The sequence below is a fragment of the Lygodium microphyllum genome, chromosome 28 (genome assembly GCF_053477565.2).
Source record: "Lygodium microphyllum isolate KBCC chromosome 28, Lygodium_microphyllum_v1.1.10, whole genome shotgun sequence".
Classification (NCBI taxonomy): domain Eukaryota; kingdom Viridiplantae; phylum Streptophyta; class Polypodiopsida; order Schizaeales; family Lygodiaceae; genus Lygodium; species Lygodium microphyllum.
Genome location: NC_141162.1, coordinates 41881227 through 42133191, shown reverse-complemented (window position 1 = coordinate 42133191; position 251965 = coordinate 41881227). Strand labels below are relative to the sequence as shown.

The 251965-nt window shown below is 43.7% G+C and overlaps 1 protein-coding gene across 3 annotated transcripts; it reads right to left on the bottom strand.

The window, feature by feature from the left end:
- Nucleotides 1-106580: 106580 nt before the first annotated feature.
- LOC148011397 (uncharacterized) lies at nt 106581-245527 on the bottom strand. 3 transcript variants are annotated; one of them, XM_087670527.1, is made up of 14 exons: nt 245163-245527; nt 245015-245054; nt 244845-244908; nt 244138-244268; nt 213110-213147; nt 212918-213006; nt 173747-173814; nt 164076-164388; nt 163499-163641; nt 146691-146756; nt 118590-118680; nt 107441-107502; nt 107227-107264; nt 106581-107144 (listed from the first exon to the last, which is right to left on the bottom strand). In XM_087670527.1, exons 1-14 carry the CDS (start codon nt 245198-245200, stop codon nt 106967-106969), a joined length of 1359 nt encoding a protein of 452 aa, XP_087526653.1. In that variant the 5' UTR covers nt 245201-245527; the 3' UTR covers nt 106581-106966. The 3 variants fall into 3 exon arrangements, with proteins under 3 accessions (XP_087526653.1, XP_087526654.1, XP_087526655.1); XM_087670528.1 differs by having other exon boundaries at nt 163499-163611; XM_087670529.1 differs by lacking the exons at nt 107441-107502; nt 118590-118680.
- Nucleotides 245528-251965: the final 6438 nt, after the last annotated feature.

The following is a 251965-nucleotide window of genomic DNA, read 5'->3' as shown; positions in this document are numbered from 1 at the left end:
CTACATCCAAGTGAGGTTTTCTAGGATTCTACATGAACTGACTAATAAGTCCAAATTGAGTAACTAAGATCACTTTTCTTAGTAATGGTAAGGTAGACGAGACTTCCTACCATTTTCCTTTTCATTATAATATCATACCATATTTCTTTAGCATCTCAAGTGGGTACTATCTTTGTGTTGACCAAAGTCCACAAGCTAAGTTCACAACCTCAATGCCTAAAAAGAACTTCAATTCTCCTAGATCCTTCATATCAAATTCTTGCCACACACAAAACAGGCTAGCTAATTACCCAACAAAGAATAGGTGGAGTGCCCCCATAAACTAGGTTGTGGGCACTGGTGAACCTACAATAATACGACCACTTTTAACACCCTCTCGCAAAGCACATGTGAATAAGCAATGAACAAAAATACCCAAGATGCACCATGTATGCTCCAATAGAGTGCACTCCGTTGGATGTGCCTTAGTAAGAAATCGCCTTGAAGAAGAAGTCAAATGCTATAATCCATCTCTGAAAGCAAGGTAGTCAAGCTAGCCACCTTGCATATCTTGTAGCTGCACAAGCTCCATGGATAGCTCATTGTCACATCAAGATTCCTCCATTAGATCATATGCATGCCCTTCGAGTCCCCTCATGCGAGACCACACAAGCACATCATGTCACTCGTCCCAACATGAACTTGGCATTGGACATACCAGTCCAAGGTTTGGATTGCCAGAAGATTTGATCTTGATGACACACATCAAATCCACCAATAGCAAAAGAGCATTAACATGCCCTCTCTCCACCCTCTCCCTTCTAGCTAAGAGCATATGAGGGCATGCACCATCACTAGAGCCAAGAGGAACCATCCGCTCGAGCCATCAAGAGGCCTTGAGTGAACCAAAATGATGTAGACATATACATGATCTTGTGCTCTACTAAGCACAACCATGATATCCACCGAACAAAGCATCAACATGTCTTTTGTATCTTGATGCTCTTCAAAGGTAACACTACATCTCACCATTCCATCTCTTCACCTTCATGTGCATAACCACCATGCGGTCAGATTGTGATGGAAGTAGAGACTCCTCCTCAAGTTGGAGCAATCCAACATGCTCTCTATAAAGCACAAGTGAGCGCCATAGCACTCAACCAAAGCCTTGTGAAATATGTTAGAATCAAATATCGTGATCAGAAGGGAATCAATATAATCATTAGAGTAAAAAAGTAAGTGTGATTAGCCTATACTATGAACTTAAGCTTGAACAAGTGATCAAAAGAAAACACAAAAGTTATCAACACATATGAAAACCCACAACAAGATATTTATCACCTAAATAGCATAAGAACAACCATAGAAAACCTTTCTAAAGTACATACTTAATAGAAGTAAAATGTGCTCATAACACCAAATGCCATGTTAAGCTAGAAGTCAATGCTAAAAATCAACGATGACATGCAAGTAGTTAGTAGGTCAAAGGAGAATGGAGACGGTTGATGATGATATGCAGGCCAATGACCACATTAGCACAAGTTAAATCAAGCAGCATGTCATAGTGACATGCCAGGTCACATGTAGGATGACACACTAGGTCAAACACATGAAACTGATTGAAGTTGCATTGAAAGGTCAACATCCATACCAACATCAAATATGCCGAGGTTAATTTCCAAGTGTTAGCACATTAGTTCCCAATGAGTAAAAGGAATCAACCACAAAAACATGTAGATAGGTCAACACAAGCACAGTATATCACCATAGCCAATGTCAAAAAACAAAGACACAGTGCTATGATCCTAGCCAATCAATAACAAAAATTATAAGGAGATCTCATGCAAAAATCTTGATCAAGAAACCTTAAACATTTGATACCATTTTAGAATAGCAAAACACGTAGTGGAATAATGAAAGAACATAAGATCAATGAATGAGACAATGTGAAGATGTAACAGGGAGGAATAGGAATTCACTATGACAAGAGTAGGATAGTTGAGCGCCAACTCACACACTCCACAAGCTCCCTCTCTCCACACCAAGAATTTGCAAATAGCTAAATGGATCATGAACTATGGCGACACTCCCTCCTTTTATAGATAAACATGAAGGAGTTATACTACCATAAAATAGTGTGGCCATTTACCAAATAAAAAATAATGAGAGTGTCCATAAATTAGGCCATGGTGCATGTGAACTTTTGATATGAACACTTCTAACATATACTCAAAAATTTGTTCTATTTTAGTAGTAAATTAGTACCCTCAAGATATATTTTTGATATTGTTTGGTGCCTTTTTTTAATCTCAAGCACTCTTAAAACCCTTTGGTATTTTTCTTATACTTGGTTGGATTGTATGTTTATCAAGTTTGAAATTTGGTGCTTGAAAATTTGCATTGTTATGGTTTGATATGTATCTAATAAGCTTAATATGCGTTAATAGTACTTTTTAGTAGTTTTTAGAATGACTACAATACTTTTTAAACCCATTTGGTACTTTTTAGTAGGATCATCATATATATTGAGTATTGTTATTTGAGTATTGAATTTGAAATTTGGTACTTTCTTTGTTGACACTCGTTAGGGAATTAATATCCTTAAGATATATAATTTGGTGCTTTTATTTTATTTTAGATAACTGTCATAACCTTTCAAATGGAACTCTTTGTTACTAGGTTGGGTTCTTTGCATACCAAGTTTTGAAATTTGGTGCTTCAAAATTTGGAGCGTTGTATTTTGGTATTAGTATGAATCCGATAAACTTAATATGTGTTTACAATACTTTTTTGTAGTTTTATTACAACTAAAATACTTCATCTAACCTCTTGATACTTTTTGGTAGGATCATCACATGCATATATCTTGAGTACCAAGTTTGGGTTCTTTGAGTGCCAATTTGAAACTTTTGTACTTTTTTAATGATACTCCTTGACTCCTCCTTGATTACTTGAATGTCAGCTACTATTGTTTATTGTGTATTGCTATTTGCATTTATGAATACCATTACCTTAGTACCGTTTCTTAACATGACAATTTCATACTTTTCATGTAGATGGAATGCGATTTGCATGAGGCCGAGTATCCAGAGACTCAAGTCCAGAGCGACTTCATTAAAATGTTGATTACAAGACTAAAAAGAGAGAGAAGATTCACTTTATTTTCTAAACCCCACATCATGGATGAATATAATACAATCCATGTTTTGGAATATTGTACTGCTTGTGGGAGTGCTTAGACTTCGTCTATGTGGTCGATTCTTTCATGCTAGCTTGTAGGCACCAATACTACCCCTTGTTTTTCACTGCCACTCTAAGGGACATCTTTAAAAGAATAAGTAACTATCTGCTTCTTTTTCTACTAACTTCCTTATTCCTATTTTAATAGGTTATCTTGTTGAACTTTGTAGATTATGAGGCAAACATAGAGTATGTAAACAACTATAATGCAAAGAGAATTTTTTTTTGGTGAGCTTCTTTAGGCGAGCTCTTTTTGTATATCTCTATTATAGGTGAGCTTTGATCCATAATTTAGATCAATGAGATCATGGTTTATCATTAACACTAGTCTTGTAGCAAAAAAGTCACTTTTGTGGCAATTTGGACCCTCTAAAAAAAAATCCCTTCCTCATCAATGGGAAAGATGTAGAAGAAACCATCTTAGGAAAATATGACCAACACGAGATAGTAGTAGAAAAAAAATAGAAAGGGTCAAAACAAGCTAGAAATTGTATATTTTTATGTTCATCTTAAAGACCACTTTCACAAAAGATTGAAAAATTTTAGTGTTTTTAACCAAAACCATCTAAAAAGAGTTTTTATTAGGCTAAAACTTTCACGAAAAATACTTTGATATGTGTAGCATATATTTGGATTAAGAGATTTGGATTTAGATAAAAAGTGTCAAAATTTTTAAGAGCTCCAAATAGCATTGGTGACTTCTATTTTGACCAATTTTCATGCACTTTTGAGAATATTAAAAAAAAAAATGAAATTGCACTTGAAACTTGTTCCAAATCTTTTACTCTACTATTTTGTAATGTTGGAAAAGTGCAATCCAATTTTGGTATCATATGCACATGTTACTTCAAATATAGTGAAATAGGGCTTGAACCACTAAAGTGACTTACAACCACTTTTTGTAGCAAATTACAAGACTAGTGTTAGCCATCATTACATGATTCATTGAGTAAGTGTCCCAACAAATATCGCACACAAATGAGTGGGTCTCATCTCCATTTATTCCATATACTTCACTTTACACTAAAGCGAAGTCTTGTATACTCTCCATAATGCTCAATTGATGCTATGCTCCACCATGTTACATTGCTCTATCAATGGTATTGGCACACCCTATTCCTGTATTGATATCTGCTCTGTAGAATTCCTCCATCATTACTTCTTTGCTACAAGTAATTGGAAACTTGCTTCATGATTGGGTAGCCAATACTAAGATATGTGCCAATAATAAATGCATCCCGAGAATATATGCATGCTCTCTTGCCCTTTTTCTCTCCCTCCTACTCTCTTGTATGTCTCTCTATCGAATGAAAACTCAAAATAGAGCAATTCTAGAGTTAAGTGGGATGAGCTCGTATGGATGGTGCCCTTTAACTCATAAGAAAACTCCTTTAAAAAAATACAAAACCAAAAACTAAAATATTTGAAACAAGATAGCACTTAGGAAATCATATCTAGGTGGTCTTTGTAGATCAAGAGCTTGGGTCACATGCGAAAGTATTATGGAAAAGCGTGTCAAGTTTCCCTATCCTTAAGAACAAGGTTCACTAGATGCATCACAATGTGGTGTTGGTAAAAGCTTGATGATAGCCTTTATATCAAGGAGCTCCTTGTCATTTTTGTCCACACTCTTATACTTTTTGAGTCCATCTAAACTTTGCATTTACACTAGGTTGCAAGCACGGATCATGTATGCGAATATTGTGAAAAATTGCCTCAATGTCTCCCTATCCATGACATCAAGCTCCATTTGATACATCAAAAGCTAGAACTTTTTAAAGCTTGACAGAAGTTGCAATCAAGAAGGCACAAGAAACCTCCTTGCTACATGTAGGAAAAGAGTTCAAAAATGACATAGAGCTACTCTCTTGATTGCATCACAAAAATATTTGAGTCTAGTAGGATTTTGCTTCGAGGAGCAAATGGTTGTATGTGAATTTCTACCAAATGGCATGTTGATTGAGGTTGCATAACTCTCTTTATATATCAAGAAATTGACCAAACATTGATGTAATGCAAACTTTTAAGTGACAAAAAGTTGTGTTCCTTGGGGAATCATTCAAATGTTCGATTGAATTGGCGTCAAAGACTTGCTCTTGTTGTGTCTTTTGGTTCTATAAGGAGACTTGCATACTATGATGAAGCTAACCCACCTATCATACATAGATATGTTAAGTTTGGAAACATCCTTTTGGATGAAAAGCTCAATGGCAAAGTGGCACGTTATGGATTGAATGGTTTGTCGCTGTCCTAGATGGATGTAATAGGCAAACTGCCACCTTTTACCTACCCACCTGTAATGGCTTTATAGCTATAACATGGCATTGCTACCAGAAACATCTATCTAGGGAGTAGTAGTGACTCTGAGCCTTGCTTGGTTTCCACTCTATGTGTCATTCTCTATACGTAGTGGTGAACCCTCTTATGTGCGGCATCACGATGATGTAGTCCTAGGATGTGCCTATGTTGTACCATTTCTTTGATTGAATAATACAAGAGTATACCTTGCTCTCACATATCGTGTCATCTTTCTATGCATGTTGAGTGAGTGAACAAGTGCAGGTGCATCACACTTGGTATTAGAGCAACTCTTTCTCAGAGTGAAGCTCACTGAAGCAGGAGAAGAGATCCATTGTCCCAAAGATTTTTGCAATATGCCTGTTTTTCCTGTCTGCAATCGCATTTTGCTGTGGGGTCCTACATGTGAACTGTCTCTTTATCCCATGAGACCTCAGAAAATCACTGAACTCATTCGAGAGGTACTCTCCCCCTCTATCTGACCTCAAGCACTTTACTTTCAAGCATGTTTCTCTTTCAACTGCAGCCTTGAAAGTTCTAAAGTGCTCAAACGCTTTACTCTTTTCCTTCATAAAATATACCCACAACTTTCTAGAACAATCATCAATGAATGTGACAAAGTATGAAGTGCCTCCAAGAGATACATTTTGTGAAGGCCCCCAAATGTCTGTATGCACAACATCAAGGATATTTCTGCTTACATCTCTGTCATGTGAAATTCTGCAACTCTAAATGTAGGCATACCTTATGAAATTCTGCAACTCTAAATGTAGGCAAACCTGTAACCAACCCTTTGGACTGCATTAATTTCAGCCTTTGTACATTTGCACGTCCAATGCGTTTGTGCCAAATTTCAATATCTACAACAACACCTTTTCCTTTAGCATACATAGCCTACATTCATAGTAGGAATTCCAGCATCTAGAGTAAACATACGTCCAACTCTACTTCCCTTTGCAACTAACCTGCACTTGTCATTAAAGTCTTCTACAAAGCAACCCTTTGCATTGAATCTAACTTGCAGCCCTTGCTCTACCATTTGACCGATTGACACCAAGTCCTTTGTAATAGATGGCACATGTAATACATCTGAAAGACTCTTTGTCTTACCATCATGCAAGGACAAGGGACCTTTTCCAATGTGTGAAATTGGGTGGCATGAATCATCACCCATCTACACATAACCTGCATTTTGCAAATCTTGCATCTCTCCAAACCATTCTACATGGCTGGTCATATGATTGGATGCACCTGAATCAACATACCAAACATCATCATGTGTTCCCTTTCTTGTAACAACATTCAGCATATGCTGCATAACAAACATACGTTCATTTTTATCTTCATTCTGTTGTGAAGACGATGCATAGTTTCCTTGCTACAACTTACCACTGTGAATATCATCTTTCTTAGCATAACATTGGGCTGCAATATGACCTGTTTTGCCACAGTAGTGACACACAATACTAGAGTTGTTAGAATCTCTATTCTGCCATCCACCTCTTCCTCTAAAGCTCCCCCTCCCTTTCAAGTTATAATGACCTCCTGAAACTTGGATATCACCAAATTGCTAATTCAATCTGTTTTGCTGGTTGTCACTACCATGTCCTGTACCATGGCCTCTTGAAGAGAACCTGCCACGTCCCCTTCCTGAAGTGGAGTAGAAATCTTGGACATGTTCACCACTTCTTTCAAATGTCTCACTCTGGATGTTGATCTCTTCAGTGATCATAAGGGAGACCAACTCATCGAAACCTGGAAATGGCTTTCTGACATATACGGAAGTTACAAAAGACTTCCAAGCCTTTTCATTGTTAAGTCCACCCAAGGTAGACGACACCAAATCATCATCATCGGGCATTGCATCAATCGCTGCCAAGGCATCTGCAATGCTCCTTACCTTCAGTGCATACTCATTGATAGACATCTTCCCTTTCTTCAATTTATTCAACTCTTGCTTCAGTTGAATCTTTCGTGCCTTTGTATTTACGAAAAATATACTTTCAAGTATGGTCCAAGATGCATATGAATTCTCTACATTTTTTATATGTCCCAGCATATTATTGTCAATTACTACAGACATCCAATACATGACCTTTTTGTCTTTTGCATTCCATTCCTTCCGTGCCTTTGTCTCTTCTGCAGTTGGAGGATCACTCACCTCCGCCTCCTTTTCTTCACCTGACACAAACTTGTAGAAGCCTTTTCCAATAAGGAACTTTGTGACACGGAACTTCCTTGAAGGGTAGTTGTTCTTGTCGAGCTTCTCAATGATGGGGTTTCCACTGTTCTTTGCCATTATCACAAAACTAATACCAAACAGCAAGCGGATCTTCTGCAACCCTCGACCTATAGTGCACAACAATACACCAGATAGTCTTTTTCACTGTCTGCTCAACAATACATGCAATTTGCAACCAGTTTGCAGATAAACCTTGTGTTTATTTACCGGTAAACACCTTTGAACTTACAGATCTGAAATTTGTAACCTGTGCACCTGTATACGACAGGCACTGCTGAAATTGCAGGATACCTCAAACTGCTGTCTGCAACCTTGCGAGTCTAAAACGGGGCCTGAAATGACCTCGGATGGCCAAAATAGCAGCGGTAAAAGCCCTAAAGGGCGTATCTACATAATACACAACACTCTTCGTGCACACCAAATCTCACTGCAATTTGAGATTTTTGCTTTGCCCTGCTTCCGGTGCCTCCACAGGCACTGTCCAAGAGAAGAAGTAGAGAATGGAAGAGCTTCTTAACCGTTGCTTGCTTGCTCGAATCCTTGGCTCCTCTTCTTCGCTTTAGCCTTCAAAAACATTCTCAATCAATGGTACAGCTCTGATACCATATCAAGAATCGCGTGGTGGGGGGATTTGCTCAAGATGTTGCACCGAATACACACAGAATGCACAAGAAGAAGCTCACTCAAGAGACAAGAAGAGAGATGGAGGCCAAAAATTTTTCTTACTGGTTTCTTATTCTTCTTCCACACACTTTACAATGTACACAAAGTATAGATAAGATACAACATAAAGGAAAGTGGCCTACTAAGTCAAACAATGCATAACCAACTACACTAGTCAACTAGCACTATAACTATGCCAGCTGTAAATAGGTGTACCAACCTAAATATAATAAGTAATGAGTCAGTGGCCATGTGAGAGTCATAATGACCACCAACATGCTAAGTGCAGACGTGTGGACCCATCTAACAAGGCGGTCCATCATTAATGTCCACATGTGTTTGGCTTGTCATCTCAACACTTGCTTTAGCAGTACTCTAAGGAGTCTAAGATAATTACAAGTAGTGAGGAGCATAAGGTTTGGGCAACAGGAAAACTTGCTCAAGAAATGGTCAATAGAAGCATATAAGTCATTCTCGTTGAAGGTCAGGGTGCCCTCCGGCTTGCTAGCATTCATCTTGTATATTTTTGGGAAATCATATCTATCGTGGATGTCTGAATTGTAGTCCACCCTGACCCTTCTAGGATATGCCATGTAGGTAGGGTTATTTCTCTGAAGGGTTGGGTATTGCAAAAAAAACATCTAGGAATCCATGTTACCATCCCAAATTCTCCTCCTCCATCTTGGTTGGCACTCATAGCCTTTTATTGTTTTAGGCACTTCCATGACCTTGTTCTCCTAGTAGTTGGGAGCCTTTGTTCCCCATAGGGTAGGATTCTTTCCTCTTTCAAAGGTCCATCTATCTCCCAACCTCCTTCTGACATTAATCACCTCTTTCACCACCTTGATCGATAACACTCTACTCAATGTGGAGGGGAATCAAAAAATAAAGTCAAATGGTTCACGGCCATACTCCTGCTTCCAGACTATGAGTTCTGCATTCCAATTTGTTGGGAAAGAAGTCTTCTCTTGGCGGGATTGGCGCTACTAGAACCATTGCTGGTTGAGTTTGCATCCTTTTTTGTGCCTATTCTAGCATTCTCATTCTCTTCTTTTTGAGCTCCGCTTTTCTCTTAGCAGAGGTGCCCACCTCTTGCTATACTTCAAATTGTGGAGAGGGAGGCGGTGGGACTAGCTTATCATCTTGTTGTCCCATCTCATTGCTTGGTCCTCCTCCTTCCTCTTCTCTGTGTTCCTGTGGTGCTTCTTTGGTGAGTCCCAGGGCATTCATTTCTTGTACAGTCAAGCCTTCCCTTAGCAAATAGCTCCTCTGATCCTATAGGCTTAGGCTGACACATGTTGCTTGTGGTGGCATATGCAGCCTCTATCTCAGAGCCCTATGAGTGACTCCCATCTTTCTTTTTAGTGACTCAATGACCTCCTCCTCCTCTGGTTGGGTGACATCCATGATAGTGTTGAGAAAGGTGCATTGTTGGGCTTCTAAGTTATTTGTGCGGCCTCTATTGCCTTGCTCTCTGCTATCACCTTGTCACCTCTGCATGAGCTATATGGCGCGCTAGGTCTTTGATTCTTCTTTCACTTTTGTCGACCCATTCATCTACTCTCTTTTTTATCTCTTCTAAGATTTCACCATGCCTTTGAGCTAGGATCATTTGTCTCTGCTCTTGTTCCTCAATTATCTTTCTAATCTTTTCCACTCTTTTAGCTCTAAGGCTATCCTCTTCTCCTAATTTTCTATGTACTCTTGATATCTTTTGTCCCTCCCTTCTTCTGTTGCTTCTAACTCCTCTACGGCATCCTAGACTTTTTCCATCTCCCCTTGCATGTCTTTATGTAGCACTACTAGATTGTCATAATGTCATTGTAGGCTCATGAGGTTCTATGTCTCTTCATGGCAAGTCTTGATTGCCACCTGTCTTCTTCTCCTTCCTTGGCCTTGAGCTTGATTTTTAGCTCACTTATCTCTTTTTGACACAAGGCCACTTGGCCGGTTTTCTCGAGCTGGAAGGCCGCTAATGTATCCTTTTCAACGTCTAGCTCAACACAACAACCACCTTCTTTTTCTCCTTTGCTCTTTCCAGCTATGAAATGAGCTCTTTGGCGTAATCATCATAGTTAATGGATGATGGCAGTGCTATAGGAGTAGTTGTTGTGGATGCTTCTATCTTTTGTCTCTTGGGGATCTTGTCTAGACTCCGCATCTGTAGCTGCCCGTCTTTTTGCTCCAGTCACACTGGGGTTCCTCCACTTGCATCCTGTGCCATCTCTTTATTATTTGACGAGGAATTGCACCCATGCCATGATATTGCTAGCATCCACTTTTGGTGTAGAGCCTTAGATGGTTGTAGTAAATGGGGCGGTAGGCACTAGGGCAGGTGGAATAGGATCAAGCAGGCCCTTGCCCTTTCTTCCTTTTTATCAAGGGTGGTGTGATTTTTGGCACTTGGGCACTTGAGCCTGGGCCTTCCTCTTTGTGTGGGCTCATGGCAGTTAGCTTATCCTACTTGGACTGTTGCTCTATTGACATACATGTTGCTAGAGCTATGTCCTCTTCTTTTTTCCTCCTAAGCTATTTGGCGTCTTCATTTGCTTTTCTCTTTCCCTCCTCCTTAGCCCTCTTGGATTCCTCTTTTATCCTCTCTATTTCCTCCTTTTCTTTTTTCTTTCTTTTTTCTTCAGCTTTTTTGGACTCTCTTTGGGCTCTTTGTAGGTCTGCTTCCTCTTTCTTCCTGCTCTCTTCTGTGGCCTTCTCCTATGGAGTCTTTTTCTTTGACTTCTTGGCCCCTCCACAGCTAGATTGTGCTTCCTATTCTTCTTCTTTGTCACTCATTGTTCTCTCACTAGACTAATCTTGCTCACAATAAGGTGGTGACCTGTTTTGTATTTCATCGCCACCTTGCACTTCCCCCAAGGCCTCTTTGATGACGGCCATCAAGACCCCTCCAAATCCTATGGTCGAGGCCTTGGAGGATGACGTCTTTCTTACCTTAGAGACCGATGACTCTCCACCTGCGGGTCTTCCTCCTATGGCCAATTCCTTTGCTGAAGTCTCAATGGTCTTCTACACGAAGCTGTTCAAGTTTACTTCATCTAGAGATTTAGCCACAATGCTTTCCAGCATCGGCACATTGATCCTGCTCATCAATGCATTGTACCTTTGGCTGAAAATAGAGCATGCCCAAAAAAGAAAATTCAAAAATATGGAATAATACAAAAAAAGGTAGCTAAGCAAAGGAATGAAAGAGGAAATGCCAAAAGTTCAAGGGTGACGGCAAAGGTCCAAATCAAAGGCAAAGGCGCATTTTATAATGCAAAGTCACCACTAAAATTTTGTGAAAGAGCGCTAGGCTCCCTCCTGTGCGAATCGTAAAACATAGACAGGCATATGTGAAAGGATAAGGTAATTAGAAGGGAATAGGCAAAGAGTACTTTGGCAAGATGCCCAATCATGTAAAAAGGGGATGGGCGCCCAAGGGATTTAGGGCTTGTATATAAACTCAAAAAGTGAATGAGAAACTCATTCTATGGTGCGTGCCTAAAGTGGTCTTTTCTTCTTCTCTTCTTCTCTCCTTCTTGCTTGCTTGTGTGTGCTTGAGAGAGGGAGTGTGAGGGACCGTGGTGGAGAAGCTCTCCATCATCTCCTCTCTTCCTCTTCCTCTTCTCTTCTCTTCTCTTCTCTTGTCTCATGCACAGCTACGGAGTATGGAGCTCAAAGGAGGAGGCTTGAGGTTGCTTGAGCTTGCATCTAGAATTGTGGAGCTATCAGCTTGCTTGAGGAAGGAGGCTACTCATTTGGACATCAAGGTAAGCTCACTACACCCCCATAGGATCGAAGGTGCATTGGCTAGGTGAGAGATAGCCATTTGTGCTCACTTGAAACACTTAAAGCAATAAGCGGTCCATGGGTCTTGGTGGTTGAGCGTGAGCTTCCACTTCATTTTGGTTCTATTTGCCAAGACTTGAATTGATTGAAGGCCCTCATCTCAAATGAGAGGTTATACTTTGCATGCTCTCTCTGAGAATGGCAACTTGCTGGGTTTTTCTTATCCTGCCATTGTAGGTACCTGTCATGAAGCCACAACTCACCATTAGTGTTTTTAAAAATAATTTCTTATGGAAAGACATGTAGAAAATGGTTGTGTGCTTATGGAAATTGAAATGATTAAGTACAAACAGAGACTTTTCCTTCAGGTAGTCCATGCATTCTAAAAAAAAAAGACAGTTTTCCTTAGTCCCAAGTTGTTTTTTATCCATTCTTTTCTGCTAGTCTATTTTATGTTCCACACCTTACCCCCTCCCCCGTGGGAGATGATAACAATCCTTCCAAGGATTTGAAGGGTTAAGGGCATTCAATGCATACTCATGGTGCTTCGATTTCACATGAGCCAAGCTTAGAAGTTTGGGTTATACTCCATATTAGCATAGTGGTCCATGTCGAAAGCTCAGAGGCCTACATGATGATGTAGGTGAGGACATCCATTAGAAAATCACTAGAGTCTAGTCCATTGTTGGCAATGTGTAACTCCTCCTTTGTCAAAATGCAATCTAAGTAGTGATGAGTCATGATGTACTCTTCTAGGCCAATTGCGAATGGTGGTCTCAATATCATGTAGGAGGTTGGAGCTATGTAAGTTGGGTCATATTCTGAGGTCTTGAGTGTGTGTCTTTGCTCCGCATTGGTCATGATTTGGTTGCCCTCTTCCTCCCATTGAAGTCAGAGAGCATATCATTTTCACAAGAAAGAGGAATCATTGTCAGTAAGCTATTTCAAGTCCTCAATTTCCTTGTTGGTGGCAAGGACCATGCCCTTGTTGTAAAATGTAAAGAGACATTGCTTGCTTGTTGGCGAGAAATCTCAGTGGCAATTAGTTCCTTAGCTGCATAGGGAGCCTTAATGAATACAAATTATGATTCTTCCTATGAGCAAGGTAGTGTGCTTACCTTCGTTGCTAAAGGCTCATCTAAAAGACCTAGGTCTAATCGGTCATAGCTTTTAGCAAATGTGGCATCCAAGCACTGAAGGCAAACAAACAAGTCATCCCCCGTATTTTAAGCTAAGTTTGAGGCCAAGGTGAGAATTGATGCCTAGGGTTTGACAAAACAGGCATATTGCTAAGTTTGAGGCTAGGGTTTACTCAATAACTTAGCAGCTGATGCTTGCGGTTGTAGCTGCTCCTGAGTATGCAGTTTAGTCTCTTGTGTGCTAAGCATGGTTTCTGATTCTGACGTTGTGCTGCCAAATTTTTGTGAGGCTTTAGGGGCACTAGCAGTGCTAGGTTGAGTCGGTGTTAACCCCAAGTCAAGATGGCGAAAGATGGAGAAAAAGCAAAGGAAGATGAAAAAAGAGCGAAGACACGCAAGCGGCCCCTAAAGATGGACCGGGGCAAAAAGTGCAACCTTAAAAGAAAAGGCGCCTCAAAAAACTCGAAAAATCCTTGTAAAAGAGCGCCAGGCTCCCTCCTGTGCCCATTGTAAAATATTAGATAGTGGGTATAGGCTAGAGACACGGGGCTAAAAGAGGAAAAGGGAAAAAGGACCTTGCCACAATGGCCGGTCATGTAAACAAGGGATGGGTGCCCATTGGATTTTAGGGTTTGTATATATAAAGTTCAAAAAGTGAATAAGAGATCATTCTTTGGTGTGTGGCAAAAGGAGTCTTCTTCTTCTTCTCTCCTTCTCACCTTCTTGCTTGTGTGTGCTCTTGAGAGAGGGAGTGTGAGAGTGTGAGGGAGTGAGTGTGTGTGAGAGTGAGGGATCAAGAGGGTGAAGCTCTTCACCATCTCCTCTTCTTCTTCTTCTTCTCTTCCCTTCTCTTGCGTGTGCGGCTATGGAGGATGGAGCTTGGAGGTAGAAGAGGCTTGAGGATGCTTGAGCTAGCATCTAGGATCGTGGAGCTATTGGTGTGTGGAAGAGAGGAGGGAACTCATATCGGCATACTAAGGTAAGCTCACTGCACCCGTAGGATTGACGGTGGATCGGCTAGGTGGGAGATAGCCATTAGAGCTCGCTTGGAATGTTTGAAACAATAAGCGGTCCGTGGGTCTTGGTAGTTGAGTGAAGGCTCCCACATTTTGGTTCTGTTGTGATGGGACCAACGGATTGAAGCTTGAGCACTTGCGCGCCTCATATCGAGCATCGAAGTAAGGGATTCATCCCCGAATCAGAGCTTGAGATAGGTAGGAAGTTGGGTGTTTTTGATCTTCAAAACAAGTAAGTACTTTGGGTTATTTGGTTTGGTTAATGATTAGGAAACATGGAGAAATCAGTTCAGTATTTTGCTCTCGATTCGTGTTGCATTTAGAGTAGGATAGGATTAGGAAATCGCACCGGAGAAGGGTAGGGTTTACTGTTGCAAAACAGGGCAAACAAGGCAAAAAATTGTGCAAAAATGGCAAAAAGCTCGCTTGCGATGCTTAGGAGTGGTAAGTGAGTGATTGGGGGCGTCAACACCATACCCGGGAAGGGGTATAAGAGCCAAAAGGCCAAGGAAACACTCATTTGCAACAGTTCAGTGACACAGAGAGAGAGAGAGAGAGAGAGAGAGAGAGAGAGAGAGAGAGAGAGAGAGAGAGAGAGAGAGAGAGAGAGAGAGAGAGAGCTACCAGCTGATTTGATTGAATCGCACCAACGACGAGCCCGTCACTCCATTTAGGTATATGAATCCCTTCTCTTACTCCCTTAGGTAAGATCTAGAAGGTTATGCCTGGTATGATTGAGTGAAGCACAATAAACGATCAAAATCGAGTTTGCACTGTTTACGTGCGCCGCGCTTGGCCCGTCGGAGTGGCGACTCCTGGGCCGAGTCCTAGAATTGGCCCTCGGCCACGTATCGAATTCGGTCCATCCGACCAAAACCCTAATTGGCCCATCCGAGTCTATAATTAGGACCTGGACAAACTCGGCCCTCGACCACGTATCAAACTCGGCCCTCGGCCCACTTGCCTCGGCCCGTCCGAACAACCTTGTCCGAGTTAACCACTCGGCCCGTCCAAGTGACACTGTCTGAGTGACCCCGTCTGAGTCCACCCTGTCCAAATCCCGGATTCGGCCCTCAGCCCATGCGCCTCGGCTCGTCCGAGTAACCCACTTGGACCCTGCAATTCGGACCAGTTGGGCCGAGTGTAGATTTTTACCGGACTTTCAGAAAATTGACCTGACCTGGCTAGGACTCAACAATTGGAGGGGAGCTTCAAGCTCTACCCCGAGACCTACGAACCACTTATTGCTCAAGTATTTCGAACCGAGCGGCCATGGCTACCTCTCACATAGCCGACGCGCAATGCCTACCTTACAAGTGTAGTGAGCTTACCTTGATGCTCGATTGAGTACCCTCCTCTTTCTAGCACACCGGTAGCTCCATGATCCTTGAGGCAAGCTCAAGCAACCTCAATCCCTCTCCCATGAGCTTCATCCTCCATAGCCACACGCGAGACAAGAGAAGAGAGGAGAGGAGGAGAAGATGAAGAGAGACGATGGAGAGCTTCTTCTCCAAGATCCCTCACTCTCACACAATCACTCCCTCACTCCCTCACACTCTCTCAATCCCTCTCTCAAGCACAAGCAAGAAGGCAAGAAACAAGAGAAGAAGAAGAAGAAGCTTTGGCCACACACAAGAATGAGCTTCCCATTCACTTTTCAACTTTATATACATGCCCTATTCTTCATGGGCGGTCATCCCCTTTTTTTACATGGTCGGCCATTAGCCTGGCCATTAGCCTAGGCCCATTTTCTCATTTCCCACCGTTCTAGTCTATCCTATCCCCAACTAATGCATACAATTTGCACAGGAGTGAGCCTGGCGCTCTCTTACAAGGTTTTGGAAGTGTTTTCGCACTTAATGGTGCGCTTTTTATTCTTTTACTCTCCTTGGGCGACTCTAAGACTTCTTGGGGATCGTGTCCGTGCATTTAATTTTTTCCAGGGTCTAGTTGCCAGTGAAGGCGCCTTTTCCTTCTTTTCCCTTTTTTCCATTTCCCGCTCCTCTGTGCTGCGGTAAACATTACCCCCCTCCTAGCCAAGTGCCAGTCCCGTGTCACTGTGGTGGGAAGTAGTGGGATAGATGATGCTATTGCTAGGTGGAATTGGTGGATAGATGACATTGATGCTTGTGAATGAGAGGTGATGGAGTTTGTTGACAATGACCAGGAGAGATTCCGGCGTGCTTTAGGCTCCATGAAGATACTCGGCATCTTTCACATTGTTATGGCGCCCCTTCTGTAGCCGGTCGTCTTTGAGTATCTGAAACGCTTGAAGCAATAAGCAATCCCTTAGGACGATGGTATTGGAGGGATTTATTCTGGAAAAACCCCCCGAACCCTGTTTGCCTTGAAAAGCCGTGGCCTTGGTTGAAAATCCTTGTCTTTGAGTAGAGGGTCTTCAGTTTTGAGTTGAAGGTCTTCAGGCTTGTGGAATTAATAATAAGCGATCCGTAGATCTTGAGGCGTTGGGCATGGATCATTGGATGATGAGGTTTCAAGATCTATGCCAATGGCAGATCCATCACTGTGTTTTCCTTTTGCTTGATTTGGTTCAGTCATGGCAGCCATCAGTAGGCGGATGATTGGCAGCATGAAATCTGTTGAGCCATTTAAACCTTCGCAGCGAAGCTCCTGAAGTTGCAGTAATGGAGTCATGTCTGACTCATGGAAAAATTCCTTGTCATTGGAGGATGTAGTAGATGATCTTCTTCAGCCAAGTAGCCAGTTCTTGAAACACGAACATAACCTGTAAGAAAAGTTGTGCACTTCTTAGGGGGTGTGTCTGTCTCACTGTGTAGTGTATGGTGCCCGTGCCAGTGGAACTGGGAGATGGGTCTAACCTTGGGCAAGCCCTTGGTAATGTCCCACACTTGAGGACCCAGTTCGTGCGGCATTGGAGGTGCGGTGCAAAACTTAGGGTGACAGGTCTGAAAGTCCTGCCCTTGATGTGCCCTAAGTGTGAAGTGGGGGAGGGGCTAGAGAGGACTCTAGATGCAGTGAGTGTGGTGCACAATAATAGTGAAGAAAGACCGCAAGCATATGTGAAGTGGCCTCCCTGTCAACCTGTTTAGTAGTGACTTCGTCTTTCGGCTTTTTTTTTTTTGAGAACGGGAGAGAGTACATTTGGCAAGTATGTGGCACCTCTTTAGTCATGGGGTGGTCGCATGCATTGTGATAAAAATGCGCGACTTTGTAGGTATTCTTTAATATCGACTTTAGCTCTTAGAGGAGTGGTGGTCAAGAAGGGGTGGTTACATCTTACAAAGCGGGTGTCACTCATATTTTCTAAGAGCTCTAGGCAGAAGGCAGGGAGGAGAGTAGCCCGCATCATCAACCTAATCATGGCTCTACTATCTATTCCTAAGTTAATATCAAAAAAGAGTGGGGGGAGATGGGCTTCCTCTGCTGCAGGTTTCTGGAGTAGCAGGAATTTGATAAGTCAGAGGTAATTACAAGTGGTCAAAAATGCTGGATCAGGGCAGGAAGAAAAGTCTACAAGAAAACGATTTATGGAGGGAAGTATGTCTTCTACTCTAAACACTAAGCACTCCTCAGGGCTCCTAGCATTTACATTATATATTTTCGGGAAGTCAAAATCCCCATGTAAATCTCTATCATAGTCCACTCCATGCCTACGGGGGTAGGGCATGTATATGGGATCGTTACGCTCTTCGCGGAGTGAACTACAAAATGCGGTCCATGAATCAAAATTGGTGTCCCAAATCCTCCTTCACCATTTTGGCTGTGCCTCATAGCCTTGGATGGTTTTAGGAACCAGATTGACCTTGTCTTCCCAGTACTCTTGTGGCTCTTGTCTCCACCTAGTCATTATCATGCTTCTTTCTTCCATCCATCTGTTTGCAAGTTCGTTAGCCAGATCTTTGATTTTGGCTACGACTCCTAGAGGCAAGGCCTGGTCCAGAGAGTGTGGGAAAGCAAATGAAAGCTCAAACGGCCTCTTATGTAGCTCTCGCTGACGCCAGATGACCAACTCCTGGGGCCAGTCTACAGGATGTGTATCATTCCTCAGTGGCATGGGCTCCTCAGGGAGTTGTCGTGGAAGTGTGCGTGCTCGGCATTGGGCCTCCTCAGCTAACTCTTGTCTCCTTCTCCTTGCTACAACTATGTGTTCAGGTAGATTGGCATCTGCAGGTTCCTCCTGTGGGATCTCGGGTTGAGGCGGACTCGGCATCCTTTGCGGCTCTTCTCATAATCTTGCTCGAAATCCGGACCCTCTTCGACATTTCGCTCAACCACAGGGGGAATGACTAGTGGTGGTGGTAGTGGCTGCTCCTGCTCCTGAAAACCTAACTCCTTGAGCTCAGCAGTGGAAAGGCCTGTATAGCGTAGGTAGTAGAATTGTTGCTCTTTGGTGATTCCTGTACTTGTTGGAAGCTCCCGCTCTTGAAGACCGTATCTTAGAGCTCGGGTGGTTAGCTCCAACTTTCTTTTTACCTTTTCCATTGGATCATCGCCCTCAGCTTGCGTCACGTGGAGCACCGTGTTGAGGAAGGCCTGCCGCTGGGTCTTAGTGGTTATTTCTGCAGCCTCAACCCTAGCTTCGGCAAGCATTCTTTCTCATTCTGCCACCGCCAGGCGTTTGGTTAAGTCCCTTACCCTGTCAAAGTTTTTCCTTTCCCACTCCATGGCTCTCTCCTCCATCCTTTTCCTTTGTTCCTCCAGTTGGCTTGCTAGGGTGATTACTACCTGTTGCTGCTCATTTGATAAAAACCATAATTGGTTTCTTTCTCTTAATTTTTGAGCTAGCTGTTCTTCAGCAATCCCTCTTGCTTGATCGACAATGCTGAGCCTGTGGTGTATCTCGGCCAGGATTTCTGATTTTTCCTGCACCAGCTACTCTTGGCTTTGGATTTCAGCAAGGAATAGCCTTTTTTGATTGAAGGCCATGGCCATGAGGGCTTCTATGTCTTCCTAGGAGGTCTCCAGCTCATCTTGCAATCTTTGCACTTCATCTTGTAGCTGTTTTGCTTCAACTGTTGAGACTCCTGGCTCTTCACTCTTTAGGAATTCGATTTCGCTTATTAACCTGTTCTGTTCTTCTAGCTCCCGCCACGACTGAGGCTCCGTGGCATGTTCTTGTGGAACAGCGGCTTCGCCTTCCTGAACCCCTTGGTAGAGCATTTCCACTTGGGCGACCCTTTGCTGTAGATCACTGTATTGCTGCATCAGTAGCTTTAGGTCCCTTTGTTTCGCCACCAGGCTCTGCTCCTCATCCTCCAGCCTTTGTCTAAGGCGGCTTTCATTGTTTTGAGCTTCCTTCGTTTTTTCTACTAGCTGGTTCTGCAGGGCCTTTAGTTCTCTCTGTCTGTCGACTTCCTGCCTTGAGACTTCTAGCCTGAGGGCTACTGATGTCTCCTTTTCTTTCTCTAGCTTCAGCAAGGCCACCTTCTTCTCTTCTTTTGCCTTTTCCAATTGTGTCAGCAACTCGGCCACATATGCGTCATAGTCAGTGTCGGCAGGCATGGGAGTATGGGGCGTGGTGGTCGATGCCTCCAGCCTTTGCCGTTTAGGGTCTTGCCGTGACTCTGCATCTGCGGCGATGGGCCTTTTCAATCTAGTTTCAGGCATGATTTCAGCCACCTTGCTCACTAGCATCTGCACCATGGTCATGAGTGGTGCCGTGTCGAGGGGAGGTGTGGGTTGTGCGGTGGTTGCAGTCGTAGTTTCAGCCGCGTTGTCGGCACAAAGGAGGAAGAAAGTGGATGTAGGAGGGACTTGCCCTTGCCTACGACCATTGGAGCTGCTTCCACACTTGCACTGGCTTCGGCTTTATGGCGGGGGATTACGGGTTTGAGTTCTCCGCCCCCATGGGTCTCTTCCACAAATCTTCGTGTAGCTTCTGCCAATTCGGCCAGTTCCTTGAGTCGCTGCTCTTCGGCTTCTTCTCCCTCCCTTCTTTTCCTGTCCTCTTCTGCCTTCTTCGACTCCTGTCTTATCCTTGCAAGCTCCTCCTCCTCTTTCCTCCTCCTTTCTTCCTCAGCTCTTCGAGACTCTCTTTGAGCCCTTTTGATGTCAGCCCATTCTTCCTTGCTTAATTTCTCTTTCTTCTCCTTATGTCTCTTGTCACTCTTGTTTTGTTCTTCGGGTTTGCTCGCTCGTGTAGGCGGCACCTTCTGCTCTCCCTTGTCACTTATTGTTCTTTCGCTTGATTCTGTGAAAGATGCGGGATCTAGGACATGGCAGTGAGTTATGGTGGATGGAAGGAGAAGTGTGGACTCATGATGGAGAAGACAAAGACACTGTTTGTTACACAAGTGAATTAGGTTCCAAGATTGAGACTTGGACTCATAAACACAATCTTGTGTATGTGGACAATGACACTGACACTTCATTGAAAAGAAAAGAGTACTATCATTGCATTAAAAAAAGGAAGCAAGTACAATGCTTTATAGGAAAGTAGGAAACTGCAGTAGGCACCACTGTGCATATGGGATAGGTTAGCCTGCATGTCCTTGGCCCTGAAGCTCCATACAAAGAGGCTGTCAATGAGTGTGATTGCTGAATCTCAACACTCCTCCTCAATCACAACTAGAAATGCACAAAGTGTGTAGAGGCTGTAATGAGAACCACATGCAAAGTGTGGGCACACCACAAACATGGTAGACACCAGAGGCTGTAGCAGAAAAGGCTAAGTGTGGGCACCAAAACATGATGGACATCTAGAGGCTGTAACAGGGGCCTCACAAAGTGTACAGGGACTGTAATGCCAAGTTACATGAGGAGTTTACAAAGCTTATGGCAAGAAGCATTAGGGCAAGGAAATACAAGGCTTTTAAAATAGTCTATCAGAGTAATGAGAGTAGAAGGACTTATGAGTCTTGTCCTTCCAATCCTGGTAGTCTTCATCTTCATCTTCATCTTCATCTTTTGGTCCATGGTCTTCTTCTTCTTTCACAGCTGCAAGGTAGGCCTTTTGGGACCTTTTTCTAGCATGACAGAACTTCTCAGTGTGTCCGGTCCTTTTGCAGAAGTCACAGAAGAGCGGTTCCTTTTTACCTTTGTATCTGTTGTTTACATATAACATTTGTTCATCCTTTGAAGTGCTAGGCTCTTCTTTTCTTTTAAGTTTCTTTTCTTCCTCTAGCAGAGAGGCTTTAATGTCAACAAGTTGAGGATCAGGCATATTGGTTAGAGTGGTTGATACATTATCATAAGCAAGAGGCAAACTTTTTAACAAGACACCAATGCAAACATCTTCATCCATTTTTATCTTTATCCTTGCAAGTTGAGTAAGCAGGCTTTCCATGTAGTTCAGATGGGATGCCAGGGATGTATGAGGCTTCATATCAAGTCGAAAAAATTCAATTAATAGACCATACTTAGACAACTTTGACTGTGCACCAAATAAGGTATCCAATTTGTCCCAAGTGTCATGGGACGTGTCACAGGCATCCACATGATGGATGTAGCTGTCGTCCAATTCCAGTTTAATGATGGCTTGTGCCTTGTCATCATTCTTCTGCCAAGTAACTGCAAGGTCTGCATCTCGAGGTTTCTTCTCTTTGCCATTTGTGATGGCCCAAAGACCCTTCTTCATCAGGATGAGCTTGATGCGGGTTTGCCAGGTGTGAAACCCCACTCCTTTGAATCGAGCATTTGGAGAGTATTTTCCCATGTTGAGGTTGCAAGATCAGCATCAAATCAACTCTAGAATTCTGAGATTTTATCAGTGGACGAGCAGATTACAATGTGTCAAGAGACACAGGTAATGACAGTGTGAAAACACACTATGTCTGTGCTGATGTTGAGTTTGAATCTTCTTGTTCGGGGTCGTTTAGTCGTTCTTCAATCTTCTTAGGTCCTTCCTCTCCTTGATTTGGTGCTGGGACAGTGGGTTAGAGTGGGATTTAGCTTGGTTTAGTGGCAGGAGTGAGAAAATGAGAGAAAAAATGAGCTTGGAAGATTTTGGCTATGGTGGAATTAGGGTTTCTGAGACAGGGGCCTGGTTTTTCAGCTGCTGTGACCTCAATACTTAATCATTTTCAAAAAATTTTACATGTCTAGGAAGCTTATGTCAAGGGCTATCAAAGCCCCATGGAGATCGTCCATATCGCGGGCAGTACGGCGCACGCAGAGCACTCGATTAGAATCGGCGTAGTTTAGGATAGGCGCAATCGATTTTTGTAATGCCGGGGCCAGAGAGCAACAATGTCATCAGTTATTATGATAGGGAGTTGCGCCTAGTGTTGACAAACATCTTCCAAGAAGAGGTCATAGGCTGATTTGACCTATAGAGGGAGATCTCAACCCCTCTATCAGAGGTATGTCCAGGTTGGCTATGGTGGCCACAGGACAGAAACACAGAAGAATGTCAATGTTGGAGCTATAGGAATGTTGGATTGTTATGCAACAGAGGGAAGCTCAGGGAGTTTAGGAACAATCCTCCAGAAGAGAGCTTGGGGAGATATTGCCTGGTTCAAGAGATCTAAGAGCTCAAAGGCAGGTAGGTGCAGGTTTGGCTATGGTTGCCAAACATGGCAGTGAGAAAAAAGAGTAGAAGATGAAGTCTTGAGCTGGACTGAGCTCAAGCTGAGCTAGATGAAAGTGAAATGGAGCTCAAGGAGTAGTGCCATGCCCGTCTATGCTCTGATACCATGTGAAAGATGCGGGATCTAGGACATGGCAGTGAGTTATGGTGGATGGAAGGAGAAGTGTGGACTCATGATGGAGAAGACAAAGACATTGTTTGTTACACAAGTGAATTAGGTTCCAAGATTGAGACTTGGACTCATAAACACAATCTTGTGTATGTGGACAATGACACTAACACTTCACTGAAAAGAAAAGAGTACTATCATTGCATTAAGAAAAGGAAGCAAGTACAATGCTTTATAGGAAAGTAGGAAACTGCAGTAGGCACCACTGTGCATATGGGATAGGTTAGCCTGCATGTCCTTGGCCCTGAAGCTCCATACAAAGAGGCTGTCAATGAGTGTGATTGCTGAATCTCAACAGATTCCCCTCCTTCGTGGTGAGGTGGGCTTTGATGCGCAGCTTCCTTATCCATGACGCCCTCATCCTTTATTGCTTCGTCTATGATGGCTGTCAGGATACCCCCGTATCTAATTGTAGCTGCCTTTGACACAGGTTTCTTCCTTGCGGAGTGCACGATTGAGGCAGGGGATTCTCCTCCTGCTGGGGCTTCCGCTGGGGTGAGGAGGGTAGCTGAACTTTGAATGGTTTTTTGTACAAACCCATTCCAGTCTATCTCTTCAGGGACTCCTGCTGCTATGCTTTCCAACAGCGGGACCCCGATCCTGTTCATCAATGCATTGTACCGTTGGCTCGAGAAGAGGGTATGGATCATCTTTGCTTGTAATTTCACTGCTGGGTCTGAGATGTCAACCAAGTTGATTCCATCCATGGTGTGCACCGCTTCTTTCTTTACCCCCAGCATGGCATAAACATCTTGTCTCGACCGTCTCTCTTTCTTGGGCACGAGCCCCAGGGCATTTTCTATGATTGTTGCATTGAGGGGCATTTCTATTCTTCTTTCCTGCTCCCCTATCCTTACTGTGACAGTGTCACAATTCCTGCTCTTGTCGAAGTTTCTCAGGAAATCCGCACACATGCTGTAATCCACGGCCTGCCCCACCTTTTCCACATACTTGTGGAGGTGGCATCTATCCACCAAGTCTTTGATCGCAGGTTCCTCCAGGATGGCCTCGTCCAGATTCAATGTGTGCTTGAAAGTGAACTAACTGAATCCTCGCGTCTCTATGCTGATGCCGAATTCGGTCATCTCTTCTTCAGAGAATGGGAGTTAATGTCTAACAATCGGCTTATTTCTAATCAAAACTCAGTTTGAGAGAAAAATGTATGTGCCCAAAATGGGTATACTTGCTTAGAGGCTTGACCATTGCTATTGTTTTCCTTTGCAGTATTCTTCCATAGAAACATACTTCATTATAACAATCTGCTAGCTAGATAGAATAACTTTCATTTTTGCTCTGCTCTTGCTCACATTGCTCCCCCTTCCGTCGGGGATCTTTCAAGGAATCCTTCCTAGGATTAGCACAGGAAGGACGAGGTAAGCACTGTTTCATGTGGATTGACTTACCTGGCCAATAACCAATCATAGAAGCTTGGATTGTATTCGAGTTGGGCATGACAATGAAGAGTAGATGGTTGGATGGAGACTTGGGAAATGTAGGTCAAAACATTGTGTAAGAGATCTCCAGTATTGAGGCGACTGGCAACATGTAATTCCTCTGCGGTGAGGAATTAGTCAATGTAGGGGTGGGCGAGCACATGGTCGTCCAAATGCTGATTACGGGTGATGGCCAAGACCCGAAACGAGATAGGTGCCACATAAGTGGGGCCATATTCAATGGTTTTAACAGCCCTGCGTTGCTCAGCATTGGTCATTATCCGACAACCTTTTTTTTCCCATTGGATCCTTAGCGTAAACCACTACTGCAAGAACATGGAAGGCGAGCTTGCCATCTGCGTGAGCTCTTGCAACTCCTGTTCAGGAGCAGAACCAGGAGGCTTACAATACGAAGTGATAAGTCTTCTGAGGGTAGCTTGATCCTTTGAGATTTCGTCGTTTGCTATCAGTTCGGCAGCAATTTTGGAGAATTTAGTGGTCATAAGTTTGTATTCCTCCCAAGTGCATGGTAATGCACGAACATCCGAAGCAAGCGTTTTGTCAAGAAGACCTAGGTCTAGCCTCTCATAACTTCTAGCAAATGTAGTGAAAGTCTCGTCCAACATTTTAATGCAGGTTATTAAGTCATCCCCAGAAGTTGCGGCAAGGTCCTTAGCCAAGGAGAGGAAAGGTCGTATCGCGTATGAAGGTTTAAGACCCGCTGGTGGGGGTGGTGCAATTGGACTGGATAGTGGTGACTCCCTCATCGATGTCACGGGTCGAGCCTTGCACTCTGAAGCACTTTGAGGTGCTGCAGGAAGCTCCGGAGGCATGGGGGTTGTGCTAGGTTCTGAGTGGGCAGTCATAGTGGTTTTTAAGTTCTCTGGATTAGGTAGGTTTAAGGCTTGTGGCATTTTCTTTGGTCGATAGATGAGCTGAGACTTGCTAGCCACAGCTGGCCATGGCCTGCTGACTATGTTCTGGGTGCCACTTGTGCAAGCCTCTCTCATTAGGGTGAGATTGCTTGTAGATGAGCTTCTTAGCTAGCCATTTTTAGGCACCCAAATCCAGGGATTGCCCTCATTGTATCCTTGTGCCCGCAAGAGATCTTTGGGAATCCAGCGCGGTGTGGTTGTGTGTCTACAGCGATAGCGCCTAGACTGCCTCTTAGGTCGGGACGGTTGATAATTTTGACGTTTAGGATCATACTTGTGTGGTCTACCCGGATGTGGTTTTTGCCGTTTTGGCACCCATAGAAACTTGGACTCTTTGGCCTTGTGAGCGCTCTTGGTGGGTTTGGGCCTGGGGTGGAGAGCTCGGCTTGAGGCCGTGGTTTCCTTCTGTTCAGATTCGGGCTGAAGTGTGGTCATAGGGGTTTCTACCGGTGGATTCGTAAAGGTGGGGGAATGAAGACAGCCCTTGCTGAAGGTCATCACGATATGCACATTGCCGATAGCAAGATGTATGCGGTTTAGGTTGTAATCCACATTACAATTTGTTTGCTTCTTGAAAGTGCGACCCAATAGTGACACATTACCGGCTCCTTTAGTGTCAGGTAACACATGGAAGAAGGCTGGTAAAATTTTAGACTCGATGGAAACGACCACCTTGCACTTCCCTAGGAGTGAATAAGCGGTACCCCCAAATGGGGTGAGTTTAGCATTAGTGGGCTGTAGTTTCGGTTGACTAATGCGTGTCCAATGGTCATGCGTCAAGATATTGTAGTCAGCACCTTCATCAATCAAGGCTTCGAAAGAATACACTGCTCCTGCTACAACTGTGATTCGTAGATATGCCGGTGCCACTGCTTCTTCGTCCTGATCTGTAAGGTCAGTTACAGTAGCCATGCGGACGTTCAATGGGGGTTCTAGCATGGGTGGCTCATGTAATGGATGTGAAGGAGGATAGTACTTCTTAATGCCGCTGCCGTTAAAAAAGCCTATTCCTTCACCGTCAAGTGTCTCCAACTCGACATTCTCGATCCTACCGATCATGCGTACTCTGAAAGGCACTAGCCCCCGAAACTTCATCTTCTGTTTATGTCCTTTTACCGAGTATAGTAGAACAAGGTCCCCTTGTTCGAAGTCTCGCTGCTTGACATGCTTGTCAAACCACATCCTTCGTCGAGCCTTTTCACAAATCAGAGAGTGAGTGGCGAGGAGTCGGGTCTCCATTAAGCGCTCTAGTTCCACCAAGCGGTTGGTCCAAGCCTCTCTTCCCTCCCAACGCTCCTGGAATGCTAGCCTCAAGCTAGGGATGAAGAATTCTAAGGTCAAAATGGCTTCAATTCTGTACGTCAGCCTAAAGGGCGTCTGTCCTATAGCCATTTTATAAGCTGTGCGATAGGCCCACAAGGTTGCCATTAGCTTGTTGTCCCAGTCACTTCTTGAAGTAGACACGACTTTTGTAAGCACGTTGATTAGGATTTTATTTGTGGATTCGGCTTGGCCATTAGCCTGAGGGTAATAGGGAGAGGACTTCCGATGAATTATTAGGAAAGTAGAGAGCAAGTGGGCAATCACTTCATTAATGAAGTGTGTGCCTTGGTCGCTTACAAGTTTGATTGGACAGCCAAACCGTGAAATGACCTGCTCCCACAAGAACTTTGCGGTGGTCCTAGCATCATTCTTCCTCGTGGCTCATGCCTCTGCCCATTTTGTTAGATAGTCGGTCGCCACTATGATGTATCGAGCTTGGGAATATTGTGCTGCAGGACTGATAGGTCCAATAAAATCGATGCCCCATTTTTCAAAGGGTTGTCGAGCTATGACAGGGGTCAACTCCATCTTGTCCTTTCGCACATGCACTTTGGTCCTTTGGCACTCATCACACTGCTTTACAAATTTAGCTGCATCACGGAAGAGGGTGGGCCACCATAGCTGGGATTGTAGCACCTTTCGGGCTGTTGTGTCCCCGCTAAAGTGTCCTCCAGCAATTCCGCCATGTGCTTCGTTCAATGTATCGTGCATCTCATGCTCACATATGCATTTGTGCAATAAACCGTCTTGTACCAACCTGTAGAGTTGGCCAGCTATCAGTTGGTATGACTGAATTTTCAAGATAAGTCTTTTCAGCCTTGGCTTCTCAATGGGTCGCTCTGGTAGTCCATTTTCTAGCACTTGCACTATGTCATAGGCCCAATACGGCATCAGATCAGCTTTAAATAATTCTCTTCACTAGACAGGTTAAAGAGATGGGCATCCGGCAAATCGTTAGGCACACCTTGCCCAACGGCTTCTCCTGTGGGTATGCGGGACATGTGGTCAGCCATGTAGTGCTGCTTTCCTTTGTGTACAACCACAGAGAAGTCAAACTCCAGTAAGAGGAATAACCATCTAGCTATGCGTCCCGTAGCGCAAGGCTCGTTCACAAGATACAGCAAGGCTTGATGGTCAACAAAGAAGACAAAGGGAGTGGCCAACAGGTAATGCCTAAATTTCTTTACCACAAATACCATGGCCAACCCCTCCCTTTCTGTCATGGAATAGTTCATCTCGGTCTCTGTGAGCTGCCTGTTGGCAAAACTCGCGGGGTAATCCAAGTTATGTTCACCAGGCTGGCATAGCACGGCTCCAATAGTGAACTTAGAGGTGTCTATGTGTACATGAAACGTTACGTTCCAGTCTGGGGCTCGCAAGATTGGTGCAGTCATAAGAGCCTTTTTCAACTCCTCATACGCGCGCTGGCATTCCTCCGTCCACTCAAAAACTATTAATAGCTTGTACAATGGTCTAGCTATTAGTGCGTAATTTAGCACAAATCGTCGATAATATCCAGTGTGTCCCAAGAAGCACTGAACTCCCTTGTAGTTATCGGGTGACGGTAGGTCAACAATGACTCTGACTTTGGAAAAGTCAGTAGCAATGCCGTTCCTTGACACTACGTGCCCTAAGATGCATCCGTGTTTTACCCAGAACTGGCACTTCAAGGGGTTCAACGAGAGGTGGTACAGCCTACGCCTTTCAAAGACAGCTCTCAATTTCTCCAAGTGTTTGACCCAACTAGAGTGTAAACACAGGTCATCTACGAATACTTCCAGTTCACGCCTAAGCATGTCCTTAAAGATAGTGCACATTAGGTGTTGGAAAGTTGCAGGTGCATTCATTAGCCCAAAAGGCATGACAATGTAGGCGAACACGCCCCATTCCGTGGCAAAGGCAGTCTTGTGCCTGTCGTCAGGGTGCACTTGCACTTGATTGTAGCCCGAGAAACCACCCAGAAAACTGTAGGCTTCCTTTCCTGCTACCCTCTCAAGCATGTGCTCAGTGTAAGGTAAAGGATAGTTATCCCTTTTCGTAGCGACATTCACTTTTTTGTAGTTCGCGCACACTCGGATTTTTCCTTTTTTTTTCATGACAATCACGATAGGTGATACCCAGTCCGTGTGCTCGATCTCATATATGAAACCTGCCCTCATGAGTTTATCAATCTCCTCTTTCACTGCATGGGTGTGCTTGGGATTCATGGGGTAAGGTCGTTGTTTCGTTGGCACTGCATCTAGGACCATTGGGATGTTATGAGTCATGACCCTAGGGTCGACTCCCTTAAGTTAGGCAAATATGTCAATGTACTCTTGCAGGAGCGCAAGGAGTTTGGTCTCTTCGTCCTCCACCAAGTCATCTACAACGAACACCGGTCTTGGTTTTTCACCTTTCCCAGCTAAGTTAACCTCTTTGACTTTGGCAGGTCCCTCGATCGGTTCACTAGTCTATCCTTGTCTTTTTGCACCTAACAGAATCACCACTTTGTCACCCTTTTTAAATTTTGTAAACCATTTGGGCAGATCCTGTGGTTTCCTCTTCCTTTCCGCTTCTGAGTCCCTTGCTTGCTTCCTGGCCTCCTCTTTTAGCCTCCTGTGCCTCAGGTGGACTGGCAAGTCTCCCTTGGTGCATTTGACCTTAGAGGGTTGCGGTATCTCGGGGTCACTTTTAGTGCTAACTTCTGACTCTAAGTTAAACTCGCATTCCTCACTTGAGGAAGGTGTTTCCCCAGGGGGTCGTAGTTTCGTAGTTGCATCTGTCTTGAGCACTGGGATTACCCATGGTTGTACTACTCCGGCTTACTCGTAATCTACGGCTCCTATGCATTCTAGCCAGGATCTGTCACACTCCATTAGCATGACTCCTTTTTCGTTCCGACTGATCCCTTCTTTCCTAGGCCTCAAGTTTACCCTGATTTGTTCTATCGCTTTTCCCTCCGTGTCGTACTCTATTGTGTCTATCTCTTCTTCACTCTCTTCTCCCATAGAGTGATAGTCCTCATACTCCTCATCATCGGGTCCTGTCCTTCTGACTGCTCGTCATCCCTTAAGCTTCCCTCTTCAATTTCCTTGTCGTCAGTAACTAAAGCCTAGTTATATAGCAACTTCAGGTCGTGGACCTTGGTCCATTTCCATTCTGGTTTAGCTAAAAGGTCACGTAGAGGTTTTAAGTTAGCAGCCAAATTGCCGTCCAATTTATCGGTCAGATACTCTACAATTTCTTGAAGCTCTAATTTGTTGTTGGGGATGCGGGACGAGGCTGGTTTGCCTGGGTTGAGTGAGCTTCCTGCCATCATGCAAAGCGGCACAATTGGCTCCTCAGTTGGCATGGTTGCGGCTTTAGCAGCCTGCTGATGTGGTCCTTCCTCATCTGAGAATGGTAGGTCAATGGTTGCCAAAACGTGCATCCAATCCCTCTCATCCTCAGGGCAAGGAATATATCTAGCGAGCGATCCATAGGGCTTGGTCGTTTGAGTATCGTCTTTTAGCATAGCTGAGATGGCAGCTAGGTCAACAGGTGTCGTCGTCCAAGTGTCCATCTCTACCCTCACTGCACTAGTTCTGTTCCCTAGGAAAATCAATCCATTGCCCCAGTCCTCTATGACTCGTGCATTCCTCATCCAAGGTTGGCCTAATAGTATGTCGTAATCCACTCCCTTTATGACAATGAAGTTTACCAAAAATTACACACAGGCAATCTTTACCGGCCAGTTCTTTAAGACCCCAAATGGTCTTACCCTCATTCCGTTTGCTAAAATGACATTGAATCTAGCAATCTCTAGAGGAGGGTTTCCCCATGCCTCTAGGACTGCATGGTTTAGCACACTGACACTGGTGCCTATGTCTACAATTCCTTTTCGAGTCATGTCTCCTAAGGCTAGGATGGGCAAAACTGCATGCATTTCAGTGCCTTCCCAAAAAGCATTGATGTGCAAAGACTTAGGATTTGAGTGTAGAGTTAGACTTGAGATCTGTGTAACTGCATCATGATCTTGCGGATCAGCACTTGCAAGTCCTGCGTGTCCCTCGATCAAGTCTTTTAACTCCTGCCACAAGGAGTGATTTTGCCTAAGCAGATCCTCCAAGCTTAGAGTTACTGGAGTGGACAGCAAGGTTGTGAGGAGGCTACTGGATCCTTGTCTTCCTCTGAGGCTAGCAGTTCTAGGCCATGCATTCTATCTGCCCTGGTAAGTTTCCCCCCGTCCTTGCTACTGAGTTTCTCCTAGTGGTGCAAGTATGCTCCTAGCCTGTGTTTTGAGGGTGAGGCTGGTGTGCTAACATTGGAGAAGTCGTCCATAGGGTCTTTCAATATGGGTTCAGCATCCTCGAGGTGCTTTTGGGCGTCCTTGACCCACTCGTTGACCTTGGCTATAGCCTCGAGTTGCCGTTTGGGGTGGGGGTATTCCCCTACCTTGATACTCCCTAGCTCTGTTGTCTTAGGAGCCGAGGTCTCTGCCTCTGTGTCTGTGACCTTCTTTCCCGTTACTAGAGTAGTTGTTTCCTCGGTTTTAAGGGTTATCTTTGCATCGGTTTTCTTTTTCCGTCTCCTCCTGCTTTTCTTCCCCATTGAGGTTGCATCAAGGTTACTTGGCCCTGGCAAGGAGATGCCTGCTTGTTTTGTTTGAGCTCGCGTCATAGCATGTAGTGGGATGGGTGTATCCTCACTACCAAAAGTTTCCACTCCAAAGAGCCCCAAAGGCACCGATGGCATGTTGGCAGAGCTGGTTGATGGCTTCCACCTAGGACAGTCAGGAAACAGATGTGTGATTACACACTCTGCGCATCGGAGATCAGCTTTGTCTTTGTTAGCTTATTCTTGCTCTGGCAGCGTGATGAGATGTGGCCTGGGTGGCCGCAAGTCCAGCATGTGACTGGATCCTGGCTGTGGGGCCCTCCAAAGCCTCTACCTCGTCCTCTTCCTAAAGCTATCATCGGCATTGGCCGTTAGTCCATCAGGACTGGGTTGCCCTCCTCATCGTAGGATATGTATGGATTGACATATGTCTCTTCCTCATTAGGCTCCTCCACAAAGTGAACAGGAGCATCGCTAGATGGGTGAGTCACAAAAGGCCCTGGTGCCTGGGTATACCAGTTGGGTTCATCTCCAGCCTAGGCACGGTAGGTCTTGAGTCAGTTGGTGCTGGAAGAGCTAACTGGGCTCCCCTGCCAAAGAAATTAGGTCGCCTATTACCTAAGTATGGAGGGTTGTACTGCTGCGTGTATGGGAATCTCCTTGGCATTCTGCAATGCGCTGCATCATGCCCAAATCTAGTGCAATTTGAGCACAGCCGAGATCTAGGATCTTGGCACTCAACTGTGAGGTGATTGCCGCCGTAGTACACACATTGTACATGCGATCTCACATGCTTTCTAACAAGCTCTTGCAACCGTGCAATCTCCATTCTCATCTCTGCCATCCCTTGGTCGTGGTCTACACTCTTTCCCTTATCCTGCACGCTAGCAATTGCTTTTTACCCCAAGGTGGTTGATCTCTCAGGGTCCCTCTGGCTTGCACTATCTCGGTTGGTAGTCCTCATGCTACGTTCCCTGAGTTGATCATCTACGTGTATTGCCTCCTCGAAGACTCGAGCTAGTACGTCTCGTTGTAAGGTGGAGTTACTGGCCAAAGCCTTGTAGAGCTCCTCACTCCGAATCCCGTTCATGAACACTGTAGACACTGCCCTCTCGGTAGGTCGCTCATTGGCAAGGATTCTCTTGTAGAGGCTGCGCACATGAGTGACGTAATCCCTAACGTCCTCCTTCTCCCTTTGACTGATATTCATCAACCTAACAATGAGGTTATCCGAATACCTCGCCTTTGAAAACCTCTTGATGAAGAGGCCCTTGAGGCGAGCGAAGTTTGTACGTTCTGCGTCATCCAGACTAGAGTACCAGGTCCTCCCCTTGTCGCCTAAGCACAGGCCGAAGGCTTGAGATCGCTGTGCAGGGTCAGTGAGACCGTTCGCCTCACATACTTGCTCGAATTGCTCCATGAAGCTATACAGGTCACTGCTAGGTTTGTATCGAGCTAGTTGTTTTGCTACTATGGGGATTCTAGCCTGCCCTTTAGCCCCTTGTGTGACTCCCAATCCTGATAATAGTGCGGGGGCTAGGGCAGTAGCACTCTGTTCTACGGATGTATTGTCCATGAGTCGCTTTGCCATTAGTTCACTCAACATCATGCCAGCCTCTGCTGCTCGTTCCCTCTCTACGTTCGGTCCGGACTTGGTTGCCCCGGCTAGGTCTAGTACTCATCTAGCCTCATACATATCCACATCTTGCTGCAGCCTTCTAGCCCTTTGCTCATGGTTGTAGGCAATTATGCCTTCCAGTGCTCTCTTGATAGCTCTTCTCTCTTCTTCCAGGTTAGCTACCACTTCCTCTACAGATCTACCTTGGATCAGGGTCCTGGTAAGCAGATCGTAGTCGTGGACCAGCTCCTGGACCGAGGTTGGAAATTCTCCTAACTCTAATTGGTCTTCCCCTTGTTCGCCTCTTGATCCTGACATTGTTTCTGCTTCCAGCTCCACAAGGTTCTCAATGAATCCAATCAGCTCTGGCAGCTTCCACTCCTCTATCTTGTTGCTTCCCGTGTCTTCGTGTTTTCTCCAAGTACTACTAGTAGGGCGCTCAGGCACTTGTCTAAGTCTTGGGGTCTTCTCGTACTAGTGGGTTCCTTAATGTTATTAGATATCCAGATGTGTTACTTGTTATTCGAAAGCAGCTGCGATCCTTATTCACACGTTGTGCTTAGTGCTTTCGTGGTGCTTCGTGCGAAAACATGCTTTTCTCTTTTCTTGCTATGCAGATTTAGTGGAGCACAAGAGTGAAGTGCCGATGCAGAAAGCGTTTAATGCAAACTCCACCTTATTTCTACCCACGTTCCCAGCCTAATTTGAGTTCTCAACTCGGTTCCCGGCTATTCTACGGTTTTTCCACACCCTAAGTTCGATTAGTCTCTGAGGTTCTAATGGTCAAACTGGGTCTTGGAGGTGTTAGGGTTACGTCCTGGGGTCAGATCCGTGGCAAGGCCAACAAAAGATCCTTATCTTTTTCTTCTGGCAGGATGGTCCGATTCTGGGAATCGGACAGAGCTGGTCCGACTCTGGGAGTCGGACGGTCCGATTCTTGCAATCGGACGGTCTAGTCCGACTCTAACAGTCGGACGGGGTTGGTCTGATTCTGGGACTCGTCCGACCCTGGTGGTCCAATTCTGGGAATCGGACCAGGAGAGTGGTCCTACTTTCAAAGTGGTCCGACTATGGACTGGTCTGAGTCCGGCTCCAATGGTCCGACTACGATTGTCCGATTCTAATGGGCAGTCCGATTGCCACGTGGTACATCCAATCGGGTTGGTCCAATTCTAGAAATCGGACAGGTCTGGTTTGACTCTCTCAGTCGGATGGTCCGATTCTGGGAATCAGACGGTCTGACTCCGGGACTCGGGTGGTCAGATTCTGGGAATCGGACCACTGCGAGTTGGTCCGACTGCATCGGCAGCGGGCGCGATTCCAGCGCATTTGAATCCTTCTTAATGTCTGCTGCACTCAATCACCAGAGACTTCCCATATCTGATTAGATCACTATTGGAAAACACCAGACTCACCTGGAGCAACACGAATTGATGCGCCTGGAATCGGGGTAGCGTTTCCTCGTCCTATGAACCAGAAGCTCTCTCTCTCTCTCTCTCAGCTTACTAAAGAAATGAGGTTTGTCATGGCCTCCCAAGCCTCTTAAGGTCCTTTCCCAGCACTGCAAAACCTTACAGCTAGTTCCCTGTCCCTATTTCACCCAAAAACTTGAATTTGGTCCCCTGTTTTCCTGTTTCCAGCAATAGCCAGAACTTCTGTTTTCTCTTTTCTTACCCTAATCTAACCTTAATCTAGTGCAGCCAATATGCAAAACAGAAATGCAGAATAGTAGTCCTAATCTAATGCTTCCAACAAACCCAAATACTTACTTGTTTCACGGATTAAACCCTCCTAAATATCCTAGTTATCTCGAGCACCAGTTCAGGCTGCAAACCCTACTTCCATGTTCGATCTGATGCGCGCGGCGCTCAAGGCTCGATTCCGTCTGTCCCGGCAACGGAACCAAAATGGAGGGGAGCTTCAAGCTCTACCCCGAGACCTACGGACTACTTATTGCTCGAGTGTTTCGAACTGAGCGGCCATGGCTACCTCTCACATAGCCGACGCGCAATGCCTACCTTACAGGTGTAGTGAGCTTACCTTGATGCTCAATTGAGTACCCTCCTCTTTCTTGCACACCGGTAGCTCCATGATCCTTGAGGTAAGCTCAAGCAACCTCAATCCCTCTCCCATGAGCTTCATCCTCCATAGCCATGCGCGAGATAAGAGAAGAGAGGAGAGGAGGAGAAGATGAAGAGAGAAGATGGAGAGCTTCTTCTCCAAGATCCCTCACTCTCACACAATCATTCCCTCACTCCCTCACACTCTCTCAATCCCTCTCTCAAGCACAAGCAAGAAGGCAAGAAACAAGAGAAGAAGAAGAAGAAGCTTTGGCCACACACAAGAATGAGCTTCCCATTTCAACTTTATATACATGCCCTATTCTTCATGGGCGGTCATCCCCTTTTTTTACGTGGCCGGCCATTAGCCAAGGCCCATTTTCTCATTTCCCACCGTTCTAGTCTATCCTATCCCCAACTAATGCATACAATTTGCACAGGAGTGAGCCTAGCGCTCTCTTATAAGGTTTTGGAAGTGTTTTCGCACTTAATGGTGCGCTTTTTATTCTTTTACTCTCCTTGGGCGACTCTAAGACTTCTTGAGGATCGTGCCCATGCATTTAATTTTTTCCAGGGTCTAGTTGCCAGTGAAGGCGCCTTTTCCTTCTTTTCTCTTTTTTCCATTTCCCACTCCTCTATGCTGCGATAAACAGCAGCTCAAACTGTCGAAAGCCCCTAGGGCGCTTGGAACTTGATTCTGGCACGCGTAATAGGCAAAATCATAGGGCGCCGTTGCTTAGCAGCTAGAAGTGGGCAGTTGCGAGACCTAGAGGCTTAGATGCAGCCCGTTGAGTTGTAAGGCCTGATCGGACCAAAAACGAATGGGGAAATATCTTAGGGAAACCCTAAACCCTGACAAGATTGCTAGGAAGTTGACCAACAAGCCTATTTGGACCAAAACAATGTGAGAGTGTGTAAGACGACTATTGCACTCACCCTGAATTTTCGCACTTGAAGTGCACATAAGGAAACTGAAAGCCTGATTGAGCATGAGTGCACGAGGAGAGACACATTGAGTGGCCATAAACTGAGGATTGTATTAAAAAATTGAAGGAACTCACCCAGATAAACCACTCAAGGAACCCACCAATAGGAGAGAACCCAATACATAGACAAACCGTCAACACGCAGAGGTAGGACCAAGCAAGGGACGCCGACGAAGTGGATCTGACGAGCCTACTGAACTTGATCGATAGCTTGGTGGAGCACGACAACTCGACAATGGCAGAAGAAATTCCAGACCGTAGATGTAGCGAGGAATTCGACTTAGGAGCCTTTCCAGATTCAGTTCAGTAGCAGCTGGTCAGTAGTTACGACACTCATGCTCGGTACAAGCACTGTGGTAGGACGGCGGACGCTATCATTGCAGATCTAGAGGAGGAGAGAAAGTTGGCCCGCAAGGCATTGCAAAGCATGGCTAAGTACAATAGGGATCAGCAGTGCAAGGAACCAAAGGCAAGGCATGGAGTTGCGAGAGGTGCAACAGGTACTGAACTTGGCTGACAAGAATCGAACGAACCATGAGAGGGCACTAGAAGGAGACTTAATGCTGAGTGAGCTTCTGATGAAGCGACTGCTTGATAACACAGCTACAGAGCAAAGTGCCATAGCTCTAGCGACATCGCTGCTCGCAGGATTAGGAGCAAACTAGGGCTCAAAGAGCCAGGCTAAAATCCCTATTGTTGCCAAGCAACTTGATAAGTATCAGCCCCATGATGATCCCTACAGCTTTGTCGAGCAGTTCGAATAGGTGTGCGAAGCCAACGGCCTCAACGATCTAACTCAACACTCTCAAGCGTTCGGGCTTTGCTTGGGCGACAAAGGTAGGACGTGGTATACGAGCTTAGATAACGTAGAGCGAGCCAACTTCGATGGCCTTAAGGATCTCTTCATTAAGAGATTTGCCGAGCCCGGATACTCTGATAACCTACTAGTACGCTTGATGAACATCAAGCAGAAAGAGAAGGAGGACATTTGCGATTATGTGACCCATGTGCAGAGTCTCTTCAAGAGAATCCCTACTGGAGAGCGACCAACTGAAAGAGTATTGTCAACTGTATTCATCAGCGGAATTCAGAACGAGGAACTATACAAGGCTTTGGTAGGCAACTCGAGCTTGCAACGGGATGCGCTAGCCAGGGTCTTTGAGGAGGCCATCCGAGTTGACGACCAGCTAAAGGAGCGAAGCTCCAGAAGCATGAACCTAGAGGAGACCAATTCACAAAGCTTAGAAAGAGCGTCAGCCTCGAGTGAGCAATCAGCACCATCAGCCCAAGATAAGGGGAAAACCACCGAAACGAATCAAGACTTGGTTGACGTTAGAATGGAACTAGCCAAGTTGCAAGATATGTTGAGACGACCAACGCACCCACACATCCAATGTGTGTACTGTTGCAAAAACCACTTGCCAGTCGAGTGTCAAGACCCTAGGTCACGACCTTGCGCTAACTGCGGTAGGTTCGGTCATGACGTCATGCATTGTAGACTGCCAAGGAGACTTTCATACTCACAACCATACGGCCAGCCTTACCTAGTGAACAGGCCACATCCATTTTTCGGAAGGGGAGCCCCATTGGCCCTCCCTATGCCCAACAACATTAAACCGGCCTTTCTTAGGATGGAAATAAATCCTACAGGCATTCCTAGGCCGCTTGGTCCTTATGTAACCCACCCACCGAGTGACGCTCCTATCCACTATGTGGAAGAACCAAAGGAGGAGGAAGCTTACATATGCCCTTACGTTTCGCATGACGACAAGGGCAACGCTCTCCTCATGGACTATCACCCAGTCCTGGTGATGGCGTTAAGAAGAGGACGAGCGAAGGGCCTAGGAGGGCAGGCATAGGACCTAATCACCTGTTGGACCTGTGGCCACCCAGGTCATGTCTCATTGCACTGCCATGAGAGGGAGCAACAAACAGAGATAAGGCTGACCAAAGGTGCGCTAAGTGCGGAATCACCCATCTTTTTGTCAACTGCCCAAGATGAAAACCATCATCTAGCTCAGCCAACGTACCATCGGTCCCATTGGGGCTATTCGGTGTCGAGAATCACAACGGGGAGGCCATGCCTATCCCCTTGTGGGTCATGACCCGTGCCCAAATGAAGCAGGCTGGTATCTCTCTACAAGGACCTAGCAATCTGGATGCAGCCTCGATGGGGAAGAAGAGCCGTAGACGACAGAAGAGGAAGTCGGAAGCTAAAATCGCACTAAAGACGGAGAGTGTTACAACTCTGCCCACTGGAAAGAAGGTCTCCGACACAGAAGCAGAGACATCAGCCCCTAAGATGGCCAAAAAGGGAAGCGCTAAGGTAGGGGAATACCCACAACTGAAGCGACAATTAGAGGCCATAGAGAAGGTGAGAGAATGAGTGAAGGAAGCCCAAGAACAGCTAAAGGACACTGAGCCCATCATAGAGGATGGGATCGATGACCTCTCTAGTATAAGTACGCCGACCTCACTCCCACAACCAAAGTCAAGAGAAGCAACTGCACCACAAGCGATACCGCTAAGGCCAAGCCTCGACGCTACTACATGGCCGCGGTTCAATCACAGCCACTGGCCAGGACAATCCAGGTTAGGAGAGAGACAAACACCCAATGATCTCCTAACCACACTAGTGACTACCCCTATAACACTCAGCTTGGGAGATCTGCTTAGGCAACACCCCACCCTATGGCAGGATCTTAAGCAGTGGGTTGAAGGGTCACAAGAGCAGGTCATGACAGACCCTCATGACCATGAGGCAGAAACGCAAATACCGAGTTTGATGCTGCACTCTATGCCTAAGTCATTGCATGTCAATGCCTTTTGGGAAGGCTCCAAGATGCATGCAGTCTTACCGGTCTTAGCCCTAGGTGATACAATGAGAAAGGGAATCGTAGACACAGGGGCTGGGGTTAGTGTGCTTAGCCACACAGTGCTTTAGACTTGGGGAAACCCACCTATTGAGACTGCTAGGTTTAATGTCACACTAGCAAACGGTATGAGAGTTAAGCCATTCGAGGTGCTTAAGAATTGGCCAGTGAAGATCACAGGTTGCTAGTTCTCCGTTGACTTTATAGTCATGAAGGGAGTGAACTACGACATCCTATTAGGCTGCCCCTGGATGCACAATGCTAGGGTCATCGAAGATTGGGGTAACGGCTTAATCTTTCTTGGCAATAGGACAGACGCTGTGAGAGTAGAGATGGACACCTGGAAGACCTCATTCGTCAACTTAGATGCCATCTCTGCTATGCTCAAAGGTAATGCTCAGGCCAAGAAGTCTATGGGCCCTTGACCAGGTATATCCCATGCCCAGAGGACGAGCGGGATTGGATGCATGTCCTTGCTACAATCGACCTGTCGTTCTCTGATCACGAAGTATATGAGCAAGCCATCAAAACAATCGGCAAGGCTAATGACACACCCTCCATGACAGTTTGCATGATGGTAGGAAGCCTTCAAGGGAAGTCAAACCCCGTCAACTCCCACGTCCCAACCAACAAAAGGGAACTCTAGGAGATATTGGAATATCTATCGGACAAGCTAACTGGCAATCCAGCTGCAAATCTCAAACCACTCCAGGATCTCTTAGATGAATCCAAGTGGCAATGGACCAGAGTGCATGACTTAAACCTCATGTATAACTGGGCCGTGGTGCCCGACCAACGACCAAGGATAGACCGAGTCCTAGGAGATGACGAGCAGTCTGATGAAGAACATTCAAATGATGAATACAAAGACTGCCAGTCCTTCAGTGATGGAAGTGAGGGTGAGGTGGATACAGTGGAATACGGCACTGAAGGACAAGAAATAGAGCAAATACAAGCAGACTCCAAGCCGCAAAGAAAGAGTATCTTCCGGAGGGAGCGAGGAGTCATGAGCATGGAATGTGACCGTGCCTGGTTGGAACACGTAGGAGCCATAGACCTCAAGCAAGCGGGACTAGCCCAGCCAGGAATGATGTCGGTGTTTAGAACTGAATCACCATCTGAACTACACCCACCAGGAGAGACCACCTCTTCTAGCGAAGGAGGGGGATTTGACTCTGAATTAGAGATTAGATCGGATAGTGATCCAGAGACCCCTAGGCCGCCCACAACCAGATGCACCAAGGGGGACCTACCGGTCCACCTGAGGCGCAGGCGATTGAGAGAGGAAAAGGCAAAATAACCCAGGGATGCTCGCACAGAAGAATAGCGAAAACCGCAAGACCTCCCTAAACGATTCACGAAATTCAAAAAGGGGGATAGGGTGGTAGTGCTGTTAGGTGCCAAACGTCAAGCACAGACAAGCAAACCAATCAAGGGACCAGCCAGGGTCAAGGAGCTGGACCTAGCCCAAGAAGGGGAACCACCCCGACCTGTCTTCATTGCTGATGACTTGACTAATGAAGAAGAAACGAGTCTTGTAGCTCTCTTGCAAGAGTACATAGACGTGTTCACCTGGTCCTTAAGAGAGCTTAAGGGGGTAGACCCGAGTGTCGTGACCCACAACATACCCATGACGCCAGATGCAATACCGGTTAAGTAGCGACCGTACCCTATGAATCCAAAACATTCTCATGTTGTCAAGGAGGAGATTGATAAGTTTATGAGAGCAGGATTCATTTATGAAATTGAGCACACAGACTGGGTATCGCCCATAGTCATTGTGATGAAGAAGAATGGAACAATCCGAGTGTGCGTCAATTACAAGAAGGTAAATGCTGCCACCAAGAGGGATAACTATATGTTGCCATACACCGAGCACATGCTTGAGAGAGTGGTAGGCAAGGAAGCCTACATTTTCCTGGACGGCTTCTCAGGGTACAACCAGGTGCAAGTGCATCCTGTGGACAGGCATAAGATTGCCTTCGCCACTGAGTGGGGTGTCTTTGCTTACATAGTCATGCCCTTCGGGTTGACTAATGCCCTTGCCACTTTCCAATGCCTCATGTGCACCGTCTTTAAGGACATGCTTTGCAAGGAGTTAGAAGTCTTTGTCGACGACCTCTGTGTCCACTCGACGTGGGTCGAACACTTAGACAGACTCCGAGTAGTCTTTAAGCGGTGTCGTTTATACCGCCTCTCCTTGAACCCCTTAAAGTGCCAATTCTGGGTGAAGCATGGATGCATTCTAGGGCACGGGGTGTCAAAGAATGGCATTGCCACTGACTTCTCGAAGGTCAGGGTCATTGTTGACCTTCCACCCCCAAGCAACTACAAAGGAGTTCAATGCTTCCTAGGCCATACCGGGTACTATTGGCGGTTTGTACTCAATTATGCGTTGATCGCCAGACATTGTACAAGCTGCTTATAGTCTTCGAATGGACTGAAGCATGCCAAAGGGCATACGAAGAGTTGAAGAAGGCTTTAACCACATCACCAATCCTACGAGCCCCAGATTGGACCATCACCTTCCATGTGCATATCGACGCTTCTAAGTTTTCCGTGAGGGCAGTGTTGTGCCAGCCTAGCAAACACAATTTAGACTATCTAGTGAGCTTTGCTAGCAGGCAACTCACTGACACGAAAATGAAATACTCGACGACGGAAAGAGAGGGACTAGCCATGGTATTCGCAATAAAGAAATTCCGGCATTACCTCTTGGCGACGCCCTTCACCTTCTTTGTGGACCATCAAGCCTTGCTATATCTAGTAAACAAACCTTGTGCTACAGGACACATAGCTCGATGGCTCCTTCTGCTTTTAGAGTTTGACTTCTCCGTAGTGGTATGGAAGGGAAAACAACATTACATGGCTGATCACATGTCACGCATTCCCACCATAGAAGCCACTGGAAGAGGTGTTATTGATGAACTACCCGACGCCCATCTATTTTACCGCTGTAGCGAGAGAGACCTATTTAAGGCTGACCTAACACTGTATTGGGAAGATAATATAGTTCAAGTGCTTGAGCATGGACTGTCTGACCGACCAATAGAAAAAGCCCGGCTTAGGTGATTAATCCTTAAGATCTAGCCCTATTAGCTGATTGCAGGCCAACTCTATAGATTGGGGCAAGACGGATTGTTGCGTAGATGCGTGTGCGAATATGAGGTGCACGATGTGCTCTCAGAAGCGCACGATGTCATTGTCAGAGGGCACTTTAGCGGAGACACGACAGTAAGAGAAGTGTTGTAGTCTCAACTGTGGTGACCCATGCTTTTCCGTGACGCAGCACGATTTGTCAATCACTGTGACGAGTGCCAGCGGACGAAGGTCCCAATTTGCAAAGATCGAATGGAATTAACCACGGTTATTGCTCGACAATCCTTCGAAAAATGGGCCATTGATTTCATTGGGCCCATTAGTCCTGCGGCACAGTATCCGCAAGCTAAGTACATCATTGTGGCCACGGATTACCTCACTAAGTGGGCAAAAGCGCGAGCCACACAAAAAAATGATGCTAGAACAATGGCTAAGTTCTTATGGGAGCAAGTAATCTCACAATTCAATTGCCCCATCGAACTGGTCAATGACCAAGGCACACACTTCATCAATGAAGTGATGGTGCATCTCCTGTCCACCTTCCTCATCATCCATCGCAAATCCTCGCCATACTACCCTCAGGAAAACGGCCAGGCTGAATCAACAAATAAGATTCTTGTTAATGTCTTAACCAAGGTCGCCTCTGCTTCCCGCAGCAACTGGGACAACAAGTTGATGGTAGCTCTGTGGGCTTACCGAATCCCTTATAAAACGGCTGTCGGTCAAACCCCCTTTAGGTTGACGTATGGAACAAAAGTGATTCTACCGTTAGAGTTCTTCGTTCCTAGCCTGAGAATCGCTCTTCAAGAGCGATGGGAAGGGAAGGAGGCATGGACACAACAACTGGTTGAGCTCGAACGTCTCTCAGAGACTCGTCTTCTTGCCACCCATGCACTGATCTATGAGAAAGCCCGATGCAAGAGTTGGTTTGACAAGCACGTCAAGCAGCGCAAGTTCGAACAGGGTGACTTAGTGCTCCTCTACTCAATTAAAGGGCATAAGCAAAAGATGAAATTTAGAGGTCTTGGACCATTCAAGGTTCATGCAATCAGCCGAATAGGCAACGTCGAACTCGAGACCCTAAATGGTGAAGGAATAGGCTTCTTCAATGACAGCCGTGTCAAGAAGTACTACCCTCCTACGCATCCTTTGCATGAACCACCGATGTTAGAACCACCTATCAAGGTCCAAGTAGCCACAATCACTGAAATCGATGATGAGGAGGAGAAAGCCATGGAACCCGCATACCTTCGTATCATGGTCACGGCCAAACAAACATGTGCTTTCACCGCCTTGATTGACGAGGGAGCATACTTCAATGTCTTGACCTACGATCATTGGACTCAACTTGGCCCGCCGCAACTTCAACCCACCACTGCAAAATTAAGCCCATACGGGGCACATTCCTATGCACTACTCGGCAAGTGCAAGGCAGCCGTTTCTATCGAGTTTGAGACTGTTCCAATGCTTTTCTGCGTGCTACCCAATGCTAAAAACACAGGCACAGAGTCACTATTGGGGCGCACCTTCAAAAAGCAGACCCATTGCAATGTCGACTATGCATCGCAGCGCATCCACCTAGCAATAGGCAACGTTCGCATTGATACAGCTTTCAGCCAAGGGCTGCACAACCTCATCCTGGGCCACCCAGCCACCGATAGAAACACCTGTAGGTAATTCTAAGGAGGGGGGTAGTGTGTGGCCGCCACTCCCCGAGACTCATCGCCCGCAACCCATACCAACCAAAGCTAAGGCCCCACAACCTCACCTCCAATGGGTGCCTAAACAACCGCAACAGCCACCTAGGAGTCGACGCTCCTACCCTCATAAGGCTAGAAACTCTAAACCTAGGAGGCCCAAATGCAGTCACAAGAATAGACATGTACTTAGTCAAAGATGGGTCCCCAAGGGTCTCTTGCACGCACAAGGCTACTATGAGGGCAATGCTTGGCTATGGATACCTAAGGCCCACACGGCTAGAGGCACCACTCATACGCCAACCTCAAGCTCGATCATCCCCAAAACCGTGGGACCTCAAAACCACAAGCCACAGAGCTCCCCCGACCCGCAACCATCGAGTCCATCCACGTGTGAACCTATGCGAATAGCCCAAGTGTGTCGAACCAATCAACAACCGCCAGCTCAAACATCATCACAAGCAGGAAATGATCCGGCTTTCCAAATCCATCTTGAAAGCAATAGGCCATCACTTGAGGCCGTTGCTAACCTAGCCTCCATCCTAGTGACCCAATCGCAAGCTCCTGAAATCCTACCATAGCAACTCTTTGTTGTCAAAGGCTCAAGTCCTACCAAACCCCAACCACCCGCAAGCCTTAGGCCCTTTTACGAGAGGAAATCCTTTCTCTCACTAGCAACTGATTTAGCTGAGGAAATAGGGGATGACGTGGTGGATTGCATTAAGCAACTGGATGCTACTTTTGTGTCACTAGCTCTAAGCTACGATTGCCTCGACTTAGGTCTATTGGATGAATCCTTCGCACCCGAAGTTCAAACGATGCCTTGTTCTTGGGAAGCATTTGAATTTGCATTTGCAAAAGCCCCTACCTCTGCTACTAAGTTGCTCAGTGGTGAGATCTCAAAAGACAAGCAATCAAACAATGCCTCATCACGTCATATAATTAGCGAACTACCTCTGCCATCACTGACTAAGAAGTGGCAGAGTTGTCAAAACTTGCTGAGACGAACTCCCAGTTCTTAAGGCATTGGTATGATCTTAGATTGCAATGGGAAGTTGAAGGATGCCGAGTAATAACCAATGTCAAGCAGCGACGGGGTATCAAAACGGTAGAGTACGATCCCACATACGTCACACCGACATCATATCGAGTGTTAACCACGCTGCGGGGCCGTCCCATAGAAGACCACATCAAGGGACACCCCTACCTCGACCGCCTGTTGACCGAAGAAGAGTTACACATTGCTAGCCAAGTCAACTTGGGTGACTTCCTGACTGACGTTCTCACATACATCACCCAAGTGGGGATTAAACCCTCCAACCTGGACCGCGAAGCCCAGTTGGAATAAACCCCAATTTCTATACTTGACTCCTTCACAAGTAACCCCTACACCTCCATGCCGAAATCCCTACACCTTCTAACCCTCATCCTAGGAAGGATTCTTCTCAAACTGCAAGGGGAGGGGGTAAGGTGAATCAGATCAGAAGCAATAAAGCAAATCAAAGTTAGTGAAGTACGTAGACATACATTGTAAAAAATGGATGGGGTAGAAAAAAGGGCACAAAAACTTTGAATTAAAAGGCAAAAAGTCAAAGTCTGAAAAGGGAATCTGCACTAGATTTTAATGAATTCATTCAAAAGCATAGAGTTTTTTCTGTTTCAGTGATTACTATGTCGTAAGCACTAATGAAAATTACGGTTATGACAAGAACAAAAAATGTCACAACAAGACCGAGCCCACCAACACCCCTTCACGGAGGAAGAGAGAATGCGGTACAGCATCAACCTGGAGAGCCGCACCTATAATCAGTTGAAATTTTGAACTATCCACAATTTGGAAGAATTAGTGGCCAAGGAAGAGGCGGCCAGGAGCATCGTGGAAAGCTGCAACCTCAAAAAGTACCTGGAAAGTTTCGCACGAGAGCCTGAGCACACAAGCTGTGTGGAATTTCTTAGGTCCTACAATCCCGACATCGAATATGGCACTGTCACAGTGGGAAGAGGACAAAATGCTAAGCAAGTACTGGTCTTGGTGGAGAAGGCACTGGGGCTGGAATCGAAGGTGGAAAAGAAGCAAAAGAGGGACGTGTATGCCATGCAGGGGACGAGAAAGGAGAATGTGCGGACAAACGATGGCATCAGTATCCAGGACATCCCCAATGCAGAGACCAGGCCACAAGTGAAGATCATACATGCACTCTTCTCCAACCAGTGCTATAACGCGTTGATGCACTGGATCAGCGTACCAATCCTGGAAAATGTAGCGGCCCAGACCCTGCACGAAGTCGACTGGAATGGCTACATGCGCAAGACTATCGACCAGGTAGCTCGAGCACTAACCTTAGGAAGCCTGCGAGTAGGAGGAGAATCACCGATGTCGAAGGCCGTAGAAAGAAAAAGGGCTTCCTCCAAAGCCTCGTTCATCGCATATGGGGGCATTTTAACGGCGCTTATCCAGGAGGTCGTGAAGGAAGCAGAAGAGGGAGAGGGAGAAACACCCGATCGAACACCTCCCCATCAACAGCAGGACAGCTCTAGCGATAGGACGAAGATAGAGGAAGAAGGGGAAGAGCAGAAGAGCAAAAAGTAGGTTAAGGAGACTAAGAAAAAAGCAGCGCAGAAGAAGAAGAAACAGGATGAAGGCCGTAGAAAGGAGAGGGAGGATTTGGAGAAAGCGAAATGACAATTCCTCAGGGAGGCAGAGGAGAGAGAAAGGAAGAGGAAGCAGGAAGAAGAAGAGACAATGGAACAAGTCAGGCAGGCTAAAAAGGCATCCAAGCAAGAGGCTGAAAGGAGAAGAAAAGAAGAGCAGGAGGAAAAAGAAAAACTAGAGGAAGTACGCAAAAAGGCCGAGGAGAAAAGGAAAAGAAGAGTCGCACAGGAGGACGAGGAGTTAAGAAGAAAAGAGGAGGAGGACCTGGCCGAAGCTACACGCCGGTCCATCGAGCAACAGTGTAGGGAAGATGACATTGAAGCCTAGAAGTAGCCCATGGAAGAGAGGCCTAGCTCCAGCATGCAGGCCCCAGAACCTACGCCCCCCCGCAGTTCCAGAAGGAAAAGGCAAAGCACCCTTGCATCCCATCCCCACCCTCATGGCACCCCCTGCTGAACCCACTACGCCCACCCCTAGCATCCCCACCAACTTGGAAGTGTCCAACCTGGTGGCCTCGATGAAATACTTCATCAGCAAGGAAATGGCCCAAGGAGAAAGCACGGAAACTATGACCACGGGACCAAAAAGGCCAGCTGCAGATGCTGAATCAAGGCAGGATCAAAAGCGCTCGCGCATGGAGGCCTCAACCACCCCCACCCACACAACAATGATGCCACCAGCTGGTTACAACGAATACGTCGCTGAGTTGCTCTCCCAACTAGAGAGAGTGAAGGAGGAGAAAAGGATGGCTGTGGCTGAGTTGATGATAGAAAAAGAGTCAGTGGCGGCTTTCCAATTGGAAAAAACCCGCATCATCGCCATGCAGCAACGCCAAATATTCAAACTCAAGCAAGAGTCGAAAGCCAAAGAGGATAATGAAGAAAGTTACAAGCAATGGCTGGAGGACGAGAATCAGGAACTCGTGTAGATGCATCGGGAGTACAAGCTCCTATTGATGCAATATAAGGAACTGAAGTCAAAGCATAAGGAACTGGAGTCAAAGACTGCCACCATTGAGTAGATGATGGAGGAGTTGAACGCCAAGGAAGAGGAGAGGAGCCAAGAGAGGGAGCAACAACGAAAGAAGATCGAGTCTATGACCGATCAGCTACATCTCGAGAAGAAAGAACAAGACAACATGAGCAAAGAGCTCAGGGCCCAGGAGTAGAAGCTCGTAACCCTAGCTCAAAAGCAGGGGGAGAGCATGGAATGAATGAGCAAAGGGGCCGAGGAATGGGCTACGCAGAATGAGGCACGGGTGAAGGCTCTGGCGTGGTGCCTCACCTTGGTGGAGAAGGAAAAAATCTTGGCAGAAAGCAAAGTGGATTCCATCCAGACAGCCTTCACTGTCCAACAACAAGCCTTCCTCAATACGCTGTTGGATACAACTCAACCAGAGGGAACGGAGTCATTGGAGGTGGTAAAGAAGAAATTAAGCATCGCACGTAGAGCTCTGCACGCGGGGTTGTAGATGCCACCCCAACCTGCAGAGGTAAGGCTGGGCCTAGAGGAGCAGCGAAAGTATCTACTACTGGCTGGCCTAACCTCCCAGGAGGCAGATACCCTCGGCTTTGAAGAAAGAGCATTACAAGAAAACCGGCAGGGGGAGGAAGTCGAATTCGAAATTGACATGAACAGATTCAAAGAAGATGTAATCCCACAGCCCCCCTCGCCGCACGAACAAGGTCAGAAAAAACCCGACCCGCCCCTGGACAGACAGGCCATCCTTAAAGAGCGACGGAAAAAGTTGGTGGAAGAGGCCAGAAAATGGCTGTAGGCCAAGCTAGTCGTGCAGCCATCCGCTCCCCTCCCACCATGCCTCGAAGACCTACCAATGCAATTCCACGTAGAACTAGTGGTCTGGGAATGGCAAGAACTGGAAAAGGACCCTTTCTCCTTCAGTTTCCTTATACCTGATAGCCTGAGAAGGGTCCTGCCGATCAAGGCGATGGAGGAGGTGATCGCAGCTGGCAGCCGACTAGGCCAAAGATGGCTGGAGGACAGGGCAAGGACCCCCACCTTGTGGGGCATGGAAGAGGCCGAATTCTGGCAAGACAAAATATACGAGGTGCCACACACGGTAAGGGGCTATGACTGCCAACCCCTCTGGAGGAGGCGAATATGTAATACCAACATGCTCGCCTGGATGGCTTTTTGTAACACCCTACCCTATGAGCGGAACGACCCCACGTTTATGGCACATCCCCGTAGAGTAGGCGTGGATTTTGTCGCCACCCTCCATGGGAGGCACGACTTCCCCATCATCTACAATGCCAATGCCACTTCCTTTGAGAATGCTCTACTTTTTTATCTAGGAAGCCTGCCCGCCTCCATGATGCATTTCCTTGCTGAGTTCTCCTCTTGCCCAGATCCTGCATTCATAACCACCTGTAATTACCTTAGGCTCCTTAAACTCCTACTTAAGAAAGATCCAGCACCGCAAGAAAGCGGCTTGCCTCCACTCTTTTTTGATCCTAACACTATCGATAGTTGCGCTATGACCCGCTTAATGATGCAGGCTAGCCTACTACCTTCATTTTTCCTAGCGCTCCTAGAGGATATGAGCGATAGCCAATTCACTAGGTGCAATCACCCCTTCCTATCCACCACCTCTCTCCATGTCCGCATGAACCTGAAAGGGTACATGCAGAGCCATCAATTTTAACTCAAATCCATATGCTCGCCCTCCCCCCCTCATTCCGATGACGAGAACTAAACTTGGCTGTCCTGCTCCTCATGTAATACTATCTTAAAATGTTATTTAAAAAAACGCACGATCACTGCACCTAGGGGTCCTTAAGTTAGGCGCGTCCAGTGACCTTGGTTGGCTGGCTCCACTCCTAACCCCCTAGCCCTTTTTAATCCCCCACGTCACGCTTAGAGCACATCAACGGCAGGACATACCTAGGGAGGTAACACTCACCTATGGGTCAACCTGTCACCCTAAGCCACTGGCACCACCCCCCCTAGACCCACTTTCCCATTTCATTAGCACGAGCACATTGCACTAACACGCTGAGGACAACACCCCCTAGATAGTGCACCACACCTTCTTCTTCAGGTACACCACAAATGCCCAACCACCAACTTCAGAGGCCCTCGTCCACCCATGCAATCCACTGAGTTGCTCCGATGACCATCATTCTTGAGCTTCCACAAACACCTGAGTCTACATGTGGCCCTTACCCTTACACCCACGCCAAAAGTGCCATGGGACTGGCACCTGTCTAGGAGGGGGTAATGTTAACCCCAAGTCAAGATGGCGAAAGATGAAGAAAAAACAAAGGAAGATGAAAAAAGAGCGAAGACACGCAAGCGGCCCCTAAAGATGGACCGGGGCAAAAAGCGCAACCTTAAAAGAAAAGACGCCTCAAAAAACTCAAAAAATCCTTGTAAAAGAGCGCCAGGCTCTCTCCTGTGCCCATTGTAAAATATTAGACGGGTATAGGCTAGAGGCACGAGGCTAAAAGAGGAAAAGGGAAAAAGGACCTTGCCACAATGGCCGGTCATGTAAAAAAGGGATGGGTGCCCACGGGATTTTAGGGTTTGTATATATAAAGTTCAAAAAGTGAATAAGAGATCATTCTTTGGTGTGTGGCAAAAGGAGTCTTCTTCTTCTTCTCTCCTTCTCACCTTCTTGCTTGTGTGTGCTCTTAAGAGAGGGAGTGTGAGAGTGTGAGGGACTGAGTGTGTGTGAGAGTGAGGGATCAAGAGGGTGAACCTCTTCACCATCTCCTCTTCTTCTTCTTATCTTCCCTTCTCTTGCGCGCACGGCTATGGAGGATGGAGCTTGGAGGTGGAGGAGGCTTGAGGATTCTTGAGCTAGCATCTAGGATCGTGGAGCTACTGGTGTGTGGAAGGGAGGAGGCAACTCATATCGGCACTAAGGTAAGCTCACTACACCCGTAGGATCGACGGTGCGTCGGCTACGTGAGAGATAGCCATTAGAGCTCGCTTGGAATGCTTAAAACAATAAGCCATCCGTGGGTCTTGGCGATTGAGCGAAGGCTCCCACAGTCGGTTTGGAGAGTCAACAAGCTATAGTTTCAGTCAATAGACTTGTTGAGGCTTTGCAAGCTTAACGGTGTTAGGCTCTATGGACTTCGCAACTTGAGTCTTTTGTGGCTTTAGTGCCTGATATGTTATGGTGGGGCTTTGTGTGGTGAAGTTTGAGGGTGGCGTTTGAATAGTGTCACTGGCTATCTTGGCTTTAGGCACCCATATCTAGGCATTGCCCTCGTAATAGCCTTGCGCTTGCAATAAGGTCTTGGGGGCCCATCGCAGCTTGATTGTTTGTCATCAGTGCCTATAGTTTCTTCTTTGCCTCTTAGGTTTCAAATATGAGTTCTTAGGCTTGCGAGGTCATGTTTGTATGCTCCTAGAGGTAGCAATCCTTGATGTTTAGGCACCCAATTGAATTGTGGTTCAAGGGTCTTAGCTTTGATCTCAGTAGTTTGCTGGCAGTGTGGCTTGGTGGGTTGTGACAAGTCACGAACCCCCTCCTTAGGCTTGGTGGTGGGTTTCTCACTAATGGCCTTGTGGGCTTTGATGGAGTCACGCTATCCTTGCTAAAAGCCGTGACTATTCATACATTGCTGATAGCAAGGTGAATACGTTGAGACTCATAGTCAACATTACAATAAAATTGCTTCTAAAATGAGCGTCTTAACAACGATTCCTTACTAGCATCTTTTGTATTCAGAAACACATAAAAAATTACGAGTATACTTTTAGACTCAATAGAGACTGCAACTTTGCAGTTTCCTGAAAGTGCATACGATTAGCTCCCAAATGGGCTAAGTTTGGTGTTTTGGTAGGTTGTAGTTGTGGTCGGCTAATTTGAGTCCAATGATTGTGAGTTAAGATACTAAAATCGGCTCCCTCATTGATCAATGCATTGAAGGCATGTCTTAAGATATTAAAATCATCTCCCTCATCGATCAATGCATTGAAGGCATGGGTTGTAGTTGTGGTCGGCTAATTTGAGTCCAATGATCATGAGTTAAGATATTAAAATGAGCTCTCTCATCAATCAATGCATTGAAGGCATGTGTTTGTTGGGCAGTGACTGTTATGCGTAGGTAAGAAAGTGCTACTGCCTCTTCATCCTCCTCATCAATTTCCATTATTGTGGCAACTCGGACCTTCACAAGGGACTCTAGCATGGGAGGCTCGTGTAACGGATGTGTGGGACGGTAGTACTTCTTTATGTGGCTACCATTGAAGAAGCCTATGCCCTCTCCATCCAAGGTCTCAAGCTCTACATTGCTAGTTTGACTAATAGTGCAGATTTGGAAAGACCCTAATCCCCTAAACTTCATCTTTTGTTTATGGAATTTTACTAAGTATAACAACACTAAGTCATCCTGCTCAAATTCTCGTTGCTTGATGTGCTTGTCAAACCAGCTCTTCTGTCATGCCTTTTTGCAAATTAGCACATGGGTGGCTAGAAGTTGAGTCTCTGATAAGCGTTCTAACTTGATTAGGCACTCCATCCATGCCTCCTTTCCACCCCATGAAGGGAGCTACAAGCTCAACCCCTGAGACCTACGGACCGCTTATTGGTCAAGCGTTTCAAGCCGATTGGCCATGGCTACCTCTCACATAGCCTACGTGCGCTCCCTGCCTATGGGGTATAGTGAGATTACCTTGATGCTCAATCGAGTACCCTCCTCTCCCGTGCACGCCGGTAGCTCCATGATCCTTGAGGCAAGCTCAAGCAACCTCAATCCCTCTCCAACAAGCTTCATCCTCGATAGTTGTGTGAGACAAGAGAAGAGTAGAGAAGAGAAGAAGATAAAGAGAGGAGATGGGGAGCTTCTTCTCCTCGATCCCTCACTCTCACGCACTCACTCCCTCACACTCACTCACTCCCTCTCTCAAGCACAAGCAAGAAGGCAAGAAGAAGAGAAGAAGAAGAAGAAGCTTTTTGCCACACACAAGAATGAGATTCTCATTCACTTTTCAACTTTATATACATACCCTACTTCCCACAGGTGGTCATCCTCAATTTTTACATGGCCTAAGCCCTTTTTCTCCATTCTTTCACTTCCTAGCTAGTCCTACCACTCATCTACCTTTAAAATTTGCACATGAGGGATCCTGGTGCTCTTTTACAAGGATTTGAGAGTGCCTTTGCATTTAAAGGTGCACTTTCTTGCTTTTAACTCCTCTAAACTTCGACGGCTGCGCCTTGGACTTTTGGCAGTTGTTTCCATGCTTTTGGATTTTTTTAAGACTTATTATTCTTCTGGGCGCCTTCTCCATGCCTAACCCACTCCTTTTCCTGCTTCTTAGATTTTTCTATTTTCCCACTTCTTCCTGTTGCTGGTGTTGCAGTAAACACATTACCCCCTCCTAGTCGAGTACCAGTCCCATGGCACTGTCGTAGGTAGTAGGCCTTGGCATGCACCGAAGATGTAGGTGGAAGGGCTGCAATGGCGGGCATTGGAGAAGTTTTAGTGGTGGTGTGGATGAAGGTGGTTGGTGGCACTTTGTTGGTCTGCTTGGTTGGTGATAGGGGTGTTGAAGTTGGGGATAGGACCGATGGCTGGCACATATATTGGTTTTTGGGGATTCTACACATGATGATTATTGGTGGGCTTGCCAAGGCAAGACAGAATTATTCGCATAACAGGGATTAAACAGTGGATTATCAAGCGTATATGACAAGGGATCTGGTGGGGCATGCAGTGTTTGTTGTAAAGGGACGACCCCTGTGATGATGTTCATTCTGCCTGGACTGCAGGGCGTATTCCAACCAGCATCTTTGCTCTTAAGTGCACTTTACTCTTAAGTTTTTATGCGTAGTTCAACTCTTCATTATGTTTTTCCTGATCACGTTACCCCCTTCCCCTCGTGGAAAGATGAAAATCCTTCCTAGGATTGAATAGGACGAGGCAAGGGCGTTAAAGCACAGCATGGTGTGTTTAATTTGACAACATCCACTAGTAAAAATTTGGGTTATATTCCAATTGGGCATGACAGTCAAGTTCATGTGGTCTAATGGATGCTTGTGTGATATATGTTAGGACATCGTATAGCACATCGCCAGATTTGAGGCGGCTAGCAACGTGTAGCTCTTCTTCTGTAAGGACTTGGTCGATGTAAGGATGGGCCAATAAATGGTCGTCAAGCAGTTTGTTACGCAGGATAGCCATAACCCTAAAAGAAGTAGGAGCTACATACGTGGGGTCATATTCCGCAGCCTTGATTTCCCGTCTCTGCTCGGCATTTGTCATAATTTGGCAACCTTTTCACTCCTATTAAAGGCGTAAGGCATACCATTGTTTTAAGAATGAAGAGATAGATTTTGCAAGACTCGCAAGGTCTTCAAGCTCTCGGACTGGTGCAAATCCATCAGGCTTTCGGTATGAGGTTAGCATCCTGCCGACGATTGCTTGCTCCTTTGAGACTTTACCGCTAGCGATAAGCTTAGCTGCAACTTGGGGAATTTGATGGTCACGAGCTTGTACTCTTCCTAGGTTGGTAAAGTATGGACTTTAGAAGAGAGTGGCCCATCAAGAACGCCAAGGTCTAGTCACTCATAAATTTGGGCGAAGGTCGTGAATGTGTTGTCCAACATTTTAATGCAAGTAACCAAGTCATCACCTAAATTGGCAGCAAGGTCCTTGGCCATAGCAAGAAATGAGTGTCACTCATATGAAGGCCTAAGACTTGCTAGTGGCTGCAGTGGAATAGAACTAGATGGATGCATTAGTGATGACGCTCCGCTAGATTGCTCCTTGGGATGAGCATCTGCTTGGAAGGTTAGTTGTGTGTTCTGCGGCTTGGAAGACGTGCAACCTTCATCGTGAGCTTCTTTGAGCATGCAAGAGTTGATCACAGTAGATGATTGTGGGACATCTAGCTACTGTGTAAGTTGATGGGTTTGTGAGAGCTCGAGAGACATAGTGGGTTCAAGCTGCACGGGACTGATTGGTCGAGTCTCTAGAGACTTTGCTTTGGCATCAGTAGTGGCTGGTTTAGAGCCAGTGGGTTGTGGCTTTGGTCGCGGGTTATGGGGACCCATCGCGGCTTAAGCGTGCGTTTATGGCTTTGGCATCTAGGCTGATTTCTAGGCTTTGCATGAGAGTTCCTAGGTTTGCGAGGTCGCATTTGCTTATTGTGGGAAGGCTTGCCTTGATGCTTAGGTATCCATTGAAATGTAGGTTGCTTAACCTTAGGAGTGGATTTGGTGGGGTGGTGTTTTGTGGGATGAGTGGGGTGTGACACCACGACCCCCCTCCTTAGCCTTAGGCATGGTCTTCTCTATTGGTGAATTGGCGGTCTTGGAGGGACCTACCCTTTGCTGAAGGTTGTCACGATGCGCAAATTTCCTATGGTGAGGTGGATACATTGCAGGTCATAATCGATGTAAAAATGGGTTTGTTTTTTGAAAGTGCACCCTAGTAGTGATGCCTTGCTTGCCTCCTTCATGTTGGGCAACACATAGAAGATGATTGGAAAACTTTCAAACTCAATAGAGACAACGACTTTGCACTTTCCAAGGAGTTCATAGGATTCACCCCCAAATGGGCTAAGTTTAGCGTTAATTGGCTGCAATTGGGGTTGCAATGAGGGTCCAATGAGCATGGGTTAGGATATTGATGTCAGCTCCCTCATCGATCAAAGCATCAAAAGAATGTGTCTTTTGGGCTATGGCCGTGATTCCTAAATAAGCTGGAACAACAGCTACCTCATCATCCTCTATCTCCGTGATGGTTGCAACGTAGACATTGACAGGGGCCTTTATCATAGGGGGCTCATGTAAAGGATGTGTGGGAGGGTAGTACTTCTTCATGCAACTACCATTGAAAAAACCTATGCCCTCACCTTCTAGTATTTCAAGTTTGACATTGCCCGTCCTACTGATGGCATACACTCTAAAAGGTCCTAACCCTCGAAACTTCATTTTTTGCTTATGGCCCTTCACAAAGTACAACAACACAAGGTCTCCCTGGTCAAAATCACGTTGTTTGACATGCTTGTCAAACCACATCTTTCTTTGCACCTTTTCGCAAATTAGAGCATGGGTGGCGATGAGTCTAGTTTCAGTGAGGTGTTCCAACTCGATAAGATGGTTAGTCCAAGCCTCTTTCCCTTCCCAATGTTCCTGCATCTCTATCCTCAAGCTAGGGATAAAAAATTCTAAAGGCACGATAGCCTCAGTTCCGTATGTTAGCCTGAAGGGCGTTTTTCCCAGAGCCATTTTATAGGCTGTTTGATAGGCCCATAAAACTGCCATGAGCTTATTATCCCAGTTGCTCCGAGAAATGGAAACCACCTTTGTGAGCACATTGACTAGGATCTTATTCATTGATTCTGCTTGGACATTGGCTTGGGGATAGTACGGTGAAGACTTTGTATGGATGATCCAGAAGGTTGAGAGCAAGTGGGCAATCACCTCATTGATGAAGTGGGTGCCCTGGTCGCTCACTATCTCAATAGGGCAACCAAATCTCAAGATGACTTGCTCCCATAAGAACTTCACTTTAGTCCTTGCATTGATCTTCCTAGTGGCTCTTGCTTTAGCCCATTTTGTCAAATAGTCAGTTTTGCTACGATGATATATCGAGCTTGTGAATACTAGGCCACAGGTTTAATGGGTTTGATGAAGTAAATGCCCCATTTCTTGAAAGGTTGTCATGCTATTACATGGGTCAATTCCATTTTTTCCTTCCACGTGGGGACCTTGGTCCTTTAGCACTCATCACAGTGATTGACAAATCTAGCTGTGTCACGGAATAGTGTGGGCCACTACAGTTGATACTGCAGTACCTTGCGAGCTATCATGTCTCCACTGAAATGCCCCCAGCGATTCCAGCATGTGCTTCTCTCAACGTGTCGTGCATCTCATGTTTGCACACACACCTGCGTAGCGACCCATCTTGCCCTAACCTATAGAGTTGGCCGGAAATCAGCTAATAGGGTTGGATCTTCACAATAAGCCTCCTAAGCTTGGCCTTCTTGATAGCTCTCTCGGGTAGATCGTGTTTGAGCATGTGGATGACATTGTTAGCCCAGTATGGCGTTAAATCAGCCACTAGACAAGCCAAATAGATGCGCATCTAGAAGGTCGTCTGTTATGCCTTGTCCAATGGCTTCACATGTGGGTATGCAGGACATGTGATCTGCCATGTAATGTCATTTCCCTTCACGTACAACCACAGAGAAGTCAAACTTGAGAAGAAGCAATAACCATTGTGCAATGCGTCCTGTAGCGCAAGGCTTGTTCACTAGATAGAGCAATGCTTGATGGTCAACAAGAAAGGTGAAGGGTGTGGCCAAAAGATAATGTCTAAATTTCTTAATGGCAAATACCATGGCCAGCCCCTCCCTTTTCATAGTGGAATAGTTAATCTCCATGTCAGTGAGCTGCCTACTAGCAAAGCTCACTGGGTAATCAAGGTTGTGTTCTCCATGTTGGCATAGAACAGTTCCAATGGCAAACTCAGATGCATCTATATGCACATGGAACGTTCTGGCCCAATCTGGGGCTCATAAGATGGGTGCGGTGGTAAGAGCCTTCTTCAATTCTTCATAAGCACGTTGGCATTCTTCGATCCACTCGAATACAATTAGCAGCTTGTACAATGGTCTTGCGATTAGTGCATAATTCAGTACAAAGCGCCGATAGTATCCTGTGTGACCTAAGAAGCACTGAACACCCTTATAATTGTTGGGTGGTGGCAAGTTGACAATAACCGTGATCTTCGAGAAATTAGTGGTGATGCCATTCTTGGACACCATGTGCCCTAGGATGCATCCGTGTTTCACCCAGAATTGGCACTTCAGGGGGTTTAATGAGAGGTTATAAAGTCGACACCACCCAAAGACTGCCCGTAGTTTCTCTAAGTGTTCCGCCTAGCTAGAGTATACGCATAGATCGTCCACAAACACCTCTAACTCTTTTCTAAGCATGTCTTTGAAGATCGTGCACATCAGGCGTTGAAAGGTTGTGGGCGCGTCCATTAGCCCAAAGGGCATAAAGATGTAGACGAATACCCCCACTCTGTAGCGAAGGAAGTCTTGTGCATGTTGTCGGGGTGTACTTTCACTTGATTGTAGCCCGAGAAGCCGTCCAGGAAACTATAGGCTTCTTTACCTGCCACCCTCTCAAGCATGTGCTCGGTGTATGGCAATGGGTATTTATCTCTCTTCGTAGCGGCATTGACTTTATTGTCGTTGATGCACACTCGGATCTTTCTGTTTTTCTTCATAATGATCACTATTAGTGATACCCATTATGTGTGCTCTATTTCGTAGATGAATAGGGATGTTGTGGGTCACAACCCTGGGGTCGATTCCCTTAAGTTCATCTAGAGACAAGGCAAACACGTCCACGTACTCTCATAGGCGAGCAACAAGGTTACCCTCCTTATCCTTTGTCAGGTTTTCTGCTATGAATATAGGTCGAGGCTTCTCATCTTCCCTTGCTAGGTTGACTTCCTTGACCTTGGTGGGTCCTGCGGTTTCTTCTATTGTTCTGCATCTGACTCTTTTGTTCATTTCTTTCTTTCCTCCTTTAGCCGATTGCGCCTTAGGTGGACCGGCAAGTCCCCCTTGGTGCGTTTGGTTTTGGATGGCATGGGTATTTCAGGGTTGCTCTCCGTACTCACTTCAGACTCTGAGTTGAACTCACAGCCCTCACTAGAGGAAGGAGTCTCCTCGGGTGGTCGTAGTTCAGTAGGTGCGTCTATCCTAAACATAGGTACCACTGGTCGTTGGGAAATTCTAGCCTGCTCATAATCCAGTGCCCCTATACATTCCAACCAAGAGCGATCGCAATCCAATCTCATCACTCCTCTCTTGATCTCATATGCATTCCTTTCTTGGGGCCTGGAGTCTACTCTTATCTGCTCTATCACCCTTCCATCAGTATCGTACTCCACAGTATCCATTTCCTCCTTGCTCTCCTCATTGATGGAGGAACAATCCTCATATTCATTGTCAGAACCATCACTCCCTGACTGCTTGTCATCTCACGGGTCCTCCTTGCTAGCCTCTTTCTCGTCGGTGACTAGAGCCCAATTGTATAGCAAGTTCAAGTCGTGAGCTTTGGTCTACTTCCACTTGTGCTCACCCAGGAGGTCCCTGAGGGGCAAGAGATTAGCGGAAGGATTGCCTTCCAATCTACCTGTCAAATACTCTAGGGTCTCCTAGAGTTCTAGCTTATTGTTTGGGACATGGAAAGTGACAGGTTTGGGCCGACCACATGCACTCCTTGCCATCATGTAGACTGGTACTGAGTGTTCCTCATCTGGCATGCACATGGCTTGTGCAGCTTTCTTATACTCCTCCTCATCATCTGAGAATGGGAGATCGATGGTTGGAAGGACATGCATCCAATCTCGCTCATCCTCAAGGCACGGTATATACTTGGTCAGCGGCCCATACGATGTGGTTGGTTGCATGTTACCCCTCAATGTGGCTAAGATGGCATTTAGATCAATAGGTGTTGTCTTCCACGTATCCATATCCACCCTTCCTACTTCCTTCCAATTCCTTAAGAAGATTATACCGTTGCCTCATTCCTCGATGACTCATGCATTCCTCATCCAGGGTCATCCTAGCAGGATGTCATAGTCCACTCCCTTCATAACAATGAAGTGTATAGAGAACTAGACACCTGCAATCTTCACTGGGCAATTTTTTAAAACTCCGAAGGGCCTTACCTTCATTCCATTTGCTAGTGTGACATTGAACCTAGTAGCCTCGACGAGAGGGTTTCCCCAAGCCTGCAAGACTGTGTGGCTCAAGACACTAACCTCTACGCCCATGTCTACGATTCCTTTCCATGTCATGTCTCCTAGGGCTGGATAGGTAGCAGATCGTGCATCTCGGTGCCCTCCCAAAAAGCATTTACATGTAGATATTTAGGCACTAAGTGCAGCGTCAAGCTCAGCATCTATATGACTGCATCATGCTCATGCAGGTCAGTAGCAATCTGCTCAGCTGGTTCCTCCACCTAGTGCTTCAGTTCCAACCAAAGTGTTGGATGCTGCCTAAGCAAGTCTCCTAGGCTCAGGGTTACTGGGGTGGTTACTAATGTCGTGAGGAGGTTACTCATCATTTGTCTCTCCTCCATTCTTGCACCTCTAGGCCATTGGCCTTGGGTGTTTTGCTGGCCCATGGCTCCTAAGCTTCTCCTAGGTGGTGCTACCCATGGCATAGGCGCATCTCTTGACCTTGGTCGAGAGGGTGAGACTGGGGTGCTCACACTAGAGAAGTCCTCAGTTCCGTTGTTACCGTGTTTCCCGCAGCACAGAGGAGCGGAAAATGGAGAAAAGGAAATAGCAAAAAAGGTGCAGGATAAAAGCAAAAAAAGGCTCCTTGACTGGTAACCAGACCCTGAAAAATTTAAATGTTTGGGTACGACCCTCAGAAAGTTTCAGTGTCACTGCGAGACAACAAAAGAGCAAAAGGCGCACCATTAAATATGGAAGCGCTCTCGAATCCTTGTAAAAGAGTGCTAGGCTCGCTCCTGTGAAAATTCTATGCATTAGTTGGGAATAGGATAAAATTAGAGTGGTGGAAAATAGTAAATTTTGTATATAAAGTTGAAAAGTGAATGAGAAGCTCATTCTTTTGGTGTGTGGCAAAAAAAGTCTTCTTTTTCCTCTCTTCTTCTCTCCTTCTTGCTTGTGTGTGCTCTTGAGAGAGGGAGTGTGAGAGTGTGAGGGAGTGAGTGTGTGGGAGTGAGGGATCAAGAGGGTGAAGCTCTTCACCATCTCCACTTCTCTTCTTCCCTCTTCTCTTGCATGCATGGCTATGGAGGATGGAGCTTGGAGATGGAGGAGGATTGAGGATGCTTGAGCTAGCATCAAGAATCATGGAGCTACCGGAGTGCAAGAGAGAGGAGGGTACTCGATCAAGCATCAAGGTAAGCTCACTATACTCGTAGGATCGGCGGCACATCGACTAGGTGAGAGATAACCATTAGTGCTCGCTTGAAACGCTTGAAACAATAAGCGGTCCGTGGGTCTTGGCGGTTGAGCGAAAGCTCCCACATTTTGGTTTCGTTGCCGGGACCAACGGATTCAAGCTTGAGCACTTGTGCACCTCATATCGAGCATCGAAGTAGGGGATTCATCCCCAAAATGGAGCTTGAGATAGGTAGAAAGTTTGGGTGTTTTTTATCTTCAAAACAAGTAAGTATTTTGGGATATTTTGGTTGTTTGATGATTGGAAAGCATGAAAAATCTATTTCAGTTTTTTACCTTTGATTTTTGTTGCATTTAGCGTAGGTTATAGTTAGGAAATCGAACCAGAGAAGGGTAGGGTTTACTGTTTCAAAACAGGGCAAAAATCGTGCAAAAAGGGTAAAATGCTCGCTAGTGATGCCTAAGATTGGCAAGTGAGTGATTGGGGGCATCAACGCCACACTTGGGAAGGGATATAAGAGCCAAGAGGCCAGGGGAGAGCTCATTTGTGCCATTTCAGTGTGAGAGAGAGGGAGAGAGAGAGATAGAGAGCTCCAGCCCGTATCGATTCGATCGCATCACCGACGCACTTACCGGCCCGTTTAGGCATACGAATCTCTCCCTCTACTTCCCTAGATAGGATCTGGAAGTGCATGGCCATGGTGCCGGTCTACATTTGGTGAATCAATCAAAATTGTGTTCGCGCAGGTTACGCGTGCCGCATTCGGCCCGTCCGAGTGGCCTTTCCTGGGCCGAGTCCCAGAATCGGCCCTCGGCCATTGTCACTTGGCCCACTCGGCGAGTTGGCCCTCAGACCCGTCCGAGGCAAACGGTCCGAATCAACCCATTCGGCGGTCCGAGTCAAAACTTTTTGTCACGTGGCACATCCGTCCTCCGAGTGACCCGTCCGAGTCTCAAATTCGGCCCTTAGCCACGTCCCAAATTCGGTCCTCGGCCCAAGTGCCATTCGGCCCGTCCGAATCACCTTGTCCGAATTTGCCATTCGGCCCATCGGAATCAAAACTATCCAAGTCTATCCTTGAAATCTGGCCCTCTGCCCTGTGCCATTCGGCCGTCTGAGTGACTTACTCGGACCCTACAATTCAGACCAGTTGGTTCGAGTGCAACTTTTTATCAAAATTTTCATAAATTTGACCTGACCCGAAAAATACGCAGCAGCGCAAATTGTCGAAACCCTTTGGGCGCTCAGAAATTGATTTTGGCACACGTAATAAGAGAAATTGTAGTGCACAGCCGCTTGGCAGCTAGAAGTGGATAGTTGCGAGACCCAAGGACTTAGACGCAAACCGCTGAGCTGTAAAACCTGATTGACCGAAAATGAACAAGGCTACATACAAGGAAACCCTAAACCCTAACAAAACGGCTAGAAAATGGATCTACAAGCCTATCATGCCCGAAACAAGCGAGAGTGTGTAAGATGCTGAGGAATTGCTTGCTGCACTCACATTGAATCTCCGCACTTGAAGTACACTTAAGAAAGCTGAAAGCCTGATTGGGCACAAGTGCACGAGAAATGACACATGCACTGAGTGACCATAAATTGAGGTTTGTATTCAATAACCAAAGGAACTCACTCAGATAAACCACTCAAGGAACCCACCAATAGGAGAGGACCCAAGACATAAACAAACCATCAAAGGACAAAGTAGGACCAAGCAAGGAGCGCCAACGACGAGGATCTGTCAGAGGATCTGTCAAGTCTATTCAACCTGACCGCCGACAGCATAGTGGAGCGTGAGAACTCGACCATGATGGAAGAGAGCTCAGACCATCAGTCTAATGAGAAGCTCGATTTGAACGTGTTCCCAGATGCTATTCAGCAGTTGGTGAGCAGTTACAACATGCACGCCCGGTACGAGCACCGCGGCAGGACAGCAGATGCAATCATTGCAGATCTAGAAGAGGAGAGAAGGCTAGCCCGCAAGGCATTGCAGGGCATAGCCGAGTACAATAGGGATCAGCAGGCTAGGAGCCAAAGGCAAAGCATGGAGCTGCATGAGGTGCAGCGAGTGTTGAACTTGGCTGGCCGAAATCGAACAGACCATGAGAGAGCACTAGAGGGACACTTGACGTTGAGTGAGCTTCTCATGAAATGGCTGCTCGATAATACAGCAGTAGAGCAGAGTGCCACCGCACTAGCGACGTCACTGCTCACAGGATTAGGGGCGAACAAAGGCTCAAAAAGCCAAGCTAAAATACTGATTGTTGCCAAGCAACTCGAAAAGTACCAACCTCATGACGACCCATACAGCTTTGTTGAGCAGTTTGAGCAAGTCTGCGAAGCCAATGGCCTCAACGACCAAACTCAACGCTCGCAAGCATTCGGGCTTTGCCTAAGCAACAAGGGTAGGATGTGGTATATGAGCCTAGATGCTGCAGAGCAAGCCAACTTCAATGACCTCAAGGATCTCTTCGTCAAGAGATTTACCAAGCTCAGATACTCCGATAATCTGCTAGTACGCTTGATGAACATCAAGCAGAAAGAGAAGGAGGACATCCGCGACTACGTGACCCATGTGAGGAGTCTCTTTAAGAGAATCGCTCTGGGTGAGCGACCGACTGACAAAGCAGTTTCGACTATATTCATTAGCGGAATTTGAGACGAGGAGCTATATAAGGCTTTGGCAAGCAATTCAAGCTTGCAGCGGGACGCAGTGGCTAGAGTGTTTGAGAAATCCATCAGAGTCGATGATCAGTTGAAAGAGCGAAGCTCCAGAAGCTCAAATTTAGAGGAGACCAACTCGCGAATCTCAGAGAGAATGTTAGCCTCTAGTGAGCGGTCAATCCCATCATCCCAAGATAAGGGGAAGGCCACCAAGACAGACCAAGGCTTGGCTGAGATCAAGATGGAATTAGCCAAGTTGCAAGACATGTTGAGACGACCAACGCACCCGCACGTCCAATGGGTGTACTATGGCGGAAACCACTTGCCGGCCGAGTGTCAAGACCCTAAGTCAAGACCTTGTGCTAGCTGTGGTAGGTTCGGTCATAATGTCGCGCATTGTAGATTACCAAGAAGACTTCCATACTCGCAACCCTACGGCCAGCCTTATCTAGCGAATAGGCCGCAGCCATTCTTTGGAAGGGGAGCCCCATTGGCTCTTTCCGCACCTAACAATATGAAACCAGCCATCCCTTGAATGGACATCAATCCTACCGGCATTCCTAGACCACCTGGTCCTTATGTGACCCACCCACCGAGCGACGCTCCAGTACACTACGTGGAGGAGCCGAATGATGAAGAGACCTACATATACCCTTACGTCTTGCATGATGACAAGGGCAACGCGGTCCTCATGGATTATCGACCCGTACCGGTGATGGCGTTAGGACGGGGACAAGGTAGAGGCCTAGGAGGGCAGCTGCAGGATCCAGTCACTTGTTGGACTTGTGATCACCCCGGTCATGTCTCATCATGCTGCCCTGAAAGAGAGCAGCAAAACAGAGAAAAGACTGACCAAAGGTGCACAGAGTGTGAAATCACCCATCTTTTCATAGATTTTCCAAAGCGAAAGCCATCCTCTAGCTCAGCCAACTTGCCATCTGTCCCATTGGGGCTGTTTGGTGTCGAAAACCTCAATGGGGAGGCCACACCTATTCCATCGCGGGTCATGACCCGAGCCCAAACGAAGCAGGCCGGCATCTCTCTGCCAGGACCTAGCAATCTTGATGCAACCTTGATAGCGAAGAAAAGCTGCTGGCGGAAAAAGAAGAGATCGGAAGCTAAGGTCACACTAAAGACCGAGAGTGCTACGACTTTGCCTGCTGGAAAGAAGGTTTCAGACATAGAGGCAAAGACTTCAACCCCTAAGACGGTTGAAAAGGGAAGCACTAAGGTAGGGGAATACCCGCATCCAAAGTGACTATTAGAGGCCATAGAAAAGGTGAAGGAATGGGTGAAGGAGGCTCAAGAGCACCTCAAAGACGCTGAGCCTATTGTAGAGGACGAGATCGATGACCTCTCTAGGGTAAGCACGCCGATGTCACCGCCTCAACCTAAGTCGGCAGAAGCAACAGCGCCACAAGCAGTGCCGCTAAGACCTAGCCTTGACGCGACAGAGCTGCAGATCAGTCGCGGCCATTGGCCTGGACAATCTAGGTTAAGGGAAGGACGAATATCCAATGATATCCTGACCACGCTAGTGACCACCCCTGTAACACTTAGCCTGGGAGATCTGCTTAAGCAGCATCCTACCCTATGGAAAGATCTTAAGCAGTGGGTCGAAGGATTACAAGAGTAGGCCACGGCAGACCCTCAAGACCATGATGCAAAAACGCAATTACCAAGTTTGACACTGCACTCTATGCCTAAATCCTTGCATGTCAATGCCTTTTGGGAAGGCTCTGAGATGCACGCGGTCTTACTGGTCCTAGCCCTAGGTGACACAACAAGAAAGGGAATCGTATATACGGGAGCTGGGGTTAGTGTGCTTAGCCACGCAGTGCTCTAGACTTGGGGAAACCCACCTGTCGAAATTACTAGGTTTAGTGTCACGTTAGAAAATGGTATGAGGGTGAAGCCATTCGGGGTGCTTAAGAATTGGCCAGTGAAGATCGCAGGTGTCCAGTTCTTTGTTGACTTTATAGTCATGAAGGGAGTGGACTACGATATCCTATTAGGCCGACCTTGGATGTGCAATGCTAGAGTCATCGAAGATTGGGGTAACGACTTGATCTTCCTTGGCAATAGAACATATGTCGTAAGAGTAGAGATGGACACTTGGAAGACCTCACCAGTCGACCTAGACGCCATCTCTACTATGCTCAAGGGGAACACTCAGGTCAAGAAGCCCTATGGGCCCTTGACCAAGTATATTCCATGCCCAGAGGATGAGCGGGATTGGATGCACGTTCTCGCTACAATCGACCTGCCATTCTTAGATCATGAGGTGTATGAGCAAGCCATCAAAACAATTGGCAAGTCTAATGAAGCACTCTCTACACCAGTCTGCATGATGGCAGGAAGCCTCCATGGAAAGCCTAAGCCTATCACCTTCTACGTACCATCCAAAAAAAGGGAACTCTAGAAGATGCTGGAGTATCTAACGAACCAGTTAGCTGGTAATCCAGCTGCAAATTTCAAACCACTCCAGGATCTCTTAGAGGAATCCAAGTGGCAATGGACCAGGGTGCATGATTTAAACCTCATGTATAACTAGGCCCTAGTTCCTGACAAATGACATGAGGCATACCAAGCCCTAGGAGACGATGAGCTATCGGATGACAATGATTCTAGCGATGAATATGAAGACTGCCAATCCTTCAGTGATGGGAGCGAGGGTAAAGTAGATACCATAGAATACGACACTGAAGGACGAGAAATTGAGCAGATACGAGCAGACGCCAAGCCGCAGGAAAGGCAGACCCTTAGAGTAGAGCGAGGAGTCATGCACATGGAATGTGATCGTGCTTGGTTGGAACGCATAGGAGCCATAGACCATGAGCAAGCAGGCCTAGCCTAGCCAAGAACGACATCAATACTTAGGACCGAATCACCATCTGAACTGTGGCCACCAGGGAAGACCACCTCTTCTAGCGAAGATCAAGGGTTTCCCTCTAAATCAGAAGTTAGTTCGGATAGTGATCCACAGATCCCTAGGCCGCCATGACCAAACGTACCAAGAGGGACCTACCCATCCACCTGAGGCGCAGACGGTTAAGGTAGGAAAAGGCAAAGCAACCCAAGGATACACGAATAGAAGAATAGTGAAAGCCGCAGGACCTCCCTAAACGCTTCATGAAATTCAAAAAAGGGGATAGGGTAGTAGTTCTGTTAGGTGCCAAACGTCAAGGGCAGACGAGCAAACCAATCGAGGGACCAGCCAAAGTCAAGGAGGTAGACTTAGCCCAGGAAGGGGAAACACCCCGACCAGTGTTCATTGCCGATGACCTGACTGGTGAAGAAGAAACGAGTCTTGTCGCTCTCTTGCGAGAGTATATAGACGTGTTTGCTTGGTCCTTAGAGGAGCTAGAGGGGGTAGATCTGAGTGTTGTGACTCACAACATACCCATGACGTTGGACGCAACGCCGATCAAGTAGCGACCATACCCTATGAATCCAAAACACGCTCATGCTGTCAAAGAGGAAATTGACAAGCTGATGAGAGCTGGATTCATTTACAAAATTGAGCACACAGACTGGGTATCACCCATAGTCATTGTGATGAAGAAGAATGGAAAAATATGAGTGTGTGTCAATTACAAGAAGGTGAATGCTGCTACGAAGAGAGACAACTATCCATTGCTGTACACCGAGCACACGCTTGAGAGGGTGGTAGGCAAGGAAGCCTACAGTTTTCTGGACAGCTTCTCAGGGTACAACTAGGTGCAAGTGCATCCGGCGGACAGGCACAAGACTGCCTTTGCCACTGAGTGGGGCGTCTTTGCATACATAGTCATGCTCTTCGGGTTGACCAATGCCCCTGCCACTTTCCAATGTCTCATGTGCACCATCTTTAAGGACATGCTCCGCAAGGAGTTAGAGGTTTTTGTCGAAGACCTGTGTGTCCATTCGACCTGGATTGAATACTTAGACAAACTCCATGCAGTCTTTGAACGGTGTCGCTTATATCGCCTCTCCTTGAACCCCTTGAAGTGCCAATTTTGGATAAAGCACGGATGCATCTTAGGACATGTGGTGTCGAAGAATGGCATTGCCACTGACTTCTCGAAGGTCAGGGTTATTGTTGACCTTCGATCCCCAATTAATTACAAGGGAGTTCAATGCTTCTTAGGCCATACAGGATACTATCGGCGGTTTGTACTGAACTACGCGCTGATCGCCAGACCATTGTACAAGCTGCTGATTGTCTTTGAGTGGACCGAGGCATGCCAATGAGCATACGAAGAATTGAAAAAAGCTCTAACAATAGCACCAATTCTATGAGCCCCAGATTGGACAATTACCTTCCACATGCACATCGATGCTTCTAAGTTTGCCATGGGGGCAGTGTTGTGCCAACCTAGTGAGCACAACTTGGATTATCCAGTGAGCTTTGCTAGCAGACAACTCACTGAGATGGAGATGAACTACTCGACAACAGAAAGGGAGGGATTAGCCATGGTGTTCGCTGTGAAGAAATTCCAGCATTATCTATTGGCCACACCCTTCATCTTTTTCGTGGACCATCAAGCCCTGCTCTATTTAGTAAACAAACCCTGTGCTATAGGGCGCATAGCTCAATGGCTCCTCCTGCTTCTAGAGTTCGACTTCTCCGTGGTAGTACAGAAGGGAAAGCAGCATTACATGGCTGATCACATGTCACGCATCCCCACGAGAGAAGCCGCTGGACAGGGCATCATTGACAAGTTACCCGACGCCCACCTATTCCACCTATACAGCGAGAGAGATTTATTTAAGGCTGATCTAACGCCATATTGGGCGGACGACATAGTCCAAGTGCTCGAGCACGGACTACCTGAGCGACCAATAGAAAAAGCCCGACTTAGGTGCTTGATCCTGAAAATCCAGCCCTACCAGCTGATTGCGGGCCAACTCTATAGGCTGGGGCAAGACGGATTGCTGGGTAGATGCATGTGTGAGCATGAGATGTACGATGTGCTCTCGGAGGCGCACAGCGGCATTGCGGGAGGACACTTTAGTGGAGACACGACAGCACGGAAGGTGCTGCAATCTCAACTATGGTGGCCCATACTTTTCCGCGATGCTAAGCGATTCGTCAAGCATTGTGACGAGTGCCAATGGAAAAAAGTACCGATTCATAAGGATCAAATGGAGTTGACCCCAATTATTGCTCACCAACCCTTCGAAAAATGGGGAATCGACTTCATAGGGCCCATCAGTCCTGTAGCCCAGTACTCACAAGCCAAGTACATCGTTGTGGCCACAGATTACCTCACAAAATGGGTAGAGGCAAGAGCCACATGAAGAAATGACGCAAGGACGACTGCCAAGTTCTTATGGGAGCAAGTGATCTCGCGCTTCGGCTGCCCCATTGAACTGGTTAGTGACCAAGGCATGCACTTCATCAATGAAGTGATAGCACACCTCCTGTCCACCTTTCTCATTATCCATCGCAAATCCTCACCATACTACCCTCAGGCGAATGGCCAGCCAGAATCAACTAATAAGATTTTTATCAATGTCCTGACTAAAGTAGTCTCAGCCTCACGCAGCGACTGGGACAACAAGCTGATGGCAGCCTTGTGGGCCTACCGCACAGCTTATAAAACGGCTGTCGACCAAACCCCCTTTAGGCTGACCTATGGAACTGAGGCAATTCTACCATTAGAATTCCTCATTCCTAGCTTGAGAATAGCACTTCAAGAATGATGGGAAGGGAAGGAGGCATGGACGCAACACCTGGTCGAGCTTGAACGCCTATCAGAAACTCGTCTTCTAGCCACCCACGCGCTTATCTGTGAGAAAGCCCGACGCAAAAGCTCGTTAGATAAGCATGTCAAGCAGCACAAATTCGAATAGGGTGACTTAGTCATTTACTCAATTAAGGGGCATAATCAAAAAATGAAATTCAGAGGTCTCAGACCCTTCAAGGTTCGTGCAATCAGCCGAACCGGCAATGTCGAGCTTGAGACACTAGACGGTGAGGGAGTAGGCTTCTTCAATGGTAGTCGTGTCAAGAAGTACTACCCTCCCACACATCCTCTGCATGAGCCACCATTGTTAGAACTACGAGTCAAAGTACATCAAAGTACGAGTAGCTACAATCACCGATATCAACAAAGAGGATGAGGAAGCCGTAGAGCGTGCTTACCTCCGTATCATGATCACTGCCAAGCAAACATGTGCTTTCAATGCCTTGATCGATGAGGGAGCAGACTTCAATGTCTTAACCCACAGTCATTGGATCCAACTTGGCAAACCACTACTTCAACCCACAATTACCAAATTAAACCCATATGGGGCCCACTCATATGCACTTCTCGGCAAGTTCAGGGTCGCCATTTCCATCGAGTCTGAGACTGTTTCAATGCTTTTTTACATATTTCCAAGTGCTACAGGCACACGCACTGAGTCACTGCTAGGGCAAACCTTCAAAAAGCAGACTCACCGTAATATTGATTATGAGTTGCAGTGCATCCACCCAGCAATAGGCAACGTGCGCATTGTCACAACTTTCAGCAAGGGCTACATGACACCATCATCGTTTGCAAAGCCACCGGTAGAAACATCCATAGGCAAGGCTAAGGAGGGGGTAGTGCGCGGCCGCCACTCCCCGACTTCCACAAATCGCAACCCACAGCAGCCAAAGCTAAGGCCCAACAGCCTCGCCTCCAATGGGTGCCTAAACAGCCGCAACCACCGCCTAGGAGTCGACGTTCCTATTCTCATAAGACCCACAACTCTAATCCTAGGAGGCCAAGACGCAATCATAGGAAGCGCCACGTGATCAAGCAAAGATGGGTCCCTAAATCCCTCTTACATGCGCAAGGCTACTACGAGGGAAATACCTCGCTATGGATCCCTAAGGCTCCCAAGGCTAGAAGCAACACTCATACACCACCCTCAAGCTTGATCAAACCACGTTCCATCAACCCTCGAAACCGTGGGCCGGAGTGCTCTCCTGAACCTCAACCATCCGCCTCATCCACATCTAGACCCAAGAGAGTCCCACAAGCCTACCAACTCGAACCGCAGGTTCCGTCACAAGAGTCACCACCTGCTGAAGCCAATCTGCCTCCCCAACTCCAACATGAATGTAGCAAACCGTCCATCATGGCTGCTCCCAATCAACTCAACATCCAAACAGCCCAACCACAAACTCACGAACCCCCCCACCACCCATCTTCGTGATCAAAAGCTCTTGCTCTGCCAAACCTCGACCACCTGCCGGCCTTACACCCTCCTATGAACAAAAATCCTTCCTAGAGCTGGCCGTTGACCTCACTGAGGACACCGGGGATGACGTGGTGGGTTGTATTAAACGACTAGATGACACTTTTGTGTCACTCACGCTAAGCTACGACCGCTTGGACCTCGGTCTTGTTGGGGGTAAAGGCGCCTCCGCCGTGCCGCCCTGTGTATTACTACACTGATAGTACCCGCCACTGCACATTGCAGGTGGCGGGCGCCCGTCACGTCACTTTATTCTTTATTCTTTTAGTGACAGTTTGAATAAAGGAAGGCCCGGTCACACATTGTGACTGTTGGAGTTCCCATTTCTTGTCTCTCTCTTTCTTGCTCTTGCTCTCCCGCTATAGCTCGCGTGCAAGCTTTGATCCTTCTCACCTTTCAAATGGTATCAGAGATTGGCATTCTCTTGCTCGAGCTCGACTCGGTGCTTCTCGACCTTCGCGTCGACTCGCTTCACGCATTGGGTCTCCATCCCGGCAGCCATAGCCAACCTCTTGAGCTCCCGACTCTCCCCGGCTTCCCGAGCTCCATCCCGGACTTCTTGAGCTTCATCAGGGCCTTGCCCTTGAGGTATTGCTTCAGCATTTGCAGGCATTTGAGTGTATTCTCAGTTTGAAACAGGGCAGGAACAAAGGGCAGCCACTCTTCTTGAGCTCCATAGCTCATATCTTCCCTCCCCTTTGCATTGGGCCTTCATGGCTTGGTATGTGCCTACCTTGGGCCATCATTGAGCCCCCCCACACTCAACATTCAGCCACGTGATTAAAGCAGCACTCCAGGCCTCAACACGCTGAATATGGCACCCATTTTCAGACTTTGACCTCCACGTTTTACAGCTGAATGATTTGTTGCTCATGGAGCACTCATCATTGGCCTATTTGGAGGGCATTTGAGCCATTTTTGGATGTCATTTTGATGCTTTGGCTTGAAAATTGAGGTTGGGAGCTGATCGTTCTCAGTTTTGAAACTGTCATTCACTGCATAACAGTGCTGGAAATAGGGCAGCACCCCTGACACTGACATTTGTTGCTTATGCCTCATTCCATTGGAGCTATTTGATGCCCGTATGCGGTCTACTTCCTACCTGGATGTATTGGGGATGTATGCATTTGGTTTGACCATGATTTTGGCTTGAATTTGGGGCTGAAATCTACTGTTTAGAACAGTAAATACATGCTGGAATAACAGTGGGCTGAAGGTACTTTACATGCTTTGGCACTTACCTACCGATACCGGATGTATGCTTTGAGCTTTGGCATGATGTCTCTGACATTTGGGGACGACTTGGAGCATATGTATGAGATTATGGGATGCTTTTGAGCTTCGCATTAGCTCTGTCTTCACTGGCATTTGGACCGACTTGGCATGCTCGTGGACCGCCTATGCCTCATGTCTCTGCTTGATAGTTAGGCTTTTGCATTACATGCTTTGGTTCGTGACATATGCTATTTGGTTCGTGTATGCCATACCGACATTTGGAGCTTGGATTTGGATGTATTTGAGCATTCCCGGCTTACTTGATCACTGATCTTGGTTGCTATTTGGATGTCATTGAGTTGACCGAGAGCTTATTTGGGCTTATGTATTGCTTCATGGTTAATACGACCGGTGCTTCATGTATGTCATGCTCTCTTGGATGCGCTTGATGCAGGCACCTAGGGAATGGTATCATAAGTTTGATGCCTTTATGTAGTCACAGGGCTACAGCAGGAGTGCTATGGATCCGTGTCTTTACACGAAGAAAGCCCGTGATGGCAGTTTGCTTATCTTGGTACTCTATGTTGATGATATGCTGATAGCAGGGAAAGCTCATGATGAGCTAGATGCTCTTAAATCTCAGTTGAAGAAGAGCTTTGAGATGAAGGATTTGGGACAGGCCTCACATATACTTAGGATGCGCATTAAGTGTGATAGGCATCAGGGGCTTTTGTATCTCTCACAGCGGGAGTACATTCATAATGTCCTTGAGCGCTTCCGCATGCAGGACATAAAGCCTATTGGCTGTCCATTACCTTCTTATGTGAAGGTATCACAGGCTGATTGTCCGCAGACAAATGAGCAGAGGGCCGAGATGGCCAAGATCCCTTATGCTTCAGCCGTGGGCAGTTTGATGTATGCCATGATAGCCACTCGTCCAAATATTGCGCATGCAGTTGGTGTTGTGGCACGCTATATGGCTACACCTGGCAGCAGACATTGGGATGCCGTGAAGGGTATCATGAGGTACCTGAAGGGCACAGCAGATATGTGTATTTGCTATGGCAGCCAGGATATAGGGGTCGTGGGGTACACTGACTCCGATTATGCAGGACATGCAAATAGTAGGAAGTCCACTTCTGGCTATGTATTCACCTATGCTGGAGGGGCTGTCTCTTGGATGTCCAGGTTCAGAAGTGTACGGCTTTGTCTACCACTGAGGTGGAGTATGTTGCAGCCCCACTGAGGCTTGCAAGGAGGCCATATGGTTAGGCCGTCTAGTTGCTGACCTTCGGATTGATGCTACACCTACACTGCATTCGGATTCTATGAGTGCCATTCAGTTGGCTAAGAATTCGGTCTTCCATACGAAGACGAAACACATTGAGGTGAGGTATCACTTCATACGTGCTGTCATGGAGGACAGGTCTGTTGACCTTGTCAAGATCTCCACTAACGAGAATCCTGCAGATCTGCTCATGAAGAGCCTCACTACTGAGCGCTTTGTCTTCCTCAGGAGGTTGATGGGCGTTGGATGAGATGTCACCTTTCCTCATCCCTTGTACCTATGTACATTTGTATTGTCTTTTCTTTTTCTTTTCTCTCTCACTAGGGCAGATTCGCCTTTAAATGGGAGGTTGTTGGGGGTAAAGGCGCCTCCGCCGTGCCGCCCTGTGTATTACTACACTGACAGTACCCGCCACTGCACACTGCAGGTGGCGGACGCCCGTCACGTCACTTTATTCTTTATTCTTTTAGTGACAATTTGAATAAAGGAAGGCCCGGTCACACATTGTGACTGTTGGAGTTCCCATTTCTTGTCTCTCTCTTTCTTGCTCTTGCTCTCCCGCTATAGCTCGCGTGCAAGCTTCGATCCTTCTCACCTTTCAGGTCTATTAGAAGAACCCTTTGCAACAAAAGTACAAAATATGTCTTGCTCTTGGGAAACCTCTGAATTCGCGTTCACAAAAGCTTCTCGCTCCGCTGCTGCTGAGTTGAATAGCGAAATCTCCAAGGAGCAAGCCATCAAACAACGCCTTATCACATCATACAATCCACAAACCACTTCTGATATCACTGACCAAGAAATCGCGGAGTTATCACAGCTCACTGATATTGGATCACCTTTCTTGAGGCAGTGGTACGCTCTTAGGTTGCAATGGGAAGTTGAAGGATGTTGCATAATGACCAACGCCAAGCAACGCCGCGCCGTCAACACAGAAGAGTATGATCCCACTTACATTGCACCCACCTCGTATAGAGTGTTAACCACTCTTTGGGGCCGACCCATGGAAGAGCACATCAAGGGGCATCCCTACCTTGACCGCCTCTTAACAGAGGAAGAACTCTACATTGCGAGTTGGGTCGACTCTGGTGACTTCCTCACACAAATGTTCTACATCACGCACGTGGAAATTCGACTCTTCGATTTGGACCACGCAGCTCAACTCGAATACAATCCAAATTTCTATACTTAGCTCCTTCACAAGTAACTCCTACCCCAACATGCCAAAAGCCCTTAACCTTTTGACCCTCAATCCTAGGAAGGATTCTTTTCAAGGTGCAAGGGGATGGGGTAAGGTAAAAGGAATCAAAAGAGAAATGAATCAAAGGGGATAAATCAAAGTAAAATTAGGGAAAAGCATAAACATGTAGCATGAAAAAACGGACAGGGTAGGAAAATGGGCAGGAAAACTTTGAAGTAAAGGGCAAAAAGTCCAAGTCTAAAAAGAAAAATCTATAGGGCTTCCTAATGAATTCATTCAAAAAGCATAGAGTTTTTCTTTTCCAGCAATCAGCGAATTGATATGTGAAAAATACTAATGAAAGTTACGATTTATGGTAGGAGCATAAAATGTCACAGCAAGACCACGCCCATCGACTCTCGTTCACAGACGAGGAAATGGAGCAATACCGCATCCATCTAGAGAATTGCGCCTTCAGCCAGCACAAATTCCGAACCATCCACAACATAGAAGTCATGGTGGCCAAGGAGGAAGCAGCCAGGAGGGTGGTTGAACAATGCAACCTCACGAAGTATCTTGAAAAGTTCTCATAGGAGCCGAACAACCTAAGTGCATGGAGTTCCTCAGAACATACAACCCAGATCAAGAATGTGGCATTGTAACAATGGGCAGAGGAGAAGATGCAAAGCAGGTACACGTCCAGTTAGATCCAGCCTTGGTGGAGAAGTCTTTGGGATTGGTACCAAAGACGGAGAGGAAACAAAAAAGGGATGTTTATGCCATGCTTAAAATGAAGAAGGAAGATGTGCTCACAAATGGCGGCATAAGCATCCAGGATATCCCCGACGCAGAAGCCAGGATGCAGGCCAAGCTGATACATGTGCTCTTCTCTAGCCAGCGTTACAATTCCTTGATGTATCGAATTAGTGTACTAGTGCTGGAGAATGTAGCAGCCCATACCCTAGATGAAGTAGATTGGAATGGGTACCTACGAAAAACGATCGATCAGGCAGCCAAAGCGTTGGTCCTAGGAAGTGTACCAGCAGGAGGAGAATCTCCGGCCTCTAAAGATACAGAAAGAAAGAAAGCCTCCTCCAAAGCCTCTTTCATTGGGTATGGAGGTGTCTTGACTACACTCATCTAGGAGGTGGAAGAAGGAGAAGGAGAAACGCCAGAGAGGTCGCCTCCTCACCAGGACAAGGATAGGTCCACCGATAGAACTAAGACAGAAGAAGAAGGGGAGGGACAGACAAGCAAAAAGGCAACCAGGAAACCCAAGAAGAAGACAATGCAGAGAAAGAAGAAGGATGACGAAGGCAGAAAGAAGGAGAGAGAAGACTTGGAAAGGGCAAAGAAAGAGTCCCTAAAAGAGGCCAAGGAGAGAGAGAGGACGAAGAGACAGGAGGAGGAGAAGGAAAAAGAAGAGTTACAGAAAGCAAAGAAGGCATCGAAACAAGAAGCATAGGAGAAGAAAAGAAAGGAAAAAGAAGGAAAAGGGAAAAGGAAGGAAGAGCAGAGAAAAGTGGAGGAGGAGTTCCGCTCTAACCCCCTAGCCCTTTTTGCTCCCCCACTTCACACTTAGGGCACATCAAGGGTAGGACTTTTAGACCTGTCACCCTAAGACTTGCACCGCACCTCCAATGATACACGAACTGGGTCCTCAAGTGTGGACATTACCAAGGGCTTGCCCAAGGTTAGGTTCGACCCATCTTCTAGTTCCACTGCCACGGGCACCATGCACTACACGGAGAGGCAGACACACCCCTTAGGGAGTGCACAACTTTCCTTGCAAGTTATATTTGAGTTTGAAGAACTGGCTACTCAGCTGAAGAAGATCACCCACGGCGTCCTTGAATGACCAAAATTTGTTCCATATGCCAGACATGATACCATTGCTGCTGTTTCAGGAGCTTTTCTGCATTGGAGTGGACGGACCAATGTGCTTCATGCCGCCAACCATCTGCCTACTGATGGCTACCATGATTGAACCAAATCAAGCAAAAGGAGAACTCAGTAATAGATCTTCCATTGGCATAGATCTTGGAACCTCATCTTCCAAAGATGCATGCCCAACGCCTCAAGATCTACGGATCGCTTATTGATTCCACAAGCCTGAAGAATTTCAATGCAAGGTTGAAGATCTTCAACGCAGCACTGAAGACCTTCAACTCAAAGACAAAGATCTTCAAATCAAAGACACAGATTTTCAATGCGATGACATACCATATCATTGTCAAGGCAGAGTTCAGGGGGGGCTTCTCCAGGATAAATCCCTCCAATACCATCCTCCTAAGGGATTGCTTATTGCTTCAAGCGTTTCTGATGCTCAAGGGATGACCGGCTACATAATGGACGCCACAACTGTGTGAAAGATGCCGAGCATCTTCATGAAGCCTAAAGCACGCCAGAATCTCTCCTGGTCATTGTCATTAAACTCCATCATTTCTCATTCACACAATCACCTTGGAAGCAATGTCATCCACCTACCAGTTCTGCCTAGCAGCAGACCTCACGAGCCACTACTTCCCACCGCAGTGCCATGGGACTGGCACTTGGCTAGGAGGGGGGTAATGTTACCATGTTTCCCGCAGCACAGAGGAGGGGATAATGGGAAAAAGGAAATAGCAAAAAAGGCGTAGGATAAAAGCAGAAAAAGGTGCATTGACCGGTACCAGACCCTAAAAATTTTAAATGTTCGAGCACGACCCTCAGAAAGTCTCATTGTCGCCCCGAGACAACAAAAGAGTAAAAGGTGCACCATTAAATATGGAAGCGCTCTTGAATCCTTGTAAAAGAGCGCCAAGCTCACTCCTATGCAAATTGTATGCATTAGTTGGGAATACAATAAAATTAGAGTGGTGGGAAATGGGAAAAAGGGCTAGGCTACGGCCGGCCATGTAAAAAAGGAAAAAAGGGAATGACCACCCAAAAGGGATTTAGGGTTTTGTATATAAATTTGAAAAGTGAATGAGAAGCTCATTCTTTTGGTGTGTGGCAAAAAGAGTCTTCTTTTTCCTCTCTTCTTCTCTCCTTCTTGCTTGTGTGTGCTCTTGAGAGAGGGAGTGTGAGAGTGTGAGGGAGTGAGTGTGTGGGAGTGAGGGATCAAGAGGGTGAAGCTCTTCACCATCTCCACTTCTCTTCTTCCCTTCTCTTCTTTTCTCCTCTTGCACGCACGGTTATGGAGGATGGAGCTTGGAGATGGAGGAGGATTGAGGATGCTTGAGCTAGCATCATGAATCGTGGATCTACCGGAGTGCAAGAGAGAGGAGGGTACTCGATCAAGCATCAAGGTAAGCTCACTACACTCGTAGGATCGACAGCGAGTCGGCTAGGTGAGAGATAGCCATTAGTGCTCACTTGAAATGCTTAAAACAATAAGTGGTCCGTGGGTCTTGGCGGTTGAGCGAAAGCTCCCACATCCGTCTTCTGTGCTAGTTGGTGCTTCGGGTGGGGGTACTCCCCTACCTTAGCACTCCCCTTCTCTGCTATTTTCGGAGCAGTGGTTTCAGTCTCAGCATCAATTACCTTCATGCCACTCACTAGCGTCATCTCTCCGTCAATTTTGACGTCTCTCCATCAATTTTGAGAGTGATCTTAGCACCGGTTTTCTTCTTTCTCCACCTACAACTCTTCTTTCCTATTGAGGCAGTGTCTAGGTTGCTAGGCCCAAGCAGTGATATGTCAGCCTGTCACATTTGTGCATGTGTCATGACAGCTGAGCTCGAGGATGGCTTTTGTCTCGGGTATTCCCTAAAGAGATGGGCGATGCCACACTTAGCACACCTGAGATCAAGTATCTCCCTATTAGCCTACTCTTTTTCTGGGCATCGTGTCGATATGTGACTAGGATGACCACAAATCCAGCACGTGACTAGGTCTTGGGTTGGCCCTGAAAAACCTCTACCTCTTCCCTTTCCTAATGCCATCATCGACATTGATCAATAGTCCATGAGGACCAGATTACCCTCTTCATCATATGAGATGTAAGGGTTCTCATATGACTCCTCGTCATTGGGCTCTTCCATGTAGTGGATGGGAGCGTACTCGATGGATGTGTCACGAAGGGTCCAAGCGGTCTGGGTATGATTGATCTCTAATCTAGGAACAGCTGGTTTTGCATCATTAGGTGCTAGAAGGGCCAATGGGGCTCTTCTTTTGAAGAAGTTAGGCGGCCTATTCCCGTAGTATGGTGAATTGTATTGTTGTGCATAAGGAAACCTTCTTGGCAATCCACAAAGCATTGTGTCGTGGCCAAACCTTCCACAATTTGCACAAGGCTTGGATCTTGGATCCTGACACTCAGCAGGGATGTGATTGCCTCCACAGTGCACACACTGGACATGCGGTCTAGTGGGTCTATTCTCCATTCTGCAATCGTGCTAGCTCCATTCTGACTTCGGCTAGCTCTTGGTCTTGTGCTGTGCTCTTGCCCTTATCCTAGATGTTAGGGATTGATCTCTTGCTATAGGTTGTGGCTTTCTTTGTGGTTCTTTGGCTAGAGCCATCTCGATTTGAGCTTCTAGCGCTTCTCTCCCTAAGCCGGTCATCTATCCTTATTCCCTCATCGAAAACCCTAGCGAGCACATCTCTCTGCAAGCTTGAGTTGCTTGCCAGTGCCTTGTAAAGTTCCTCGCTACGGATTCTGTTTTAAAAAATGATAGAGACTGCTCTCTCGTTTGGTTGTTCGTTGGTAGGGATTCTCTTAAATAGGCTATGTACATGAGTGATGTAGTCTCTAATGTCCTCTTTGTCCTTCTAACTGACATTCATCAATCGGACTATGAGGCTGTCAGAATACCATGTCTTTGAAAATCTCTTGATGAAGAGATCCTTCAGGTGATTGAAGTTTTTTCGTTCTGCTATGTCTAGGCTGGTGTACCACGTCCTTCCCTTATCACCCAAGCAAAGCCCAAAAGCCTGCGAGCATTGGGTGAGGTCCATGGGACTGTTGGCTTTCCAAACCTACTCGAACTGCTCCACGAAGCTATAGGGGTCATTACTGGGCTAGTACTTGTCCAGCTACTTGGCCACTGCAGGGATCTTGTTGTGGCTCCTCACCCCCTGCATGACTCCTAAGCCTGTGAGCAAAGAGGTGGCTAGTGCAGTTGCACTCTGTTCTATAGCTGTGTTATCTATGAGCTGCTTGGTGACAAGCTCGCTCAGTGTCAGGACTACCTCTAGCTCCCTCTCCCCCTTTGCATTTGGCCCTGTTGTGGCCTTACCAGCTAAGGCTAAAATGCATCGTGTCTCATGCATCTCTAAGTCTTACCGCAATTTCCTCGTCCTTTCTCGCCATTATATGCTATGATGCTCTGCAGTGCTTTCCTAGCTGCCTTCCTCTCTTCCTCAAGGCTCGTAACTACTTCCTCGATCGGTCTGTCGTGGATCATGGTCCTTGTTAGCCAGTCGTATTGGTCGACCATATGCTGCAATTCGATTGGGAACTCGCCCAAGTCCAGTTGGTCATCCTCTCGGTTCGCGTCTGCTCCTGACATTTTTGCAACCTCTCACTCCACTAGGTTGTTGATCAGTCCAATCAACTCAAGTAGTGACTTGCTCTCAATCATGTCGTCTTTGAACTCTTTGAGGTCTTCAGGGTCCTATTAATGGGGCTCTATGGCACCTAGCTATGTCTCAGGGTCTGCTCCTACTGGTGGATTTTTTAAATTTTTATGATTCTATGTGAGTTCCTTGTTATTGAAAGCATCTGTCAATTTTATTCGTCCTTGTGCTTAGTGGTTTCCAAATCACAATGCCAAATCAGGCTTTCTCCCTTTCAGTGCACCTTAAATGATGAAATCAACGTGGGGTGCAAATGCAACCTTTGTTCGTAGCCTAATATGGCTCTAAGCGCATTTCATGGATGTCCTCTTGGATTGTCTAGGGTCTATGCTGCACACTCTACAGTCCATCAAGGCCGGATTGGAATCTGAGGGTCAGTTTCAGCTCTAAGTCTTGCATGTTCTATGGCCTGCTACTAAAGATTGACTCTAGGCTGCCCAGGTGTGGCTTCTCCTTTCTAGCTTCTAAGAGCCATGTCAGGTACTCAGGGGTGTTTGGGGATGTGTTTGGAGTGGCCTTGGCCTAAGGAGGTGGCTCACTTACCAGTTCAAAATGTTCTGCCCTGGTGGTCTAATTCCCAGAATTGGACCTTCCAATTCTGGGTGGTCCGACTATCTAAGTCAGACTGTCCGATCGAGCCGGGTGGTCCAAGTCTTAAAATGGATCCTACTGCCACGTGCCAGGGTCAAACTGGCAGAGTCGGACGGTTCGATCGTGTAGTTGGTCTCATTGGACCAGGTGGTTTGACTCTAAGGTGGTGCATTCGAGTCGGACAATCCGACTGGTAGAGTGGTCTGATTGGTCAAGTCGGACGGTCCAAGTGTCTGATTCTGGGACTCGGACACCTGCAGCCTGGTTCGACTGTGTTTGTCCCGGTGCAGTTGTGAGGCTGCAAAGTGACAAATGCTATGCATGGGGGTCCTGGCACAAGCTCCAACTTTCCAGATCAACCAACCACAACTCAGAGAAGGTCAAGCGATAGCAAAATGATCGGATCGAACCCTTCTGTACCTGCACTCACACACTTTCTCTCAAGGTCTCTCTACCTCCCTTGACCTTTTGAGCCTCTTATTTCCCTTCTCAAGTCTCCTTCAACCTTATGGTTGCCCCTCTTTCACCCGTTTACTCGAGATTTAGATTTTCTGCCCCTTTCTCCTAGTTTTTAGCCTATTTTCAACAATAGAAACCCCTTCTATTTTCCCTATTTTCTTAGTCCTAACCCTATCTAAACGCAACAAAAATAAAAAATAGTGACTAAGGTCGATTTACCTACTTGCCTATTCAACAATAAACCAAAATACTTACTTGTTGTGAAGATCAAACCACCTAAATCTCCTATCTATCTCAAGCATCAGTTTGGGCTGAAAACAATACCTCTATGCTCGATTTGAAGCGCGCGACGCTCAAGGCTCGATTCCATCGGTCTCGGCAATGGAACCAAAATGAAGGGAGCTACAAGCTCAACCCCCGAGACCTATGGACCGCTTATTGGTCAAGCATTTCAAGCCGACCGGTCATGGCTACCTCTCACATAGCCGACGTTCCCTCCCTACCTATGGGATATAATGAGCTTACCTTGATGCCCGATCGAGTACCCTCCTCTCCCGTACACGCTGGTAGCTCCACGATCCTTGAGGCAAGCTCAAGAAACCTCAATCCCTCTCCAACAAGCTCCATCCTCCATAGCTGCGTGAGACAAGAGAAGAGTAGAGAAGAGAAGAAGATAAAGAGAGAAGATGAGGAGTTTCTTCTCCTTGATCCCTCACTCTCACACACTCACTCACTCCTTCTCTCAAGCACAATTAAGAAGGCAAGAAGAAGAGAAGAAGAAGAAGAAGCTTTGTGCTACACACAAGAATGAGCTTCTCATTCACTTTTCAACTTTATATACATGCCTAGGCCATGGCCGGCCATGGCCTAGGCCCTTTTTCTCCATTCTTTAACTTCCTGGCTAGTCCTACCACTGATCTTCCTTTATAATTTACATAAGAGGGAGCTTGGCACTCTTTTATAAGGATTTGAGAGCGCCTTTGCATTTAAAGGTGCGCTTTCTTCCTTTTAACTCCCCCAGACTTTGGCAGCTGTGCCTTGGACTTTTTACAGTTGTTTCCATACTTTTGGATTTTTTTTGGACTTATTATTCTTATGGGCACCTTCTCCACGCCTGCCTTACACCATTTCCTGCTTCTCAGATTTTTCTATTTTCCCACTTCTTCCTGTTGGTGTTGCTGGTGTTGCAGTAAACACCCCATCTCTCTTGGATGGCTACTCTCAAGCTTGGGACAAAGAACTCTACAAGTAGAATAGCTTTAGTTGCGTAAGTCAACTTGAAGGCCCATAAGACTGCCATCAATTTGTTGTCACAGTTGATGTGCGAGGCAATGACTACTTTGTTCAGGGCGTTCACTAAGATCTTATCAGTAAACTCAGCCTAGCCATTTTCTTGAGGTTAGTAGGGTGAGGATTTTCGATGGATGATCAGAAAGGTTGATAGAAGGTGAGCAATCACTTCATTAATGAAGTGTGTGCCTTGATCAGTAACTAGTTCAATGGGGTAGCCGAGAATCGTGAGATCACCTGCTCCCAAAGGAACTAGGCAATGGTTCTAGCATCGTTTTTTCTAGTGGTGCTTCTGCCCACCTCATGAGATAATCCATGGAAACTATAATGTACTTAGCTTGTGAGTATTGTGGTACATGATTGATCGGCCCAACGAAGTTAATTCCCCATTTTTTGAAAGGTTGTCTTACAATGATTTTGGTTAGCTCCATTTGGTCTTTGTGGACAAGTACCTTAGTTTGTTGTTGGCACTCATCACAGTGCTTTACAAATCGTGCAGCATCTCGAAAAAGAGTAGGCCACCATAGTTGAGACTGCAACGCCTTTGCGGGCTGTTGTGCCTCCACTAAAGTGTCCTCTAGCAATTCTGCCATGTGTTTCTACAAGTAGGCCATGCATCTCATGTTTGCACATGCATTTATGCAGCAATATGTCTTGCCCTAGCCTATAGAGCTGGCTTACTATCAACTGATAGGGTTGTATCTTAAGGATGAGTCACCTAAGTTGGGCCTTCTCGATAGGTCATTTAGATAGTCTGTATTCTAACACTTGGACTATGTTATCTACCTAGTATGGTGTCAAATTGGCTCTAAACAAATCCCTCTTGCTAAATAGGTTACAAACAAATGTGTGTCTGGAAAATCGTACGTGATGCCCTGTCTAGTGGCTTCTCCTATGGGTATGCGAGACATATGATTAGCCATGTAGTGCTACTTCCCTTTGTGTACAACCATAGAGAAGTCGAATTCTAATAGCACAAGTAACCATCAACCAATGTGTCCGGTAGCACAGGGTTTGTTAACAAGAAAAAGCAAGGCTTGATGGTCAACAAAAAAGCTAAAAGGCATAGCCAAAAGATAGTGCCAAATTTTATTACGGAAAACACCATGGCTAAACCCTCTCTCTTCGTCATGGAGTAGTTCATCTCTGTATCGGTGCATTGTCTACTAGCAAATCTCACTGGATATTCTAGGTTGTGTTTACAAGGCTGGCACAACACAGCTATCACAGACAAACTTTGAGGCATCAATGTGAACGTGGAAGGTTATGGTCAAGTCTAGGGCTCTTAGGATTGGTGCGATGGTTAGAGCCTTCTTCAATTATTCATATACGTGTTGGCATTTCTCAATCCATTTTTGAATATTATCAATAGTTTGTATAGAGCTCTAACAATTAATGCATAGTTCAACACAAATCACCATAGTATCTCGTATAGCCTAGGAAGCACTGAACTCCCTTGTAATCAGTTGGTGGTGCAAGTTGACAATAACCCTAACTTTTGAGAAGTCGGTGGCAATGCCATTCAGGATACATCCATGCTTCACCCAGAATTGACACTTAAAGGGGTTCAATGAGAGACGATATAATCTGCATTGTTCAAAGACTGCTTGGAGTCTATCTAGGTGTTCCTTCCAACTAGAGTGAACACACAGGTCGTCAACAAACAGTTCTAACTTTCACCTAAGCATGTCCTATAGGACACATGAGCTGTTGAAACATGGATGGTGCATTTGTTAGCCCAAAGGGCATGACTGTGTAGGTGAAGACACTCCACTCAGTAGCGAATGCGGTCTTATTCTTATCATCAAATGTACTTACACCTAATTCTACCTTGAGAAGCCATCCAAAAAACTATAGGCCTCTTTACTAGCTCCTCTCTTGAGTATATGCTCAGTAGTAGCGTTGACTTTTGGAGGGGAGCTACATAGCTCTACCTTGAGACCTACGGACCGCTTATTGATCAAGCGTTTCGAGCCGAGCGGCCATGGCTACCTCTCACATAGCCGACGCGCGATGCCTACCTTACGGGTGTAGTGAGCTTACCTTGATGCTCGATCGAGTTCCCTCCTCTCTCTTGCACTCTGGTAGCTCCTTGATCCTTGTGGCAAGCTCAAGCCCACTCCGTCAAGCTCCATCCTCCATAGCTGCGCAAGAGAAGAGAGGAGAAGAGAAGATGAAGAGAGAAGATGGAGAGCTTCTTCTCCACAATCCCTCACTCTCACACACTCACTCCCTCACTCAAGCACAAGCAAGAAGGCAAGAAACAAGAGAGGAAGAAGAAGAAGCTTTGGCCACACACAAGAATGAGCTTCTCATTCACTTTTGAACTTTATATACATGCCCTAATTTTTGGGCGGTCATCCCCACTTTTTACATGGCCGGCCATTAGCCTAGGCCCTCTTTTCCTATTTCCCACTATTCTACTTATCCCATTCTCACTAATGCATACAATTTGCATAGGAGTGAGCCCGGCGCTCTTTTTACAAGGGTTTGGGAGTGCCTTCATATTTAATGGTGCACTTTTACTCTTTTCTTTTCTCGAGGCTACACTGAAACCTTCTGGAGAGGTCACCATTCCAATTTTCAGGGTCTGACTTCCATCTGGGGCACCTTTTCCTTCCTTTTTCCTATTCCTTTTTGGTTATCTCCTTCTTCCATTTTTCTTGCACTTCTGCTCCATTTTCCGATCCTCTGTGTTGTGGTAATCTTCTGTGCTGCGGTAAACAACTTTCTTATGATTGTCTCTCTTTGTAGTAGCATTGACTTTCTTATCATTGACACACACTCTGATCTTTCCATTCTTCTTTAGTACAATCACAATGGGTGAAACCCAGTCCGTGTGCTCAATTCATAAATGAATCCTACTCTCAACAACTTATCAATTTCCTCTTTGACAGTGTGAGCATGTTTGGGATTCATAGAATACAGTTGTTGCTTGATCGGCATTGTATCAGGTGTCATGGGGATGTTATGAGTCACCACACTTGGATCTACCCCTTTTAGCTCATCGAGGGACCAAGCGAATATGTCTATATACTCTCGTAAGAGAGCAATGAGACTCGCTTCTTCTTGCTCGCTCAAGTCATCCACTATGAACACATGTCGAGGCATTCCCCCTTCGTTAGCCAAATTGACCTCCTTCACTTTAGCAGGTCCTTCTATCAACTCACTTACTTGCCCTTGTCATTTGGGTGAGTTTCTTGTATCATTTGGATAACCACGATTGTATGTGTGATGGGATTCTTGAGAATAGAGATGCTTTGAAAATTCTAGCCACCATCATTATGCTATGTATTTTTGCCATATTTTAGTCATGTTCTCTTCTCTTTGTCTTTATTATGCTATCATAATTGATCTATGATGTGTTCTCATAGTTTTGTAGCATTACCTTTGAGTTATATGCTTATTTTCTAATATGGTATGGCTCTTTTGGGCAACGCTTGCAGCAATATCTTGTGTTCCCATATATAACAATGCACCCCTATTATGTGGTCTACATAGATTAGGAGCTATAACAATCACAAAATTTAGCCAAGTCATAGGATTCTTGATATATGCCATAGAACTTTGATCACACCAAAAGTATTATTGGGCACATTCATGGCAGTATAGAAAGAGCTTCCAAGCCTAGTGCTACACAGATTAGCTACAACCTCTTTGCATCTTACCATACTCTCATCTCTAACATCATCCTACCTTCAATCATCATCCCCTTCAATAAGATCTAAGTATCTTGTCATGGCTAATTGTTATTCAATTTAATGATTTTATCTCTAATAAATTAAGCATAGTCATGATTCACTATATTTGAATCCTCAAAAACTCAATAAAGTCCTTGGTTTCTTGGAGAAAGAGATTGCTAAAACCTATACTTCTTGTGGATTCTCTTGCATTCCATTGTTCGAAATACTCATGAATATTGCATATGATGTTGGAGTACTCATGCTAAGCTATTAATAACTTTGCCACATATCTTTACTGTGAGATGAAAATGTCAATGGGCATCTAAAACGCCTTTAGCTCACAAAAAATTGAAGAAATCAAATATTTATCATCACAATTTTAGTGTTCACCATCTCTCTAATGTGTGTATTGTGCTTACAATGACTTTTAGTAATGATAAAATCATCAACATACACAAAATGACATATTTCACCAACCCATCAATCAATCTAAAATAGGAGTTGGTATCATAATTAGATTTCCAAAATCCATGTCCAAGAAAGAAGTATTCTATTTGCTAATACTAAGCTCCATGTACTTGTTTCAAGCCATAGACAATCTTCTATAAACTATAAACTTGATCCTCTAATACTTGGACATGGAAATTAGGAGGTTTCTTGACATTAATCTCATGCTAAAGATCACCATTCAAGAAGGAAAAATCAACATCCATTTGATAATCATGCCATCTATGATAAGCTTTCAATAGTAAGATCAACCTAATGGTGGTCAACATGCGGGTTGTTGAGGTAATGGTCTCTACATAGTCCAAGCCAAGATTCCGAGAAAAAGTCTTGGAACAAGCTTGGATTTGTGTTTGTCCAAGGTGCCATTGGCCTAGTACTTGGTGTTATATACCCACCTCACCTAATCACTTGCTTATGAAGATCATGTGGAGAAAAGTACTATTGAGGTGAAGGCCAATGGCCTATAGCCATGTGGGCACCCCTTGTATATGTATACATTGTGTAATTATATATAGGTGAAGATGACAAAAATAAGGGTACCATTTTTTTTGTACCCACATAACTCTCTCTCTCTCTCTCTCTCTCTCTCTCTCTCTCTCTCTCTCTCTCTCTCTCTCTCTCTCTCTCTCTCTCTCTCTCTCTCTCTCTCCCCATAGATTCTAGCTCACATACCACCGCTGCTTCTCTCTCAAGTTGGTATCAGAGTGATGTTCACTGTTTGAGGGAGCCTGTGCTTGGAGCGAGTGTGAGAAGTAAAGATTTATCACAAAGGTTGAGGATTCAAGCTTCTTCTTTGACATTGGTGCTCACGGTCTACATCTCAATAGAGGTACTATTCTCATCATCGAACTCTATATTAGTTCAAGTAAATGCTTGAGCCATTGAGGCTCAATTTGGAGAGGCAATAGCCCATTTTGACTTTGATTTGGGCAGCCATAGTGGCTAAGATTGAAGCAAAATGGCTTGATTTTGGATGCTTGGAAAGAGGTTTTGGTACATGGCTAGCTAAGCAAGGGGGTAACTTGCCACTTGGAAGGAGAGGACCTACTTGTTGCAAGCAAGAGGGCCAAGATAGGGCCTTAAGCATAGGGTTTATTTATTTGTGTTAGAAACAAAGAAGAGAATGATTTAATTTTTTTGAGATTTGTGGCTTGATCTGAAGCCTTTGGGCTCAAAAGTGCAATCACCTATTGTTCGGTGGAGATCTATACCAAAATGACTCCATTTTGAGCAAAAACAACTCATATATGAAAAAACGGTGCCCTATGGGTTGCGAGAAGGTTCAAAAGCAATCCCCTTACCTATTTAAACTTTCTATAAGGTTTCAATATTAGCTAAGTATAACTCCATAGTTGGGATTACTCCAAACTTTAGATTACACACAAAATTCAATGCATTTGTTACCTTGAAGGATTTTCTATGTTGGTTTTTGCTTATTTTACAAAGGTTATGTGGGCTAAAATTGATTTGTAAGGACAATTTGTATGTACTTGACATCCAACAGCTATTTTTTAAAAGATAGCTGAAATACTTGAGAAAATTTACAAAAAAATTATATGCCTTTGGGAGTCTTGAAACATCATTTTTGCATCAGTTTTATGCTAGTTTGATATTTAAATAGACGTTGCTTAGCTCTATGGGGTACTATGTTTGCAATCCATTGGTCTATTTTCTCTTATAGCTAGATAAATATTTTTTTTAAATGTAAAAAAGTGCTTCCGTCATTATGGCTTTTTCATCAAGTTTAGAGAATGCATTGTTCAGTATTTAAAATTTTGATGGAAAACAATTTGCTCATTCAAAAAAGAAAATATACAATGTATTGGTCCAAAAGGACAAGTGAAGCCGATTAAATGTAGTGGGATTACACTTGATGACATAGATCCAAATGTATGACAGGAATTGGATGAGCTAGCGCACTCCATTATTATGCTAAAACTCTCAAAGTCTATGTATTTTTATGTGAAAAACATAAAAGATGCATATGGTGTATATAAAAATCTTAGTCACTTGTATAAAAACAAAAGTGTAGCCTTACATGTTTATTGGCTTTAAAAGCTCATTGATATTCACATGGAGGAGGGGGGTTTTGATGTCTAATCACCTTATGAGTTCAAGACTATTTTCAGCCAACTAACCTATCAGAAGATTGTCTTTCAAGATTGAGAGAAGAAAAGTTCAAGTAAACTAGGGTGATAGGTCTAACCAGGCTCCCTAGGTGTATCCTTCCTTTATGTGCCTTGAAGAAGTGTGGGGAAATTGAAGAAAGAGCTAGACATTTAGAGATGAATGTAGCCGACCAAAGTCACCCAACTTCAAGAGAATTGAAATTTTAAAATTTTGACTTTAACTTGCACTACTTATAGTTTTACCTTGTTAGTGGCTCACTTATTAGTTGCTCCCTTTTTACACAAAAATGTTGCAATGCTTTTGAGGTTGTAGGGGATGTGCATGGTTTTTTAAAGAAGTAAATTTGACATGATTACTTCTATTATGTATAACAACTGTAATGAATTAACTATTATGTACAAGTCAATGAGATATGGTGCAATGTTACTCTATCGTGGAGTGATCCAATCATAGAAATCGAGATTATATTCAAGTGTAGTATAGGTGTCAAGAAATTGTGATACCTTAGCTAGTAGGGTAAAATATCTTGCAATATTGAGTACCACATTTCCTTCATTTAGCCTACTCTTGATATGAAGCTCTTTTTTAATGAGGTTTTTATCAAGTAATAGGAGGTGTAAGAATATTCCAACTAGCTTCACACCTTGAACAATGGCAAATACTCAGAGGGATCGAGCAACATATGTTGAGAAGAAATTCACGATATAGAATGACCTTAGAAATATAGAGTGGATTACCTATTAGAAGTAGATGGTAATTCCTCCTAGACAAATGCAAATATTAGAGACTACACGCAAGTGATATATTATCTCGAACTTTAGTAACAAATTTAGTTGTTGGAATCATTGACCAAAGGAATGGTTAGAAACATTGAAAGTATTGGGAGGTCATGTGGAAAGCAAGTAGACACATGTTCCTAGCTTAAAGATAAAGATAGCTTGTTTTGCCTTGTTTTTGTTTGAACCTTAAAAATCCTTGAAAGGGAAGAGTTTAGTCATTTTGAGGATTTGATGCATGGGTGAATTATCTCTATAATCCTATTGAAATATGCCTCACTAATAGGCTCATGTGAATCCTCCTCTACTTGGTGGAAAAAGGGGGAGATGTACTTATACTTTTTTAAGAGAAGTAGTTGGACCCATGTGATCTTGACATTACTGATGATGTAAGTAAGCCACTTGTATTAGCCTATATAAGAGGCTTCTTCTCTTTGTATCTTGAAACTCTATGAATCTAATGAAGATTATTCTCTTTTGCATCTAGCTTGTGTCCATCTCTCTCTCTCTCTCTCTCTCTCTCTCTCTCTATATATATATATATATATATATACACACACACACACACACACACACACTCTCTCTCTCTCTCTCTCTCTCTCTCTCTCTCTCTCTCTCTCTCTCTCTCTCTCTCTCTCTCTCTCTCTCTCTCTTATTTTCTCTATGATCCACACATCATGAGCACCTTGACATATCATCCTCCATAGCTAGAATTTGAGCTCATGAGTAGTGGATACCATATTTTCTAACATGGTATCAGAGCAAGTCCAATCCATTAGGAAACTCTTCTAATTGAGTGTCACTGCATCTAGTCAAGCCCACAATAAGAGAGAAAATCTAGCACAAGTTGGCAAGCATCTTTCTCCTTCAATCACACCCAAGAATATAGATAGCAGCTACCTACCCAACTTGGAGGACTCATAACTCAAGATAGAGAGAAAAATTTTATCATGGTTTGAGCTAAGAAAAATTTTCCCCAACTCAGGGTGCTCTTCCCTTTTACTAAAATCCCCAAGATTGGGCCCTATGTAGCTCGCCATTATCGAAATCCCCAAATCTCATGAAAATTTCTCCTAGCTACAAATTACCTAATCTCTCTCTCCATAGATGGTATTATTCCTAGGGCTATCATAGGGCATTTAAAGGCCATATAGAGGTCTAACTTTATCTCAAAGGGCTCAAAGAAATTCTACTCCAGTAGAGAGCTATAAACAAATTACTTGGAGTACCCCTTGTAGATAGTCATAGCCAAAAACACAAAGAGCTCGCTTTCTCTTATGTTTCTCATTTGTTGAGCCCATCCGGTGAGTTAGGGCTTCTCTAAAAGCATTTCCCAACTATTTTCCACTCCATTTTCTTTTACTCAAGCCTCACCATGGATTCAAAGGCAATCAAGTTCTTCCGGACTTACCACAAGATCTATAACTCAAACAACTCAACAGACTCTTGAGCAAAAGGAGAAAGACAAACAAGTGCTGGGAATCATTGTGACCAGTCTTATAGACGAGCTTGTTCATCATGTAGATTGGAGCAAAGAATAGCATAAGAAGCTTGGCATACACTAGAGACTACATTTGGAACCAAAGATAAACCTTCCATCACTAGTCTTAAGATTGATCTTTATGGTTTAAAAATGGAAGATGGAGAAACAGTTGCCTCTGTAGTCAACAAATGAAAATATTGAAGACCCAACCTTCCAATATTAGAGAACTAGTCAAAGACACTATTTTTGTAGCACTATTGATGCCAGGAGGCATATTCCACGGTGGATTCCGTGAGGTTTTACGGTGGATTCCGTAAACTTAGATGACTGGGGCTCATACACAAAGAGGATTCTTTGTGCGAGAAGTTGATGGGGACGCCTATCCTTTTCGGGCGTTTCATTAATTTAGTGTGTACATGGGTGATTCCATAGCAGGTGATTCCACAAAATGCATATTAAATTAATAAACGTTTATGAGTTTAGAGTGCGCACTCGTAATAAATTAAGGTTAGGATTTATTTCTAACCAGTTGATTTATTTATGTAACTGAAGACTGCTAGGTATTCACTTTTGTCGGTTTAATTGTGTTATTTTACTAACGATTGTGAATGCTTCAGTTGATGTGTAGAGATAGCAGCAGTGGCGGAGGAAAGCATTGGAGTCTAGCGGGTTTTCGACTCTTGGACTAGATTTTGATAGGCGCCACGCCTATATTTTGTTATGTCTATTGAGACATCGATTATTTATTATTATTTTGTATGCGCTTATGCGCCTGGATATGTTATTTCTATTTGGACATTGAGATTGGGCGTGCCAGACACTATGGGCACCGTCCATTAGCTTTATTTTCCTATTTTTGGCAGAAAGCAAACTCAAAAGCTAAAAGCTTGTCATATTTTTGTAATTGGGCTATCATTGAGCATGAAGATTGGAAATATACATAAAATACATGCTTTGTGAAGCGCTCACACAAGGAATGGGGGAGATTGAACCCAATTTGTCTCTTGCCTCTTGTCGTGCTTGCTTTTACATGGGTTTTGGTGCTAAAAAGTAGAGTACTTTGTTCTTGGGGACCTTCCGGGATTCACCCCGTGAGCTATCTGCGTCCGATCTGCGCATCAGTGGTATCAAAGCAGAGCAGAGATCAAGAGCTTCCAATCGCTACCAATCTCAGGCGAAGGCGGAGCTCCAGGAACAAACGGCCTCTACAGTCAATGTCGTCGCGAACCGTCGATACAGGCAGACTTCTGGCGATCAAGAACCCCTATTTCCACTGTCAGATCGCGAAGGACTAGGCTCTGCAGGCGGAGGACCACGCAATCATCTCCTTCATCAAGTCGTGAAGAAACAGTGAGGAAATTTATAAATTTATCTTTTTCAAAGCTTAATTACTAAGCTTATAAGCTTAACAAGAAGCTTAATAGCTTCACGACTATTCGACGTAGTCTCTGAGGCTGTCCGAAATTCGCGTGACGTCATCAAACACATCCTCTTGACCTCCACGATCTGCGCCGAATACTGACGATTTTTCCCCCTTAATAAGCTTTAGTCATTAAGCTTATTAAGCTTAAGCTTAATTCCTTAAGCTAAGTCACACAATCCTTTGCAAGTCACACTGAGCAAATAAGTTCAGTAACTCCAGGTCTCGCACTCCTGAAGTCAAGTTCTGTAAGTCGACAGAAATCAAGTTCTGCAAGTTCTGCAAGTCGGCCTAAGTCCAGCAAGTCAACAACTCTACAAGTCTGTTAAGTCTGCAACTCTGCAAGTCAGACTAAATCAGAACTGACTAGTGCTTAAAACTCATAGAAGACTTGTTCGTATGCAAAAACTCTGAATTGGAAAGTTGTGCGCAGCAAGCTGTTCTACCTATCTACAAGTTCGTTGAAGTACTTTCAGCAAACGGAGACAGAAATATTGCAGAATTTCTGAAAATTGAAGAAGAAATACCCAAGAATACATAGCCTTGTAACCCCAAATTTGAGCTACGCTCATCCCGCTAACTGATTTTGAGTGAGAAAGGTTTGTTGAGTTTTACAGGATGACTACCCCACATATGGATGATCCTATGGCCGAAGACGATCTACCCGAGCCTACCATGGAACAAAAGCTGGATCTTATCATGTTGCAATTGGAAGAAGAGCGAAGAGCTAGGCAAGCCTTGCAAGCGCAATTGACAAAGCTACAAGGAGCGTCAACTGATAAAGAAGAACCGCAAGCTGAAGATTTGATTCGCCGTACCATCGACGCCACTCTTGAAGCACAAACCATTCGCAAGGAATCCAAGATAAGTAAACGAAGTTTCAAGTTCCGCACTTTCAATGGCATAAGAGAAGGAAAGACTGTTTTATCATTTATTAGCCAGTTTGATGACTATTTCCATGAGGAAACTTATCCCGAGAAAGATAAAATCAAGTGTGTTACTAATCATCTGATAGACAGAGCATCACTTTGGTGGACTGTAGTCCGCAAGAGCATAGAATGTCCTGCTACATGGGAAGATTTCAAGAAGAAGTTCATGCAAAATTTCCTTCCACCGCAATTTCATGAGAAGTCTATCAAGCAATGGGATTTACTTCAACAGCGCGATCGTGAGCCTATTCCACAGTATACAGAGTGTTTTTGGAATGCACTCCTACAGTTACGTATGCTTGAAGACGTACCAGAGACGACACATAAGCGGAAGTATATGTCTGGACTTTTTGGACATTACTACGCTGAAGTGAACATGTTCAAGCCTGCTACCCTTGAAGACGCCATCTCCTTAGCCCACGACACTGAAGATAAGTTACGCGGAAGAGATCGACGACCACAGCCATTCCAAGCAAACGGTAATTATGGATCTAAACAATTCAATTCCAATTTCAGAAGGTTTAATCCAGGTCGTTTCTCATCACCATCTTTCCGCAAGAATTGGCCTAAACCACCTGCATTACCATCCACTGTCAATCCAAATCCTAAGCCTATTCCACAAGCAAATCCAAATATACCCAGACTCCCAGCCATTGCAAATAATGTGACCAAAGCCAAGCCCATCGTATGCTACAAGTGTCACCAGCCAGGGCATCTCGCAGCAAATTGTCATTCAAAGAAGCCATCAGCACATATCAACTACCTTGGAGCCATGGACGAAGAAGAGCATGAGGATATGCCAGATTTCCCTGAAGAAGAGGATGATATTACTACTACTTCTGACACTTTACCAGGTATGCCTACTTCACATTCATTGTTGACTATGAAATGTATGGTGCATGGAAAAGAAAGAACTATATTGCATGATGACGGTAGTACCCATGACTTTATTTCAGCAAAATTGGTAAAGGAATTGAAACTGCATACTGTACCTACGCACTATCGCATAAAAGCTGCATTTTTAGGCACTAGGTACAATGGCACACAAGAAGTTCAAGATTTAGAAATTCAAATTGGTCCATATATTGAAAGAAGAAATTTCTTAGTTGTCCCATTACAGTCTAGCGACATTATCCTAGGAATGCCATGGAGACACCAACATAATCCCAATATAGATTATTCCACACACACAATGAATATAAATTTTCAAGGAAAATCTATTACATTATTTGGTATGCATGCATCTCATATGTTTCCACTGCTTTCACATACTCAAGCAAAACGTGCACTACGCAAGAATACTAAATCATATCTCATTTGGGTAAATGAATTGCACGCAAAGGAAAATCATATGCACCCTAGGCATAAGGAATTTCTCGCATATTTTAAGGACTGTTTTGCAGAAGACCTACCACCAGGTTTACCTCCATCACGTCTAGAAGACCATAAGATTGACCTAATACCTGGCACACAACCACCTTGCAAAGCCCCATATAGGCACAATCAAATAGAGCAAAAAGAAATCCAGAGTCAAGTTGAAGAATTACTAAATAGAGGCTTAATTCGACCTAGCAGCTCTCCATTCGGTGCACCTGTGCTCTTAGTCAAGAAAAAGAATAATACTTATCGGATGTGTATTGACTACCGAGCATTAAACAAGATCACTGTAAAGAATAGGTATCCTATACCTAGAGTTGATGACCTTATGGACAAACTGCAAGGATCCTCTATATTTAGTAAAATTGACCTTAAGTCTGGATATCATCAGGTGAGGTTAGATAGATCCGACATATTTAAGACTGCATTCAGGACACAGTTTGGCCATTACGAATTCTTAGTCATGCCATTCGGATTAACTAATGCACCTGCCACTTTTAGTAGAATGATGAACCGTATTTTTCTAAAATATCAATATTGTGTGATTGTTTTCTTTGATGATATTTTAGTATTCAGTCAAAGTGAAAATGAGCATTATGAGCATTTGTCATTAGTTTTTCAATTACTCAAAGAAAATCAATTGTTTGCAAATCCTGATAAGAGTGAATTCTTTAAGACAGAAATAGAATATCTAGGTCATATTGTATCAAAAGAAGGAATAAAAGTTGATCCTAAGAAAATTGATGCAATATTGCATTGGCCTGTTCCTAAAAATGTACATGAATTACGCTCATTCCTTGGTCTTGCTAGTTTCTATAGGAAGTTTGTACGTAACTTCTCATTACTTGCTTTACCATTGACCAAACTTCTTAAGAAAGGCATTGTTTATCAATGGACTGAAAACCAACAGAAATCCTTTGACTTACTCAAACGTGCATTAACCAATGCCCCTGTTCTACAATTGCCTGACTTTAACAGACCATTCTTTTTAGTTGTGACCGATGCTAGCGGATCAGGAATAGGAGCCATGCTAATGCAAGACAACCATCCAATAGCATATTCTAGTTCTAAGCTGAAATCCTCTGAGCTTAAATATTCCACTTATGACAAGGAACTCTTAGCAGTTGTCCAAGCATTAAAACAATGGAAGCATTATTTAATGGGTTCAGAATTCATGATAAAGACCGACCAGCAAAGCATTAGACATCTACCCGGGGGTATGATGCCATGAGGCATATTCCACGGTGGATTCCGTGAGGTTTTACGGTGGATTCCGTAAACTTAGATGACCGGGGCTCATACACAAAGAGGATTCTTTGTGCGAGAAGTTGATGGGGACGCCTATCCTTTTCGGGCGTTTCATTAATTTAGTGTGTACATGGGTGATTCCATAGCGGGTGATTCCGCAAAATGCATATTAAATTAATAAACGTTTATGAGTTTAGAGTGCGCACTTGTAATAAATTAAGGTTAGGATTTATTTCTAACCAGTTGATTTATTTATGTAGATGAAGACTGCTAGGTATTCACTTTTGTCGGTTTAATTGTGTTATTTTACTAACGATTGTGAATGCTTCAGTTGATGTGTAGAGATAGCAGCAGTGGCGGAGGAAAGCATTGGAGTCTAGCGGGTTTTCGACTCTTGGACTAGATTTTGATAGGCGCCACGCCTATATTTTGTTATGTCTATTGAGACATCGATTATTTATTATTATTTTGTATGCGCTTATGCGCCTGGATATGTTATTTCTATTTGGACATTGAGATTGGGCGTGCCAGACACTATGGGCACCGTCCATTAGCTTTATTTTCCTATTTTTGGTAGAAAGCAAACTCAAAAGCTAAAAGCTTGTCATATTTTTGTAATTGGGCTATTATTGAGCATGAAGATTGGAAATATACATAAAATACATGCTTTGTGAAGCGCTCACACAAGGCATGGGGGAGATTGAACCCAATTTGTCTCTTGCCTCTTGTCGTGCTTGCTTTTACATGGGTTTTGGTGCTAAAAAGTAGAGTACTTTGTTCTTGGGGACCTTCCGGGATTCACCACGTGAGCTATCTGCATCCGATCTGCGCACCAACTATTATTGAAGAGTGTGCCATCCCAACAATTGATCTTTATCTAGGGAGTGAGTACCACCTAGCCCATCTTTTGTATCTTTTCTATCCATTATCTTTTGTGAACCTAGTTTCAAGCCAAGGAGGGTGTTGGAAATAGGCTCCTCCACTAGGCTAATAGGAATGCTCCCTTATTTGGTATAAAAGGGAGATATATTAGACTCATTTACACCTATGAGAGAATTTTAGGTGAACCTACTTTAAGGTCATCAATTAGGTCAACAAAGCAACTTGTATCAGCCTATATAAGAGGCCTATTCTCTTTATATCTTAAAACTCTATGAATCTAATGAAGATCATTCTCTTTTGCATCTATCATGTGTCCATCTATCTCTTTCTTTTGTCTCTACACACTTATTTTCTCTCTATGCCACACATCATGAGAACCTTGAGGTATCATCCTCCATAGCTAGGTTCCAAGGTCATGAGTAGTGGACAATGTGTTTTCTAAGAGATCACATTTTGGAAATAGATGCTAGTAAATGCAAGGAGCCTAGAAGGGAACCACTCGATACACTAGTTAAAGGGTCAAGTGGTGTGGGAGCCACCATGGAATGTTGGTTTGTGCCTATGGCAACCTACGGGTCAAGGAGGCTCTGATGGAAACCCTGTGTTGGGCCTAGGATTGGAGATGGAAAAAACCTTCATCGCCTAACATCTACAGACGTTGGAAGACCCTATTCTTAATAAAGGGTGGATTATTATTTGTGTCGATGAGATTATCCGAGATACTTGGATATAGGTCTTGCAGTAAGGGATGGAATGTTGGGTTAGCATTGCACCTTGGAGAAGGTGTAGGTGAATACATTATTACCACTATTTTCTAAAGAATATTTGATCTTGTCTTTGTATTTGTGCATAAATTATGTGAAAAAATCTCATGCTAATGGGTGACTAATGGGTTTAATTAAGAACCTATTTTTGTATGTTACATTAACCATGCTAGGTAATTAGTTAATTAAATTACACCATCAAGGGAAGTGGGAGGGTGGATCCCTGATAGATCCATCCTATGGTTGGGTGGTCTCGATGAATAGAGAGTTTTCTTTAAAAATGCTAGACTCAAGATGTTCTAGAAAAGAGCTAGAAGATGATTGTCATAAGAAATAATATAGATCCCGACCTTGTGTCACTTTAGGAAATTGGAGTGAGACTTATGAACGCATAACAAAAAAGTGACATATGTTCAAGCCTAAAGCTGAAAACAAGGAAGCAACAAGTCAACAACTTCTAAACAGCATAGAAACATAATAAGGGCATGCATGATCTTTAATGACCTTGAAGGGTACATGAGAAGAAATCCAACACTGAGAAGAAATCTTTGTCAAGAAAAATCCACTTTGGCCACCACCTCAAGTCATTTATCCTAATAGAAAGTACAATGGTCTCTTATGAAACTTTAATAATCATCAATGCAAAAACCAAATCTCCATCACGATCATCCTTCCTAACCCTAAAATTTTATAGTTTCTTTTGTAAGGCTAAAAGCATAGTTGTATGTCACTTGTATATTTGTTAAAAATATAAGACAAAAAAAAAAGAAAAAGACATTAAAAAGAATTTTTGAACCAAGTGTGACATAAGTTTGCTTTGGTTTGAGCTGACTTGCACAAGCAGCTACTCAACGATCATCGGTAGATAAATTGTTAGGTGACCATAATCCTATCTAGGAGGCTAAAATTCAAGTCGATTCTTATGGGTATGACATGGAGCTTCCCCTATGATGTATAATCAAGTGAGCTTAGGCAACAATCTCTGTGATATTCCAAGGGATTTCTAGATGGTATCACTTAGGACTATCTCTTAATGGGCTACCTAAATCGTGCCATCAAGGGTTCATTTGATAAGCATGTTACAACTTTATTTCTTGAACAATATTTGTAAATTAAACATCCATACACTTTTGGATGTTTGAATGATATCTTTTGTTGCTTGAGCACTTTTAGAAGTCAAGATGTCTCCAAATATCTATTTATAAAAATATAACTCGGGGCATGCTGGCCACATTTATCATGACCTCATGCAAATCTCTCTAGTGCTTCCACACCATGTTTACTTATTTTATTTCATGATTTCCTAGAAAATGTTTGGCTTTTTGCACCTTCCATATAGACATCTACTAAGAAATCTCTTATTTCCTTTGAAACTATTAGATCTTTTATCAAGTGAACTTGACCCCCATGAAAATCCATTCTTAAGAGTAATGCATGATATTTATTAAGACACTCATCTAATAAGGATATTGGCTTGATTGAATATACACAGTTAAGATACAACATAATAAGCTTTCCAATTATTCTAATCTATGCATGCAAGGCACAAATATAGACATTCATAAGAGAGATTGAAATAATAGGATCCTTATGTCTTCTTTATTTTTAAAATTGATCAAACCTATAGATTCTCTAGATGGGACTCTTCTTGTCATTAGTCACAAATTACCCCAATCTTTTGACCCTATATATTGTATATAGTAAATATGAGGGTATTTTGCATTGGCCATATTGCATATTCCAAACATACATTTGCTAGTCTTTAAGTCAACACTTATATGCCATTCTACATTGAAATTACCACCCCATTCACTACTAATATTTCTCCATCACTTTAAGACTTATTAATATCAAGAATACATATATGAGAGGAAAAGCATTTCAAGGTTTGATGACTTTCACATGGTACTTGAGATGCATCAATCCACTAAACATCTATCTTAGAGTGAATCTTAGGATATTGTTCTTGTTTCCTACTATCTCTATATTCCACTGTATTGCTTAGGATACACATCCTAACTCTTTCTATCTTTTGTCATTTTTGAACATCTGCTTTATCTAACTTTAGCATAAATTTTAAAATTTCACCACATTCTTATATAATAAATTTATATGCATAGACCATTGTAATTTTTACTCTTTTAAGATCAATCCAATATTGTTAAATGTGTTGTTTTCAAAGACAACTATTATTTTTTACTTTTCATAGGGCATAGACCCTTCAATATGAATATGCTTTTCAAAAATATGTGAAATCCTATGATTCAAGGTAAACCAAATGCACTTAACCTATGATATCTAAGGTTTTTGAACCACAATTTAGAGAGAGCATGATAACCTTTATAGATGATAACAACAATGTCATATGTCTCTACTACTTTGTTTGGTTTTATAGTCCCTTTTAAGTCTTTCGCTAACTCTTTGAAAGTTCAACCTCTCAAATCTACATTTCCTGGTGATTGAAGAATCCTCAAAATGCCATTTTTATTCATGGTTTCTTTTAAAAGCTTCATTCTCTCCTCATTCGATTGGATATAGTGCTTGATATGCTAGAGCCATATCTCTTTGCAAGATTTAGTCTCCTTTTTTTGACCCATTTACACAAGTTGGTTGTATTTTTTGTGTTCTTTTTCTCTCTAAATTTTATTGGATTTTAAGTGTATTATTTTTTCTTGCATGGACTTATTAGTATTTTGTAGAATATCAAGCTTGTTTATCAACTTAGAAATTGCTTTTTGTGCAGTTGTTGATACTTTTGTCATTTTATACATTTGACATGTGTATATAAATATGCATAACATAATCTCATATAGTAGATGAGCATTCCATCACAACCATCTCCAACATATCTTATGAAGTTGTGAATATTGAAAGGAGGAGGCTTACATGTAGAAGGGTCTTTTGGATAAAAATTTGCTTATTTCCTTATAATCATAACTTATTAGCCTTGTCCTTATCCAACAAGGGTGTGTCTAGCATGTGATGATATGTACCTAGGATGGGCCTTGGTACACTAGGTTTAGTATGATAGTGGGTGCACAATGCATGTGTGCGAGGTGCTAGTGCACTAACGGTTGTGTGCACTAGTGTGTGCACCAAGAGACCACGGTTCGTGTGCTAAGATGTAAGGGTGAACAATGCTCAATGCACTAAGACTAATGTATAGTGCTTAGTGCACTAGTTTGTGTACATGTGCTCTTAACAAGAGTCAATGGGCACAAAAAAGAGGTGCATTCAATGATAAAAATTTCCAAGAAATAATTATAATGTCAGGATATTATGAAAGGAATCAAATATGAGAGATTGAAGCCACCTCCAACAATTGGCTAATAGTTATAGTGAAGGTGCCACTTTCCTCTCTTTTACTTCCCTTTAACCCTCCCTTGCAAACAAGGTGGGTGTGAGGAGTAAGAGAGAGAACAGAAACCACCATCACCAACACAATGCAAGTTGTCCCACTTCTCCCCTTCAATTATCACAAAGTGGATAATAGATGATAGAGGCTGGTGTTGGTATGATCTTCTGTAACTTTGTCCTTTCTTTCTTGTCGTTGTCTGATTGGTGAGGTGGTGGTTGTAGCAATTTCCTCTCCTTGTGGAAGCAACTAGAGGGTGATTATGATGGATGGAGAGAGATGGGAGAAAGGGTAGAAATGATGAAAGAAGAAAAGGGTAGTGGTGGAAGGAGAGGTAGTGGTAGGATACAGCGATGAGATGGGAGCAGAAAAAGGGTTTGGTGTGGGCAAGGATGCAGGAATGAGAGGGTGTGTGAGGAGGCTCAAAAGGGCTTGCTTCCTTCTCATTCCTTAACTTCACCACCCTTCTTTATCATATACTTTTTTCCCTTTCCCATAGTGCCTCCTCAGACGGACCCACCTCTATGTATACAAGTATTGTAGTAGCCAACAACACCAACTTCTCTACAACTAGATGGTGGCCACATAGACGTTCTTGTCCTTCATGAACAATAAGGTGGAAGTTTACTACAGTTACATGCCTTCAATGGCACTCTACTTCCTTCACAATACACTCCATAATCAAGGTAGCATTCTGGATTTTTACACTATTGCAGCTCCCCATCATCTCGTATTAATCTTAGGGTTTTTAATCTATTGTAGATCCCCACCATCTACTATTCATATGTGAGTAGGCAATATGTATTGTCTACATGAAATGCTTGATTGGGGTAAAATGCAGTGGTAGTGAATTGTCCTAAGGTAGATTAATGAGAGGAGCTATCAAGAGCAGGGATATGCAACAACAATGTGAAACAATATCACCAACTATGAGCATGTGAAGGAGAAAGTGGCATTATTTTTTAGCCATGTTTTAGAAGAGCAATTAACAATTATATCATTTGTGATCCATGGAAGTATGTATAGAAATATAAGAAAATGAGAGAGGAGCTTAATGCAGTGTATTAATTTTCACTTGTGCATTATTTATCATCCTAAATTTTCCTCCCAGGAATGATTGAAATCTAGAATGCAAATCCTAAAGCCAGTTAGCCAAGCTTTTGCGCAAGAAGAATCCACACAAGTAGTGATTATCTAAGGAATGGGTACTCCGTTTCAATGGGCATGTAAATACTAGAATGGAGTATAGAGTGAACTACATGATTAAGTATATTAGTATATTAGTAAATGTAGTCCTATCTATTTATGAGACAAAAATTACATTGATCAAGTATATTAGTAAATGTAGTCCTATCTATTTATGAGACAAAAATACTAAAAGCATGGGGATCAAGCAATACAAAGTAGTTACCTTATCAAGGTGCAAAGGAAACAACTATACCTTGTATACATTAGTTCCGAAGGTTGCATCCATTTCTAAGATGTTATTGTTTCCATACTTGTTAAGAATTTGTAATTGCCACTCCATTTGGATGCCCAAAATGAAGGGTTGAGATGAAGATTCTAAAAGTTTGATCTCCATTTTCCAAAACCTAATTATGGATACTAGTAGTGTCATTCTTGTCAATTTGATATGTGATGAAATCCAACTTGGAAGCTATATTAAGTATAACCCTCATGGTCATAAAAGCATTCCTCCCAAGATTTTGCACAGGGTTTGATATTACCCAACTCTCCATAGATGATATGCACTTATCAAACACTTGTTGAGGTGTGAACCCTTTATGGAGAACTTTGGCTACCCATGTCCTTAAATCATTTGACAACCAAGGTGCGATGGTCAACCTTGAATCCAATAGCCCCTCACCATGATAAATATGCCCATCCAAGTCTATGTGTTTATGCTCAATGTAGTTGATGCATGCAATTGTGGGCTATAAATATAGCCTATAAATGTAGAAATAACATCTACAACACACAAAGTGCTTGCCACTTCTTACATTGGAACATTTAGGATGAAGGGGTTATCGAGATACTACGGACTTGTCGCTCATGTCTTTGGGACCATAGGTCTACCAATAACTAAAAGGTAAAAATATGAAATTAGTTTACTTAATGACTAACATATATCGATGAAAATAAATTTAAAACACATTAATTAAAAAAATTAAATTGCTAAATTGACTCTTGAAATTCGTAAGGGTAGTTGAGATCTTTCTCTCACCAGTGATGGAGTCAAACATGTTCCCATGGTATGTATGCATACGTAAGAGTGGTGGCTAGGATCAACCTTTATGGTCCATATCAAAGGTGAAGCATCAAATGGACATGCAATTAGGCATTGTACTTGGAAGTTTGGACCCATATGAAAATAATTTATATTCACAAAACAAAATTAAAACATTGATATAGCAAGCATAACATATGATCCAATCACTTTGTACATTTTTCGTCAAAGTCATACAAAGAACATTATATTCTATCCATCATAGGTTGAAGCTAAATACTAATTCATATTTGAAATAGAGGAACATTTTTACGTTAAAGCCATACAAAGTTACAATATTCTATTCTATCCATCATAGGTTGATGCTAAAATCCATTTCACATTTGAAATAGAGGTAGCTCCAAGTTCACACGACTTAAGCCATGGATAATAAGTAACCATATTAAATCATATCTAGAGTGGAACCATACCAATAGCAACATGAAGAGTCTCTCAATCTCTTCCCTTCTCTATTTTATCAAAAAGCATAATTCTTTGGAACATATGTTATTTATATGATTTTACAAATTTTATAATACAATATTTTTCATGTATTCTATTTCTATAAGATTTTAAACCTTAGTGGATGTACATTATGATACTCTCAACCTTTTGCAAGAAGTTACCCATTTTTATTGTCTACATATGCTTAACACCTAGCATGTTGTTGTACTCTCTATGACATTGTTCAATCTTTTCCTCAAGTAGGATAGGTTCTTTCTCTTTCACTTACTCTAAATACATTTTTACTACAGTTATTTTGTTTAATTTTTTCTATACAAATCATAGATTAGTGTGCTTCCCTTTTCTATATATTTTTTTGTTTGAACAACCTTTAAAAGTTTTACTTTCCTATCAAAATTTTTACACATTGGTAGGTACAATTTTATATTCTAAACTCACCTCACCAACTTAAAAAGTAGCCCAATGAAAAACACGCATGCATACATGCACGCATGCTCTAGGAAAATCTTTGGTCTCCCAATATATTTGTGCATATGGTATGTAAGAAGATGTTGATAAAAGCATTTGATAAAGAAAGTTTCAAATCTAAATAAGAGTTGATATGCTCAAGGAGTTGGGACATATCATGAACATACATTGTTGAGGCTTATCCACTGAGGTAAGAAGGATGGAGGAGGTATCCAAGCTAGAGTAAAATTTCTTAATAAATTATGAGGCTCAAGAAACCTCCATGTCATACTTCAAAGATAATTGGCTTCCCAAGCTAGGTCTTTTGACATTCTACTTTGTAACTCCTTTACAATTCAATAAGATAAAATGCAACGTCTATTTAATAGAATAACACATCATTCTTGTTTTCAAGAAATTATGGTTATACTTCCACCTTCATCCCTCACTTACATGTAGTATCTATGGAGGATGATACTGATGGGTCCTTCGGTCAACATGGAAAGGCTAAATAAGGCATCCATATGTGAATCTATCCCGAGCCACATGGTTGATGGCGATCAATAGTGCACCTATTATTGTATTGGAAAACTAATCAAGAGCTAGGCAATGCAATGGCATTGATAAGGAGGTGAACATGAGCTAAACATTACAGTTTCCCCTCCATCCACATCTTTTTTTTTTTAAATATCTGACCTCAAGCACTTTACTTTCAAGCCTGTTTCTCTTTCAATTGTAGCCTTGAAAGTTCTAAAGTGCTCAAACACTTTACTCTTTTCCTTCATAAAATATACCCATCGCTTTCTAGAACAATCATCAATGAATGTGACAAACTATGAACTGCCTCCAAGAGATACATTTTGTGTAGGTCCCCAAATATCTGTATGCACAACATCAAGGATATTTCTGCTTACATCTCTGCCATGTGAAAAGGGTTGTCTTGTAAAGAGAAAGAAATAAGGAAATCCAAAAAAAAAAAAAAAAACTCATTGTTTTCATAGGATATATCCCTCTATCTTCTAGTCTCTCTCCCACGTAGGTTTTCCTCTTTTACCTTCCTAGTGATTTTTCTTTCTCCTTGCTACCTAAGGGTGGATCTTTCCAAAATGTAAAGGAGCTCAAAATTTTTAATGTATCCTAAGATATTTAATATATTCTCTCGTCTTCCATTTGCATTGAAATGTCTATGTATTCCACATTTACTCTAATGTTCATTGCAAAGTGATTAATCATATTATCTATATTTTCACCCTTTCTTATGTGGATACAACCAATAAGATTATTAAGTATAAAGCCAAGAAAACAATTTTTGGAGTCCATAAGATAATCAAAATAAAGACCTCCATGCACATTTTAGTAGCTAATGAAGCTCTAATAATTAAAGATTGAATCCTATGCATATAGAATGCCTCCTTGAGGGGTGGGATGCAAAATAACATAGAGGAACTAGTTGAGAAAGAGAGCCAAGGATGTTCAAAGACATGAGCTAGAGACCAAACTAAGGCTAATATTAGAATAATAAGATTTCAAATAATTGCTACCATGGAAACTTATTAATCTAGGAAAGGATCAAACAATTTTGAAATTTGAAAACATAGAAAATAAAGGTAAAGTACTAAAGGAAACCAAAATATGAATCATAGTTAAATTTACACCAACACAACTCTAAGCACAACAAGGTGCAAATGTCAAGATGAAGGCAACTAGAAAGTAGGGCAAATAGGTAGTTTATCAAGGTGGCAAAGTCATCATAGAGTACAAAAAGCCTAAGTATTAAGCAATGATGACATCATGGTTAGACCAATACACAATCATACATGTCATTTAACATATAGTGTGCCTTTGGTAAAATGTAAATAGCTTCAAGGAAGTAAAGAGGCACAAAGATAGAACATGTTAGAAATGTTAGATAAGAGGTGAAGAGAAGGAAGCAATAGAAGCATGCCTTGCTTATTATGAGATTGGACAATGCTACCATTGCTTTCTCTACAAGACATTTTATCCCATTCAACATATTACACCCTTCCCTCACCAAAGGTGCATGGGTCTCTAGCTTAACTATGCAAACGTTGGCATCATGTTGGGCAATAATACTGGGTGCCACAAAGTTGTGTAGAGCTAGGTAGCTTAACCCTCTAGATGCTAGGGATCACGTATATTATTTTGAAAGAGCTTCACTTCCAAGGATGCGAAATGTGCTAAGATGCTTCCATAGTAACCCTATGTTAGATCTTTTCAATGGTTTGCACATACATATGACTACTTTCTTGCTTATTTTTTTTCCCACGATGAGACATACCATCTTCTCCACCTCCTCCAACTTCTTATGCTTCTTTATGTTTTCCTTCTATTTCTCCCTCTTGCTTTTGGTACTCATTTTACTCCTCTATTAGCTTCTCCTTCTTGTAATCCTCCTCTATCTTCTCCTCCTCTTGCTACTTTTGTTCTTGCTCATGCACCTTCTCCTCTTCCTCTTCCTCTTCCTCTTCCTCTTCCTCTTGCTCTTGCTCTTGCTACTCTCCCAATGGTCCTTGGCTCCTCCCCTTGCTTCTCCTTGTGATGCTTCTACTTCCACTTCTCCTCCTGCTTCTTTTGTTTCTCTTGCTCCTGAAGTCACACCTACTATCTTGCTAAAATTTCAAGCAACAATGCATAGCAAAGATTCAACTATCCCAAGTGCAAAGCATTGCAAATCAAAATGAGCCAACACATTGAAGAAAATAATTCAAGGAAATCAAATGATCCAAGGGTAGTTCCTTATTGGAGGTATCTTTTGAGGGCTTGTACTCGCCAGTGTAAGGTGACCCAATCACAATGCAAATAGCCAATCCATACAACCACCCATTATTGGCTACATTTCTCATAATTTTCTACCTTAACCAGTGGATCCACAATGAAAAAGAAAAGAGGTGTTACTCCTTGTCTACACTTTCATTTGTGAACTAAAAGGTGGCCCTTTCCCAACCCCTCATGACATCTATCAGCCTCATAATGCTGAGAAAAAGATGCCTAAGATTAAAAATTGAATAACCTCGCATATGTGAAACTTTAGTCTGATGAGAGAATGCACCCTTTTTTTCTCATTGGATGCTTTCAGAGATTTCTACACTTGCACCACTAGTGCGAACAGATTGGTAGATATTGTGCACAAGGGCAAAATTTTTATATAAGAGGCTAGTTTTTCAAGTGATACTCTCCATTTGAAGAATAAGATGAACAAGAAATTCCTTTCCAACTGATTGTAACAGTGACCATAGGCTGCACGTGTAAGCATCATGGCTAAAGCAAAGCCATATCAGTCTTTAACTAACACACCACCCCCACCCCCAAAAAAAAGGGTCTAAGTCTCATTATTCGTATGAGAACCACCAGTGCTGATTACCTCAGAAGTACCAACTTTCAAGTATCTAAGGATTGAAAGCCTCTTTAACAAATGATGCCAGGGCATTTGGTGTTTGACTTCTGTAGGCACAAATCAGTGTCATTGAAGACCCCAGAAATCACAACTCTTCTGCCCTGCATTCTACACTTACATACTTTGCAAACCTGTGAATCTTTCAAACAGTCCTTTCTAAAGACCTGTGTGGACTTGCAGCACTTCAGTGTGTGTCTAGAGAAACACCAGAAGGGACAGGTATGGAAGCACAACAGTGATAATAGCGATTTTCATCATATAAGAATCGCTGTGATAATTGGATTTCCTTGACTTCATGCTCCCCCCAATCATCAAGTCTATGCTTCAACAAAATGTTTCTTGCATCGAAAGTCAGATCTTTCCTGCATGACAAAAACATGGTTAAACAAGCTACCAGTTCCTCATAACCTGAAACAGCAGACATTTTTTCTTGAGATAGCTTACCTCCTTGCATGAGCAGCATTCATCAGCGTCGCATGCAACTACACATAACACAGAAATCAAGTCAAAGAGGATAGCAGGTTAATATTGCCCAAACCACCTCTTTGATTGTTGCAAACTTGCCATGATTGATTAATCTTTTGTACTTTGAAACAAGGGATTCCAAACGAAGTCCTATGTCAGCCACAACAAACCATTTCAGATAATGAAATTGTACCTTCAAAGCCCTGTCCGGGTCTGGCACAAGACCTGCCTCAGTGTATGCATCAAGTATAGCATCTATGCATGTCAAGGCAAAGTGTGTACAGAATGCAAGGCTTCAGCATCATCTCAAAGCAAACATTTCAGAAGCAATCTGTTCCAGGTATTTGTCAAAAAACGTAGTCAAAAAACGGAGTAGGGAATAGTACCCTTTATACTGCTAAATCATGGAGGAGCAGCAGATTCCCTTTATATGTTCCAGCAGATTCCTTTTTTAGTGCCAATTTATAAGTACTATTCCCTTACCTATAAATTAGTACCCTTTATATGTTCCAGGTATGTCTGACAAAGACTCTGCTAGTATCCTTTATAGAACTAAATCGTGGAGAGTCTGAAACCAGATCTGGATTTTGCAATCTGGACCTGGAACTTAAGAGGAGCCCAGAAGAGGAAAGTTCCCATGCCCTTCAGCAGAGGATTCCTCTGCAAGGAACTGCAATGTTTGTGAACCATTCAATCAGAAATGTTTTACCACCCACGATTTGAAGCACCTAAAGTGTAATGCAGTGTAAGGTGTGCTGATCTAGACAGAAAAAATTTGCATAATGAAGTTGGCATGCATTCAAGTGGAAGGTGCAATGCCAAGGATCAACTTCAAGAATGATTTGAGACATATAGGGCACGAAAGCATAAGTATTGTGTGACGGCCACAGAGAAGATGGAGGTAAGAGTGGCCCATTTACTCTGTCCATACCTGTTAAAAATCAGAACTACTCCAGCCAGTCTTCAACCGTTCTCAAACTTCCTCTTTTAGCTTATTCCTTAGAATTTCCCATATGACTTCATTCAACCCTCCATACTATGAATCCCGGATGTTGCTCTTGTACCCAGCCTTTTTCTTTAGCTAGGCCTTTCTCTACCTCGTACTCATTGGTGTTGTGTGACTGAGTGGTGTTCCTTGTCTTCAGCGTAGGAAGCGCACAACACTGGCCACTTCTCTACTATTTGAGCATTGTCATCATTTTCCTACCCGGAAGTCATAACTGAAGAAGGATTATGGTCATTAGTTACTAGGATACTGTAATTGCAATAATGGGGTGGAAATTCACCTGCAAAACAGATGGATGAAACTAGCTATAATCCTTTCCTTACTCCTCAGAAAGGATGGGAAACTCACCTGCCAATAGCTGTAATCCTTTCCTTACTCCTCACGAAGAGGAGACCATGTTGAGCTAACACAAGCATTACAAGTTGAATTAGCCACTTAAACAGCCCAAAAAATGCTTAATTAATGAAAACCCTAAAATGGCACACGGTTTGAGAGAGAGTTTTATAACATTGCACACTACAAGGTCCCAAAACTTTCTATAAATAAGTATGCTTCCCTCCATTCAGCCCGATCTCGTTTTTACAGGTTTCAAGTCCTCTAGCTTCACTGCCCACACCCCATTCTCGGAGGACATCTCAGCTGAAGTTGCCAGTTGCTGTCTACATCCATTAGGCACCGGTTTCCAGCCTCCATCACATAGTCTACATCGATTTCTGCTGTGTTTGCTGATCAGCTACATTGTCTACAACTGGTGACCTGCTGAATTGCAGTTTTCTCTCTCCTCTGCCTGTCCAACACTGATCCGCAGCACCACACTACTGCTTTTGCTGCTGTCTGGCATCTAGAGACTGCCATTGTTGCGTTTTAGGATCTACCAGGAGTACGACACTCTCTCCCGCTTAGCATCTTCACCACATCATCATGATGCTCCTGAGCCTAGCACATTGAGATACGCAATAGAGTGGGCTTCACATCTTGGCAATTTGATGGTTCTATTGCTAGGACATCACCAACTTTCTTAAGGGGTGAGCATGTAGTTGACTTGAGGGCAAGAACGAGTTGTTGTAATTTGGTTTCAGTGAGATTTTGGGATATCCCCATCTTTCTTAAGTAGGCGAGCTTGTAGTTGTCTCAAAGAGCAAAGATATGCTTTTGGGGCTTCTGCAATTTGATTGTAGCAAGGCTTTTGTGCACTCAAAGCAATGTACAACTATTACACTTATCGTGTTCCTCCTAAGTTTTGGTGTGATCCGTGTGAACGCTTGTCAGTGGTAGGTGTCGTACTTAGTACCTTAGGGATTGTAGTTTTACATCATTCTCACATAGTGGATGTGACATTCTAGCACTCCTCTCTTGCTGTTCACTTGTTCACTCTGTGCAGGTGTGTGTGCGCGTCTTTTTGAACCCTAAAGTAATAGTGGTATTAGAGCATACCTCTTCTCAACCGTTGCCGCCCATTGTTGCCATTGAGCCTCATGCTCGGCTTCTATACTGATTGCTGTTCCAGCCACCCGTCTCCTAAACCTACATTAACTCGAACAATCCGCCCTCCCTTGTCCCGATAGTTCCTGTACTCTCAGCCTGCATGTTGACAGCTCACATCTCAAAGCAGTCAGGTCCTTGCCCTATCACACTGCCCAATAGTCCCATCAGACAAGAAGCATGCAAGTTTCAAGACATCTGTCTGTGTCGACCACAGACACTACACCTGATGCTACGCACACCTCATTCACCTGCCCCTAAGAGTGATTCCCACTACCCCCAGCAGGCCTGACAGCTTTACACTGATGTGGCAGCTCCATTCAACACAAATAGGCACATTTTTTGTCACGCTGCGCAGCTGCCCCCGCAATGTGCCGATTAAATTTTTACGTGCTGATTCTCCATCCATGAGATTTCCCGACATATTTTTTAATCAATTTAACATCTTAATCATCATTTACTTCCTCTCCACTGACCTGTTCGAACACGACCCCCATCCAAGCACAAAATTTTAGGGATTTTGCAACAGCCATCAATTTCCCCCCAAAAATTTTCAAAATTTTTGGGGCTTCTGACCAAAAATCCCTGGTCCCACCATATTTTTGGGAATGTTCCATTTGGTGCTCAAAAATTGCCCCATTACATGCCAAAAATTTGGGGCTTTTAACATTCAAGCTCAAATTTCACAAGATTTCAACAACTCAATTTGGGGCTTTTTATGAAATTTCCCCAAATTCATCGACACTGAGGATAATTACACTTTGTACATCAACATTCGCACACGTCGAAGCCGTTTCAATTGCAAATTCTTCATTGCCATCATCATTTTTGTGAAAATTTGTAAGTTTTTGGCCTTTTTTTTGCTTTATTTTTATGCTGCCCCTGCATTTGCACTTTGGATAGCAACTAGTCACAAAAAACAAAAATTTGGAGCAAGCAATGGCAGGGCAAAATGATTTGCTCAATATGTTTGGGGACTCTAACAAATTGAATGCTACTAATTATCCCACGTGAGCATACATGATGAAGCATGTTCTTGTTGCCAAGTAGCTTTGGGGTTCGTATAATCCTTGTTCACATGAATATGGTGTTTGAGTAGTTGAAAATTGCAGCACACGGTGTCCTGCCAGAAAAGGCTCTAAGCACAAAACGTCCTTTTGCAGCTTGTTTGTATCATATGCAAATGTACACAAGGGGGAATCCATTGTATGTGCAAACAATGCTTTGTATGCAATCCAAGGCATTGGTCAAATTGCCATTATTACAATGGAAGGAAAAACTATCATATGCTTGAAAATGTCTTGTATGTACGAGGCATAACGAAAAATTTGCTTCCAATTTCATCCATTGCGTGTGCCAGTTTTGTGGTTATATTCCACATGGATCGATGCAGTGTCTATGACTATAGTGATCAAGATGCCCTCATTGTCATTGATGCATTGTACAATGGACTCTATCAACTTGATTTATATGAGAGGAGATTATTAAAGGATACATTACACGTTGATGGCGTGGATTACACTAAGTTATGGCATGCTTAGTTTGGTCATCTTAATTATGGTAGTTTGCCTCACCTAAAAAGTAAAAATACGGTGCTTGATCTCCCTCTGTTAAAAGCATCTACTTAAAATGTATATGAAAGTTGCGTACTTGGCAAAATGCATCATGCTTTGTTTTCCAAAGGTGGATCTATGCATGTTGATAAAAAATTACAGCTTGTGCATAGTGATGTTTGTGGATCCATGTGTGTCAAATCCATCGAAGGATACTGGTACTTTGTTACCTTCATCGATGACATGACTCATCTTTGTTGGGCATATGCTTTGAGGCACAAATCAAAAGTGTATGCATGCTTTAGAACCTTCTTGGCCTTGGTTGAAAATGGTAGTGGATGCAAATTGATTACCCTACATACTGACCCCAAGGGAGAATACATGTAACAGGAGTTCAACTCCTTTTTGGATGAAAGGGGCATTATACATTAGTGCACTATGCCTTACACACATCAACAAAATGAGGTGGCTGGAATAAAAAATCGCACTTTGATGGAAATGGCATGTTGTATGTTGTCACACAATAAGCTGCCCCCAAAGTTTTGGCTTGATGCTATTATGTGTGTAGTGTATGTGTCAAATCACAGCCTCATTAAAGCATTGGCTGCATGGATGCCTTACGACACTTGGAACGGCTAGAAACCACTATCTTTGGTTGTTTGGCATATGCTTTGGTGTCACAACCATGAAGATATAAACTACAAGACAAGGCTATCAGATGTATTTTTATTGGTTACAGTGCAAAAAGTAAAGGGTACTACTTGTACCAACCCTCCATCAACAAGATATTTGTTAGTAGAGATGTGGTATTCACTGAACATGTTAGTCACTACCCAACCCTTCATGGACTGCAAAAAATCAGCCCAATGTGGGGCTTATGGACATGTTTGATAGTTTATTGCCATTATTTCAGCAAAGTGCACCTAATTTAGGTCAATTTCAGCAACCTATGGAGAGTTTACAGTGACAAAATCAGCAACAAACGCATGCTGAACAGGCAGTATTGATCAAGGTATTGCTGATTATGAAGTCTCTAGATGTCTGTTGGATACATTGCTAGACAACAAATCGTCCGTTCCACTTCCTGATAGAATTAGAGCAACCACTCACCATGCACAAGGTAACTCGGTTGCATAGGCACTCATGCTATTGCATGCAATGACGAAGATGTCTCTTTACATGATGTTTTGCGGAATGAACGTTGGATAGCAACTATGCAATCAAAACTGGACTCTCATAAAAATGACACATGGGAGCTCTCTGACTTGCTCTTCTGAGCGACTTTGAGTAGGCTGTACAGCCCCATTACTACACCTACTAGGCCCAATAGGCTCATTGTGCCCTTGTTCATGTATTTTCTGCTCATCCTCTCCTACAAACTCCTCTCCTTCAGCTTCCAGCTCGTCTTTTGATCCAATGTCATAGTCTGATTCTTCTTGACAAATAGCACTGAGTCACCAAATGGAGACTTGCCTAGCCGGATAAATCCTTGCTCTTCCAATTCATGCAATTGTTTCTTCAACACAATCAGTTCAATGTGGTTCATTCTGTATAGGGCCCTAGCGCATGAGATTGCCCCTAGGACTAACTCCATCTTGTTGTCTACATCTCTTTTGGGGAGGTAAGCCTTTGGGTAGTTCTATGGGCATCACATTTGCATACTACTTAAGAATTTCTTTTAGTTCTTTCTTACCAACTTGTAGTTTGGGGCCACTGGGTACCACCTTCTCCACAAATTGGCGGATCATGCATAAGTACACAATATCTCCCTACTTACTGACTTCTCCACCTGTTTGGTACTGTAAGCATGATGCTAGGCCTAATATTTATGACTGGCTATGGCATTGATTGAACTAGAGCTCCTAGTTAACTAGGTTTTGACTTTGCAGCTTGGCAAGAGACTCCCAGTTTATTCTCCTTCATCTGCACTTTGATTGGTGTCCTGACAAGGAGATGCATCCTTTCTCATGGCACTCATACACCTCCTTACATATCTAGCAACATCTCATTGAGTACCTTGCTGAACACTGCAATCACATACTTGTCATAGAACTCCACACCCAAAATGACTTCAAAGTCATCCATAGGTACCACTAGAAAATTGAGCCCTCCCTTCCACTTCCCAGCTTTCACTTGTACTACAAGTACTTGCTTCACTTCCTTTCCCTCTCCTTGTACGAAAGTTACTATTAATCCTTCTAGGGCCTTAGACTATTTTAACCCATGTTTTGCTACACACTCTGTTGTGATAAAATTCTAAGTTGCTCTTGTATCCACCATGATTGCTTGATCCCTTTCACTAACTCTTCCCTTCAAGTATAGGTGGTGCATTGCTGCTACTCATGCTGCCATGCATTGGAGACATACACAAATTGTTCCCACTTTTGGGGGATCTAGGCTCTCCTTACTTCCATTGGGGATCTCCTAGATGTGCGGGGGTTATGGCTCCTCTCCTCCATAAGTGCTTATGATTGTTACTCTAGATCCACTTGTTGAGGCTATGTCTTCCACGGGACATCTATTCTAGTAGCATGGTTCCCTGCACATAAAACATCTAACTCCTATGGTTGAGGCTTGGGATCTTCACCATGATGTATTTGGTCTTGCTGACCCGTAAGATGTGCTTAGAATTTATCTATAGTGGTTACTTCCTCACCTTCCAAATGTTCCCCTTGGTACTAAGGCGGACTGTAAAGTGACTGGGGTTACTCCTGAGATCTAACTTCTAATCTCCAAGATGGGGCCTCTTGAGGGGTTGGCTCTTGGGTTCCAAGAGTTAGTGGTGAGCTTGGTGTTGAATCTAGCTTGACTCCCTTGGGCGGTCCTCCTTCCTTCTAAATCTACTAATCTTTCAACAATCCTCGTGGCCTCTGCCAAACTAGGTGGTTCGTATCTCTCTACATCTCTATTGGCCCACTCTTGCATGCCGAATAGGAATCCATACAATTTTGAATCTATGTCAATGTTTGAAAGTTACAGCATTAATTGCCCACACTTGCTAACATATTTCTCCATATTCCTTTATGCTTGCTTGAGGGTTCTCCACTCCTCTCTGACTTTGAATTTTTCTATCTTCGGGATGAGTAATCCTTGAACTCCTCTTGCAGTCTCTTCCATGAGAAGATGGTGCGTCCTTGCTTTTGCTCCAACACGTACCAACTAGCAGCATCCTTGTCCAAATAGATGGCTGTGAGTTCTCCCTTCCTCTCTTCAATGATCCTAGCATACTTCAAGTATATATCTACCTTTGCAATCCATTTCTTCAAAATCAACCGTCTCTCTTTTTCTTATACTTGGTGGGTTGAGGCATCATGAACTTGCCAGAGTCATCTTTTAAACTTTCACTCTCCTCTCCATCCCTGTTGCTTTGTTATTGTCTTTCTTCTTATCCCACTTCTTGTCTCCTACTTTACATTCCTTCTCTTTGTCCTTCTTCGTGACTTGAGACCTCCCAGATGCTTCCTCCATAGCTAACCTATCTACCAATCTATTTATTTCCTCTTATATTTTGTGTCTCTTCTCCTCCTATTGTTGCTTCAGCTACTCCATCTATCCTTGCTCTTCTTCAAACTTTCTTCTCGTTGCCTCCTCTTCTTCCTTCATTTGCATGTTCTTCCAAATTGAGCCTAACAAGCCTAACATGCCCTCTAACTGCCTCTCTAATCCAGTTGCTTTCTCTTCCTAAGCTTCTCTCCATTCTTGACCTCAACTCTTATTCCTCTCTTTAACCACTAGTGGGATGGATACATTCTTTGTGTTGTCCTCCATGTTGTTGTGGAAAGTTGTGCCTTGGCTTCCAGTGATGTGTTGCTAGGGGGTTTCGCCTTCGAGTGATCGTTGTGTTGCGGGGAAGTTGCATCACATCTTCACATTGAAACTCATATCAAGGTCGTCGTGCCAATGATGGGATATCGCGCCTTGGGTCATTGCAATGGGGATTGACGCAATGTGGAGCGATGTGACGTGGATCGTCACGATGAGATTTTGAGGCACTGCATCTTCTCTCCTGCTTCCGTAAGCACTCCTTAACTCCGAGTAAGAGTTGTTCTAATACCAAGTGTAATGCACATACATTTAATCACCCACTTAACATGGCACAAAAAGGTAACACAATATGTGAGAGCAAGGTATACTCTTGTATTATTCAATGAACGAAACGGTACAACATAGGCACATTCCAAGTCTATCCCCTCGTGACACTACACATGTAAGGATTCACCACTGGGTATAGGGAATCACGTGTAGATTGGAAACTAAGTAGGGCTTTGAGTCACTAGTACTCTCTACATAGATGTTTTTGGTAGCAACGCTATGGTATAGCTACAAAGCTCTTACAGGGGAGGGGGTGTTTTACATGAGCTTGCTACTCAATCCCATGTGGAGCAACATCGTTGTTGCTCTAGATACTAGGGATGCTGATGACACTACAGGCAACTAAGCAGGCTGCCCCTCTCTTACCTCTAGCCTCAAAGAGGGAGGCTAAGGCATAGTCTTATGCCACCTAGGGTGGGGCAATCAAATCCCTATATGCAGCAAGCCTAGGATCCCTAATTCCTCCCCATCATCTCTCAAACTACTACTCATGTCCCTGTCTCCCTCCTCCTCTATGTCTTTGTCTTCTCCTCTGTCTACTAGCTCGTCTCCTCTACCGCTCCCTCTCGCTCCTCTTACAAGGCACGAGCCCTCCCCCTTCATCCTAAAAGGAGTCCTGTTGAAGCTTGGTAGTTCATCTCTATTGCATCGTGAGGCAACTTATTGCAAGATGGCCCACATCTTGTAGACAAAGCACTAGCCTAGGAGGCTAGTGTAGTATACAATCTAGAGCATGAACCCTCCATGCAATAATGGAATCCTAATGGCTCCAGGAAGGGAGTCCAATGCAAAAATAGGGACCAAAACCCTAACTAATTGAGGGTGCCACTACACCATGGCATCTACAAAGGTCCCATCCCACTAGATCACACGCCCAAAAGCTCTGCCAGCCTAGGCTATCTAGGGCAAGAAGTACCTATGGAGGCTAGGACAATGGACTCTGATAGTTGTGCCATCCTTGAGCATGGAATACTCCTTACCCTCAATCCATCTATCAAAATCCAAGCATCTAGTAGGCTAGTGGAAAGTGCCACTGAAAATTGCTCCCACCAACTAAAGATGGCCCTAAAGCACCCATGCCCTAACAGATTTACTTTTGTAACACTCGCAAGGGTGCCTATTCAAGCTGTATGTATCATGTCTTTTGGTGCATCTAATGGAGGTGTATCACCAACCAATCGGCACACCAAAGATAACACCTTCAAGGCCACCACTCTCTCTCTAATGTCACGCTCCATGTCACGATCAAACTTGATCTGTGGGATAATATCATCTGTGGGAGCTATGGGGGCCTGCACTAGAGTCCCCAAAGGTAGAGGAGTGACCTGGCTACTATCTCACAAATCAAGTTTTCTCCTTCTAGCTGCTGTGCAGGTTTTTGCATTCCTGAATTTTCTGTGCAGTGCTCGTCTTGTGGTGTCCATTGTGAGGAGGGAAGAACTGACAAGGAAAGGGTAGAGCCCATCGCATGGAACAATGCTGCTAGCATGCAGGGAGTAGAAGCTATTGATGGCACAGGATGTCATGGCTGGGTAAGGTAGGAAAGGCAGGCAGACAAGTAAAGGGAAAAGGGGGGAAATGATGCTGTGGCAGGCAAGAATGGGAATGATGGCATGCAGAGGTGGTGTGCAGGCAAGTATGTCAGGTGTGAAAGATAACATGGCAGGAATGGCATTCAGTTGTGTGACAGGAGTCAAATGTCATGAAGCGGCAGGCAGTCGTCTTCAGCAGTCATCAGTCAGCACGCATAGTAATCGCATTGTAAGATCATTAGATCATCAGATCTCCAGGTCAACGTAAGGTCAATGCCTCCTTAGCAAGAGGGCAGCTTGAGCGGGGGGGCTGCTTCAGGCCCACAGACTGGTAACAGGGCACCGCCCAAGGTGAGTGGCCATCACTGACTCTCTCCTTGTGTAGACACTCACAAGGCTGCCTCTTTGTTGCCTGCCCCTTCAAGCATGTCCAGGCCCTGTCCCTTTAGGGGCTGCCCATTGGGACTGTCCAGGGCCTCAAGGCCCAGTAAGGGCTGTCCCAAAAGGGCCCACTTCTGGTCCATCTCCCATGACCCAACACAGGTGGAAATAGGCTTAAACACCCTTAGAGGGCATCCTACGGCAACCACACCACCCAAGGCTTAATGACCCTTCAAAGGGGCTGCCAAAAGGCACCACCTTAAGCTGTTCGCCCTGAAAAGCATCCCCCTCCCCTGCCCCCCCCCCCCCAAGAGAGAAAGAGAGAGAGAGAGAGAGAGAGAGAGAGAGGACCAAAAAAAAAAAACTGATTGCCCTAACAAAAGTAGCTGCCAACCTTGTTTGGCCACCTGTGATGTGCAGTGCCCAGGCCTAACCACCCTTAAGGTGCTCTGGCTGGTCTGGCTGGCCAATGGGGGCATGGCCTTGGCTTGACTGCCCTCCTGAGGGCTGGCACATGAATCTGCTGCATCAACCAATCTGGCTTGCAGGCAGCAGAAAAACAAATCCTTCAGTTCTGAAACCTGCCTCTAATCCACTGTTCTGAAACAAATGCTTCAGTTCTGAAATTTGGTCAAAGCCTTGGAGCTACAACTCCTCAGGCTGCCTTCCTGCGCACCTAGGATTGAAAATGAGAGGAGATTACGTGCAGACAACCAAGCAATCATGAGGCTACAACCAGCATCAACCTTCTCACATGAGAATCAGGTAAGAAAGAAAACTCACCACCTGCGCTCCCCACGTTTACTTCTTCCATTAGTAGAGTGTCATAGATAAACCATTATTTCCATAGCTCCAGAAATTTGTGGAGAGAAAGGGGGGCAGGAGAGAGAGACAGGCATGAGCAGTGTGTTGGGGTATGTGGGGCTACATATGACTTTGATGCCCATACTGTCACAGGCAGGAGAAATCAAGGCTACATATTCGTAACTGAGCCATTAATTTATTCTCTAAACTAAGAGGTGCAGGTTTGTTAAGCTAGTAGCATGTAGGGCCCAAGCTGTCAGGCACTTAAATTAAAAAACTGCAAGTTGAAGATGAGCCTAAAAAGATTCCCAATATCCTTCCTCTCAAGTCTAGCATACACAATCCTCACTTTACATGTATGCCTGATCACAAAATGTGTCGTTTTCAGGTATTTTGATTCTTATAAGACCCAAGACTGTAAGAAAAAGCATTGTCTCAATGTTATTACAAACGAACATGAGACTTCTATGTAACTTAGTACAGCAAGGATACGACATGCTCTAACAAGACGATCATCTTCACCAGTTTCCTTTATTCGCATGTATAGTACACGTGTCTCAGCAAGATTGCCTCTCATGGTTTCCTGCATCCCAGAGGCAACACATGTACTGAAACATTCCTAAACCAGCATGTTGAAGAAAATAGCATAAGGGAAAACAATCTCATACTAAGGTGCATTGCACATAAAACCTTAAAAAGTTAGAGAGCATTCAAGCAATATATGACAAATACAAAACAACAATTTTACGCCTTAGCAACCAGTCAGCTTTTCAGCAATACTGAACAGCCATGATCAACCACAACAGATGTTTCACCAAGACTATAGTTTTGCATGTAAAGAGATACCGAAGCTGCTTTAGCCACTCACCTTGCACCTCAAACCTGTGTAACAAAGGTTCAGCTCAGGTGCTCAATACCAATAGACTCTACTTACCAACATATCAAAATTTATCTTATCTATGATATTTGTAAAATATCCTCTATGCCCTACCTTGAGCCATGAAAAATACACATACCTGGTGAAATGCATCCCTCTATGCACCTTGAGATTTCTACACATTGAGAAGGACCAAATAGGGAGGGTGCTAGCCACTCATGCACAACAACAGAAATCTCATGTCCTAGTAACACCACTTTCCAACCTGAAAGCACACCCAAGCCTTAGTTAAGGATTGCCCACAACCTCCCAAGCAATGACAGTAGTGTATTATCTTTGTGTTTCCTCATCTCAGAATGCAACTGTTTCTTAAGAATTACCCTTCACCTTAGATGTTGCTTGCACCCTTCGCACTCCCTTTCACCAGAGCCCATCCTTTCTCAGAATGCCCAATGGTAACCATGTGATTACAATTACCACACAAGATATCCCTCTAATAAAGCCACCAACCTTCCTGTATGTTCCCAACTTATGAGAAGTAAGCAGCCTCTACAGCTGACGTGTAGCTCCTCTCTCCTCTCTAAGTGATTTTAGTGGCTGGCTGGTTTGGACTTCCTTTGATGCCTGGTTTCCTATCTTCATGCAGCCCTTCATCTCTCTTTCACCCCTTCTATTTTGAAGGTCCAATGCCCCATGGCAACTAATGGATCCCTTTTTCCCCCTTCGCCCCCTCCCCCCAAAATCAAAACTGAAAGGGGTAACAAAACAAAACAACAAAGGTAATGTAATCACAAAAGCCTGCCTAAATGATGTTGGTGCAAATGTTATGATAGCTTCAATAGTGTTGATGACAAGCACACCTTTTTCCATAAGGCAAGGGAACCAAATTGTTACTTATGTGGATGCAATTTCATACTTAATGCAAGTGGCTTTAATCTCATAAGATAGTAATACTTGCTACTGTACTAACTGATTTTCTAGTTTAATTAGTACTAGATTTTTTAGTGTTGTACTCATATTGACAGTCAGCTATAAGTGACATCTTCAGGGCATAAATATTCAAGGAACCTACCTCCATGTGGCTTCTGAGAGGCCAAGGGTGGATGTGTGGAAAACGGGTCTATGACATTTATGAAAGTGAAAATTATACATTAAAGGGCTTTATTCTATGAAACATAATCATCAAATGGGAAAGGAGAATCTATCCTGAACAGTTCAAAGAATGAAAAGTCACAATGATGAACACAACAATCTCATAGAAACAAGGGTGCAATCTACAACAATTTACTTATTTCACAATGTCTTGATCAAAGCAAGGTGATCTTACACCCTATAAACACTTATCCATCAGAGCACGTAAAAGACACAGAGATTATCAAGCAACACAAGGAGGAACAAATGCTTGTAGAGGTAACTAATCTAATTACATAGAATTTTAGAAAAGATGCCAGATTGGCTGTCTTCACACACACACACACACACACACACACACAAAGGGGGGAGGATGTTCCTCCACAGAGGCAAAGCTTGGTGGATGTAGACAATGATGGTGAGTTAGCTTAATAAAACCCCCTTCAAATGCAAATTCCTTGTTTCGAGGATGTTGGTGAGTGGACTCTCTCTTACTACTACTTTTTCAAGTCGCAGCATTTCCAATGATTCTTTCTGTTTTGGTAGTACAAATGAGGATTACAACATACTTGTTTCTCTTGCCTGGTGGCAAGACACAAATAGGGTCTCTTCTATCCCAAGTTTTGCCTTAGGTTGTTGAGGCATCCATGAGATTGGGTTTTTTGGCAAACCCAAATTTATGGACTCTCTGCAACCACAAGTGATGATTGTTTTTCACTTTTGGCACTTTTGGGGCTGCTAGGATAATTGGACTATCCAAGACACTGACTTGGTGGGCCCAAGACACCTGCTTGAAAGTCAAAATCTTTGCTCTAGTGCTGAAATTGTGTTCAGCAGAGCATTGACAGCAGCAAGAATGTCTTCTTATAGTGAGATGGGATCAGATACTGATGATGCATCTCCTGAAAATGCACATAATGAAGGGAAAAATGCAATGCCTAGTCTTAGAACAGGCTTACAACACGGCCAGCAAAGAGAAAATGTGGTTGTTGGCAGATTCAGCGTCTGCTGCAACGTGAATGCCCTGTGTGGGTTGAAGTGGAAAATTGCCCGGCTGTTTATTGGCCACTGTTGAAGGATGCTATGGCCGCGGTGGGCACTGTTCTCGTCCCTCCCAGTCTCCGGGCAGTGAATCGCAACCGCTTGTGTATGCTATGGGACACTGCAAGAAAAAGGCCTGCTTGGTTGCGCCTCAACTGCTCGGGCATGCATCCGTTGCACTTTCGATTGAAATGGGGAAATTTTGCAGGGCATTGCTTTTCCTGTGGACAGTTGGGGCATTTTATGGCTGAATGCCCACAGCAGCAACACACCTCCGATGTTGGCCATGCTGCGCCGCCCACGGAAGATATGGTGTGTGATGCCCCATCGCTGGATGCTATCCAACAACACCAAGTTCTGGCCAAAGGTAAACAACAGGTTTCGGGTCTGGATTCCCGCGCCACTGATTGGGTGGAAGTACGTGCAAAAAAAGGCAACAGGGTGGTTGCTGGCATGGAAAATACTGTGCCTACTCCCTCACAAGATTCCACGCGTACATATATGCGCAGGAAGGAAATGTTGTCTTCCGAGCGCGCTGCTCCTGTTATGGTTTCCTCTGTCCCCCGTCATCAGCCCGCCAGGAAAATGTATTCGGATCGTCCAAAGGGTCCCCCTGCTAAGCTGGCATTTGATACCAGAGGTAGGGTCCCCCTGCTAAGCTGGCATTTGATACCAGAGGTAATGTCATTACCCCGTGGGACCGTCATTACCCCCGACTCAACCCCAAGCCAGCAGATATGCCATTTACTTCCAAATCTGGTCCTCAGAACTCTTTTGCTGTGTTGGCGGATTTCTTGGACGAGGGAGTCCTGGACATTCTTGCTGACAAAGTCAAATCGAGGCAAGCTGTGCCTCGTACCTGATTTGGTTTTAACTACACATGAAAATCGCCACGTGGAATGTGCGAGGAATTTGTTCTCGCCACAAGCAACATGCCATGTGGTCAGTATTGCATGAAAATCAGTGGGATATCCTGTGCGCTGTTGAGCACAAGAGCCACGGTGAAGCCGGAAAAGTAGTGGATTGCAATGGCTTTCGACTGTTCTATGCAGGGACACAGGCCATGCATTATTCGGGAGTGCTCATGATTGTACATGCCAAATATCAGCCTATGCTTATTAAAAATGATGTTCATGGCCGCTTTTTGGTGATTGAAATTTTATTCGAAGGGGAAATCTTATGGTTACTTGGCCTCTATGCTCCGAATGATTCGTCATCTCGTCGGGAGCTTTGGCAAACTTTGCAGACCTCCTTGTCACTTGGCAGACGCGGCTTCTTCATGGGGGATTTTAATATGTGTGTGGATTCTTCCCAGTCCACATCGGAGCATTCGGTAATGGACGCGCCCGAAAGTCGTATGTGGCATGAGTTGGCTCTTGCTGTTCTTAAGCAAGATCTCTGGTCCTGGCTACACCCGTCTTCTACAGGGTTTACTTTTCATTTGGCCCAGTATGCGACAACATGGTCGCGACTGGATCGTATGTATATCATGCAAAATGATGATTTTCTTCCCAAGATACTCGACATCAAAGTGTTGCAGCAATATGCTTTGTCAGACCATTTCCCGCAGCTGTTGACCAAGAAGCAGGTCCTAGGTTACATGATTCTAATGACCAGCAAGGAGGTGAAGAATATGATGATCACTTTAAGGCTCAATTGAGGCCAGAATTGACATCCTTCTGCAATTAGCCAAAGCTCCATAGTTTGAGAAATTTTTGAATTCTCGCAAAAATGACAGCAACGGCATGAAGAATATGTCATCTTCAAAGGCATTTGGGCTGCAAGAAGCTCCCAAAGGTCAGACATCACAGCCTAAAGATGCACTAAAGATTGGCGATGAGTAAAAGCAATTGTACTAGTGGGTTTGGATACACAAATGCCAAGCCTTCTTGCTAGTGCCAATCCAATGGGTTTTGGACAGCCAGGCATGCATGCAAGCATAGGGCACCTAGGATACTTTCGTAGAGACACTATTTTTAATGCTATGGTGAGTCAAGGACTACATACAAGAATGTATGTCATAACTCCTTACGGTATGTAGCAACAGATGCATGGTGTGCAAAGCCCAATGTATCCAAGTGTGGTCAGTAGTATGCACAACCTCATGTATTGTGTAGCATTGGCATGAAGCCTGGGACACAAAGTGGCAAGTATGGTAATGCATCTATGCCCCCTCGTACTTACAGTCTCAAGCAATGAGTGTTAATCATGCAAATGCTTCTTATGGTACTGGTCATCATGTAAATACAACAAATGCACACTTTTTACAACAGCCAATATATGATAATTGGACTCCCAAAGGGGTAGCAAAGGACTATGATGAGAGTGGAAAAGGGGTAAAGTTTGAGGCCTTCAGCGGTGCACAAAATAGGCTAAAAGCTTTGACTTTTGTTCTATAGTTTAATGCAGCCTATTCGGGAGGCAATCTCATCAAAAGATTCGAAAGGATGCATTGAAGGATGATCCACACTCTTAATGCAAGGTAGAGCACCACAGTATGGGTACAATTTAAGCAAATGTTTGCTTCAAATTAATTGACTAGTTCATTTGAGGTGGACATTATGATAGCCTGGAATAAGCTTGATGCAACACAAAGCAAGAATCTGAGATAGTATAATAAGTTCTGCAATGCCATGCTACTAGTGACTCCTTATTGTCTACTCCCTCTTCATGAGCAAGTGGAAAAGTATATATATGGGTTGCCTAAAAGAATCAGAGATTTTTGCATCAAATCCACCATATCTAGCATGTCTCAACTCATAGAAAAAGCTACTACAACTAATACATTATTGTATGGAAAAGATTCAAGTTTCCAGATTACAAACGGGAAACCGAATAATAAAATTTCAAGGCCTAAGAAAAGGGGCAGATCTGAAAATCAGGCTGAAAAGATATCAAAACAGAAAGGCTAGAAAACAGTTGCACGACATAGGGAATTAAAGCCTGAAAGTAAATGCTTTATTTGTGAACAAGAGGGTCACATGGCTAAGGACTATCCCAATAGGCAACAAGCTAGAAAATCAAAAAATCAACAAGATCCCAAAGGAAAGAAGCCCAAAACATCCATTGGTTCGGAGTCTGACATTGTTACGGATCAATCCAATGATGATGCTACTGAGTTATGCAAAGCGTGGGGCAAAATAAGATATTGGCATGCACTAATCTTCTTTGATAATGGTCAAAAGTCAACTTTATCTCCACTTACCACCCTCTCCGAGGAGGAAGGCTGGTTTCAGTAGCTTCTGCCATGTCTCTTTCGCCTTCTTATAATCTCTTGTCAAGGTTTGATCAACCTGTGCCTCATGGATTCATGTTGGCTTGCCTCCAAGTAGTCTAGGTTTCCTAGCTGCCCTCATATATTAGGCTCTTTGTACTATGAGCCCATTGAATAAGTGGATGCTATAGGAGGAGGAGGGCATGGTGCACTGGTAGGCCTGAAGAAGCAAGTGATATATGGTTGAGATCTTTGACTCTGTGTGTAATAGCCCTCTCGATTCCATTGTAGCTCCATGAGAGAAAGACCAAGGAATCTCTAATCAGGAGAGTCAAGCACTGGACTAAGGAGGCCAAAACCTTCTCCAAACAAGCAATTATATCTTCCCCCGATTTCATCCTATATTCAATATCTTTAGATGTTATCCTCTCTCTTTCTCTATGTGTGTTTGTGTGTGTGCGCGCGCAAGTGCATGCGCACACATACATACATACATACGTACATACGTACATACATATACCCCTATCTTTCTTGTGCTGCTCTGCGCACATGTGAGAGAGAGAGAGAGAGAGAGAGAGAGAGAAGAACAGGAGATGGTGAACTGCTACCGTGCTCACCCCCTGTGGGGCATCCAGCCCTTGCCTGGGCGGCTGTTCACAACTTTTGCCTGCACGCAGCCTGCATGCAACTTCTGCCCCTGTATACATCTGCTGCCCAAGGCATTTCTGCTCCTCTGTGCACAGCAGGAGACAGAGAAAGACAGCCACCTATCAAACCAGCGCATGCAGGGTTGTGCAGCTGCTGCACTGCCCTGCACCCAGTACTCCACTTGTTCATCTCGCACTTTGCCCCCTGCAAACTGCTCTGTCCACCCATTTGTCTGCACGCAGGCTTGTTCTGCAGGCCACCACAGATAGAGCATTGCCTGGCGTCCAATGGCTGATTTCCAATGCCTGCTCAGGTAGAAATGTCTGGTATGGATGGAAGTGGAGCATTGCCTAGCTGTTTACTGGGCCTCCTCAAGGATGCTATAGCTGCAGTGGGTCATGTGTTCCTGGCCCCTAGTGTGAAGGTAACCAATAGAAATCAACTACGTATGCTATGGAATACACCCAGAAAGAGACCTAACTAGTTGCGCCTCAACTCCAATGGTATGCGGCCTCTTAGGTTTCGTCTTAAGTGGGGTGCTTTTGCTCAACATTGCTCTCCTATGGTCAGTTGGGTCGCTTCTTGGCAGAATGTCCCGATTGAAAGTGTACCTTGATGGACCAGCCTATGGAGCAAGATCAAAATGCGCCCCCCTGTCCTGCTGAGCAACAGATTACACAACCTAGCCAATCTAAAACCAAGCAACCAGCTCCTCCTTCAAATCTAAAGACACAGGGATGGATGGAAGCCCGATGCAATAAAGGAAAAGGCAAGGAGACTTCCGTACCTTCAATACCTATTGCTGACACTTCTTCATCACTAGACCTCCTTTGCACTTGTTCACGTCATCGAGATAAATCCTCAAATGCATTGACCGCCAAAGTCCCTACTACCCCCAAGGATCTGCAACCCCCTAACCAACAACAACGTGCCCGTGACCCTTCAGCTCAACTGGCTTTTGTTGATGCTCCTAGTTGTGTCATCACTCCATGGGACCACAAGTATCCAAGTTCCACTTCCCACCCTAGAGATGCATCCTCCTCCTCACGGACTACACCTCAGAGGCCCAATGCTTTTGTAGTGCTAGGAGACTTCTTTGAAGATGGTGTACTAGAGACATTGGTAGGGAAGGCCCAAGCCCACGTGGCTGAATCTCATCAGCACTCTTGAGCCAATGTGTTTGTCTAGTCTCGAGGTGCCTCTTGTACACTCGTCTTTTTGTGTTTGTTGAATTCATTGTACCTAGTTCATATATGAAGGCCTAGCGCCACACTACCCTTTGTAATCTTGTGTTCCTATACTTTTTTCTTAATTAATATAAATTATCCATCACAAGCGAGAGAGAGAGAGAGAGAGAGAGAGAGAGAGAGAGAGAGAGATTATATTAATGACTCTAAAGAGGCCAATGTGACTCATGAAACCCAACAGCTGCAATGCCTTGTTACCAACACACACATCATCTAGATAATATAAAGAAAAAGTTGTCTAAGCTAAAACTAAAATATTAAAATGTTTAATGGATAAAACCAAACTAGAATACTCTAGATCTACAATCATGATAGCCAATAGCTGGATACAAATATCTCATGAGAGAGCATAATCATGCCAAGGGGGGAACAAGATGCATGAGGAGAAAAAGCTCACATGGGGACCTATATGTCATCTAAGGTGACCCTCATTTTTAGTTGATGAATGCAAATATATCCTCCTCACTAAGATCGCAAGGTGAGCATCCTCCAAAGGACGCAATCGTAAAACTGTTTTAGTTGATGAATGCAAATATATCCTCCTCACTAAGATCGCAAGGTGAGCATCCTCCAAAGGACGCAATCGTAAAACTGTTTTATCACTAGAGGAAAGATGGCCTTAAATGGTCCTCACCTCCCCTCCAAATATTGGCCATGAAACAACATAGGCATCTCCTATGGATACCAAGGATATTCTACAAGCCAAGCAAACAAAGATCAATTGCAGTTGGAATTTTGCTCCTCGAGCCACCCAATAAGAAAGATGGTTCGCCCTTGTGTTCAAGGAACAAGAGACTGGACTACACAAATACTCCATGTGAATATAGGTGTCCTTACCCATGATACACCCACCACCTCTAGGTTATGAAGCACAAGCTTTACTAGTAGGCCATCACTTTGAGGATGACTTCTATGAGGCACTTACCAATTGAACATTATGTTTATTATTGACAAGTGTTTATCCTGAAACGGGCACTTACCGTGTTCGGGTGTGAACACCCCCCTACAACCCTAAGGTTTAAGGGTTGTACCTTGTACTTTCATCTTACACTCTGTCAATCTATTGCATTGGGTGTCGTGCTTCACTCACACTGTCTATTACTCTCTGTGCAAAGCTTCAATCCTGCCTTCTTCTCACATTTGGTATCAGAGCATCGACTCTGCTCTGCTCAACTCCGCTCAGTCTTTGGGAGCTTCTAGCTCAGTCCAACACAATTCCCTGTCGCCATTGCCCCCCCCCCCCCATCAATTTCAGCACTACCTGCAGCAGCTCGACCTGCTTCCTGGAGCCGCCTAACCTCGCCCTTGCAACTCCTGCCCTAAGACCAGTGCTCGCCTGGACCAGTGCCCGCCCCTTGTGCTATGCCACCTGCCAGACTGTTGCACGCCTTGCCTGAGCGTGTCTTCAACACCACCAGTAGTCGACAACGTTCTACCCTACAGCACCTCTATTCAAGCCTCGTCAGATCCTCCGGCTCCTGCCATGTCAACCTCAGGCATTTGACGCCTCCTGTCTGCCTCAGGCATTTGACGCCTCCTGTCTGCCCCTATGCCACGTCCACTGCTACGCCGCCCGTCACCCGTCAGCACCACGCTGACCACCCCTCTGACCTGACGCACACCGGTGGTCAGTGACAACAACTAGTCATTACGTCACATATTTTTTTTTAATTACCATTTTATTCTAGAAATAAATTTCTGGAAGAGGGGGTTGCTAGACAGCAGGTACAGCATTAAGAAACGTGTTTGGGACACATTGGATGAAAATTTCTGGCCAAATTTACCAGACATTTTGGGGCTTTTATGTTTTTTGAGGACATAAGCACATGTACTGCAGTTACAATCATTGATAGATTGTTTCAAACAAATCTAGGTCAAGAAGTTTTGGGGATTTTGCTGATACAGTGTTGCTGAACACTGATTGCACGTTGGACTGCGTGCATTACAAACAGTTTTGACAGAATGCACCTCTGTACACTAATTGCAAAAAGTTATTTCCTGCAATTTCTGGAAATTTTCAGATTTCCAATGTTGTCCTGCTTCGACATTGCTCTTTTGTTTTTTTTGTAATTGATAATCATGGCAAATCAAGGAGGAGATGTCTTCACATATGTATCCAAGGAGAACAGATTGGATGGAAACAACTATTCACTTTGGTCCTTCATGATTAAGAATGTACTTGTGGCCAAAAATTCTTGGGATTATGTCAGTGGCGAAGAAGCTAGACCTAGAGTTGTGGCTCTAGCTACTTCTCCTCCAGGAGGACATACACAAAGGGCACCTCAGCCTCCACTTCAGCCACTTCCCCAAAGAACAACAGCTCAAAAAGCATGGGATACACAGGATGCTCAGGCTTTGTCGTTAATTGCATTGGCAGTTCAACAATCAATCATTCCCCACATTCGTTCAACAACTTCTTCACAAGAAGCTTGGCTAACTTTGGAGCACATGTTTGCAGGTAAGAATGAGACTCGCATCTCTTTCTTAAAGAAAGAGCTAGAGACATTGAAAATCGATGAAAGTGATTCTATTCAGGATCACTTGAACAAAATTCAGGACTTGCGAGAGCAACTCACGAATGTTGATGAGTACTATCCGGATGCACAGATGATATCTACCAGTTTAAACTCATTACCTCCTTCGTACTTGGCTTTTCATATGGCCTTAAATGTCACCATGAGGATTGCCGTACAACCAATCACTTTTCTTCAACTAGTGAGTTTGCTTTAAGAGGAGGAGCAAACAAGAAGAAATAGTGGTGTGGATGCTATCGCCTCTCAGCACGCTTTTATGGCTAGACAGAAGGGCAAAGGCAACCAAGTGAAGACTACTCCGAAAAGTTCTGGGACTTCTGGCACATCACAGGCAAGTAAAAAACAAGGGGGCACGCTAGCCAAAAAGGGCAAATGCCATTATTGTAAGACGCCAAGCCACTACATCACTGAGTGCAAGAAGCAAATCGCCAAGGAGAAGGAGTCAAGAATGTCTGTTTCTGATGCTCCTTCCACTGCTACCGAGTCCGCGTCCTTTATTGCAGACAAGGACTATTGTTTTTACACATGCAATTATGACACCTCTTGGGCACATCGAGCATTTAGCTCTATTGAAGATGCAGACACTTGGTTTTTTGACAGGGGTGCTTCTAGGCATATTACATCTCGCAGAGATTTATTTACTTCTGTTAGTGCTGCTCCAGTTGGCAAGTCTATACAGTGTGCCAACAATGCATCATACCCTGTTCGAGGTATTAGGGAGATTGTGCTCACAGCCATTGATGGCTCTATTCTCCGACTACAAGATGCTTTATTTGTGCCAAGCATAACCCTCTATTGTCATGCTATAGCCCTGTGCATTTGTGTTTTGAAGCACAGTAATTATATCCCTCTGCTTCAGGTTATCTATATTGAAGAAAGTTATGTCACCTGTTTTGGAGACATTTTTTATATGAGGTTGGAAGGTTGTCCACCATTGTCTCTCTCTCTCTTCTCTTTTAGAAAGGCTTCTCTTTATAGTCAGCCATCAATAATCCAGCTACAGTGTCTTCTAATTTCTGGTACTGCAGCTGGAGTACTTCATCTGATTCTGACTTCTGGACATTTTTCATCATCTTCTTCATTCTCTCTATTAAAAAACACATCATAGTAGACAGGCTGGTCTTCTGTCCTCCTTCCAAATACGAAACCTTTGATTGTCAGGCTCTTTCTTGATTGCTCAGGTTTTTCTTCTACTATAGTTCTGAAAGTTTTTCCTCTTTGTTGTTAACTTGGGGTTACAATTCCTTGATGGCTTGCTGGACCTGGTTCAATTGCTTCTATAGAGCCTCTAATGTGACAGTGTGCCAATTCGCTTGCCTGGATGTAATCTCCAATCTCCCATCATTGTTATATAGCAATGGCACACCATCAACCTTATTGTTGCCTGTTGTATATGAGATAACTGGAACTTTGTCATCTTCGAACAGATCCATCATGTAGGTGCTTGTTGAGGGAAAATCACCCCCCCCCCCCCCCCACCAAGAGGGCAAAAGTTTCTCACATGTTGCACAAAAGGTGTGAAAATCTTTGTAGAACAGGCGATCATGAGAGCAATCTTTGTGTGAAGGAGTCTGTTTGATGCGGAGAGAAGCAGACTAGGCTCAGCGAAGAGTAGGATGTGTAGGGTGCAGGGCAGAGACTTTGTACTGGGATGGTTCCTCCACAGAAATGATGCGGATGGGTCGATCATTTCTTTCAGTAGAGAGAGTAGGAGAGATATCTACCTGCCAGTCATCTGGCAGGGTTCCTCATAGAAATGGTGTGGATGAGTCATTCATTTCTTTCAGTAGAGAGAGTAGGAGAGATATCTACCTGCCGGTCATCTGGCAGCTTGATTTGATCCCGCGAAATGAGATCTGGTTTAAGGGGCTGGGAATGTTCAGCCACCCTGTGCTTGGGATGAAGAGAGCAACATGGAAGGAATCAGGCGACTCCAAGAAAAATGGCAAAATAGGTATGGAATCCAAGAAACTACTACTCTCCCTAAAGCTTTTGTTTCCATGAATACAGGCACCCAGACTGATGGAATCACAATGATTCCACCAATGAGTGATCGGATCAGTAAAGATAAGTGGGATCTTCATCTCAAAATGAAGAATCAGCAAAATTATGTTCAACAGCTAGCCACACGTAAAGCTGCTGTCATATCTTTAGAAGACTTGCCTCCAGGAATTCCCAGCAAAGAAAAGCAAGAGGATTTCCACCCTAGCTTTCGCATCATTTCCTCCTCTTCCAGGCCCTCCAGCTCTCAACCACCCTATCTATCCAGTCCTGGCACCTCTCTTACAGAAGAGGTCCTTACAAAGTTGACAAATCTGATCCCATGGCCCTAGCACAAAAAGAGATTGCCAAACCAACCCAAGAGATTGCTGATCTCCAACAGAGAATCACACAAAAGAAACCAGCCAAGTTTCTCAGGCATCTCTAGAGACAGAAAGATCTCCTTCTCCAACAAAAGAAAACTCTTTCACAGATCCATGTTATTTCATCTAACTCTGACAATAAGTCACAGAGCCCCACTTTGGAAGTCAAAATACAAGGTCTATTATTTCGACTCTTCATAATCTTCAAGCTGATTTTTATTGGCCTATATGGATAAAAGCATTGATAGTTTTGTTTCTGAATGAGGAAATTATCAAGGGTAACATGACATCATGGAAAACAATGACTTACTTATACCTCTTCTAATTTCTAATTTGCTTTGGCAATGAGTTCCATTCATTGTTTTCCAACTATCCCTTCTCAAAACTGTTGGGTTTGACTCACACCTACGCTCACAGAGGAGTGTCTGTGATCCTCTGTAGGACACTGGCACTTTATACTCTCCTTACAAGAAGTTTTTTCCCTCAGATTTTTTCTCCTTTATTTTATGTGCCTATATTACACAGTTTGGGCACTTATCATGTTTCACACCTTTCGGGTGTGAACACACTCTTTGTACTTGCACCCTACACTCTTTGATTATTGCATTGGGAGTTGTGCCCTGCATTCTCTCACACCTCACAATTGGTATCAGAGCTGGCCATCAACTCAGCTTAGCCAGTGGCCACCATCTCCACCTGAGCTCCTCAGCTTTTGTACGCTAGCTCGTAGCTCAACCTCCCTGTGCAAAGCAGCTCCCCCAAGCGCCACCTACAGTCCGCCATTTGAGCCTAGTCCAACAACTTGAGCCACAGTCGCCACCTACAATCCACCATTTGAGCCGGCCTGAGCCACAGTCTCGCCACCAGCAGCTCCAACTCATCCCCCAGTTTGCCCGCCTCGCTGGCCTGCACCACCAACGCCTGCAACACCCTAGTCCTCTATGCCGCCAATGCTACAAGTGCCTGCCCTCGGGTCTGGTAGTCTACCTGCGCCAGCCACTCCCTTCGACCACCGCGGCTCCACCTCCAGCTTGACCTCCAACAGTGCCACCTACCTAAAACACCCCGAACTGCCACCTGCACCGCCAGGTCCACCACCATAGCTCAAATCAAGGAGGTAACAAAAAAAATATCAATTTTTTAATTCAAAATTCCTCTTCTGAAAGGGCTTTGCCCTAGCAGCATATCTCTTCTCTTGCAAGTGTCTGGGACATATTTATTGCAGAGATTTTGTGCATTTCAAATCAGAAATTTGGGGCTTTTAATGTCAGCTCAAAGATTGAGAAATGTACATTAGTGACAGTCTGTAATAGACCGAATTTGTGCATTTTGGGACAAGAAATTTTGGGGCATTGGATCAGCAACACAAAAGGCCAGGGACACACGGGATGCTCAAGCATTGTCGCTGATTGCATTGGCAGTCCAGTGATCCATCATCCCATACTTTAGGTCTGCAGCTTCTTCACAAGAAGCATGGCTGATCTTAGAGCAGATGTTTGCTGGAAAAAATGAGCACGCATCTCTTTTTTGAAGAAAGAACTTAAGACTATGAAGATGGATGAAGTTGATTTTATGCAAGATCATCTCAATAAAATGTGCGATGGAAGGATCGAGGTGAGGCTAAGATTCAGTAGACAGTGTGAGAGTGACACAGATTGAAGCACGACCCCCAAGAGAATAGACTGGAAAAGTGTATCCAGAAAGTACAAAGTACAACCCTTAAACTTAGGGTTGTAGGGGGTGTTCACACCCGACACACACCAAGTGCCCATAAGTGTGTCACATTAGCGCATAAGCACATACGACAATAAGACTATAAATCTGGGGGAAAACCTCTCCTACCGAGAGTAAAAAGTGCCCCAGTGTCCTACTGATCACCGACACTCCCATATGAGCGTGGTCGTAAGTGAGGCATGAGTCAAATACACAACAAACCCCCCTGGAGTAAAGAGTGATCAAGAGTACAAGGATCATCCGCCACCAAAGGATATCAAATTTAAAGCATCGCGAAATGCTTCAAATTTGTCACGACGAAGAGCTTTGGTGAAGATGTCTGCCACATTACTCGTGGTAGGACAATAGACAAGGCTGATATCACCTGTATGCAGCCTCTCTCTGACAGAATGATAATGGATCTCAATGTGTTTCGTGCGGGCATGAAACACTGGGTTCCGTGCCACTGCAATGGCACTCTGACTATCAGTGAACAAAGGAGTAGGCTCCGTAACATATACATCCAAATCAGCTAGCAAGCGTCTAAGCCAAACGCATTCAACTGTGGTAGTGAAAGTTGCCTTGTATTCAGCTCCACGTGACGATGTGGCAACAGTGGATTGTTTCTTGCTAAGCCAAGAAATGCAAGAAGAGCCAAGAAAGAAACAATTGCCACCAGTGGAGTGACGTGTATCATAATCACCAGCCCAATCAGAATCACTATAAGCATGTAACTGCAGTGGTCCCCCCTTGGCATAAAGCAACCCAAGAGATCGAGCACCCTGCAAGTAACGAAAAACACACTTGACAACTTGCCAATGTAACATACGTGGCTGATGCATATACCTGCTCAAAGCTGAAACTGCAAACTGTATGTCCGGCCTAGTGTTGCATAGATAGATGAGACATCCAACTGCAGGAGCATATGTATGTATATCAAACAAATCACTGTCATCATGTAATGACAGTTTCAGTCCAGGTTCCACGGGAGTACAAACTGGCTTGCAATCCTGTGAGCCAAACTTCTCAAGAAGCTTCCCAATATACCTTGACTATGATAGCCCAATACCTCAAGCATCATGTATGAATCGGATGCCCAAGTAGTAATGCAAAACTCCCAAGTCAGACATGTCAAAAGATTGCTGCAAATTTTGTTTGAATGCTGAAATCTCATCAGCATGTGTTCCAGTGAGCAAAAGATCATCAACATAAAGACATATAATCAGCATAGATCCCCCTTCTTTACATACGTAAAGGGCAGACTCAGCTGAGCTGTTTAGAAACCCCTGACCAAGTAAGAAAGCATCTATTTTTGCATACCAAGCTCTAGGAGCTTGTTTCATTCAACTGCAAAACCAATGGGCTGCTGTACATAGACTTCCTCCTAAAGTTCTCCATGTAAGAATGAAGTCTTGATATCTAGCTGATGCACTGTCCAACCATAATGTGCAGCCAAAGCAATCATAGACCTAATGGTCGTCATACGGGAAGTAGGAGCAAATGTCTCCTCATAATCAATGCCCTTTTTCTGTGCGTAGCCTTTAGCTACAAGCCGTGCCTTGTATTTATCAATGGATCCATCTGCTTTCCTTTTCAGTTTGTAGACCCATTTCGTTCCAATGGCTTTCTTCCCAAATGGCAAGGACACCAAATCCCAAGTTTGATTCTTAGTAATAGAATCTAATTCAGCTTGCATTGCTGCCATGCAATGCACACTGTGTTGTGCATCCTCATAACATTCAGGCTCTTCATTATCAAAAGTACTTGCTGCCATAACAAACTCCATGGTATGTGCTGAATCATGCAAACGAGTTTGCCTTCTAGTACGACCAGCCATGGGTGCATCCAAAGGACTATCTTGCATACTCTGCAAATACCATCTAGGTAACTGTCTAGCTTCCTGACTGTGTGCAAGCTCTTGCTGAATTGCAGTTTCAGCATGATGCTGAATATTCTGATCAGCCAATGGCTGAATTTCTGCACTTTCCATAGGAGCAGCTGGCTGAACATTGGGTTCATTTTCTGAAGCTGCAGGTGAATCACCAAAAGTAATGGGCAGCAGCCCTTCAAAAACATCACGGGCAGCCTGATATGTGTCCAAACCAGCCAAGGATAATTCTCATTTTTCATCAAAAACAACATCCCTGCTGACAAAAATCTTCTTTGTAACGGGATCATAGAGTCTGTAGCCTTTGCTTTCATTGCTATATCCCGTAAAAATGCACTTAACAGCCTTGTTGTCCAACTTTTTTCTAAGTACCTGTGGAATATGGGCATAGGCAAGACACCCAAAGGTACGAAAGTGACCAACAGAAGGTTTACGGCTGTTCCAAGCCTCAAAAGGTGTGATGGTCTTCAAGGCTTTGGTAGGGCATCTGTTCAAAATATGGCAAGCACACATGACTGCTTCCATCCAAAAACTATGAGGCAAGCTTTTTGCCTTCAACATACATCTGGCCATCTCCATGAGAGACCGATTCTTCCTCTTTACTACCCCATCCTACTGTGGAATATAGGCAGTAGTATACTGATGGACTATGCCTTTCTGCTCCGAAAAGGAATTCAGCGTAGAGGACATGTATTCCCCCCTCGGTCCGAACGGAGAGTCTTAATCTTGCATCCAGATTGATTTTCAACAAGTGCACTGAAAGCCAAAAATGCATCATACACTTTTGACTAATTTTTCAAATAGTAGACCCAGCGAAAACGTGTAAAGTCATCAATGAATGTCACAAAATAATAACAACCGCCCAATGACATGGTTTGCATAGGCCCACAAACATTTGAATGCACCAACTGCAATCTGGTTGTTGCTCTGAAAGCAACATCACGAGGAAATGAGAAACGATGCATTTTCCCTAAAATGCATCCCTCGCATAAGTGCTCAGGAGGTCTCTCCAAGAGAGATAAGGCATCCAGCATCTGAGTACGCTGCAAAAGCATCAAGCTGCCAAAGTTTACATGCCCCAAACGAGCATGCCATAACTCCGCCTGTATCATAGCAGGAGTAAGAGTGGATGTCAAGTATGCTCTCTGATCTACTGAAAGAGCATCCAACTCATATAAACCATGACACAAAGATCCTGTCAAGACCAAAGTCATGCATTCTTTATCTTTAACCATGCAACGGTCATCATCAAATGTGACCTGCAAACCACAACGTGCCAAAGAAGAAATAGAAAGCAAATTCTTCTTGATTCCAGGCACAAACAAAGAATCCTGCAGGCGGAGAATAGAGCCATCAATGGCTGTGAGTTGAATCTCCCCAATACCACGAACAGGGTATGATGCATTATTGGCACACTGTACAGATTTCCCAACGGGAGGTGCACTAACTGAAGCAAACAAATCTCTGCGAGATGTAATATGTCTAGAAGCACCATTGTCAAAGAACCAAGTGTCAGCATCCTCTGTAGAGCTAAGTGCTCTATCGGCCCAAGAGATGTCATAACTGCTAGTGTAAAAACAATAGTCCCTATCCACAACAAAGGACGCGGACTCACTAGCAGTGGAAGGAGTAGTAGAAACAGACATTCTTGACTCCTTCTTCTCTTTGGCAATGCGCTTCTTGCACTCAGTGATATAGTGGCCGGGCTTCTTACAATAATGACATTTTTCTTTTTTAGATTGCGTCCCCCCTTGTGTTTCATTCTGCGATGTGCCCGAAGTGCCAAAACTCTGTGGAGCATTTTTCACCTTGCTGTTTTTGCCTTTCTGTCTTGTTCTTGCCACAAAAGCCTGCTCAGAGACTATAGCATCCACACCACTATTTTTCCTTGTTTGCTCCTCCTCTAGAAGCAAACTAACCAGCTGAATAAAAGTGAGTGGATGCTCAGCAATCCTCATGGTGAGGTTCAATGCAGTATGAAAAGACAAGTACGAAGAAGGTAAGGAATTCAAGGTGGTGGATATCAACTGTGCATCCGAAAAATACTCATCTACATTCATGAGCTGCTCCCTCAAAACCTGAATCTTATTTAAGTGATCCTGCATAGAATCACCCTCATTCATCTTCAAAGTCTCCAGCTCTTTCTTCAAGAAAGAGATCCAAGTCTCATTCTTTCCTGCAAACATATGCTCCAAAGTCAACCATGCATCTCGTGAAGAAGATGCTAAACGAATGTGAGGGATGATGGACCGCTGAACTGCCAGAGCAATCAGCGACAAGGCCTGTGCATCACGTGTATCCCAAGCTGCAGTTCTTGGAGGAAGTGGCTGAGGTGGAGCGGGCTGAGGTCGCCGTTGTCCACGTGCGCCATGGGGAGGAGGAGTAACGGGAGCTACAACTCCTGGTCGAGTTTTCTCTCCACTAACATAATCCCATAAATTCTTGGCCACTAATACAATCTTCATCATGAATGACCATAGCGAGTAATTGTTTCCGTCCAATCTATCTTCCTTGGATACATACGTAAAGACATCGCCTCCCTGATTTGTCATGATGACAAATTTCCAAAGACAAATGAGCAATGTCAAAGCAGTAAGGACTGGAAATCTGCAAATTTCCAGAAATTGCAGCAAACACACTTCTGCAATTAATGTGCAAGGGTGTACTCTGTCAAAAATTGTCTCTTAATGCACGCTTCCCAAGGTGCAAATAGTGCTCAGCAAACCTGTTATATCAAAATCCCCAAAATTTCTGTCAAAACAGTCTTTTTGTGACTGTAACAGCAGTTCATATGCAACTGTCCTCAAAATACACAAAAGCCCCAAAATTTTTTATGAACCAGTCCAAAAATTTGCATCAAATTTATTGCACTCCTGTATCCTATATGCTGTGCCTGCTGCGTATGAACGTCCTCTTCCAGAACTTTGTTCTGGACTAAAAATAAAAAACTTTGTTAAAAAATACCTGAAGTGGACTGCAGGCTGACGGTCACTGGTCAGACGGTGTCGGGCAGGCTGACGGTCGCTGGTCAGATGGTGTCGGGCAGACTGCTAACGTGCCAGAGGCAGGCGGCCACCAGCAGGTGGCGATTTAGACAGGCGGGACTGGCGCTGGCGTCGCTTCAGACAGATGAATGGGCTTCAGGCAGGCAGCGCAGGAAACGGGTGGCCCTGGAGACAGGTCGCGCTGGTGACAAGCGGCGCCCAGACCTGACGAGCTGGAGCTGCACGCTGGCGACTGGAGGCAAACGTTTGCAGGCAAACGTGCTGGAGCAGGCAAACGAGCTGGAGCAGGAGGCGGCGTCTGAATCTGCGCGCTGGAGACAGGCAGCGCACCACAGGCAGACGAGCTGAAGGCAGACGAGCTGGAGGCTGACGACGCCCAGGCCTGCTGGCGACTGACGAGCGCCCTGTGCATGCTGAGCAGACGCAGGGCTGAGGACACGCTTGGCTAAGATGGCGGCTCCTGCAGGTGCAGTTGAAGCACGCAAGTACAGGGCGAAACTGACGGGGGCTGCAGACAGTGGGAGCTTCAGTCTGCAGACTGCTCACTGCTCTGATACCAAATGTGAGATTGAAGGATCGAGGTGGAGCTGAGATTCAGTAGACAGTGTGAGAGTGAGAGACAAAGTGAAGCACGACCCCCAAGAGAATAGACTGAAAAAGTGTATCCAGAAAGTACAAAGTACAACCCTTAACTTAGGGTTGTAGGGGGTGTTCACACCCGACACACACCAAGTGCCCATAAGTGTGTAACATAAGCGCATAAGCACATACGACAATAAGACTATAAGTCTGGGGGAAAAAACCTCTCCTACCGAGAGTAAAAAGTGCCCCAGTGTCCTACTGATCACCGACACTCCCATATGAGCGTAGACGTAAGTGAGGCATGAGTCAAATACCCAACATAAAATTCAAGACTTGCATGAGTAGCTTATAAATGTAGATGAGTATTACTCAAATGCATAGTTGATCTCTACAACTATGAATTCATTGTTAACCTCATATTTGGCCTTTCATACGGCCTTGAACCTCACCATGAGGATTTCCCCACAACCACTTACTTTCCTTCAATTGGTCAGTTTGCTCTTAGAGAAAGAGCAAAGAAGAAAGAACAATGGGGTGGATGTTATAGCCCCTGAGCAAGCTTTTATGGCAAGCCAGAAGAGCAAGGGCAGCCAAGCTAAAAATACTCCACAGAGCTCTGGGACTCCAAGTACTTCACAGAGCAGCAAGAGACAAGGGACACACAAGCCAAGAAGGGCAAATGCCACTATTGCAAGAAGCCTGGTCACTACATCACAAAATGTAGGAAGCATATAGCCAAGGAGAAGGAGTCACGGATGTCTATTTTTGATACACCTTCTACTCCTACTAAGTCCACGTCTTCTGTTACACACCGTGACTATTGTTTCTACACATGCACTTCTGACTCTTCTTGGGCTGATAGAGCATTTAGCTCTATTGAGGATGCAAGCACATGGTTCTTTGACAGTGGTGCTTCTAGGCACATCACATCCCGTCGGGATTGTAGCTCTTGTTGGTAAGTCTGTGCAATGTGTCAACAATGCATCATACCCTGTTAGAGGTATTGGGAAGATTGTGTTGACTGCCATTGATGGCACTATTCTCCGTTTGAAGGATGCATTATTTGTGCCAAGCATAAAGAAGAATTGGTTGTCTATTTCTTATTTGGCAAAGCATGGTTTGCAAGTCACCTTTGACGGATAATGTTGTAACCTAAAGCTGGTCATCTTTACAAAGAAGTTAATAAGCTCCCGACTAGCGTGCCACTGTCCTCGCCCCCGTGCCCCGTGAACTGCGCCGCCTCCTCACTATCGCGCTGGCCCCCCTGTTCGTCGTCAACGCTGCGCCATCACGCCTCACCTGCCTCGCCATCGCATCACGCTACGCTTGCGCTCCCCCGGCCTTGCGCCCCCGCAACCACGCTTTGCTTGTGCCCCCCCCCCCCCCCCCCCACTCGGTTGCCCTGTGGATCTCCCCCCCCCCTCCCTGCGACCCCGCCACCACACTATGCTTGCGCCCCCCACCCTGTGGACCCTACCCCTCCCCACCCTGTGCACCATTGACCTCTCCTGCATGATCTCCTGTTCTTCAACCCTGCGGCCACCTGCCTACACGCCTCCCACGCCGTCATCCGTGGCGTCTGACGCCTCTACTGGCATCAATAAGAAACAGAATCCAACCCCCCCCCCCCCTTGCCATCACCCTCGCCCCCTCCTCCCGGTTGCTCCCTCCATTTGTAGCAACTCCCCCCTCCCAGCAGTACAACAGTGTGTTTGGTAGGTTCTCAGTAGGGAAGCACAATGGAAGCCTCTGATCAAATGCCGCTGCATTCTGCGAGTGCCCCCCAATCAAACACCTTGCGTGTTGTCCTCTCTGAGGAATAGCTCTTGGCTGTCCATCCCACTGAGCTGGAGCTTAAAGAAACAGCGATTTTCGGCCAGGTAGTAGGTCACTCTCTAGGCAGGGCCCAGCTTCGCGACTGGCTCCGCCCAACGCTGCACATTGGCACAGCGCAGACAAAGAGGCTGTCCTCATGGGCTGTGGGATCTTCATGGTGCGTCTCACCTCCGCAGTCGCAATTCGGGAGTTAGTGGAGAGCTCGCCCTATGCCTCCACTAAAGGGGTCATTCACATGGTCCCCTACTACAACGGCTTTATAGTGGAGTCATTTGAGCTCCACAACAGTTTTCTCCCACACCCTGTCACTTTACTTTTTCCCGGACTCACGGTAGAGTACCGCCAGTTAGTGGAGGACTTTGATCGGCTCTTCCGCACAATTCTCCGTGCCTCCTTCGCGGATGCTATGACAGCTGCAAGAGTCCCCAAGGTACGGGTAGCCGTGAAAGATACAAAGAGTATACCCAAGTCCCTAGAGATAGAGGCTGGAGGTCACTCTTTTAGGCAACAGGTCATTGTGACCGGGCAACCAAGGCAATGCCTACGCTGCCATGACTTTGGGCATCAAGCAGTTGACTGTACGCGCTTCGGAGCCAAGCCGGCTCCATCGACAAGCCCACAGGTGGATGCTGACAACTTCACACAGGTCCAGAGATGACAGAGAGGGAGACGGCAGGGAGGGCCGCAGCCAGCTCCGCAGACACAACCTTGTCAGCACGGCGTAGGAGGGCGAGCAACACCCCCTCGGCAGAGCACTCCGCAGGCCCTCCCTGCCTGCCCCACTCGAGAGGGCCACAGCCCCCCACGTCCACCGCCCGTACCATAGACTACCGCACCGGAGAGCCCACACCCCCCACAGCCACCCTCCCCACCTCCCATGCTCACCCCACTGACCCGAGCCCATGCCCCCCCTTCCAGGGCCACCAGTCCCCCCCAACCCGCCATGCACCTCCGCCCATCCCACCACTCCTCAATCTTTTTCACCCCCACCACCTCCCCTAGAGAGCATTCTCCCCCCCCCCCCGGATCCACCCCCGATTCTGGTGATCCCCCCAAAAACCCACCCCTCCCCCCCTCTCACAAGAGGTGATGAGCCCCATACACCTACACTCTCCTCGCACCAGCAGTTCTCCCCCTCCCATACAACCACCAGCTCATCTGCCCCTACTGCTATTCACATGTTTCCGAGACAGCACAACTATTGCCACAGGTGTTCTTCCGCACTGGCCCATGGTCCTACCTGAGAGTTGCGGAGCGCATAGAAATCCCACTACCTCTAGAGGTGGGGATCTTCATGGTTCGCAAGTCAAGGAGGGGCAAGGTCCATCTACTAGCACCACCAGATGGACCAAACTACGCCTTCTTCTTTCAGTCCTTCCACTCAGGGGTTTTCACGACGACACAGATAGAGGAGGAGTTAAAGAGTCAGGTGGAGGACCACATCTCCCAGTGGATGGGAGATGAAGGACTAGCACTGTTCGCGCAGCAATGGCCTGGCTGCATGATGGACATTAACTAGTAGGCTGGTGCTGAGGTCCTGCATTTAAGCATCATTTTTTTAGCCCCTCCACAATGGAAAGCTCCGCAAGATGTGATCAAGTGGCCCCTGGCACAAGTGGCCCGTTTTTACCAGTGCACAAAGTCACAACTCTCAGCATGGCTGATTGACGCATTGATAGTACAACTTGAAGCATCTATCACCCCTATGGTCCGGCTGAGGGCCACCATGGGGGAGTGGAGTTCTCCATCCAGACCTGCAGCAAAGCGCACTTGCATGCCTCATAGTTTCTCCTCCTCATCAACAGCTTCCACACCGAATAGATGCCTATTTGGTCAGTCACAGGTTTCCCCATGAGCTTACACCTCGCTTCATGGAATGTGAACAGTCTCCACTACAATGGGGCACCTGGTTTTAGGAATTTGATTGTTCGGCAAGAGCTGCAGCCTACCTTGGCTGAACGGATTGATCCTACTTCTACAGGAGCACAAGCTCACGCCCATCCAGGCCCAGCGAGTAGGAAAGGTACTCCCGGGCAGCTCCCGCACTTACTAGGAGCACGCCGTAGGTGCCGACGGCAAGAGTGGAAGCATATGCACCTCTATCGGCCCGAGTCTCACCGCCTGTGTACGAGACCACGGGACGATAGTCGCAAGGAGGGTTTTATGGATCAAATTGGACATTGGGGGCTCGTGCCTGGGAGTCCTCAATGTCTATGCCCCTACGGAGGTTAGGGCACGCAGCAAGTTCTGGGTGGAGATTGCGGAGGGACTCCTAGAGGTGGATTCCTGGATCATTGGAGGAGACTTCAACAACCTGGAGGCGTTGGAGGGCCAACACGACAGGGGCAGAAACTACGAGGGCATGGCCGGGGAGGAACAGGAGGCATGGGAGGTATTTCTACTGGCAGTAGGTGCACGTGATGCCTCGAGAGACCCTGCCTTTCACAAGAGAGAGAGGTCGTTGGACTTCTCCTGGGCATACAGGCGTCTAGGTGGAGCCCGACTAGAGCAGTTGGACAAATTTTATATGGGGCAATGGGGAGGCTCCTGTGGAGGCCACATAGGGCAGTTGGCGGGCACCACATTGTCCAATCACTGCCCGGTTCTCCTAACACTAGACCCCCCAACATCTTCCCTAGACACACGATCATGTCGAATCCCTGACGACTTGATCTATAGGAGGGAGAAGGTGACGAGACAGATAGAGCAGCTTTGGACTAGGGAATGGGGCAAGAGGGATCAGATCGCAGAGGAGGTTGCAAAGGTCCTAGCTGAATCGAGCAGAATCTACCAAGAGGCTGTATTTTGGAAACAATGTATCGCTTTTCGTTTTCTCATGATGATGTTTTTAGAGCAACTACCAAATTACTGATTGTACATTCGCATATATGTGGCCCTATGCAGACAAAATCATCGAGTAGCTCTTACTATTTTGTCACTCTCATTGATGACTTTACTCGTTTTTGTTGGATCTACTCTTTGGTAAAAAAGTCAGAGGTGTATGATGCATTTTTTGCTTTTGTAGCACTTGCTGAAAATCAATCTAGCTGCAGGATTAAGACTCTCCGTTCAGACCAAGGGGAGGAATACATGTCTTCTATGCTGAATAATTTTTTGAAGCAGAAAGGCATTGTCCATCAATACACTACTGCTTATATTCCATAGCGGAATGGGATTGCACAGAGGAAGAATCGGTCACTCATTGAGATGGCCAGATGTATGCTGAAAGCAAAGAATTTGCCACGTAGTTTTTGGATGGAACCAGTTATGTGTGCTTGCCGTGTTTTGAACAAGTGCCCTACCAAGGCATTAAAGAATGTCACGCCTTTTCCAGCTTGGAATAGCCAACCTTCTATTGGACATTTTCGCACTTTTGGATATCTTGCATATGCACACATTCCCAAGGTACTAAGAAAGAAGTTGGATAACAAGGCATTAAATACATTTTTGTGGGGTATAGCGGAAAGAGCAAAGGATATAGATTACATGATCTTATCTCGAAGAAGGTATTCATCAGTACGGATGTGGTTTTTTATGAAAAATCAGAATTATCACTTGCTGGTTTTGATACATATCAAGCTGCCAATTATGTATTTGCAGGGCTGCTGCCCATTTCTTTTGGTGATACAGCTGGAGCTTCAACAAGTGAACTTAATGTTCAGCTAGTTGCTCCATTAGGTAATGCAGAAAATCAGCTTATGGCTGATCTGAATATTCAGCAAGATGCTGAATTTGATGTTCAGCAAGAGCTTGTACACATTCAAGAGGCTAGTCAAATGCCTAGGTGATATTTGCAGAACATGAAAGATAGTCATTTGGATGCTCCTATTACTGTTCGTACTAGAAGGCTAGCTCATATACACGATAGTGCACATACAATGGAGTTTGTTACGACAGCAGATACACTTGATGATGAAGAGCCTGAATGTTTTGAGGATGCACAACATAGTGTGAATTGGATGGCAACAATGCAAGCTGAGTTTGATTCTATCATAAAGAATCAAACATGGGATTTAGTGTCCTTGCCTGTTGGGAAGAAAGCCATTCGTACAAAGTGGGTCTATAAGCTGAAAAGGAATGGAGATGGATCCATTGACAAATATAAGGCCAAGGCTTGTGGCTAAAGGCTACAAACAAAAGAAAGGCATTGACTATAGGAGACATATGCTCCTACATCCCACGTGACTACCATTCGGTCTATGGTTGCTTTGGCTGACCATTATGGATGGACTATACACCAGCTTGATATAAAGACTACATTTTTATATGGGAAACTTCAAGAAGAAGTGTATGTACAGCAGCCCATTGATTTTGCAGTTGTGGGATCCGAACACTTGGTGTGCAAGCTGAAAAAGGCTTTGTATCGTTTGAAGCAAGCTCCCCGAGCTTAGTATGCAAAGATTGATGCCTTTTTACTTAGCCAAGGGTTCATAAACAGCTCATTAGAGTCTACACTTTACGTATGTAAAGAGGGGGGATCCTTGCTGGTCATATGTCTTTATGTTGATGATCTTTAGCTTACAAAGACACCTACTAATCAGATTTCAGCATTCAAACAAAATTTGCAGCAAACTTTTGAGATGTCAGATTTGGGGCCTTTGCACTATTATTTGGATATTCAATTCATTCATAATGCTAGAGGCATTGAATTGTCACAGTGTAGATACATTGGTAGACCCCTTGAGAGGTTTGGCTCACAAGATTGCAAGCCAGTTTGTACACCAATGGAAACTAGACTCAAGCTGTCCTTGCATGACAACAGTGATTTGTTTGGCATCCATATGTATGCTCTAGCAGTTGGATGTCTCACTTACTTATGCAACATAATGCCGGATATTCAATTTGCAGTCTCAGCTGTGAGTAAATATATGCACCAACCACGCATGTCACATTGGCAAGCTATCAAGTGTGTTTTTCGTTACTTGCAGGATACTAGGACTCTTGGATTAATATATGCCAAGGGGAACCACTGCAACTACATGCTTACAATGATGCATATTGGGCTAGTGATTTTGATTCACGTCACTCTAGGAGTAGTAATTGTTTCTTTCTTGGTACATCTTGCATCTCTTGGCTTAGCAAGAAACAATCCATTGTTGCCACATCGTCATGTGAAGCTAAATACAAGCCAGCTTTCACTACCACAATTCAATGTGTATGGCTAAGACATTTGTTGGCCGATTTAGATGTATCTCTCAAGAGCCTACTCCTTTGTTTACTGATAATCAGAGTGCCATTGCCGTGGCACGAAACCTAGTATTTCATGCATCCACAAAACACGCAGAGATCCACTATCACTTTGTCAGAGAGAGGCTACATGCAAGTGATATCAGCCTTGTCTAATGTATTAGCACCACTAATGTGACAGATATCTTCACCAAAGCTCTTCCTCATGACAAATTTGAAGCATTCCGCAATGCTTTAAATTTGATCTCCTTGGGTGGAGTGGCCCTTGTATATTGATCATTCTTCACTCCAAGGGGGTTTGTTAGGTTTGACTCATGCCTACACTCACAGAGGAGTATCGGTGATCCTCGATAGGACACTGGGGCACTTTTACTCTTCTTACGAGAGGTTTTTTCCCCCAATTTTATTCTCTTTTATGTTATTTGCCATAAAACCATTTTGGTATGTCATGGTTTACCTAGAGTTTTTATTTTGGATCATGATTCTTGTTTTTGTGGTAAATTTTGGGTTACCTTATTTGCTAATTTGGGTACTAAAATTGATATCAGAAGTGCATTTCATCCTAAAACTCTTGATCAAACTGAAGCTACTAATACTACAATTATTGATTTGTTACATGCATATACAGGTGGCCACAAAGACCAGGCAAGTCGGCCAGAAATGCAGCTGCCTAGACACAGCCTAGCAAACACCCACTAAAAGCAATAGCCAACACTCAACTATTTGTCAAAGATCCAGAACTTAAGCTTCCAAAATCATCCCAGAAAGTCCCACTTTGAGCAAACACACACACTTTCCCGCTTTTCACAACACCAACCAGACACAATCTAGGTAAGGTTATGAAAATGGAAATAAAGGGATTTCAGCTTAAGCCATATTGAGAACCCCAACCCCAGTATATGTTGCAAACCAGAGGTCCTGAGATATGTGGCCACACTGGTCTTAGGGTTGAGGGATTCTTTGACTTTAACTACAATTGTAATTACTATAAACAAATCAAGCACAGTCCGAACTAAGGTGAGGAATGAGTTGAACATGGAGGGTTCAGCATCAGGTTACTTAAAAGCTGACATGCAAAGCAAGAGTGGAAGAAGCAGAAGGTTTCTTGCCTCATTTCTAAAGGTAACCATCCTACACATAATGTGGCAATCACTGAAAGTTGGATCACTTTTTTATCAGTCATATACATTCCTTCTGAAAACTGCTAGACATCATATTTTATGTAGTTGTTTCAAGACCCAGATCCATCTAGACTTGGATCCCACATGAAGTCTGACAATAATCGTATCATAAAGGCAGATGCTGTTTAAAAGATAAAATAACTCACCATGCCCTGAAGATGAATTGTAACTGGACGATCTGCCAGAACCTCTAACACATTCTTCTTGACCCCCTGAATGCCAAACAAGCAAACCACGGTCTCAGCACATCTGATAGCATATTGTAGACCCTAAAGTAAGACTTTAAATGTTTATGCAATTTGTTAATATTTCAGCATTAGAAACTGCTTCATCATTTGAACACCCAGACTATTGAGCTCCAAACTTAACTTAAGAGAGGTGAGATATGGTTTACAGAAACTAAGCCCTGCCAAGCCCAGCACAAGCAGAAATGCTCATGCTGGGGTGACCAGCTAGGTGGCATGAAAGAGTGCCTGACTTGACTTGATTTTCAAAGGTGTAACAGGTATAACTAGCTGGTTTGCTTCTGCTTCAGGGTGCTTGAACATCCAGAAGGTCTTCATGAGTAGCAAGTATGTCAACAACTAGAAAGTAGACCTCAGCCTAAACAAACAAAGGTTGGATCATTCGAGCTTATAAGATCAGCATAAAGATATTGATGAATTTGTAAAACAATTTGAGCTTTCACCTATATGCAACTTACATTGCTGCAGCTCTGGCAACCTTAAGACGATGGAAATATACACTAAGGTTTCTCCTATTTGCATTTTCAATTGCTGCAGCTCTGGCAAGCTTAGCCTCCACTAATAGAAGGTGTATAAAATTATGATCCTATGGGAAAGCTAACACCCCAAAAGATGTTCTATTCTATATAAATTCCCTTGGGTGAATTTGTGTTGCTTTTTTCTTTTTTACAAAATAAGGTGTGGCTAGTTATATTACTTTGAAAACATTAAGAAGTGCAAGGGCTCCACAGCATAAATAAAGTTCAAACTCAACATCACATGAATACAAGGCCTGTCATGAGGGATGGTGGGCAGGCAGGTACAGGGCCCTTTGGAGGCAGGACAGGAGGCTCACAATACAACATAGCTTTTCTAGGATCCACCAGTAAATCCCCCCAGCTATAAGACATAGGGAGACACTATGGCAGAGCACCAAGAGCATGGTCACAGACAGGATGAGCAGATATCTAATGGCCCATTTTACAGAGGAGGAACTGGACAAGGCACTTCTGCAACTTCCCTCAGACAAGTGTCCAGAAGAAGATGGATTGGATAAGTCCTTCTTGAGCTAGAAGGATCTTACCAGTGGAGGCCTCATCTCAGCTTTTCAGCAGTGGAGACCAGTCACTTTGCTTGCAACTGCCTATAAGATCCTTGCCAAGGCAATTAGTCTCAAATCAGCCCCATTGATGTCAAATATTATCCACCCCACCCAGATAAGTTTGTCCCAGAGCGTAGCTACCATCTTGGACAACATCTTCACTATCTGGAATTCCACCACTCTCTCTCGACCCATGAACCAAGACATTATCGGAAACCTTCTTGACTTTGAGAAGGCATATGGTTGTGTGGACTGGGAGCTCGTAGAGAGCACGATGCTGAGGAACAGATTTCCAGAGCCATGGTTCAAGGCAATTGTGGCTCGTTATTCTTCAGGACATAGCTAGGTTATCACCGAGAGGAGACAGATTCAGTATTCAGATATGCAACACTAGGCAGCTGCAGTGACAATCACATGAGGATTTCACATGGGTTTCCCATGAGACCATGGTGAGACATCTAGGATGCCATGTGGGGATTGAGATTAGCTTAAAGCAACAATCCACACCTCTCTTAAGCATCAAACGGAAACTTCTTTATTGGAGCTGGGCAAGACTCACTAGCAAGGAGAGCAGTGGTTGCCAACCAAGTTCTTCTTGCAACCATGTGGTACATCAATTCTTGTTTGAGCAAAGACATGGCATTCACTGTTATGGTTGCACAAAATGGCTGCCTCCAAAAAAGGACTTAGACCAGACAGTGTTTACTGGATGCTTCAAATAGAGGATCAAAGTATTGGCATGCTATTGATACATCAACCCAAGCCCAATCACCTGCCTGATAGATGTATGGAGATTTTAGGCTCATCAGAGGAGGCCTCTTCAGAGATTATAGTGGGACTCAAGAGAGGCGGTGTGGAGGGATTCATTTCTTGACAAGCCATACAGCATGGCCTACTTCTACACTAGGGAGGATGATTCAAATAAGTAGGATCAGAGCACAATCAACAACCACCCAAACCAGCACAAAGAGGGCACCTCAGACCCATTCTTATATGACTTTTGGAGGAGGCTACATGACAGCTTTAGGCCTAGGAACATCTCTCTCTTGCTATGGCTTGTAGCTAGCAAAAGCTTAGTTGTTGGCACTTGGCTTGGATACAACACGGACCTAGTGGCATGTGCGAGATGCGACAAGCCAAAGGAGCCACAAAGACAGTGCCCATGGGACTACCCTACAGCCCAAGAGGTATGGAGGAGATCCCTCAAGATGATATTCCACAACAAAAGCAAAAACCCTAGTGGTGGCCCAAGGGGTATAGTTTGGGCCCCGAAAAAAGATGGAGCATGTAGCTATGAGAATGTTCAATAGAGCCTCTCTTTTCTCATCATTGGACACCATCTGAGCAAGATCCCCATTGTTAATTACTCGCAAGCGCAATGGACCCAAAGACATTGTCACAGTGAAACCAGCCTCCCGTCGAGGAGGGGTGATAATAACAAGATTTTAACTTAATTACAGCAAGCAATAATGAATAAAATGCTGAAACACAAACATTTACCAATCAATCTTGGACATTGGACACCATGTTGGCCCCAAAATTGGTCGTTACATTTAATTGCAAGTAAATTCAAACACAATGGGATTCCTTCAATCCCCATTCGCAATCCAAAAGCCCCTTGTTGTTAACAATGACTAGAAGGTCTTCAAATTGATTTGCCCCTTCATTTGCTCGGGCAATTGCCCTTCACCCACTCCTTGGGAAATAAAAGTTGCACCAACTTCGAAGGTTGGCTGGTCCCTCACTTGAATCTTGCTAAGAATTAATTCTCAGCCCTAAAAATTCAAGTCTTGAGGCTTCCTTCTTCTTGCACACTTCCAAAGGTTAATGTCAAACCCTAATTTCTGTTGGGTTTACAGCAGAGAAAAATACAAGTTCTCAGCCTTTTGGGATTAGAATGCTGAGATCTTCGGAGCAAGGCTCAGAAATAATTGGAGAATGTGAGAGAACACTGAAAAAAGAAAATTCAGACTTCCATCACAAGAAAGCTATTGCCCTATCTAGACAACCATGAAAGCTGTCTCCATTGATGGAACACACCGAATATGATGACAGTAGTTCGATGGAAGAGACCACAATAGTAGATGCCCTCAAACTATTGTCATCTACTACTGTAGTCTCTTCATGGCATGTCACCAACTCCCAAAGGGTCTCTTGCTAAGCTGGATATTGCCTGTCAACTATTTTAGCAGCTATGGCAGCCTTCTTATTGTCTCTCTCAACGTGCACAAAGCTGGAATGACCCTCTCTCATTCCCCTCAGCCTGAAAAAAGTTTTTCCCACTTGCATGGGTAAGTTTTGACAAGCGGCAGATTTCCGATCCCATTTTCCAGCATTATCTGCATTATTAAATTGATTTTCAGCTTTAAAATTCTGAAAATTAATTTAATAATTATTTTAGTGCCCAAAAATTTAGTCTAACCAACCAACAATTAAATTGGCTAGGCCAATTCATCTCTCAAATGTTCCTAAGTCTTCTTTAGTCCCCGAGATTGGCATAAGGTACGATTAAATGCCGAATCCCTAGTGTCACCAACTAACACTTATGGCTAATAAAATATCTTAAGTCAATTTCTAGCACCAAATACTTATGACAAACTTTTGCCTTTGACATCCATTAATTTCCTCACGTCCTTGGCTCGTAATAAAGAAATAATCTCAGTTGCACTTCACATGTGCAACACATACTTAAACATTTGATTAATAATTACTCAAAATGTTAAGTAAAGCAAGCAAAATTTTCACATCCCTGTGACACACAGATGGAAGTTGATTGCCACTATCATAGCCTAGCACATCTATGTTGGGTATTTGACTCACGCCTCACTTACGCCTACGCTCATATGGGAGTGTCGGTGATCAGTAGGACACTGGGGCATTTTTTACTCTCGGTAGGAGAGGTTTTTTCCCCCAGACTTATAGTCTTATTGTCGTATGTGCTTATGTGCTTATGTTACACACTTATGGGCACTTAGTGTGTGTCGGGTGTGAACACCCCCTACAACCCTAAGGTTTAAGGGTTGTACTTTGTACTTTCTGGTTACACTCTTTCAGTCAATTCTCTTGGGTGTCGTGCTTCACTCTGTCTCTCACTCTCACACTGTCTACTGAATCTCAGCTGCACCTCGATTCTTCCATCTCACATTTGGTATCAGAGCGGTCTGCAGACTGCAGACTGAAGCTCCCACTGTCTGCAGCCCCCGCCAGTTCTTAGATCTGCTCCAGGCCTTCAACTCCAGCCCATAGCGCAGCTCGTCCGCCTAATCCTGCTTGTCAGGCAAGACCTGTAGCTCGTCACCAGTTCAGCAGCTCGATCTGCATCTCGACTACTCGCCAGCACCGCCTGTGGTATCCAAGCGCAGCCTGCCTGTGGTCGCCTGCCTGTGGCACGCCACCTATCTCTGCGTCTGTCCGTCCGCCAGCACGCAGATTCAGTCGTGGCCTCCAGTCGCCAGCGCACAGTCGCCACAAGTCTGCTCGTCTTCAGCCTCCAGTTCGTCAGTCGGCCAGGGCCGTCAGCCGTCAGCCGTCAAGCGCCACGTCAGTCGTCAGCCCCTCAGCCTGACAGCCCGCCCGACTATCACTTTGCGCCGCCAGTTGCAGACGTCACCAAACTCGCCCAGTCAACGTCAACGTCTGCTAGACCGTCCCGTGCGCCCGCTCTGACAGCGACCTACGACACTGCACCGTCAACCTGCAGTCCACGTCAGGTATTTTTTAACAAAAATTTTTAATTTTCAACCAGAACAAAGTTTTGGAAGAGGAGGTTCATACGCGGCAGGCACAGCATAGGATACAGGTGTGCAATAAATTTGATGCAAATTTTTGGACTGGTTCATCAAAAATTTAAGGGCTTTTGTGTATTTTGAGAACAATTGCATATGAACTGCTGTTACAGTCACAGAAAGACTATTTTGACAAAAATTTTGGTAAAAATTTTGGGGATTTTAATATAACAGGTATGCTGAGCACTATTTGCACCTTGCGAAGCGTGCATTAAGAGACAATTTTTGACAGAGTACACCCTTGCACATTAATTGCAGAAGTGTGTTTGCTGCAATTTCTGGAAATTTGCAGATTTACAGTCCATACTGCTTTGACATTGCTCATTTGTCTTTGGAAATTTGTCATCATGGAAAATCAGGCAGGTGATGTCTTTACGTATGTATCCAAGGAAGACAGATTGGACGGAAACAATTATTCGCTATGGTCATTCATGATGAAGAATATATTAGTGGCCAAGAATTTATGAGATTATGTTAGTGGAGAGGAAACTCGACCGGGAGTTCTAGCTCCCGTTACTCCTCCTCCCCATGGCGCACGTGGACAACAGGGACCTCAGCCCGCTCCACCTCAGCCACTTCCTCCAAGAACTGCAACTCAAAAAGCTTGGGATACACGTGAGGCACAGGCCTTGTCGCTGATTGCTCTGGCACAGCGGTCGATCATCCCTCACATTCGTTTAGCATCTTCTTCACGAGATGCATGGATGACTTTGGAGCATATGTTTGTAGGAAAGAATGAGACTCGGATCTCTATCTTGAAGAAAGAGTTGAAAACTTTGAAGATGAATGAGGGTGAATCTATGCAGGATCACTTAAATAAGATTCAGGACTTGAGGGAGCAGCTCATGAATGTAGATGAGTATTTTTCGGATGCACAGTTGATATCCACCACCTTGAATTCCTTACCTCCTTCGTACTTGTCTTTTCATACTGCATTGAACCTCACCATGAGGATTGTTGAGCACCCACTCACTTTTATTCAGCTGGTTAGTTTGCTTCTAGAGGAGGAGCAAACAAGGAAAAATAGTGGTGTGGATGCTATAGTCTCTGAGCAGGCTTTTGTGGCAAGAACAAGACAGAAAGGCAAAAACAGCAAGGTGAAAAATGCTCCACAGAGTTTTGGCACTTCGGGCACATCGCAGAATGAAACACAAGGGGGGACGCAAGCTAAAAAAGAAAAATGTCATTATTGTAAGAAGCCCGGCCACTATATCACTGAGTGCAAGAAGCGCATTGCCAAAGAGAAGAAGGAGTCACGAATGTCTGTTTCTACTACTCCTTCCACTGCTAGTGAGTCCGCGTCCTTTGTTGTGGATAGGGACTATTGTTTTTACACTTGCAGTTATGACATCTCTTGGGCCGATAGAGCACTTAGCTCTACAGAGGATGCTGACACTTGGTTCTTTGACAATGGTGCTTCTAGACATATTACATCTCGCATAGATTTGTTTGCTTCAGTTAGTGCACCTCCCGTTGGGAAATCTGTACAGTGTGCCAATAATGCATCATACCCTGTTCGTGGTGTTGGGGAGATTCAACTCACAGCCATTGATGGCTCTATTCTCCGCCTGCAGGATTCTTTGTTTGTGCCTGGAATCAAGAAGAATTTGCTTTCTATTTCTTCTTTGGCACGTTGTGGTTTGCAGGTCACATTTGATGATGACCGTTGCATGGTTAAAGATAAAGAATGCATGACTTTGGTCTTGACAGGATCTTTGTGTCATGGTTTATATGAGTTGGATGCTCTTTCAGTAGATCAGAGAGCATACTTGACATCCACTCTTACTCCTGCTATGATACAGGCGGAGTTATGGCATGCTCGTTTGGGGCATGTAAACTTTGGCAGCTTGATGCTTTTGCAACGTACTCAGATGCTGGATGCCTTACCTCTCTTGGAGAGACCTCCTGAGCACTTATGCGAGGGATGCATTTTAGGGAAAATGCATCGTTTCTCATTTCCTCGTGATGTTGCTTTCAGAGCAACAACCAGATTGCAGTTGGTGCATTCAAATGTTTGTGGGCCTATGCAAACCATGTCATTGGGCGGTTGTTATTATTTTGTGACATTCATTGATGACTTTACACGTTTTCGTTGGGTCTACTATTTGAAAAATAAGTCAAAAGTGTATGATGCATTTTTGGCTTTCAGTGCACTTGTTGAAAATCAATCTGGATGCAAGATTAAGACTCTCCGTTCGGACCGAGGGGGGAATACATGTCCTCTACGCTGAATTCCTTTTCGGAGCAGAAAGGCATAGTCTATCAGTATACTACTACCTATACTCCACAGCAGGATGGGGTAGCAAAGAGGAAGAATCGGTCTCTCATGGAGATGGCCAGATGTATGTTGAAGGCAAAAAGCTTGCCTCATAGTTTTTGGATGGAAGCAGTCATGTGTGCTTGCCATATTTTGAACAGATGCCCTACCAAAGCCTTGAAGACCATCACACCTTTTGAGGCTTGGAACAGCCGTAAACCTTTTGTTGGTCACTTTCGTACCTTTGGGTGTCTTGCCTATGCCCATATTCCACAGGTACTTAGAAAAAAGTTGGACAACAAGGCTGTTAAGTACATTTTTATGGGATATAGCAATGAAAGCAAAGGCTACAGACTCTATGATCCCGTTACAAAGAAGATTTTTGTCAGCAGGGATGTTGTTTTTGATGAAAAATGAGAATTATCCTTGGCTGGTTTGGACACATATCAGGCTGCCCGTGATGTTTTTGAAGGGCTGCTGCCCATTACTTTTGGTGATTCACCTGCAGCTTCAGAAAATGAACCCAATGTTCAGCCAGCTGCTCCTATGGAAAGTGCAGAAATTCAGCCATTGGCTGATCAGAATATTCAGCATCATGCTGAAACTGCAATTCAGCAAGAGCTTGCACACAATCAAGAAGCTAGACAGTTACCTAGATGGTATTTGCAGAGTATGCAAGATAGTCCTTTGGATGCACCCATGGCTGGTCATACTAGAAGGCAAACTCGTTTGCATGATTCAGCACATACCATGGAGTTTGTTATGGCAGCAAGTACTTTTGATAATGAAGAGCCTGAATGTTATGAGGATGCACAACACAGTGTGCATTGCATGGCAGCAATGCAAGCTGAATTAGATTCTATTACTAAGAATCAAACTTGGGATTTGGTGTCCTTGCCATTTGGGAAGAAAGCCATTGGAACGAAATGGGTCTACAAACTGAAAAAGAAAGCAGATGGATCCATTGATAAATACAAGGCACGGCTTGTAGCTAAAGGCTACGCACAGAAAAAGGGCATTGATTATGAGGAAACATTTGCTCCTACTTCTCGTATGACGACCATTAGGTCTATGATTGCTTTGGCTGCACATTATGGTTGGACAGTGCATCAGCTAGATATCAAGACTTCATTCTTACATGGAGAACTTTAGGAGGAAGTCTATGTACAGCAGCCCATTGGTTTTTGCAGTTGAAGGCTCAGAACATTTGGTATGCAAGCTCAAAAAGGCACTATATGGTTTGAAACAAGCTCCTAGAGCTTGGTATGCAAAAATAGATGCTTTCTTGCTTGGTCAGGGGTTTCTAAACAGCTCAGCTGAGTCTACCCTTTACGTATGTAAAGAAGGGGGATCTATGCTGATTATATGTCTTTATGTTAATGATCTTTTGCTCACTGGAACACATGCTGATCAGATTTCAGCATTCAAACAAAATTTGCAGCAATCTTTTGACATGTCTGACTTGGGAGTTTTGCATTACTACTTGGGCATCCGATTCATACATGATGCTTGAGGTATTGGGCTATCACAGTCAAGGTATATTGGGAAGCTTCTTGAGAAGTTTGGCTTACAGGATTACAAGCCAGTTTGTACTCCCGTGGAACTTGGACTGAAACTGTCATTACATGATGACAGTGATTTGTTTGATATACATACATATGCTCCTGCAATTGGATGTCTCATCTATCTATGCAACACTAGGCCGGACATACAGTTTGCAGTTTCAGCTTTGAGCAGGTATATGCATCAGCCACGTATGTCACATTGGCAAGCTGTCAAGCGTGTTTTTCGCTACTTGCAGGGTACTCGATCTCTTAGGTTGCTTTATGCCAAGGGGGGACCACTGCAGTTACATGCTTATAGTGATTCTGATTGGGCTGGTGATTATGATACACGTCACTCCACTGGTGGCAATTGTTTCTTTCTTGGCTCTTCTTGCATTTCTTGGCTTAGCAAGAAACAATCCACTGTTGCCACATCGTCATGTGGAGCTGAATACAAGGCAACTTTCACTACCACAGTTGAATGCGTTTGGCTTAGACGCTTGCTAGCTGATTTGGATGTATATGTTACGGAGCCTACTCCTTTGTTCACTGACAGTCAGAGTGCCATTGTAATGGCACGGAACCCAGTGTTTCATGCCCGCACAAAACACATTGAGATCCATTATCACTTTGTCAGAGAGAGGCTGCATGCAGGTGATATCAGCCTTGTCTATTGTCCTACCACCAGTAATGTGGCAGACATCTTCACCAAAGCTCTTCCTCGTGACAAATTTGAAGCATTTCGCGATGCTTTAAATTTGATATCCTTTGGTGGCGGATGATCCTTGTACTCTTAATCACTCTTTACTCCAGGGGGGTTTGTTGTGTATTTGACTCATGCCTCACTTACGACCACGCTCATATGGGAGTGTCGGTGATCAATAGGACACTGGGGCACTTTTTACTCTTGGTAGGAGAGGTTTTCCGCCAGATTTATAGTCTTATTGTCGTATGTGCTTATGCGCTAATGTGACACACTTATGGGCACTTGGTGTGTGTCGGGTGTGAACACCCCCTACAACCCTATGGTTTAAGGTTTGTACTTTGTACTTTCTGGTTACACTCTTTCAGTCAATCCTCTTGGGTGTCGTGCTTCACTCTGTCTCTCACTCTCACACTGTCTACTGAATCTCAGCTGCACCTCGATCCTTCCATCTCACAATCTACACTACAAGATGTAGTCATACTATAGACCTTCACGATGTATCCAAAGCAGAGACTTTATCGAGGATCTAGATAGAGATCATCCACTCTCTTCACTGGAGATGGGAGAGAATGCAAAGCCAGGATCACGAAGAGAAGAGAGGCCTTCTTGTAGACCTTCAACTCACACACTTTTTTCAATACTGACCCTCAAATGGTTTGGTATTATAGCCCACCAAATTTGTTGTTCACAAAAACATTGTATTTCTTATGTACTTAGCTACTCTCTACAGAGTTACTTGTACTTATTTTGCCTCAAGGGAGGGTTTTCTCCAAGCTGGTATTTTAATAGAATTTTCTTTTAAAGCACCACTGGGGGATTCCCATCCGCTAAGGTGAAGAAAGGAAGGACCAAAGCTTCCAAAGCTGGCATACACAACAAGATTCTTCCCCACTTAAGACTAGCCGGCAGACAACAAGCAAGCCTTCTAGATGTGGCAACATTTTTGCAAAAGATGAGCTCCACAATCCCCAATCTCAATGCTAAGGGCTCTACCTAATGGCCAAGTAAAGCCTACAATCCTACTACAATATATAAATCACAATCTACAATGAAAATAATTTATTGCCTCTCAACTTCATAAAGCAGTAGCTATCCTCTTGACTAATTGCCTACCAACGAAAGGGTTGCCAAGAAATACATTCTCCATCAGAATGTCTGCCCATCTATGCTATGTAAGAGAAACTCACAAGAATCTATGGAACAAAGGAAACTAGCCAGCTCCACTCTCCAAAGCCCCAATCAAGGTCATCTAAGGTGTGGCCCTCCTACACCCAGAGCCACCATCACTCATGAATGTCCATCCATTTAAAATAGTGCGGATCTAGCTTCCATTAATTCCCCTCCAGCCCAAAAACTTAAAACCCCCCCCCCCCCCCCCCCCACATGAGAGGTTAAGGAAGGCTAGATCTTGATGTCCATCCATTTAAGGTGGTGTGAGTCTAGCTTCCACCCGTTTTAAAGTAGTGTGGGTCTAGCTTCCATGAATTCCCCTCCAACCCAAAAACATAATCCCCCCTCCATGAGAGGTCATGTAAGCCTAGACCTTGACGTCCTATGTCCGACACAATGCCAAGCCTTACCTAGTACATGCACTTGGACACCCAATAATGAAATCACTACTAAAGAAGACAATCACCTAGAATGGTCAAGTCATCGAGAAGGAGGGCTTACAACATGTAAAAGTATGTCCATTGTGAGAAAATATGTTAGGATTACCCACACAGAAAACATAGAATGTACAAACATGCCTAAAACACAATAACTCAAACAAGAATGCATAGCATTCACTTGAGCATAAGTGACATGGGATGCAGAGAAAGAGAAGGAAAACTTGGAGCAAAGATGGAAGATCCACCCCCTAGTGTGCTAGATGCAAAAGTGGAGTGCAATCCTAGATTACTAAATGCAAAAGAAAGAGATTTGGGAGATGTGGGAGGGATAGGAGGGAAGTGTGAAAAAGAAGAGCTATGCTCAGAAGAAAAACAAAGATACACTTCCAAGTGTACCTTTAGATATATGTCTGCATCTAGAGCCTCCTCAATTAAAATTGACATACTAAAAATTATACAGAACCTACATACCAAAAGGAGAAACAGTAGAGGGTTTTGATTCATAAGACTCAAAAGGGTTACACGAACCTCACATTGGTCTTGGCTGAGATGAAAAAGATGGTTCACTAGTCCCAAATGTCATATGTCCTCCTTGATCGAAGAGGTGGCCAGCCTCACCAATCAATCTAGATGTAGTAGAAAAGCTAATAGGAGGGAGGTGAGTTGAAGTATACTTGTTGCACATGAATTCATTAAACTCCTCATCTGTCTGAAGTCAAGAAAAGGAGGAGAAAGTGAAGGTGAAGGTGTAAGTGCCATCTTTCTTATCAAGTCCATAATGCCTTTTTAGGGCCTCCAACGATGGAGAAGCCTGAAAAGACACCATGGGATCCCAAGAAGAAGAAGTCTAAGACATTGTGAAAAGGTTACGTGTCATCCATATATCTTGACACAAAACCAAGCTATCCACGATAGCCACAAGATACTCTTTAAAAGAGCACTAACTCTGACACCATTTGAAGATATAATAGAGTTTGCACAGAGAAAACACATAATGTACGAACACAACAAAAACACAATAACTCAAACAATAGTAACACAATAAACACAAACCCTAAACGCAAAAAAAAAAACGCAAAACACAAACAAAGAAGAAAGAGAGCTCTAAAGTAAATGAATCAATACTGTAAATGAATGAGAGAAAGTACAAAATGCTCAGAGGGAAAGTTGTCCAACACTTGGTGGCTCTTGTGGGAGAGGGGCTGAGGTAGGTGTCGATGTGTGTCATCTACTGGAGACAGATCCCGAGACAGCTAGTGGAAGAGAGCTGATGGTCAAGACATACAAGACAAGGATGGGGAAGAATGGTGGGCAGCCTCTCTATTGATAGATGCAAAAGGATCCCCCCAAATTAGGGTTTTGCATGTGAGACATACAGACTCTAGAACGGCTCCCCTTTTAATGACACTTTCAGTAATTTACATGTTTTGAGGCTGTTTTAAAGAGCTACGATATGGAATTAATTTTTGGCTCCATCTCAGTCCTCACAAGCAGCCCAAGGCCTCTCAAGCCCGTGACTGTCAAGCAAAGGAAGTAGGATGTTGCCTCAACAAACATCAGAAAGAGATATGGTGGCAGGGGGCATCCTTGTTTGACCAACCTCTCAACATGGAATTTTCTCTCTTTTCACCCTCCTATCATCACCCTGTCATTGGCTGACCTACTAACAGAAGCTTAGTTAGCCCATGGTACTCTCTCAGGTGACCCAATGGACCCTGACATAAACTTTCTTGGAAACCAAGAGAAGCACTACTGTGCCTTGCCACTATGCTAGCCCACTCCATGGCCTCAAAGAAGATAAGGATGTTGCCCCGGTCATCTAGATCCTGAACAAAGACTGTTTGACTATCACGGATGATGTTTGGTAGGGGGACACGATATGCTGATCAGTGCTCAACATCTTTGTTGAGACCTTATGGGCCACTACCAAAAAGGTGATGTGGTAACACTGGCTAAGCTCCTTAAGATTAGTCCCCTTGGGAAGGAGACAAACTAAGTCAGCAAGCATCTGCTCAAATCTGAAGATTTCCTAAAAGGCCACAAGGAGAGCCTTGCCACCCCCTAGAAGGCAAAGTACACCCTAGAAAGGCCATCCTCACCTACGCAGTTCTGCCCCTCCTAAACCTGAAAAGACTGAGGTAGCTCTTGCTTCGTCAAAGGTGCCAATAGGAAGCAGCCCATCAAGTTGCATGCACTCCCAAACATCCTCCTTGCACTGAGTGCTTACATTTAGACTTGGTCCAACTGTAACGATCTACAGAAAATTTGTGGCCTCGCTGTCTCGGCATCTCCTCACTCTCTCATATTGACCCTAAAGGCTGCGTACCTAGTCCCCAAAGTGCTCAAGCAGAAAGGTTTGCACGTGGCCTCCCCCTTCAGTGCCCAAAAGGCTGCAGAAGCAAAAAAGGACTCCATCGATGCTAGATGTTGGCAAGGGCTGATCTCCCACAAAGCCCCTGTTTCTACGACATATGGGCCAACAGGAAGACCTATAATAGTGATTGAATAGCTATAGGTCACTACACAGCACTCTCTCCTCCTCCCAGCACTGCTAGTTCACCTGCAAGGCCTGCTCTTGACAGATTCTCTGCTCAACTCTCCAAGATCTAAGCTACCTCCTTTGTGGCCCTTGTCCTTTGATCCCAAACTCTAGACTGCAACTGATGTATCTGTTTGCACACCATCTCATGCTCATAGATCAAGTTAGTCTAGGGATCCACCACAAAAGAGGATTCAAGCCACATGCAGGGGCATCCAAAACTAGGACAGCAGCGTGGTCTAAGAGAGCTGTACCAACCAGCTGCCCAATCTACCCCTCCCTTAAAAACTCCCCTGATCTCCCCACATAAAACCTGTCTACATGACCTAGGAGGCTGGCCCCTACCTGCCTATAAATCTTGGTGCACTCCAAGAAATCATCCTTCCTACACAAGGACGCATCTCTCCAAGCATCTCTAGCACCCATAACAAAAATAAAGGCCTCACATGCCTCTTGCAAGTTGCTCCCCATTTGCAATGCCATCAAACTCTGTCTCTGTCCTGTTTGTCCATTCCAAGATCTCTAGATTGCTGAACTCACCTCCAACAATCCAGAAATCAACAAGTCTGCAACCACCCAAAAGGTAACCTGTGCTCTGACCACAATCACCACACTGATGTTGAGGTTTTGAATGCAGAAAACTCCAATGTATAATCTGACCCACAAAGCCCACTCTACACAATAGTCCCATGGTAAAACAAATAGGGCAAAAAACTTGGCCCAATTGGGGTACACACATCTTCATAGGTGAAGGAGCTGCCTGAGAGTAGTCTCTCAATGCAGCAGGCGTGTGAGCAAGAGAGCTTGTGTTCCTAAAAGTAAAACGATAATGTGTTTTACAAGGAGTAACAACTCCTGCTGGACTATCAGCTTCTCAGTCCTTGTGCCCCACTTCAGTTGGCTACTTCCAAAAGGTTCATGGGAAGACACTATTGTTTTGTAGCACAAAGAAGGATCTTGACATATGCTTACACTGTAACCCACTAGTTGATGTTTATCATGCACGTAGACCAATGCTCTAAGAGCAGCTCTAACCCTTCCCATGCCCAGCCATTGTAACCTATGATCCTCCACCTGGCTCCTGATGATCTCCACTACTCTCTCTTCAATCCAATCACTATTTTTATGGGCCCAAGAAAAGAAAGAGCAGTTCAGCCCATTGGGGGGAGCTGAATGCTTACCTTGCCATCCTTGGATTTGAAGAATACAAAGATCCCTACCGGCAAAGAAAGTGGAAAATTGGCGCCATGCAACCTATAACTGACATGCAATCATTGTCCAGTACCAAGCAACTCTGGTGGTAGAAGCTGGGCACGCTGCAAGAAACCCTAGAAGGTCAAGGAAGAGGCCAGCATGGCCATTCCACTAGGGCATTCTTGCAACTTGAGGGATGCCATTGGGGTGCACACCCTGTCCACTTCAAAGGGGGGTGACCAGATGAGGGCAGCAGGAAGGGGACCCTTCAACCGCAGTTGGATGTGGTTTCATGGGTTCCTCTTTGTGGGGGGGTCCAATGGGCATTGTATCAAGCATGGAGACGGGAATGAATGGGGTGGGGATAGGAAGGGCTAAGATGGAGGCAGCAGTGGCATGGGAGGAGCGAGCCCCACAAGGGAAAGCCCATCTCTAAGGGCCCACATTATGTGCAACCATGGTGATTCTTGACTTTGGAGAATCCATCATCATCCATCACAAGGGTGGGCTCCAAGAAGGCTCCTATTGGGTCACCGTCCGTGCAAACTGAGTGTTGCACTCAGCAACCTAGTGACTACACTCATGTCACCATAGATACAAGTTGGGCCACAAGTGATGATAAATTTCTAACAACTTGTAGTGGTTCCGACGCCTTTGTCAACGGCCATGGGAATCTTATGGTGAGAAGGAGCAAGCACCATGAGAGGAAACCCATCTCCAAGGGCCCGCATCTTGTGCATCTATGGCGACTCTAGATTTTGATGAATCCATCACTAGGGTGGGATCCAAGTGTCGAGTGGGCTCATTGGCCTTATGCGGAAACCAAGTGTTGCACTTGCCAACCTAGAGACCAAACTCATGGCACAATAGTCGCTAGTCGAGGTGTCAAGTGATGATAGCCATTTGGTAGTTTGTCATGGATACAACAACTCTCTGAATGGATGTGTGAATCCTTTGAGTATCTATGATGGCCACTGGTACCCTTCATACCCTTACATCAGTAAGGGCATCTTTAAATGAGGTGGGTAGGATAGCCCGAAAGAGCCAACAAAGAATCCTCTATCAAGTGGCCAAATCCACCACAAGTCTTCAGAAAACAAGTGACCAGGTGTTTGGAAACCTGGTGTTGATGTTGGAATTTCAAGACCATCAGGTGCAACAGCTGGGCGCACTGGCATTGGCCCATGGGTTTCCATCATGTGCGCTTGAGGTGACAACAGCCTCTGAACACCAGACTTTCATGGATTTCTATCATGCGCGCTTGAGGTGACAACAGCCTCTGAACACCAGACTTTCAAGAAGGCCAGTACAAGATGAGGGAGCAGAGCAGAGCACACAGCCTGCACAAACTCAAACTCTGAATGGATGGGAGGGAGGAAGGGTAGGTGGAGTAAGAGACAAGCAAGGTGGTATACGGACTGCACACAACCAGCGGCCTGCGGGGGAGAGGCAGTGGGAGAGAATTTGAGGTGGTGTAGGGCAAGGGCACAAGGGAGGAGGAGGCTGCCTGCACTCAGCCAGCATGCAACTGGTGGCAGGGAAGCTTCAGCAGCACAAGAGATGCCCAGAATCTGCGTCCCTTACTTCAGCTAACACTCTCTTACCTCCCCATCATGTGCCATGAATCTGTCACATACATATAGTATCAATGTCAAAGAATCAAGAGCAGACACTAGAGCAGACCAGCATTCTGTGCTCACTAGATCAGGATATAGATATTGAACAATTTGCAATGGAAAAACTTATGGCTTGAAATGTACACTATTTTACACATCAACACCCATACACATATAATGACTTGCATCCATTACTTCTAGCATTCTCTTACATCTCATCCAAATGCCATGAAGCTAACCCAGGTCAACAGAGAGTAGGATCAAGATAAATATGATGGATAAATCATCTTAAAGACCAAGTTTGTTGCCCTAAATATAATGAACTCAAGAATTGACAAAGTATATTTGTATTTAGCTTAACGAATTTGTAAGTATACCTGTAAGACCTCTGCAGCCTTTTGTACACTCTCTTCTGTTGCAAGCTTAAGCATCAGAATGGTCAAATGGAATCTAGCTGGATTTATGAAAAAGGCCCTGGAGAGTTTCTTGCCTGCAGAAGATAATTCTTTATCGATGTATGCTGCAGAATATAATGAAATTACTAAAAGGATCCTTAGATTTCACAAATATACTAGACTCCGTTCCTCAAAATACACCCTCACTCTCACTTGAAGAACAGTCAGGTAAATGAGGTTTGAATTTAGAAGATATAGGAGATAGGAGAAGCCATTCTTCTAAATACACTCTGACTCACTTGGAAAACAGTCACTTATCATCATTCTCATAATCCTTCCCGTGATTCTACTCTGCCACATTTCACACTTGTGACTGAATAATCTCAGAGCTGACATACAGCATATCACAAGACATACTAATGGACCTAGTAACCAGACTATCACCCATCTTCATTGTTACAAGGGGATAACAGAAACTGTAACAACACTAGTAAAGCTGTTTGCTAAGCTCAGACATGCGTCTCTAAGAAAACAGTTCAGTGACCCAACATCAACTTACCTGATGACACTTCAGTCTCGTTATCAGTATCATCCCCTGACAATTCTTCATCCACATCACTGAAAAGATTCTCTAAAACAGGATCCGCTATATGAGAAGTAGAGGTTTTTGATATTTTTTTCGAATTTGTCAGTGATCCCAAACTTGAACTTGTGGTCTCCTGTGTTTCAGGAAACCAGCTTACATAACTATTTGCTTCCCGTTCATCAGCCAAAACCGAATCTCGAAAACTTTTGACCCGCTCAACAAGTGGAGGAAAGGCCAGAGGTATAGATATAAAATGGGAATACTGCAAGTTGGGATGCTTTTCTGCCTGCACAAAACATGAATAACTATATAAAACATATGTTAAAAATTAAATACATTCCAACATGGAGGAAATCAGCACACGTGATATAATGACAGCGAGTAGCTAGAGACTGCTTCCATGATGAACTCCAGCTTAGACACAACTTTCAAAACCTGGAACTTCAACCAGCTTTGGACAACTGGTATTCTGGACTTGGGGATAAGGATGCAACTATCATAAACTTTATGGTTATCGCAGGAAAAGGTTAAACTGCTATTTCTGAGACGAAGTAAGTGTACACAGCTTAAATAAATCGACCAAAAGTGTTTCAAACAAACTCAATATCCTTAGACCTTCAGCTCTTACAAGAATGAATCAAAAATATTTGAAATAGCTATTCACATTCTTCTGTTTTACCCCAACAAACGAAAATTCTATGAAAAAACACCTCAGTGACAAAAATCACCGAGATAAGATGTGATACAACACTTCAAATAAAGAAATTAAATAGAAACACGGATACAATATAACACCTCAAATAAAGAAATCAAGTACAAATATGGATAGATATCTGTCAAGCTGGCCACTCTGTAGGGAGAATGGCTAATACAAGGACTGTAAGAGCCAATCAGCATGAGTATGATGCCAATCAATATAGGAAGTCCCGGTAAAAGGTGCCTGTCCAACATAGTAAGGAAGGCAATTTCTGCCATCTGCCTCTAGCACTCTGGATAATTTTTGTCAAAATATGAGTGAGTCTCTTAGAAGTTGAGATATGGTCTACACCATGGCCTCACTGCATCTTGCTGCCAAGGTATACGCGGAAATGGTGCTAGAATCAAGCTCTCATCTGTCACAGTCTTGCAACCCACTCTGTTTGACAGAATTCTGTAGAGTGGATAATGTTAGTAGCAAGCATTTCTAGGGCGTCTCCACCTATGAATCATTTCATCAATGCTGATGATATCAAAAGAGATGTCATTCAAGAACCAAAACCCATGGTAGTCATTAACTGTGCAAGAAAGAACTAACTAGCATGATTAAAAGCCTCCCCTCCCCCCCCCCCCTCTCAATGCCTGAGAAGGTCAAGTCAGAAATCAATGAGATGAAGACCCAAATGACAAAGGAGATCAACACATGGGCAGTGGTCATGAAACAGGCACAAGCTGACACAGCGGAACACTCCAAATGGATCGAAGTAGCAAAAAAGACCCCCACGAAGAAGGAGGAGTTCATCAATGCAGCCATCGAGGAAGAGAAGAGGAAAATCAGAGCCCTCCGTGTCAGAGTGGTCGGGTGGAAAGAGGGAAACAGCCCTATGGAGGATGCCAAAGGCATTTGTGAGAAAATGGGGGTGGACCCCTCCCTCGTGGAAAAGGCATGGAGGGTAGACAAGGGGGATGGCCCCTCATCCTGAAATTTAATGACTTAAGAGTCACAAAGTGCCTTCCTCTCCAAAAGAACAACCCTCAAAGGACAGAAAATATATATCGAAGACGACCTCACCCCAGCCCAAGTGGCCCACAGACGGGAATGTATGCCACAGATAATGGAGGCACGCAAAGTAGGCAAATGGGCAGTCTATAGGGACAGGCGCATCATCATCATGGAGAAGTGCCAATGATGGGGCGCGGCCTATGAGACACAATCGAGAGTTGCGGTGTGGAATTGTAATGGAGCCATGAGAATAGATGTTGGGCTCTTCCGGGAAACCTTCATAGGTAGGGACATAGTCATGTATACAAAGACACACCAGAGTCCGGGCACACACCTACCAACAGTGAGAGGCTACAAATGGGAGTCAGCGTGCCGCCCTCGGGCCAGATCCCGAGGGGGGACCAAAGGGTCGGGGGGAGTGGCAGTACTCTATAGGGAGGAGCTACAGCATATCGTACAAGTCATGAAGAGAGATGATGAAGCCCGTTTCATGTGGATCAGGATACATACAAACCGCCCACGGGATATATATATGTCGCAGTATGCTACTTCGCCCCAGCAAATTCCCCATATGCGACACCGGGAGGGCTGTCCCCATACCTACCCCTATATGAGGATATCATGCACTACTTGAGCATAGGAGACGTCCTACTGACGGGGGACTTCAACGCCTGCACAGCACAGAGCCAAGTCCCCTTCTTTGAGAGCGAAGACCACATGTACTGAGAGTTGGCACCAGAGGAGTTGGGGATCAGCCAGGACATCATAGGACACAGCTGAGTGCACAAAGTATGGAGACTATTTACTAGCACTAGGAGGGACACACGGACTAGCCATCCTTAACGGCCTGGCCAAATGGCCAAGGTCTGACGCACTCACATGCTTTTTACATAAGCATGCATCAAGAGGCTCGAGAGGAGGCAGCACAATGGACTACCTGTTAGGGCCGCCCACCCTGATCCCGAACATACAGGCCTTCAGCATCTCACCATGCCCACTGGCAGTAGCCGCAGACCATGCATACCTCCAATTTAGCATCACATGTAATCACGAGGGGACCCCCCCAGTGAGCAGCCCTCAAAGATTCCCAAGATACCACTTCACCAGGACGACGGCAAGTGCCTACTCAGATCATCTGTGCTGGAGCCTGCAGGAGATGGACCCACACATGCCCTTGGAGGAGTTCACGACACAACTGGCGAGGATCCTTCACACATTAACTGCCACGTACTTCCCCCACACACGGCCCCACTCCACCCCTCCTAGCAAGAATGCCCCGTGGAATAGTTGGTATGACGAGGAATGCAAGGAAACCCACCTTCGCCTCTAACAAGGAGAAGCTGAAGGGACATACACACACTGCCAAGCTCGCACAATCTTCCGCCGCCTAGTGCGAAGGAAGAAGCGGGTATACCTATCCAGGCTAGAGCACGAGTTGTATCAACTATTCCTAGGGCAGGACAACAAGCAGGCGTGGAAGGCGTTCCAAGCACCCCGAGTAGAGACACCCATTACCTCGCCACAGATGTGGCATAGCTACGCCACCTCACTGTACCACGTGCCAAGACAGCCCCCCCTACCTCGGCCGCCAAGCCAACTGCCTCCACCTTCTTCAGGACCGAAACGGTCCGTAATGCCATTGACAAACTCTAGAATGGTCGGCCCAAGACCACACAGGACTAGTAGCAGAACACCTCTCATTCGCTAGAGATACAATCGCCCCCCTCTTAGCCCACCTATTCAACAGGGCACTACGTGAAGGCTTCCTAGCCAGTTGGTCAGCTAATACAATAGTGCCAATCCTAAAGGCCCAAGACCCCATGGTCCCCACAAACTATTGGACGGTCATGGTAGGCCATATGCTGGCTAAGCTCTACGCATCCATCCTAGAGCATGCGCTAAGCAAATGGGCAGAGACACACCAACATCGGGCACAGGGGCAAGCCAGCTTTAGGAGAGGCTACTCTACACTTGACCACATCGTCACACTCCGAGCCATCATTGAAGAGAACACGGCACAGGGAAAGCGGGTGTACTGCTGCTTTGTGGACTTCCGCAAGGCCTTTCATGCAGTTCCTCGAGCCAGACTCATGCGAAGACTACAGGCGCTCGAAGTCCCGGCAGAGATGAGATGGGGAATCCTTGCTCTATACGAGTCTGGACGGGTCCGAGCACTAGAAGGGCTATCAGAGGAGATTATTAGCACTATTGGGGTAAAGCAAGGATGCCCCCTCTCCCCACCCTGTTTAGGCTCTACATTGACGAGATATCAGATTATGTGGACAGACTTGGAGGGGAGGGGTCCTACCTTGGGGGGGCACTAATACCCATGCTACTATATGCAGATGATATAGTTCTCCTCTCTAGCACGCCGAAGGGATTGCAACGCCACCTAAACGCATTACAAACCTTCTGCCAGTATAGGGACCTCACAGTGAACCTAGGGAAAACCAAGATCATGGTATTCAACACATCCACCCAATGGATCCGCTGGTCAGTGCCCCACTTCAAATACGGAGAGGATGTAGTCGAGGTGGTCCAAAAATATGTTTACCTAGGGATCACATTCTCAAGGCTGAGATTCACCTTGAGGAAGGCCACGGCGAACTGACTGACACACGGCTACGCTACCCTGGGATCCATGCAAGGCCACGGTGGACTGACTGACACGCGGCTATGCTGCCCTAGGATCCATGGAAAGCCAATGTGCACATCTACAATTTCACAAACCTCGGACGAAGCTATGACTCTTTGATACCTTAGTCACACCAGCACTTTTGTATGGGGTCCCGATATGGGGGTTTAGCCTCTACCATACACGGCAAACCACACAAGATCAGCCATTGCCCGAAGAGATGGAATGCCCCCTAGTGATGATGATCTCCTGGCTAATCAGGAGTAAACCATCAATACCACACGAGATCATGAGGGTAGAATTGGGAGCACCACCTATAGTGGCAAAGGCCCTATCCCAGATGGTGACTTTCCTGTACATGCTTTGGAGCCTACCGCAACACAAATACTCCTGCCTCACACTAGAATCATCCAAACAACTCGCATCGCAAGGGAACACTGAATGTTGGTACGCCTGAACTAAGGTCCGGCTACAGCTGCATGGGCTACACATGGACCACCTCCCACCCCTACAATATAGTCTTGACTACCCCCACCTGAAGATTAGCCGGGAGGAGCAGTACCGCGTCATCAGGGCGGATATTATTCAGCTACACATAGCCAGGACATGAGTGTTACTGGACGAGGATCTAGGGAAGAAGATGGCCTTCTACCAAGAGCACCTCCTATGCCTCACACCTGACAACTTCATTATACACCCGAAATACATGGATGTACACCTATCCCATGGGGTCTGAAGTGCCATCAGGCAACTCCAAACGTCATCACACCAGCAACAGATTGAGACATGCAGATATGGAGCGGACTCTCTCCCCCCAGAGGACAAGATCTGCCAACTCTATCAACTGGAGCCATAGACAAAAGAACATTACATATGTAGATGCCCAGTGAACTATGAGATCAGAGGCCGCTTCCACTGTCTCTTCAAGGAGGAATTCGGGCCACTCTCCCAAACACTAGACTTCCCCAACTAGAAATGCCTCTGGCTCTTCCTCCTGGAGCTATGCCGACATAGAGACCACCTTCTACGGGTCCAAGACCAAACAGCCGGGAACACACAACAACGCACCTTCCAAGAGTTCTACAGACCCTCGGCCACCCTGTCCACAACAAGGACTGCAACCAACCAACCAATGGCCCCACCCCGAGGAGTCACCTTGGATAGAGCTACAGAGAGAGGTAGAGCTCGCCGCCCACACCCAGCACGCCCACGCCCCCACAAGAGACATCACCTACAGATACAGTGGATATTACAGTGCCACCGGGGAGCCATACTCCGCCACTTCAACCTCTCCATGCTAGACAAGCCCATGCGGGACATCTTAAGATGACCATGCTCCATGAACAATTCCACACTGCACTTAAAGTGCATCTAGATTGTATCGAGTCTATATACCATTTTGTACCTACTCACCTAGTTCACCATAACACTAGATAGTAGCTTTACACGGACTTGGAAAACTTCCCAGACATTTTGTATGTAACCTTTTGGTCTCATAGGCCAACTTGGCCTTTTGTAGACGTTAATATAACTTTCTTTCTTTCTCTCTCTCGCCTTATCCAATAGCTACCCTAGCGGTAATCCACTTGTTGTATTAACTTGCTAACCAAGGTTCAAATCTCCCCTTTTAAATTTCTATACTAAATGATTGCGCGGATGTAGGAATTCAACTCAAGACCATCTCTTAGCATGTGTTCGACTTAACCAACCATCTCTTTTTTTTGTAAAAGGTAATTGTATTAATTACAAAAAAATACAAGTACAAGATTGCAAGATTACAAGGTGTAGAATGGCTCTAGTCCATCATGCATAAAAGATACAAAGTCATGGCAAAGGAACAGAGGAGATTGCCGTATGCCAAGGGGCTAAATCATCTCTAACCAAGATATAAGCATGTTGTAGAAGGTCAAGCTACCACTCGAGAAGTCCCTTAAGCTTCACAACATGACGTTGAATGCCCGAGGCAGCATCAAAAATGAACCCATTGCAAGTGATCCAGGAAGTCCAAAATCTGAAGAAGCTAAACAAAAACTTCATATGAGGCTAAGGCTAATCATTGTATTTAGCTTCTCCAAAAACCCAATCGAGTGTCCTTGTGCCCACCACCACAAGCCAAACGTCCAAGAGAAGGGCCCAAATCTTCCTAGCGAAAGGGTAGGAAATGAATCTATGATGGGAAGACTCCATCGCAATGGTAGAAAAGAAGCAATTCCCATTAGATATACCTCTACAGTGAAGGGCCGACACAAGAGGGAGGCCCCCCACCAACATCCTCCAAATGAATACCTTGCATTTCAATGGCATTTATTGATCCATGCCTCCATTATCGTCAATTTCCACCAAGCTTTAAATTTATGCATTCCCCAAATAGAATTGGCTTTGCTGGTGATCCATGTGCAGACTCTAATGATGAGATGATTAAACTAATTAATTGAATAAGACTAAAGGGTCAAACACCTTGCAACATCCCAACCTGCCAAGGGCAATCAAAAATCCTGAATGGTAACCAAGATGTCTCACAATATAGCCGTGTTGTACAATCTTACCCTACCATCCTAAATCTAGCAAATTGGAAATTGTGCAATCAATAAGGGAAGATTTGGTAGCATTGATTTGCAGGCCCAGTGCATTCCAAAACCAACTCCTATACATCCAAGGCTAACCAAAGATTAGAAGCATTAGCTTTTAGAATCATCAAAGTATCATCAGCCAATGCATGGCCAACAAACTGTTGTTGCAAAGATAGAGAAAGACCAGCTAGCCTCCCCATATCCACAAGATACATGTACCACGTGAGATCTTGCAGTCACATAGCACATCCCCAATGGAAAGACCTCCGATGAGCAACCTCCATATAAAAACCTTCCCTTGATAAGGAATTTTAGACCCCCAAAATTGAAGAAATCAGTCCCACCACTTCACTCTGCTATCGAGCACGCCAAACTTTATTGGTTTTCTCAATAACCCATCTCTTATTCTCTTATGGCAGATCTGATTAGCCGACCTTTTCAAAAAATCATCAAGTTTCACAAACATCCAATCCTGCCAAGGAGAAGTAGGCTGAAAAGTAGGCAATGGGTTATATTGCTAAAGTTGCTCCTGCAAGGTCAACCAGATGTGGCTATAACCTCTAGGCAACCAAAAGTACTGTCGCATACAACAGAAGGAATAAACATTGGACCCGCCAAGATTAACAGCATCACTTACCATCTACAACCCCAATCGAGTCATCCAGTTAGATTTATCTCACAGTAAATCTTTATATGGCCAATCAAGCAGCCTTGAAGTGGCCAGCACTTCTTCTTAAAAGGAATTAGCATCCTTTCGGAGATCTAGAGAACGCCAAACTATAAAATGAAGAAGCTCTTGCCAAGAGCCAGTCAAATGAGTAAGGAGAATTGACAATGATGTTTTAAGAGGCCATGTAGAAGTCAGCACATGCCATCAATATGCTTAGATAACCATGTGACCATAGGAGCTACTAGTCTCCTCAATAAAACATTTTGCAAGTTCAGTCCACAGATGACTTGGCTACCATATGAAGATTAACATCCAACAATGTAGCTCCCCCCAACTATTTTGGAGTGGTGACGTGGTACCAAGATACCACACATGACCCAAATGATTGCCTTTCTTTTTCTAGAACATAAAGTGGATGGGTTGTACCAATTCCAAGAGAGACTTCTTGGTCCAAAGAAGCAAGGGTAAAAAATAAGAGACCATACTGATCATGATAGATTGAGCCACGTTGAGCCACACATCAAGAGGCCAGCCTTGAGATTTCCAATACATAAACCTATCATGAACTCAGGACATCCAATCAAGCAATGCTCTAGGAGGCACATCCACCAATCGGATATCTCAAGTGCCGAATAATATCATCTTTAGAAACAATAGCTCCTTGCCAGCCCAAAGCTTGCAAATCAGTCTCCACAAGAAATCAATGTAGATTTTGTCTCCACAAGAAATCAATGTAGATTTTTTAGCACTTATATGAAGGCCTAAGGCTAAACCAAACACACACCAAATAGCCATTACCCAATTTACGTTGGTCTGGTCAACCTTAAGAAACATAAGGAGTCATCTACCAATGATTAACCTTCAAAGTTGAGGACCACTGGGAAGACATAAACCAACAGTCTCTCCATCATCAGCCATCCTATCCAGCAAAGAAAGCCCATGGTGGCCATCAATTGCCTCATGAAAGACCAGCTGACATGATCAGATGCCTTTTCACTATGCAACTGGATCATAACAGCCTGTTGGCCAAAGACCTTGGCATAATCAATCCCCATCTGCACTCACTCTCTCTCTCTCTCTCTCTCTCTCTCTCTCTCTCTCTCTCTACACTTTGCTTTTTTGGTATGATGTATCATGTATCCACTCCCATCTAACTACTCGAAGTGCAAGCACATGTTGCACATGAACATTCGTCTTTTTTAGCTTCATGTTTTCATCTTGTATACTATATTTTTATTGTACCATATGGTGTCATACATTTTGTACTTGACAACAATGCTCATTTCAAAGAGTGAGTACCTACAAGAGGAGGTGGTCATGTTGTCTTCCTTCCTTGTGATGGCCAAAGAATTCTTTGGACTAAATGTTATTTCACTACACACAAATTCAATCTCAAAAAGTCTAGCCGATTCACAATGCTCCCATGACAAATGATGACGTCCAAATACTTGTCTTTGTTCAGATTCATGTGACTAGAAGGGTGATGTGGAATTCAGCTTCTTCAATGGTTTTTACAAGTTGCTATATAGAGGTCTAAATTGTCATGTACATATTGGCAGTTGACATCTCTTCTTATTCCAAGCATCATGAAAATCAAAGGGCAATCATTGTTTGTTTATGCAGCACATGTATATGAATGTATACAAACATGTAAACTGGCCTAAAGATGACAGCATGAAAAGACTAGATGAAGGAACTAAGCCTTCAAAAATATTTTTAATGAGTAAACAAACTGGCAAAACTTATCCTTTAATTATGTTTGCAGACGCTCATGAGATATATCATAAGTCACTCGATTTCCTTGGAAATCAGAACACGACCAAGACAAACAGATCAGTGCAACACCATTTGAACTTTAAGAATCTCTATGGAAACTAAAAAGCTGCACCCCTCCCATCCCCAAATATAAAGCTACAATGTACATTGACAAGTTTTAGCTGTGGAGTCTGTCCCAGCTAAAAGTGTACTCTAGCTTGAATTCTAGTATAAGCATATGTAGCAGTACTTGCTTGCAGCCACTTCTCCATCTTAAGCAGAGATGCATAAACATATTTGAAATTGCAAGATTACCTTTGCAAGCAGCCCACGAATTTGAGATTCAGCTGCATCCACTGCATTTTGAGAGGGCCCATTGATAACTGGTTGCAAAAGTCAAACAGTTTAAAGACATATCTAAGTGTATTTCCAATCAGGTCTACAAAACCTGTGAGTAGATTTTGATCAGTAATGAATTAGTTAATCACAAATCTTCTTTTGAGAAAAATTTATTGCAAGTGTTATACATACTTTGCACTATTTTCGAAAAAATGTATGGTGCTATAAATTTGAATAGGTAGAAGACAAATAAGACCTTCAGATAGAACAGCTTAAACATGTTGTATTAAGAAAGGGGTCCTAAGAGCAACTTTTATCTTTCTATTGATCTGTCACATCCTTGAGACTATTTGCAAGCCTAATTAAAATTAAATATAGGAACATAAGAAAAATTTTCCTCTGAATGGTCAGTGCTTCCCTATTCTATGAAACATAAGCCGTTGGAACAGTTATCGTGAGCTTCCAGATAAGTCCTTGTCAATTCATGTGGTTTGGACTCATACCAAGTATTAAAATGTATTTTAGTCACAGGTTGAGTGATTTTTCCTCATCCATCTTTAGGTGAATGTCATAACATTACTTTTCTAGGTATGGAATTTTTAAGACTCAGAAATGGCTTATTGTATCCCTGTCTCAGTCAAAAGACACAGAAGTAAAAATACAATACAAGCCATGAATAGGATAACCGCTATACATCATACATTGACACAATAGTGTCTATTAGAAGCACTATGTCAAAAAACCAATCAGGAGGTCTACAATGCAGTTGGCTCTGAATCTATGAGAGAAAGAAAGAAAGAAAGAGAGATATATTAACGTCTACATAAGCCGAATATGGCCTACAGGACAAATCCAGAGTACATCCATGTCTAATGTCATCTCATCAGTAAGGTAAAGATAACATTACAAATAAGTGGGTGGCCTATGAAACAATACTGAAAATAACTATACGATGAGACTATACTAGGGTTGAACCATGTGTAGTATCGATAGAAAAGAAAAGGAAAGGAAAGGAGAACTTGATCTAATAGAACCGTGTACAAAAGTGCGGTGGAGACTATGGGCTGTAGCTGATCTCAAGATCTACACATGATCTCAGCTATGGTGCAGTCCCTAGCTGGTTCATTGATATGCCTGGTGGTGAGTCTTTGGTGTCTTGTGATAATGACTCTAATCCGGCTATGGTGTGGCCTCCTCGGACGTGGTCTTGGTAGATAGGGTCGTCGTGCTCGACGAAGGGAAACGGCTCTAGGGATGGAGTGCTTACTCCTAATCATGCGCTATCATCATGATCAATGGCCTTTCCATGCTATCCCAACCATCATAATAATCCCTCTCTACTCCAATCTGATCAATGAGTGGGCTAAGACACCTAAGGTAAAAGCTGCAAATGCTAAGACCCTTCGTGAGAAGGTCTGCAGGATTATCATATCTATGCACTTTGACAAGCTCAATGCTCTTGTTGTCAAGTACATCTCTAATGAAGTGGTACTTCACCTGTATATGCTTTGTCTTTGCATGAAAGACAGGATTCCGTGCTAGCATGATAGCACTCTATCTATCACAATGGAGAACAGGTAACTCTGTGATGCCAAGCTCTCCTCCCAGATGTGAAAGCCATAGAGCCTCCTTGTATGCCTCAATGGCAGCCACATACTTTGCCTCTGTAGTAGACAATGCAACACACTTTTCTAGCCTAGAGATCCAAGAGATTGCTCCTCCTGTGAAAGTAAACACATACCCAGAAGTGGACTTTCTGCAATCCGCATGACCGGCATAGTCTGCATCCATAAAGCCAACAACATGTGCCTTCTGCTTTCCAAAGCAGATGCACGACTCCTTTGTGCCTTTGAGGCATCTCATAATACCTTTCACTGCATCCCAATGCTTCTTGCTAGGGGTTGCCATGTATCTGCTAACCACTCCCACTGCAAAGGCAATGTCAGAATGTGTAGCAACCATAGCATACATTAAACTACCAACAACTGAAGCATATGGTATCTTGGCCATTTCAGCCTTCTCATCATCAGATGTAGGGCTGTCCTCTGCACTAAGTTTCACATATGGAGGCAATGGAATCCCAATTGTTTTCCTCCCCTCCATATTGAAACGTTGCAAAACCTTAGAGATACACTCCTGCTGAGATAAATAGAGTAATCCTATCGACCTATCTCTGAGTATTCGCATACCAAGAATGTGATTTCAGCCTGCAAATCAGCATTAACAGCTTGTTGTCCTGGCTGTTCCTGCACATGTAGTGCCTCATTTTCATGCGCAATAGCTGGCTGATCATTTCCAGCATCATTTCCTGCGTTTACAGGTTCATTTACAGCAGGTATTTGCTGTTGTACAGCGGGCACATTTTGCTGTCCAAAAGGTATTTCTTCCCGGAATACAACCCTACGGACATCCTCAAGTCTTTTCGGGCTGTTTGTGCATGCGATCTTCTCGGAAGATAACGTCATTGGTGCGTACTACTTTCCTTTTCTCGGGATCCCACAGTTTATACCCCATTTCACCCTTGTCACCATATCCTAGGAAAATGCATTTACAAGACTTTGACTCAAGTTTGCTGTGTTTATCTTTACAAATGTGCACAAAAGCCTCGCAGCCAAACACTTTCAGATGAGCATATAAAGGTGGCTTGCCCGACCACGCTTCTTGGGGAACTCCACCTCCCAAAGACATGTTTGGTGACCGATTAATTAAGTGAACTGCTGTCATAACAGCCTCTACCCAAAAACCATGGGGTAATGCAACATGAGACAGCATCGTACGGACCTTATCCTATATGGTCCATTTCATACACTCTGCAACTCCATTTTGGGGCCGATTATGAGAGGCAATGAGCTCCCTCTTTATCCATTTGCTGTCACAAAATGCCTAAAAGGCCTTGCACACATATTCCCCACCATTATCAGAGCGAAGACACTTAAGTCTTATCTATCTGATTTTCAGCCAATGGCAAGAATTTTTTAAACTTGTCAAGCACTTCATCCTTGCTATGAATAGGATAAACCCATACCTTCCTTGTAGCATCATCAACAAAGGTGACAAAATATTTCTTTCCCCCTAAAGATAATCCTGGCATTTGACATACATCGGAATGTACTAACTCTAGAGGAGAAGATTTCAAAGAAAGAGACTTTTTATGAGACATCTGTGCATGTTTGCCATAAATACAATGATCACAGTGCTCAAAATCAGAATAACGAAGACAAGGCAAGTAACCCAAATGAGAAAGCACTTTCATTGATGTTTGACTCATGTGTCCCAACCAGCCATGCCACAAAGAAACACTTGGCTGCTCGATCACGGCAACAACATGGTCACGCACACTAGATACATGAAGTGGATACAAAGTATCACTCTTGCAACCTCTGGCAATCACTCTTGATCCCTTACAGATCTTCCATTTTCCATCACCAAAGGTGATATGAAAACCATCATCACCTAGCTGCCCTATGCTAATCAAGCTCTTCTCTAGCTGAGGTACATGTCGTACATCCTAGAGTGTAAAGACAAAGCCATGCTGAAACTGTAACTGCACACTGTCCATACTTGCAATCTCACATGCATAGTTGTCCCCAAGATGGACAACACGATGTCGACCCCCTATATAGGTAGAGAACCACTCACGATAAGGGTGACATGAAAGGAAGCACCTGAATCGAGAATCCAGGTATGCATGTCATCATATGTATCTACAAGTAAAGCATGTGCACCAAAGTGTGAAGAGACAAAGAGTACGTCACTCCCACTATCACTGTCATGAGTGACTACATTCACCTCTTCAATTTTTACACTGCTCTTCTTAGGATGACTGTCCTTCTCTTCCTTGCTATCACCTATCTTCTTGCCTTTTCCTTTCTCTTTCTTCCATTTGTAGCAATCACATTTAAAGTGACCCTTCTTGCCACAATGATGACATTCTACATCTTTGCCACGTGATTTACTGTGTCCCTTGCTATCATATTTGCCCTTTTGCTGTGATCTGCCCCTAGTATGCAAAGCACTGGAAGACTTACTGGATGCATTGTTCTACCGATTCATCTCTTCCATAAGTAGAGTACTCTCTACATCAGCATACAAAAGGATCACATTAGAATTGCTCATAGCAGTCCTCAATGTATCCCAATTCTCTAGTAGAGTGCAAAGCAAGAAAGTAGCCTTAAATTTCTCATCAATCATGAACTTCAAGGCAACCAGCTTGCTGAAAATGAAGTTAAACTCACTCAAGTGAGTAGACATTGTTGTACCCTCTTTCATACACAAATCCATAAGCTTTTTCAGCCAATAGACTTTGCTTGCAACACTCTTCTGCGAATACAGTTCTTCTAGTCTAGTCCATATAGCATATGCAGAATACAAACCTTCAATGTTGAACAACAAGGCATCAAAAATCGATAGCTCTATGGTTGAGCGTGCAAGCTCATTTAACTCATCCCAATCGTCATATTCCACGTCCGCGGGCTTTGCCCCTTTGGTTTTGATCGGCTTTGCCTGCTTCTTTTGCAACAGGATATTGTAGCACTGCTTTTGCCAAACTGCAAAGTTATGTGTGCCTTCAAGCTTCTTTATGTGCATCAAATTACTGCTATCATTGCTGCCAGCCATGATTTTCAGCCCAAATATGACCAAAAAACAGCAAATGAAAGCCCAAAACTGTCACCCAAGTGACCAAGGTACATATCAGTGCCTTGTTTGTTGCAACGCCACGCTGCCATACCTGCTCCCAGCTCGACTACTGCCCTGTTACGTGCTAGACTTGCGTGGATTGGTCACCGACTGCTGCCCCGACGTTGCCTAGTCAGCTGCCCTGTCGCCTAGTCTCCAGCATCCACAACCACCTTTTGCAGCTCACGACTTGTCGTTTGTCTTTAGAGATGACGTTTTTTGTCCTACGCCTGCACCCTAAAACTATCGCCTAACAGAGACATGACCTGTTGACCTGCACGAGCTCGGAGTGTGAACGCCTTAACCGCAGCTCTGATACCAGTTTGTAGTGACGGGTCCGGCGCGGAGATCGAGACAATCAGTCGTAACGCACAGTGAGAGACAAAGAGAGTAGAGAGTAAGCACATTTGTAGGTACAATGACGAGTGTGTACCTTTAGGTTTTTAGATAGATATATATGTGTAAGTACAAGTGCTAAGGGTGTGTTCACACCCGAGTACATTTAAAGTCACGAGGCCTTTATTCCCAATAGTATATCCTTATCTGAAACATGCCTGTCCTTGTGCTCTCTTGCCTTGCATTTCAGCCCACTCACTGAGTTCATGCTCCAATATAGATCCATATATCTTGGCCAAAGTATAACCGATCATGATAGCCTTGTAGTTGTTAGGAATCAGGGGATCACCACTTTTAAATAGTGGAATTATAGTATTGTCTGACCAACTCATAGGGAAACCTTCACATGCTGCTCTATTGAACATATGTACTAATATGGGTGCTAATATGTCACGAGCATGTGAGAAATGTTCTGCTACTAGTCCATCCTCATCCTGTGCCCTCCCATTTTGTAATCTATAAATTGCATCCCTAACCATTTTCCATGTGAAGAAAGACCACTGTGTTGACCTACAAGCTTGTGGGGGCTGCATAGGTGGTTATACTGGCAAGTCATACAACTGTCTCCCATAGTCAAGCCAAGCATCTGGTGATGTAATCTGTATGGGGGGCTGTCTTTCATGAAACATCTTCCATGTGCTCTTGCTATCCCACCCCAAAAACAGCTGATATATCTTTGCTTCTGCTTTCACTAAGTAGTCTTGTTTCTTCTTCCACACAAGGCATTGAAAGAACACCTTTGCTTAGCGATGTGTCTAAGTGCCTAGCTCCACTTCTCTCTGTAAGCGAGCTCAGGTGACTATACACTCATCATCATACCAGCTATTTTGAGGAGCAGTAGATCATGTGGGTCTACATCGGTTCAAGGTGCGTGGGAATGCATACATGGCTGATCCATGTATGGCCTCTCCTAAATCCCTTATACGTTCTTCCAACGATCTACTCAAGTCCAATGTATGTAAACCGGTCTGCAAAGAACCACTGTGGATGTGTGAGGTGCCTTTTGTAAAGCAGTATTTGGGATGTTTAGGGAGGCATGGTGTGCATGAATGTCAAAATAGCATGATCTGCTACTATGCCAATTGGTCTCTTAGATATCTTAAAGTTTTGGATGTCTGGTATCAATGCTGGTGAGTCTATCAAGTAGTCTACAGTACTTGCCCTTCCTTTATGATTCCAACATGTCAAATTGTCAAATCTTGGCCATTGTGGTAGACCATTAAAGATGGCTAGTCTATGTGCACTTCCCAAAGTCAACAGGTGTGTCCCATAGATACTCACTTCTTTATCCTGAGCTCTCCTGCGTAGGCCTATTTCATCTATGTCAATCTCTTTGAACATGGCATTATCATGCATATAAAAGTCACTCTGTCTATCTCCGGTGCATGCATTGAAATCTCCTACTAATAATATGTCTCCAATGCTAGCATATCTCATGATATCCTCATAAAGTACATCAAAGGAAGATCCATCTCATTTGGCATAGATAGAATTTGCAAGAGGAAAGTAGCATATTGCGATGAATATATCCCATGGTCTTCCTGCATGTATCCTAATCCATAAATATCGTGCATCATCATCTCTTTTCATTACTTGCACTATCCCTTTGAGGTCTTCCCGGTATAGTATGGCCACACCTCTAGAACCCCTAGTGCTTCCTGGTTTTCTAGCTACTGGACGAAATGCACTTTCCCACCTGTATCCCCGCATGTTTGGTATTCGGCTACCTTTGCATTGGTGTGTTTCTATGTACATTGCTATATCTATGTTTCGGAAGCTATCTTCAAAGTAACCAACATCCAAGCGTAGGACACTCCATTACAATTCCATATTGACATCCGAAGTGTCTCATAGGCCTCGTACCGTCATTAAGTCCTTTTGGCTATACACTAGACTTACCATCTAAACTCACATGAGGACAAATATCCTCTCATTAAAAAAATTGGTGGGAGTGATGATGACTCATCCATCCCTATAAACAGCCCATTTTTCCTCTTTGCGAACCTCCAATACCTTGGGCATGTGTTCTCTGCCATGTGCTATTTGTGCTCGAGTAAGGTCCTCATCCAAATAAATCTTCTCACCCTTGAGGGCTCTCCTCTTGGAGAAGGTGGCCTTTTTTTTCTCTCTGTCCCCAAATCGAAGAATTAAAGCCTTGGACGAGTCCTCTTTACCCACTCTCCAAGCACTGACGATAGGTACATCTAAAGCCCCAATTTTGTCAACAAGTGTCTTATCATCTTCCTCTAGGCTACTCTTCTCCTCCCATCCTACTACTCGTACATGTAAAACCCTAGCCCGTCTCCTAGCCTCTTCTTCCAATCCAAGGTAGCATTCAATACTACAGTCTCCTAGACTCTGAAGCTCCAAGAGGAAGAAACCCTAGCATCTCTGATCCTCAAACTGCATGACTTGTCTCAAGGGTCCAAAACCCTCTCAATATAGACAATGGTATCTGCCTTGTATATCATAATATATCGTGCATCGACAAGTGTAGTGTTTCTCTCTCTTTGGCTCTTTGTTGCATAGCGGGCATATGCGTTCCTCTGTCTATATGCCCTCCCATCTGCCTGTCTTAATCCTCAGGTGGTGGAATGGGATGTAGATCTAACCAATAATTGAGTGCAATCCATGAGACAGTTGTGTATCCATGTAACTGGATGGGGTGACGAAACCATCCTTAGATACCTAAAGGAAGTGGGTCTGGTAATGTGCCATCCTCGTGCCATGGAGGGAGGGCGGTCAAATCCAAGTCTTCTCAGTATCTAATTTGAGCATGTCTTCTCTAATCACATGGTTCAGCTCTAATCGGCTTAGGTCAAGCGTTGGGCAATTTATGCTATAATCAAAGGGGAGTAGTCTATCGATCTGCAACCCATGTAAACTCATCCATGTACTTATCTAAGCATATCAACAATGTCTATCACCAGCTACTAGTTGTCTCAGGGCTAGCCATGGGTATCTATCTTGGGGGAGTTTCCATAGTCTATGTATGAAAGTCACTGCCTGGACCAAGTCCTCAACCACCATGGGTGATGCTCCCAACTCAACTTTGATAATCTCATGTGGGGTCGACCTCTTCGCTCATATCATGCATGAGATCATCATGACGGGTGGTCTTTTCATATAACCCAACCATCATAGTATTCCTTCTCTGGTCCATTCTAGTCTCTCGAAGGCACTTGAGGCTGTCAAGAACAAGGGAAATGGGTGAAGAAGGATGGTGGTGTGGTGGTAAAGAACCGCCAATCGAGACAACTCAAGATCCACCCAAGTGTTCTATGCACAATGAGAGGCAGCAGTTCCACACTCAAAAGATACAAGTGCTAGAATGATAGAATGAAAGTATAATAGGTCTTAAGTTAGACCTATCCCTAACTCAACTAGAGTTAATTTTACTCTAGAACTAACTCTAGAAGAGGTGACACAACTTCTTAATGTAGTTGTGTTTACACTACAATCCAACTAACTAAAACATTGGGCACTGCCCATAGAATTGGCAAATTCTAACACCCCCCTACAGTGCCAATGTGATAGAAGTACAGGAAGATCAATCACCAAAGGATAGCAAGTTCAAGAACTTTCGAAAAGCCTCAAATTTCTCACAAGGAACTACTTTAGTGAAAATATCTACAACATTTTTCTATGCACGGGCATACATCAAACTAATCTCTCTTGCATAGCATCTCTCTCTAACATAATGGTAATGTACCTCAATGTGTTTCGTGCGAGCATGAAACACAAGATGCCATACCACTGCAATAGCACTCTGGCTGTCAGAAAGAATGGATGTAGGACCCTCCAAAGAAATTTGTAGATCAGCCTACAATCTACATAGCCATATACATTCCACTATTGCAGTGAAGGTTGCCCTGTACTCGGCCTCATAAGATAAGGTAGCCACTATAGACTGTTTCTTACTTAGCCATGAAATGCATGAGTGGCCTAGAAAGAAACAGTGTCCACTAGTAGACTATCTAGTGTCTGCATCACCAGCCAAATTTGAATCACTGTAAGCCTATGGATGCAAGTCTCCCCCCTGGGAAATAATAATACATGTGACTGAGTACCTTGCAAATATTTAAAGATCCACTTAACAACTTGCCAATGTATGGTCCATTGGCTATGCATATAATTGCTCACTTGAGATATTGCATGTTAAATGTCAAGGAGTGTGTTGTAGATGTAAATGAGACAGCCAACAGCTTGGTTGTAAATTATAATATCAGACATCAATTTACCATCATGTTAGACAACGTTAAGCCTAGCTCCATAGGAGTGCACAAAGGTTTGCAATCTTGCATATTAAACTTATGTAACAGCTTATCCACATATTGTGATTGTGACATGATACCTTCAGCTTTAAAATCTGCAATTTTTCCCTTTGTAGGTCCAATAAGCAACATGTCGTCTACATAAAGAATGATAATCGATAAGCCCCCTCCCCCCCCCTTCATTCTTAATGTATGGAGTGAAAGCAATCTGACTATTTTTAAACCCTTTGTTGGCCAAATAAGCAACAATTTTAGAGTACCATGCACGAGGAGCCTGTTTGAGACCATTAAGAGCTTTATGCAACATGCATACCATGTGCTCTTTCCCTTTAACCACAAACCCTGGAGGTTGTGACACACAAACATCCTCATGCAGATCCCCATTCAAGAATGCTATCTTAATGTCCAACTAATGTACTTTCCAGCCATAGCAATCACACATCTCACTATACTCTGATGGGATGTAGGGACAAAAGTTTTCTCATAATCTATGCCCTTCTTCTGTGCATAGCCTTTTGCTACCAACCGTCCTCTGTACCTATCAATAGTGCCATCAGCTTTACATTTGAGTTTGAAGATCCACTTAGTGCCAATGGCCTTCTTGCCAAGTGATAGATCCACAAGATCCCATGTCGAGTTAGTGGCAATGGAGTCTAACTCCTCCTCCATGGCCTGCATCCAATGTACATCTTGCTGAGCTTTGTTTGAGGAAGTAGGCTCATCATCATTCAACTGTGAGCTCATAAACACATGCTCATCACAATCATCTACTTCTATTATATCAGCCAAAAGTGAAACCCCCCCTCCCCCGTCGGCATCATGTGTTGCATGCTGGGCAACCCTTCTAGTGCGTTTAGGTAATGGGGCATCCAGCTTACTCTCCTAGAGAGTTTGTAACAGCCATCTCCGGACTGTTTTTGTTGCATTTACAAGAGCCCTTTCATGCTGAACTGCTACCTCCACTGCATATGGCAAACCCTCATCAATACCCTGCTGTTTGGGAGCATATGGAGCAGTAACAGCTTGCTGTAATAGGTCTGTCCTGCCATTTACAGTAGGCACAAACTCCAAAGAAAGTGATACAATACCTTCAAAAACATCACCAAAATCATGTATGGCTGGCATTTGAAACTGGTCATTAAAAAATGCTGCATTTCCAGCAAATATAACATCGTATTGGCAAACACCTTCTTTGTGCGTGGGTCATACATGCAATGGCCTTTGTTTTCCGAGCTGTAGCCAATAAAAATGCATTTTACAGCCTTATCATCAAGCTTCCCACAAAGCTCTTTTAAAGCATAATTGTAGGCTATGCAACTGAACACCCGAAAATAGTCAACTTTGGGTTTATTGCCATACCAAGCTTCGAATGGTGTGATTGTCTTCAAAGCCTTTGTAGGTACACCATTCAATACATGATTGGCACAATGAAGCCCTTCTAACCAAGATTTATGTGGCGGCCCTTTGCTTTTCAACATACAACGAGTCACTTCCATGAGAGAGTGATTCTTCGTTTCAGCAACTCCATTTTGTTGAGGAGTCATTCTAGCAGTGGCCTGATACGTAATGCCATGATCCAACAAATATGTCTCAAATGCACAAGACGTGTACTGCCCCCCCCCCTCTCTATTCGTGCGAAGTGTTTGTGCTTTTACATCAATTCAGCCTCAAGCTTTGCCAGAAGATGTTTAAAATCCATGAATACATCAAATTTAGCCTTCAGCCCATACGCCCATGTATACCTCGAGTAGTCATTAATAAATGTAACAAAGTAAAGATGACCCCCAAGTGCATGTGTCCTCATGGGACCACAAATATCAGAGTGAATAAGCTGCATTTTTCGGACAGCACGCACCACACCATCCTTTTTGAAGGCAAACACATGCATCTTGTCCAAAATGCATCCTTCGCATACATGAGGAGGTGGAGCCTCCACTGGAGGCAATGCATCTACCATATGACACCTCTGAAGGGTCATCAAACTCCCAAAGCTCGTATATTCATAACAAGCATGCCAAAGCTCTACATTCTACATAGCAAGCATAAGATTAGTGACTGCCAGAGCATCATGAGACTGTCATTCATGAGTGTCTAACAAGAATAAACCCTTGTATAGGGTGCCGGACAGCTTGAGTACATAGTCCATCTCTCTATCTCTAACAATGCATTTGTCATCCTCAAAGATGACCTGAAAGCCATGCTTATTGAAGGCAAAATAGACAACAAGTTCTTTATGATGCCAGGTACAAACTATACACCAAGAAGCATGAAGTCTGAACCATCTACAACAATAATAGTGACTGTCCCAATGCCACAAATATCATAACTGCTGCTGTTCACACATGTGACACATTTCCCAGCAGGGGCTGAATGCAAAGAAGTAAACAAGCCCTTCCTAGAAGTGATGTGCTTTGAAGCGCCACTGTCAAAATACCATGTTTGTTGCATTTCAGCTACATTAAATGCTAAATCGGGCATAGAACAATCGTAGCTGCATGTGAGAAATGCATTATCCTACTCTACCAAGTTGGCTGAAGCATCACCATCTACTGATTCGTTGGCTGATTCCTCTTGGACAGCCAAACCAAAGACTTGCTCTTCTCCTTGGCCAATCTCTTTCTACATTCATCAATATAGTAACCAAGCTTCTTGCACACGACAATTAGAGCAGCTAGTCCATTGCCGCACTAACTTACGCATGATGATGCCTATGATGAGCATGGGTAGTCCGAAACAGATAAAGTTTAAACACTTAACCATTAAATTTAAAATATGTTGTTTTAAACTTTTTAACTTTGAAGTTTATACTTTACAATTTAGACTTTAGCATTTACAATCTTATATGCATTGTGTAAGTAAATGTTGATACATTCAAGTTGACGAGCGACACTCTTCCAAGTATACATTAGGAGGCGGACGAGGAGGAGATGATTTTTGTAGAGCTCTATAGAGAGCTTATAGCAACAGATACTCGTGACACTCGCAGTTAGCGTCCTCGTGGGGGAGGAGTCTGAGTAGGTGGTAATAGGGGCATGGTCATTCGGCACCCTCCAACATCGAGAAGGGATGGTTCGAGTGTCTTGCAAACATATGTAAGGCAGGGCTCTAGTAGCTCACAACCCATGCCTCATAATGACATTTCCCCCTTGCCTACACAGTCGCCACCTAGGGAGCCATCATTTGATGATGATGCTAACCTCATTAGTCAGGATGAATATGAGTGTGTCTCATCATCCGATGCTCAGGAGTCATCTTCAGACTCTCTTGATGAGCACTCAAATGGTTCTGATGATGATGACAATGATGATGATAGTGATGCCTCATTATAGATTTATAGGTCTCTCTCTTTCTTGTATCTATTATCATTGTATCCACATGCATGATGCCACCATGATGCATCATCCATGGACCATCATCCATATATGTACTAGAATATAGTTGTATCGCATGCTTTGCACAGTCCATATGATTGCAATGGCCATGGTCCACCCTCATGTATTCATCTTATTTTGTAATGAAATGGCTATTTCCACTTTAAATATGTATTCTATCATTTAATGATTTATGGTTTTTCAAAACATCATGTTTTTTTTTTCATATTAATATCGTATCATACCTTATAAACTCATAGGTACCATGTAGTACTGTATTTTATCGTACAGTACCGTATCGTACTTGACAACTATGCTCTCAAAAAAGAATACCATAGGCTAGATCTAGAGCAAGGCAATGATCTAGGGATTGAGGAGTATGAACTTAAAGATTTTTCTATTGCTTCTTTGGATGATGTTCGTGTGAATGCACTACGGACACTTCAATGTTAGGGCAACTCAAGGCCCTCCTGTACACATTCATTGTGAGATCACCACTCTTGGACTCTTGGCCCATTGGCCAACGCATACATACACCAAAACAGTGTGCACTCTTGGGATGTGGTCATGGCCTTGAATGCTACTAGCTCCCAGGTTTAGGGGTGAGCCCATTTGTCTCTGCGGAGCTGGGTGAGTCTAATGTCCACTCCCTTTTATGTTGATTTTGGCTTGTGTTGTGTCTGAGGTTGAATCCTTAGGGGATAGTTCATTGGTATCAAAGTGTCAAACTACAATTGGACGTGAGATTCAATGATATGCACAAAAAACCACTTTTGCTCATGGAACCATGATAGTTCATGCCTAGCACGTAAGCCTTTATCTCATTAAGGGCGGTATGGAACATTGCTAGCGGGAGAGGCATGCACAAGGGGCATGCATGTATTGTGGGTGGTGGGTACATCACTTACAACTGCTACTCCAAACTTTACAAGCTATCTCCTACCACTTGCAAGTGATATCCCACCACTTGGAATTGGTCCTCTATCACTTGCAACCACTCCCCTACCATTGCAAAGTGGTGCGCTACCAATTGCATATGGTCTCCTACCACTTACAAGTGGTGCACTACCACTCAAAAGTGATGTGCAACCCCCTATAAGTGATCCCCTATCACTTACAAGTGTGCCTCTCAACTTTACAAGCCATCTCCTATCACTTGCAAGTGATTCCCCACCACTTTGCAAAAAACCAACTTGAGCTATATAGTACAATATGAAATATATATAGGTGATTTTACTTGCAAAATTGATTGTTATTGAAAATTTTGCACAAAAGGATGAAATAGTCTACATAGTATTTGCAGTAGTGCAAGTGAGGCTGAAACATACCCAAATAAAAAATGTATATATGCAAACCTTAAGACATCTCTCATAGTATTTGTTGTCTTCCAAGAGACTCATCAAATCTCGTCCCAATTGGAGAAAATAAAGCAAAGAGTTGATGACTCTATCCATAGGGGGATTATTAGAGGGAGAAGCTAAGATGAGAGAAGGAGAGATGAAAAGCCAATGTAGTACTACCAACAATAGGTGGATGGGGGGTCATGAGGAGTTGGGCACCGTCTCCTAGATGCGAGGTGAGCAACAAGTGGATGGTGGTTGAGTTGGGGAAGGGGGAGGGGGAGGGAGGCAGGGGGAAAGCGGTTCCCTTCCTAGTGGGTTAACATGGAAGACTGACCACTCATTTGGCCCGCGTGATCACATATTTCTATGGCCACGTATGACTTTTTTTTTAAAGGAAGCCATTCAAGATTTTATCTAATCTTTCTCTTCAAAAACAACATTTAAATCACTGGCCGACTAAGACTACCCCTACTTAGTACCCTGCCTTTTAAAAAAAAGAGGATCCAACTCTGCATTAAATGCAAACTGTTTTTGCCTTCTCCACTTTTCTCTCTCATACTCCTTGAGCTTCAAATCCTCACTTCTCTCTATTTCTTCCAAAACTTCTCCTCTTCTCAACACCAAGACTTCTCACTGTGTGTATCTCCCTTTGATACGCCGGTTTCCACTAAACCTCAACTCATGGAAGATGCCCAACTTCTCCTCAACGCGAACACACATACGGACAACATTCTGAAGTCACGTCTTCCTTCAAATCAAACGGAAATTCATCCCTCGTAGCGAGTCTCTGAGCTCAAATTTAAAAAAATGCAATGGCAATTAGCCAAGCTTCGCATTCTCCATTTCCCGTTTATATCCGCTACCATGAGGACGTTGCCTCTTCAATCCCAACCCGATTCCTTTAAAGGAGAGAAGAAAGAATGTGATGAGACAAACATTGATTTATGGCTAGCCAAATGAACGGTGTATTTAAATTTGTATCAGTTAGATGATGCTTAGCACATCGTACAAATACAAATCATATTACAAGGAAAGGTGCACCCTTGGTGGGCGAGTCTACAACCTAAGCTAGTAACTTGGTCCGATTTTCAATCTGTTTTTCAAAAACATTTTGTGACCAATAATCGGATTGAAAATTTCCAAAAATTGTTTGAGCTTGATATAGGGTAGAAAATATTGGATGCATACTCGACAAAAGCCTTAGATGATACTCAAGCACTGCTTTACATGCAATCTCTCTATGGATTGCTACCAGACTACCAAAATGAGCTGCTCCGCAATCCTCCTCTCGCTCAAGAACGTTAATAGGTATGCAAAACATTTGAAAACACTTCAGCTACAAGCAAAGGCAGCCAATCAACTCGGGGTTCCCATCGAGTGACCTCAATCTTTAAGTTGAAGAGGTTATCTGTCCCACTAAAAACTTGTCAATCAACTTCGGAATTGCATAAGAAAAAAAACAGCAAGTGTAAGGTCACTCAAAGAGCAAGGATCGCTCAAAGGGCCATTGTTTCACCTACCATCAGACGGGTCATTTTCGCGATGATCAAGAGTGTCCCCATAACAAAAAGGTAAAGTCTACTTCCAAGACTTTGATAAATACTCTTGAGACTCCGAGTATTTCTTCTGAAATTTTATTCGAAGAATGTTATATTAATGCTTGCAACAGTAATAGTAATCCCATTAATAGAACTATTTTTAGCCTGCACAATCTTTTAAAGATTATTGGACGTATATATGGCCAAGATGATACAATTTGATTTGATAATGATTCTACTTGTATTTTTATTTCTTCTCGCTTGATACAAAGACTCTGACTCTACACAATACGAGCTGACTATGTTTATCGTGTCCGATATGCGGAGGACCCTGCAATGGATCGCTAGGCTTGGATGGTGCTAGATTTGGATCTTTCGATCCAACGGTACCATTAGATCATGGATTTTTAGCTTATGAACCTTGACCATGTGGATGTCACTCTTGGCATGCCATGGTTGTTGCCATGTGATCGAGGGTTGTTTACCCTCCAGAATGTACATATGATTTCAGCAATGAAGTTTACTCAATGTTTTTCCGATCCAACTATTACTACTTATATTTGTTTCATTGAAAAAGTTTAACAGTCTGATTATCAATGTGATTCAATTTCTTTTAATAGTAATCTTAATACCAATTCAAATGTGAGTATTTGAATCCTATATTACATGAGTATGTTGATGTCTTTCCATCTGAGCTACATAACAGACTTTCACCGTCTTACAAAGCCTTAGACCATAGGATTGAAACTTTGCCCCCTAACCATCCCATCTCTCAGCGACCTTACAAGTTCAGCTTGAAAGAGGAAAACGAGATAGCTAGGCAATTTCAAGACTATTCGGCTAAGGGTTATATTAAGCCAAGTAAATCCTCATAAGGTGCACTTGTCCTTCTCGCCAAATGAAGGATGGCACAATGTGTTTCTGTGTCAATTACAAAAGATTTTATAGGGTTTTTTCGAAAATTCATTAAGGACTATGCTTATATTACTGAGCCCTTAACACATTTACTTAAGGGTATCCGAAGCAAGAAGAAGTACATTAGTTTGCCCATTGTTGGGACTAGTGAGCTCGATCAATGTTTTCAAATATTGAAATAGCTTGTTACTACTATACTGATGTTGCAAATTGTTGATCCGAATAAACCTTTTGAGGTTCGTACGGATTTGAACATTGTATTTAAGGTGGTGTCCTTTATTAGGATGGCTGACCTATCCCATTTGAAATCGTAAGCTCGTCAATGCCCAAACTTGTTACACTACCGAAGAGAAGGAATTATTAGCAGTCATCCATGCACTTAAAGTATGGTGTCATTATTTATATTGTGCTTAGTTTATTATTGGGATAGACCAACACTCATTGAAATACCTATATGATCACCATAATCTATGTAGCCACAAGGCAAGATGGACGGAGCTTCTAAAGAGTTTGATTTCAAAATTTACTATAGAAAGGGTGCAACTAATATGGTTACCGATGCTCTTAGTCGAATTCCTAAACTCAATGCATTGTTCTTTTCTAAAATTTCAACCAATTTATATCTTTCTCTCAAAGGGCGTTGCCAAAATTATCTTCACTTTGGAAGGATCTTGCAAATAGTTCAAGAGGGACCTAGCAGCTTAGGAAGCTTAGGCGGTCCAAATGCCCGAAGGCTGACAACTGAGCGAAATATGGTGAAAAAGTATTCCATTCAAAATGGATTACTTCTTAAACAAGGCAAAGTATGTGTTCAATAATCAAGATATTCCTAAGAAAAACTTGTACAAGTGTCATGATGTGCCAAGTGCTGAACTTCTGCTAGCATACATCAAACTTTGGCCTTCATCATCCGTTATTTTTATTAGCCACATATTAAGACTATGGTTGAGTCTTATGTGTGTGAGTGCTCGCACTGTCAACTTATCAAATCTAAACGGCACAAATAGAGAAGGATATTGCATCCTTTGCAAATCTCTTATAGGAAATGGAGTAGCATTTCTATGGATTTTGTAGTAAGATTGCCCCGTACAAATTGAGGTCATGACAAAAACTAGGTTGTGGTCAACGATTAACAAAAATGGCTCAATTCATTCCTACAAAGAACAACCGTGAAAAGGCATGAATTGGGTAGTCTCTTTGTCAAACAACTTTATAGACTTTATGGTTTGCCCGATGATATTGTCAGTGGCCGAGATCCTAAGTTCACTAGCCATTTCTAATAACGGTCTTCCAAAAGCTGAAACGTCAATTATCCATGTCGTTCTCAAAACATCAAAAACCAATAGGCAAACTAAATGGACAAATCAAAGCATGAAGAATATGCTTCAAGCATATATCTCCCGTAGACAATCTGATTGGGAGCATTATCTTCTCAAATTGAGTTCGCATATAAGAGTTCTAAGCATTGGACTACTAGTTATAGCCTGTTTATGCTTATGTACGGTTATGAGCCAAAACCACCAATTGCCAGAGAGCTCAAGGGGATGAAAATATAGTCTATAGTCAACTTTCTACACAATATGCAAGAGATGTTGATGATTGCGAGGGAAAGGATTAAAATGGCCCAAGATCGTCCCACATTTTATGCTAATCAACATCATACTCCTAGGGAGCTGTAAAAAGACATGTGAGTTTGCCTTAAAGTCCCAAAGGACTCCAATTCAATGACTACTGACAAGTTCTATAAATTATCTTCAAGGTAATGGGGACAGGGTGTCACACACCACCCGTGTGACAGGGACAAGGGTTGGAGGCGTGCATCAAACGCTCACTTGAGACGAGGACAAGGTGTCGGGCTGCACGGGCAACAGACATCACGCAGCCACACAGAAAACAGGCAGGTCGAAGCCCTATTTTTTTGATTGAAATCAGAAATTTTTCAGTTTGATTTATTTCCCCCCCTCTTCCAAGTGTTCACATGAGCAACCACAGAGCCCAAATCAGTGCAAATTTCCCCCTTAAAATTTGGGGCTCTTTCCAAATTTGGTGCTTGACACATATTTCAATGACTTTTGAACCATAAATTGTAGACATTGAGTGCACAGGCCTCAAAAATTTTCAGGATTCTCAAATGAAAGTGAAATTTTTGCTTGGTTGAGCCAATTTCTTGGAAATTGTGCACTCTTGGACCCCAAAATTTGGGGCTTTTGCAGAAATTGTGAAAATTCTGCAACATTAGCCCGTACTTGATGCTCGAGAAGATGTATTTATGCAATTGCAACAGATTCACTACAGAAATTTTGGGGCTTTTCACATTGGTGATGTATTTTTGAGTCGTTTTGAGACTGGACAATGAAATCTACAGCAAATTCACTGCTGGGTGGGAGTCTTTAGAGTTTTGGATTCTTCAAATGTTGAAAAAGGGCAACTTCTCTTGGTACATGTATTGTTGAATACTCATTATGCAGCTAAACAGTGGTAAATACTGTTGAGATTCAGCAATCACACTCACTAACAGCCTCTTTGTATGGAGCTTCAAGGCCAAGGACATGCAGGCTTACCTATCCCATATGCAACTGGTGCCTACTGCAGTTTCCTACTTTCCTATAAAGCATTGTACTTGCTTCCTTTTCTTAATACAATGATAGTACTCTTTTCTTTCTAGTAAAGTGTCTGTGTCATTGTCCACACACAAGATTGTGTTTATGAGTTCAAGTCTCAATCTTGAAACCTAATTCACTTGTGTGGCAGTCAGTGTCTAAGTCTATGTTTACATGAGTCTTCTTCCCATCTTTGAACCACCATAGCCATGCTCTAGATCCATGTATTTTCACATGGTATCAGAGCCCAGTCGGACATGGCTCAGCTCGGCTTAGCTCTCCTCTGCTCTCTCTCAGCTCATATTAATCTCTGGTCAGCTCAGTTTCATCCCATGACTTCATCTCCCAACTCTACCTTCACTTGAGCTTCCATGGCAGCCATAGCCAGCAGCACCCTGTCAGATTGAGTCGCTTATATCTCACTCCACAGGTCAAATCTCTTCAGCTTCCTTCTGGAAAAGTATTCCCCAACTCACAAAGCTTCCCTGTATCACATCAATCCATGACATACATTTGGCTATCTGAAGCTCAGCATTGTGAAAATTCTCAGTCACTGCCATAGTCTTCAACTGTGACCTGCAGGACATACCCTCCCTGGAGCCTTCATATCTCTCTCTGTAGAGCATATCTTCATGAGCTCTCTTCTAGACATACATTCCTTGGCTCAGGGCGCTGCCTCCTCTCACTTCAAACACCGACATTGGTCCGTCTACGCTCCAGCATTGTTGAAATTCGTGGCTGCTGACGAAATCTGCGCCTGATCTATTCGTTCGCTCTGCGCGCGCCATATACGCTGCGATCTTGACGAGGAGGATAGGGCTTTTGAAGAGCTTGAAGTAAGCTTCATTTCTATAAAAAAAGTTTTCAAAATGATCAACTACAGCTCCTGCAATCTGCAAAAAACCAAGCCCCTGTCTAAAACCCTAACCTATCAACCATAGCCAGTTTCATCAAAGCTCAAAAATCTCATCATTTTCTCTCTCCTGCCACCTGGAACAACCCACTGCCACTCTGATCTACTGTCCCAGCACCAAATCAAGGAGGGAAAGGACCTGAGAAGATTGAAGAAGGATCGACGACCCCGAACAAGGAAGATTCGAGCTCAAAATCAAGTCTCTACATAGTGTGTTTTCACACTACCATTACTTGTGTCTCTTGACACATTGTAATCTGCTCCTTCACTTGTAAAATCTGAGAATCTTGGAGCTGATTTGCTGCTGCTCCAGCCATCCAACATGGGAAAAAACTCTCCAAATGCTCGGTTCAAGGGAGTCGGGTTTCACACCTGGCAAACCCGTATCAAGCTCATCCTGATGAAGAAGGGACTCTGGGCCATCACAAATGGCAAAGAAAAGAAACCTTGAGATGCGAACCTTGCAGTTACTTGGCAGAAGAATGATGACAAGGCACAAGCCATCATTAAGTTGGAATTGGATAATAGCTACATCCATCATGTGGATGCCTGTGACACATCCCATGACACTTGGGACAAATTGGATACCTTATTTGGTGCACAGTCAAAGTCGTCTAAGTATGGTCTATAGATTGAATTTTTCCGACTTGATATGAAAGCCTCATACATCCCTGGCATCCCATCTGAACTACATGGAAAGCCTACTTACTCAACTTACAGGGATAAAGCTAAAAATGGATGAAGATGTTTGCATTGGTGTCTTGTTAAAAAGTCTGCCTCCTGCCTATGATAATGTATCAACCACTCTAGCCAATATGCCTGATCCTCAACTTGTTGATATTAAAGCCTCTCTGCTAGAGGAAGAAAAGAAACTTAAAAGCAAAGAAGAGTCTGGCACTTCAAAGGATGAACAAATGTTATATGTGAACAACAGATACAAAGGTAAAAAGGAACCGCTCTTCTATTGACTTCTGCAAAAGGACCGGACACGCTGAGAAGTTCTGTCATGCTAGGAAGAGGTCCCAAAAGGCCTATCTTGCAGCTGTAAAAGAAGAAGAAGACCATGGACCAAAAGATGAAGATGAAGATGAAGATGAAGATGAAGATGAAGATGAAGACCACCAGGATCGGAAGGACAAGCCTCATCAGTCCTTCTACTCTCATTACTCTGATAGACTGTTTTAAAACCCTTGTATTTCCTTGCCCTAATACTTCTTGTCATAAGCTTTGTAAACTTCTCATGTAACTTGGCACTACAGTCCCTGTACACTTTGTGAGGCCCCTGTTACAGCCTCTGGATGTCCATCATGTTTTGGTGCCCACACTTAGCCTTTTCTGCGACAGCCTCTGGTGTCTACCATGTTTGTGGTATGCCCACACTTTGCAGGTGGTTCTCATTACAACCTCTACACACTTTGTGCCTTTCTAGTTGTGATTGAGAAGGGGTGTTGAGATTCAGCAATCACACTCACTAACAGCCTCTTTATATGGAGCTTCAGAGCCAAGGACATGCAAACTTACCTATCCCATATGCACAGTGGTGCCTACTACAGTTTCCTACTTTCCTATAAAGCATTGTACTTGCTTCCTTTTCTTAATGCAATGATAGTACTCTTTTCTTTCTAGTAAAGTGTCTGTGTCATTGTCCACACACAAGATTGTATTTATGAGTTCAAGTCTCAATCTTGAAACCTAATTCACTTGTGTAACAGTTAGTGTCTAAGTCTGTCTACATGAGTCTTCTTCCCGTCTTTGAACCACCATAGCCATGCTCTAGATCCATGTATTTTCACAAATACAGCATTTGGATCATTGCATTTGAGAACTTTGGTGATGTATTACTAAAGTGGAAGCTATCCTTAATGCAAATATATCAGATTTGATTCGTGAATATGTTGTAATCAAAACTTGAGACTGAAATTTACAGCTAAACATCTGCTTCTTAGACACCTTGGAAGTACAAGAGTATGTACTTGCTGTTACAATTCAAAAACCTTACTATTGGCTGAAAGCATTCAGCCCTTTATTGCAGTTGTGTATTGCTAAAGATGGCTGGAAGTACATCTACATCTGACACAAAGAATCTCTTTGAGATTTATAAATTCGACGAAAATGGTTTTGATCTTTGGAAAGATCGTATACAGGGGATACTCTTTCTAAAGGATTGTGATGATGCTTTAGAAGAACATAAGCATGTTGCTTTGTTAGATGAGGATTGGGCTAAAATGAATAAAAAGGCCATTACTTACATTAAAATGGCCGTCACAAATGATACTTGGTTGATATAAAGGGGCTTGATACTGTCTATGTAGTTTGGAGGAAACTCAAGGCTACTTATGAGAATACAACTCATGTCAATCAGATACATCTCATGCAGAAGTTGCTTAACTTAAAGCTTGATGAGTCCAAGCCTGCCTCAGAGCATTTGAATGCTTTCACTGGTATTTTGAGTTAGTTACAGGATGCAGCTTTGCCAACTTTTGATCCTAAATTGAGGGCTATCTTCTTGCTCATGACCTTACTCGATTCATGGAAAGCATTAGTTGTGTCATTGAGCAATAACCCCAACTTGACATTTGATGGTGTGCGTAGTTCCATTCTAAATGAAGAAATTAGACGCAAGGCAAGTGGGGAAAACAGTGGATCAGCCTACAATGTAAGAGGAAGAACTGAAAAAATGTATAATGCTGCAAATAAAAACAAAAATTGCAACAAAAGCAAGGAGAAACAACAAGATGTAACTTGTTATCAATGTGGTTGCAAACAGCATAAAAAGCCTAATTGCAAGTACTTTAAAAAGGAACAAGAACGTAAGAAGCAAGCTAATGCAAAAGGCAAAAAGAATGACAAGGATGGCAGCTCCACCCCTAAAGAAATAGAAAAAGCAAATGTGGTATCTAGTATTGTTATCGAGGAAATAGAAGATGATAAAGATGCTAATTTGTTGGTTGCATTTTCAGATCCGCTCAGTGGAGGACATGTATATCACTAAAACAGATGTGATAGATGCTTTGTTGCCAGCTCATAATGGTTTGTCACAATCGTGGATTGTTGACAGTGGTGTTTCTTTTCATATAACTCCATCTTTGTAGTATTTTTCTACTTATACAAAAGGTAATCTTGAAAAAGTATACCTTAGCAACAATCATGCATGTGATATTGAAGGAATGGGCACCATACACCTGGCTCTAGAAAATGGTCACGAATTGATTATTCATGATGTTAGGTATGTTCCTGGCATCAAAAAGAGCTTACTTTTGGTTGGGCAACTAGACAGCAAAGGTTACTTTACTACTTTTGGTGGTGGTATGTGGAAAATACAGTAAGGATCTATACTAGTTACTAGAGGTGGTAAAGACAGGACTCTGTATTATCTCTACTCCAAGGCACTTCATGGAAAGTTTGTTGTAGTTGCTGAAGTACAGTCACACATGGAATTATGGCACAAATGTCTTCGACATATGAGCCAAAAGGGTTTGCAAGCACTCTCTTTACTTGGAAGAGTTGATGTGAAAAGCTCAAAGCTTGACTTTTGTGATGATTGTGTTCTTGGTAAACATGTAAAGAGTCCATACTCTCATAAAGCCTCTAGGAAGACATGTATCCTGGATTTAGTCCATTCTGATGTTTGCACAATGCCAATAAAAACTCATAGTGGTTTCCGTTATTTTGTGTCTTTTATTGATAACCATTCTAGGAAGCTATGGGTCTACTTGGTTAAGCAAAAAAGTGAGGCATTAGATACTTTTAAAAGGTTTTATGCATTGGTTAATACTCAAATAGGCTTAAAGTTAAAATGCATAAGAAATGATAATGGGGGAGAGTATGTATCTAAAGAATTCAATAAGTTTTGTGATGACAATGGGATTAAATGAGAGCTTACAGCTCCTTACAATCCATCATCTAATGGTGTGGCTGAGCGAATAAATCGCACGTTATGTAAGAAGATTCGGTGCATGTTGTCCACAACTAATCTCTAGCAATTGTTTTGGGAAGAGGCACTTAAAACCGCGGTGCACATTTGCAACCGATCTCCACCTCGTGTACTTGAAAGTGGAATCCCTGACGAGGTTTGGTCTGGCAAACCTGCTTCATATGACCACTTAAGAGTCTATGGCTGCGAATACTATGTACATGTACTTGTTGATAGCAGATCCAAACTTTACATGAAATCTCATAGAGACATCTTCATGGGTTATAGAGATGAAGGTGAAATGGGCTATCGAGTTTGGGTTCCAAGTATGAAAAAGGTGCTACGCAGCCAAGATGTGGTATTCAATGAGTCAAAGCTGCTGAAAAATGTCACATCTAATGACTCAGACAAAAAGAAAGTTAAATTTCAACATGATCAGTTACTTGAGCAGCCATCAACCACTGAAAATTCAGCTCCTTTTGATGTTGATTATGACAATTAGCGTATCATTATTGAGCCAAATGAAAATGGGCAGCAAGGGGATGCTGAACATTATCTTAAGCACCAAAATCAGCATGCTGAAAATGAATTACAGCAGCCTAAAATTGTATTACAGCAACCTGAATATGCAGTTCAATAGCCAAACAATGAGGTCATTGACATTCCCTTGGATGTGGATCCATTACCTGATAACACAGATCATTGGGTAAAAAGGTCTACACGTGTTAGAAGACCTATAGAGGGATTTGATCCTTCTTTGGACTGCATTTTACTCACAGATGAAGGTGAGCCTCTTACATATAAAGAGGCATTATCATGTGAGTTAAAGAAAAAGTGGGAGCTAGCTATGCAGGAAGAAATGAAGTCATTGTATTAGAATGATACTTGGGATTTGGTTACATTACCCAAGGATAGAAAAGCCATTTCTAGCAAATGGGTCTATAAAATCAAATGTGTGGATGGAAAACCCAAATACAAAGCTAGACTTGTGGCTAAGGGCTATACACAAAAGGAGGGCATTGATTTTCAGGACATGTTTTCTCCTATTGTCAAAATGACCACTCTTCGAGTGTTATTTGCCATTGTACATCTATGGATCTTGAACTTGATCAGATGGATGTTAGAACTGCATTTCTGCATGGAGATCTAGAAAAAGAGCTTTATCTTAAACAACCCGAAGGCTTTGTTATACATGGAAAGGAAAAATTGGTATGTAAGCTTAAGAGAAGCTTGTATGGTTTGAAACAGGCTCCTAGACAATGGTATAAAAAGTTTGATGCATTCATGCTCTCACATGGATTGACTGGCAACTACCTTGGGTAAAAAAACCTATGTATAACTATCTATTGTAATTTTTAACTCTATTTTTGGGAAATTATCTTTGGCTTAGTCATAATGATTATGGCTAAACTAGTTTGGATAATGATGGGCATGTTAGAAGAGCAAAACATATAGTAGAATAATGAAAGAACACAAGATCAATGAAAGAGACAATCTACAAGATGTAAAATAACAATCTGCTATGATAAAAGTATTACAGTTGAGCACTAGCTCAAACACTCCACAAGCTCCTTCTCTCCAAACTAGCAAATTGTAAGGACTTGAATAGATAATGGACGGTGGCCACACTCCCTTCTTTTATAGACAAAAACAAAGGAGTTGGAGTAGTGCAGATCATTGCTTATATATTAAGAAGGTTGATGATGGAAGCCTTATTATACTTGTGCTTTATGTGGATGATATGCTTATTGCTCATAAGCATAAAAGCCAGATTAATGCATCGAAAAGGCAGCTGAATTCAGCCTTTTCTATGAAGGATTTGGATGCAGCCGAACATATTTTGGGCATACTTGTAACACCAGATAGAGAGCAACAACTCTTATTTCTCTCACAAGAAAAGTACATCAGCAAAGTACTTGATTGTTTTTCCATGGCTGATGCTAAGCCTCTTGGTGTACCTTTTCCACCTTATCTTAAGCTTGGCAAAGCACATTGCCTAAAAGATGATAAGGCAGCCAAACTATGAAGGGTGTTCAAAAGAAGTAGTTTGGCTTCAAAAGAAGTAGTTTGGCTGCAAAAGAAGTAGTTTGGCTTGGTCATTTGGCCAAGGATTTTGGGATGCCCACCAAAACACCTATACTTACGTATGAAAGCCGCAATGTTGTATGCTTGGCTAAGAATGCCATGTTTCATGCACGTACCAAACATATTGATGTTCAGTATCATTTTATCAAACAGGTTCTAGATGATGGTCTAGTCACCCTGACTAAGATCAAATCACAAGATAACCCTATAGATGTTCTCACTAAAAGTCTTGCAAAGGCTCAACATGAGCATTGCATTAGACTTGTGGCATTTGGTTAAAGGTTCACTTAGGACCTTTAAGTGGGAGGTTGTTGGATGTAAAGGCCCTTTATGCGCTCTCCCGTGTATATATTACTTCACACATGTGAACCCACGCTAATGGATGTGTGTGTACTGTGCCCTAAGTATGAATACATTCTTTTATTCTTTGTGTGTACCACATTGATACACACCTATCCGTCCACTCACTCTCACTCTATCACTGTCAAACACTCTTCAATTATGAGTCATTGAGCTCCTTAATTAATGTGCCTGCTCTCAGCTCCCTTTCTCTATCTGCTTCCGCTTCAACTCTACGGTGGAGACATACACAAACATACACTGTGCGCGTGTGTACATATCTACTTCCTTATACAGCATTCTTCATTGTAGATTTTCTGTGTTTCACTAACTCTCTCTCTCTCCTCTCTTTGTTCACTCTTAGTCTTAGTCAAACGTTTCCACATCGCTTCACTCTGACAAGTGTTATATCCCTAGACATCCGAATGGGTGCTAGTAGCATTGGTCACGATGGTTACGAAGTGACTTAGTGCAAATGCACTAAGGACACTTTGGGATTAGAATAGTCGTGTCCCATAAGTAGGACTCAAGGCCCTATTGTGCACATTCATTGTGTGATCACCACTCTTGGACTCTTGACCCATTGGCCCATACATGTATAATCAAGATAGTGTGGGCTGGTGATATGGGATGCCAACCCTTGGGATGTGGTCATTGCCCAATGTGTTGCTAGCTTTCAAGCTCGACGGTGAGTTCGTTTGGCTCTACAACTAGGAGGTGCATCTAATGTCCAGTCCCTTTTATGTCAAGATTGGCTTCTATCGTGTCTCATGCGCAAGTGGGATCCTAGGGGGACATTTCAATATGCAGCCTTTGTCTCATGATACTAATGTGATGGTTGTAGATGGTATCCAAATAGCATCACCATTTATGCTTGATCAGATTGCAGAGATACCATAAAGCTTGCAAGAAGGTGAACAAGAAAATATTACGAGACATATGATAGATATGCATGCTACATGTGATGAAGTTTCTTTGCTTGAAACTTTTAAGGGGTTATGTGATATGCATTACAAGGTTTTCTTGGATGTAGTACGGCCAGAGAAGAATGATATTGAGCTTATGTCTATGCAACTATTGGATGTGATTATAAAAGATCTTATGCAAGAGTTGGCCCATCTATGGATACATAATGCCGATTCCAAAGCTAGAGGGATTGATGTTACTTCACCTACGTTTCTACTTATGTTGCACGGTAAGCCAAATTTGATGCTAGATAGTGGCCAAGTATATTTTATATCTATGATGAAGGAGCTGATGTAAGTATTTTTTATGGGCCAAAACCATTTGTACGAATTGCACAAGAGATATGGGTGTACTTGATGCTACCTTGTGATCCAAGGAAAGCTACAAGTCACGATATGCTTCAAAGGTATTATGGGTTCACTATGCCATTTGATCCTTGTGGAACTAAGGATTTCTTGCAACAAGATGCATATGGTTACATGCTATTTGGCTTTGACCTTTTGATATCATATGATTCAAGAGATAGAAATTGGCTTGGATGCATGTTTACATAGGTGATAGAAATTTGGGTTTATGATCCAAGAGGATGCTATCATGCTTATGATTTAGATATCTAGGTTTTTTATCCTAGACGTGACAATATGTTTCTATGCATGATACTATGGAAGACGACTATGTGGTCATTTGACCCATGAAGATTAAGCAATGTAGCACGTCGAAGGATGTGCAAATTTAGAGGGTATGGATGTCATGTGTCTACAAGTTCAATAGACAAAAACCATAGAAAATCCCATTTACACAAAGAATTCAACTATATGCAAACGAGATAATATTTGTCCAATTTCATGAAGTGATAAGCAATTAGGACACATGGCACGGAGTCTTTATGGTGTTTTCTCTGAAATAGTCTGACTATCCAATATTAAGTCCTAATGACTTTATGAGAGCTTTGAGCATATCTAAATACATGCAAGGACTTCTCTTGATAGTATAAGCAAGCCAACCCTAAAAATATCAAAAAGTGATGTGTTTCTAGAAAAAGTAGCGTTTACAACTATTCTGGGAAAATTTTCATGATTCTAACCACATCGCTTGTTGACTAGATTTGTTCATTTCATTTTGAGTACCTGGAGGACCCTATTTGGATGTCATATGACAAAGTTATGGCCAAAATAAGTTTTTGCCAAGTTCAAGGCCTACACAAGAAGGAAAACAAGGAAAGCAAAAAAGCAAGCAAGGAAGGCAAAAGCAAGCTTTTAAGTTTAGCAAGGATAGAGAGAGTATATATGAAGCATAGATGCAAGGGAGAAACCATGAGGTGTGATTTTAAGCTAATGTATGGTGGATATTGGGTTATGAAATTATGATTCAAGATTCATGATGAAATGAAAGCCACAAATATTGGCTTTCCCTTCATTCAATTTCAAGCCAACCCAGCTATTTTTTAACGTGACAATCAAAGTTGTTTGGATCCGTTACATCCTTGGACATCTAGTAGCATTGGTCACAATGGTCATGAAGTGACTTAGTGCCACTACTCTTGGACTCTTGGCCCGTGAGCCGTAGTCCGTACACTAGGACAATGTGGGCCGGTGGTATGGGTGGGTATGGGACACCACCTCTTTGGACATGGTCATGACCCAATGTGCTGCTAGCTCCTAGGTTTGCAAGTGAGCCCATTGCGCTCTATGGCTAGGAGGTGAGTCTACTATCCAATACCCATATGATCATACATATAGTTTGTGTTGTGTCTCGTGTGTACATTCGATCCTAGGTAGATATTGCACGGTCCCAACCAAGAGCATGCTCTAATGTCTCACAAAGCACATAGATCTAGTAGCATTATGCCCTTGATTGTGAATTGATGCTTATGTATTGCCTTGTGAAGGCACTTCTGTGGCATTCAATTCTATTTATGCTCCAAATGTGCAATGCAATATGGTCATCTCTTGCTTGTAAGCCCCATTACTTTTTTTTTTGCAAGTAAAATGTGGCTGATTATATTACTCGAAAAGCTGATTACAACAGAGTGCTCATGCTCAACAAACTAGCTGGAGCTGAAGCAAAGTCACCAGCACACCATGTATACAAGTCTCTCAAGGCAGTCTAGGGGGGATGGGGGAAAGAAGCCATGTGGGGGGGGGGAGGGGTATATATCGCCAAATGGGGCAGCCTGCCTGCATCACCCTGGCCGCCCCAGGTACACATGAAGTGACCACAGAGCTCCTGACGAGCCCTAGACTCGCCCTGCACCCGATCCCATCGGCCGCGGAGGGAATGGATGATGGAGGTCCAGAGCTCTGCTAATGTCGCAAGTGCTGAAAGTCTCTCTCCGCCGAAAGCCACCTGGCATCGCATGTGACATTAATGTGACATTAAAAGTGATATTTAATGTCACATTAAGGTCATAAATATGGAATGTGACATTAAAAGTGACATTTAATGTCACATTAAGGTAAATCTAGGGGAACATGCACGAGAATCACCGTCCGGGCTCTTGGGCGCCCGAACGGGGTTAAGGGGAGCCTAGAGAGTAAGGGAGTCCAGGAATAGTAGGACTTCACGAAGTTGACGGCTGGCAAAGGAATCCGGATAGAGGGCCAGCACTTATCTAGGCGTGGTTAGGAGGAGAAAGACACTCGTGCTTTTCATCGTTTTTGTGGATCTGACTCTCCGTCATCTATCATTGGTATCAGAGCCTATGGTTCAATGTCTCAGATCGTTAACCGTTCGTCAAACTATCAGAAATCCGTCAGGTTGTCAGTCGCCAGTCAGGCCGTCAGTCTTTTGTAAAGTCGCGTGAGTACCAGGTGACGGGTCATGAAGAAAAACAAAGGTAAGAAACGCCACGTCACATCGCGTGAGTACCAGGCGCCATGAAGAAAAACGAAACAGAGAAGCGCAGCGCCACGTCACATTAATGTGACCCGTTACGTTATGGGCAGAGATGTGACCCGTTACGTTACGGGCAAAGAAAAGAAAAAGAAAAGTGTGGGTCGCGAGGACCAGACCAGGCGTGGGACCAGACCAAGCGTGGAGTCACCAGTATCAGACGTGGGGTCATAAGAAAACGTGACTCTGTCACGACTACTGTTGACGGGTAACTGCGACTGCTCCTGAGACGGATATGACTGCGACTGCTGTGAGAGGGACAGAAGAATGTCATATACGACTGAAGTCAAGAAATTGAATTTCCAGCATGATTACTTCACTGTTCTAATCCGGGAAGATACAATCTGTTTCTTACTCTTCGAGTTTCTTTCCGAATCAATAGCCACTATCTGCCATTAAAATCAGGGAAGTACTTTACTTGTATGCAAATTTCTTATTTTTGCTTTCCAATTCCAGTGTATTAATGGCAGAAAAAGGGAAAGAAAGGGTAATGGAAAATTCTAGTTCTGGGGATCAACCTATGGTAGATCCCCATGAACCAGACATACAAGAAGAACAATGGGAAGAATTTTTTGCCACGCGAGAGCAATTCGATGATCTTACTGCTTGTGTGCAAACTCAGGGAGTTCAAATGGAATTTTTAACCCAAACACTTACTGAAATAAAATCTCAATTAACTTTATTGTTGGAAAGAGATAAAAATAAGATAGAAACCTCGGATGTCCTATCTTCATCGAAAGATTTAGATGTGACTATGCGAGATCCTAAGGAACCCCAAACTTACCATAAATTGAGGGATAATCCAGTTTTAAAGGATATGAAACCACCTCAATTTTACGGGGAGGAAAAAGATAGGAATAAAGACACAATCTTTAATTTCCTCCAAAAATGGGAAGATTTACATAAATTGAAAAATACCCCACCACATCTCCAAGCACTGGAGGCTACTTTAACTTTGGGGCCCAAAGCATATAAGTGGTGGCGAACTTTAAAGGAGGCGAATAAAATACCTGAAACTTGGGCTCAATTTGAATCCGTCTTTTTGAAAGAATTTCTTCCTAAAAATGAAATGGAAAGAAATTGGGAAGATTGGGATTATGTCAGACAAAAGGGACGACCCCTACTGACATATCTGGAGGAATATCGTGAGATAATCCTCAAACTGGAAGGAATTGATGAATTCCAAAAAACAAGAGGATTCATTAGGGAACTGGATAAAGCCTGTAAAAAGGAAGTAAAACGGAGTTTACCTAAGACGCTCGAAGAGGCAATTAAATTTGCATTAATTTATGAAGATAGTACGCATCCAGGTACACTCACTAGTCTCACTGATACAGAGCCCAAGTCTAAGGAATTGGAAACCTCAAAATTTGTGGGCAAATTTAAAAGGAAAATGCCATTTTTCAACGGTAAAAAACAACCTTTTGAAAAGAAACCATATATGAGGCCAAAGTTAAGTCCTGATGACTTTGATAAGGCCAAAAAAAGAAAAATTGTGTTTTAATTGCCTATCCCCTAACCATGCTGCTTGGAATTGCCCTCAAAAAAAAAAGGGGGAAGATAAAGGAAAGGATAAGGACAAGGGCAAGGGAAAAGAAAAACAAATCCATGTAGTGCAGACCTTAGAATTAAAGGGCCATGAAAGATATAAATCTTTAGAGGTCTTGCACATGGATGTACAACATAAGTGTTGTATGTCAACTTCTATGTGGCAGCCTACTTTTGGGCCACATGATTTACTTAGAGTACATGGATTGATAGCTGAAAAACGGGTTAGAGTCATGATTGATGACTCTGCCACACATAATTTTATTAATTATGCACTTGTCAAAAAATTGAAACTTCCCCAACAAAACAGTGAGCATCAATATGTTGTTCGTATGATGCAAGGCCAAGACAATAAAATATGGAATACAATGGTATCCAATTTGGAAATCGAGATTCAAGGATATAAAGATAAGCTTGATTTCCAAATAATGAACATGGAAAGAGCTTATATTGCTCTAGGGAGGGAGTGGCTATGGGGATTGGAACCATCCTTAAAACGTAGCTATCACCATAATACACTGGAATTTGAAAGGGATGGTAAGACTTTTGTCATTCAAGGTGAACATGAAGTATCCTTTGCTGTGTTAAGTTTGTGAGGTATATATGCTATGGTCTCTTCCTGTACAGAATACTTTTACTTTCTGTAGTATAAAGCAACAATTTTCTTATGTTTGTGAGTTGAATGTTAATAATGAATTGAATAGTTTGTTAAATGATTTTAAAGATGTGTTTCCTTCTGATTTACCAAGTGGTCTTCCACCAGATAGGGGTGAAATAAATCACCCAATTGACATAAATAAGGATACACACCCAATTTCAAAACCACCGTATAGGTTAAGTGAAACACAGCATCAAGAAGTTGAAAGACAAATTAAGGATTACCTGGATAAAGGGTTTATTCAACCTAGTAATTCACCTTGGGCTTCACCAATTTTATTGGTAAAGAAAAAAGATGGTTCTATGCGACTTTGTGTTGGCTATAGAGCACTTAATAAAATAACGGTGAAGAATAAATTTCCTATGCCCAGAATGGAAGATCTTTTTGATCAATTGCAAGGGACAAAATTCTTCACAAAGATAGATTTAAGATCAGGCTATCACCAAATAAGAATCAAGGCACAAGATGTTTCCAAGATGGCATTTCGTACTAGATACGGGCATTATGATTTTTTGGTGATGCCTTTTGGCCTCACTAATGCACCAGCTACCTTTATGAAGCTGATGAATAGTGTTTTACGGCCCTATTTAGGACATTTTGTAGTAGTCTTTTTGGATGATATCTTGATCTTTAGTAAATCAAGAGAAGAACATTTGGAACACTTACAATTAGTATTCCAACTGTTAAGAACACATTCCCTTTATGCGAAGAAAACTAAATGTGAATTCTTTGCACAAGAGGTCAAATATCTAGGGCATATTATCTCGAAAGAGGGAATCAACATGGATCCAGAAAAAGTAAGGGCAATTATTGAATGGCCACCTCCAAGGAACCTGGAAGAGCTGCAGATCTTCCTAGGTTTATCTGGATTTTATCGTAGATTCATTCGAGATTATGTCAAAATAGTTGTTCCAATGACAGACCAACTTAAAGGGAAAGGGAAAAGTTTTAATTGGGGAACAGATCAAAATGAAAGTTTTCAAAAACTTAAGGTAGCTATTGCTACAGCTCCAGTATTATTAATAGTGGATCCCAATAAACCATTTGTGGTTGAAGCTGATGCCAGTGATAAGGCAATAGGCACGGTCTTATTACAAGAAGGTCGACCAGTTGCTTTTGAAAGCAAGAAATTAGATCGTGCAAAACAGAATTATTCTGTTTATGAGAGGGAGCTGTATGCAATAGTACATGCAATGAAGAAATGGAGGCACTATTTGTATGGTGCCAAACTTTTGATTTAATCGGATCATGAAAGCATTAAGTGGCTTAATGATCAACCAGATTTACACGGGCGTAAAGCCAGATGGGCCGAACTCCTCCAAGAGTTCGACTATGAGATCAGATATAGAAAAGGAAAGTATAATATAGTAGCTGATGCACTCAGCAGAATGCCCATCATTAATGAATTGAGTTTTACTCAGTTCACTTCCAACTTGCTTGAATCTCTAAAAGGGAAATGTCAGGTTGATCCAGCATATTCCAACATATGGGAAGCAATAAAAATGGGGATCCAGCTGAAAGTGCTTCTACTGAGGAAGGAATATTTGAGGATGTTCAACATGGAAATGGAGCATTAGGGGCTGCTCAAACTGGATTCAAGTGGAAGAATTTTACCATTGATAATGGTTATTTACTCTACAAGGGTAGGGTATGTGTCCCGAAAGATACAGAAATAAGGCGCCAGATACTCTTTGAGTGTCATGATACCCCTAGCGCGGGACATCCAGGAGTTAATAAGACTTATAGTCTTATTAAAAGGCAGTTCTATTGGCCTGGAATGAATAAGGACGTCCTTGACTATGTGGTCAAATGTAATAAATGCCAGGTTAATAAAGCTGAAAAATTAAAAATGGGAGGACTTCTCCAACCATTAGAAATTCCTTCGGGAAAATGGGAGAGTATCTCCATGGACTTTATTGTTGCTCTACCTAGAACACAGAGGGGGCACGACTCTGTGTGGGTGATTGTGGATAGGTTAACCAAAATGGCTAGGTTTATTCCAACTTCAACTGATGTTAAAACACCAGAATTGGCTAGATTGTTCGTAGAGAACATATACCGATTGTATGGCCTTCCGGCAAATATAGTTTCTGATCGGGATAGAAAATTTGATAGCCATTTTTGGCGTGCAGTATTTAGGAAATTGGATACTAAACTTAGCATGAGTACGGCGGATCATCCACAAACAGATGGGCAAACTGAAAGGGTTAACCAAATTCTTAAAGATATGCTTAGGGCATATGTAAGTAAAAGGCAAACTAATTGGGAAGAGTATTTACCGTTAGCAGAGTTTGCATATAACAGTGCCAAGCACTCTTCCACTGGATATAGTCCATTTATGTTAATGTATGGGTTTCAGCCCAGAGCTCCTTTTGCAGTAGAATTGCATAAGGAAAAGGTTCAGGCAGCTAAAGACTTTTTGGAGGATATGAATAGTATGTTAAAATTTGCTCAAGAAAATATTAAAAAAGCTCAAAATCGAGCTAGAGCATATGCAGATCCTCACCGAAGAGACATCTCCTTTAAAGTAGGAGAATTGGTCTATCTTAAGGTGCCTGAACAAACCAAAACTATGAAAAAGGGACATTGTCCAAAGCTTTCACCAAGGTATTGTGGTCCTTTCATAATACTTAAAAGGGTGGGAGAATTGGCTTACAAGCTCCAACTACCTGCTGGTAGTAAAATACATCCAGTTTTTCATGTAAGCAAACTAAGGAAGAAGCTGGGTGATTTGGATAATCTAATCTTAAATGATGATATTGAGGAGTTATTCTATGACCAATCTAATCCACATGAACCAGAAAAAATATTAAATGTTCGTAATAGGTGAACGAGGAATACTATTTATCAAGAATGTTTGGTTAAGTGGAAAGATTGTTCAGAAGAAAGCTCAACATGGGAGCGAGGAAGTACTTTAAAGAAAAGGTTTCCCGATTTACAGTTAGACCTTCCAAGTATCGTTTTCAAGGACGAAACCGATTCTTAAGGGGAAGGAAATGTGACATTAATGTGACATTAAAAGTGATATTTAATGTCACATTAAGGTCATAAATATGGAATGTGACATTAAAAGTGACATTTAATATCACATTAAGGTAAATCTAGGGGAACATGCACGAGAATGACCGTCCGGGCTCTTAGGCGCCCGAACGGGGTTAAGGGGAGCCTAGAGAGTAAGGGAGTCCAGGAATAGTAGGACTTCACGAAGTTGACGGCTGGCAAAGGAATCCGGATAGAGGGCCAGCACTTATCTAGGCGTGGTTGGGAGGAGAAGGACACTCGTGCTTTTCATCGTTTTTGTGGATCTGACTCTCCGTCATCTATCATCGCACCTTCCAAATATGCCATCCAGTAAGACTCCCTATGATCTCCCATACCTCCGAGCAGTCTGCTATGGGCTCCAATACCTGGCGGATGGGTAGAGCCTCTAGACCGACCACTCGGCATGACCCTGCCTCGATCATGAATATCGTGTCCTGCATCCCAACCTCATACAAAGGTGACGGCCCTGGCTGACTGCCTGCCAACAGAAAGCTCCCCATGAGATACACCCAAGGTTGGGCACTATACGTCGAAGGATACAGCATGCTCCTCTCCACACGAGCTGCGCCTCCTCACAAGACCAGAGGCAATGCTTTGGGGTTTCCAGAGGCTGCTGTGTGCAGCGCTTACAACCTCCCTCCTTCTGCATCTGGGCAAGCCAACTTCCCACTGCCAAGCCTCCATGTGCCACCAGCCATAAAAGATACGACACCCTCCTTGGCCTCCAGCTATTCCATAGGCGGCGCCAGAAAGTCTATCGGAAGGGCTCCGTGATGCTGTGCTCCGCCCAGTGCCTGCTGCGGTACGGCGCCCAGTCCATATCTTCCTGCATCAGTACATGTCTGCCAATCCTAGCAATGTACTCTACGAACCTGGGTGGATTTTTGGAGACCGCAGAGGCCGACCATAGCCACTCTCCTAGATCCCACTCCAGCTCATCAACTGGTCTGCCCTCCCAGATCCGAAGGCGCCACTCCTTGAGCTCCTTTCAGAAAACATAGGGGTCCAGTCGCCAAGTCTTCCCCTGAAGACCCGCCACCCGAATCCTCCTCCATGAAAGGGTGGCAATCCCCTCATCCTGATGCCCACTGTCAAGGGTCAAACGTCCCCCCTCCTGAACGGCGAAGAAAGTCCCCTGCGCAGCGCTACCCACTCTACTTGCCACCTGAAGGGGGATGCTTGTTGGAGAGAATCTAGCTGCCCATACCTCCCCGGGCTCTATCGGCTCTTGTATCGGGGGGCAAGCCACTCCGTAGGTATTGCTGCGTCTATCTCTCTTCTCCTCAACTCCACTCCTCTCAAGCAACCTAATACTCGCTGCAACACCTCCTCGTCCGCCATCCTATACACCTCCCGCCATGTCTTGATGGAACGAGCCGGGCCGGCCTCCCACCCAGTCCACTGGATGTGGGGGGCGCTCACCTATCTGTGCCCCTTCACGATCTTTAACCTAGAGGTTCCAGATCACTGACTGACGGTCTATTTCCTCCTAGCAACCTGGGGGGCTCTGGATAGGGCCTTACGGAGGACCTACCACATGCGGAGTAGGCGCCGAAGGAAAGGTGATCTGGGGGGGGTGATCTGGGCTGACGTGAAGATCTATCTCAGGGACAGCCTCCACTCACCGCCAAGCCTCAGTTTACAATCCTGAAGGCCCTCCTGCAGTAAGACCTTCCAGGTCTGCCCGCCTAGTGTGAGACCGTGGACAACTAGCTTGCCCAAGAGGGCCATACTCTCATACTCTGGGTCTATGATCCCAAGCCCTCCCTCTAATCGATGTCGTATGATGGTCGCCCACCCCACCTTGGCCCTAGAGTCCCTGGAGCCATCAGACCCAGACCAAAGGAAATTCCGCACTAGGCAGCGAAGCTGCCCTATGCACGATAAGGAGAAGCACCAACACGAGGCGATGTACCAAGCCGTCGCTAGGAAAACCTGGTTAACCACCAGGGCTCGACCGGCTAGTGAGAGGCAAACCGTGCTCCAGTTGGTCAGTTTCCTCTGAATAGAGTCAAGGACAGGAAAAAACTGCTGGACAGGAGTGATGTCGAGTCCCACCTGGAACCCTAGGTATCAGACGGTCTGCTCTCTGCTCACCCATCTGAATCCCAGGCGGACGCCCCACTCCGTGCTGGAGTCCGGGTCTGTGAAGAAACCAACCTACTTTTACCAGTTGATTTTCGCTCCCGCTGCAAAGCAGAACATGTCAAGAGCTAGCCTCACTCTTTCCAGCATCAACTCATCGTCCTCTATATACAGGCTTGTATCATCTACGTACTCTGAGTCTAACAACTCAGTCTCCTCTCTCACTGGAAGTCGGAGGCCGCGTAATCCGCTCACACGTGACCTGAGGAAGTAAGACATCGCCTCTGCGAAGAGTAGGAACACGTATGGGGCCAGGGGGCAACCCTGTTGAACCGATCTCTCCAGCCGAAACTCCTCTCCTCGCCTTCCGCCTATGAGAACCCTGCTAGTGGCTGATCTGTACAGACCGGAGACCCCATGGATCCAAGCGTGGGGGAATCCCAATTTCACCATGGTGCCCTCTAGGAAATCCCAGTCCACCCTGTCGTAAGCTTTCTCGAAATCCAAGAGTGGCACTGCCAGTTTCTGCCCACTGTGCTGAGCCCACTCTATCGCCTCAAAGAAGGTAAATACATTGTCTAGGATGCTCCTATCCTCAACAAAGCCTATCTGTGTGTCATGAATGATATCTGGCAGCACGGGGCATAGTCGCCTACCAATCATCTTTGCCAGTGCCTTATAGGCCACTGACAGTAAGGTTATCGGTCTCCACTGGGATAGCTCCAACCGGTTTCCCCCATTGGGGAGAAGACTGATAAGGCCTGCCGAGAGACTCCCTGGCATCTGTCCTAAGGTGAAGATCTCCTGGAAAGCCCTTAGTAGGGGATCCTTCACCACTTCCCAGTAGGTAGTGAAGAAGGCCTTAGAGAGGCCATCCTCCTCCGGGCATTTCTGCCCTGTAAGCCCCATTACTAATTTAGTGCAGGGATGATTGAGCTTGTAAAGCAGACCTTTGTTTTGGGCCATTGGCCACCTTTGGTCTGCTCCGCTACTTTATTTGGCCTTCCCAATCTTTAGGGCCTTCCCACTGGCCACCTTTGGTCTGCTCTGCTACTTTATTTGGCCTGCCCAATTTTTAGGGTCCATCAGCTAAACAGTGCTACCCGTCATTTATACATCACCACTTCAGTCATTTCAACACATTTCTATGTTTGTTCCTCCTTTATCCTCACTGCCCTCGCTGCCAACACACTCGCATCTTGTGTGGGAGTTTTTCCAGTTACTTTGTTCCTTCATTCTCACTGGCCTCACTGCCCACACACACTCCTCTCGTGCAGGGGCTGATTGTGCTCCAGCTATTTATTACACCTGTGTAGACTCATTCAGTGCCTTTGCATTGACGCACTTCCTTTGCTTCTAGTTAGCTCAGTGATTCTGACATTTCAATCCAAGGCGAATGATAACTTTGCCTACATTGTTTTGATACAGCAAAGAAACTATATAACAGTCAACATGACATGTGCAAACAATGACATGTATGAAAATCTGTGCCCGTGTTAACCATCATTTAATGATCACAGTAGGCTCTAAATCTTTGAAATGACTAGCAACAGCAACGAATTCATAGCAAAGGCATAGAGAGAAACACTTACCCACATAAGGATTATTCTTGAACTCACGCTGGCTAGGTAAAGAGATCTGGGTTTTCGTAGACCTCTCAATACGCCCTTTCGTTGCACCTCTGTTGCATAGACAGCCAACTCAAGTTCCTCTGAACCGATTGGAATAGCACACTGAATGCAACATCACCAATAAGGCATTGTCCTAATAATAGAACATATTACCTGCTCCCTGCTATGTATCCTAAATAGAGACGCCCAACCTACAGAGATAAACAAACAAAAGAATAAACAAGGGAACTTTAAGGAAAGCAATACAACACACAACAACAAGATCAAAGACCTACACAAAGGTTTAAACATCCATCCAGAAGGATGAAACAGAGATTTTGAGTGGAGTATAAAATATAGCATTGCTTGAAGACATTTTAAGCTTGTGCCTAAATACTTCCAGTGCATAACAACCGCAATTTCACTAGGAAAACTGAAGTGTTGGTCTCCAGGTTGTATCCGGTATGGCATATGGACACACCTTCCAACAACTATTTGATTCATAGGTTTTCTATCACTCAAATCTTTACATAAGGAGGGATCTTTTCGGTCAACCAGCAGTAAAATTGGATGTTTCTATTACCTGCACTATCCAAAAGGTGGGAGGTAAGGTGGGAGATTAGGCAGCCACCTCTAGGAGCCCACAGATCAGATCAAACAGATGAGGTACCACTGTACACACTGCACTAGGCACTTTGGAATCCCCACCAGGAGATCCTGGTCTAAAGATTACATTGCATCCCTACCACCCACCAGCTTTCAACACACTCCAAGTGAACCAAATCTCCCTCTCAATTGCAATGCCTGATCTACTTCCATCAGAGAGTCAAATTGGTTTCTCATGAAGCTTAAAATGTTCCCAATCCAGGGTGTTCTTGTCTGAGATTAGCTTCAAGTTGTGACTGATCATTCCTCCAGTTCACCACAGATTAACTACTCATGATCATAAACGAGAGGGACACATCAAAAACAGATTAGAGCCTACTCACTTCAATCAATTGGCAGTAACTAGCTAGAATTTATTTGGCATATATTTCACAATCATGCACTCAAATTGTATCACTGATCAAACGTTCAACGACTAGATAGTATATATGACTCACCAAAACCCGTGTTGTATGCAGTGTATTCTTTGGCACTTGGATCTCTTAGAAAAATCATTTATCACTTTGTATACAATTATGTTTTGCTTTCACTAAATCATACCATGTTTGTGTTAGTAATCATGTGTGTCTTGCGTGGTCATCTCCTGCCTATGACCCTCAATCTGAGTCAGATGAGGACATTAGGAGTTCTGACATGTATTTGTCTATCATTTTATGTGTTTTAGACACTTCACATGGAAGGCACATTAGTGCATTTCTTTTTGGGCACTTCAGCTGTCCAAGGCGCCCTATTTTGGGCCTCGCCACTTTATTACGAGTTCTGGCCCCAGTTTGCCTATATATAGGCAGCCTGCCTCTCATTACCCATCATTGATACTTCGTGATCAGCCCGCCATCGTCATTCTCTCATCCCCCTGCTACCGTTTGGTGCCCACATTGACAGGTAGAGCTGCATGTTGGGGCTGACTGTTGCAGAACTATACCTTCAGCCATTGCAATCACATTGTTCATTCTCTCTCCTGCATTCTCTCTTTGTCTCCTCCTGTGTTCACTTTCCTCTTTCCATTGTGCACTCTCACATGGTATCAAAGCCACGTGTGGGGATCCGGAGATCTCGAAAGAGGAGCATGCTGTCCGCGACAAAACCAGTCAGGCACCATCCACACATGTTGCAGCCCCTACGTTTGGCATCAAACAATGTAGGACAGCCTGTTTCCAGCCCACTATAGGCTGCCCTTACAAGGGTCAATCTGCATTTTGACCTGGGCAGCTTCTTTCAAGCTGGGTGGCACTATTCCTGCAGTTGGGTGGCCATTATTCAAGCTGGCTGGCCATTGTACAGGCTGAGCGGCACAGATTTTTGCAGGAACAACCATGCATTTTCATGCAGGCAGCACCCTCTGCATCTGCATTTTGGATCTGGGCGGCCTCTTTTCAGCTAAGGACAGGTTTTCTTGCTGTGGGTAGCTTCCGTTCAGCTGGGAGCCCATTAGCACCCTAGGCAGCACTATTCTGCAGGCTTGGCAGCCTGTGTTATAGGACAGCACCTGGACAGATCTGCATTTGAACAGTCAGCTTCCCTTTTTGATCTCAAGTTTTGTACCAGTATAGTCGTCTCCTACTTCGGTGGCCCTGTTTTCCAGCTGGGTGGCTATCTGCAGGTGTTTACATCTTCATTCTCAGCGTTTACAGCAGCTCCAAGGACTCCTGGTCCTCTACCAGCCTGGTTGTTTGCATTTACAAGGTGAAGACTGGTCTTTCATCTGCATTTACTGCTCCACCTCTCTAAATAGCATTGTGCATCCTTCAGCATCACATACTCCCCATCTACCCTGCCTAAGTCGGTCTTCTTTTGTACCCTGGCCCCACCGACCCCGATTATCCCAAGGACACCTCTTATTGGTCGTTTTCATTCCAATGGCAGCATCTTCTTTGTTTTCTTGCAACTACTTTATTCAAGGCCTTCTATGGCCAACATGTATACTTTGGAGGATCGTGTGGTTCAGGACAATTCAACCCAACCACCATCCTCTCCCTCTTTCCTGCTATATTCTTCCAAGGTTTCCAGACCCCAATTGGCAATGATAGCATCTCCTAAGTAGGTGTCAGTCCTACCCTCTCTATCCACATCCGACAAGCTAGATGGGACGAACTACCCTCTATGGTCGTGCCACATGGAGTGCCGCCTCAACAATTGTGGTCTTTGGGATTTTGTTACAGTCCCTACACCTCGACCTACTATGGATCCTCATGATGGTGTGATCGCGGATTCGACAACTTTAGGGGATCGGTTGAATACCTGTGCCCACTCTTTTTCCCTTTTTAGTTGTACAAATTCTATGCTCGTGCATATTAGATGTATCTGCACTGTTGCACAGGTTTGGAGGAGATTGGCATGTCTCTTTTGGATCTAGACATTTGGCCATCGATTGTCTCTTGAGTTGAAAGCTATAATGGCTTTCTGTTGCAAATTCCCCTACGATGAGGGATCACATCCACAAGATTGACGAGCTTCAAGCTTGCATCCCTAGGTACGGATATTTATTCAAACAACCTAGCTGTGACACTTCTCTCACATCTTCCATCACAGACATTATACATATGAGATGTTCTATACCAATCTTCTCACTTCCCGTAGTCAGGAGACTCTCACTTGGGGGGAGCTAGTCCCATTGATGCTTGAGCAGGATGCGCATCACAATGAGACAAACTCTTGTGAAGCCCGTGCACATGGTCGTGCTTATGCAGCTCTATTTTTAGGTACAAAACAAGCCAAGTAGAAGAAAGGGAAGAGAAAAACATTGGAATCATCTTCCGACTCTAACACAACTTTCGTGGAGAAGCATAGAGGATATCACACCAGTCCTCACTGTGGGAAGACCTCGCACCCTAAGGAGAAGTGCTGGAGGAAATACCCTCACCTTCGTCCAAGAGCAAGGGGTGGATCTACATTGGAGTTTTCATCTATCTCTTCTTTGTCACCAGATATTACCACAGAGTCAATGTTTCTACACATTTATTAGGTGGAGAAGCCTTCTTCAACTGTCTTGTCTTCTCAGCAACCTTGGCTCATTGACAATGGTGCATCAAGTCATACAACTCCCCGAGGTGATTTGTTGCAGGATCTCCGTTCATGAGAGGGTATCATCACTGTTGATGACAATCTCTTTGGTGCCTCGTAGTGGTATTAGCACCTTGCTTCTAGACCGTCCATTGAACTCCATTACTCGGGTCCTACGTATTCCGACATCCAAAGGTAGTGAAGTAACCCCTGTTGTCTAGCTGCCCAACAAAAAGCAAACTCTTCTTAATGCCAAGTACATACCTAATATCATGAATTATCAATTCCTAACCATTTTCAAGAGCCAAGTGTATGGTGCCCATTCCTTCAATGTCACATGCATGGTAGTTGCCTAGATAGACTTTCCCAAGGTTACCTTCTGCATAAGAAGAAAAACACTCCAAAGATGGAGTTGCATGAAAAGAAGTACCACTGTCAACAATCCACGATTATGACAAACCATCATGAGCTGATAATAAGGCATCTATCACATTCCTTTAAGTAATATACATGTCCTCCACTATCATAGCATGTGGATCTAAAGATGCAACCAACAAATCAGCATCTTTATCTTCTTCTATCTCCTCAATAAGAAGATTAGATACCACATTTGCTTTTTCTTTTTCTTTAGAGGTAGAGCTACCATCCTTTTCATTCTTTTTGCCTTTTGCATTAGCCTGCTTATTGCACTCTTACTCCTTTTTATAGTACCTGCAATCGGGCTTTTTATGCCCTTTGCATCTACAACCATACCCCGCCACTTCAACTTCTCTATGTTAGACACATTCATGAGATATATCTTGGGATGATCCTAAGCAAATCACATTATATATGGCTTAGACATCATTTTGTGCTGGTCAGATATGTATTGTTTGTTGTTTATTTTTCATTTAGTTAGTCATAGCACTAGATGACAGCTACTTTGGGACTTCGGAAATTTCTGTACTTTTGATATGTAATATTTTGGTCTCAAATCGGCCTTTTATAGACCTTAATATAACTCTCTCTCTCTCTCTCTCTCTCTCTCTCTCTCTCTCTCTCTCTCTCTCTCTGTGATCCTGATGGTCACATGCCTTTGTCTTGCCATTGTCGCCTCCAATTAGTCCCTTCGGTGCTTGAGCAGTACAGCCAGTATTATTCCCGCCTGCCCAATAGCGTACAGCCAGTATTGTTCTTGCCTACCCAATAGCAACTCAAAGTCATCCTAAGTATCTCTACCCTCTACCCCTGAATTTGTCATGTTGTTGCAGTCTCCAATGATCCATCGCCTTCCAAAGTTTCATCAATAAACAGACAATTCACGGAGTCGTTGACTTTATCTCGCATTGCCTTGTCACAATCTGTCTACCCGATCCCCACACTAGCCGCCAATCTTGTCATGGAACTACCAACAATACTTGGACCTGCCAACCAACACACCGTACCTACCTGTCTCTATTAGTCGCTGCCTCACGGTTCCGCCCCACTGTGTATGCCTCGTCACCGACCTGCCACCTCACAACTAAGCATCGTCTATCTACCATGCACACCGCCTATCGCCCAACAATCGACCTAACGTGCTCCCAAGGATCCACACCAACCCCTATGGGATGACCAGGTATCGAGTTCTCTCTCCACAAACAACCACACCCCTTACCAACACAAATTATTCAAATCACTCTATATACAACTGATCAAAGTAATTTTAGTATGATATTTGCCACTATATCAATGCTGATAGTATCTATAAGAGATGTCATTCTAGGACCAAAACCCATGATAGACATTATTGTCAAAGAAAGAACCAACTGACATGATCAAAAGCCTTTTCAATATCTAGACAAATCATAACAACCTGAGACTAGAAGCTTCGGCATAATGTATCCCCAATTGAACATTCAATATATTGTGCATAATATTCAATCCCTCCATGAAACCACATTGTCGCAAGTGAATCGAGTGCAGGAAAACTTTTTGCAATCTATTAGTGATGATGTTAGAGAAGATTTATATAATGATCCCATAGCAAAAATGGGCCTCCGTTGCTTCAAAGTTTGGGGGCAAGGAATCTTTGGTAACAGACGAAGCATTGCATGTAGAGCTAAGACACACTTTATAGCTGATTAGCATTTTGAAACAGCCCCAAAATATGCATAATTAATGAAAAACACAAATTTGGTGCCAGGTTCAAACCCTAATTTTTTAGGGCATCCACACTCCACTTCCACATCCAGCACACTCGAAGTTGGATCCTCCATCTCCACTCCTAGCACTTTTTTTTTCTTCATACCCTCTTCTACCTACCCTCACTTCACTACCCCTTTGCACCTTGATACATCGTTAGGGGGAATGCCACCCTTTAACACTATGCCTTCCACATACCCACAAGTGAGCACTTCTTTTCACCCTAGGACAGCTATGAATAATGATAGGCATCCCCCTCCCTAACCCCGAACACTTGCATCCCCATTCATTGACCTTTCAGACATAGGGATTTCCATCCTCTACTTATGGTGCATCATCACACATTCTTTGGGCCACTCCTACACAAGGATTTCCATCTTCTGCTCTACATATCCCGATCCCTCCTCCGTGGGCTCCTCATGCAATTACCATGCCCATGCCTAGATAGTCCATACCCACATACCAATCCACTGTGCACACTTCCCACATGCATGTGGGCACTCTAGGCTTACTTTCCAAGTGTACTTCACTCCCCCACCCTACCCTCATTGCACACCTTTTCCATCTCCTAGCACTACCACTCCGATTGCAATGGCCAAGAATGCCTTCATGGATAAGACTCGTTTTAACGGGTCAAATTTCACCACTTGGTCGAGCTTCATGCAACAAGTACTTGAATCTCAAGGTCTTTGGGACCTCATCATTGGTCTAGAGCCTTTGCTAGACCCTTGATTAGCTCACCTTGATCACATCCATCATTGGTGAGCCCGTAATACCACAATCAATGTTGAGTTAATGCACGGGTTACTTCCTGAGTTCTACTCTCAGTTACAGCATTTTCCTCTCACATCTGAGCATTGGTGTCATCCATTGACCGCCATGTAGCACGAGATCGCACTCGGCATATCAATCTCGACTTTGAGCTTCAAAAGTTTTCCATTAAGGAAGGGGATGACTTGAAATTCAATTTAGCTGAATATCGGCGGTTGTTGAGTTTGCCACTACTGGCTTCCCGAAGTCAAATGACAATTAGGTTACATCCTTTTTTAATAAGCTACCTAAAAAATACTTTCATTTCATTCATTATCTCATTGCCTTGATTACTAACCTTCTATGAGTTCTACTGTCAGTTCTTGCATTATGATAGGCTGCACGATCAAGTCCACAAGAAGTCCTCCACATACTCTTATTTAGAGAGGGGTCCGGTTGCCTTCTTCACAAGGAAAAATTGGAGGTGGCAAGAACCCACAAGATGTGAAGGCAACTCAAAACAAGGGTGATACCCCTTCCTCCGACGAAATGAAAGAATTAAAATCCATCTAGCAAAAACTCCCCAAGAAAAATAGGTTTTGCGCATACTGCTAGAAATCAAGCCATATAGATGAGAAGTGTCGTACCAAGGCCCAAGGTCTTCCTTCTAAGAAACCCCAATAGACCACTGCAACTACCTCCACTCTTGTTGGACAGTCCAATGAGTCTACGCCTCCCATGCTACCCCATCTGCTCCATCTACCCCACTAGCTATTGGACATCTGGCACACGGACAAGCTCAATAGCCTATATCTTTCAGTACTCCTAAAGGATTAGTTGATTGGTCTGCTAGCTTTCCACCCATTGCACTTTTTGTATCCATTCCTAGGTCATCCTCTGCACCTTCATCTAGGACCACTTTTCCACCTCGTCACGCATTTCCTTAGCAAGGATCTGCTGCCAGACATATATGATGATGGTCCCATCTTTAGTTTTTCCTTTTTAGTCTTCCATTGCATTCACTCACACATACACATACACGAATTGCATTGTTCTTTCCTTTAGCTTTACTTTCTGTATCGTTTTGTTTTAAGGCATCCCCCTACTAACCTCTATTTTGCAGATTTTGATCTCTTTGGCAAGGTTTTGTATTTCAATGTAGGGCTAACATGCAAGTTTGCACCAATCCTTCCTAAGCTAGTGACATGGGATGCACACCATTCCTTTCATGGTTTCATCTTCTTAGGAGATTTCCTCTTCTACTAGTATGGAGGCTTCCCCTCTTGAGGCAGATCATGCAACATCTCTCTTGATGCCATCATGGCAGTGACTTCTACCTTGCTCTTCCAATCATGGTGCTTCATCCTCATCTTCATTTTTATCATCATGGTTCTCGGCACCACATGAAGACCAACATCAAGCTTCTCTTCCTCCTTCAGCACCAACATCCACGGTTCAAAGGGGATTTCTACCCTCTCGTAGTATTCTATAGAATCGACATTTATCTTCAACATCAACCTCTCTTCCCTCTTGTACATTCGTCTTTGCATTGCATGATTTCATCATCTTCGTAAAGGGCGCTTGAACAAGCGAACAATTTTCCCACGAGGGATATTGTCCAAGTGGCAACTGCTACATGAGCATACTCAACATGTGGCATACTATGCAGCTCATTGTGTAGAGCACCCTTGAGTGGATTCTTAGCTATCTCTACTGGCCATTCTTACACCACAATACCACTCCATCCCCTTTTCCCTCATCATCAACACCTGAGTGGTTGGATAAGCTTGTTTGTTTAAGATGCGTTGATTCTAACCATCCCTTTTCATTCTTCCATATGGACACAATTACTTAATCGATCACAAACCAATCTAGTCACATCTTTTACCAAAACAAAAAAAGATTTAATGTGGTTCCATCCGCCTTTTTGAAACTTGGTAGGCCATTGGGCAGCCAACAAGCATCCTTTATCTGATGCCCTGTTCTCTCTAGGGTGATTACTTGGTGTAACCGGCCTGTTCACTGGGAAGGGCGGTAGTGTACAACCAAAATAAATAAATGCTTTCACCCAATTTAACAGTCGCCCACTTTACCTGAACTTAGGCGCCCCTTGCGGTATTTCTTTATTTTTAAAAAGAGAGAGTACCAGGAGGGGAAACTCTGCCCAAACTTCTGGTTGGAGTGCAGAACCGACCATTTCAGCCTGCTGTAATTACTGGTTCAGACCTGTTCTGAAACCTGTTTTCAGTTCATACTATTCAGCCCACTGTAATTACTAGTTCAGACCTGTTCTGACACCTGTTCTCAGCTCATTTTGTTCCCTGCACTGTCCTGCATCATCTAGGCCAAATGCCCCTTGATTCTGGCATCAATTGGGCTCTGAAATAGCCTCTGAACAGTCCAGAATCAGTTCTGGTTTAGTGCTGTTTCAGACACTTGCTTGGTGAGGTTACCACCCTCACCTGTCCCTGCTAGAAACTACAAACAACTGCTCCTGTTCCTGAAGAAAGGAGGCTCTTGCCTCATGCAAAATCAGCATATTCCACACAGCTGTACCTGAATCAGAAGAAAGGCCCTTGATTCTGCAGCATAACCATACTATCAGGGAGAGAAAGAGAGAGAGTAGGAAGCAAGCTCAAGCCTCTGTGCATCATAGACAAGGTAGTGTGAGAGTGCGCAACGGAAGAAGAACACGAACACAGAGGAGGAGAGAGAGAGAGCAGAAAATGAAGGAAGAAAATCTGCACTAACTGAAATGAATGCTGAATACACTGAAATGGACTGATCAGTCCCTGCACGCAGCCCAAAGCGTCAGTGAGGGCACCAGATCAGGCTGATGATGCCGGCAGCACCGAAGACGAAGGAAGATGACGGAGTCAGAGTGTGCACCTACCAAAGGAGGAGGAAAGATGATAATACAACTGACTGGCAAGTGGGAAATGGCTATAAATAGCCAAAAAACCCAAAAACTGGCCGACCTGAAATTTGAGGCCATAAATATGTCCGACCAGCATTTAATGCTGATCCGACCAGCATTTAATGCTGGTAAAAATGCCAGGAATGCTCAGAAAAATCCTGGAAAGGGTGGACAATGTCCAGCAGGTGAGGCAAGCTGAAGAATGCAGAAACTGCCCCGGGAAATGCACATAAAATCCCGACTGGAGGAGAAAATGCACTGAAATGCAATAAACTGAGTGCTCTAGAATGAGCTACCTCCTCCGTCAAAACAAGTGATAGACAAGTCAGAGCTCCTAAAGTCCTCGTCTGACTCAAACTGAGGCTCACAGGCAGGAGATGACAAGGCATGACAAACATGACTGCTAACACCCCCTCTCAGATCCTGGATGTGGCTAAAGGCCAAGGGAGAAACGGATCCTGGGGTGGCAAGAGAAATGCCAAGGTCGATGAAGTCTGTCGATATAGACTGCCGCTGAAGGAGCTCCTCACGATCCTGGGAATCCCCCTCTAAAACACTGGGGGCCAGGGAATCCACAGCTACATCACCGAGATCGTCCCCCTCTGAAAGGGATGGGGGGTACGAGGGAACCACCGGAGGAGAAGATGAGGGATGGGAAGGAACCTGTGGAATAGAAGATGCACAAGCGGGAACGGGTGTAGCAATAGACTGCCTCGGAGGACCCTGCATCAAAGAAGGGGAATGGAGCCTGTAAAGCCCGCTCTCCTGCCAACCTGTAGATAAGACAGCTCCTGTAAAAGAATCCTCAATAACAACGGCATGCTCGGTGAAGATCACTCGTGTGCCAAGCCTCGTAAGACCATAAACTGAGAGGAGGAGAAGGCCCAAATCCGGAACATGTAGGGCCTGTGAAAAGGAGCTCGAAGGTCGGTCGGTAAACAAAGGCAATGTGCCAACACCACTAATAGGCACCGATAAAATGTCACCAACAGTGACTGAACCCTCGGATGGACGGAGATCCTGTAACAAATCACCTCAAGGAGTCATATGACTCGAAGCACCACTGTCCACTAACCAAGGCTGCGCAGAAGACACTGCAGCCACGAAAGAAGGATCCTCCTCCAAAGCATGGATATGAAGGAACACTGACTCATGGGTAACAACTGGTGTAGAGGTAGAAGAAGGCTCCGATGTAGATCCATCCTTCGCTCCCGGACGAAGGTGAGGGTACTTCTTCCAACATTTCTCCTCTGGATGTGTCCCTTTCCCACAGTGTGGGCACTTCAATCTCTCTGAATCTGAGTCAGAGCCTGAAGAACTGTCCTTCTTCTTAGCCTTTGACTTCTTCTTCTTCTTTTGTCCTCCCGAACCTGCAACAAAGGCTCTAGTGGAGTCGGATCCACTAGCACTGACCTCTCTGAGTCGCTCGTCATGCTCCAAGACAAGCGGGGATAGCTCCTCCCATAGAAGCGTCTCACGGGTCCTCGATGTAAGTAGGCTGGTGTAGAAGACATCAAACCGAGGCGATGGCAGCTGAGTCAAAAGAATCATAGCCATGTCTTCAGAAGATATCGTCCGACCGAGGGATGCAAGCTCATCCCTCATATCCTGTAATCTGTTGATGTGGTCCTTCATGGAAGAACTATCATCAATAGCGAGCATCCGCAACTTCTTTTCAAGAGATATCCGGTGGGCAAACGTCTTCTGTTGATAGAGAGACGCGAGCTTTCTCCACACGTCTGCTGCAGTCTTCAACCTGTGAACATGAACAAGGACAGAATCCTGCAAACTCAGAAAGAGGAAAGATCTGGCTCTAGAATTAAGCCGATCCCATAAGGCTGCACGATCCATAGATGTCCCATCTGCAGGATCCACCTTAGGCCGGGGAATAGGAACAGAAACAAGCTCCCAAAGATCGAAGGAGTCCAAGATACACTCCACCTTGCAGCCATAGAGAAAAGCTGGAGCCATCCAACCGGTCCTCTTTGGGCAGTTGAGGAAGTACGGGTACCTGTACAAGGGGTACCAAAGGCTGCATCGTCGGCCCACTGGAAGGGGATCGCCGAGATACATGAATAGAAGGGGGACGGGAAAGAGGAATAGACTCCGGACGACAGTCCTCGTGATAGAAATCACGCCTCCGTTCAGATGAGTGTTGAGACAAAGCTCGTCATCTGAGTCATCAAAGCCTGTAAACTGATGAGAAGACATCTTCCAATCTGCAAAACACCAAACACCAAAGAAAACTGTGCCGAAGCTCAAGTAGGACCAGCAGTCTGGTCACCAACCACCAAAACACAGGCTGTGATAGCCTACAAACACCTGGAGCTGCAAAACGCAAGGATATCTGATGAAGATCACCAGAAAAGAAGCCGCCAGCACCAAAACGCAGCCTGGGAGTGGGTCGCCAGCAGGAGATGAGCAACCAAGAGTGGAAACGACCACCAGATCTGCAAAACGCAGCCTGATGATGTGTCGCCCAGCTGAAAGAGGGGCCACCTGATGGTAAAGGCAAGCAGGAGGGGTCGTTTGATGACGTGGCAGCCTTTGGAGAAGTCGTTTGCAGCAAACGCAAGAAGAATGGCCACCTGGAGGGGCCGCCTGGGCAGTTGGAGAAGAGGCGACAGCAGCAGAAGAGGGGTGAGGTATCTCTCGACAAGGTTAGGTCCTCCGTGCTCTCAGTCAGGCGATGATACCATGTGAGAGTGCGCAATGGAAGAAGAACACGAACACAGAGGAGGAGAGAGAGAGAGCAGAAAATGAAGGAAGAAAATCTGCACTGACTGAAATGAATGCTGAATACACTGAAATGGACTGATCAGTCCCTGCACGCAGCCCAAAGCGTCAGTGAGGGCACCAGATCAGGCTGATGATGCCGGCAGCACCGAAGACGAAGGAAGATGACGGAGTCAGAGTGTGCACCTACCAAAGGAGGAGGAAAGATGATAATACAACTGACTGGCAAGTGGGAAATGGCTATAAATAGCCAAAAAACCCAAAAACTGGCCGACCTGAAATTTGAGGCCATAAATATGTCCGACCAGCATTTAATGCTGATCCGACCAGCATTTAATGCTGGTAAAAATGCCAGGAATGCTCAGAAAAATCCTGGAGGGTGGACAATGTCCGGCAGGTGAGGCAAGCTGAAGAATGCAGAAACTGCCCCGGGAAATGCACATAAAATCCCGACTGGAGGAGAAAATGCACTGAAATGCAATAAACTGAGTGCTCTAGAATGAGCTACCTCCTCCGTCAAAACAAGTGATAGACAAGTCAAAGCTCCTAAAGTCCTCGTCTGACTCAGACTGAGGCTCACAGGCAGGAGATGACAAGGCATGACAAACATGACTGCTAACAGGTAGACCGGCTCTCAAGAGCTCTCCATCTGCAGCAATCCATCTCCCTTTCACAAAATGAGTCCCCCCATGCATTGAAACTCGTTTTTGTGCTGCCCTCTCTCTCTCTTTTGGGAATTTATGCCCAAATTGTGACACATGGCATACATGTAACAATTTTCCTGTTTAAACCTTTCGGTCTAAAATTCTCCATCCTCGGTTCAAAATTTGACCTCGGCACAACCAAAGGATTAATCCTCGTACAAAAACGAAGATAATGACGCGAACTGATTCTGGGGTCCAAAAATAGTAACTCCCTAAATTTTAGGAGTTGCTTCCATTGCATCCCCACTAGTCTTCTGACCATCTTTGCAGACTATGGCTACATCCAAATCTGTAATGTAGCTCAACTGAAAGTGAATTTCCACTGATGACCCCACATGGACTATTGTCCATCTTCACTTTGAACTAGTCTCTTCCGGGCTAGTTCTTCAACACACTTGTCCATATACACTTTCACAAGTCTCTTCCAGGCTTGTCAATCTACAATGCCATCAGTCTCTTCCAGACTTATACTGGACCTTAACTGTCCAGTCTTGACTCACTAGACATTCCTGTCCGTTTCACATACTGGCCGTGCAACTCAAGCATTTAGATTTCAAGAGGGATCCTTCCAAAAAGAAAAACCAAATAAAATATGTAATAAAGAAATCAACAAAAAGGTAATAGTTGTCACAGTCTTGTGACACTTAGACTCCCTCAATAAACCCTAAAATGGGGAGTGGTTCGAGAGAGTTTCTATGTAAACCCTAATTTGGGAGGGTCCATCCGTATTTATAAATAGACAAGCTACCCACTATTCAGCCCATCTTTTGCAGATTTCCCACTCTACCGTGCAAATTTTAACCATCAACCACCTACCATCTACTGTCCAACCATCACCAACTACAGCCCATCACCATCCAACCCTAGGCAGCCTGTTTCCAACCATTGCACTGCTATCCAAAGGTCTCCATCTGCTACATCATCATAGCATCTAATTGGCCAGTGTTTTCAACATCAAGAGCCAAGAGATAGGTCACTGTCATCCCTCCTACCAAGCGACTGCTGCAATACTTGCATTTTTGTTGTCCAACATGCCACCTATATCAATACACACCTCTCATGTTATCACTTGATAGTTTTCTTCCTTAGTTGATTAGTTTTTAGGCTTCTCTTGTGGTACACTACCGCATTTACTAGATTTCAGCCTCCAATTGCTATGATTTGGTAACCAACTTGCTAGCCTTCATTATTCAACACTCCCTCATCTCCGACTCATGGTCACAACACTCAAGATCCATCCCCAATGGACATCACACTCCAACACTCTACTACTTCGACCTTGAGCATTCTGTACACTCTTACATTCATTTACTGCACTAATTCATTCACTTCAGAGTTCTCCTTCTCTCTCTATTTGAGTTTGTGTTTTTGCATTTTGAGTTTTGAGTTTCGCACTTTGCATGTTGTGTTTAGGGTTTGAATTTTGCACATCGTTGTCTGGGCCTCTGTGTTTTTGTCGTGGTCGTACACTCTATGTTTCCTCAATGCAAACCCTAGGAGTTTCTTCACAATATAAGCATAAACAGGGTATGACCACTAGCTGAATACTTAGCACTGTTATAAGCAAACTCGATATGTGAAAGGTAATGCTCCCAATCAAATTATCTACAGGAGACATATACATGCAACATATCCTCCATAGTTTGATTTATCCTCTTGATATGTCCATTGGTCTCGATGCTCCAAGGACAATATGAACAATCAAGACAGCAATTTCTAAAAAACTATTTGCCAAAAATGGCCAGTGAACTTAGGATCCCGGTCACTAGCTATTTCATCGGGCAACCACAAATTCTATAAAGATGTTCAATAAAGAGAGCAACCTACTCATCGCTTTTGAGGGTCGTGTTTGTAGGAATGAATCAAGCCATTTTCATTAATCAATCAATCGCAACCCAAATTACGTCATAACCTTTATTTGTACGAGGTAATCCTACTACAAAATCCATAGAAATGGTACTCTGCTTTCTATCGGGAATTTATAAAGAATGTAACATCCTTGCTTGGTCTTGATATGCAGCCAATAAAAGTAGCAAGTGACTAAGGCTAAAGTCCAATGTATGCTAGAGTGTCCAGCGCTCGGCACATCATGACACTCATATAAAATTTTCTTGCGAATATCTTGATTATCTGAATTACACACTTTGCCTTGTTTAAAACTAATCCATTATAAATGTTATACTTTTCCACTATCGTTCTCTCAATAGCCAACTTTTAGGTGTCGAGACTATCAGGGCTTCCTAGGCTACTAGGTCCTTCTTGAACAAGTCGCCAGATCTTAGCAAAGTGAATATCATTTTAGCAATGCCCTTTGAGAGAAAGATAGAAATCAATCAAAATTTCGAACAAGGACAAAGTATTACTTTTGGCAATTTGACTAAGGACATCACCAACCATATTAGTTACGCCCTTTTGATAACGAATCTCAAAGTCAAATTCCTACATATGCTCTACCCATCTCACCTTGCGGCCATGCAGATCAAGCTATCATAAAGTTATTTTAATGAATGGTGGTTGATCCAAATAATAAACCAAGCACCATTTAAATAATGATGCCATATTTTAAGCATGTGGATGACCGCCAGCAATTCCTTCTCATGGGTGGCGTAACATGTTTGGGCATCCATGTGCTTACTACTTTCAAATGCTTTGCCTTACTGCTTTCAAATGCAATGGATTGGCCGTCCTAATAAAGAACAAAACCCATAGTATAATCACTTGTATCCATATGAACCTCAAAAGATTTATTCAAATCAATAATCTACAATATGGGTGTGGTGGTAACCAACCGTTTCAATGTTTGAGAATATTTGATTGAGCTTAGCAATCCAAACAATTGGTGGACTAACGTGCTTTTTCTTGCTTTGGATACCCTTAAGCAAACGTACATATTAAGGGTTCAGCAATATAAGCATAGTCCTTTATGAACTTTTGAAAAAATCTAATAAAAACGAGAAAAAAAAAATTACCTTATGGTCCCGAAAACAGGCCAATCGAGTACTACTTGAACCTTTTCACGATCAATCCAAATGTCATCAATTTGCTCTCGAGTAAAATGGTAAGCAACATCAATATGCTTTGCCTTAGTATGATATACAAGATTCTTTGCAAGAGCAATAGCACTTTAACTATCTAAGAAGATAGTCACAGGCAACTTTTGATCAGCGTGGATGTCTTTCAACAACTATAGGAAACTAATCTTCTATCATCTATATTTTCAGACCAATCAACATGAGTATATCCAAAGATTTAATCATCACAAGAATAAGTAATGCCATAGTTTGCAACATATTTCACAACCGTCAAGCATTCATGCCAATGTGATATACAAGGACAATTAGAAAACTAGCTTAACGTACTAACTAAATAGCATAGATCTAACTCACTCTAATCGAGGTCTAAGATACAATAGCTCCATGCGAAAAAATTCATACTTGTATAGATGTACAAACAATTGCTCTCATCTTCAGATACGTAAGACAATACGAAAATGGTTCACGTGCTCCTCCAATGACTTACTGTAAATAACTATGTCGTGGAGGAAAACGACTCCATTTTCCTAGATTCGAACAAAACAAATCATTCATCGTCTCTGCTAAGAAGTGGCGGAAGTATTGTTAATCCAAAAGGCAATGTCCATATCCCGTCCGAAACACAATTTTCAAGACATCCTTTGAAGCTACCTATATCTGATGATAATCGTGCCTAAGATCAATCTTACTTGTGTAGAATCTGATCCGAATATTTCCTCACATTTGAATTTATATCAACATTATTATTAAAAGAAATTTAATTACATTGCAAATCAAATTATTGGACTTTTCCAATGAAATAAATATAAGTAACAACATCTAGATCAAAAAAACATCTACTAAATTCCAAGGCTAATATCATATGTGCATTACTTTCTATGATCTTGGAGAGTAAACAGCCCTTGATCACATGATAACCACCATCAAGTTCAAAAGATAGTACCTGAGTTTTATAGTCAATGTATAAAGAGCAATACTTATCAAAAAATCATGGCATGCCAAGAATCACATTGACATGGTAAAGGCTCATCAATCGGAAGTCCAAGAGCTCATGATACCACTAGATTGAAAGATCCAAGCTCAATACCATATGATCCAAGCAATCCACAGTAGGGCCCTTCGCACAACCGACATGATAAGCTCAGTCAGCGGGTACCATGTTGAGCTACAATATTTGCACCAACCAAGAAGAAAGGAAATTGTGAGTAGAGCCATTATCAAACAAAACTCTAACTTCTTGGCCATTAATATAACCAGTGACCTTTAAAAGGTTATATGAACCAAACGCGATTTACTTTTTACAATAACCATTGCAACTACTTGCATTAACAAAACAATCTTCCAATTAAAATTCAGAAGAAATACCTAAAGCCTCCTTAGTATTAATCGAAGTCTTTGAAATAGCCTCCACCTTCTTATTTTGAGGGCACTCTCTATCACCACGAAAGTGCTAGGCAAACAAAGCAATGACCCTTGTAGCGATTCTCACTAGAAGTAACTTTGCGCTTACCGTCCTTTTTCTTGCACAACTTCAAAGGCAACTAATGAGTTGCTACCCCGGTAGAAAGCTTTTTTGGCTTGACGGTGGGGACAGCTCGATAGGAACCACCCATCGACTAGCCGCCCCTATTGCAGCCAAAGTATTATCAAAATTTTTGGCGTACCTATAGATATTTTCTAATCAGAGTAACAAATTGCAAAGCATCTCATTCTAGTAGTCCAGCAATAATCCAAAAAGATAACTATGTAGAGCAACACCTGAGGATTATCCAAAGCCTTAGTTTTATGAAGAAGATCTTTGAATTCTTATGAATATGCGTCCAAGGTTTTCTTCCCATGTCAAGCTCAAACAATTTACAAAAATTTTCAATCCGAAGAGGCAATGTCCTCATGGTTGCATACACAAGTGGAAAATCAGACTGCGCATCTCGACCAATTACCAATGCCTATGGTTTCTTGTCCTTCCCTCCATAGAGGATTGATTGCTTCTTTCTTCAAACTAGCTTACATCAATCAACTCATGACCCCAACCTATACTTCCAGGTTGAGGGTGACGTGTGCTTTGCTCATCTTGTATGTGGATGATCTTATCATTACAAGGAGCCATACTTCGAAGATTGATCGTACTCCAAAGGTTTTGCGACATGAGTTTGACATGACAGATCTAGGGATCCTTCACTTCTTCCTTGGCTTGGAGATTTATCAAATGGCACAAGGCATCACAGCACAAGTACATTTCTGAGCTTCTTTGAGAGTTTGGTATGGCTGATTGTCAACCTCTTTTATGCCCCATGGACTTGGAGTCCAAGCTTTTGGCAGCTAGAGTCCCTTACTGATGCCACCCATTACAGGTGTCTTGTTGGCTCTCTCATCTAGCCTATTCACACTCAGTCAGGTATTTGTTTTGTCGTGGCTCTATTGTCTTCATTCATGTCAACTCTCACTCACGAGCATTAGAGCGCAGACAACCAGAGTGCTCTAGCTCTAGCCAGAACCATGTGTTTCATGCTCACACGAAGCACAATGAGGTTTAATACTACTATGTTCGAGAGCAGATCGTGGATTCCGAGTTGGCGGTGGCCTACTGTCCCACATAGGACAATGCAGTTGATCTCTTTACGAAGCCTTTGCCCGATGCTTCGATGCTTCATCACATGAGGTGGTTGGGTCTTCAAACACTCCCAAGATCTAAGTGAAAGTGTTAGTCTGCCTATGTTAGTCATCTCAGTCTGTCATCTCTTGGTTATGAGCTCCTGTTAGAGTCTGATGGAGACAAAGGAGCTCTAGCAATTTAGGTGCATTTTTTTAATTTGTTGGCTTCCTGTGTGCATTCCTATGCCAATTACTGCCTTCCACAATCTACCTACACCTGTCAAACATTGGCATTGCCATCTGGGGATTTTCTAAGGTGTTCCCTATTTTTTTCTCACATTTCTTTCTATGTGAACAGCATTTCATGCTGGTTGGCCAGCATTTATAGCCTCTCATGGATCAGATTGGCCAGTTTTTTAATACTCAACCTATTTATCACTACATCCCCCACTTGGCAAACACACACTCTTTAGTCTTTAGTCTTCCCTTTGCAGATACACACTCCAACATCCAACTCTCCGTGCTTGGTGCTACCATCATCATCAACCTAATTTGGTGTCATCACTAACGCTTTGGGCCGTGTGCAAGGAGTGATCAATCCATCATCATTGTATCAACATTCTTCTTCACTCATTGCAATATTCTTCCCTCATCTGCTCTCTCTCTCTCTCTCTCTCTCTCTCTCTCTCTGTGTTTCTCTCTGTGTTCGTATTTCTCTTCCGTTGCGCACTCTCACATCTTGGCCAGAGCTTGAGCACTCTGGTTGTCCACACATCGCTCCATAGATCCTAGCTAAGAAAAGCCAATCTCTGCCAACATGCGCCTCCATCACTATAGAACATAAGGCACGATACTCTGCCTCTGTAGAAGAAAGGGCCATAGTAGGCTGCTTCTTGTTGCTCCACGAGATAACTCCCGATCCAAGGGGGAAGGCATAGCCTGCAATGAAGCTCTATGAACCCACATCACCTGCCCAATCAGAATCACTCCAACCAGAGAGAGTAACCCCCTCTCCATACATGATCTCGTACAACCAAGTCCCCTGCAAATAACGAAGAACGCGCAAGGCTGTGCTCCAATGCTCATGAGTGGGAGTTGACATGAAAGAAGATACCAGAGCAACAACAAAAGAAATATCTGTCCGAGTGTGAATAGGCCAAATGAGGGAGCCAACAAGACACTTGTAACGGGTGGCATCAATAAGGGGAACTCTAGCTGCCAAAAACTTGGACTCGAGGTCCATGGGACATGAAAGAGGCTGACAATCAGCCATACCAAACTTCGAGAGAAGCTTGGAAATGTACATGTGCTACAAAACAAAGATACCATGTGCCATCTAATAAATCTCCAAGCCAAGGAAGAAGCGAAGGATCCCTAGATCTGTCATGTCAAACTCCTATCCCAAAACCTTCCGAGTACAATCAACCTCCGAAGTATGGATCCTTGTATTGATAAGATCATCCACATACAAGATGACCAAAACACACTGATCCGGGTTTTTTACAACCCGGATTATTACCACAAAATTTTGGCCAAAGCCCCTATCAAGAGCTTACCATATCACTTTGGGTTTACTCTTCAAGCACTAGGTATGCTACATTGCTTCTCGATTACGATAACTCTAGCAAATGGGGGAAACAAGTTCTTAGAAGGCATGTCAATGTAAAGGGTCAAAGGGATGGTTATCTTAGTGAATATGAAAATGGATTACACCTAGGTGTTGAGTGAATGCATAGATTTTTTCAAAGGACTAGCCTCCAACTACACATGGGCCCCGTCTGCATCACTAAGATTTGGAATCTATCACCATCATTAAAAGACACCTCACCCTAGCACACAAGTCAATAACCACATCATGGTATCATTTGGATCTTGCACAAAAACTTACAAGTATGGACCCCTTTTGTCACATGCTTATATGTATTTATATACATATGGGGGACTAAAGTCAAAGTAGCTTTTGAAAGCCATTTTTTATAATCTCAATAACTCCCAAGGAAAAGCGAATTTCAAGAAAATTCCCACGATGCCCGATCGGTTTCAACCTGGTCTACAAAGTTGCAGAAGAAACTTTTTTCAAATTCCTCACGGATTTGAAGTTACGAAGGCGTAGACTGCTGGCTACATGCAATTTTCTTCTCTCTTTCACCACACCAACTTTCCACTCTGTCCTTCTTGTAAATATATTATTTAATGTGCTTTGGGCACCCACCTCTTGTAATCTAGCTCAATTTCTCTATTTTGTCTACCATCACCCTTGGCTTCTTGCATGATGACCAAGGTGGGGACTTGTCCCATCCACTATTCTCCATATTTTCAAAGATGCCATACATCATCTAGGATTATGTTAATCAAGAAGATTAGCTTAATCTAATCCCTCATGGAGGCTATATAAAGAGCCCATGGAGAATGAGGAAGGGGAAGGACAATGACAAGTCCATGAGAGCACTCTAGAATATCCTCATCTCTTTGAGGTAAGCTATGACTGAGTTCTTTTATTATGTAGCATAATAGCAAGCTTCCTCTACCTCTTCTCCTATTATCTCCCTCTCTTCTCATCTTCTCATTCCATGTAGCATAATGGCAAGCTTCTTCTACCTCTTCTCTTCTTATCTCCCTCTCCTCTCATCTCTCTCTCTTATATTCCAATATAGTGTCTAGTACATATATACTCTCTTGTAAATTTGTGTCTTGGTTCTCTTGATTCTCTTTGAGAAAAGGGATGTCCTAGCCCATCCTCCCTTTGGCTAGGTGGTGCCCCTCTTTAGTTCTCTTAGTGAGGATTGAAGGTTGGATGGGTAAGAGGCAACCCGTTCATCATTTCATCCCTCATTTTTTGTGCCCCCGCTGAGCACATTCTCAACCACAATTCTCTACCTCCTTATGAGGAATGATACAACACATGGTGGTGCATCCTCTACAACAAGTTCCCCAAGTGGCTCTTCCTCAACGCCTTCACCAACTATTTTTGAAGCTGGTCGAAGTCCACGACTCCCAGAATTGTCTCCTAAAGAAGCTCAAGAAAGAAAGTATGCCTATCGGATGACTACACGCATGTGTCAGAAGTGGAGCAGCGGTGGAAGCATAAACATGTGCTGAAATAAACTGTTGAAACACAAGACAAAAAGAGAAAAGAAAGAACACGATACAGATGAGAACTCAGATGTATGCACGGGAAATAGAATCCATATATCTGAACACGAGACAGTCGCATACAACAGTGAGTCACTGGCTGCGTGGGCACTGGCACTGGCTCCTCTCTCCACAGAGTCTGCAGATGGTGAAGATGAAGTGACTGACTGAGGAGGAGCCACTGAGTATAAATAGGCTTAAAAAGTGGGGAGCAATAATGCTGGTCGGACAGCATTAAAGCTGGCCGATTGGTGCATAAAATGCTCCACTGGCATAAAATGCCACACCAGAAAAATACCTAAAATACCTAATAAAAAATGCCCAGCCCAGATCAAGCTCAGACTCACACATGAGCTGACAAATACTCTGCTAACAGCATGCGGGTAAAAGGTGTTCACTTTAGAAATTCCATTATCTCACAACGGAAAAAATTATGTTGCCATCAATCGCTAGGTTCTCATAATTGTGGTGAGTGTTTTGCAAACAAAGTGAAGGCCCTTCCGAGAGGTCCTCGTCTCCAAATCATCAAATCCCTCTCTCTCTCTGGCCTAATCCACATCAAAGGAGGACAACTATGCATGAACGGTGTGGAGTTTTGTAAAAGTGCAAAGTATGGAGACTACCTTCAACTGTTGTTAGCTCGAAGGTTGGGTGTGGTTGAAAAGGTGGCCATCACACCTTATGAAATATATGTCGCCGAGGATGGACACACCAAGGCAAGAACAATCACTGGTAAGCAAATTCTCCGTATAGCAAAGTTGGTGGGTTCCAAAAAAAAACACTTTGGGAAAAATCCTTCATAATTCAAGAAAGTGCATTCCCTCTACTCCCTTAAGTAGTCTCCACTCATGAATAATAACAATGGCCCGAATTTCTACACCTTCCACTCTGTACAAAACATCCGAGTTAATGTATGCATCAGTAGGAAGATTTTCTTCCAGCACCGTCTTATGATGTACTTTGGGGCTGAAAGATTAAGGGAGATTCTTGTATCACCAGAACCTATAATCTTCCCAATGCTAGACTATAATGCATCCTTCAATGTACATGTCTTTATCCTATTATAATAGTTTCTCATGAATCAGAACGAGTTGTATAGACCTATCCGTCCACTTGCTATGCAAACTGTGCATATTGTAGCTAGCACAAAGCTTAGATTCCAAGGCATTATTAGAAGCATACTGGGGCCTAGACGTCTTGCTAAAATCAATGCATCTGTGAACCCATTCATCCTTCCCCTTATAAAATACAACTTAAGTCTAGACGTTTTTATCTTCATACTCTACTAAGGCAACATGGCATTTCCAAGTTTTTTTGGACACAAATGGGAGAAAGCTCTAGACTTTTTGGATGACTTAGAAATGGCCTTCCTAGTCACAGGCCGGGATGATGAAGCAACCAAAGTACGAGCCTTCTCTTTAGTTCTAAAGGGTGATGCTCGAGTGTGATATCAAGCTCTCCCGGAGGCTACAAGGGATAATTGGGAGGATCTCAAGACCGCATTCATGCACAAGTACCAAGATACAGAGCCACCTGAAGATATTTGGAGACAACTCTTAGATCTTCGCCAAACCGTAGCAGGGGAATACCAAACCTATGAAGGCATGTTTATAAAATTGTGGGATAAATGGACAGCCTCTTTAGCCGAGAGAGAAAGAGTACCTGATTGCCTTAAGAAAGATTGTTTTCTAGCCGGACTCCATCCTCTACTAAGGGAGAAGGTCAAAGGAAAGTTTCCCACATCCTATGAAGAATCAGTCACTTATGCAAGGGAGAAAGATAAAAAATTGAAGTATCAAGCCCAGTTGAAGGGGGGAGTTGAGCCCACACAGGTTTTACCAACCATGCCAAGGCCTAGAGAAATAGCAGAGGCCCCACCTGAACCGAAGATACCACAACAAGAGCTCCTACAACGCATTACTAATCAACTTGAAAGCCTTTCGTTAAATTTGGTGCAAGGAGTACGACCCCCTCCCCTCATAAATAAAGGCAATCGAGGTCCAAGGAGACAATAAAGAGAATATGTTTGCTATAATTGTGGGGAGATTGGCCATGGTATTTACTTTTGCCCTCATCCTAGGCGTTTTCCAGGAAATGGGTTCCAACCAAGAAGGAGAGGACAACAAGTGACACCACCTAGGAAAAGGTTTGTTCCACCGAATCCAGGGCCTCCACCACCGGTTCAAGTTCTTCAGCATCCTCGACCACTTGCAGAGGTGCCGCCCTTGCTTGTCCAGCCGCCAGAGAATCATGATGTTAGGATAATTAGTTTAGATGAGAGTGATGTCAAAGGGAAGGCCAAAGTAGTAGAGGTTGAAGCAATGCCAGTGAAGAAAGCCCGGAGAATTGAGAGAATGGAGCCTACACCACCAAAGGAGGTTGAAAACATGGAAGAGGAGGCAGAGTCATCAATGGCTGCAAAGACACGCAAAAATAAAAAGAGGAGGGCTCGCTCACGCCGACACATTGAGCCAGATGATTTTTCCCTGGGTAAAGGTACTAAAGCTTATGATTTGCTTGCTGATGTGAAGAATCAAGGGCCAAAAATTTCATGGCCACAATTACTACATCTATCTCCAACAGTGCAACGACAATGGTCCAAGATGGTAAGCATTAGATCCATGAAAAATAGACATGTGAATGCAATCCAGGCTAGAAAGATGAAAGATATTGTGCCTCTAATGGAAGCCGAAATCAATGGGCAGAGTGTCAAAGACATATGTGGATGGAGGTGCAGAGATTTGTGTCATGACAGAAAAGTTGATGCATCGTTTGGGATTAGAGGTAAATGAAACTACTAAATTTGGGGCCAAAATGGCTAACAATGTAGTAGTAAATTGTTTGGGAGTTATAAAGAAAGTCAAGGTAAAGATGTGTAGAGTGCAATTGGAGCTTGACATGTATGTGATGCCAGTGAAGGGGGACGGCTATCCGCTCATTCTTGGACGACCATAGCTAATGGGAATGAAAGCCAGACAAGATTGGGAGACAGGGGCTTTAGAGCTAAGGCCACAAAAGGGGCTGCATAAAAAATGGAAGAGCACTATCTACAACATGAAGAAGGGCCGACAGGAGGATCTTCTTTTAGAGACCACCGCTGATGAATGGAGTTCCAGCGAGGGTTGGTCATCTATGACAGAGGGAGAGTTTTCTAATGAGGAGGAAGAAAGCTCTCTAGAAGTGATGGGGATTACATTAAAAGGGCCTTCTAGTAGTGAAATTCCACAGCAGCTTCCAAAGGTCGAGAAGGAGGGGTTAGAAAAAATGTTGGCTAAGGATCTATCAGTTGAGGAGAAGGCAGCCTACATGGAAGTGGTGATAAAACACTCTGCACTTTTTATTTCTGATTATGAACACATCACAGATGTGACAGTAGTACAACATCACATTAATCTAAAAGAGGGAGCACGGCCAGTGGTGCAGCGACTACGACGATTAGGAGTAGTTCAACAAAACGCTCTACTCACTGAGGTGCAACGACTTTTAAAGGCAGGCTTCATCTATCCAATAGGGGACTCAGAGTGGGTTTCACCTGTGGTGGTGATACCCAAGAAGAATGGAAAATGGAGGATTTGTGTGGATTACAAGCCGCTAAATGCTGCAACTAAGAGAGATCACTTTCCTCTTCCCTTTCATGATGAAATACTCAACGAGGTGGCCGGGTATGAGAGATACACTGTTTGTGATGGGTATTCAGGTTATTTCCAGATCCGAATAGCTGAGGAGGATCAACAAAAGACCACCTTCATTACACCTTGGGGTTGTTTTGCTTACAAAGTAATGCCATTTGGATTAACAACTGCCCCAGCTACCTTCCAGCGATTCATGAATTATGTCTTCCAGCCATATTTTGGGAAATCCATCAGGGTCTTTATTGATGATTTTTGTATTTATAGTTCTAAGGCTTTACATCTAGGAAAGGTGGATGAAGCTTTCAACCGACTTGCACAAATGGGGGGGCAATTAAACCATGAGAAGTGTCGCATTGGCGAAAGCAGTGTAACTTTGTTAGGGCATGTCGTAAGTGAGAGGGGCATTGAAGCAGATCCAAACTAAGTTAAGGCCCTATTGGCGGTGCCATCACCATCTTCTATGAAGCAACTAACCTCTTTCATTCAGAAGATGCGATATATGGGGCGGTTCATTCATCTCCTCTCCCAATTAATATTTCCACTGCAACAGCTAACCCACTCTGAGGAGCTCCTGTGGAGTGACGAAAGCGAAAGGTGCTTTCACGAGGTGAAGAAGGCTCTTAGCACCCTTCCTATAATTTTGCAGCCTTGTTGGGATCAAGAGTTTTTTGTCAATCCGAGTTTTGGAGAAGATGCTCTAGGGGCAGCACTAATACAAAAGGATGCTAAAACTGGACTAATGAGACCGGTTTATTTTTCTAATAGAGTAATGACAGCATCAGAACGAAGGTACAAGATGGTCGAGGTGATGGTTTTGTCTCTAATGTTTGCTATAAGAAGGTTTCGTCCTTATCTTCTCCCTAGGCCATTCACAGTGATCACGACAGAAGAGCATTTTTCCTATGCATTACAGCACATGGATGTTTCAGCTAGAATCGCTAAGTGGGTGATACAACTCCAAGAGTTTGACTACACCTTCAATGTGGAGAATTCTACTCAAGCTTGCCTAGCTGATTTGTTGACCCATAGATGCCATCAAAAGAAGAAAAAGGAGAAGGGAAAGGTAAAAGAGGAGACACCTCCTCTTAAGGAGCCGCCGCGGGTGGATAATGCCATTCTACTCAAGCTTGCCTAGCTGATTTGTTGACCCATAGATGCCATCAAAAGAAGGAAAAGGAGAAGGGAAAGGTAAAAGAGGAGACACCTCCTCTTAAGGAGCCGCCGCGGGTGGAGAATGCCCATGCCCTCTACTTTGATGGAGCCTACAAGCGTATTAAAGACAAAGCGGCAGCAGGAATAGTGGTGTTCAGTCCCGAAGGTGACAAACTTTATGGAGAAGGTATTAGCTTGGAAGATATCCATTCTAATAAAAAGACAGAATATCAAGCCTTGCTTTTAGGTTTGAGGTGGTGTCTTTCACATGGTGTCACTCGACTTAATGTTTTTGGGGATTCTATGCTCACTGTTAAGCAAATGAAAGGAATCTGGGCTTGTAAAAATGATAACTTAGCAGTGAAAATAACGGAGGCTAAAACTCTCATGAGAAAGCTACAGAAAGCCCAAATCTATTTTGTGCCAAGGCGCACAAATGGCGACGCAGATGCTCTAGCAGCTGAAAAATTAAAAGAGGTAATGGTGGGCATCATTACAGTAAAGCTTCCCTTGTTTCAGAGTAAGTTTCAACTACAAGATGTGCTTTATTTTCTTGAGCAAGGTGAGGCACCTACACATATGAGTAAAAGTGAGAAAATGTGGCTAGCTACTAAGGCCACTAAATACCGCTTGATAAATGATGTGTTGTATTGCAAAGGAAAGAATGCAGTGCTTAGAAAAATTGGTAGATCATGACAGTTACAGCCCACTAGTAAACACTAGAGGCTGGTAAAAAAGGCTAAGTGTGGGTACCAAAGACATGGTAGACATCCAGAGGCTATAATAGGGGCCTCACAAAGTGTACAGAGGATATAGTACAAGGTTACATGAGGAGTTTACAAGCTTATGTCAGAAGCATTAGGTCTAGACACTACAAGGCTAAAAAAGTCTATCAGAATAGAAGGACTGGTAAGGCTTGTCCTTCTCCTAGTGTTCTTCTTCTTCTAAGTAGCTTTTGAAAGCCATTTTTTATAATCTCATTAACTCCCAAGAAAAAGCGAATTTCAAGAAAATTCCCGCGATGCCCGATCGGTTCGACCTGGTCTACAAAGTTGCAGAAGAAACTTTTTTCAAATTCCTCACGGATTTGAAGTTACGAAGGCGTAGACTGCTGGCTACATGCAATTTTCTTCTCTCTTTCACCACACCAACTTTCCACTCTGTCCTTCTTGTAAATATATTATTTAATGTGCTTTGGGCACCCACCTCTTGTAATCTAGCTCAATTTCTCTATTTTGTCTACCACCACCCTTGGCTTCTTGCATGATGACCAAGGTGGGGACTTGTCCCATCCACTATTCTCCATATTTTCAAAGATGCCATACATCATCTAGGATTATGTTAATCAAGAAGATTAGCTTAATCTAATCCCTCATGGAGGCTATATAAAGAGCCCATGGAGAATGAGGAAGGGGAAGGACAATGACAAGTCCATGAGAGCACTCTAGAATATCCTCATCTCTTTGAGGTAAGCTATGACTGAGTTCTTTTATTATGTAGCATAATGGCAAGCTTCCTCTACCTCTTCTCCTATTATCTCCCTCTCTTCTCATCTTCTCATTCCATGTAGCATAATGGCAAGCTTCTTCTGCCTCTTCTCCTCTTGTCTCCCTCTCCTCTCATCTCTCTCTCTTATATTCCAATATGGTGTCTAGTACATATATTCTCTCTTGTAAATTTGTGTCTTGGTTCTCTTGATTCTCTCTGAGAAAAGGGATGTCCTAGCCCATCCTCCCTTTGGCTAGGTGGTGCCCCTCTTTAGTTCTCTTAGTGAGGATTGGAGGTTGGATGGGTAAGAGGCAACCCGTTCATCATTTCAGCCCTCACACACCTATCACCCTCAACCTGGAAGTATAGGTTGGAGTCATAAGCTGATTGATGGAAGCCAGTCTGAAGAAAGAAACGAACAATCCTCTCGTATCAAGCTCTAGGAGCTTGCTTCAAGCCATAGAGGGCCTTCCACAATCTATAGACATGGTCCTCCTTCCTTTGCACAAGAAACCTAGGAGGTTGTGAAACATAAATCTCCTCCTCAAGGGCTCCATTCAAGAAGTCACACTTCACCCATCTGATAAATAGGCCAACATGGTGGGCTGCAAGAGCCAAAAGAACCTAAATAGTAGACATCCGAGCCATAGGTGCAACAGTCTCAAAATAGTTTGATCCTACCCTTTGAGCAAAACCCTTGGCAACAAGCCTAGCTTTGTGCTTGTCCAAGGAACTATCTACAAGGTACTTGGTCTTAAAGACCCACTTCACACCTATCACCTTCCACTTCAAGGGATGCAGAACGAACTCCCAAGTCTAATTATACTCCATGGAATCAAGCTCCTCTTGCATGGCCTGACACCAAATATCCTGTGCAAGAGCTTCCTCAACTATAGCAGGCTCATGAGCATGAAGAATCTGTGACATAAGAGCATGGTTCAGACAAAGTCAACTATTCCGCTAGGCTTGTAAGTGAGCTGATCTGCATAGACCTATAGCATGGCTTAACCAATTGGATGTTGTTGTGAAGAAAATAATAAGTCTACCACATCACCCTTTTTAGTCAAATGTGACACCATTGTGACAAAATAGGATGTGTTGCAAGAGCAAAAAATAGGACTTAGAGGGCATCCCTATCTAATAAACCTAGAAAGGATAAATGGCTCTATGATACCACCATTAAGCATGACTCTCAAGGAAGAATCCCTATTGATATTGTCAACCAAGTCAAACATTCTAAAAGCCCAAACCCCATCTTTTACATGAGTTGGGTTGTGCAAAGATATTATACATGCTACCCATCAAAGAAAATAGGTCTCCAATGTTTAAGAGTGGAAGGCAAATGCACTTTCACAATCAATTTAATAACTCCCTCTTTCCACGAGATAGGCATTATCTTGGTTGCCCAAATTTCTTGATACATAATGATTAAGGATACTGCCAACTAATTTGCATATTCAGCAAAAAACCCATTGGTGAGGACATCACAACCACGGCTTTTATCCTTAGGCAGACGTAGCAAAATGTCAATCACCTCATCCTCATAAATGTATGTATATAAGCTGTCAGCAATATCAGGTGAGACATGATCCTTAATCAAATCATAAAACATGGATCACACTATTGATATTCGATAACTAGGACCCTAGTAAATCCATAATATATTCCCTACACTTTCCCACAATAGCTTGGGAATCTATGACCATTTGATGATCAAAATTTTGCAATCGTACTAAGTTTTTCCTTCCAAAATCTCTCTCTCTCTCTCTCTCTCTCTCTCTCTCTCTCTCTCTCTCTCTCATGCAAAGGGTGATTATATTAATTGCTAAAAAAGTACAATAGTCACATATAAACTAAAAGGATAGCAAAGAAACAAAGGAAACCCTCGAATAAGTTACTCATTAATATATGTGTCCATCACATGGGTTCAAAATAAGGTATTTTTAAAATACCATTTTTAGACATCTTTTTATATATAGAATGATATAATATAAAGGAATTATTTACAAATTGAATAGAAAAGGGTTATGTTTCATTCAAGAAAAATCCATGGGTAAGGATATTTATAAATAGGCCTTGAACGCATGTGATGTAGAGGATATACATATAGTAACTTCCCCGAGAGGAAACCATTATTTGCCATGAGACCAAATCCTCCCAAGGGAGAAGCCCTTTATGCTACACAATATCAAGTTACCAATGAAGAAGGCCTTTCAATTGAGCAATACGATTTTGAACACTTAGAATGGGAATCAAAAATAAAAGCATTCCAAGTGACCCAATCATTGCCAACAACACCACAAGCACACAAAGTAAAACATTATCTTCATGTGCAACCACACTAGATCTAACAATTTTGCCAAATGCCCAATCACAGCTACACATAACAGGTCCCACCACCCATCGCCAAAGCTCCAACAAAAAAGACCAAATCTTCCTTGCTATTGAACAGAAGACAAATCTGTGGTGATAAGTCTCCACACTTGTAGTGCAAAAGAAGTAAGAGCCATTAGAGATATTTCATAGAGAGAGGGCTATAGCAAGGAGTAAGCCACCAATCAACATTCACTAAAGAAAGACTTTGCATTTAAATGGAGTTTAATTAATCCATTCCTCCATTATAGTTGACTTCCATCATATCCTACTTTTATAAAGGCCCCAAATGGAATAGCCCTTAGCTGCCGACTAGTGATGCCCCTTAATAAGCAAATAAGAGGTTAGATAAGGCTAGATGACCTCTTTTTGTCATCTAACCACCATGTAGAAGCCATATGTACAATATTTCTACAAAAAAGCCCACATAGTAACAAGGAAAAAAAATAAGTATTAACTACTTCTATTCCAATCACATGAAATGTGTCAAGCTATACAAATTAGATCTTTCATAAAGCATGTGGAAGATGGAAGAGACTTCCCAACTTCGACACTCTAAGTTTGCAAGATCCATTAGAGCTTAGCACACTTGTCAACATACGATACAAATGGAGTTATGATGTAGGAAATTAGCAAAATGACCCTAGAGTATCAAAACATGTAACTTGATTTTAGTTACGAAACTATGAATATACAACAATTAATTTGAAAATTTGGAAAACACAAAACACATGGGTTCTTTGGGTAATTTTTCCTATGGCATATAACACTAATTTAGAGTGTGTTAAAAGTATGACACCAATATGATCAAGCAATACCTTAATCGAAGCTTTAAAAGTATGACACCAATATGATCAAGCAATACCTTAATAGAAGCTTCAAACTTGTTTTCGTCAAGTGGACTTTGGAGTGTATTAGCTGAGGTTGGTTCTATTGTGCCCTCTGAAGAGAGTGTGGAAGACTCCTCCAATGATGACTTCAACTCTGTCTCACTACCTGTAGAAAAAGAAACCGTTAGAGTTGCAATTTGATGCACATCAAACCATTAGCAACTTCTCCCAAGAAGAATGTTTGTCTATATACACTCATACATTTGAATGTTGATATATGTACACACAATCAATCGTAACATTGGAACAAGTGGACAAGATGCACAAGAAAAATGCCATCCCAAAATGGCAAAAAATGTTATGCATTCAATATAAGCATGTGGTCACAATATTGAGTGACACAAGGGACCAATATCCAAATGCTCTAAGTTTTGCCCCCCTCACATGAATCAAACTCAATGATCAACCTCAATGGTAAACAACATAACTTAAAGTGTTCACCATTGAATGAACCTTTATAAGCACCAGTGCATTAAGAAACACAAGTGCACTGTACATGATTGCATGTGCATACGTGACATGAATCAAGAAATGGCATGCACACATGCATATGTGCTAAGCATGGATGTGCACATGCTCGCTGCAATCTTGGATCCACACACACGCACAAACAAGTTGGCACTGTGGTCCTGATTCTGAAAACAACCAATGTGGATACATGTGGGATGAGGACGGGTCGTACCTTGGCCTTGCAGGGATGGCGATGCGGTGCTGGAGAAGCCTCTGACCAAGATCCTTCTTTTCTCCTGCGCCCAAGGCAAAGAGACAATTCTTCCTTAAACCCCCCTAAAACCCCATACACAAACGCTTCTCTTAAAGACTCCTTGCACGCTCTAAAAAGGGAAGATGCACCTGCTGCAGCTCAGCAGTCATAGTCCTAAGACGCTCTCCACTGCAGGAGCAAGAGAGATGGTACCATCAATGAAACAAACGAAGCATAAACATAAGCATAAACGAACAAAACAACAAACAAATTGCTGAGAAGGTGAATTGTTTGTACTAGGAGGAGCACAGGCGTGCGATGGCACGCGCTGCCATGGAAGCTTGAAGCAAATAGCTGTGTTTTTGTTTTTCTTCTCGATGATGGTGATGATTCGGCTGCTTCTTTCTCGATCGGCAACGACTGCGGCGGCCACTTTCCCCGTCTCTTGCTGGCTGCTGTTACCGAAGAAGTATCCCAGCTTCACCACTGGAATGTCTGAAATGGCACAATTGATAAATGCCAATATTACAGTTAATCAGGTAGAGCAAATCCACCAGTCCATCCCTGGGAATTGAACCTGGCTTCTTACGCCACGCACGGCTGCTCTAAACACACGCCTTACACCTGCCCTCAACGGCTGCTCTAAAGGGTGCCCTCACGGTATCACAATTAATCGCTTTGGACCCTTTATCCTAGGCTTCTTCTTATAGAGCACAACCAACACCCTTGACCAATGGCTCACACAACCTCGTTACACTCTCCCTTGGACACTTGGGGCAATGTGAAAATTGTTCGCGGCTGGCTTTACATACAATATATGCCCAAAATGAACGCATAGTGCAATGTGGCACACTAGCTTGATCCTTCCTATTGTTGCAATTGGTAGGGTTTTGAACTACTTAGAATCAATTTTAAAAGGTAGGGCTTGGGCACAAATATAAACTTCGAGCAAGGGATCATAAACAGGGGAAATGAACCGCTTTTTCCCAACGGAAAAATGTCAAAGAACTTCTTGTGTCAACATCGGTCCCTTGCAACATGTCCATCGCACCATGACTAGCTAATCTCAATTATTTTTATTTTCCAATTGTCATATAGGTCCTTCCAATATTTCTAATAAGGCTAGTATGAATCCATAAGCCCATGTTTGCTAGGAGGCTTTTTGGGTTTTTTCCTTTTCTTTTCTTTTTGGGGGGGGGGGGGGGGGGGGGGGAGGGGGGAAGGGAGAGGGGGGGTGTAATTGGATGGTTTTTGTAAAGAGGGCCTATCATGTTTATTAGGAAAGATTGATATTTTCAAATCAACAAGCAAATGATAAGATTGCAAGCATTCATTTCCAAGTAAGACACACCTTTTTGCCTAAGAGAATGAAACTAAACTAACAATCATTATGCACTATCATATACAAGGACCATTATGCTTTGTGCATGTATGCATGCATGTCGATTACAATCTCGGAGCTTCTAATTTTATAACATCATATATTTCAATTTGTTAAATTCTCTTCTCTTGTGTATTTACAAGGCTCATATGTGTTTCCATCGATTTGTCTACATTTTGTTTTCTTGTTCGTGCAATGTTGGGAAAGGGGAATGTGAGTTATCTACATGTTAGTGTGTTGTTGTCTATATGGGCAAGAAATATAAGGGTGTGGGTGTGGGTGTGAGTGTGAAATTTCTCTCCAAACAAAATTTGAACCATACATACTAATTAAATAATAATAAATGAAACTTAAGCATTCAATACTTTATTCAAGATTATCAATCATCCAAAACATAAGTTATGTTTAAAAGTTATATATTGGTAACGATGTTGAAAAACTGTACAAGTGAAATTCCACATACCAAAGGTTTTCCAATAAACAAAAAAATAAGTTATTTTGGCCATAGAAGTCCTTGGGAAGTATCTTTTCTAGGCCTTAGTGAGCAAAGGTTCTAATTGTTGCTTTCATCCATACAAAAGAAGAAGGTTAGAACATTAGCAAGTGAAGGTTCTAATTGTTACCTTCATCTATACAAAAGAACAGGTTAAACCTCGCAAATAAATCCCACATTTAGAGGCTCTAACATGTTAATACAAGGGGCTTCAAAGTGGTAGTCCCCTGCATAGAGCTTAGGGAAGCACAACCCTAATGTTGAGGTAGGAGTCTGTATTGAGGGGGTGGTAAAGAAGAGCCTAAATAATGATGAGCCTATGGAGATAGACTTCTTGGCAACTACAAAGGAAAATGGAAAGTGCATAGATCAAATTAGGAAAGAGATCCAAAAGAACCTAGAGTTGTTTAGTGAGAGATGTAGAAATAGTGTGTGGAAGAGAGTAAGGCCAATATTCACAAAGCCCTACTCACCTTCTCGATGCAAAGATTCAAATGGTGATTTGTAGACTTCACAAATGCAAGCTTATTACTTTACTTTAGGGGGAGAGTCCCTCTGAAGGATGACCCCCCCTATAGTTCCAACAAACCTATCACGGAAGGGCAATATTGGTCCAATTTAGGTTCATTCATAAGGGCTTTTGCTTTGCACTCATCTCTTCCTACCAAAAACAAGATTAGATACTTAGGTTCTATAGTTGGTTTTAGGGGTAACTATGTGCTTGCCATGCCTTGGGTCCCTCAATTCTCTCTAAAAGAAACCTTGCATCATGAGTGCTCTATGTGTGTGGCCTTTCCAAGGCTGCCTAACTAGCTAGATATTCATTCTCCATCTAATGGTATTATTTGTCTTGAGAAACAAGCTTGCATACCAAGGGATCATAGAGTATTTGACTCTCACAATCTAGAAATGGTGGTCCAAGTAAAATTTTCATATTTTCTTAACGCGTGCTATGTTTCCCACTAATCATGATATATTGCTAGAGATTTTCCAACATAGTAGAAGTTGAGAAGAAGCTTGAGAAAAAGGAGATGAAGCCACTAGGGAGTAAGGCTACCTACAAGCCATGGTTGTGTCAAATTACATGATAAGGCCTAGAAACCCCTAGAACCCACCATACAAGGCACAAGCATTTGTAAGCAAGTCTTCATGAAAAAATGACACTATCCATATTGAGGTCTATAACTCAATGACACTATCCATATTAAGGTCTATAACTCAATGTCGAATTCTTGTTCCAAGGACCTATGTGACCTTGCAAATAAGTTACAAGCTAGCAATACTTGTAATGTCCCCAAGAAAAGTCCGCGTGACCCATCCCTAAGAAGAAACTAAAGGATAAATAGAAAAATTTTAAAAAACTTTAAAGGAAAGAAAAAGAAGTTTTACATTTCTTTGCCATTGTTTCCATCAATTTGACATTGTCATCAACCTCTGGCTGAAATGGAAGTAAACTATTGTCCTCATCAAATCCATTGTTATCATCAAGCCCCAATAGGAGCTACCATCATGAAACATTGATAGAAACAAAATTGTGAGCTCTTGTAGATAGAGGCTAATGAGCCAAGAAGGTTATGCAATCACTATATGAATGGATGGTGAGAGAAAGAGCAAGACCAGAGAGATTCTTAGAAGGCTATCAAAAGCCTTAAAGGTAAGCCCCACATACTAATCTTTTTTTTCATTTACACATTGCTATTGATTTGAGAGAGAGAGAGAGAGAGAGAGAGAGAGAGAGAGAGAGTGTGTGTGTGTGTGTGTGTGTGTGTGTTAGGTAGAGGGAGGGAAGGATAGGGAAGGGGGGAGGGAGAGAGAGAGAGAGAGAGAGAGAGAGAGAGAGAGAGAGGAGAGGAGAAAGGGAGAGATAGTGAGGAGCTAGATAAGTAATCAAAGATGAAGGGGTTATTGACAACTCACAAAGATTGGAAGGCTCCATCAACCCATCCCTTCTTCATCTCCATCACCCACACAAATGCTCTTTCTCAATCCATCATCTCTCTATCCCCTTGCTCCTACTCAATCCATCACTTCTCTATTCCCCAAAAGCCCCTTTTGATTTCCAATTCTACCAAACTTCCAACCCTCACCCTATTGTTTGAAGATTCAATTCATTGCACAATTACCCTATCCATAGCCATCCACCAAGTTCCCTTTACCTATGCCACAATACTCTTCTTGGCCTCGTTGAAGCTCACTCTGAAGATCATACAAGTTTGAAAGCTCTATGAGGATTGTATAAGGAGCCAAGCAAGGAATGTGTTTGCCATGGCTCCCAATAGAAGAAGCATGCAAATTAGCTAAGTCATTGCACGAACAAACAATGTTCCACCCGAACAAAATCAAACTCAAGTGCTCCCCTTTGTATCTAAGATATACATTATTTACTATGATACTAGGTGAAAAGTGATTATTAATGGTAGGATAAAAAAGGCATAGAATAGCTACTTGATTTGGGGATCCTTATGGGTACCTTGAATTTGAGTAGATGGTGAGTAGATTGGTTGCCTATGAGGTAATTTCCATAAGGAACATCCCCTCCCATGATGGAACCTAGTCCATCCGTATAGTATGATCCAAATTATATTGTCATTTATATGCAAATGATGGCACAACTATTTAATTATCTATAATGAATCCCGCTATTTAAAGGCTATGATTAAAAAGGGAATTAGAATAACTACTTGCTCTTTTTCTTAAGAAGAGTTAATATGATGGATAGTATGCTATGAGTTTTCATGTAATTATCCCATGCCAAAAGAAGAGAACTAGGATTAACAAGAATAAGATAACCTTGACATTATTTGGTTATACCACAAGAAGTCCTTTCATTTAGAAGATTGACTAATTGAATATTGATTTCTCAACTAGTAGAATATCATCTTCTTTGACTACAAAAAGGTGTTATCCTTGTTACAAGGTATCAAGAAGATTGACTAGAAGAATATCATCTTCTTTGACTAGTAGAGTATTATTGTTGTTATAAGGCTTGGATCAAATGGTTCAAAAATATGTCGAGTCTACAAACTTGGATGACCTTCTAAGATTCCATCACAAGGGATGGCTTTCCATGACCTTCGAATAAATCACTGAGATGAATCCTAGTTAATTTAAACAGGAGACTAACATTGAGAAAGACCTCATGCCTCAGTTAAATATGAACTTGGGAACAAATAAAGTTCCAAGGAAGGGTCTAGGCTAAGTTAAAGATATCGTAATGATCCCAAAGATTGACTTTCTCCCAATAAGATATGTTAAGGCCTATCTCAAGCTCATGATGACTTGATTGGTTAAACAAAAATCCATGCTAGAGGGCAAGATACTTAAATAGATCCTATACATGGACTTGTCACGGTGGATTCCATAAGATTTTATGACTGGGGCTCATACACAAAGTGGATTCTTTGTGCGAGAAGTCGATGGGGACGCCTATCCTTTTCGAGGCTCATACACAAAGTGGATTCTCCCAATATCATACCCCCGGGGTGGGATAGCAATTGTCCTCAATTGCTATTAGCTCAATGTGGAGCTAACAGAGTGGGAAAAGCATTTAAGTCTCTAGCGTGCATCCATTGGGCCTCTCAGGATTATATTGATGACGCCAAGGCATTCCTAAGATAATGTCACTAGACTGCAAAGGTACAACTAGGAGATTTCTTCGTTCAGTATATTCACCAATTTTAATTCTAAGTTATGCACCTCTTGTGTTCCATTATATCTTGTGCCTAGGAATGCAGCTTTAATGAGATAATTTGTAGAAATAGTTTGTAAATTCAATTATTTAACTAACTTTGTAGAAATAAAATCATGTGTGCTACCATCATCATGTAAAATAATATTTTCTTTACCATGCACAAAACATTTCATTGTCAACAAAGAATGAGGAGTTGGCATACCTGGCAAAGTATCTGAAGTAGTACCAATGTCGTCATCATCTTCCGTAAAGTCAAGCATTTCCTCACGTTCTTCTTCTTCCATTGCACCAAGATAATTGATATGGACAGGTGGCTTTTTGGTTTGGCAATTGGCTACTCCTTCGCAAAATTTCCATTTTTTGTGATCTTCCGATTAAAGACCATGGCCTCGAAGAAGAAAGCTACGAAGGTCGCGAAGGCAGGAGCTGCCAATAACACTGCAAACACAATTACTACAAATGGAATGGTGAGTACAGGATTACAAACGAAGTCGCAAATACCATCAACCAAACACCCGTCATGGATCCTCAGTTACCATTCTTCTTAAATAAAAATAGCTAATAGGCCTTTATCCCATGAATAGGCAACAGAAGCTGCATGCGTAAAATAATATTTTATTCGATTCCTGCATATAATTTCTTTGAGGAATTCTTAATCATAAATTCCAAGTGGTAGCTTGGGTCTATACAAGATGAACCTAAGCGAGTACAAGGAAGGTACTTGTCCCTAAAAGATTTAATATTTTTGATTTTTTTGTGTTGATAAAATGAAATCTCTGATAGGTAATCACGAATGCTAATCCTCTGTATATAAGAGACCTTGAGATGCAATTGCCAAATGATACTATTCATAATTGAACTAACCAAGATTTTCTTTTATTTCGGGCAAAGACCCACAAAACTCCAAGGGAGTTATCTTCTAGTATGAAAATCTTGCTTAAATTCAGTCCAAACTAATCTCTAAGAAAGAGGAAGTCTAGGAAGACTATTGGAAGGTATTGCCACTTATGTTGATTTGTCTTGAAGTTATTTTGCCAGTTATGCTAATTTGCCTTGATGTTATTAATTTTGGAAAGAAAAGATTTGTCTTGGAAATAAACTTGTTAAAAGTTTATGTATAATGCATTTAAAATAAGGTGTTTGTGATTGTAAGCTAGGTACTGATCTTTCCTAAAATCATCATGCTAAAAGATGGATGATTGACTACAGATCGCCAATCATTGAGATAGTATTTTAGTGAACACAGAACGTTGATTGAGGCAGTGTTCTTGATGACGTCAGACCTCCCCAAGGCAGTGTGAATAAAACCTACTCCAAGGGATTTTTCTTTTTTTGTTTCGCGTTAGTGAGCTTAGACCAATCATGACATGAAAGGTCTTGTCATAGGAAACTCTTGTCGACAGGAGGAGGTGAGAGTACTAGGGGGCTCTGATCATAAACTCCTCAGGCTCTTACGAACTGCCAACTACCGTTCGATTTCCAAACTGTGTTTGAAAGTTCCAACACTAGTTGGGGAACGAAACTTGGAGAGAATA

Coding starts and splice junctions, on each gene's coding strand:
- LOC148011397 (XM_087670527.1), bottom strand. CDS start 245,200: ATGGCAGCGCGTGCCATCGCACGCCTGTGCTCCTCCTA. Junction 173,815..212,917: donor CAAGAATAATCCTTATGTGG/GTAAGTGTTTCT, acceptor TTTTGCAACCAG/TTATCAATGGGCCCTCTCAA. Junction 146,757..163,498: donor AGGCTGCAGAGGTCTTACAG/GTATACTTACAA, acceptor TTTGGCATTCAG/GGGGTCAAGAAGAATGTGTT.